Source organism: Amphiura filiformis, chromosome 1, assembly GCF_039555335.1.
Source record: "Amphiura filiformis chromosome 1, Afil_fr2py, whole genome shotgun sequence".
NCBI lineage: Eukaryota > Metazoa > Echinodermata > Ophiuroidea > Amphilepidida > Amphiuridae > Amphiura > Amphiura filiformis.
In genome coordinates this window covers 7,108,352-7,338,545 of record NC_092628.1, presented here as the reverse complement: position 1 = coordinate 7,338,545, position 230,194 = coordinate 7,108,352, and the positions used below count along the sequence as shown (strand labels likewise).

The following is a 230,194-nucleotide window of genomic DNA, read 5'->3' as shown; positions in this document are numbered from 1 at the left end:
TCCTGTGTAAGGCAGGAAACTAATTAGCTCATTACTCAGAATAGCAATTTTAAAAAAAAAATACAATAAGGTATCATTTACCAAATTATCCATATCTTGAAAAGTATTGATGCTGTGTATATAATTTTGGTATCATTTTAAACCTTATTGTCTAGTGCTTACATTTTTATTCAAATCATGAAGTGTCAAAAATGTGACTTCTTCCTGGTTTTGTCAGAACGAGCCACATATGTACCTAAAAGAAAACATGGACCTGATGATTGTGAAATTTACTGCAACATCCGATTTCTGAGATGCAGATGTGAATTTAACTAGGTTAATGTATTGTTATTATTGTTGTTTGGGGGGTCCCTCGGGGCCAAAAACACGTCCATATGTTCTGTATGATATTGATGCAGGAAAAGCACCCTGGGAAGTTTTAGACATTGTTTTGTATTTTATCTTTAAAAGTAATGATGATAGGTACATAAAAGTAAAGAAAATGATGCAAGGAATCCAACTAGCACAGCAGATTTCTGCAAAAATAAGCAGTTTTTGAGAAAAGCGCCAAATTTGATTTTCCATGCCAACTTTGCGATATGTGCGATTCCTTGCAACATTTTCTTTCTGAAAAGATACTTGTATGTACTTATCATCATTACGCTTAAAGATACAATACAAATCAATGTCTAAAATTTCCCACTTTGAGTGATCCTACATGCCACCTTAAATTGTGACACGTTCTGCTCTGGGGGCCAAAGGAGACATTTTTGACAATGGAGTTACTATAATTATTACCTTATACAAACATTAGACTATGTTCTGAAGTTTTGTGTTATGCATATTCTTATGTATTTCAGGGGGTTTTTTGCTCCATAATTTTGCCTTGATCTCAGTTTCAAATTTGTCACCTCTGGCCCATGGCACAATTTGGCTATTGTATTTTATATAAAACTAGCGGGACACCCGCGCTACGCGCGGGTCCCCGCTAGATGAGTAAATGGGAGCGTTCACTAAAACAGGAGGAATTACTGAACAGGTAGAATCATTGAAAAGGTAAATTTTATTTATCTGAACCTGACCATCTTTAAGCCTACGTTTCCATTTTAACTTCTTTCTTTAGGCCTATGGGCCAATTTTGTTCCATTTAAAAAAAAATTCTGCTGCTAAGCTTCCGATTTTCCGTTACCATGTTTTTTTATTTATTCAACCCCGTTCCCGTTATTTTCTAAATCTGTCCTTTCTTGCATTTCCATTTTAGCTTCTATTTTATTTGCTGCATAGCTTGTGATTTCCCGTTTTCATGTTATTTATTTAATTCTGTCCTCAGTTTAATAGCTTTTTTATTTAAACTTCCTGATTTTATTATAGCTTTTTTTTCTTTACATTTCCTGAAGAGTTTCTTTCTTTCCTTCTTTAGCCTATTTTATTCTCGGTTTCATTTTGTGACTTAGTATAATAACCCACATACTGCATACAGCCTGTTTGTCCTCATTTTGTTTTCTTTTTTATTTATAGTAAGCTATAGTAGGCCTACCTCTTCATGTTGTTTGTACTTTTTAACACAAATATGTTTCCCGTATTTATTACGCTTACGGTCGTTCACCCGTAATATCATTCATTACGTGACTCTGCGTCGCTTACGCTGCGTGCATGGCGTAGTGCTGCGTTACCAGCTGGTATCGCTATAGCTTACGCGAGCGCTTAGCTTAGTAACTGACTCCTCTTTTTGTTTACCTTGGATAGCAACGGACCACATTTTCACTGATTTTGAGGCCAATTCTTGACCGCTTTCAACCAAATAAAGTTTAAACACGCCCCAGATATTCCTCGATCTCCCGTATGAATTTGGCGACATTTGGATCGAAACTGACGGAGCCTTTATAGCGATACATACATAGATACATAGATAGATAGATACAACATTCCCCTATTTATAGTAAGATATAGGTTGAAACATGCAAAATTTATAACATGCCTGCAGTTTTGATCCATGGAAATATCAGAAAATGTACCATTATGATTAAGGGAATTGAAACTTGGCACATGCACTACACTTCGGCCCAAAAACAAGTTATTACAAGACTTTCTGTAGTATGTTCTGATGGTCTGTGCGCACTGCCATATACCATGAGAGACACATGAACACATGAATGTGGTTCCTGAAAAGTGGAGATGCAATGACATGGTGCACTTACTAACTGCCTTGTAAGAAATACAACTCCGTTTACCACCCGCTGAGCTACAAGTAAGGAACCACAAGACCTACACAAATTATTCAATACTTTGGCTCATTTACTTTTTAGAAACCTGTTATGATATTTTGTATTTATAATATTTGTAAAAAAAGGGCTACAAACTCTGGAACACAGAACAGGTGTGATGCCACTAAAAATATTACATTTTTTGTTTTTTTAATAATGCAGGCGTCGACAACAAGACAAACCAGATGGTCTGACTCCTCAAGAAGAGAATGGTACTCATATGCAGTTGGGTTATGTCAACCCCGGTATGCAACCAGGTTTGTTCTCAAGTTTTGTTGAATTGATTTGCTGTTTAAAGCCTAGTGTATTCTATATACTCATCACCTCTGTTCCTTGACCATTGAGGTAGAGGACATTTAATTTGTGAGGGTGAACACTGATTAGGGGATGACAGAATTGAATACTAGAAAACTCTACCAACATGCAAGTATGAGACAAATAAAAAGGTGTTTTTGTTGCTAGAAAGCTTCTGCTGGTTGATAACTGAGGTTTTATAGCCCCCCCCCCCCCATGCTGCCACTGTCTCCATCTACCATATTTACTCTATGAAACTCTCCAAGGGCATTGCATTTTCGAAAAGTGGGGTCTTTACTAGAAATGAATTTTCAATCAAATATCTTCTAATACAACTTCAGGAACTAGCAAATAAGAACATGCCAGTGCCTACACAGGGACCACATATTATAAATATACTACAAAATACTACAAAATTAGGATTTATTTAGTTAAATATATGAGCATTCTACTGTAATGTGGCGATGAATTGGATGGAAATGTAAGTTAGAATAGGATTCATCCATAAAGTTCACAGTCATGACATGCCAGTTTTAAGCTTATACAATGCTTACATGCTATGGCATGAAAATTTGGGAGGGGGGATGGGAACAAGATTGAGGTGTTTAATAGAAGGGGGCGTTTAATAGAGTAAATATGGTATAGACATAAATTAACTTTTTACCAAAAATCCCACAACAAAAAAAAAAGCATGGCACATGACGTTTTTCCAAACATGCAAGTGTCTCTCTCATTCAATAATTCACTAATCAGTGTTCATTCTTTAAAGTATTAAATGTCCACTTGGTAACAGAGGTGTGATTTCTATACATTCATACTATTCATTTCATAAATGCGGTGAAGGGTTGCACTTAAGCTTAGTTGTCTATTGGTGTGTTACTGTAGCAATCAAGATCCTCAGGAATAGAATTGAAAGCTTGGAAACCATATTAGGGTTCATCATTTGTTGTATGTGTTTATACCTTGGGAAATGGTGGCAGTGCTACATCAATGCTTCATTAATATTCTCAATTATTATCTGCATTGGAGAGGGAAGAAAATATTAGGATAAGAAACTTTAATCATTTATTCATCAAATGGTGCCCCTGAATTGTGCTGCAATCATAAATATCATTTGTGACATGATCAAGGGGAATGAGTCACATGTCGGCAATTTTCAATTTTTTACATCATTTTCTGGCAGTTTATGAATGCTACATTTTGATGCAAACCCCGCCAAAATCGGACATCTGGTGACCGAGTTATGAGCAAATTATCAATGGCTGAAAACAATATAAAACAAAAGAATTTGAACTGTTTGCCAATTCTCAAAAACAATATTAGCAACATCCGACTCATTCCTCTTGAACCTGTCACATATAATGTTACAATCATAAATCAAAAAGACTTGGCAAACTTTGATGGGTTTTGAAATATTGTGCATTACTTTGAAGTTTTTTAGTCCAAGTTATGTAAACCAGAGGATAGAGGCTGAAGTAAAAGTCCAAGTTCTTTTCCCTACAATTATGTTATCACCAATGCTTGGGAACTGGTCACTTCTTTATGTTGTTGCTGTCTGTAAACAGTTCACATAGCACCACTGCATGATTACTGTACACACTCAATATATGTCTCTTTGTTAATGTAATTCGGGAAATGATTGATGGTGGCAGAGTGGTTAGGGTACTTGCGTCTGGTGCATGAGGTGCTAGGTTCAATTCTCTGTGGTGGCAACTTGCTGGGTTATAGGCTTGGGGGTAAAGTTGGTAGCATTCTATATTCAGACATCTAATATCTCCTAATGATCATTTAGAAGTAGGTAAATGACAGCACTTCATCCTTCAGAGGTGATGTTGAGTCACTGGTCCAGCATACAGAGACTTGTACTTGTAATCACAGTCAGTTTCAAAAAGTGCAGGGTGATTACCCGTGGCAGCCGGTGTACCTGGGTGATGGGCCCTGGCTGATTGTCCATGAATGGGGTCCCTTATGATTATCATTGCTACTTGGGTACCCTTCTGCAGAAACAGTACATTTAAAAAAGCTATTGATTTAGTTTAGAAAATCTGGAAGGTGCAGACCATCCCTGTTGGAATCCATACACTCCCTATGCACAGCATGATTTAAACCTTCCACACAACAGGAATAGATTTCAAATGTAGTCACCCAGTCAGGTAACCTCATTTGAAATTCACACTCCCTGTGTAGAAGATTAAAAATAAAGTTTTCCATAGAGGGTGTATGGGTATCAACTGGAATAGCCCATTGCATATGCTACCATTAACTCACCAATATTCAATGACACATGGCTTCATGTTGCTTGTATTTACATAGTATGGTATTACATGTGGCTTTAACAGCACTATGTCACTAGCATCACTCATGCTTGAGGCATTCTATTTTGCTTGTAGAATATGATTTGATAGGACAGCATGGGCAATTCTTTGACTTATCTCTGAATCAAACAAAAAAATGTTTTCATTCTGTGATCATGATCATAAATATTTGCATATTAACAGATTGAATCGGCTAAAATACTTTCAGCGCAAAGCCATCAAATTTGCATCGCTTTGTATTATTCTGTCAACAGGGTTATGTTATCAATTATTTACAGTGCAAAAGGGCATTTTTGTGATTGCTGCTTGTGCTCAGCATATCATATAAAGCACCTCATATGTTAGACAGGGACGGTCTGTAGTCATCTGTTATTCGGCATTATGTAAAACTCATGATGATATTATATTCATTGTTACCATACTCGCAGTCAATATCGTCCATGCTGTCCTATGATTAGAGTAGATTTATTTTGTTAACATTTGTTAACACCAGACTGTGTATAATTATTATATGTTGTAGATTTGTGACTTACTATTTGATCTTAATAAACATAAGTTTGCATTGCCCTTAACCCTAACCCAACTAGGACTCACTAAAGCTCACTATTAAAACCGCTCTGCGTGCATGGATTCCACGGGACTTGATGACGCAATCAGACCAAGTCATATATACCCAGGGAATCGTTGGCCGGGCCAACGTCACCTCTGTAGCTACATGCTGGGGATCTTCTGCATGGCATGCGAGGGGTCCGAGGGTCGAATCCCGGGTGTGCCAAGTGACTTTCTTCTTCATCTTCTCTCCTTTTTCGTTCCTTCTTTCCCTTCCGATAGCACAAAAACCACGGGTAGGGTTAGGGTTAAAGCCCCAAAGTCAGGGACGGTTGGTTTACTTTATTTTTATATTTTGCCACTTGCAATATCAAAAAATGCAAGGTCACCAAAATATATGATGTTTGCTAGGCTGCCCTTTTTTGAATGTATCATCCAAGTTTTGCATTATGAATTACAAAAAGGCAAAAAAAATTGAGTTTTATACCGAATATTTGAAAATTCAAATGTGGAATGAGCCACATGTCAACTCTGGTTGAAATTAACTTTTACCTGTTTCTAAAAAGTATATTTGGAGCTTTCAGAAACTGAAAACTCCATGTTGATATGACTTTTCTTTGCAAAGTTACATCAATTTATCAATCGCTAAAAACAAAAGAATTTTAACACGTTTTTTGCCAATATCTCAAAATCAATATTAGGGACATCCGACTCATTTCCATTGATTATGTCACAAATATGGAAAAAAAATGCAACCCTATTTTTTATGGATCGGTAGGAGAAGGGCAATACAAACTTTTTAGGCCTTAGATAACACGTAAGTTTTTTTTTTTAAACTTCCATGGTTGGGGTACGCGCTGGTGAATTGCGATCGCGTAAAAGTGACAAGGTCACCTACTACGCGCCGAACAGACAACCAATGGGTCAAACGACTTGTTGTCAAGTGCGTTGATCAGCCAATCAGCGTGATTGCTTATTTTTTCTGTGTGTACGCTCGTAGACGCTTGGCGCACAGCTCGGACCACGGAAGTTTAAAGAAATTAACTTTAGTGGCACTAGTTGGCGGTGTTGATTTATTGGTGGGATATGCTCAACAAGTCATTAGTTGTTACTTTATAGTAACACTAACCTTTGATGTTAAGGGTCACTGTTTTGCAACCTCTTATGTTTAGGGTCAAATCCATGTTCTTCTAATATGTTATGTATTCTCACTGCTTTGTATTATTTATGGGTGCAATTTACATTATTTTAACATTATGTTAACACCATTAAGGGGTATAATCTTATAATGGGCAAAATTCACATCAGACATGACAAGCATAGTCTCTCTACCACAATAATGGTGGCATGCATTGTGTATTTGACTTTAAACACTTACAATAATTATTGTCTTATTCAGATGTTTTTGATATACAAGTAGGTCCATGCCCAATTGGGCAATTGGAAAATGAATATCTTCGTAGGATTGCCAATGGCAACGCCATGTTCCAAGCAGAATTCAAGGTAAGATGCTTGCTTCAAACAGATGAAATTGTTTCATATTTTGTTTGTTTTGTTTGCTACGTTCTTCACAAGAGGATTAAAATTAGTCAGGCATGTAGAAGCTTTATTTTGATTGGTTACTAAGTTGATTACATCATATAATTAACCAATGAGGGGCACTGTTATGGTCCTCTTAGATTTTAAGATAAGGTGAACAGAGTTCAGAGTATATTGGATTTGTGACCGTTAAGGCAATGCTATTCCAGCTGTAATCCATACACCCTCTATGGAAGATATGACCTTAATTATCCAAACAGCAAATGTAAATTTCAAATGTGGCTACCTGAATGGGTGACGCCACTTGAAATTTACACTCCCAATGTCTTTACACATGTATGGATTTCAGGGTAAGAGTTTGCTTTGCGCATTTAGTCTCTTTCCGATTAGTAACATTTCCTTTTGTGTGTTTTAGTCACTTCCAGAGAGTACAGGTAACATAACTAAAGAGGCTAGTCTGAATGAGATCAACAAGGACAAGAATAGATACATCAATATCATTGCATGTAAGTTGACAAATTATACCGGTATTACCGTAACCACTCGGGTATAAACCCACCTTCGGCTATAAGCCCACTCCCTATTTTTCAAACAATTCGGGGAACAAGGGTGCACTCGGGTATAAGCCCAGTGGTCATTTTGGCTAAGTTTTTAAATCATATCAATGCTTTTTTTTCACATTTAAGTAACAAATATTTAAAAAATATCAGTTAAATATTAACATTCCATACTTAAAATTTTTTTTAAATTGACAAAGATGAAGAAAGTACTGATACATTGGGCATATACAAATGGGGAAGATTTATCTTATTGTAAAATTCAACTACTAGCCCCTCCCCGGTTATAAGCCCACCCCATTTTTGAAGTGAAATTGCCCATCTAGGGGGTGGGCTTATACCCGAGTGGTTACGGTAATATTTGAACTAAAGATTTATAAGCTACGCAACTGGACTTACTTTTATGAGATGGTTTGAGAGAGTGGTCAAAGAAGCAATTTATATGGTATGGGGGAAACTTTCTCTCAATGGGGAGGTGGCCTTCGTCTTAACTTGGCAGGAACCTACAGTTCATGGATCAAGGTGATACCTCTTAGGTTGAGTTCAAATGTGACCTGTGATGCAACAGCCGTTTCACAAGAACATTTACCATCAGAAGATGATTAGGGCTGATGATGATCCAGGATTGAATATGAAAATGTCCCACTCATAAAAATAAGTCAAGTTATCTAGATTATAGTTCGGATATTAATATCATTTACTCCCTTTGAAGAATGATAATCATCACAAACACATATTATACCAAATACAACCTAGTGTTAGTATAGACAAATATCAGATTCTGTTGATCCTTGGAGGCAGGCCCATGGTATTCTCTTTGGCTGGCTAGATAACAATGTTAGAAATAATATTATACAGTTTAAAATACAATTTATAAGATACTGATTGTACCTTATTAACTTTAATGGCATTTCCCATGTGAAATCCATATATTGGGCTATTACAGTTAAAATCCATACACCCTCTATGGAAGACATGACCTTAATCTCCCCATACAGTAGTATAGATTTCGAATGTTGTTTCTTCCATTCAAGTAACTCCATTTGAGATCTACACTCCCTGTGTGGGAGGTTAAGGTCATGTCTTCCGTCCGTAAGGGGTGTATGTATTTTAACTGTAATAGCGCAATATAGCCTGTGGTGTGTATTTGAAACCTTGTTACCCAACATCCTCATGAAAATAGTATGAGTGTACATACCAACTTTTGATACAAGTTCAGCAAACTGAATAAAGTTGAATTTAGTGGTAAATTTATAACAAGGTTACTAGCGGTTCGTTTGTATTGACCTTTTTGGTAAATCCCATAAGCCTTTGCGGGAGGAGCTGTGATGTCGTCATGCCGATGCTCAGATTGTTACTGCACACTTCACAACTTTGAAGTGCGCAGAAACTATGTTTGCTAAACAATGTGCACATGGACATGACATCAAATGATGACATCTCAGGTCTACCCCCAAAGGCTGATAGGATTTAGCGATTATTGTCAATTCAAAGTAACCAGCATGCATTGCACGTTTGCTAGTGTTTGTTTGTTTGCACTTTGTTAACTCCAGATGACCAGACCCGTGTTAGATTGCAAGAAATTGACGATGAACCAGGATCGGATTATATCAATGCATGCTATGTTGATGTAAGTGAACTAATTCAATTCAATCCAGATTCAAATAATGTTGATGTAAGTGAACTAAACCATATTGAATCTAATACTTCAATTCAATCCAGATTCAAATTAGGTTGATGTAAGTGAACTAAACCATATTGATCTAACACTTCAATTCAATCCAGATTCAAATAATGTTGATGTAAGTGAACTAAACCATATTGAATCTAATACTTCAATTCAATCCAGATTCAAATTAGGTTGATGTAAGTGAACTAAACCATATTGAATCTAACACTTCAATTCAATCCAGATTCAAATAATGTTGATGTAAGTGAACTAAACTGTATTGAATCCAAATTATTTTTAGTGTGATCTAATCTGCTCTAATCCCAAACTTGTGTTACACTGATATACTGACATACCTTGGCTTGTAATGTTCAGACCAACTAAAGTTATCCAAATTATAGTCTTGAACCAGGCTTTTATTTGTTGCATGCCACATGGATTCAAATAATATAGGACACATAACCCATAACATTGTGGATGCCTGATATATCATTGCTAGTTGTAAGAACTAACATGGAAATGGTGAATGTTAAATTAGCTAGAATTAAAATAGAGAAAATAATAGGCCATAATGAAATTCCTTGTCGAAATCTGAATCCTAGATTTTATGTCCAACATAAAAATTATTACGTTTCAGCAATAAAGGCCACAAGATTTGTCTGATTTTGAATAATTGTATTTAAATCAAGCAATTTTGATTTCCGCCAAGTATCATGACTTGATGGAATCTGCTATTCAAGTTGAAATCAATATACCCCTTTGGAGGACATGACCTTAATTTCCCACACAGGGGGGGGGGGTGTAGATTTCAAATGGAGTCAGATCAGATTTAGATCTATGTCTTCCATAGGGGCTATGGATTTCAACTGGAATATCCTGATACCCCTGTTTGTAACTCTGTGTTAATTTCTTATTGTATTGCAGGGATACAAACACCCGGCCAAGTTCATTGCTTCACAGGGTAAGTTGTTACCTTTTTGTCTGTTTCTTTGTTTATGAGACAAAAAAATAGTTTGTCTCAAAGCTGCCGCATGAATTCATTTTGCGGTGGGCTTTGTCTCAGTGAAACTGGGCAATATATTTTGGACATAATTGTATTTTGCGCTCTATAAAAGTAATCTTTCATTCATTCATTCAATTTTTTTTCTGATTTTTTTTCACAAAAATATCAGTAAAAATATGTTTTTAAAGCATTTGTTGGCAGAATTGTATGATTAACACATATGTTAGTGAAAATATTTCATTATGTGTGTAAGAATGTAAGTTTTGAAAGTTCCCAGCATTTCAATCTTATTTTGACTGAGTTTGAGTCGGAAGGAAGAAAAAATTGGATTTTAAAATTTTGCAAGCTGTGAGACATACCTTTCTTTTTTTGAGATGCTGTATTGACTTTGTCATTGATTCTTTACTGTTTTAATATACCTGTATTCTTTATTTTGACAATAAAAGAAATTCTGAGCATTGTTGAATAATTAGGAACTCCTTGACATTAATATTGTGTACATTGTATGATATTGTTGCTTAAAGCTTATCTTTGAGATCCTTTTCATTTCTTTAATCAGGTCCACGAGAAGACACTGTGAATGACTTCTGGCGTATGGTGTGGGAACAAAACAGTACTACTATTGTCATGTTGACTAAATGCTTTGAACATGGAAAGGTATGTTGGAATTACAGGCATAGGTCATGTACAAGTCCTGATAAAGTGATAATGCCATATTGTCCTGAATAAAGTTGTTAATAGATATGGGATTATGAAGTTGTATTAATGTAGTGCCTCTGGTTTTCTGCTCATGTAGTCTTTTGTAGAGTGTTAAGCCATGCCCAGTTAGCATAACATATTTCCTCGAGTAGTCACCCCCCCCCCCTTCAATGCCCCCACCACTTTTTAGGTTAACATACCCTGATGTAAGATAACACTCATTAGAGCATCAAAAGCACAGACCTTTAATATGGACTTTAGGGAATTATTCCATTTGCATCCTAACAAGCTATTCCCGTTAAAATCCACAGTGTTTTTCAAATGTAATTGGCCAGAGTTAATCATTTTGAAATCCACACTCCCCTTGTATTATGGTTTTACAAATATCTTCCACAACTGGAGTGAGTATTTCAAATGGAAGTTACCCAATTGTCTATACTATTCAAAACTCATACTCCCTCTGTGGAAGACTTTAGCTAAATCTTCCACAAGGGTAGTGTGGATTTTAAATGGAACAGCCCAATGTGATAAATAACACATTATATTATATGCCATTAAATCTTGTAGGAAAAGTGTGCACAGTACTGGCCAGATGCAGGCACTGGAACATATGGACCCCTAACAGTAACCTGTGAAGACAATGTCACATGCTGTGATTATGTCATACGCAAATTCTCTGTTGCAGAGGTAAGAAAATGGCATCTATTTCGATTCAGTAGCGTCTAGGGGATTGTACACAAAGTAGAAGGTGAAATATTTGGAGTGAGTATTTGCAACCCATTGGATTCACGTACCATACCAGAGATGGTGAAAATATCAATGGCATTTATTTGAACTGTTTACCCAAAACTTGCTAGTCATATGCAAGGGCTATGAAGACTTTCTCAAGACCAAACAATGTGCAAGAAACAAGTACAAAGCATGTTTATACAAAGTGTCAAGTTCACTGCCATTCAAACATTGTCACCTACAAAATTTTTGTCTCATTTAACTTTTCCAGATATTACCCACAATGCACTCTTGTTCTGAATTATCAAACTCCCTTATAAACCTCTTGGGCTTTGAATTGTAGAGATTTGGACCAGCTAATGTGCTATTCAAGTTGAAATTCATAACCCCTATGAAAGACATGACCTTAATCTCCCATGCAGGGGTGGGGGTGCACATTTCAAATGGGTTACCTGAATGGGTGACTCCATTTAAAATCTACACCCCCTGTATGGGAGAGTAAGGTTATGTCTTCCATAGGGAGTATGGATTTCAACTGGAATAGCCCAAGAGGTACAGGCTCACAACTATCTCAAGTTTCTTGTTTATTTTAGGTACATGATATACACGGTCATAATCGTAGATACGTCAGACAATTCCATTTCTTAGGATGGCCTGATTTTGGCATACCACAATACCCGAATGCCATGCTGGCGTTTCTCAAACGTGTACGACAAATGACGTACACAAGGACCGGTGAGAGTAACGTCTTGGTACACTGCAGGTGAGATAACAGATATTTGCATGATTCACTAATATTCAAATCTGTTATTTATCATTTCTTAGGTCGAAGATGAGGAAGGCATTCACGCAAGATCGGTAACACAATTTCATTATTTAGGATGGCCGGATTTTGGCGCACCGGAGTACCCATACAGTGTACTTTCATTTCTTAAGCGCGTACGCCAGATGACGTACGCAAAGTCAGATAAGGGAAATATTGTTATTCACTGCAGGTTAGTCACAGTAAAAGAGAAGGTGTTGGATACTAACGCTGCACTAACTTGGATACTAACCAGGGTTTAAACCCATGCACTAACTAGGGTTTGAACCCATGCACTAACTAGGGTTTGAACCCATGCACAAGCTAACCTGGGTTTCAACTCATGCACTGACTAACCCAGGTTTGAACCATGCACAAATATGGAGAGCTGGAGAGGAGACTCATACGTAGAATTGTTTATTACTTTCATTTCATTTGACATATTTGGGTAACTTCCATTCCATGGGTAGTCACTGTTTACCATTCATACACTTCTATATATATAGAGCAGTCAATCAGAAAAGTGGTTACATTCGTGCGACCTTGGTGTACTATGTGCAGTGTTTATTAACATGTTATCATGTAGGATTGATTCATTTTCCTTGTGGATGTATTTATATTTGCTCATATTTTCTGATGTTGTTTGTGAAATTTTAGTATAAAAAGAGCAAAAATTGCAGGATTTGTTCTTGTATATGAAATATTTATTAAAAAACTTGTTGCTTGAAAAATTTGACAAAATAATGCACTAAAGCTGATTGCTGATGCTTGTACAATGCACCCCCTGTGGGGTTTATACATTAGACTCATCAACATCTCAGTAGGCATGCATTATTTTGTCCAATTTCTCAATCATGCATACCCCGATGTAGCCCCATGAAAATTAAACTGGTAGCTATATGGTATATCTCTGCAAGAGCATATACTGCTCTATATGGCCACTGTGATGCACATTCTTGCTTCTAATGTCCAAACTGCTGGAGCGATTGAACTCAAAACTTGGAATATGAATGTTTTTGTTTTGGTGATGGCTCTCCATGCATAGCACAATGTGATCAAATCAGACTGCCCACCTTTCACTCACATTATGTTAACCCTAAACAAATATAGCACTATCCGTCAAAATGAGTCGACTGATATAATTGTATCTTTGTCTTTCCTAATTAGAATTGTATTGTTTAAATGTGCCACATGTACTAACATACACCATATTCATTCATTAGATCAGGTATAAATTCACTGCACTAACTCTTAATTTTCTTACCATAGATCAAGCATAATGAATTGTTAATTGCCAAGCAAAATCACATTTAATTTAATTCCATAAAAATTTTCCTGAGGTTTGATAAACTTCATGTTTTTGGAAACAATTACATGGAAAACCAATTAAGGTATATTTTGCTAGATGAAATCACATAATGTTGTGTGTCAGGATATGTTTATATTGAATTCTATTACCTCCACGACCCATTATTCAAAATCGCGCACTGTGATTTGTTGAAACGCGTCACGTGAGAGCCCATTATTCTGCAATAATGGGTCAAGCGCCGGAATACATTCTACGCACAGCATTACGCTTGGTTGCGCGTGCAATATTTCCGCGATATGCGCTGTCACTTACGCGTACGCGCTCCACCTTGAAGTAAACAACGTAAAATATTTGTGCCAAAAAATGACATTTTCTCTTTAAATTGCACTATTTTCTGGTAATAGAATAGAAATAAAGGGTGCAGCATTATCCTTTACGCATAAATAATGTGTCCTCGGTAGTAAAACGTTTAAATAATGGGTTCGGCTCGCCTCACCCATTATTTACGCTTTTACTGCCTCGACACATTATTTGGGTGTAAAGGATAATGCATTACCCTTTATTTCATAATTCTATTACCCCCACGACCCATTATTCAAAATCGCGCACTGTGATTTGTTGAAACGCGTCACGTGACAGACCATTAATTAGCGATAAAGTGTCAAGGGCAACGAACTTTATGTTCTTATATCATCACAGCGCACAGCAAAGCGCACAGCACACCTGCTTATGTAGGGGAGAATGGAATGCCAGGGGTGTGTTATTGTATGTGCATACCTGCTTATAGGGGAGAATGGAATGTTAGGTTGTGTTATTGGAATGTGCATACGCTTTGGCTATGTGTAGGCGCTACACCTTGAGGTAAACAACTTGAAATATTTCAGTGGGCAAAAAATGTGATATTTTCTCTTTAAATCGCACTAATTTGTGGTAATAGAATAGAAATAAAGGGTGCAGCATTATCCTTTACATGCAAATAATGTGTGCTCGGCAGTAAAATCGTTTAATAATGGGTTCGGCTGCGCCTCACCCATTATTTACGCTTTTACTGCCTCGACACATTATTTTCGTGTAAAGGATCATGCATTACCCTTTATTTCTTAAATGATTACCACATAGTGACAAACCCAGGTAACTAGAAACCATCCATTTATATTATAGTAACTATAGAGGGTGACATCAGTTTTTTGTGAGTAAAGCACTTCATGGGTTATATAGGATGGTTTATAGTAATTTGATTTTTGTCAATCGATGGAAATATGATGATATCTACTGTCAACATGGAAAATGTCATGGGATCAAGCAAAATCAGTCTAAAGTCGGATCAAATCAAATTACACATTTTTATTATTTGTTAGCTTGATTTCACTGAAAATCCTGTGTTTCTGTCTATTGTTAAAAAGTTGTTCGCAGTTTAGTTATCATAAAAACAAAGGAATTACATAAGAAATACTGACACACTTTCTCCCATGTCTGCAAACTAGAATTTCCGACTTCGGACTCATTTTACTTGATCACACATCTAATGTTCAATTGTGACCTGATCAGTCAAAATGGTGACAATGTTGTGAAAAGTCAATTTATAGATTCTTGCAAGATGATAAGAAGAACTTTTTCTTAGCTTTGATGTAATTAATTTCAAAATGTGACGTTATTTAAAAGCCAAGTTATAGTTGAAAACTTGAAACGATGAAGATATTAATTGGTATGGTATGACCATTAAATCGGCTCATCATCTCAAAAACAACTTTGGTGTCATGGTCCTCATTTTCATTGATTGAGTCAAGCAGAAGTGTGTTGTCATTTTTGTTGTTTTTTGTTTTGTTTTTTTTGTTATTTTTATGACTAGTTCTCGTTCAACATACTATTGTATTTTGTTTTCTGTAGTTTGTTTTCTTTTAGTTTTGTATTCTTGTCTCATAGTTTAACACGATTCTTTATTAATTTTAATGTCTTTTCTTTTGTGTTACACTCATCATACTAATTCACGCAATTTTGTTTCTTGCAGAAGTGTCAAACACTAATTCACATGCTGGTATTGGGCACACTAATACATTACATCATAATTGAATAAACCTGCACAATACACAGATTAATAAAGACACACATAACTCACAAGTTTGAAAAGCCTTTCCCTACACCCTCATTACTGAGGGGCCAATCGGTCTATAGAATGCATGACCTCAAATCAGAGGAGAGCGTGGCCTAGCGGTTAAGGCGTAGGACTGTGAATCCAAGGGTCAAGGGTTCGAATCCCAGGTCCGGCTCTTTGTGTCCTTGAGCAAGGCACTTCACTCTACTTGCTTAGTGCTTCGGAGGGCACTTTAAGCTGTCGGTCCGATGTACATGCATATTTTCTCACATTAATGTAGTGTGCACGTAAAAAGAACGTCACAGGCTATTCGAAAAGAGCAGGGATCATCCCGGTACTGTTGACTGTACTTCAAAATACACTCAATCTACTCTAGGTTCCAGAGTAAAAATAAGTACAGCTTGTCTGTACGCAGTGCGATAATACTCATACATATGAGGTAGGCACTTACAAGGAAGAAGAAGAAGAAAAATGGCCGCACTCTCACTGACATACTAAATCATTATAATGTCGTTATTGTAAAGGCAAAACAATGATTTGGTAAGCATATGCAATAAAATAGTGCTCATGAATATGTAAGAAAGATAGCTACCATATTATTCTCTAATAAATGCTCCTCCTCTAATACCCCACTGCCATTTTTTCTACCAAACCATAAAAGCTTTCAAAATACAATACAGTACCTGTATTTCTAAAGATTCAATTGCCTATTTCACCATATCCATATGTGCAGCCATTGTTATGAACAATGTTTACAGTATTTGTAGAAATTCCTTATTGTTTGTGGAGCACCACAGCACTCCCAGAGGGTACTAGTGATAATAATAATACCTATAATTAGCACCCCCTTCAAAACTTTTGCACCCTAGGGGGCAATTATTAGAGAAATACATGGTATATAAAAATCACATGGACTCATAATTGTGATCTGTATCTTTATTAATCTGTGATAGTATGAATTCATTAGAGTGATTTTGGCCAAATCAGTGCGGTGACATAACTTTAAATAGCAACACTTATTAAATGCACATTCAAAACCTCTCTGTCCTCAAATCACTGACTGCACTTGGCCAATTGCATCATAGACCCTGTTACTACCAGGGAAATCACTTCATTCGTTAAAGATTCAATGAAGATGCATGCCCCTTCTTCGTTTGATCTGCATTAATTTTGGTCTTCGTTAATTAATGAAGATCGAATAAAGCTTTATTCTTAAGCAATCAATTTTGTAGTATACACTCATGCTTCAATTGATTAAGATGTGTATTTACAGTTGGCATCACAAACGCTGATGACATGCTTATGCATTAGTGAATGGAATCATATCTTCATTCAATCGTTGTTAAGTGTAATGCAAACTCACGCTTAATGAACCAATTAACTAATTTTCATCGAATGAAGGCATTTTCTGGTGTGAACAATGGGTAGTTTTAACCCTGTATAAAACAGGAATTTACTGGAACTCTTATTACCTTTGATTAACTTTATTTTTATTAAATTTTTGAACGAGCAATAGTTTAATGTTACTGAAGCCAACTATATCAAGCATAAAATGATCAAATATCTTAGGCTTTTCTGATTATTTGTCTTGTAAGGATGGAAAGCAATGTAAAGCTGTTAAATATAAATTGGGATTTTTTAAAGTAAAACGTTTCTGGCCATTAGACTTATATGTACCGTATTCATTCCATTAACCACCTAGGTTGCTTAACAAAGTCATTTTGGGTTGGTGCTTATTTTTTATATTGTTTATATAATTGCATAATTGGTCCAGAATATGGATTTTATTTGTAGATGGTTCTGTGTTTGATATACTTGCAGTTGCATGGATCATACACATAATGACATAAGATCATGTGTAGTAAAGTCGCTGGGTGGGCGCTTATAGGGGCATGGGTGGTTAATGGAACGAATATGGTATACTTAGGCATTTAAACAAGTGAGAAGTTCTACTAACATGAAGCATTGCCAGACTTCAAGTAGTAGGATTTTTCACTTGACTGTCATTTTCTCTCCTGTAACTTAGTGCTGGTGTTGGGCGTACTGGTACCTACATCTTGATCGATACTATGATAGAGATGATTGCTAATGAGAAGAAGGTGGATATCTATAACTTCATCTACAAGATTAGGAGTCAGAGGAACCTGCTGGTACAGTCAATAGTAAGTAGATGTTCTTAAATTTTCATGTGTAGGATTAGTGTTAGACAGTTTGGAGTAAGTAATAATGTTCACCTGTATGAGCGTTTTCCCAATTTCATTAGGGATATAGGCAGAAGAGCTGGGGTCTGTATCTTGAAGTTCTGGAGCTTTATAAATATTGCAAAATGCATTTTCTGTTGTCTGCTCAAAGATGGTTTGTGATTGATAATAGATTGTATATAATACAGGAACCCATTGTAAAGCTATGAGTAGTCTCAACTTGACAGTCTTATGCCCACAAATGGTTTGCTTGTCCTCCCCTCTGTAGAATATAGCCACAACATATACAAGTTCAAGTGCAGTAAAAAAAAATTTCCATCAAGTCATATACAAAATTAAGTAATATGCAAACAATAGAAGGTCTAATACAGGCCTAATTAGGTGAATAAAAACGTAGGTTTGATTCATATGTTCAAACCGTATGAAACTGTTGAAAAGAACATTCATATCAGGTTGTCAAAATTCTGAAAGGAAAAGCAAAATAAAAACCTTTTTTGCAGATGTTTGAGATTAGGGTTGGTGAGGACAGGCAATTTTGTTTTGCCTTATGATAAAAAAAAAAAAAAAAAAAGCTTTGGGAAATGCTCCCTGGCCAAACACAACACAGGTCATACATTGTATAGATCCAAATGAAATGGTATGACAATATGAGCTGATAGGCAAAGGCTTGTATGTAATGATACATAGTGGGGGAAGACAATGAAACAGAATCAACTGGAAATGGTATTGTATTGCAAACATATTTATCTTCACTTTTGACTCATCTATCATCACTTTTTCCCTGGGCCTCAAGGAAGAACAGATGAGTGTTCCAGGTTAAAGAAGAAATAAAACAGACATCTTCCCTACCCCTCTAATAATGTCCTTATCCAGATGACTTGTTTGTTTGAAATCATTAACCATCTCTCTTAACATCCTCATCTTTACAGGTGCAGTACATCTTCATTCATCGTGCCTTAGTAGAGGAGTACAAGTTTGGTCACACAGAAGTTGACCTCATGAACTTGACCAAGTACTACTTGACATTGACCAAACCAGACCCAGAGACACAGAAGTCAGGTGTAGATAAGGAATATAGGGTAAGTTTTCAAATGCACATTGACCTTTGACCACATAAATATTGACCTCATGGCACTAAAGTTGACCTCATGAATTTAACCAAGTACAACCTGACCTTGACCAAACAGACATGGAAATCATGAGTAGGTAAAGAGTACAGGGTAAGTCACCAGATGTAAATTGAACTTTGACCTCATAAAGATTGTTGTAACCATAGAGACTGCAATAAAGTTGAAACAGTGAATTCTACATCATTTTACTTGAGAGCTAACCAAGGTATCCAAAATGTGCATAGTTCTTTTGTCAATATCAAGTTTACAAAAATTGTTTGCTGGTAAACAAAGTGATTGTTTGTTTTGCAGATGGTTGCCAGTCAACACGTAGAGGACACCAAACAAGAGTGGGGAAACAAAGAAGCCAACAAGGAGAAGAACAGACTCAGGCAGGTTGTACCATGTAAGTAAGATGGCTCCATTGATTAGTATAAAATATATGGTAGGGTAGGGGTGAAAGCAAACCAGCCAAAGCTAAGAACTCAGGCAGGTTGTACCATGTAAGTAAGATGGCTCCATTGATTAGTATAAAATATATGGTAGGGCAGGAGTGAAAGCAAACCAGCCAAAGCTAAGAACTCAGGCAGGTTGTACCATGTAAGTAAGATGGCTCCATTGATTAGTATAAAATATATGGTAGGGCAGGAGTGAAAGCAAACCAGCCAAGGCTAAGAGTAGAATATTATTGATGCAGGCGGTTGCACAAAAATACAAAAATGCACATTTCCAAAAATTGACCAAAGCAATAAAAATGGGACTTTTGTGCCAGTTAGGTCAAACTATCATTGTGCTAGTACGTTCTATTTAACAAAATAAGATTTTTTATTCAAAAAAACTTTATTTTTATGGAACTGGGAGTAATTCCTCTTCCTGTAATATTTCCAGTGCAATTGATTCCAACAAATGATACAACTCTCTTTAATGACACAATGAAAAATAAAAGGTAAGCTAACAAGATGTTTGTCTTTGTAGATGACCGCAACCGAGTGAAATTGGAACGTATGATTGGAGAAGAACATTCAGACTACATCAATGCATCATTCATTCATGTAAGTGTATGGTAACATCTTAGTAATCAGTTGGCAATCCATGGATGTTAGGTGTGATAGTATACAAATATTAACTGTCTATGAGTGTGATGGTCAAAATTTAATCACGAGGTGAAAGTGGATTGTTCCATCCGGTTTGTGGAATGGAACAACACATCTTTCACCAAGTTATTATATTTCAACCATTACACAAATTGAAGATATTTAATATTGGTTTTATATCACTCATACATAAATTTTATACTTAAAATTCTATTTAAGATAGGAAATTCATTTTTCATCAACATAACATCATTTGAGATCCACTTTATTACCAAATCGGCTAGTCTGAGAGTCAGCGTACAACCTGGTGCATGTGTACTAGGGTGCAGCACTATGATAGTAAAACTATCACACAGAGAGGCTGATGGAAAACATGATAAAGTGCAATCAACTGTCTAGAATTTATGTATGATTCATATAATATAAATGTAACAACTTGTGAAGCTGCACGGAAGTATGGATCTACAGACAAACCCATTGACCACTCTTACCCAAAATAACAGTAACATTCTGTGCTCCTATTCTTGCTCTTATACTGTTAAAAATGTCACAAAAATCTCCTGAATCATGTTGTATTTTATAAAAGCAACCATATGCACCCCTTTCAAGTCATCACAACAAATTATGTCAATAAATTATTTCACCATCTGTAATTTTATTTTCTCAGGGTTATGAAAACAGGCGAGCATACGTCGCCACTCAAGGTCCTCTACCCAAGACTGCAAGTGATTTCTGGCGTATGGTATGGGAGGAGCAGTCATCTACTATTGTTATGCTTACAAAACTCTCAGAGAGGGGACAGGTAAAGAATCTAGAATTCACCATTTACCCATAATGCATGTTGATTTTAATGTTTAAATATGTCGCACATAAACATGGTTCACAAGAAATGTCATTAATTTGTACCATTGCGGACGTACCTACAGCGCATTTAGCCAGAGTCAATATGGGGTCAGTAGAAATATTTTCTTAATATATTGGACTAACACCCCAGCTGTCTGGTACTTGACAATATGACAGTAATGGAAAGAAAAGCGCAAATGTTTGTCATTTTTCGGCACACAGATTTGGACAAATTGACAAGGTAAATGTCAATCTCTTACAGGAGATATACCACATGCTTGATTGTGCAGTGAGTATATGTGACTTATTTAGAGGTTGAAATCAAGATGCATCATGGGCAAGTAGAGAATAGCCTTGATCACCTGTTCACTGGTCCCTTGAATCATTCCATGTTTATTGCATTAGGTTGTCTCATCTCCTTTCACCATATATATTCTTTCTATCGCTTCAATTTCCACATCCTTCAACCTCTAATCTGTTTTCATCTTTTCTCCCTCTTCCATCCTTCCCATTTACTCCCCTTCCCTCTTCCCTCTTGCCTCTCCTCCCCTCTTACCTCTCCTCGCCTCTCCCCTCTCCTCTCTACTCTCTCTCTCCTCTCTCTCTCTCTATCCTCTCTCCTCTCCCCTCTCTCCTATCCACTCTCCTCTCTTCTCTCCTCTCCTCTCTTATCCTATGTCCTCTCCTCTCCTCTCCTCTCCCCTCTCTCCTATCCTCTCTTCTCTCCTCTCCTCTCTCTTCTCCTCTCCTCTCCTCTCACCTCCATGCTCCATCTTCCTACCCCTCCCATTCTCTCCACGCACCCCCTCTTCTCCCATCCTCCCTCTCCTCTCCTCTCCCCTTCCACTCCCATCTCCATATCTCACCTTTCCTCCCTCTCCTCTCCTCCCTCCCTTCCACTCCCATCTCCATATCCCCCCTTTCCTCCCTCTCCTCTCACCATCTGTCTTCTGTATCCTCTCTGCTGTTTTCTCTTGTTTCTACCATTTGTATTTCTCTCGATATCTTGCCCTTATAAATTACCCTTTGCTGATAATGCTGTTTATTTCTTTACTCTCTCGCCTTTGTAATTATTAAAAATTAACTTTTAAGAATTATTCAAACTTTCAATAAATATTTTCATAATATTCTATTCATTGTTGTGCTTTCAAAGGAATCAGATTCAAACAATTCGCAATCACATGAGGTAATTATGATGGTTTTTGAAGTGCATGATTTCAGCGGCATTCTTCTGTTTGTTCAACATTTCACTTCTTCGACACTTAATTAATAACAAAGAAAGTAGGTCAATAAGTTATTGTTAAGTATGTATTCTTGCTACTGGCGCATCCAACAACAAACTTTCTGGTTCAACTTAACCCAGTACTACCTGCCATGCAGAGGGAATGGAATTATATTTGCGTGCTGGTAAATACCCCACCTACCTCATCAGGGGGTCATTGCAGAAGTGTCCACAATGTGCACTCCATATATAGCGATCCCTAGCAGATTATTTTATCTACACAATTCTACAACCCAGTACAACTGCACTTTGGTGTATGTTGTACATACACAAGAAGAAGGGTTAGGGCAGTAGAATTAGGGTTTGGTGTTAGGGTTATGTGTGTAACGAGTAGAGTGTTGAACAAACAGAGGACGTCCTTTTTCAGCTTGTAGTCTTGCAGTTTGCACATGTTGGTCCATCGGATGAATTCTGATGCAAAGCTTGATATATCCAGTGACTGCCTTTTTTACCTTGTTGTTATTTATATGTGTTACTGGTAATATTTGTTTGTTTAAACAGTCGCTCCATGTGGTTGTACTTATCTCTTTTTTAAGTGGACAGGAGCTTGTAATTTTGTATTCATTCTAATTATTGACCTTCGCTAATAAGCCATCACAAAGACCCTGTTTACACAGCCAATAGTCGACTTAAGTAAAATTTGAGCTTGACTTAATTTGTTTGTAAACGTGATCAACACATTTTTAGAACTCAACTTCTAATGCGGACGGACCCGGTGGAGTTTTTTTTAAATTCCAAGTATTTTGAATTCAAATTGTGAATTTACAGTGTAAACAAACACCCAATTTAAAGTAGAGTTCATTGAAGCAGTATGATTTATACTATCATTAAGGGTGTAAAAGTGGAATTCACTTTCGTTTTGAAATTAACTACCATTCTCGGCTTGGTGTAAATACTTATAATATATAATAATCCTTTGTCGCAATTTGATGTCGCAATTGAAATTGGCTCTCTCAAATACATAATAAATATCAATATGAATGTGAAAATGCCACAGGCAGCCTGTTTATATCATGTTTTGCATCTGAAGGCCTCATCTAAACTCTGTTTCACCTTACATTGGTACTGATATAGGTGTGTACTATCAAGCTCAATATTCTATGGCAAAAACTTTTTGTAATTAGAAAAGAAGCACCATTTTTGTGGTCTTTGCTTTTCACAAAATTGCACCTTTTCTTAAATACCTATTGGAAAGAGAAATATTTGCGATATTGTATTTCTCTGATTGCACTATCAAATCTTGCAAGCTACTCTAATTCCACAGAGCATATGCACACATGTGTAAGGGGGGGGGGTTTAATTGGCACGCTTAAGCATAACCACTTAATAGCACTGACGTCACTACCAAATGAAAGTTGAAACAAAGATTAAGATATGATTGTACCTGACTGTGTTACTGGACTTGATATAGTGTGTCTAGATCAAAACTGAACTAAATCACTGGAATCACATGTACTAGAAACAAAAGTGCATGTTACATATCGTCGTTTGGCAGAAAAACCGATGTACTTGTGGCCCTTGAGCATGTTTAAAACAAAACTGCCAAGAGGTTACATATGTCGTTTTGGCTTAAACATGTTCAGGGGCCACTGACACATAGGCGGTTTTCCTGCCCAGCAACGATAGTATTTTTACATAATGCAGAATAATATTTGACTATAAACCGTCCATATCTAATATGTCTGTGCCTACGTGATTCGCCAAGCGTAGCAACCAAGGCAAAAATGGTTTTCATTAAAAACAAAGTAACACCTCCTTGTACAGACAGAATAATACGAGGGATGTAGATGCGGACGGTTTATAAGCAGATGTCTATAAGTAGGTAAACCTGTTCAGTGATTTCTTCAAATGTCTTACATTTCTTTTAAACCTTTGGTGTTCCAATATTAGTATGATATGTTAAATACCTGAAACATTATGGATGATAAACTCACTCAAGATTGGTTTTACCAGATAATATCCAAACACCCCCTTTGGAAGACAAAACCTTAATCTACCATTTCATATGGAGGCAGCAATTCATGACTCCATTTGAAATTCACACTCCCTGTGTGGAAGATGATTAAAGGTCAACATTTCTTCCATGGGGGTGTATGGATTTTAACTGGCCTGGCCCAGTGACTCCCGAGTGTGCATGAACTGATACTGTATAATGAGGCTCCTTGTCATGTTTTAAACCAAATTCATTGAATCATTTCTACCATGTATTAAAGACTCTTTTGTTTTTAGGGAACAACCCAATAGTTTGATGATTACCTATAAACGAAACTGCTTTCATTAGGAGGTTGATCCCTACATCCCTTCCTGCAACATAAGTGTGAAATATTGATAATTCAAATTTGAGAAGATCAATGTTGACCACTATTTTAACTAGCGTAATCAGACTTATTGACCCACTCCCCCCTCCCTCAACGAAAAGACTTTCTTTTGTTTATAGGATGTCATTCTGGTTTGTTCCCTTGTGCATAGCAGCATCAATTTGCCCATGCAATTCATTTGCACATGATATGATTTTTCCACAATTAGGTCCAACTTATTTATCTGATTTTTAATACATTTTGTTTTCCGTTGGGCATTAGTTGCAAGTGATATCACCATGCCAGATAAATCTAGAATTCAGGAAGTTCTTTTCAGGGAAATGTTGCCATTTGGAGAAAAACATGTTGAAATCAGCTGTTCCAGTTGAAATCCATAAACCCCTATCTCCCACACAGAAATTCACACTCCATGTGTGGGAGATTAAGGGTATGTCTTCTATAGATGTGTATGGATATCAACTGGAATAGTGCAATGAAGTACTGTATAGTGAGAATTTATATTTTCAATGTTAATTCCAGGACCGCAAATTTAAAAGCTCATGAAAATATTTTTGAACCATAGTGTTTGACATGTAGATATTTGAAACCTAGATTAGCGACTGCGAAACTGTGCAGAACACATACAATCGCACAAAAACAGCTGAAATATCCTGCTATATTCAAGGCTAATTAAGATTTGTGGCCATTTAGCCCTGTGGATGACTTTTCCCTGCATTTTCACATAGCTACTTTCATGGGTAACAAGTGCAAATATCCATCTTCTAAAAATGATACGAGCAAAAAAAATGTTTTATTTTAAAATGTTTTTCAATTTTTTGCAAACATGTCAAAGTTGGGATGGGATGATTGAGAAGGTGGGGTGGGCATGGCCCATTTCAGTTGTAAACTACTGTTTGTCCATGCGATTTGATGGATCAAGCCCAACAAATGTTACTCACCTTCCCTGTACTAAATTTCATATGCCTTATCATCCAAAAACATAACTAACTCAACTACTGGTATTAAACACTAAGTGCAACTGGTAAAATCATAGTCCTTTCATGTGCAAATACATTGCATTGCATGTTGTATGCTATTATGTAAATCTTGTAGATTAAATATGCTCAATATTAGGGATGTATTTGTATTCTGTCAGTTTGGCTTGTTTTACGTTCTGTTTTATTTTTGCATTATTTTTTACTTAATCCAATTCCAATCAACTTCACCAGTCTCCCATGATTGATTGGACTCAATTTTCATGATTCTAACAACACTCAATGTCTGTTTTCTTTTACTAGGAGGTTTGCCATAGATACTGGCCAGACCAAGGTGACTCATCAACTCAAAGCTATCTAGCTATCCAACATGTGAATGAATCTGATCAGGGAGAGTATATCGTAAGGGACTTCCAACTCACAAACACAAAGGTGAGTCTCAAAGCTATCTAGCTGTCCAACATGTGTAAGAGTCTGATCAGTGAGAGTATCATGGACGAAAGAGATAACAGAAAAACTCCAAACAGTCAAAGTTTCAGCATCACCCGATAATGAGGGCCAATTGTTCCATGAAATGTGACAGGTGAAACTGCTACGCACGTACCGCATATTTTTACAGTCTGTCGCATAAAAGCGAAGACACGCAAAGCTCTATCACATATACATGAAGGCATGCAATGCTGGTGTGATACGGCACAATCGAATGATCTGCCCTCATGAATATGCAAGAGTTCACAGCATGCAATGCACAGGGACTTGGACTGTTGATAAGTAGTCTGTAGTAGTCTGTGGAAAGTATATTGTAAAGAACTTCCAACTCACAAATACAAAGGTGAGTTTGAGAACTTTTGAGAAATGTTTCAATTTTGTTTGTTTAATTCATTTCAGGGAGGTGGTCTGCGCAACATCCGTCAGTACCATTTCCAGGACTGGCCAGAAGTAGGCATGCCCGAGTCAGGAGTCAGTCTCATAAAGCTTATAGGGGAAGCACACAAGCACCAGAAAAATATCAACCAATTCCCCATCATTGTACATGGAAGGTAAGGGAACCACTGTCTGTGACCAGGAAATGAGGTTTAAAAATGTGTCCCAGATTTATCATGATGATAATAATGATGCAGGTACTCAAATATTGAGTGTAATCATTGGTATCAACTCTAAGGCCTAAAAAAAGTTCTTTGGTTGTTGTCAACTGACCGACCTTAATCTTGAGAATCTGGAAAAAGTTTTTACTGTACAAATGAATACCAGGGTCATGGGTTCGAGTCCCTGCAGGACCGGAAGTGGCTCGAGAAGGCGCAGGATACTTCTGTGAGCGGTTTGTGACAAAATGGTGGCAGCGGTGGACCCTGGTGTTTCTTAACACCTGGTGTTTCTTAACACCAGGTGGATCCATCCATTGGAAAGGGTTAGGTGTTCATATAGTGGCTGGCAGTGAGTCCAGGAAGTAAGGCGCGGGGACGCGCCTTACGAGGAGGGGGGAGCATTGTCACGGAGGTATAAGTGCATTAGTGTTATAGACCTGATGGGGAAGTCCTCTTTTGGTCTATTCAATAGCGCGCTCGCCTTTTAATCCCAGGGTCGTGGGTTCGAGTCCTGGCAACACCAGAAGGTTAAAGACCACCAATAGGCCTGGGCGATACATTGAAATACGACGAGGAACTATTTGTTTTCATGGCATTCGAAAAGACTGCATTAAAATCGCTGAAATTAATCAAGTTATATAGCCAAAAAAAACTTTTTAGAGTTTGATGCTTCAAAATGGTACATTTTCTCTCATTATATGACATTTTTGATGTAATAGTACCAAAATTCATACGCACGGCTTCGGTTTTTAGGAAATAGTCGCCCTATCATGGTGTAACTTTCAGCTTCGAGGGCGCACTGTCATTTTAAGGTGTTTACGGTTCAGTGCGTTAAAACAAGAAAAGTCTCAGGTCAACCTATGTTGAATTTTTGATCATTTGGCATCTAAATCATATAGTTTCACCTGATATTGGTGACGTTGAACTGTGAGAGTTCTGAATATGAGAAAATTCCACCCGAAATTAGGCATTTTCCCATTGAAACACGTGTAATACATAATTAGTGGTATTTAACCAGAAGTGGCTTGAGAAGGCACAGGATACTTCCGTGAGCGGTTTGTGACAATATATTCCCCAAAGAAGATAGGACTTCCCACAATGCATTTCAATTTTCTGCACTGATTTGCTATCTAAGGCCAAAAAAAAATAATTGTTTGTTTGTCCTCCACAGCTTTGAAAAAGGACGTGCGGGCGGGCGGATTTCTTTTTTTTTAATTTTTTTAATTTTTTTTTTGGATTTGGCGTATTCCTGGACCTAGATAGAGCTAAATGCTACAATCATTCATGGTGACTTAAAAAACCCAACATTTTGTTTCTTTAAAATGCAGTTAAAGTTATTTGTGTTCATGTCATAGTCTTTTAATGATTTCAAATCCAATGTATTTTGAAGTCACTAAAAATAATAGACTTTGACATGAACATAAGTTATAACTTTGCATATTGAAGACACAAAATGTTTTTGGGGGGCTTTTTTTTACTTTCAACCATGAAAGATCTTAGTATTTAGCTCTAGCTAGGTCCAGAGATACTCCAAATCTGAAAAAAAAAATTGAATTTCATTTTTTTTTATTAAAAAAAAATAGGAAAAAAAAATATTGGTCAGGCCTTAATCTGAGGAGCGGGCGGTGGGGGACAAACAAAAAACTTTTTTTTTGGCCTAATCTAGTGCAACATGGGTCGATAGTGATAGTGACAAAAAGTACCTCGATGAACAGAGCACATCCAGATCTTGCAAGATATGTTTATTTTGTGACAATCGACCCATTTTTTTCTAGTCTATTCTCAACATGAAAAGAAAGAGAACCTGGACAAAGCAATAGGAGTGTCATTTGATGTAATGAGGTGGTCTAACATGTTGCAAAGGATTCTGGGAAAGTAACAAATCTCCTCTGTTTATTTGCAGCTCTGGTGCCGGCCGAACAGGTGTATTCTGTGCTCTCAGCATCTTGCTTGCACGCATCCAGGCAGAGGGCGTAGTTGATGTTTTCCAGACAGTACGCACACTACGACAACAGCGACCCCACATGGTACAAGATCCAGTAAGTAATCTTCTTTTATGTGTCACATGATTTTTAAAGGTGAACCTCATTGAAAATAAAGTTATATATCAATGGAAAGCTTATGATGTCAGGAAGCAGAAAAGAATATTTTTTATTTGCCTAACGTACCAGGCTAGACAAAATCTCCATGGAAAGATTGGATATTGGCACCCCCCCTAAATTACAAAACGAAATCGTTCAAATTGGGCGCTTTCGTTGATGACGCCAGCTCGGGACACACAGTTACTTCCGGTTTGATTGTAAACACAATGTCCATGCATTACTGTGGCATGCCTCGGGCCAATGTACTAATTAAGTCATTGTCAACTTACTTTACATGAAAAATTTCTTCAATAAAATAAGAATAACATGAAGGAAACATCATGATCAAATCAAGAATGAAGTTCCTGAATAAAGTGTGTGATAAAAATGGAAAAAGTGCTGGCCGGGGTGATTTGGGATAGGCCAAGCCATCCACGATATCATAGGGAATATTACAGTAAAGCACGAAGAGCGAAGATTCGCCGAAGAACCGGAATGAAAACAGATTGCAAAAAAATAACTGCTAGTGCTACCAGTTCAGATCGTCACACCAAGTTGAGATAAACTTATCACAATGAGAAAATGAAGGAATAGAATAAGGTACATGTACAGGATTTTTTAATTATTTCTTAGCTTTACAACCGGTCATGTATGATAGGCGAACTCGTAGATACATCCCGGGAGATACATACGGGCCATGAACTCAGTGGCCGTCGCCGAGTGTTCGGTATCCGCGACTGTACTGTACTTGCAGACAAAATGACCGACTTGATATTCACATTCTGATATTTCCAACTTATTGCTACTTCATCAGCAAAATTTATTCCTGTAAATGTTCCAAATATCAAGGAACGATTGATCAAATCAACTAATATACAGAGAAGTGCTCCCGGAAGACGGCGCTGTTTGGGCATATCCGCCTCGCAGACATCAGCTCCTGCAATTTCTTCAGTATTTCACTACTACCATCATCCATACAACAATTACATGGATGTTTTTCTTTTTCAGTAGGGCTACACCGATTGTGCTATCATCAAGAACTGTGACAGAAATGACAATATTATAATTTAGATTTCAGAATTCCATCAAATAACGGTCTACCAAGCCTAAATTGTATTTATAAAGTATTTGTTTCTTTCAATTGTCAATTCATGGAAAGAATATTTTCCGCAATGAATGATATCCGACCGGGAATGATCACGGCGCTAGATATGAAAAAAAAAAAAACCTTTTTATGAGCTGGATTTAATGAAATCTTTTTTTGATTACTGCAAGACAATATTTTTTAGAAATCAGATATTTTAAAATGAATCAAGAACAGGGAATGTCACTTGATAAGCAAGTATTTAATTTGATGTTTATATTATTATGCCATGACCGGTCACCGGTCGCAGCAAGCATTTGCGCATGGAATTGATCACAGCGCCAAATTCGAACTCAATAACCCAATTATACCCAGCCAGTTTCGACTGATTTTGTCCAAAATTTACGGAAAATTTATGTGTTGACAATAATTCTATTATTTGCAACTTGAATATTCCTCTAATTTCAAGCTTAATTGCGAAAATGCATACAAAAGCAGACTTGATCACACCTGCTGCAACACACACCGCACCGCAATTGCTATACCGGAGGACGAACTTGGCGACTCGCTGTGTTTGCGCGCATATCCACCTTGGTCGGGTAAATGCTATTTCTTCAGCAGTAATTTACGCATCGTGTTCGGTATAAATCCATGAAACATTCTGTTTCACTTTTTCAGTACCGTACACTGATTGTACTATCATTAAAGAATCGTGACACAAGTGACAATATTTTAATTTTATTCAGATTTCAGAATTCCATCTACTAAGCCTCAATTGTACTTATTTTATAATAAAGTATGTTTCTTTCAATCGTATGATTGCGTGGAAAGAATGTATTTACCGCAATGCGCTAAATACATGTATGAAAACCTTTATGGGCTGGATTTGATGAAATCGGCGGTTTTTTTATTAATTTTTTGATTACTGCAAGACGATATTTTTAAATATCAGATATTTTCAAATGAATCAAGAATAGAAATGTCACAAACAAGTATGTAATTTGTTTTTCGATCATGTTTATTCAGTCCATGACATGAGCGGTAGCGGAATGGAATTGATCCCAGCGCGAAATTCAAACTCAATTACCCAATTATACCCAGCGAGTTATGACTGATTTTGTCTAAAATTTACGGAAAATTTATGTGCTGACAATAATTCTATTATTTCTAATATATATAGAAGGAACCAGCAACTTGAAGATTCCTCTAATTTCAAGCTTTATTGTGAAAATCAGACTTGCCGGGCAGCTTGCAAAGTACAGGAAGCAAGTCTTGTTTACATGTTTCCGAGTAGGATCACGTGACTCAAGAACCCTGAGCTCACGTCCACGAGCATTCTCAAGGTCATAGACGATTGATTTGGGTACTTTTTGGGCGCCTTAAAAAGACCAAAAATTCATTCATTTTTGAATTTTTCAGCTTTATTGGCCATCAAAAAAATCGGAAAAAATAATTTTTAGTATCCTGACATCATAAGCTTTCCATTGATATATAACTTTATTTTCAATGAGGTTCACCTTTAACTACCAAATCCGTAACAAATACCATCATCCTTTCTCCATCTTCTTTCCTTGTTTTCTTCTGCTCTCTCATCTAGTTTTCTTCCAGGTCAGTCATCCTCATCTCTGCTCTCGTCCTCCTTTCTCATCCCATGCAGGGAGTGTGAATTTCAAATGGAATTACCTGAATGGTTGACTCCATTTGAAATTCCCACCCCCCTGTGTGGGAGATTAAGGTCTTGTCTTCCATACGGGGTGTATGGATTTCAACTGGAATAGCCCATTACAATGGCAATTTTAATCCCCATGTGTCTTTTTGTTAAACTGTATGCATGTAAAATTACACATTTTTTGGGCAAAAATGGATTGATTTCGACTGAAAAAATGCGAGGGAAGAAGTCAATTTTTTTACAGACCGACCCTACTTGAAATGCCAGTCCATCATGCTGGGGTTTTGGACGCCTTACCTCAGATTCACAATTGCACAGTGGTGTACTGGCCAAATTTCCTATTGGAGACAAAATTCCAAAGTTGTCCCGCTGGCATGTTCCCAAAGTGACTTAACCAAGACAAATGTGTGTGTAGGATTGAAACTTTTATTTAGAGTTCCCTTTGGCACTGTGTCCCAAAGTTTGGTATACATATTCCGTAAAAACTCGATAGTTAGCATATGTGCTTATTATCAAGCATGCAAACATGAAGAGTCCCATCCGCAAAAGTGTAAAGGGTTTTGAGCAAATCATCGATACACATAGTCATATATGAACAAGTAAACCTGCAAATGTGTGTCTCAACCCCATTAGCTCAGTTGGTAAAGCGCCGGACTATGGTCAAATTTCATGTTTTCAAAAGCGCTCGATAGTAAGCACATATGCTAACTATCGAGTTTTTATGGTATATAATACACAGCAGTTCATTTATAGAAGTCTGTTGTACGGGTAATAGGTCAACCAATCAAATACTTATGGGCACACACATCGCGCTCAGCATAACATTGTTTCGTTTTTTACAGTTTTTCTCAAATAAAAAAAAAATGGATATATATTTTGCGTACTAATTAATTTGTCTATTTTTCTGTTTGTTTGACAGACTCAATACCAGTTCTGCTACAAAGCAGTTCTCAACCACCTGGACTCCTATGGCACATATGCAAATTACAAGTAGAGCAGTAAACCACCTACACCGCAGTCGCTAATTTTCACTGTGAATATTGTTCATGGCTAATGCCACAAGGGTTTGTGAAATTATTAGTATACAAAATTAATTTAATGAACCCAGACAGCTGGCATGTGGCTGTATGTTAATGAATAGTACTTAACATAATTTGTGAAATTAACCGTATGTACAAAATATTTGCCATTATTTGTTAAATGTGAATTTTCATGTCTTGTACTCAAAATAAAAAAAAAAGTTAGAATTGTTTTACAACAATGCAAATGAAGGGATTGAAATTGCTGATTTTTAAACAAAATGTCAAAACAAATTGAAAAATATTTTAAGTAGTTCTTAATGTAATCAATAAATTGGAATGTCTTGACATTATTTATATTTTCATGTCTTATTATAAACATTTGCAATTATTCAAATCAGCCTTCATTTGCATAATATTTTTACATACCATTAATTTCACAAAGCAAAATGTACTTCCAAGTAGTTGTGTGAAAATTATACTTCTGCAAAAATTAAGTCATGCAATGTGTCTATTATAGTACCATTATGTGTCTTAGAAGACTATGCAAAGTGAATCATCTCCACCTTTATTCAAATTTTATTCACCTAATTATAATATTGAACTGTGACTCTGTAGATGAGATATTGATATATCGTAAATTCTCAATGGCGCTGGTGTCTGTCGTTTGAGAATGAACAGATAATAGCTGTAGAACAAGGTCTCAATACACTCTTAACCCCATGAGTCCTACCTGCTGATTGGTTAATGAAGACTATTATGAATTATTGAGCCAATCAGCAACATTGTAAGAATGGTGGTAGGGTTGAAGAAGATTGAGCTTTAATAGAAGCTGTATTTTAATTGGTCACTTATATATGCGTAATCAACCAATCAAAAACGCTGTAACAATATGCGTGGCTATTTTTTACACAGATATGCAGGACATGCTTGTAATGGTGTGTATATATATATAGAACTGAATTTTGAAATTAAATTTTAGTAGTAAATTTTCATGACATGTAAATATTTCATATTGATTTATATTTTGTAATAATTATGAATACATAATTAGGAATTATTATAATATTGAAACAGCTTTTAAACAAGATGTGTACTATATTTTTTAAAGCTGTGATCGTAACAAATGCTTGGTTTATTGCAGTACTGATGGCTTAATGGAATCAAAATATTTCAGATTATGATATTTGCTTAATCTGCTGTTTGCAATTTTAGCTTTTAATGATAATAACAAAAGAGATTTATGAAACGCCTTATAAACAAATCTTAAAGTACTGCAGAGTCTATAGAGCTGACCAAAAGGAGCAAACACAACATTAAAAAATAATGGAGAGCAAAAAACACAGAGAATTAAAATGTGTGCAAAATGCTGGCAACCATGTCACACAAAGCAATGAAAAACACAACATCTTTTACTTCATTCATGACCCTTTTATAGGCACATCCTGACTTTACTAGAATTAAAAGGACACAATTTTGCCTGAAAATACAAAGCTCATGGAAAAATACATAGCTCATGTCACATACTTATGTGCTATAGAAATAATGTCACATATTGAAACAAATGCTAGGCCTACATGTGTTTGTGGAGTCACCTTTTTTTGATGTCTTTAATTTTTTATTTGATCAATATGCTGTTATTTCCATTTAATTTCACATGAACACCCCCACACGAATGTGTTCATTCAAATAAAATATTAACTGTAATTACGAGCTAGCTAGGATTAAGACAGTCAAGTTGGGGTTTAGGAGCCTAACACTAAAACCTAACCATAACCCTAAATTTAATCCATATTGCATGGGGTTGTGGCAGTTATTTTAAAAGTCATGCTAAAAATGACTAAATATGTGATTCAAAATCAAGTCAACATTCCTTCAGGACACGAAAATAGGATTGCAATTATTAATAGCCACAGATGATACAGTACTGTTTGTTAGCTAGCTAAAGTGTGTGTACTTATTATAGTACTGATAGTGTAATTACAAGTGTACTAATGAGTATTTCAGATGTGGATGCATTGGATTTTACCAGTTGAAATCCATATAACCCTATGGAAGACACAACTTTAATCTCTCACACATTGGGAGTAGATTTTGAATGGAGTCATCCATTTAGGTAACCCCATTTGAAATTTACACACCTGTGTGGGAGATTAAGATCATATCTTCCTTAGGGTGTATGGATTTAAACTGGAATACCCCATTTTGAGAATGCATACCAAGCTGGCTGTATTTAGCCCATGCAAGTCAGAAGTCCACTCTAAAGCAGGACATACTATTATTATTATTATTATTTATTCTTTCTTTATTGAGGGTTATACTGCTTCAGTGACAAGCACTGCTTTTCAAGCAGGCCCTCAACGCTTGTGATGTTATCCGCATTCACATCCACATCTGACCTATAAAACGTGTCTCTAGTCAGGAGTAAGATTTAGATCCACAACATGATGAAGTCAGTCTTCCTGGCAGTACCTGCTATGACTAAGGCTTCCATGGGTAGAGTCTTTGAATGAGAAAAAGAGTTGTAAAAAGCTCCTCAAGTTCATAAAGAGAGGTTTAGAAGAGATTTGGACCAGTGACAAAGTAAGGACCAGGCGATTCACTGAGAGGAGCTAAAACACACATTGTATATGGAGCTTCGGCAGAGCTGTAGATGATAGTACAATCACACTAGTCCTACTTAAAAGACAGTTCCTACAAAAAGTGTTGTTTCAATAATCATGGTATCTGGTTGATACTGGGTAAATTGGAGAGCGCAGAAGAGTCCTGTATATGCAATGAAATTTATTCAAAATTTTGGTAATTCCGAAAGTCTTCAAAGTTAACTCAGAATATGTCATTGTCATTGCGTCACATCGTCACTGCGCATGTTTGAGTACTCAATGATGATGTCGACATCAATGATGATGTAACCTGGCTAAATTTGCAAAGACTTTCGGAAATGATTGAAATTGTTGTATTTAGATTAGATACTAATCTGTAAGCTTATCTCCTGAATCTAAAGTGCCCTTTATGTGTACTCCATGTGCCTATGTGTACCTACCTGCCATTTGTTATATAAAGCCTTGTTCATGATTTTTGTTATGTAACTTGCACTGTGAACCATAATGGGCTATTGAAATCCATACACCCCTATGGAAGACATGAGCTTTATCTCCCATTTCAAATTGAGTTACCTGAATATGTAACTCCATTAGAAATCTACACTCCCTTTGTGGGAGATTAATGTCATGTCTTCCATAGGGGGTGTATGGATTTCAACTGGAATAGTCCAATGATCTCATTGTCAGTAGCATAGTTCATTGACCTGAATTAACAATGCTCAGAATTTGACCTCAAGTTGTGGAGTATGAGTACCCAGCATATTCAGAGGTCATTTTACACACATACAAGCATTGGGGGTTAAAGAACTGTGTCGTGATAGATGAGAATATTTGAGATTCTGGGTTCAACTCCATGTGGAAGACAAGATGCGCAACAGTGCGCACTCCTGGGATGTGGATCAATGTGAACCCATCTAGTATGTTCAGACAGCATGGAAACATGAGCACCTACATGCACATGACATGTCGCCATGAGCGCCCCACTGTAACACACTTAACGCGCTCACTACATGATCATTTCCCAGATGCGGATCTGAATGCAATACAGACAGTTGCTGTTATTAACGCGGATCACAGGAGTGCCATCAATTCACATTGATCGGATCCAGCTCCCATGTGAACCCACCAATCATCATGATAATGTGTATTTTACCCATTTCTTACATTTCCTTAAAAGCTGCAAGCCTAGCAATTGATAATTATTCCAGAATATCATAAAATGATGTAACTTTTGATGTATTTGAATAATATGAAATGCATGATTAGTTTTAAATATTGTTAGCTACATAATGCTACTAATGGCAACTTTTGGCTGCATTTCAAAATCAAATCTCGGCAGTATGTGATTGAAAGTGCACTAATATCATATTTTATACTTGAACAATGTTATGCAGATCTACTTGCTCTCATGACAAATTCCCAATGTCAATTGTCATCTTATTCCAATGTAGATGGGACTCAATTTCTGTTACTCCAAATTAAAGGAGCATTTCATATTTTGTATATTAAAGGTGCATTTCATATTTTGTATATTTTGTCAGTTATCACACTACATGAAATTATTAAAAAAAACATTTCTCGGGAATTAGTACGAGCAAATGCAGGACATTTTAATCACAAACTTGGCATAGTTTGAGCAATGATGAAAATTTATATCAAATAATAAACAGTACAATTTGAAAATATTTGGTTATATAGGTATAAAACTCAAATATGTGACATTGTTGAGTACTGGTAATATTTAATGCCTTTTTATTGTAAAATGCTTGCAAATATATTGAAGCATATAGTACTTGCGTGAAATTATAATATTGAAGAAACCTTGAGTCATATTGCAAAGTAGTTTTGTGTTTAGTTTTGTTTATATCCAGCTGACAATTTAGTTGTATAAAAAGCTTGAATATCAACTTTTTTTTGTATATATAAGCTCATGATATTAATATTTTATATGAATAATGAAAGCTTTACAATTTGTACCACTAAAATAAATTTTACCCGATAATGTGAGCAGAAATTATGTACTATTTACAACTACTGTATCTTTCAATTAATTTTTATACTATGATAACAATATTTGCATAAATAAGACTATTTTTATATGCACTGTATGTATCCATGTGAAAGGAACGGGCTAGTCCAGTTGAAATCCATACTCCCCCTATGGAAGACCTTAATCTCCCACAGAGGGAATGTGAATTTCAATTGGTGTTACCTGTATGGGTGACTCCATTTGAAATCTATACTCCCTGTGTGTGGAAGATTAAGGTCAAGCCTTCCATAGGGGGGTGGATTTCAACTGGAACAGCCCAGTATTGTTGTGTGTGTTGTAACAGGTAATAGTGAAGTTGAAAAATAATATTTTGTGTTTATTTATGATCTGTACATTCAAGGGACAAAAAGCGAGCAAGTTTACGGTACTTAAGCATATAAATTCTGTGCAGTCAGAAATTCCCCGGAAACTCCGCACTATAAACACCAGCCATATCCGGAATGTACTATATGTCGACATCCTTTTAAACAGATGGATAGTGGCACACTATAAATAGTCTGGGTTAAATTGTGTGCAGCATAACGGGAAGTATGTACATAATAATATTCTGCTTTGTAGTTATGACCTTGATATGGCTGAGGTCAATCGGCATTTTTAGGTAAAGTAAATTTGATTCACTGTCGTAAACAATATGCTCAAAATTCCCAGACAATAACAAGTATCTTGCATTTGATGTGAATTTTTCAAGAATTTCATGATTTCTTGTGCACATATTTTTCTGGAATGGTCCATATTGTTATGAGTTTGACATAGTGACAAATATTGATTTGCCTCTGTTAAATTCATGCTATGAATGAATTCTATTGAATTATAGAATAGGATGTCACACAAGAGAGTCAGAGAGCAGTATATCAATTATTTAATGGTGATCAGCGTGATGATAAGTGAGTGAAAGAGGGCGCCATACAGGGTTAATTATGGGTGCAGTGCCACATGTCTGATCCCTGTTCTAATAATTCAAGAGAATTCAATTTTAACAAAGACAAATCGACATTCAACACTCTGTCAAACTTCCAATATGATTATATGTAACCGGCAACCACCTACACTGAAAACAAGCTGATCCGTTAAAACTTTGTGAAAATAATTTGAATGGATTCTCAAGCCATATTTTGTCAACGTGCTGCAAAGTAAGAAGGAAAATTGTACCACTTACTGATTAGGAATTTCAATACCTCAAAAGTGAAAGTCGCACATACCATTACTTGTCGGTGGTTACATGTAATACCAGTCCTTGTACAGAGCAAGTACAGCCACAATAATGGAAAGGTGTTAATATTTGAATGTATGCAGTCGTTATTTTGTATAATGTATCGGTTGTTTTATATAAATGAAATAAATTATTGGTTTGTATGCATAATTATTTGAAACTGGTGTCAAGTGTATATGCAAAACTGCTTTTGAATGGGGCAGCCTCATATGAAAGGCAACCTGTCAATGACATCTATGTACTGTTGTAGGGAACTATTAACCTGCTGATGGATGGGTACCATTATGTGATACTAAGTCCCACATGAAGCAGAATATGTGTGTAAATGTATATGTACATAATAGAACTTTGCCTTTGGAACTGGGATGTGTGGATGAGTGTTATTGCCCAACGTTAATTATATGCATCATCTGAACTAGTCCAGTTGGAATCCATACACCCTTTATTGAAGATATAACCTTCAACATCCACACAAGGGGCGTGAATTTCAAATGGGTGTTACCTGAAAGGGAGACTCCATTTGAAATCTGCACCCCCTGTGTGATAGATTAAAGTCATGTCTCCCATAAGGTGGTGTATGGATTTCAACTGGAATAGTCCCTTGAGAGTGGAAGTAGGGAAGGTCATTGCACTTTTAACATATTATATGATTGAACTCTACCTTACTGTATGAGGTAAATTAATTTGCGCTTGGAGTTATGTATATTTATTTAAACCACTAAATTTTATGGTGATCTCAAATCAGGAATCATAATTCAAACTTGATCAAACAGGTGATTAATTAATGCCTTTATAATATAATCAGCAACATTTCAATGTGGTATCATTGTTTACCTTGATCACCTCATGATCAGGTAGGGTTCACCTCATGAATACTACCTGCTGATTGGCTACAAAATATGATATAAGATTTATTGAGCCAATCAGCAATATGGTAAGATTGAGCTTAAATATTTATATATAGAAGCTGTATTTTAGTTGGTCACATAATTAACCAATCAGAAACAATGTAAGCAAGGCATTAATTCTCAGGGGATAAACCTGGTTTAAGCCATATTAGCCCTCATGTAAGCCATATTAACCCTGGTTGACACCATGTTAACCCAGGTTTAAGCCATGTTAAATACAGAATCCAAGATTGAATTTATGTAAATGTCTGTGAATGTATGAAATCTTGATTTTCAAAATGGATGCTAAATATAGAAGTCTTTCATTATTTTTCTGCTGCTGTAAGGTTTTTTTATGATTTAAAGGAAATGAAAATGTGAATCATCTTGTCGTATTGTAGGCTTTGTTTATTGTACTCTGTATGTGTTGTTAGTGTTTATTATACTGTTTGGAACAAATTAAATTTGGAGGTTGGGGGTTCAAATCAAATCTCATTAAGGTTTTAAACTTTTTTTGGTACTATTGTAATTAAGATGAGCATTGTATAAAATCATCTTATTGGACCAGGGGTGGATATCACTAACATGTACAACACATCATAATTATAGTCTGCAAACCATTGTAAATCTAGACCCTGGTTTAAGCCATGTTAACCCTGGTTTAAGCCATGTTAACCCTGGTTTAAGTCATGTTAACACTGGTTTAAGTCATGTTAACCCTGGTTTAAGACATATTAACTCTGGTTCCAGCTATGTTAACACTACCATGTAAATCCTATGGATGAGTTGCAATGGATTTGGGAAGTATGATAGGTTTAGGACATATGGTATATCGCAACTTTTTGTGAACTTCTTCTATTATAATGTTTTGTCTTGGTGACTTTGTGACGTCAGCGCATATAGGCAGCTGTTTCATGGCTAATCTAAACCGTTTACATGTATACCAGCACTTTGAGCGAACACTTGTGTTGAGGCAGCTATTTCACTTGCGTATCTGTGCAGCTTTTGTAAGTGTGCATGTGTACACCAGCGCTTTGAGCGAATACTTGGGATTCGAAGCTGAGCACAATGCAATGTGACGTCACTGATTTGCCAAAGTGAAATATATTATGATTTTGTTATTGGTGTATAGATAAAATATAGGGATATGGAAATGAGGCCTGTGGTTCAAATCCAGTTCAGGCTGAATATAAATCAAAGCATTGGCTTCCAGTTCAAAATGTACTGTTATATTGTCAACTAAAAGGAGAGTTATAAGCTAATGGATATTGTTCAACATTCTTAAGTCATATTAGTATATAGGTTAAAATCTGTTGATATGTGGGAATAAATATCAACAGTATTATGTGAGATCAAATTTAAAAGGTAATTGCTAACTTTTTTCTATCTAAAATATGAATGTAAGACATAAGGAATTCTAGTACTTATTGATCAAGTCTTTCACAACAATTTGGTGCGTTTGAAATTGCAATCGCAATCATGTGGAATTTATTTAATATTTGTTGCTCAAATTATGGAGTAACATTTTTTTGGTAATTTTGTACATTTTGTTGCCATTTTTAATTGTAAATCCCACAAGTTTTTATTCCCAATGCTACACAATTCCACCATACCCAATCCCATTATATGCAATCCCGAGTCCTGCATAGGTTCACTCTGATCCCCAATTCTGAATAAAATTATCCCAAGATCATTGTTTTTCCCCTATATCCAACCTTAAACTTCATGTTGAAATCCATACACCCTCTATGGTAGACATGACCTTAATCTTTCACATAGGGTTTTAAATGGGGTTACCTGAATGGGTGACTCCATTTGACATCTACCCCGTGAGTGGGAGATTAAGGTGATATCTTCCATTGGGGATGTATGGATTTCAACTGGAATATCTGTTTGTTCCATTTTGTGAAATTCCCCATATTTATTTCAGGGTTTATTGATGATGTAACACAATATATCAATAAATGCATTGTATGCAGTAATTTGTTTATGTTAGAGTAATTTTTAATCATTATTAAGATATATCTACTCTGATTAGGTTACCATAGCAACAGTTGCCTAGGTAACCAAGCATGTAGACAATCCATGGTGATGGGATTTTTCATCTGTAAATAGAATGTTTTAAAGTGGTGTATTGGGTAACTAAATTGGCCTTCTGGATATAGGACCAAATATATGAAAATGATAAGTTTTTATAATGAATTCCAATTTTAAGCAAAATTTGTGCTATATATGTGAAGTTACAAGTCACAAGGTGATCAGATCTGATGGAAGAAGATGATAGATAAAAATGAGTAGAGATCAAGAGGGTCAGGGGCAAACCCAGGGGAGCTACTCCAAGTTTGGTTTGGGTAGGGATGTGTCTCGGAGAATCTGAAAGTGGACCCAGATTTAATATCAATTTTCCAAGGAAATTTGACCCATATTTATACATGAGATTTTTGGTCAAATTTAACACAATTTTGTGAAATGTTGAAAATTTTTAAAAACGGAGTAGCCTACTTTTGTCAAATTTGAAAAAAAAGACTCATTTTTATATCAAAATTGACTGAAAAGGGGGCCATTTTCATACCAGAGGCACATCCGCTTATGGTCAGGGGGGGGGGGGGGCAAATTATCTTCAAGAAAAATATGTCACTAACCTGTTCATGTGAATGTTTAGTACTATTAAAATTTGTTTAAGTAAAATGTGTATAATGTTTTGTAGAGATGTGCTGCTGTACTTAAATTAGTTAAAATTTATATTTTCTTTGTTAATTAATCAATAAGTATATACTACTGTTTAAGCTATTATTTTTGTGAGGGTTTATTTGTACAAATTTGTGAATAGAGGTCGCAAATTTAACAACACACAAATGTGAACTGTTGTCATACTATAACATTGGTAAGGCATGCATTGGGTTACTAGAGATGGAATCCAAACACTGCCTATGGAAGACTTGAGCTTAATCTCCCACAAATGGGTGGGGGGGTGAAGATTTCAAATGAAGTAACCAATGCAGGTAATCCACCCACCCTGTGTGGGAGATTAAGGTCATATCTTCCATTGGGGGTGTATGGATTTCAATTGGAATAGCCCATTTTGCGAAATTTCCTGTGACGCAAAAATAATCTCTTACACAGTCCAACTTCATTTCACCAAGGTGTGATATCTACACAGTACTCAATGAACACATCAGCCTGGGGTGGAGACAATTGAAATACACAGTATATAATGGCTTTGATACTAAAGTTGTGTCAGTTTGTATCTTTGTGAGTTGTGATTTACTTTACTTACCTTCCACTTTGCCCACCTATAGTCCATCTTGTCTCAAGTTGAGAGTGCCATCAGCCCGTTTACACAGTTGCTTTGTCAGCGTATGGACAAAATTGCCTATTTACGCGTGTGTATATGCCGATTCAAAACTGCCACTGCAAAATCCAACATGGTGTTACTCTCAACTTGAGACGTGACACAAGTAGTAGAAATTTCATTTGAATGAATACAGTTGCCAATTGCCGTGACGATTGTACTCTTACACTGTATGATGAACGCCTGTGTGTGCGTAACATGGAAGTTAATCCAACGATGCCAACTCACTTGTGATTGGTTAGTATTTTCATTATTGTATCCAAGGTCATGTGTTGATAATGTATTTTGAAATATGCAATACACAAACGCGGTCGGATTGTGTACAGCTGTTGGCAGCTGTGTTCATTCAAATGAAATTTTGACTATAGTTTGCACCAGGATGTGCGGGAATGCAACCAACCCAACCAAAATTTGTTTTTAAGTGCTAAGATGCCAGAAAAGGCCATGTTTAAAAGAAATAAATTACAAATTCCCACTTGTTTGAGTGAAAATGTTACGAAAAGACCAACACTGAATTTTAGATATCCTCCATAAATCCTGGCTATTGACCAGGAGAGTGCACACCAGTAAATAGGAACCTCCTATACCCTTGGAGGAAAAAAGTTTTTTCTGCACTGGCTGTCTTTATCTGACCTTCAACTTGTAGAAAGTTTTGAAGAGCTGAGTCGCTCTCAAGTCAAGAAAATGTTGTTTTCCCGGACCCTGTTTGTACAAAGTCAATTGAGCTTATTTACTGGTGTAAATCACTGAAAGTCACTGTGAGTCACTAAAATTTATGCTTATGGTTTCAACGGCACACACCGACATTGCCTGGCTAATAATTACTTTGTCAGCAGAGATACTTAAATAAATACCCGGGATCGATACACGTGAATGTGCTATGCACGGGTTTGATATGAGAAGAAAATCTTTGGATACCGTGTAGAAAATGATGAATATCTCCGTAAATGATTTCAGTATAAAGAAACCAGATGTGGTTCCTTGCACATCAAGATATATTTTGAACAGATATGATAGTCGTTAGTTTGCGCTTTGAGACAGCAGCTTGCGTCTTGAGTCAAAAACTGACAATAATTCCCCAATAATTCTGATTTATATGTGCCGAATTATATAGCGCAGTGTATCGGCCAATCATGAAGGACAAGGTTGTCTAAAAGAATATGACCTATGGCTACCATGCTCGACTTGACACACAGCGAGGTCAGTCACCGAGGTAATCGGGGCTATTGTCAGTAGCCTTAGTCAGATGTCCTTTGGCCTATCATGCCACTCAAAACTATTAAACAGGTCGATACAAATGGCCATGCGTGGCTGTGGATTCAATCTACCATGGCGATTTCTGCCATGAAGATATCGGGCGATGACACTGTGCGGCATGAAACCCTACATTGCTGCCCTCATTCGTCAACTTTCTGGGTTAACAACCGGGAAACTATGTTGTTGTTTTTTTCTTTTTACACTACTCCTGATTCCAGAAAAATACAGCACTTCATTTTTGGAATTCAAAAATTGTTTTAGCTAAATCCTAATCCTTCAGTTAGGCCTACTTCTAACTGGCAATAAAAGTCAAATATTAATATATTGGCCAATTGAGAAAAATGGGCCAAAAACATGCAATTTTGCATGTTTTCTTACAATTGAAGTCCTAAAATTCTAAAAATTGGCACAAGAGTTAGCTCATAATTTTAATATTTTATGTTATTTTTAATACCGGTAATTGGTTATGAAAATTATCAGAAAAGGCATTTTCCAAAAATTAAAATGCATAACTTGAAATTAGTCTTTGTACAAGTATTTGGGCTTGTTTGTCGCAGCATGAACAACGCCCTAAAAACGCATGTTTTTAGCATTTAATTTAAAGATTGACCAAACAATAAAATTTGACTTGCATTTGCCAGTTATACCTAACTAAATGATTAGGATTTAGTGATCTTTTATGTGGCAAAACAGGAGAATATTTTTTTACTCCCAAAAAATTAGTGCTGTATTATTCTGGTTTAAGATATTCTCGGGTGGGGGTTAGGGGCGCCAATTTTGTTTCTTGCCCCAGGTGCTACCAACCCTACATGTAGTTGCGACATCTAGATCTAAAAAATGGAGCAGTTTTACTCCGAAACTGGGCTTTACATATAAGGGCGGGAAGGGAGTACTATGTTTCTGTTTTTGAAGACTACAAAGTACATAAACATTGTGCCTTGACAGTAAAAACAAAAATTTAATATATGTGACGCGATGAAGTAAAATCAGTCGGAACTCGAAAATATTAAATTTTTATTTTTTTAAATTTTTTATAAGATAGTAAAAAGAATTTACAAAGCTACATTTTGCAGAAAACCCAATTGAAATTGAACAACCAGTTCCAAAAATATGCCCGGGAAAATATGAGCAATTAAAGAGTTTCCAAAACAGCAGGAAACAAAAGCAAATATTAACTTGTATCTCAAAATCATTATTCCCGAGTTCCGACTAATTTTGCTTGATCGCAATACATATCGCATAGCTCATTTAAAAAAAAATAGCACTTTTTACCAAATATGTCAGAGACAGACTTTCTTTTCTTTTTTTGGCCTTGTAGCCTTTTCAACATGTTTACACTAAATTGCAGAATATTTAGAGAAAGTGTGCCAAAGGGGAAACATTGTTCTATGAGGCTATTCCTAGTTGAAATCCACACCCCATATGGAAGACATGGCCCCTTAATATCCCACACAGAGGGTGTAGATTTCAAATGGAGTCACCAACATCAGATAATCCCATTTGAAATTCACACTCCCTGTATGGGATATTAAGGTCATGTCTTCTATAGGGGGTGTATGGATTTTAAAAGAAACAGGCCAAATTTGTTTTTAGGATACCACATGCACAGAAGCAGTTTATTCAACACAATCACCTTTGCAGGTGACTGCATATTGAACTACACATCCATAACTCCCACACACTGAGTTAACAAAGCAAATGTACCAGACAGTTGTATCTCAGTAACATTTTATGCCTGACTTCATAATTATGTGATAACAAAATAGGGTACAGAAAGCAGAATGGGTTAAGGAGATGTGGAATAAGTCAATGTTAAAGTGATGTTTTGCCCAAATGAGGCTCATTCAGTGATTTGCTCATCCGGTGATTGTAAAAATCATCAAAATTCAGATTTTGGTACATTTGTCATTGCTATAGATGTGCTATTAAAAACATAGCCTGCTAGTGGTTCAGTCGAAAGCTGTGTATTTAACACAAAATTTAAGGCATTTACATGAATCTGTAATTTAGATACTGACAGTATATAAATTAGCTATACATATTTGAATGGGGCTTATACTGCTGTTTTCTTCGTTTTTTGTCAAATTTTTCATTTCAAAAATACCAAATGACAATTTGAATGACTTATCCGTCACTTTTAAGCAATTTATAAATAATTTTAATTTTTTTACGCTTTCGATGGGATTACTGATGATCGTTTTTTAAATTAAATTTTATTTGTAAAACAATGTAGGCCTAGTCTATCTAGCCTCCGTCCATGTGCTATCTACTGAAGATAGCTGCTATCTACTGAAGATAGCTGCTATCTAGTGAAGATAGCTGCTATCTACTGAAGATAGCTGCTATCTACTGAAGATAGCTGCTATCTACTGAAGATAGCTGCTATCTAGTGAAGATAGCTGTTATCTACTGAAGATAGCTGCTATCTACTGAAGTTAGCTGCTATCTACTGAAGATAGCTGCTATCTACTGAAGTTAGCTGCTATCTACTGAAGATAGCTGATCATTACCAGGTGCATTGTGTTTGATCAAACTTCACTTTTAAGCAATTTATAAACAATTTTAATTTTTTTTATACTTTCGCTGGGATCACTGAATGGTTTCTAAACTGAATAAATTGGCAGGAAAAGGGGATGATAAGGATTCTGATTTTCTTGCATATTATTATTTTATTATTATTATTAAAAGACATTTATTAGGCCCCTTTTCAATAAAGGCCAAAGTGCCTAGCAATATTAAAAACATAACACAATCAATAATTATTGTTAAAAAACATCCTGTTTTCAGTCAAAGAATCAAACTTGATGTCTGAGTTCATCGGGCGGGGCATTAATTGAACACATGAATAATGACATCATTCCCAACCACCTACCTGCAAATTGCAATGGGCTAGTCCAGTTAATATACATAGACCCTATGGGTCTTTTTATCTTTTCAGTTTCCGTAACTCTATTGTTCAGATACGAAAACGCAAGGGATTCAGTAAGTTTACTGTAATCTGAAGGCTATCTGACTTCATTGTTAACTCTGAAGTACCAATCAGCTTATTTCAATAGAGGTAATTGCCTGTGTCAATAAAGCCCATAAAGGCTGGAGATAAAATAGTATTGAACACCGGTGTCCGACCGCTGTTTTAATGGTCTAGCGCCCTCTCGTGTTTGACAGTGATAAATTGATTCACATTATTATGACAAAATGCAAATCCGAATGAAAAGGTCCACTTTTTTCTGTAAAAACGTTGAAAATAAGCCCTTCAATCACAAAAGGTCCGCTTATGAGCCTGTCGCACCCCATTGCACTTGTGCAGGACCACAGTGTCGCCCTTCACTCGTATCAATGTCTATCTCCCTATTTTGCTTCCTCCTGCCCCCCCCCCACCCCCATATGATCAGTCTCCCTACTCCCTCCCGTCCCCCGGTCCCTACTCTCTCCTCTCGAGTTCTTCTCTTTCTAGTCTTTCCGTCTCTCCCTCTCCTCTCTTTCTTCCTCACCCCCTCCCACTCTCGCTTGTTCAGTCTCAACTTAAGTATCTCCCTCCCTCCCTCCCTCCCCCTCGCGAAATTTATCCGTATGATCCATGACTGAAAATAAGCTCTGCAAAAATAAACATTTAAAATAAACCCGAGTCTTGCATATAGGCCCAACCAATTATCAGATTAGCTTGCCATGAATAGAATACATTATCTTTGCTCCAATGCAAATTCTTTTGTATTGCATTTCAGTATAAAACATGATTACCAAATCACCACTTGTACGCGCCTCATTGGGAGATTTTAGACGCTCGTTTCATCGCCAATATGAAAGACTTTTGCTTATAACTTGGCAACATGGTTAGTATATATTTCAATGCAAGACTTTTTTAAGAGCCACTTACGTCTAGGCGTAAGTACATATACACCAAACACAAGTCAATTGAAGCCGTACAATTTACCGCGAATTTAGGACCGTAAAATTTAGACTCTTCTTTTGTCTAGATTGGCACCCAACCGCACATCTCAAGGTTTTATGTAAAAAATCAATATAACTTACCAAAACGAAAACTGAAATTCACGAGCTTCAAATTTTCAGTAACTAACAAAAGGCTAGAATAAAAGATTGGTCATACCTGGGAGACTACCACTTCAGAATAACAATGACTTACAAAAACTATTACGGATACGGAAACAGAAACTGAAAAGATAAAACGACAGTATGGAAGACATCGGACCTAAATCTCCCACATCATCGGCAGGGGGGGGGGGGTAGATTTAAAACAATATTATCCTGGTTTGCACATGAATTCACACTTCCTGTGTGGTAAATTGGGGTTGTGTGGAAATACTGGAATACATTAACACAATCCACCCTTTGTTAATTTAAACAATTAAATGTAGGTCACATGATTTAGCATATTATTCTGCGATTGGTATCAGCATGATGATGATAATGTACTGAAACTTTTTATTACTTGGCATTATTTTCGTGATCCACAGCCTCATCCCCCCACTTTTCCCAAAAAAAAGGTTGAGATATTCAAAACACTCAAAATCTCTGGCTACATAATGTTTATGTACAAAAGATTTCTTGCAGATTAATATCGTCAAAAATTACAATACAGTGGCCTTTGGAGTAGTGTAATACACATAATCATTCATATTTTTTGGGGTTTTTTTTTTTTTTTTTTTTTTTTTTTTTTTGCATGATAAAACTAGAGTTCCTGCTGTCTACTGTTGGTGGCTCAGTTATCACACTTAGTGCACTGAAATGAAATTTCAAACCATCAATGACATTATTATATTGTCTGTTAAGGGGTCGGTCACCCACCTTTGCACAGTATTTTGTGGGGAATGAGAGCACACACCAAATTGCATGCTGAACACGTGGAATGTCCTGATGATGTGAAATAATTTTAGATTTTTGAATTTCGCGATATATGGCGAATTGATTTTTTTTTCATTTTTGATATTTAATGATCTTCGAAGTAAACGTAATAAATCTAATGATATATATAACTGTTGATAATGTACATTTTTCCAAAGACCTAAACTTTTTAGATCTTCTTTTTTTTTTTTTTTGGGGGATACATACAAAAGGTAACAATTTTCATCCCAAATATGCACATACACTTTCAGTACATATCATTAGATTTATAAAGTTTACTTCAAGGACTGTTAAATGTCAAAAATATCGGGTTTTTAAAATAATTTTTCATAAAATTAATATGTCGCATATCATTGTAGTAGGATAATCCTTGTATTTCTCAGATCCCACAAAAAAAAATGTGCAAACGTCGCTATCCGAGCCCTTAATAAACGACTGATTTATTTTCCTTTCATTTGATGGAAATAATTATAGTAGGCCTAAGATTTCAGTTCAGTCGGGCCCAGTCTGCATATGCCGCAAAATAAAACGTCTGCTATCTACTGATGATAGCAATTGATTTTTTAATGCGATGTAGCATCATAATTACAAATGATGCCATCATGAACTCACCACGGATTTTAACAGTGTTTTATATACTCTCGTTTATAGTGATGTCAGAAAAAAGATAAGGAAAACTCAGGAGTAAATCCTGATATCTACATGATTCTATTTCCGCCTGGCCCCTAGTGTCAACAAACTTTCCAGGCAGGCTACATGTGAAAAATTCATGACGATATTCCGGACGATATTAAAAGACTTCGATGCAGTGGTATAATATTAAGCTTGATATCAGAACAGAATTGTTACAAATTTAAATGTTCTTATTTGTCTTTTCTGGTATATGAAGACAGTAGTTATAAAATAATATGGTCGGCGAATAAAAAATGTTTTATAAGCATTATGCTCCCGGTATATGCTATAAAAGCTTTTGTTCACATGACCGCGTTGTATAAATCGTTGTCCATGAAACGCCAAACAGTTTTGCATGGCCATGATGCCAACAAACTCTCACGGTGACGCGACCTTTACGTATAGATGCCAGGAAATGGTTGAGCTATATGTCACCAGACTGAATAAGGATGATCAGTTAGAAATAATAATAGTGTTACTTGAAGTTTGTAACATAATTGCCAAAATTGTAGCTACTTGCTATCTACTGAAGATAGCTATAGGCATATGTGGAAATGACAAGCTTGCTTACAAATAAACCCACATACTATCTTAATGCTTACATCCCGGCTTACATATGATATGGCTCATGTGCTATCTACTGAAGATATAAAACGTTTGACGTAGACTAATTTATTTAGCACTATTTATGGATGTTTGCAATTATCGTATCAAAAGACTAAAAATAACGATGTAACAAAACACAAAATCCATTGAAGATACATAAGTATATAAAGCACTGAAAAGGCGTGGGTCTATTTGTATCTTAAATATAAGCAGTAATACATGAAAAACAGCAATTTACAATAAACATATTGAAAATATGCCATGGCCTGGATGTCAACAAACTTTCTCATCTTAGTCTCATGACATCAGTCATTGAGAACTGTGTTGTCAAGATCGCCTTGTTTAAAAAAAACATGCATCAAGTGTTACATTATTCTGCTGAAGATAATATTAATATTGCAGTACTTGAAAATGCTGCTATCTACTGAAGATAAGCTTGCTTGAAAAATTACGGCTATCAATTATAACCTACTGAATAATAGTGTGAAAGGGGGAAAGTGGTCAGCTTAATGCTGCTATCTACTACTAGACTGTCCCACAGTCTTGGTTCGGTTCGGTCTTTGGAACTACATCAATAATATGGCTATAAAATATGTCAACGTCCTTTACCCCCCCACACACACACACACAATCCGCTTCAAAATACTCATCGCCAAAACAAAAACATTCCTCTTTCTCCACAAATCGATGCCATGCCATCACTGATAAGGGTCTACTATATATAGTCTTCAGCTTAATAATTCTGCTATCTACTGAAGATCGTATGTTAAAATCACATTGAAGTGTCCGGCTTACTTGAAAAATTCTGCTATCTACTGAAGATAGTATATTAAAAGCACATTAAGCGTTCAGCTTCCTTTAAAAAAAATGCTGCTGTAAAGACGTAACTTGCAATTTACATGTGTGCAAGTTGCAAATACAGTGTTGCTATCTACTGGAGATAGTATCACACAAATGCTGCTATCTTCTGAAGATAGTATAAAAACATAACTGACGTGTTAAGATTACTTTAACGATATTTTAATATAAAACATTGAATTTGGTGAAGTGTCCATGCAATGCAACTTACTTGAAAAATGCAGAAAAAGGAATTATCAACAAACGAAAAATGGTACGATTGCATCAAGCACACAAAAAACAGCAATTTACAATTAACCAAACATATTGAAAATATGCCGTGGCCTCGATGTCAACAAACTTTCCAATTTTATACAAGACAGTCTGTGGCTTCTATTATAATCATGACTCATGACTGTGTGTTGTAGATACTGAAGATAGTATTTTAAATTCTTTTTTATTCTATAAATCTTTAAAAGTCTTTACATTCAGTGATTTGCTCATCCGGATGATCGTAAAAATCATCAAATTTAAGATTTTGATACCTTTGTCATTGTCATAAATGTGTTAACATAGCCTGCTATAGTGGTTCAGTCGAAAGCCATGTATTTATGACAAAAATAAGGAATTTACATGAACCTGTAATTTATATACTGACAGTATTTAAATTAGCTTGAATGGGGCTTCAACTTCGTCAATACTGCTGTTTTCTTTCTTTTTTGCCAAATTTTTCATTTCAAAAATACCAAATGACAATTTGAATGACTTATCCGTCACTTTTAAGCAATTTATAAATAATTTTATTTTTTTACACTTTTGATGGGATCACTGATGATCGGTTTTAAATTCAATTTTTATTTGTAAAACAATGTATAGGCCTAGTCTATCTAGCCTCCGTCCATGTGCTATCTACTGAAGATAGCTGCTATCTACTGAAGATAGCTGCTATCTACTGAAGATAGCAGATCATTACCAGGTGCATTGTGTTTGATCAAACTCAATAACCCTCTACGTTTCAAACTAAATTATGCTATAATTATTTGAGATTGAAATTTATTAAAAACATTAAAGTAGAAATTGCTTTGTATTGATAAACGTAAAATTTGAATATTATCAACAAGAGTCCAAACAAACAATACCACAATTCAAGTAACATATTGAAAATATGCAATGGCCTGGTGTCAACAAACTTTCTCATTACCGTTAGTCTCGTGTACAAGACTGTTTGAGGTTTCTTTATCACAATATAAAAGCTGAAGATGACAAATTCTGTGACTCAGACTACCTTACTATACGATGACGCCATCTGCAGCATGTGACTGAGATGATTTGGATGACAATATTTTCAATGGGATGCGCGAGCAAAATCCTAGCGTAGTTTGCAAGTCATGGTATTTTTTAAATGCAGTCATATGATATCTTTGGTAGCTTTCATGTTGAGCAAATAATTATACATTTGAGAAACAGTTTAAATAGCAAACGTATATATTATATAAGCCCATATTACATGTATTAGTCTGGATGTTTTACAATTTGTTGAGTAATTTCGCGGACTACCGTAAAATGGGATAACTACGGTCAGCGGGGTAACTTTGGTCGGTCAAATATATTTTTTTAAATGGTCATATTTTCGTACAGCAATATTGTTTTTAGTCATATTTGGTGTCAATTTGTTAAGAAATATGTTTGGAAGAAATAATAGTCGCTCATGTGTAATTTCCTTGAAATTTACGAAAAAATTTGTGAGCAAGGATGTGTGTTTGATTAATTTTGCAAGGTGTCAAATGTCACAAAAAACAACAACTTGCCCATATTCAGCGAAGATCAATTTTTTTGATTTTTTTTTCCTTCATGGAATGTAATACTGTGACCAAAGTTGCCCCAAAGGCGGGGTAACTTTGGTCAGGTCATTTTTAACCCATATAGGGCACCCTTACAAAATTATTAAAAAATCTTTTTCAACTTCAAGGTGTAGAAGGAAACCCTAATGTCACAAAAAAGAGTTAATTAGAAATATAAGTGGTTTTGTTTGGAAGCAGTGGTTTAAAAACTCTGAAAAGTGTCCAAAGTTACCCCATTTTACGGTATATAAAAGGGGGGAGAAATTCTCTCTACCTCAAAGGTACAGGCAAAATGATTGGCACCAATCAAGCAAAGCCTGCTACTTCTAATTAATTGCAACCGTTGGGCATCTTGAAATGACCAGAATTTATAGTTTTTAAAACATTAAAAGGGCATTTCGTGATCCACAGCCTCATCCCCGGCCCACTTTTCTTAAAAAATAATCGAGATTTACACATAAATCATCTACATAACTCGCAAAATCGGAATTTTTTGGAATAAGCTTTTTTCACGGATATCTACTGAAAAATTTCATAAAAAAGGATGCTATAGGATCAAGAAATCCTCCTACAAATTAGGTGGATTTTATGTCACATTTTGATGAGGTAGACTTTGCGGGAAACTGATGGGTAGGGCCTATAATACACCCGGCGGTAGCCATATGTCAAATATCAAAGTCAAATTTTAGCATGTCAAGTTTCGATATCATCGGTTTAAAGCCCATTCAGTGCTCATCTGGATTATCGTAATGATCATCAAAATTCAGATTTTGGTATACCTTTTGTCATATACCGTAGATGTGCTAATAATGGCATGCTAGTGGTTCAGCCGAAAGGCACGTACAAAGACAAAATAAGGCATTTACATAAATATTGATATACTGATAGTATAGGCCTATAAATTAGTTAGTCCTACATGTATTTGAATGGGCCTCAACTTTGTCAATACCCTACTGGTTTTTTTGGTCTTTTTCATTTGCAAACTTCACTTGAAGTTAAGCAATTTATAAACAAATTTATTATTTTTTTACACTTGCGCTGGGATAATGGACTTTAAATATGCTGTTTGAATGATTGACTAAGACCAAGCTAGCTTATACACGACCACACTCATGCATGCCACCATGCCATGCAAAAAATATATAGGCCTACGTTAGAAATAATGTGGTCGATTTGCTATCTACTGAAGATAGCAAATGGCATACCTATACTCATGATACTTGTAAATGATGACCGCGGAAAATGTATAACAAGATGCATGGCATTATATCCATTAATTATGTATATCTATAGTTTCATTCATGATCTGCATGATTAGGCCTATACCTAATTAAGAAGATCGCCAACCTCGTGATGTCATTTTGTTTATCGTACATTATAATTCATTTTGCATAACATAGTAATAACCTAGCAACAACAATAAGTTACTTAACAACATTAACAACCAACTTCAGACGACAATGAATGAATGAATCAATTGCTTACTTATTCAATATATCAAATAAATAAATCATGGTCCCTGAATAAATGAACTTGTTAAATACTTTCTTGCATATATAATTGCATACGTCTGTTGTTTCTATTTTGTTTTATTTAAAACGAAAGTTTCGTTTGTTTCTTTGTTTATTTCTTCTTTGTTTTTGACCGAGAAAAAAAGAACAAATTAATAGACTATTAATATAATAGAGGTTTTAACATTTTCAAGCAATAATAACAAACTCCAGTCAAATCATGTTTAGATAATAAACTATAGGCCTGCTGCAACGATATAAATCGTGTTCCAATTATTATACTCAGCACATGATCATCTGTTTTGGAAATCAAATAATTTAATTTCAGCTTGACCTATATTTCTACAGAGCTACGAATATTGCATTCCCGTGATGATATTTAAAATAGGTCACTATATAGATGTTTATAATCCGATATGTCTGACAGATAGCCTATCATAAATATGTAGGCCTTATAGAAGTCTGAGCGCTCATATCACATGCTTCAGGTTCAAATGAAGTTTAATACTGAGCTTAAACATGTGTTCATCGTCCTATAGGCCTACAGCCCAACATCCTCGAGTCCAACTGGCAATTATTTTCTTTTTTTAATATTTCTTTATTTGAAAATGTCACACCCGCTCACGAAATGACAATTTTATAACTTTAAAAAGTTAAAGGACACCTCATGATCGATCCGCTAATGTCTTTTTTTACCATCAGAAGCCTCGGACTATAATAATACATGATGTCCTTTTTTAATTTAAGTGGAGGCAATGGCCGAGATGAGATTCGAACCCACAACCTTGCGATCATGAGTCCAATGCAGTCTACTACTCCCTATTCCAGAAAAATACAGAACTAATTTTTTTGAATAAAAAAAAATATTATCCTGTTTTGCCATGCACATGAAACATAGCTATCTAAATCCTAATCCTTAAACAAATTACACAGCCATTTGCTCTTGCTAGCTTTTGTCAGGGTCATGGTCCTGCTTTTATGAACTGAACACCAATATTATACCGGTACAGGTTTATACACATCATGGGTTATTACAAGAGTCAACAAACATTCAATTAACTATAGATAATGGACTTAGTTTTGTGCAATGTAGTAATTTTTTGAAGTAAATCGCCTGCTGCATAGTTTTCTATACAGATGATATGTTTATTTTGTGATCAGGCCTGGCCATGACCTGCTAGGTCTCATTAACCAATCAGTTATGTGTAGGGGAGAGCGGGGAGTGTTCGCCCTAGGGGCAGGTTCGCCCACCCCTTGTTTCTCAGCACTACGGCTATCGGGGAATTTGGTGATGGCAAAATTAGGTGACATAGGTCATTATAAACTTCTCATATTATCTACTCGACATATAGGGACGTGTTCATCGAACTGCAGCCAAAACAAAAAATTTACACCAAAACGTAACTTTTTCTTGCATTAATAATGTTGTATTATCATTGATACATAAATACAGATGGTTTTAATGGAAATCTGTATTTGGAACATATGGGATTTGTTAAAGATTTAATGCAGTTATAAACTCCTTATTCGATTTGTATTTTGCATACCCTAAAGAAAATACAAAAATGTGCACAAGGGGCACGTTCGCCCTTTTGAGGATGGGGCATGTTCGCCCTATATCTTCCCCGGGCGGACTTACCCCAAACTGGAGGGCGGACCTGCCCCATCAGCGTATTATGCAAAATATTGATAATTATACCATTAAACAAGGTAAAACTACTGAAAAGCATGTTTTTTTAAACTTATGTGGTATCAGTATTACTCATACCACCGTTTATGTCCTAATCCATAATCTCCCCGAAGTTGTAAACATGATACGTTTAAGCTCACTTTGGACCCCTACATTTAACCCTGACCCGACCCCTGCAACAAATTTAGTGACTCCCCAGAAGAGAATGAATGCCCTGTATACACTTTCTAAATGTTTGCATGGAATATGTTACTGTTACACAATGTTTAAACCTTTTTTGTGATTAGGGTAAACTTACCCCACCATATGGGCGAACCTGCCCCAATATGGGGCAAGTTCGTCACTTTGCAAAACTTTTTTGTTTGCTCTATCCTGTTGCTATTGTAACGCCTATAGTTCTGGGATTGTGGTCGTATATAGCTAAGACATAGGGCTTTCACATGGGCTAATCAGGTCATCCCTAACCATAAAATTGACATCGCTAGGCTGGTCAGAAAAAAATAGGGCGAACACTCCCCGCTCTCCCCTATATTGTCAGCATGTAATGGCTATAAGCCAATTGCAAACATGTTTATAAAAAAAGGCAAAAAAAATCCTACATTTAACAGACTCTTTGCCGGCCAAGGGCTAAATAGTAAGTTGTCATGTGGGGCAAGATTAGATATTAAAAGGCATACAAACTAGGGTAGATATTAGGAATTATTTTCTAGTCTCTTTACCACAGGGTTGGTGGGCTATAGCTATTCAAGAAGCAGGATATGTAAGGGATAAACTGTGCATATGAGATGTGGGTGCAATTAGTGGCATCATTTCACTGCCGTGAATTAATTAGTGCTGTATTTTTCTGGAATGGGAAGTACCACTCGGATCGTCTCCGGTTGGAGCATGCAGTGGTGTTCAGTGGTCCACAACAGCCTATTTTATTTTCATTTCCAATTTTCCATTCCCCTAGAAATTGCTAGCGCATTAAATTTTGCTCGATAGATCTTTCAAAATAGAAACTCACCCTTTTTTTTCCTTGCGACGATAAACATGGAATTTTTATCTATTGGCCAATTGAGGTGAACAAACTTTCTATTTCGTTCCAACATTTCCGCGAGAGTTTTTCAGTTTCATAAAATAAGAATATCAATATTTTGATCGTGATCCAAAATATCGTGACCCTTGAATATAAATACAATTATTACAAAACATGTTTTAATATCAGGGAACTTATTTTTCTCGAATATACTGTTTTTTATGTGTATTTTCGTTTATTTTTAGCAAATTTACTCATGACCTATTTGTTGTAACTTACCGCAAACATACCATTTTGTATTTATGGCTTATCGAGGACAGGTCGACAAACTTTTGCCAGCTCGTACAAAAATACATTGAAAACCCGTGTTGTGGCGCGCTTACACAGAAAGTTTGTTGACCTCATACCTGCCCCAGCCGAGCCTCCCCACAACGACCAATCAGTATTCGCTATTTCACAAGCCCCTTTCTTGAGAACTACACCACATTTCGCCAAAATTCATTCTAGAAACGCTTGCTGTTAGAATAAGAAAAATTTTAATGCTAAATTATTGCACATTCTAGGGAAGCGTGGTTACTGTTTTGAAATAACCGAGTGAGAGGGTTTTCAAGAAAATATTTTTCCTGTCAAAACTGAAGCATCCTCTGTATAAAAGAAAATATGAATATTAACTGCACATCATATATAACTATTCGTGATACCCAATTGTGGCATATTTGAGGTCGTTTATGAGGCAGAGAATTTTATTTAAATATTATATACGCCAAAATAATTTTTTAATTGAGCAAGAATAAGGATAGAAAAAACGTAAAAAATTCTATGTATAAATAACATTAGACCCGGCAAAAGATTACTGTTTCGTTTTTATGGTATTCTAATCTTTTATTTCCCGAAGAAACATTTGGGGTCTAAAATGGATTTTTTTGTAATTGATAAAAACATCGAACGTGTATACAAGAAAAATGGTAGGTTCCTCTATAGTATTTAACTGACCATGCTAATGTACTGACACCGTGCGAGCACATGTCAAAATCGATATAATGTATTGTCCGTATAGACGCGCATTTATCATTTATTATTGTCGGATTAACAACAATTGAGCGCTATTATACGCATTAATGTTTTTAGGCAAATAAAATTCCAAAATATGGTACGTTTTCTGCTTTTGCTTGTCACGTGGTAGGCCTATATTGAAGTTGCGATTATATCTTCAAATAAGTTTCAAATGGATTCCATCAACACAAGTGGCCGACTGGTCTAAGGCGCTAGGCTCATAGAGCATATCCAAAGCGGCGTGGTCCGCCGTGAGTTCGAACCCCGCCTCTGCCAAACTTTAATAGAAGTAATATTAAAATTTAACTTTTTTTAAATTTCATATTGGGGAAATGTGACTGGGAGAATTTATGTATGGCGTGGAGTGGTGTGCTTGAGAACCAATCAACTGTCTAGATAGGAATGACGTACCTCATTTACATGTATAATTAGATCCTATGACTGAAATGAGTAGTGTTTCCTCCAGATCTTTGTCAACATACAGCATGCGGGTCGATGTGGCTGTGAAAATAGATTGATCGGCTTCAGTGGGAATGTTGAATATGTATCAATTTCTCCCTGCTAAAAAGTATATTTTACTCCACTTTTAGTAGATAAAGACTGGAACCTCAATCTTTACATCATGAGGTTGTTGCAGAGAAAAATCGGCTCCTGACAGTGACTAGGATTGTGTGTTTTTGAACGTGGGACTGAAGTTGGAGACCACTTCGCCAGCGCAGTGTCGTTGCATGCAGTGGATTTTTCGATATTCGACTACGTGGCCATTCACTGGAAAGTAACTCTTATCAATAATTCAATAATATTAGTCTGCCAGTGCAAAATATCAATGATAGCTTACTTGGAATAATTAAGCAGATATCATTCTTGCACATTTTTATGGACATTTATTTATGAAAAATAGATTTACGTTGTAGTAGGATATGCAAGATATGTTGTCAGCGAAATCTGCATAAATAATGCCACCAGATAATGTGTTTGTTACACCCACCAGCAGTGACATGACCAGCTCAGCTTTGTGACTAGATTTTACTGAGTACTATGAATACATGTACAGCCATCATGAAATATATAGTAGTCAAACTCCTCTCAAGTTTTTCCTCGATGAGGACTGTGGCACTAGCAGCTTTCCTAACAGTAAGCTCGCTCCTCATGATGTCATTACTAAACAGCAATGACTCCACAACTGGGGGTGTTTTTGGTCACAGAAAACCATCACTACAGATCAAAACAAACCATATACTTTTCCACTAGAACCTCTTCTCCCACCAAAGGGAGTAGGCACTTTTCGTGCTATCAAAACTGAACCGTCTTATGAATGTGCAATAGGAACCGATGGACCAATTTTATATTCTCCTTTGTGTCCGCCAGATGAAGAGCTTTCGTTAGTTATTCTTGTGACGTCTGCACCTGGGCATTTTATGCAGAGGAAAGCCATCCGTAATACGTGGGGAAGACGAAGACATGTATCGGAGAAAGTGACGAAAGCTTTCCAAGGACACTCGCCATGGAGGACAATATTTTTGATTGGATCAACAAATAACATGTCAATGCAATCAAGAATTGAAGCAGAAGCCAGAAAAGAAGGAGACATTTTACTCGGAGATTTTATCGATGATTATCAGAACTTAACAGTCAAAGTCCAACAAGGACTCTGCTGGGCTTCCCGCAATTGCAATGCAAAATACACACTAAAAACAGATGATGACTGTTTTGTGAATACAGAACTTTTTACAGAATTTTTAGAAAAATATAACCGATACACATCAGGACTGTACATTGGAAGTTCCATGAAAACATTAGATGTGATTCGTAATAAACTAAACAAGTGGAGTGTTTCTAAGGAAGCATACCCATACAGTCGATACCCTCCATATGCAAGCGGTACAGGATATTTACTTTCAAGAGACGTTTTACAAGAAATGGTGCATAAAGCTCCAGAAGTGCAATATTTTCCAATGGAAGACGCTTACACAGGTGTTATAGCAAACAAAATTGGCATCAGACTAAGAGACACAAATCGATTTGTTTTGAATAACGTAAGCTGGAGTGTGTGTAATTATCTGTATTTGTTGGTCATTCATCAGGTTACTCCGGAGCAGCAATATCTTGGGCTGATGTACTCTGAAGAAGCCTTGGACCCTGAAAAGTGTTCACAGTCGGAAGAGTACAAGAACTGGATTTAATTAATTGTGATTTATATTTATATAAGGGGACACTCAAAGATATTGCATTCCGACCAAATACATGTATTTCACACTACCCCCAGAACAAGTTACAATGCACATGTTGTCTTGCCATTGTTTGACCATATTCAAGTCCCTTTGGAAACCATTTGTCGAACGTTGTAATTTTAATTTATTACTTTTAACAAGTTAGGATGGACATTTGGTCAAGCATTTTAAATTAAAAACATGGTTTTTAATTCCTCATAACTACTTGCCCTGTAGCACATTTCCCCATGCATGTGTACACTGTGTATTTATTTTGTGAGTGTCCCACCCGGTGGGGTCACTCCCTGGCAGGGGGGACGCGTAGGACCGTTACCACAAGTACAAATTACCCCCTTTCGCAGTCGAATTCAAGGACAAATCATGAAATTTTACCCCTTTTTACTCCATAACGAGGACAAAATGGTACTCTGAAACCCCCCTATTTTTTAGATTCCAAGGACACATTTGCAATTTTAACCCTTATTTCAACATTTCAAGGATGAGGCTTTTATGAATGTTTTTTTCAGTAATTAACAAGGCATCACAGAATTCCACGGGATCGAGAGAAAATAATAAGAACCTTTTTTTTTTTAATTTCGTGGACATTTGTGTGATAAAACACCCCTATTTTTCCAATTTCACAGACAATTTTGTCCACGGACAAGCCCTAAAAGTGACCCCTTTTTCCGCGATTTTGGTAACGATCGTGCGGTCAGTATTGCAAGTTGAGTGACCCCACCGGGGTGTCCCATGTATCATGTGATGCCAATTTATTTGTGCTTTCTTGTAGTTAAGTTGTATTATAAAAACCTGTACATGCTGCATGGTGAATTTAGTATGTAAACCAAAGAACTAAGGACTTTCACAGAATTTGTTTTTCCTCAGAAGTCAGTACTCAGATACTGATTAACTGGAGTTTCTGATGTCAGATTTTTTTTTAAACCAAATAATTTGTCTAATCATGGAAGTACATGTACCGGTAGTACATCTAGTACTTCCATGGTCCACTTTATACAAATAATTTTGTATTAATTAATATTTCTGGCCCCATTTTCAAAGAAATAAAGTATGTGTACCGGTAGTCCGGTATTGGTCAAAACTCTGGTACATGTGCATAAAGTGAAAGTCTTTATGAAGTTCGTGTACAGTAAGCAGAGACAGACTATTAAATTATTATAATTTTAGTATACATTGTAAAGTCATCAGAAACTTCAGCCAAGTTGTCAAGATATTTTTAGTGGGCTTTCCTAATCAGCAGCTAAATATTAATGCTGTAGTAGAAACATTGAGAAAGATTAGTCCATGGGTTCAATCCTTAATAATTGAACTAATTTTTCTTGTATTGATTGTATCAAAAAATATGTGCACAAGATGTGCGTGTGGTGTTTTTAAAGAGTCGCATTGTACACATTTACGTCAGTTTTGTGCAATAGCAATGCAAAGATGGGATTTGGTATAGCTTGTTTTAAAAAAACTAGTAAGATACACTCCAACACCATACAATAAGCAAAAGAATTAAGGTAACAGTTATGTTCACCCCTGTATATCCTAAATAAAGACAAATATGTCAAAATTAAAACAAGCAGCCGATGCCTGTACTCTTAAACTCTGATCTCTACTACCTGCATGCTCTGATTTTTAAGACCTCATTTGTTGAAATTGGTTGAGAATTCAAGAAATGGTGATCCAAAACCTAATGAATATATATACAAAATAAAAAGTTGCACGGCACTAGTTCTCTTGTTCGTGAACGCTTTGTGTACAAATCAATAAGGCATGCAATGTCATGGCAAACTGCAACTTTTAAATTGGCATCTTCCTCGTTGTGAAAAATTTCAACAAATGAGGTCTTAAATTCAAGCTAAAAGATGCAGCTATTGGCTGTTGGTTCCAATTATGACATAATTATTTGCATTTGTTTTTTTATACAGGGGTGAACGTATGGTACCTTAATTATTTGGCTTACTTACTGTTTTATTTATATGGCAAATCATTTGATTTTTTTTGCAATTTTTGTTTATAAAACATATTTGATCAATCAATCAATAAATTAAAATTTATTAATTTTTACCGAGTAATATTTTGATTTGAAATCACTCATGTGGACCCTTGAGGTATCTCCATTTATTCTGTTTGATTAACATTCAAACTTGACGGAACTAATTCCAACTAACTAAAGATATTTGAATGCCATATCACATTTTGTATTTTATTTTTATTAACTTTTTTCCCAACAATACGGTATTGGTTTCTAAGGGCCTAGTTTTCTTTACATGAAAATATAATTTCTCTACTTGAGAAATTAGCTAGATTTGAATGTATGCTCCAATTTTATCAATGCTGCTATTTTCCTCTTCTTTTTTTTTTTTTGTTGGCCAAATTCATATTTCCAGGGACTGTCTTTTGGAATTTGCAGGAGAGCAATAAATAGCTCTTCTGGAGCTTTCAAGGATAGCTGTTTAGAGCATTTACAATAGAATGTAAGGAGGGAACTTTGGTTAACTAAGGAGAGCTAAAAATCACTCTCCTACAAATGTATATCAGATTTATTAAGGAGGGTAGTAGAGAGTGATTGCTCTCGCTCTCCTCAAAAGGCAGTCCCTGTATTTCAGAAATACCAATGACAATTTTCATGACTAAAATATCCTTCGCTATTTTAGAAATAATTTATACACAATATGAATGTAATTTTTTTATAACTTTCGCTGTCACTGATAAAATTTCAAGAATTTATCTGAAATGGGAGATCAACAATATTCAACATAATTTGCTAAGTTCAAGTTGTAAACCAATACCCTTGTTTACATGAACAAGTTTACCTGAATAGGAACCCTGGAGGAGTTTAAATTTATATGGGAAAGAATGCATGCTCAGTCATACTATGCATACTGTTCACATGTTCACACAAGGCTTAAGATTTCAGTGATACCCATACAATGTATCATTGGAAACAAGGGCTTAGGCAGCCAGCGGTGTAGGGAGTGTTTTACACGCCAAAATTTGTTAATTACAAACCCAGTTTTTACACACATGGCCTATACTTTGTACACAAATCCTAAATTTACACACCCATTTTTTTGAATTTACACACCCAAACCTTCAAATCCTGCCTAAGACCCTGATTGGAAAACAAGATTTCTGACACAAATTATCATGCTGAGGTTTAAGAAGAAGTGTGATAATCTAAGACCATTTTAGGGTGCTAGTATTTATGGGAAGGAGTGCAGTTCAAGATGATTCAAGTTTCAAGATTAGTTTGAAAGTTTTTAGCCACAGTGAAGGCACCCCAAGTTTGATGATGTCAAAAGGTTGAATGTCATTGTAGGGGCACTGTTTGTTTCTACATTGTGAGTACATGTACATGCTCCGAGTGCATGATAATATAAAATCAGGTGATACATAAAATACTGAAATTTACATTACAAAGTACATTTTGTAAGTTGGAAGAACCAAATGTTCTATGTGTACCACATACATGTACCAGCGTCAGTGTTTACTCAGTCCATACATGTATGTCTCAATTTTGGCCCAGTGAAAATTATTTTTGGCACACACAAATTTGCAATGCTGTGTTACAATTAGTCAATATGGGGAATTACTGAGCCAAAATTGGGCCAATTTGGGAAGGAAATGTTTCATTTGGCGCACCCAATTTCCAGAGAGAGTAAACACTGACCAGCGTCCTATTTCATGTCATTCTATGACCTCTAGAATATTAATTTTTATGCACGTGGGTGATTGTCTGATCCATAATTCCACATTTTCATCCCCAAAATAGATACATGTGACTACACAATGCATCAGTGAATGTCTGAATGACAAAAAGGCTTGGTTTTTTTTTTAAAATTAAAGTTTGGACAGCTGGTAGGCCTATACATAAGTACATAATATTGTAGGCCCTACATATTCTGCATGTAATTTCTTTTGTATATTTTGTGTCGTATTGAAATGAGTGGAGATGGATAGAAAAGAATTTGGGTCAAAATGAATAAAAAATATAACTTAAGTTTTAAACAATCTCGAAATGAGTACATTGCATTGTACAAGAAGAGCTAAAATTCATCAAAATTTGATTACGGTAGGCCTACCTGCAAAAAGCGCTGTTGGCACCGGAAGATTACAGGGTGCTCACCACCAATCATATCATATATACAATGTACATGTAGAGTCCCTTTGCACCAATCCATGATGGAATATTTTAACCCATTTCCACTTATTCATTTCCACCTGTTACAAATTATACTGAAATACCGGGGTACCCAAAGATCTACATTTATAATGTATGAAGATGTTCAGGTAGGCCTGTTCCAATATCTGTGGTGTGTGTGGACAAACTGGACATGTACAATGTATGTAAATTGTTGATGTGCATCCAGGGAAGAAACTTGAGGGACATTTAAAGATCATAGTGATCTCGGAATATAAATTTTGCCAAAAATTAAGTACCAGACCAGTATTGCAGACTCTCCTTGAGATACTGGTACTATTAATTGGTAGTACATGTAGTAGTATCATAGCCTAATCATGTAAAAAGAGCTGAATAGTCTCCTTCAGAGTGATTATTTATTATTTTATTTTTGTTGGTCAATGCTTATCCTGAAACCTATTATAAATAATTTAGGCCAAAAAAAGAATAGGTTTGTCTCATGTCCCCCGCACTGATGGTGAAAACGTTCAAAAATATATAAAAAATTTCACAATTTTTATTTTATTTTCTAAAACTTGACATATTGGCAAAACATAATGGGTCAAAACCGGTGAGTTTTCAAGGGGCAACCCCTCTGAACACCTGATTTATTGACAAAATATAAAATAAAACATGCATACCGTATTAGATTTCAAACTCTGTGGGACATGAGACAAATCTTTTTTTTTTTTTGGCCTTATTCTTCATGAGGGATATCGATCCGAAACATTTTTAGTTATAACCATGATTGATAATTGTACTTCTTTTTTTCAAACCTCAAACCTGATTTTTTGGCATTGTGTAGAATAGAAGTTAACGTTTAAACATACATGTCCCGACTTCCGGGTAAATTGAAATTGGTCAATTTCATTATTGCTTTTATCCACCTGAATTCAGATATGCCATGTAAAATTGTCATGGTATCATGAACGGATGAACCGTAATAATTTGGCTTAAAAATTGTTAAACTTTCTGTTTCATTATTTATTGGTAAGAATTGAAAAAAAGAAACTGACAGAAATGTTTTTTATGTAAACACAATTTCTCACCCAGGTGCTGAAAAGGCATCAGCATCGATATCTAGAAGTAGACAAGTAGTAATTTAGTTAGATTTAATGTCATGTGTACTTTTCTTAATTATGTATTGTTTGTATCATACAATATGTAGACCATACAAGCTATCAATGCAAGATATTGTATCATATTGTAAATACAGAGCTTTTATTGTGAGACATGTAAATATCTTTTATTAAGTAAGAATTATGAGTATTCAAAATGAAGACAAGATTACTTTTTGTAACTTAAATACTTCCTCAACTAAAATGTTGAATTCCTAACATATATAGATGTAGAATTCATTTAATAAAAGATGATTTTAATATGTGCGCACAAGTAAGACCAGACTCAGCCATCATTATTTACCAGTGCTTTAATCTCTTTTCTTTGTTATTGATTTGTTTATTTTGAGTTATTTTGTATTGTCCTGTTATGAACCATCATCCGTCCATCAAATCATATTGGATGTTGTGCACACCTGTTTAAATACCTCCAATAAAATATTATATGGACAAATAGTTTGTACCAAAAACCTATGTTGGTGCCAGGAATTTTATTTTCAGAGTGGCATTTAGGGCAAAGTGAGTTTCAGGGGAGGCAAAATCAACCAATTTTGTGCAAAATTGCCTTAAAAAGTGGACATTTTCGTAATTTTGGGTTTTTCTAAGGTATTTTCCCCCTGTGGTGCTGTTACTGCCAAAAAATCTTTTCCCCCCTGCAATTTGGATTTTGACATTATCAAATTTAGTCCAATCATGCACGATGCCTGATCAGGGTTCGCAGGTTTTTGCCGCAGGTGAAAAAAAAACGCGGTTTTAACCACGGTGTTAACCGCTTGGCAAAAACTGGTTTTTGCCGGCAAAAATGGCAAAAACTAAAACAGTGATTTAAAGTTCAAATTTTTGATCTCAAAATGAATTATTAAATTAAAAAAATATTTTCCGGAGTGTAACAAGGCTAGATTTTGTAATTAAAAATAACATTAAGAAATTAAAGGCATGCATTTTCATTGCTCACTTAGTGCATTTAACTGAAATCTGGCATTTCAAATTCAAAACTTTTTCATTTTAAGGACTTGATGAGACAAAAAATATGTTGAATGATTCATTAACCCTAACACCCAAAAATCTTACGATGAAAAAGTCTGCGCATGCATGAATCCCAGGGTCTGCGATGACGCAATCACCCTAAGTGTTATATGCGGACGGAATTGCTGGCCGGGCAGCAACAACCCGGTCCGTGATCGTGTGCTTGGCATGCGAGGGGTCAAAGGTTCTTCTTCTCCTTGACTTTTTCGGATCTTCTTTGACTTCCGATCCCAAAAAGCAGGGTCCAGTTTTAGGGTTAAAAAAACTTTGTATGTTTACTGTTTATGAGCTTTCTGTGTACTTGTTAACATTTGAGTGACTATACATAAGTTTTTGCCGGTTTAGACCAGGCAAAAACAGGTTTTTGCCAGTTATTGCCACTTTGTCGGCAAAAACCGAACCCTGTGCCTGATATATCCAACAGTGACAAAACTGACAAATAGGAAACGGTAAGTAGTCGCTGTTCGACTTCAAAGTGTCAAATGTTAAAGGAGCATCATTTAGGGCATCCCATTTGATTTCCAGGGGGCATGGGAGTTTTTTGGAAAAAAATACGCCCACCCCACTAGTGAGATGGAAAAAAAAAGAAACAATTTCCCCACTTTACTCCGCATGTTGGTAGGCATTAAAATTGAAAATTAAAAAAATATTTAAAAAATTTTCACTGTAAATAGGGTCTATGGATTTGTGTTGGCAAGTTCTGTAAATCTGCACTACTGTTGGCCTTACATGCACATCAGATGGTGGGGGTGTACTTGGGAGTGCAGAAATCTGAACCACTAAAAAGGAAATGATTACTAAGTTCAGAAGTAAATGTGATTTTACTCTCAAAACAGCTAACACAGGCCTGGGAACACAGGATCAGGATGGGTAGGCCAAGTCCAGTTTACTTTCACCCTGCCTGTTGCTAGAGAAAACACGTTCCTACATACACAATTACACATGCACACACCCCGGTCTCCTTTTCATAGTAGATGGTAGACCCTAAACATGGAAGTATGCCCTAAAAGAGGGCAAATTTGTGAAATCATGTGAATTTTACACAAGTGTTTGGGTTCATTGTAGGAGCTCCAAACTGCATGATTATGCATGGTGCTGAACTGAATTTTAGTGAACTTTTATATAGTCCAACCAGGAAGACTTCCTTTCTCCACCTGTTCATATTATTGAATGATGGGATTGGACTTAAATGGAGCATGGGTGGAGGGGCCCTGCATAGGATGGAAAAGGAAGTACATGTAGTCTACATCCATGGCTGTCCCAAATCTTTTATACATGTATATTAGTGTCAATGCTTTTCAGACCATTACTAATTCTTCCTGTTAAGTCATTTAAATAACAAACTTTGGGCAAACCCTTCAAGGTTATACAAAAGTATTACAAAACCGTAATAGGATTTTATCGTTTTATGTAGAAATGCAAATTGTATAATAAGATTAAGAACTATGCAATATATTATAAGTGCCTAAATTAAACATTTGGATAGGGACCGTGCAATAACTATGTGTACCCCTGGTTGATATATTCTCAAAATGGCCTGCCCAAAATCGCTTACCCTAGCCCCTTTCCGTGCCAAAAATCTTTGCCCTCGCCCCCTTTTGATGTGCCTAAAACATTTCACCCCCCCCTCCCCATGTTATGTTCTAAAAAATCTTCACCATCTCCCCTTTGCACATTTTTTTGGGGAACCCAAATTTGAAATCATAAAATGTCTTGTCATATTTATATTTATATAAATAATGCATCGAGCGCAGTGAGCAGGAAATTGTGCATTCCGGGTTCCTAACGTTTTTCTGAAACATCTTTTTCGGGCGTAAGGCCCTTCACAATTGATTCTTAGTTTCCTGTTTCATGGTTGAAAACAAGGGATGAGGCGACTTTTAATTATTAATTATCTATTATTTTCTTTATTTTAAAACAAGTTGTCGCAACCTACATCAACCCGTTTTGACAAGGAACATGCATTTAATTATTTTAAAATTATGTTTGATTTTATACACAAGTAATGGTACAGTTACATTTGTATGTTCCTTGCTTATTCATCATTATAGTTGATATGAGCCAAGCCAGAAAGCACCGTAACAAATGGAAGTCATTAAAAGTTATTTTAAAAGGGAAAATCCAAAATAAAAATAAAATAATTAGATATTTAGCAATTCTCTACTTTGGACGCGGGCGGGAAACAGGACACTAAGAATTAATTGTAAAGGGCCTAATATCGAAACAGTGCCCAAAACATCTCTGCCAAAAATGGCAACCCTCTTTTGACCTGCCAAAAATGATTGTGTGAGTTGGATCATGCATGGTGCCTCAAAAATTATGTGGGATTTCCATGTAATTGAAGCTTTTTTTTAAAGATGGATGCATGGTGCCCCAAAAGTATGTGGGGTTCCCATTAAGTGAAGCTTTTCCAAGAGATGGGTGCAAGGTGCAGTGCCCCAAAATTACTATATGTGGCAAAAAATGTTTGCAAAAATATTTTACAATAACATTTTGAACACATTTTAAAAACATTGTTGTAGTGTATTTTCAAACAAAACGGTTTAAAATGTTTTCATGACCTTTATATAACCCGACATTTAACGTTATTAAAGTGAAACGTTTTTATCTAAACCAAAACCCAAAATATAACCTGTTTTTTAATAAAACGTCTTGAAAACGTTTTTGTGTTTGCTGGGTATAAAAATAGCTAAAAATTGAGCAGATCAATATGAAACTGTAAAACTCAGACAATAAAAGGTTCTGAAATTTCATGATTGATTTGGCTGCACCAAGTTTCTATTTCCTGTTGTGATTCATTGTCCTTTTCAAATTACAATGAAGGTTTGTTTTCAAATCTCACAACTTCCACAATAAAAGGGCATTTTTGTTGATTTTCATGGTAAAATGGTTTTGAACACTTTTGTTTGGTTGTGACGAATTAAGATCAAAATAGATATGGGTTTTCCCGTGTATAGGTTTATTGGTGATTTAAAATGGTAAATTAATCTGTGAGGTCAAATTTGGGCCAAAATGCTCATTTTTGGCCCAGAATCCCCCCCCCCTAAAAAAACCGGTTTTGGGCTCACTTCTTTTTCGTTAAAAGAAACAAAAAATTTCTTAGGCCGGCCAAAAAAATTTTTTTTATTAATTTTTAAAACTAGATAGGGGCCTAAAAATATCAAGGAACCGATTATTTTGGGGGGGGGGGATTTTGACCACCTTTGAGAAATTTGTAGCAAAAAAAAAAAAAAAATGCTTAATTTTCAAAGAAATCATAAAAAATAATGATAAAAATAAAATAAATTTTCGCCCAAATTTCAAATATTTCTCACACGAAGAAATCATAAAAGAAGCCTGATTTTCACCCAAATTTCAAATATTTCTCACACAAACTTGGGACATACCCGGGGAACATAGTGCTTGTGACCCTTATTAAAAGATCATTTTATTTTTTGGGGTCCCCACTTTTTTAAAATTCCCCTATCACCAAACCCCCGACCAAACCCCTCTCTCTCTGGGGGAAGGGGGAGTTCTTCGAAAAAAAATTACGGGGATGTGCCACACAGACTTTCGGATGCTGACTTTCTCTATACCTACTTTTGGCTGATTTTGCTACCCATCAGTATACCAATTTTCCACCAAAATGCACCCGAATTTGCCCTATTTGGGCGCTTTTAGGGGCACTTCAACTGAAAGCCCACTCATTGATATACCAAAATTGCTGAAAAGGTACGCCAAAACCGTGGCACATCCCCGACGTACATACCTTCAACCAGGGAGAACCCCCTCCGGGTTCACCCTCTGTCTCTACGCACTTATGAGGAGCGTCACCCCCGGTGGGGAAATTCATTTGTTATTTTATCGATTTTCATTTGACACCACTCGGGGGCATTTCAAGATATGGACCGACCTGAGACCACTTCATGGTTCAGCTTTCATGGTTCAGTAAAATACAACAATTTTACTGTGACTAGTATACCTAACTAGTCTCAGTTTAAGGCTACCCATATATTTTAAAACATTTAAAATCTGTGGGCTACCCTTAACTAGTTTTGGCATTGTGGCATTTTTTTCCCAGCATGTTTATATATATTTGCATGCTTTAAATTTTGTGTGGCATTTTTTGAGCACTATTGAGCACTTTTGTATATTTTTTCGCGGTGACGGGAAAATGAACTTTTGACAATTGTTGTCTTTGTGGATACGTGTTTGAATGGACAAGTTATTATTGTGATAGAAGACTGATCAATGCTGATGGTGGCGGGACGTTTTTGTGCACTTCTACGTGTCTTCATGTTAAATGGACATTTGCATTTTGAAACAGACACAGCTGTATACTGTGGTGCGCCTGTATTAAAGGCGGAAAATCCTACCAACCAACCAACCAACCAACCAACCAATGCAATCAGGGCCTGTCTGCACCCTGCCCTGCAGTCAGATGCTGACTGCGACCTCTGTAGGTATTAGCATGAAATCGTAGTGGCTAACAGCGAGGGCGGTATATCACCTGTCGGCTTGGACTCTGGCTTGGACATACAAATATAAATGGGGCCCTGGAAAAAATGTGATTAAGTTAGGCGGGCAGCCTAACTTATTTCTTTCTTGCCATTTCTTTCTTTAAGTTAGGCGGGCAGCCTAACTTATTTCTTTCTTGCCATTTCCTCTTTCTTTCTTCTTTCTCACAATAAGCCCAATCGCCATTGTGACTTCCGGTTTTTGAGAGCACTTTTAGGACACTTTGACCTTTGACATATCGGGGAAATTTCCCTAATTATTATTTATTTATCTATTATTGTAAAAATGTTATCATTAAAAATATTTAAATAATTAATTTATACAACAAATATATTTTTTTGATTTGTTTTTATTCTAGTAAAACTTTTTAAAATTATTTTTGTATGCACAAAAACCAATATTTCTGATAGGTCAAAGGACAAAGTGTCCTAAAAATGCAAAAACTGTCCCACAATGCATTGCAAACTTCTAATGCCGATTTGGCTTATTTGCTACTACTTCCACATCATCCTTGATCGGATTTCGACCAAACTCAGTCACAAGCAGTATTGGGTAGCTGGCTACAAAAGTTATGTGTTGTTTAACGTCAGAGGTCATCCAAGGGGTCACAGGGGTCAAAAAAGGTAATTTTAACCGAAAATGCTCCGATTGAGCTGAAATTTAAATGCCATGATCCTTAGGACATTCTAAACATGTTTAAAATATTTTAAAATTTATTTAAGGTCATTAAGGGGTCATAAAGGGGTCAAAGGTCAGGTTTTTTTCAAAATGCTCCAATTGAGCTGAAATTTAAATGCAATGATCCTGATGACATCATAAACATGTTAAAAATATTTTAAAATTCATTTGCGGTCATTAAGGGGCAATAAAGAGGTCAAAGGTCAAGTTTTCAAAATGCTTCAATTGAGCTGAAATTTAAATGCAATTATCCTTGTGACTTTCTAAACATGTTAAAAATATTTAAAAATTCATTTAAGGCCATTAAGGGGCAACAAAGGGGTCAAAGGTCAAATTTTCAAAATGCTTCAATTGAGCTGAAATTTAAATGCAATGATCCTTATGACATTCTTTACATGTTTTAAATATTTCAAAATTCATTTCAGGTCATTAGGGGTTATACAGAGGTCAAAGGTCAAGTTTTCAAAATGCCAGCTTTCCACGATCAAGGTATACTAAAACGGCAATTTATGAAACAGTTTTATTAAAAGTAATACTATCCAACACCCAGCACAGTATTGCTTGATCAGATCATCACAATCATCCGCCTAACTTACCTCGTGCCCTTGCAAAGGGCACAGTTGCTCTAGTTTCTTTCTTCCTCTTTCTTCTTTCTTCTCACAATTTGCTACTACTGCCACATCGTTGATCGGATTTCGACCAAACTCAGTCACAAGCAGTATTGGGTAGCTGGCTACAAAAGGTATGGGTTGTTTAACGTTAGAGGTCATCCAAGGGGTCACAGGGGTCAAAAAAGGTCATCTTAACCGAAAATACTCCAATTGAGCTGAAATTTACATGCAATGATCCATATGACATTCTAAACATGTTTAAAATATTTTAAAATGCATTTAAGGTCATTAAGGGGGTCATAAAGGGGTCAAAGGTCAAGTTGTTCAAAATGCTTCAATTGAGCTGAAATTTAAATGCAATGATCCTTATGACATCCTAAACATTTTAAAAATATTTTAAAATTCATGTAAGGTCATTAAGGGTCATAAAGGGGTCAAAGGTCAAGTTATTTAAAATGCTCCAATTGAGCTGAAATTTAAATGCAATGATCCTTATGACATTCTAAACATTTTGAAAATATTTAAAAATTCATTTAGGTCATTAAGGGGTCATAAATGGGTCAAAGGTCAAGTTTTTTGAAATGCTCCAATTGAGCTGAAATTTAAATGCAGTGATCCTTTAGCTTTGCTCCAAAGCCAACCTATTTTCCACCCAATAGAAAGAAGATATGAAAAACCATGCCATATCCCTCTGACACCCCCCCGCTTGCCGCCTCCCTTTGCAATATGAGTTAATAACTTGAAAGTGGAGTCAAATATTGTTTGATGTTCAAGGCCCAGGGGTTCAAGGCTCCAACTTTTCCAACCTCCCTCACCAAAGTATATTAAATATGATCACTCCCTAAGGCCAAGTAAAATAATTCTTTCTTCTTTCTCACAATTTGCTTCTTCTGCCACATCCTTGATCGGATTTCGACCAAACTCAGTCACAAGCAGTATTGGGTGGATGGCTACAAAAGTTATGGGTTTTTTTCAACGTCAAAGGTCATCCAGGGGTCACAGAGGTCAAAAAAGGTCATTTAATCAAAAAATGCTCCAATTGAGCTGAAATTTAAATGCAATGATGCTTATGACTTTCTAAACATGTTTAAAATATTTTGATATTCATTTAAGGTCATTAAGGGGCCATAAAGGGGTCAAAGGTCAAGTTTTTCCAAATGCTCCAAGTGAGCTTAAATTTAAATGCAATGATCCTTATGACATTCTAAACATTTAAAAAATATATTTAATTTCAATTAAGGTCATTAAGGGGTCATAAAGGGGTCAAAGGTCAAGTTTTTCAAAATGCTCCAATTGAGCTGAAATTTATATGCAATGATCCTTATGATGTTCTGAATATTTTAAAAATATTTTCAGACGCATTTAAAGTCATTAGGGGGCAATAAAGGGGTCAAAGGTCAAGTTTTCAAAATGCTTCAATTGAGCTGAAATTTAAATGCAATGATCCTTATCTTATCCAGCACAGTATTGCTGCTTCATCAGATCGTCACAATCATCCGCCTAACTTACCTCGTGCCCTTGCAAAGGGCACAGTTGCTCTAGTTCCTCTTTCTTTCTTTCTTTCTTTCTTTCTTCTCACAATTTGCTACTACTTCAACATCCTTGATCGGATTTCGACCAAACTCAGTCACAAGCAGTATTGGGTAGCTGGCTACAAAAGTTATGGGTTGTTTAACGTCAAAGGTCATCCAAGGGGTCACAGGGGTCAAAAAAGGTCATTACAACCGAAAATGCTCCGATTGAGTTGAAATTTAAATGCAATGATCCTTATGACATTCTAAACATGTTTCAAATATTTTAAAATTTATTTAAGGTCATTAAGGGGCCCATAAAGGGGTCAAAGGTCAAGTTTTTCAAAATGCTCCAATTGAGCTGAAATTTAAATGCAATGATCCTTATGACATTCTAAACATTTTAAAAACATTTTATAATTCATTTAGGTCATTAGGGACCATAAAGGGGTCAAAAGGTCAAGTTTTTAAAATGCCAGCTTTCCACGATCAAGGTATATTAAAACGGCAATCAATGAAACAGTCTTATTAAAATTAATACTATCCAGCACCCAGTACAGTATTGCTGCTTGATCAGATCGTCACAATCATCCGCCTAACTTACCTCGTGCCCTTGCAAAGGGCACAGTTGCTCTAGTTTTTTTCTGTTTTCATCAGGCCCCCTCTAACATGGCTTTGTGAACGGTCCCTAATGAAATAAACAGTAAATAAATTGATATATGAATTTATATATGTTTTTACGGGATAAAGATTGATTTATTAGCTATTTTAATATTGGCGTGATTGGGGCTCGAGCAAACTGGCATAGGCCTATATGAAAATATTGAGAGAGAAAAAAATCCTGATTTTTTCTCTCTCAATATTTTCATATAAACCTATGCCAGTTTGCTCGAGCCATCCCCAATCACGCCATTTAAATTATAATTTCTCGGGCTTGCATCGTTTATTTCCGATCCTCGCATATATTAATTTGTGTTTCGCATTGTCTTAACGCCCTGCTAGGGTGAAGCATATAGGCCGCCTCCTTCTTCACTATTTTAATATTGTGTAAATTATTTGCCGTTTCATGCGAAAGAGGTCATAAAATGAATGTTATTTGAATATTGATGTTTGTTGTAAGTCTCTTGCATTAACTTAGCCTCAACTGTTGGGCTCATTTGAAGAATAACATGATGCAGTCATGTCTACAGTAGAATTCATCTCGACCTTTGCAGGACTTAACCCCATTAAAAGCTATTAACCAAGATAACACTCATTGAAACAGCTCAACTGATTAAATCGGATCTTCTCTGGTTGTGCACAAGTGGCTGTTTTCATGTGCGATATCGCAATAAAGCTGGTATTATAGCTTCAGTTGGGTAACCGATTATAAAGGAAACGAAAGGAAACAATGGTATGTGTACCTTTGTTCACGAAATGAGACAATGGTCTGCTTTTTGTAAACCAGCATTCTTGAAAATGAGCAACATAATGATTGTTTCTTCATATTTTTGGTGTTATCTGTCGTTTACATATCCTTCCTAAAACACAAAAGTGCGACCCTCTCCAAACACCTAAATTAGCTAAAATTTTAGGACATGTTACAAAACTATATTGTCTAGAATTTTAGAAGAGTACTTTTAATATTGGCCGGTTATTTTTCACACAGCGACGTTAACTAGGCAATGTACTATTAGGCCCCTACCTATAACATTAACTAAAACACCAAAGTACGAATATTTCCAAACATCTAAATTAGCTAAAATTTAGGACATGTTAAAAAACTATATTTTCTAGAACTTTAGAAGAGTACTTTTAATATTGGCCGGTTATTTTTCACACAGCGACGTTAACTAGTCATATCCCCATACTTTTAACGGGAAAGAGCACTGTGTATTGTGTATAGGAAAACGGACAGTAACTGCAGTATGACGTGATGTTGATGTTTTCCAAAAGATAAGAATTTGAATGTTTTCCCCTTAGTTGCATTGGGCTGACCAAAAAATCACGATTAGGCAAGGGTTTCACTTACTTTTTTTTAATTTATACCCTAAAAATCATCGACTCGTGCAAAATATCAAACGATGTTGAACTAGTAGGCCTACATTATTGCCCCCTTGTTCATTCATTTTCACATACGGTATCAAGTGCGTAGTTCTCAGAGAAAGAAACTTAATTTCTTGGGTTTCCAGTATAATTTTGAAGAATATAACTCAATACCGTATAATAATGAAAAACAAGTATTATGATGACATTTCATGAACAGAACAGATAGGATGATGACAATTCTGACAATCAAATCGGAACTATAGTACTGTTGCACCTACCTTCCTTGTGAATGTGTACCTCCCTACAGTTTTACACTTTCAGTTTACACGTCGGAATCTGACATATAAATGAAGGTATGGTTGAAATCGTGGACAAGATTTCCCTATTATCGTAGGCCTATAAATTGTGTTGAAACATAAATTGGCAGCGAAAATTGCCACTTGTTTGTCCACTACGCAGGGGGGGGGGGCGTGTCTGAGGACGATGTTCCCCCTCAGAAGTATGACTTTTGCAAAATGAAGACCTAATTGAAGCGATTATTTGGTGGACCATTTTAGCACCATTAGTGAGAAAAGTTTCACTGAGCCGAAAATGTGTAAAATGACGCTCCATGAAGCCTTTCGTGGACAAGTACCGTAGTTTCCCCTATTATTGTAGGCCTATAAATTCTGTTAAACATATGGCCTAAACTGGCAAATGTTGAAAGCAGAAGCGAAAATGGGCACCTATGCATCGGGGTGTTTGAGGGGATGTTCCCCCTCAGAACTTGGGAAATTTTGCAAAATAAAGGTCCAATTATCGTCGTCACTACGGTTGTCATTTATCTCATTATCTCGAAATTATGTTGTCACTTATGTCGTCATTTATCTCATCATCTCGAAATTATGTTGTCATTTATGTCGTCATTTATCTCGTCATCTCAAATTATGTCGTCATCTCGAACTTATCTCATCATCTCGAAATTATGTTGTCACTTATGTCATCATTTATGTCGTCATCTCATCAAGTCGTCAACTCGTCATGTCCCTTCAGAGCTTCCGTAGAATACGTAGGCCTAGTGATGCATGCTGGGGGCCGTTCACAAACACTTGTTAGGGGGCCTGATGCAAAAAAAAAAAAAAGGGGGGTGACCCATAATTTTCATGTCAAAAAGGGGGACCTGAAATTTTTGAGGTCTGTAAAGGGGGGGCCCGAAAAATTTTCGTGATGAAATATTTTTGCATCAGGCCCCCCTAACAAGTGTTTGTGAACGGTCCCTTGAACTAGGCCTACATTTTATTTTTTGCTCTCTGATAATAATTATACAGGAGTGTTCATACATACTTGGGGGGGGGGTTGGAAAAGGTGGAACCTCGGACGTCAAAAATATTTTGATCCCCCTATGGTGGATTTTTTCGATCCCCCTTTTATGGTCTAAAAATTTTTGATCCCCCCTTCATGTCCTAAAAAGAAACCAAAAATATTAACAGTGGCATGGATTTTCACATTATTATGTCTTGATCATCCGACTTGATGAAGTGTGTGAAAATCCCGGTGAAAACATTGGATCCAAAACATAATAATGATAAAATTGTATGCTATACCCTAGGCTTTACGCCCAATATTTATTGTTTTAAAATAATTATTAGATTCGACTACGCCTCGTCCAATATTTTAAAACTCAGCTCGACCAATAAATATGGGCTCAATCGATCCAATTTTATCCAATTATTATGTTTTGATGGATCCAAGTTGTGATAATATTGGCCCGGGAATATTGGATCCAAAACATAATAATGATAAAATTGGATGCTTTACGCCCAATATTTATTGGTCTCGCTATGAGTTGTAGAATATTGGACTCGACTACGTATCGTCCAATATTTTAAAACTCATAGCTCGACCAATAAATATGGGCTCAACCGATCCAATTTTATATCATTTTTTAATATTATGTTTTGATGGATCCAAGTTGTGATAATCCAATATTTTAAAACTCATAGCTCGACCAATAAATATGGGCTCAACCGATCCAATTTTATATCAATCCCCGGGGTCACTCCCATTGTGGCCTGTACACCATCCGCGATAATCAACTTTTGAAAAGCACCCTAAACAAGGATTTAACCCTTGGCTAAAACAATACCCTAAACAGGGATTTTATTCCTTGCATCAAATTTCATACCCTAAATTTCATTTCCGCGTAGGCCTATTAGCAATTGCAATTTTGCTACCGTTTTTTCCAATATTTCATGTTTTTGACACCCTAAACGCGTTACGCGCGTATCGTGCATATCCACGAAAAACTACCCTTTTTACGCGTTTTCATTATCGCGGATGGTGTACAGGCCTCAATGGGAGTGACCCCCCGGGTATCAATCATATCTGTATAGAGCAGTTAGGTACCGGTATAACCGCATATTCGATTTTTCCTTTTAAAGGGAATTTTTACACATTGAATTTGCAGTGACCTTGCATGCTTGAATTCCCCGGTTGAATTCAGACTGGACGGGCTGTAAGCTTACGTCACGCGTCATGGTGTATAAACCTGCAGATGACTGTCTATGTATACACGGATAAATCTAGGTGACTGTTTGGTGCGTTAGATATCCACTGCTAATGTCCGGGGTCCACTACTGAAGCAGAGCTGTATTTTGCGAACTTTGATTGGATTCATTGCGATTTGGTAAGCTTAAGCATGTAACACAATGTGTAAGGCCGTGTAAAATTAATATTTTGGTTCTCGTCCCCTCCCTCCTCAATTTCTGGGATTTGTCAGATTTTTTTTTTTTTTTAGGTTTTTCATTTTTTTTAGACTTTTGAATGATTTATGAAATCTTCATACATATTTAAATAAGTTTATTAGAGAACAAGTAACCTGATAGTTACTTGTTCTTTGTAGTAACCTGATGAACCAATGCGAGTCGTAACAACATCTTTTACGCACTGCAACACGGTTTTAGGGACCGCAGGTCATGTGAGACTCAGCTTTTGGAATTTGTCCACGATATAGTTACCAACATGCATGAAGGTAATCAATCGGACGTCTGTGTACTAGATTTCGCAAAAGCCTTTGACAGAGTTGGTCACCGCCGCCTTGTGGAGAAGCTTAAATGGTATGGCGTTGATGGTTGTGTCAACAGTTGGATTGCCAGCTTTCTCAGAGATCGTACACAATCAGTCGTGGTCGAAGGTGTATCATCTAGCAGAGTGCCTGTTATCTCCGGAGTCCCCCAGGGGTCGGTCTTGGGACCGTGTCTATTTTTATACTACATCAATGACATTGCGGAGCAGCTAACATCAACAACTCGCCTCTTCGCTGACGACACAATGATTTATATGGCTGTCAAAAGTGACAAGGATGCCCAACTTCTGCAGGCAGATCTTGACAAGTTAACGGTTTGGGAAGACAAGTGGAAAATGCAGTTCCATCCAGACAAGTGTCAAGTTATCACCATCTCGCGAAGAAGAATCTTATTATGAACAACTTCACCATGCATGGTCATCAATTAGAACATGTCAACTACATCAAATACCTCGGTCTTACTGTATCTCATGATCTCCGCTGGGATAAGCATGTTGATCGTGTGGTGGCTAAGGCAAATAACACCCTGAACTTCCTTCGTCGCAATCTGAATGTCAATAACCCCAAAGTCAAAGCCCAAGCCTTCAAGTCGCTAGTCCGTCCTCTGCTAGAGTATAGTTGCTCTGTCTGGGACCCTCATACTGATCATCTCACCAAAAAACTTGAGATGGTCCAGCGACGTGCAGCAAGATTTACATTAAACAAATATCGTCGCACCGACAGCGTAACTGCAATGCTTAAAACTCTATCATGGCCTACTCTGGCAGAAAGAAGACGGAATGCAAGACTCTCAATGTTCTACAAAATTCATCACGACCATGTTGCTGTTGATCCCAGTCAGTTTGTCACATTCAAAAACCTCACCACACCAACACGCTCTGAAAACACACTCGCTTACCACATACCACACTCCCGTACTGATTATCACCGAACCAGCTTCTTTCCTCGCACTATCCGGGAGTGGAATCTTCTACCAGAAACAGTCATCAAAGCACCTTCACCAGCAGCATTTAAAGAAGCCCTAAACAAGTTAGACTAGTTAGCCCGCCGCACACACTCCGTGTCTGAGCCTTCATCAATGAAGTTGACGCTATTTCGGAAGAAGAAGAAGGCAAGCATCACTGATTTGCACTCCAGAATTGGAAATATTTCCAATGTTTCTATAGAGAATTTGTTGAAAAGTATGAAACGTGTGTGTTAGAGGACCTGCTGCTTGGATGGGATACCACAAGTGGATACAAGAAAGAAATTGGGTGATTCATCATTTACTTTGAATGGGCGGTCTGAGCCGGTCTCACACATATTTTATTTGAGGATAGCTGGATCAACCTCCTCTTTCTTACATCTTCTCTGGTCAAAAATAAGGGAAAACCAATATTTAATTAAATTGATCAATAAATCAATAACTACTTGCTTTGAGTTGCTGAAGTATGTAGTTGTAGCAGGGCCGTGACACTCATATTCAATCCCTGTAAGGCTGTATAAAAAATGAAGTCATTTCGCCGGCAGTTTGAGTGACAGTTGCTATGCCGGTTGCCAGTTGCTATGCATTTGAGTGCGCAGCCTAAAACTAGTTACGATTTGTGAACGGCTATGATGCGAAGTTACTGCTTTATTGTTCAAAAGGACTTATCCTGTATTTGATTGACAGTTGCTAGGGCATTTGAGTGCGCAAAATTTGATTGGTTAATTTAATTAGTCTCTAGAGTAGTTCCAGACTGGCTAGTCTATTTCGAGCTATTTTTCCAAGATGGCGCACATGGCGCCAATTATTAGGCCGAGTAAAAAAAAATACATGTTTCTCGTCCGCGCCCTCCTCCTTTTTTGAAGATTTTGCAAATGTCTTTTTATTTTGTAAACTTTCAGTAAATAACTTGTTGAAAAAAATGTTTCAGAAGTTGAAACTTATTTTATGGCTTTGTAAATGCATAATACATCATTTCAGAAGAGTTTTGTGATCACTAGAGGGGCCTACCTCTCAAAACAATAGAATAAAAGGGCCTCCTTCTTTTCTCAGATATCAATCTGTATGTCGAATACCCAAAATGTGGTGCCAATTTGCCAAATACATGTATTTAGCGTCGTTTTCCAATAAAAAATAGAAAATAAAAAGCCCCTCATCCTCCTAATTTTCAAAAACCCTGGATGAGAAACATATTTTTAATTTTTACTTGGCCTTATGTCCAGCTTATTTAGCCAGTCTCATCATGGGGTCATCGCAGAGAATATTTTCCTAGCATATTGATCTAACTCCTCAGCTATTTGGGTTTTCACAAAAAAATTATCATAGGAATGTTCAGGAAACGACCAATTGTTCGCTATTTTTTGCCATTTAATTTTTTTTTTTTTTTTTTAAACATGCATCACCTCTTCCACAGGTGATACACTCCTACACAGCGCATGCCATCACATGCATTGGGTGTGTGACTGACTTCATTAAATGCAAACGTGTGGTTTATCCTATAGTATATTATTACTTGAGAATCCTTGTTTCTAGTCCTTGCCCCTATAGTATGTCATATCTTACCTGTCACTAATGATGTGCTATAATTTTTGAGAAAAATGTAAAAATAGGCACAAAATTTAACACAAGTGACCTACAGACCATACGGATATGTTCCCCTGGAAAGACTCCCCTTTTTGGATTTCGCAGCTCTGAATGACCCCCTACATTTGACCCTTCATTTTGATAATTTCAGTTCTAAAAAGACCCCGAAATTGCTCATTCCTGGTATTTCTGTTTTTTCAACCAGAAAGCCAAGAAAGACTCTTGATAAATTGACTATAACGTTCGCAGACAGGTCCAAAAGTCCCCATTTTACTTGTTCACAGAGCTCCAAAAGACCCCTTAGTAATAGTACTCCGTCAGCTCCCAAAGCAAAGACCCACCCCTCAAAATTCTAGGGGAACATACCTATCAAAATATTTTTAATTGGCCCCCACTGGCATCAGTATCGCCCAATCCAATGACGTAGAAAATAGATCGCTGAGCTCGAGCTGGTACGTTGCCGTTTCATTGACAATCACACACTGAGCAACCCGTTACGAAATAAAGGGATGACAAAATCGGCATCAAACACCACAAAAATTTTAACTGAATTTACTCTAGTCTAGCATGTATAAATTTAATAAAATTAAATAAATTACATGTTTTAACACCTTCAACTTTGCTGTGTACCATTGTTTTATCAAAAAATTGCTGAATAATAAAAGTCAAGCACGCTCTTAAATCTAGTTCATTCGTCCCGTTGATAAATTAAATACCACAACGGTGAATGAAGCCAATTTGTTCTTTAAAACTTTGTGTGTACACAAAAGATTTGTACTGCTTTTAGTTTTAGAACGGTGTGTTATTTCATAGCGGGCAATTCAGGGTGTGATTTATAATGAACTGGCAAAAAGCAATCTTAAGCAGACGACTCATCTTTTTTGGGAGCAGGGCACTCTATCCATTTCTACCTCGATGGTATCACCAATTCACATACATACTCCATAATCAGTCCCAGAACAAACTATTCATTTACTGACATGATCGTGTTCTGGGTCTGAACTGTTTCCATTAAAATCTTGATTCTTTGTCTTTTGTCTACCTGTTTGTTTGTAAACAGACAAGGATGTCATTCCTCGCCGAATAGGAAAGTAACAGTGTTAGTACGTCACTGGCATCACATGATCATTGTTTCATCATGTTTGTCATGGTCATTCTCTGGATTGGGGTTGTTCCTTCAATTGTACTTACCCATTTCTCATGTCTGTCAAAGGGACACCCTATGATCAGCTCAGTAATGGCCGAGAAATTTTATATGTTTTTTCTGCACTATAATTGAAGTCCTAATTTATGCCCATGTAAATTCACAAAAGCGCACATTGTATCGGACCGTCATGCAATACGCAAAGTGCAGTTCGTGTAGGTGCTGTCATGAGTCCCGCCTATTACGAGCTGATCATTCAGAGTATATAGTGAAATGCTAGGGGTATGAACATTTGGACAGTATTTATTGTGGGACATTAGAGCACATCGGACATATCGAATTGCTGAATACGAAGAATGTCCTTCTGATATCAAATAATTTTTATTTTTTGAAATTTGCAATGTAATACACATTTTATGGCAAATGATTGAAAATTGATATTTTTGATATTTAACAGTACTCGAAGTAAACTTTATAAATCTGATAATTTATACTTAAATTGTATGTAGGTGGGATGAAAATCCGACGATCAATTGAAAATTTTGACCTTCGTATTGAAGATATATGGCTTTTTTACCAAAACAACAAAAAAAAAATTAGGTCTTTTTGGGAAAAATATCCATATCTTCAATATGAAAGGTCAAATTTTCAATTGATCGTCGGCTTTTCCTCCCAGCTACATACACTTTAAGAATATATCATTAGATTTATAAAATTTACTTTGAGGACTGTTAAAAATATCAAAAATATGAAAAATATCAAATTTTAATGATTTATCATAAAATTTGTATTATATCGTGAATTTCAAAAAATTATTTGATATCAGAAAGACATGCTTCGTATTCAGAATGCAATTCGATACGTCTGATGTGCTCTCATGTCCCACAAAAAATACTGTTGAAATGCACAAAACGCTCATTCCAGTTCCCTTAACCCTGGAATTATAGATGGAAACTTTCGGGCCTCACAACTGCTAAATTAAACTGTGGTCTAAAGGAAATTATAAAAGTAGTATGCATGTTTAGAATGGTAATGACTTGATGATTTTTTAATGATGAATTCATCTGTGAGATCAAATTTGGGCCATTTTTGGAGAAAATCTCAAAAAAATGTTTCTTTTTTGTCCCAAATTTTTTCATGCAACGTAACAAAAAAATTGTTTGCCAAAAAGATTTTTCATTATTTTTTAAAACTTACTCAGATAAATATCTAGGATCCATTTTTTTTTATTTCTGAATTTTGACCAACTTTACCAAAAATGATCAAAAAATGCTAAATTTTCAAAAAAATAGTAATTAAAAAAGCCTGATTTTCGCCCAAATTTCAAATATTCCTGGTGAAGTTGATCAAACTTCACAATAATAAAAAACCTGTTCCTAGATATTTTGATCTAGTTTTTAAAAATTTTTGTCTCAAGAATTTTTTTGTTACGTAGAACAAAAAAATTGTGGGCCAAAAATAACCCTGTTTTTTTATAATTTTCTCCAAAACTGAGCACCAGGGCTCATAATTATTGCACAGCCCCTCGGGGCACAGCACTACCATTAGCAGGATCATGGATGTTTGCTAGTGCGTTAAAATCCTGAACAATAATCAAGTTCCAGAACCCATTAATATTGCATTAATTACAATGGGCAAACGGAATAGGGTGTGAGTGGGATATGCAAGCATTTCAGCCGATCATTTCAGCAGTGCATGGCTCAATAAATTACCCCCAGTTTAAAAATCAGCAAAAAATATCACCATTGTGGGTATTGCACCCATCTGTGGAAAAAGAAAAAGTAACCACTACTGCATACACTATGGACCACAGTGGCCTCATCCAAATGGCATAGTTCAGTAACCTCAATTAAACAATCAAAAGTGCTCAATATGACCTCAAGCGGCAGAGTATGAGTTTCTGTACTCAAATTTTTTTTAAAGGTCATTCAATGAATGTACAAATGTATTGGGGTTAAAGAACGCTGCCCTGATAGATGAGCATGTTGTGGATCCTAGTGATAATTTTTCGAAAATTGGTCTACCCCGACAAATTGTGCCTCGATCCACATATTATATATATCTGCATGCAGAATTGATCCATGATTATTACCGTACTGACGCGAGTATAGTCCCACCCCGTTTTGGTTGAACATTTGTCAAAATTGGGGAGTGGGACTATACTCAATTTCAAAAAAAAAAAAAAAAAATTGTGTTTTGAATAAATTTGTACTCATGTCATACTCTATTAATTAATGATTTCAAAATGCATTGAATTTGTATGCATTTTTTTTAATTTCTGAAAATTTGGGGTGGGACTTTACTCGAAGGTGGGACTATACTCGCGTCAGTACGGTATATTATTTTCTTTTATCATCAGGTATAAATTTGACAGGTCATAATTTATAGTGAATGGTCCCAAGGCTGCAAACCAATCAGCAACAACAGAGCAGCAACAAAAGCAGTGTATATGATTAATCCAGTCAGACCTGTGAATTAGCAGCATACATAGTGTAGTATAATGGATCCAAACAGAATATTGACAGGACCGTATACTCTGAAGCCACTTAAACAGCTGAATACTTCAAAATGCTCAAAAGAGTAAGTATAATTATGATGTACTCATGGCTACCTAAAATTACTACTCCTCTTTCAAGGTGTAAAAGTGTAAAAAATTAAAATTGTTTATAAGTGAAGGATAAAAGTTGTTCAAATTGTCATTTGGTATTTTTGGTATGAAAAACGAAGAAAACAGCAGTATGGACGAAGTTGAAGCCCCCATTCAAATGCATTTAGCTAATATACTGTCAGCATATAAATTACAGATTCATGTAAATGCCTTATTTTGTCTTAAATACATGCCTTTCGGTTGAACCACTAGCATGAAAATGACAAAGGTGCCAAAATCTGAATTTTGATCATTTTTACGATCGTCCGGAGGAGCAAATCACTGCACGGGCCTTAAGCAAAAAAATGGTTATATTCATGAAACAAATTTGTTAATGGCGGTAATGAATGACAATAATTTTGGACTATCTGTTTTACAGTCATTGTATGAAAGTGTCAAGGTTTGTATTGGGCCTCAAGTACGGCCAAATCTGATTACCCCTCTAAACTAAAATATGATGACATTGACATGCATGTTATTTGCCCACCTGTTTCCCTTGCAAGACGGACAGATAATAATATTATTACTTGAGACTGATGTCAAATAATAAACATTATGTACAATTTTTTTCCCCCAGAGAAATACTGGACTATTTTGAAAATGCGTACAGCTTGAATGAAAGCCTGTTCACTATACTATCATGTAAGTAGCAATTTCAAATCAAACTGTATACTGCATTTGAACATATACTTGGACAGATACTCGGCGCAAATGACAACGGGGTTGTGCGGCAAACATGGATCACATTTTCGGACATTTGGTTTTTCACCGATCCTCTACAAAGTTGTTATCTTAAAAAAACATGAACTGCCCTCTCTGTTAGTATTTATTTCAGTGGTTTTCCTGAACCATGACAGCTCTCCATATCCTCCTGTCCTGCACGGTAGTTCCCAGGTCAGATGCTTCTAGTCCAGTGTCCTGCTTGAACACATCTACATGTAAGGGACATTCCACCCTCTCTGTGCTGCACTAAATAGGCGTATCATCTTCCAAATTGAGCCCAAGTTTAACTCTCTCCACGCGGGTGTCGACTTCAGATGACAAGTTTCATTTTTGTTAAATTCAAAAATTTCAGAATTGTGAATTTTTATGACCATATTTGGAAGTGGAATGAGTACAAACAAGCCTAGTATTGGTTTAGTGGTTTTTGAGATAGCTCTTGATATTTTGAGAAAATATTTCAAAACTTGGACTTTTTATGTTGAAGCCTACATTGTATGGCTAGCATCAGGACATTAATTCTTATTTGTCTTTTCTTGTGGCAGGTGAGGAAGCATTTTATAAATGCCCAGACCGGTTAAGGTTACCTCTCATCTTTTACTATGGCCATACAGCTGTGGTGTACCTCAACAAAGTCACATTGGCTGGTCTACTACAGGTAATTATATAGCAGGGTCTCTCAACAAGCAAGATATCTTACCTTTCCCATAGCATAGTACATAGAACAGGGAATAAAATACGAAAGAGAGAAAAAATATACTTCAGGTGGTGGGGGTTAACACTTTACACATTTTTGTTCACAATATCTAAACAAAATCTATTTTGGGCATTAAATTTGACTAGTAATGACAAAGATATGAGCTTTTTTCTGACACAAATCTCAGTTTTGAAAAAGAAAAATGAGGGATGAGACTGTTGATCTGGTCATACACCTTTAAAGGCAATTACAACATTTAGGAGCGATCATTATTTATGCCGGGGGGAATGCAAAATTATTTTGTGAGCAAGAGGGGAATCAAATTTTTTTTTTTACTGGGAAATAGGGGAATGTAAAATTTCATAAATAAGGGAAGGAACATGGAATTTTTTAATGGAATCGAGGGGGAACCTGGAATTTTTATTGGAAAAAAAATGTGAAATCGCCCATTCCTTCCCGATGTAAATAGTGACCGGCCCTAAAATAGTTTCTGTGTGTTTTTTTACAGGAAAGAGTGAATTTTGAATTTGAAACCATGTTTGAGACTGGTGTGGATGAGATGAATTGGGATGATACGGTAAGTCAATCAATGCATAAGTTGGCTAGTGGCGGTTTCTACCGACCGGCATATACTTTGATCAGCTCGTAATCGGTGGGCCTTATAACATCACGGATTAATTTCAAAATATTTAATCTTGAGAATTGTCTTGTGACATCTCGCCAGAAGCATCACAAATTATTAATTCATAGGCTACTGTCTTTAACACACAAAATATGGACCAGACAGGTCAACTAATAGCACTCTTGACGTGGGTTTACTTTTCGGCGCAGTGGTAAAAGCCTAACATTTCCCGCCTATTACAAGCTGATCAAACTATAGTGATAACCCTATTTCCTAGACTGATTTTATTTTCTAAATAAATGAAGTTAATGAATTTTTGTGAAACTAATGTAGGTTTATAAATACTAGCTGTCATACATGTACCTCCATTTGCAGTATAATTTATTTTCATAAAGTGTACATGTGTGTGTTTCAGTGTATGTGAAATTGCTCATAGATGGACACCAGAGGTTGATTTAAGAACTTCCCATAATGCATTGCTAACACAAGGAATTCAATTGAAACTTCAGCTAGCAAATCCCATTGAATCTGATTGAGGGGAGCGTGGCTGAGCGGTTATGGCGTTGGACTGTGAATTCAAGGGTCATAGGTTCGAATCCGAGGTCCGCCTGAGCTCGGCTGGCTCTTTGTGTCCTTGAGCTAGGCACTTCACTACTTGCTTAGTGCTTCGGAGGGCACTTGAAGCCGTCGGTCCTGTGTACATGTATATCTGACATTTATGCAGTGTGCACGTTAAAGAACGTCACAGGCTATTCGAAAAGAGCAGGGGATCATCCCGGTACTGTTGACTGTACTTAAAAAATACACTACTCTAGGTTCCAGAGTACAAATAAGTACAGCTTGTCTGTACGCAGTGCGCTAATACTCATACATATGAGGCCAGCACTAATAAGGAAGAAGACATAATGTTGTTGTGATCTGAGACTGACTGTCATAGTGTATATGTGACCAGCTCCAACAAAACCCGGAACAAGTCGCCAGACATGTTTTAAAGTTATAGGCCTTTAAAGATGGCATTCCCATAACAAAAAATTTAATTTTGGAATTCTTAATTTTATGGTATTTGACTGTGGGACTAAGTGGACTTTCAAATCTTTGAAAGTGCTTATTAAAAAGAGGTTTATATGTAATCAATAATTAAAACAGTTGAACTATGATAATCCCTATTCAATCCTGTATAAGGCAGGAAACTAATTGGCCCATTACTCAGAATAGCAATTTGGCAAAAATATCAAGCTATCATTTGCAAAATTATCTTGAAAAGTATTGATGCTATTTGTATAATTTGGGTATCATTTTAAAGCTTACTGTCTATAGTGCTACATTTTTATTCAAATTATGAAACGTCAAAAATGTGACTTATTCTTGGTTTTGTCAGAGCGCGTCACATATGACAACAAAAGAGCTGTATTTATTAAGGATACTATCTATGGACACACTATCTATGGATCAGATTTTTTTCATTGACTGATGTTTGCATGCATAGTGAAATTACAGTTTAAGTGACTGGAAAATTTCAACCACAGAAACATGCAGTGTACAGGTGACATTTGATTGTCTGACTCACTGCATTGAGCTGCATACATAGTGTACCCAGCATGCCCAGTGGGTGCTAGGAAGTGCTTGAATCATCCTCTAGCTAGATATTATGCATCATTGGACAATGGCTGTGTTAGTGATAATACCATCTGCTTCAAAATTACTTTGATCGAAATATATTAATGAAGGAAGTAGCTTAGGCATTGTTGATACATCTCAACCAGTCAGACCAGGTCAGGTTAGTGCTGCTTCTTGCAGCTGAATGCAGCTACATATTTATCAACACTTGTCATTTTCTTCCTTTTTGATCAAGGGTAATTAGTAACATGTTGGCAATTTTCAATTAGAAGTTTTTACATCATTTTCTGGCAGTTTATGAATGCTACATTTTGATGCAAACCCCATCAAAATCGGACACCTGGTTACCGAGTTATGAGCATTTTATCAATGGCTAAAAACAATATAAAACAAAACAATTTGATCACTGTTTTTGCCAATGTCTCAAAAACAATATTAGCAACATCCGACTCATTCCCCTTGATCTTGTCACATATGATAAAAAACCCAATGACAATTTGAATGATCTGCTCTTCACTTTTAAGCCATTCCTATATATATTCTTTACTCCTTTATTCCTGATAATGTTTTGAATGCCCACAGCAATTTATTTTTAGCTCAAGTTCCAATATTTACAAAAGTACAAACATTACCAATTCTAGTTGAAATCCATACCCCCTATGAAAAACATGACCTTAATCTTCCCCACAGGGTGTGTGAATTTCAAATGAGATTACCTGAATGGGAGACTCCATTTGAAGGTGATGTCTTTCATAGGGTGTGTGTGAATAGGAATAGCCTATTTCATATGTGCATACACACACTCATTATAATTCATGCCTAGTTGGCCTTGAATAGAAAGAATAAATGGTGTGGTTGACCTTGGTGTTAAATTAAGTCAAGCAATTCATATCCCGAATAATTACTGTAAAACAACTTAATTTCGCTAGCAGTTTAATTTAGCTAATTTCAATGGGGCCTTTAATCGCTAAATTAAATTGCCGCAAAGTAGTTCATTTATAATGGTTCTACATAGCAAGAGGATGCAAATTCGTGAAATTAATTGCCACAAAAACAAGACTTTTTGCCAATTCGCCAAATTAAGTTGCAGTGAAATTAAAGTGTTTTACAGTATGCCAAGCCTCAATGCACTTTATGATTATTAAAAATAATGTATTACTTACACTGGCAAAATTTCATATTAGGGAATAAAAAAATCCTGTTTTTTGGATGGACCATTCAAGCATGGCATTCAAGTAGGGTCGGTTGGTCCGGCTTTAAAAAAATTAATATAATATTATATTTATGTTTTCTTGATATTTTCTGTGAAAAGTACAGTTTTGAAAATAAAAATAAATTTATTTTGTTTAAATATCTTTTATTTGTTTTGTTTTTGCAGGAAAATTACCGCATGGGTGGAAGTTACAAGTGGCCTTCAGTGAATGAGGTCGCTGAATTCAGGGGTAAAGTACGAAAGTTGATCCGGCAAGTTATACTGGACACGCCATTGGAGCTTCCTGTCACACAAGAAAGCCCCTGGGTATGTTTACTCCATGCGGGTGTCATCTGCAGATTACAAGTTTTAAATTTCCTTTAAAAATTCACAAATTTCAGAATTGTATATTTTCATGACCATATTTATTATCAGCATGAACAATACATTAAAGTGAGTACAAACAAAGCCTAGTATTATATCAGTGGTTCTTAAATTGCTCTAAATTTTTAAAAAATTCTCAAACTTGGACTTTTTGGCTCCAAGCTTGCTTGACGAGCCATCGTGATTGCGCTAAGTGGACGGTGTATTTTGCTTAATTTTTCGGCCACTTCCGATGGTGCTTTTTTATGCTAAGGTAATTTCTGTGTGCGATATGTGCTTTTAAAATTGAGTTCTAACTTTCTAAAAGTTATTTTTCAATCGATTGCACTCCATATTGGGTTGAAATGAGGTGGGAAAAGTAGTTATTTTATGAAAGAAAAGTCCGAAATCGTCATGAGAAACGAGCAATTTCAATCGCTTTGCTTGGTTCCCTGTGTGTGCTAGAGATTATTTTGGTCTGTATAATTTAAGTTGTGAGAAGATAACGGAAATAGACGGATTGCACTATTTTTCTTTGGCAAGTCAAGTGCACCTGCTATCTGAACACGGACCGAAAAGTCATGCAAGCTGTTCGTATTTCGTCACGCTCTTTGTAGATTTAATTGTTAGAATATAGTTAAAAACAGTAAATTAAACCATATTGTCTACATGATTCTGAGGAAAAATTATATTTTCAATGGGATTTACCCCTCTTCGCAAAATTGAAAATTTTTCGTATTTTTCTATAGCAAAAACAGTCTAAATAAATGATGTTCCACTTTGCCCAACAATTTTATACTTCAGAATATCAAAGATTAATATGTTTTCTCCTGAAAAACAACATAGTTTTTAGGCCAGGACTTCTTAAGAAATTCAAGACCACGGTTTATTTGACGACTGTGCCGACCAATCTCGCCATTTTTGACTGTTTATTTTGGTTTCACCACACAGGTCATGACCTTGGGGCGTATTGATTGATCATGTTGATTCTGATTGGACGGTCCCAAGGTCATCACAGTTATGAATGAATAATGCATAAGGGGGGGGCCGACATAGAAAAGTTGAAATAAAATGTACATAATTATTGAATTAAAATGTGACTGAAATTAGTGGTTTCAGAAATCATTGATCATGTTGATTGAAAGTTGCCAAGTTTAATGTTTTGCTCTAGGCTGTGCAATATTAATCATGAGCTAAGTTTTTGAGAGAAATCAAAAGGAATGTCAAGCAATCAATGACAGCCGGGGGTCACTTTAAAAAAATATTCCCCAATCAGAAAAAAGTTACAAAAAAAAAATTATAATAATTTGACCCGATTGCTTCCGGAAATTAGTAACAACTGTCGTATGGGGTGGGTACAGTCAACATTTGGAGTCAATTTTTGGAAGGTCATTTCGGGGTCATCTGAGGTCAAATTAGTAAAACTGTCGTATGGGCATGAAACCTGGTGGGAACAGTTAGAGCCAAATTTTGGGAAGGTCACTTCGGGGTCACCATGGGTCATTTGAGGTCAAATTAGTAAAAACTGTCGTATGGGCATGAAACTTAGTGGGTGCAGTCAACATTTAAAGCCAAATTTTGGGAAGGTCATTTCGGGGTCACCAGGGGTCATTTGAGGTCAAATTAGTAAAAAATGTCGTATGGGCATGAAACTTGGTGGGTACAGTCAACATTTAGAGCCAAATTTGGGGAAGGTCATTTTGGGGTCACCAAGGGTCATCTGAGGTCAAATTAGTAGAAACTGTCAAAAGGGCATGAAACTTAGTGGATACAATCAACATTTGGACTCAAAATTTTTGAAAGCCATTTCAGGGTCACCAGGGGTCACCTGAGGTCAAATTGAAACTTTGTGGATACAGTCAACATTTATAGCCAAATTTTGGGAAGGTCATTTTGGGGTCATCTGAGGTCAAATTAGTAAAAACTGTCGTATGGGCATGAAACATGGTGATACCGTCAACATTTGGATTCAAATTTTTGGAAGGTCATTTTGGGGTCACCAGGGTCATTTGAGGTCAAATTAATAACAACTGTCGGATGGGCATGAAACTTGGTGGGTACAGTCAACATTTGGAGTCAAATTTTTGGAAGGTCATTTTGTGGTCACTAGGGGTCATTTGAGGTCAAATTAGTAAAAACTGTCGGATGAGCATTAAACTTCGTGGGTACAGTCAACATTTGGAGTTAAATTTTGGGAAGGTCATTTCAGGGTCACCTGAGGTTATCCAGGGGTCATTTAAAGTCAAATTAGTAAAAACTGTTATATGGGCATGAAACATGGTAGGTACAGTCAACATTTAGAGCCAAATGTTTGGAAGGTCATTCCAGGGTCACCATGGGTCATCTGAGGTCAATTTAGTAACAGCTGTCATATGGGTGTGAAACTGTGAGTACAGTCAACATGAAAATTTGTCAACATTTGGAGTCAAATTTTTGGAAGGTCATTTCGGGTCACCAGGGGTCATCTGAGGTCAAATTAGTAAAAACATTTGGACGGGCATGAAACTTGGTGGATGCAGTCAACATTTGCAGTCACATTTTGGAAGGTCATTTTGGGGTCACCAGGGGTTATCTGAGGTCAAATGAGTAAAAACTGTTGGATAGGCATGAAACCTGGTGGGTACAGTCACTATTTAGAGCCAAAGTTTTGGAAGGCCATTTCAGGGTCACCTGGGGTCAACTAAGATCAAATTAGTATAAAGTGTCGTATAGGTATTAAACTTGGTGGGTACAGTCACTAATTAATTATAGCCAAAACCTTATTCAGACAACATTATTCTTGACATTGGCTTATGTATTTTGATACATTTTGATCAGTTTCGGTCCATTTTGACCCATTTCTATCCAATTCCACCAGATTCGATTCATGTCGCTAAATAGTAATTCCCTAAATTGATTGATGTATTCTTGTATGCTCTTCAAATGAGATAGCTACCAACCAACCAGATGTACCCATTGAATGTGATCTGTCACATTGCACAATCGACTCCAAGAACAATTACTTTCACCGTCACCAAAAAGCGCAGAGCCACAGCGCCATTGGTGCTCTTGTTATGTTGAGGCCTATGTCCATCACGCAGAGCATTAAATAGCTTTTTATCGCAACAAAATTATACAATAATAAAAGCCAGAAACAAAGAAACTATAGTTTGCGTCTGCTTGTCATTCAAACTCCCTACGTCCTGTGATTGGTTAATATCACTATTAACACCCTATACTAATGATGCGGGAGCTTTGAGACAGACTTTTGAGTTAAAATGAGACCTTAGTGTAAGAAAATAATTACATTGTTATTAGCTGGAACATTGCAATGTTTTAAATATTAGAAGAAAATTAAGATCAGGAAAAAAATAGGTATAAATTCTCAATTTTTTTAAACAAATAAAACAAATGCTCTTCCAATTGAAATCCAGACATCCCATATGGAAGACATAACCTTAATCTTCGACACAGGGAGTGTGAATTTCAAAATGGGGTTACTGAATGGGTGACTCCATGTGAAATCTACACCTCTCTGTGGGAGATTAAGGTCATGTCTTCCATAGGCAGGGTTGTAGCAAGCGGGTGGACAGAGTGGACAAAGTCCAGGGCCCGAGGGTTCAGGGGGCCCAAGCAAAAGCGAAAATGAAATAAGGGCTGATAAAGGAGATGTTAAAAGACCTCCGCACTGCCTGCGAGGTTCTTGCTATGCCCCTGCATAGGTTGGTGTATGGATTTTGACTGGAATAACACATTTTGGAACAGATGACCCTGAATGGTTGGCTCCATTTAAAATTCACACTCCCTGTGTGGAAGATTAAGGTATGTCTTCCATACGGGGTGTATGGATTTTAACTGGCATAGCCCATTGTGACGCTGATTCTTACCAATTCTTTCCTTTATTTTTTGTCTTCTCAGTGGGCAGTGTTTATGGGGCTGGACCATGAGCGTACTCACATAGAAACCTCAGCCGTGTTGATAAGGCAATTACCCATTGATATGGTACGCAATATTGAGGGCTGGAAACTTTCCCCCAGGACACATGGTGAGTACATTTGGTTTTTATATCACTCATGGGTCAATCCATACCAAATCAACGAGGGCGCCCACCTGACCCCTCAGATTTGCTTTATATTTTACTCAAATGTTGTTCCTGTAGAAATATTAAAAAGTTTGAGGTTTGTAGCTCTTACTGATTTTCTATGGCAGCCATTTAAAAAGTTGGAGTAGGGAGTCTAAATTTGGACCCCAAAACTGCCCTTGAAATAAATTTCATCTTTGGGAGCTTGTACCTTCCTTAAAAGAGAGAGAGATAGAGGTCTGAATCTTGTATGCGCACTAATTTCATACCCAATTTGTCAAAAACAGTAACAAAATGCAAATGTTAGTAATTACGTGTTGTTTTACTGGGTCATTAAATATGCGAAAAAGTTTTGAATGTTTTGTAAACTAGCATGTTCAGCACCTCTAAATTCACATTATTGTTCGTTTTCAATATTTATAGAAGATGGAGTTAATAACAAGATAGCTATGGTGACAGTAGATGCCTCAGAAGTCACTCTGGGAAAACCTGTGGACTATCCTACCTATGGATGGGACTGTGAATACCCACAAGTCAATAAGAGGTAGGTCAAAGGTCAACATTCAATCAATGGTCTGACTGTAGAGCAGAGGGAATTTATAGAAGATTGCACTCAAGGTCTGTGATTCGTGTATAGTAGACTGCCCACCTAGGTTTCATTATCATTGAGGTATAGGACTTTTATTTTTTCGGAGAAGAGCAGCTAGGGCAACTACTTGATTATATTTCTACATGTTCATACTACATACTCTGAAAATTTTAGAAAATTAGCACGTGTCAGTTTTTTTAAAATCACATTTTTGTTCCTAAAATGGAAGTTATAGCGCCCTCAACGGGCACTCTCTCCATAGGGTTACATGTAAAGACCAGTTATAGAAAAATGGCCTTAAAATAAAAATGCCTCGTTCATTTTTCCTCATATTTTGCATATGATGTAGATTTAACATCTGGAATGTAATGCAATTGGTGTCGTTGCTGCTCTTCTAAATTCATTTATGTCCTCCCCAGACCAAGGTGTGCCTCACAGCCTGACTTTGCTTCTTTTCTTTTTTCCCTTAATCTCAATCTAAATTCACTAATTTGCGGCATCCAGCTCCCCACCAAGAATCACAAAATCGCGGGTGAAAAGTCAGATTGACGGCTTTGAATTTTTTTTAGTATGTGAGTGAATGGGAGTCAGGGCAAAAATATGCCTGGATACTTAATGAGCTATGATTGACAGTGGGTGTCATGGTGACGGCCATATTAGCCAATGAAAATCCAGATACTGTGAAGTGTAATTACATATTCATTATCTAGCATATTTTTGAATGGCAGTATCATCACATGTGCACCAGTTCTACAGATTTATATTTACTGAAATTTTCCTACTCTTGTCATGAATATAAGAAATACAGAAAGAACAATGTTTTTTGTGCGAACACTATTTTACTTGCACACAAAATTTGGTTTGAACTTCACAACACATAAACGGCAATAATCCAGGCTGATACGATTTCTTTGTAGGAGTTGCTGTAAAATAATGAAGTAAAAATGCTATATCGCCTTATAATGTTGCATTCTTTTATGTTGGCAATTTCTGTAATTTTTTTCCGACATAATTTCTGACTTATTTTATATAATTGTTTACTACAGTGTACCAGCATTTGAAGCCTCAGCATTTCTCATTACCAACAAACAATTCTTTCATTTTGTCAACACTCGTGGATATCATCGCAGAGAATGGTGGACCAAAGAAGGGTGGGAATGGAAGACATTTAGAGAGGCCAAGCACCCAGTATTCTGGGTCTGTACGAAAGGTTGGTAGCATGTCGGTATGCAAGGTTGTTTTGTGGTTTTATAGGAAACAAAAAACACATTTTACAGTTGAAGTAGCTAGCTGTAACCTATTCAAACTATCACAACATTCACATGCAGCTGCAAATCGGGGAAAAAAATCATTAATCACCCTGAAGAATTTCAAACATCGTCATCAGGTTGCTTGAGATTATGTAGGATTTTGGGTGTGACAGTGACATGGAGGCCAAATGAGATTGAGTATGCCTAATTATGTAGGGTTTGGGTGTGAAGGTGACATGGAGGCCGAATAAGTTTGAGTATGCCTAATTATGTGGGGTTTGGGTGTGACAGTGACATGGAGGCCATATGAGGTTGAGTAGGTCTAAATTATGTAGGGTTTTGGTGTGACAGTGACATGGAGGCCAAATAAGTTTGAGTATGCCTAATTATGTAGGGTTTGGGTGTGACCGTAACATGGAGGCCAAATAAGTTTGAGTAGGCCTAATTATGTAGGGTTTGGGTGTGAAGGTGACATGGAGGCCAAATAAGTTTGAGTAGGCCTAATTATGTGGGGTTTGGGTGTGACAGTGACATGGAGGCCATATGAGGTTGAGTAGGTCTAAATTATGTAGGGTTTTGGTGTGACAGTGACATGGAGGCCGAATAAGTTTGAGTATGCCTAATTATGTAGGGTTTGGGTGTGACAGTGACATGGAGGCCAAATAAGTTTGAGTAGGCCTAATTATATAGGGTTTGGGTGTGAAGGTGACATGGAGGCCAATTGAGTTTGAGTAGGCCTAATTATGATATGTCAACATTGCATTTTTTTTCACCTTTCATATTACATGTAGGTTGCAAATCCAATTGTGGAGCAGACCTTGCAGACTACACTCATTGTAAACCTAAAGACAGTACTAATGATGATAATACTAATGGACACAGTACTAATGGGGTTTCACATGGTGATGATGCCTTTGAGAGAAAACATGGCAGAAAGTACAGGTGAGTGGGGGGGGGTACTCGGTATAAATTTGCCATATGCATGTGGGGTTGTGCCGCAAACATGGGGCACATTTTCAGCCATTTGATATATCAATTAGGCCCAAAACAAGCTTTTTCTCAGGACGCTGTGTGCGTAGCCTTTAAAATGAGATTTAGCATGTAGTGCAACGTGTCAGTGCATTTTTTTAATGATAAATTTCAGACACAATGTCAAAATAAATACTCCAAGAACTGTACCACATCGTTTGCTCTGAATACCGATCTGTTGAAACATGCAAGTAAGGGCTCTGCGAACGAAATAGCGGGACAATATAGATCTCTGCCTTTTATTGAACACCGTCACTGGGAATTCCCAAAAAGATTGCTATCCCGTGGGACTGGCCTGTGGTAGTCAACTACCATTAAGGTAGACTGTCCCACAGTCTGGGTTCCATCTGTGGGTAAATAATTAGAGCTAAAACCACCTTCTCCTTCACTCCAAAGATTAAAACAACACACCACTAAGCCCTAATTATAAATGACAACAAAGTTATAGTGCTCCTAGAGCACTGTGTGTTGACGAAAACTCAATTAATCTACAGACCAACTTGTTTATTTTTTTTTTATAATAGCTCTCCTAAACCCAGACTGTTCTGCTTTGATAGTAAACTGACTGAATAATCATCAAGCTATGTAACGTGACTGTGGTGTCAATTATGATAGCCCTCATTGTCAATTCAAATATGGTAGGCACATAACATGCATGACCCAGTTCTATTGTCATTTTGCACGCGCGTTGGTTATGATCAATAGACTATCAATGAAAACCTATTTCAAATATCGCCTTGCTTGCTGAGATCTACATTGATTGGTCAGGCTAAGTAGCAGCCGCTTACACAAACGCCTCGCACAAACGGCAAGACAGTGAGACCACGGATGTGATGTATATAGAAAACTTCGTCTGACCCAGGATCGGTAAAATTGAACTCCCACAAAATGCTGGGAGCTGGAAGGCAACTTGCTTACACATTGGAAGGGTCCATGTATCGGGTTTAATTAATGTTGTATAATCTACATTACCAGTCGTTCTCCATGGAGCCGAGGGAGGGTCTACCATTAAAGTAGCTAACTTATTGATTTACACAATGTTTGTTTAGGTACCGTACTATGTGTGGTGAGATTGCTATGCCATGGGACTGGCCTGTGATAGTCAACTACCATGAAGCTAAAGCATTCTGTAATTGGAAGAAAGATGACTTTAGGTTGCCTACAGAGGCTGAGCAATGGGCCATGAGGGATGATGAGGTGAGCACTTATGTCTGTCGCGTATCTGTCTGTCTGTCAGTATGGCTGGGTGTTTGTTTCTTTGTCTACTTGTATTTCCTGGAAAGCTACCATGAAGTCGAAACTTTGTGTAGCCTGACAATGACTGAACGATGACTATTTTGAATGGATTTCACAAATAGTACTCAAGGAAGTTTAACGAAAAGTATACTTTTTGCCCTTGACAAATATTTTTGCAGGTATTTTTCAATCAAAGCAGTGATCAAAAGTATAAAAATATTTGAAATTTTTGGGAAAAGCCTATACGTGAAAGGTACATGAAAGTAACTGCTTCTTCTGGCAGTGATTGTTTATTGTTCTATGTATACATTGTATAGACCTTTTTCTGATGATGTCTCAGATGTAAACAAACAACATGTGCGTTTCCCACATGCCCACAGTGTGAAAACACCAAATACTGCATATTTTCTCCTTTGTTTTGTCATCTTTCACATAAGCTTCCATAAAATAATTTTTTAAAGGAAACTATATACTGGTTACCTTTGTTTCAGATTGTTTGGATACCATAAAATACAAAAGATACGGAAAAACCGCCATGATATTTGAAAATTAATCTTTGTTTTGTTTCACATTTTTGTTTACTTTTTACACCGTGACAAACTAAACGTGTATTGCGAGCTGACAATTCCGCGCAGGACGCCTAGCGTGGCGCAAAGTTGATCGGGCGTGCCGGCGCGGTATTTGCATTTGGGTGCTGATGACTCGAATGCTGGACCCAATATTGATTGATTGGTGACGTCTGAGAAAAAGGTCTATAGGGTATGCACTTCTTAGCTGCAGATCCCTGATTGTTCCAAAATGGTGTGTCTTAGGCCGTAGATGGTCAGCGAAATCCTGTAAAGTGTGCTGAGGCTTGTGAGTTTATGCCTGTGCATAGCACACTATAAATTTCTGTGCTTTATTATTTATAATTACTTACTGCCTCTCGCAGTCTGTTACGTTTTGCTCTGATAGTGTGCTTTATTGCTTTAATTCCAGGTTCCTAGTGATGAGATGCATAATGTTAATTCTGCCTATGATTCCTCAACGGTAAGTATTCAATGATGTAGTTTAATGCTCTGAGTGTTGGCCATAGGCTTCAATATAAGTTTTGAGATATTTTCTCAAAATATCAAGTGCTATAACTAGACTTGTTTGTGCTCATGTAAGTGCATTTTTCATGCTGATTCCAAATATGGTCGTGAAAATTTACAATTCTGAATGTTTTGAATTAAAAAAAAATTAAAACTTGTTATCTGCAGTCAACACCAGCTTGGAGAGAGTTAAAGAGGGAGGAAAGTTTTCTCATATACTCAAACAAAGACTATTAGCCAGATTTCAAGCAACCTTTAATTTGGACTTCCACCATGTGACCTGCAACCACAAAATGAATGAGAAATATCTAGGACACTTTACAAGCCCAAACCTATAGCAGCCTTCATGTAGCTAGCAGCCAAGGACTTTGATTCCCAACCATAGATAACAGTTTACTATCCTATCAAGACTTAATAGAAATGGTCCTGCTTGGAACAAAGATGTGTTATCTGTCCTGTATCATACCAAGTGTGATTTATTATATATCAATTGTGTTCTCATCAATGTCTTTATAGCCTGTTAACATGTACCCACCCAGCCAGAAAGGATTCTATGATGTCATAGGCAATGCATGGGAGTGGGTTGAAGACAATTTCAATGGCTATCCTGGTTTCAAGTCAAGCTATCTGTATGATGACTATGCTGGGTCTAGTATGGATGGAAGGCATAATATTATAGTGGTGAGTATAGAGAATGTGGTGTGGGGTGTGTCTGTGGGGTGGGAGTGTGAGGGGGGTATCCTGGATTCAAGTCAAGCTATCTGTATGATGACTATGCTGGGTCTAGTATGGATGGAAGGCATAATATTATAGTGGTGAGTATAGAGAATGTGGGGTGGAGGTGGGATGTGTGTGTGGAGGGGGAGGGGTGTCCTTCTTTCAAGTCAAGCTATCTGTATGATGACTATGCTGGGTCTAGTATGGATGGAAGGCATAATATTATAGTGGTGAGTATAGAGAATGTGGGGTGGGGGTGTTTGGTGGGGTGGGGTGTTTGTGTGTGTGTGTGGGGGGAGGGGGGTATCCTGGATTCAAGTCAAGCTATCTGTATGATGACTATGCTGGATCTAGTATGGATGGAAGGCATAATATTATAGTGGTGAGTATAGAAAATGTGGGGTGGGGGTGTGTCTGTGGGGTGGGGTGTGAAGGGGGTATCCTTGTTTCAAGTCAAGCTATTTGTATGATGACAATGCTCTGTCTATCAATGGAAGGCATAATATTATAGTGGTGAGTAGAGAGAATGTGGTGTGGGGTGTGTCTGTGGGGTGGGGGTGTGAGGGGGGTATCCTGGATTCAAGTCAAGCTCTCTGTATGATGACTTATAGTGGTGAGTATAGAAATTTGGGGTGTGTGGGGTGTGTATGTGGGGGGTCTGGTTCCTGGTTTCAAATCAAGCTATCTGTATGATGACTATGCTGGATCTAGTATGGATGGAAGGCATAATATTATAGTAGTGATTATAGAGAATGTGTGTGTGTGTGTGGGGGGGGGTAAGGGGTGCGCAGATGTGTCTGTCAATTTGATGTCATTTATTAAGTTGAAAAGCCTTCCTCCACAACTGTTTTTGACATAGATATGGCTCTTTCACTTTTTCCGTTCCTTCCAGGGTGGATCTTGGATTTCAAAGAGTGGCAGTATGGCTCACTTTTCCAGATACGCTTTCAGGAGGCACTTCTACCAGTTTGCTGGTTTCAGACTTTGTCGCTCTGTGAATTTCAATGAGGATCCACCGGTAGTACTGGTACCACAAATCAATGCTAAACAAGGTAAAAGAAACAAAGGTATTAGATAAGATGTGGGATAAAGAATGGCTAATTCTGTGAAATGTTTCCGAAATATGTACAAAACACACTTAGTTTCAAAATATGATTAATTGCTGAACAGTGTGGTACACATCATATAGGGATGGATTCTTCGTGTAATTACTTTGTTTAAGCTAATCCCAACCCTTATCCTAACCCTAATCCTAACTTTAATCCACCCAAACCCAACCCTAATTTCATGTAAAATTACATTAAGGAGTAAGGACAACACATACAATATGATTCAATCTCACAAGATCACACATACTGACCTTACACCTCTAACCACCATAACTCAACCATAACTTCATCTATTTCATTTATTTTTGTCTCTTCCCAAGACTTCACAATATCACTACGTAACACAGACAAGCATATTCAGCAATCTAAAAACCAACAATTTCTGGAGGAGAGACCAGAGGCTCTGCAGAAGAGATTGCAAGAAGAGTATGGTAGTATGAATGAAGGCAATTTCTATAGCAGACTCCATGATATATGCTTGGATATTGTGCAAGCACACAATAATAGTTTCAACAGAGTGTTGGATGTTGGGTGTGCATGTGGTCGATTGGCATTTGAGTTAGCAAAGGATTTTAAAGAGGTACTGTTTTCATTGTCTCTCATTGTCTATGTCTCTTGGTCTCCCTCTTTTTATCTGTCTCTCTCATCTTTCTGTCTCAGTTGGCTTGCCATCTCTTCATGTCTTTCGCTGTCTCTTGTTTGTTTGTTTGTTTGTTTATTTCTTCTTTATACTGGGTCCATATTCAGGGGAAAATTTAAGTATTCCCCTGTTCTTCCATATGGCCCAGTTATTACATACTAAAAATACAAATAAATAATTACAAAACACTTAGAATAATTTACTATATTAACTTAAATTACATTAATTACCAAAATTAATTGAGTACAACAATAATATTAAGAGATAGGTAAAAAATAATACATAGCACACACTATATTGCATTAATTAGACTACATTTTCAAATACATTGACAAAATTAATATTATTATTATTTCTTATTGCACTATGAGAATTTAAATTTTAAAATGATAAAACATTATGCCAGCATAATAATTTAAATCAGGATTTCAAAATACAACAAACTACATTCAAATAATCAAAGGAAATGGATAAAAACTTAGTGGCTACAAAATGTAGGATAGAACACAATAATCAAACAGCAAAAAATTTAAACAAAAGAAATTTGGCAAAAGTTGATCCTGTAACAATCATTGCAATGCCTATTATTTAAAAATACCCAACAAAAGAGCCTAAATTTTAAACCAATGTTTGGTGGCAAGAGAAATTTATAGACCTACTATTTTGGATAGAATCTTGATTTAAAAACACCAGTACTGGTTGGTAACGGAGAAATGATTGAATTGTGGAGTTGATTCCAAGCAAGAGCCCCCCTATATTGAAATGAGCGCCTGCCATATTCAAGAAAAGGCCTAATGGGTCTAATTTTCCCGTGAGCACTCGAGCGAGTATTGAGAGTGTGTGAATTCCTACAAGTGAAAAATGATTGCACAAAGCATTTGGGACCAGCCCAGAAAGACATTTAAAAACAGCAAGATTGAGATGGTAATTTCTGCGCTTTTCCAAAGTTTCCACCCCATCTTTTTACTGAAGATACTCATTACTTGTGCTTGAATTGGTTTCCTTAGAATAGCCCTGGCTGATCTTGTTTGGAGGCGCTCTATTCTGTCACATAAATACTTGCTGCAGTTGCCCCATACAATATCACAGTAATCAATTCTTGGCAATAAAAGGGAATTGTGTAAAATGGTAAGACTTTCCTGAGACAGATACTTTCTTATTCTGTAGAACAACCCAATATATTTCACCACAGATTTAATAACATTATCAACATGAACATTCCAGGATAGGGTTTGATCAAAATGTAAGCCAAGGTATTTAAAAGAGGGCACTGTTTCAATTTGATCATCTCTAATATATACATTGAGAGGGGCAGCTTTATTTAGTTTAAAATGAGACCCAAAAAGCATGGATTTTGTTTTTGATACATTCAGAGTAAGTCCATTTTCTTCCATCCAAATTGCAACTCTAGTCATGCATGCAGTGAGATTTTGAGCAATTTCAACAGCTGATTTACCGGTACAAAAAACAGCAGTGTCATCTGCATAAAGATTGATTTTACATGGCAAATGAGAAACCACAGCAGGCAGACTATTTATGTACAATGTGAATAGAAGAGGGCCTAGTATGGATCCCTCACGGCACCCCATAATTTACACTAGCAACATCTGAAATGGCAGTGCCAATTTGAGTAATTTGCTTTCTATTTGATAGATATGAGATGAACCAATCAAGCTCCAGACCTCCAACACTAAAACTCTGTAACTTTCTAATAAGAATAGGATGACAAACCGTATCAAACGCCTTCTTGAGGTCCAAAAATACTGCACCAACAAGATGACCAGCATCGATATTTTTCAGAATGTAGTCGGATACCTCAAGAAGGGTTGTCTGAGTCGAGTGTTTGGGTCTGAAGCCTGATTGTTCACTAGAAAACATGTTATGACTAGAGAGATATTCATACAACTGATCATGAACTATCCTTTCAAGCAATTTCATCACCACAGGGATGACGGAGATGGGTCGGTAGTTTCCAACAGAAGAACGTTGACCATCTTTAAACAATGGTGTGACCCTGCTAATTTTCCATTTGGAAGGAACAGTACCAGTTGTAACACTCAAATTAAAAATGTGGGTTAATGGAGCTGAAAGAGGCTCTGCACCAGCTTTCAGCAGGCGCGCACTAATATTGTCAAGCCCAGTTGCTTTATGGGGGTTTAATTTCTTTAGTTGTTTCAAAACCAGACATGTTGTAATATGACAAAAATGAAAACCTGAGTTACAATTACTACCAGAAGTGTTCACAATAGTATCATCAATGCCTTCAAATTTGCTTGCCAATTTTTGGCCAACAGTTGCAAAGAAATTATTAATAGTATTAGCAATATCAGTACCATCGGTAACTGTACCAGACTCAGTTTCCAGAGAAGATATTGTACTCTGTTTTTTACCTGGCAAGAGTGTTTTCAAGTTCTTCCATAGCCCACGTCTCTGTCTGTCTGTCTGTGTGTCTGTATGTCTGTTTCATTGTTCCTGTCCTGTTTGTTTTCAAGTTCCTATATGTCTGTATCTGTCTATCTGTGTTTTATTGTTTCCGTTTTCCAGTATTAAATGCCTCCATCAGCAAAGGGCTATTCCAGTTGAAATCCATACACCCCCTATGGAAGACACAACCTTAATCTCCCACACAGGGAGTGTGAATTTCAAATGGGTTCACTGAATGGGAGACTCCATATAGAATATACATCCCTGTGTGGGAGATAAAGGTCATCATGTCTTCCACATGTGGTGTATGGATTTCAACTGGAATTGCTCAATAGTGATGTTCTTAGTTGAATGATCATTGCATCAAAGAATATTAATAATCTGTAGTACTGTTACTCTAGTGCAGTTCAGTACGACAGTGCGCATTTCATTTGGCGCAGCTTAAGGGCTCGAATAGCGACGTTTTAATATATCAATTTTTAATCATTTGCCATAAAATGGGTATTATAATTTATATTGCGAATTTAAAAAAATCAAAATTATTTGATATCAGAAGGACATACCTGGTATTCAGAATGCAATTCTATATGTCTAATGTGCTCCCAGGTCCCACAAAATATATTGTGCAAACGTTGCTATCCGATTCCATAAATCACCAGTGTTCACAAAGCACCGGCATACAGATGCAAGGGTTTAAAAAGATGCGCATTCAAAGCCAGTTGCCTCAATATTTTTAAGTGTAATGAGGACAATGTTGTGCACCATACATGCAATAGCTGCCTGCTGTCATGTCAAATTTATAGCAAGTTTAATCTTGTCATGTCTGAGAGTAGTAGGCACAGAATATTACAGACCATTTGCAACCAGTGTCCCCATGTTTTGTTTGCTGTGAATTCTTGCATAATTATTCATGAGCGCCGATTGTTCAATTGTGCGTGTCTGACAAGCACACCGCGATAGAGCTTTGCGTGTCTAAAAATATGCGGTATATGCATAGCAGTTTCGCCTGTAGCATTTCATGGAACAATCAGCCCTCATTATCAGGTGATGCTGCAACTTTGCCTGGTTGCGAATGGTGTGCGGTATTAGGACTTAAGATGCTTCGATCCAGGAGCAACTTGAATCACCTCAAGAAGAATCAAAACTCTCATTTGTCAACTTGTTTGAATTCCCCTGCAAATTATGTAATTTCAAATCTTACATGAGGCAGCTATTGCACTCACACAACAAATTATGCAATTTCAAATCTTACACGAGGCAGCTATTGCACTCACACAACAAATTATGCAATTTCAAATCTTACATGAGGCAGCTATTGCACTCACACAACAAATTATGCAATTTCAAATCTTACATGAGGCAGCTATTGCACTCACACAACAAATTATGCAATTTCAAATCTTACATGAGGCAGCTATTGCACTCACACAACAAATTATGCAATTTCAAATCTTTCATGAGGCAGCTATTGCACTCACACAACAAATTATGCAATTTCAAATCTTACATGAGGCAGCTATTGCACTCACACAACAAATTATTTTCACATGGATCAGGTAATGCTGGATATATGATTATAAGAGAAATATCTATTACAGGTTGTGGGCTTAGACTTTTGTGAGCAATACATCTGTGCATCAGAACAGCTCAAGAAAAAAGGACATCTCAGCTACCACTTACTGAACGAGGAAGATTTGGACCAGCCACCTCCTGCAAAGCAAGCTAGGACCAATGGTGAAGAGATGGATGAAGATGCCAAAATACCTAGTGGGGTGGATGTCAACAGGGTTACTTTTAAGCAGGTAAAAAGAAACTTATCCTTTCTTAGACGACAAAAAAAACCCTGTTCTACGAGACCAACCGACCCAGATTTTGCATTTTAGGGATTTTTTGGGATGCATGAAATTAAAAGTAGCCATTTTTTGGCCCCCACATATATGTGGGGCTTTTGTTATATCATCCAAATGGTTGTTTGTTTCTTTCTTTGTATCTTTGTTTGTTTGTTTGGCCGGGCGGAAGCAAATTCATTAATCCACTTTGCAACTCCAACGCAATGGCCGATCAACTTCAAACTTGGTACGGGGATATGGTATGGTGGTCTCATGTGTTGTATAGTTTTGTGTCGCATTATTTGCACATTTATGAATATTAATGAGCTCATTAGCATATTTTGCCTACATTGTCATTAATCCACTCTGCAGCTCAAACGCAATCACAGATCAACTTCAAACTTGGTATTGTGATAGTATATGGTGGCATCATGTGCTGTATACTTTTGTGTCATATTATTTGCATATTTATATATTACATCTAATCAGTGAAGCGTCTTAATCTCAACACTCGTAGTACCAAGAATGAGATTTAGTTCATGGTCTATATTTAAGGGACATTAATTCATGTACATTGATACCGGATAGTAAAAAATAAATCAAGAAATATGTAAAGTTAATATACATGTAATTTAAAAGAAAATAAACGTTGACAGAAAAATACAGTTTTGGGCCTTACAGTAAGCCAAAGAATTAAGGTGCCAGTTGTGTTCACCTATGTATATCCTATTATAAAGACAAATATATCAAAATTAAAAAAAGCCGCCAATACCTGTACTCTTTAGCTCTAATTTAAGACCTTATTTGTTGAAATTGGTTGAGAATTAAAGAAATCTAATGAAGAAACAAAATCAAAAGTTGCACTTTTGTGTTCTAATCAATGAAAGCACGACGCTGGTTTTAACGTGCTAATCAATGGAAGCACAGTGCTAGTTCTCTTGTTTGCGAAGCTTTGTGTACAAATCAATAGGGCTTGCAATGGAGCAAACTGCAACTTTTAAATTGACATCTTCCTTGGGTTTTTGGATCGTCGTGTCTGTATTTCTTGAATAATTTCAACAAATGAGGTCTTAAATTTGAGCTAAAAGATGCAGCTATTGGCTGCTTTTTCCAATTTTGACATATCTGTCTTTGTTTAGGATATATAGGGGGTGAACATAACTGGTACCTTAATTCTTTGGCTTTGGCCTTAATTCCTAAGTGGCCCCCTGGCATAAACAACTGTTTAGTCATGAAAATACATGAACCCTTAAATCTTGATCAGGTCAGCAGACCATCTGTCAGACAATAAATGGGCTATACAGGTTGAAATCCATACACCTCTATGGAAAACATGACCTTAATCTCCCACACAGGGGATGTGAATCTCAAATGGAGTCATCCTTTTAGGTAGCCCATTTGAAATTCACACTCCCTGTGTGAAAAATTAAGGTCATGTCTTCCATAGGGGGTGTATGGATTTCAACTGAATAGCCAAATGCTGTAATAGAATAAATTTGAAAGTACTACTACAATTTTAGAAAATACAAAATATATATTTTTTATTTACATAAATTTCTTTTGATATGTTGTCTTTACTTTTCTTGTAGATGACTTGGCTCCCCAATGAGTTGGCAGACTATGACCTAGTCATCCAGCATGGATTGGAACGGGTGCAAAACAAGAAAGGTTAGTATCTTGTTGTAATGGAGATCAATGGGTTCAAAGGTTATCAACCAGATGTACCAAGTTTTTTCCTGATCAATAAGATTCTTGTTTGATTAAAGTTTCGAACTTTTGATCCAAACACAAACAATTTATTCCTACATAGGAATTTTTAGATGGTGCGCTGTCATTCACCAGCGAGAGTGAGACTCGGGTTGAGACCATTTTAACCTTAGACTTGGTCACTGACTTCAGGTGTATCCTAGGTGTAAGATATTTATGAGTTAGACTAGTGTAAAGACTTAATTGAAACATTGAGCAACTTATGGAATAAAGCTGTATAATGCTTCAGTAGAAGATTTTTGTCCTAGGCTAATTATGTGCTCTGTAACACAAAGAATAAACCAGACTGATGTAGACTACTGGAACCTGTCCCAATCCTGGATTACAGATGACTTAATTATTTACTTTGATGTGTACTGCCTCCTTTCAAACCACTTGTGGTCTCTGTCCAAGATCTTAACAGGTCTAAATTAGAGTCCGAAGTTTTCTGTTTTACGGAAAACGGAAAAAAAACCGGAGGTACAACACGGAAAATGACATTTTTGTATGACGTGCCAAAAATTGTTAAAAGATAAAGGAAATAAATTATGTTAAAAGCAATCTTGAGCTATGTGTGTCAAATTTTATGATAAAAATACTGTTAAATAGTACCGAAATAACCGAAAGTCGGCCGATTATCATAAAAATATTCAAATCAGAGCATATTGATCGCGATATTGAACACTTCATTGTGACATTTCTATCATTCATAATCATTTTTTATTCATTTTAAGCTTTATTCATAAAACATGGATTTACAAATTTTACAACACGGATCACAACACGGAAAATGGATTTTAGAAAACGGTAAACTTCGGACTCTAGTCTAAATCCACACAGTGTCACTGTGAACGCGAGTCTGAGCTAGTGGATATGGTCTCCAATGTTCCAGAAATATTCTGCAGTAGGGAATTAACTTTTTGTGTTTGGATCAAATGTTTTAAAACTTCCATCATTAATTATACCAACACAGATGGGCTATTCCATCTGAAATCCATACACCCTCTGATGACCTTAATATTTCACACAGGGGGTGCAGACTTCAAATAGAGTCACTCATTCAGGTAAGTTGTGGGGTAACTCAATTTGAAATACATACTCCTTGTGTGAAAGATTTCTGCTACAACTATTTTTTTTTTTTTATATATTTATTAAATCTTGTCTATGATGATGTTGATTGATGAATAAATATTAATTGAATTGAGATTATGATCATGTCTTCCATCAGGGGGTGTATGGATTTCAACTAGAATACCCAATGTCATCTATCATGTTTTTGAAAGTAAACATCAGCTGTTTCATTTCATTTCATTTATTTTCAAGCATTTTAATGAATTTTATTATCAAATGTCTCTTCTTTTATTCCTACTTGAGAAGTTCAGAATAAGAATAGGAAAGTTGCTACATCATGTATCAAAATGATTGGTACTCACCAGCTGTGGTGATTATGGGCAAAACTGCCACATCAAAATGCAGAATAGGAGCTACCTTACTTATAGATAGGGCCGTGTGTTTTGAACTCGCCACCCTTAGCGTTACATCACAAATATTATGAATTTTTACACCAATCAAGTTTCAAATTAGAATATCTACACAACTATCAACCCTAAACTAGCAAAAGTATACATTTTTGAAAAGCTGAAGGCATAAGCAATTCAAATATACACATTTCAACTCATTGTACAGGGTGACCTTGAAGTTATACAGGGTGGAATAAAAAATTCCAAATAAAAAATGGGTCACTTAATGCATTGCTTATTACTAACTTGCAGTTATAAACTGAAAGTAAACAACATTGATTTGGTTAGAGGTTAGGGGATCCTACTGACTGGGGAAGAAAAAAAAATCACAGCTGTTTGGTAATCTCAGAATACAGGGTGTCCCAAAATATGTTCAAATTTTTTTACAATTCAACATATTTTGAACTGAAACATTTTAACCCCTAACCCATACAGAAAAAGTAAGTCCATATTTAGATTCCTCATCAAATTTCCTCTCAGAAAATGTATACTTTGACTATGATAGGATAAGTAATTAAATATTTACAGCAACTTTTAGATTTTGAAGACATCCGCATTGCTTACTACAGTGTTTAATATGACAACGGGTAGTTTTGTACGTAAAAGTTTGTATTTTACAGACTAAACCAATCATAAAGAGTTCAAAATTATTAAAAACAATTAGCATAATTAATAACCTTTCACAAGAGCTCTTAACCATGCCTGTAGCCCATATGGATGCAAAGATATGATCAGTTGATTCAACGTGCACACGCAAAATCTATATTTCTCATAGACTTTGTACATACTGCCACCGCCACAACCGCCACCGCCACAACAACCACCTCGGCCATTCTGAACTCAAAAAATTATAACTCCACTATCTTAGCTGATAAACAATTCTCCTTTGGAGGTCTGTTAGGTCACTCATTTAGCTACAAAATGACACCAAACACACTACAATACCTTTTGTTTAAGCAGAGATATAACAATTTGAACGAGTCTCGATTTGGAAAAGCGTAACAAAACCACCATTTTTGGGTGGCGAGTTCAAAACGCGTGGCCATAGATGTTTTGAATGTTCATAAAACTACAAATCCTGTACATTTCAAGAGGATCCAATGTTGCATATATTGAAGCAGTAGACTTTTCAATAAACACTAAAACCTGATAGGTACCAATTATTTTGATACAGCTTGTAAATACAGATCACAAAAGAATTAAGGTACCAGTTAATTTCACCCCTGTATATTCTAAACAAAGACAGATGTGTCATTAGAACCAGCAGCCAATACCTGCATCTTTTAGCTTGGAATTACAACCTTATTAGTTGAAATTAGTCAAGAAATGAAGACACAAAGATCTAAAATCCCAAGGAAGATGCAAATTCAAAAGTTGCAGTTTGCTCCATTGGATGATTTTGTACACAAAGTGTTCTCGAACAAGGGAACTAGCGCCGTGCTTTCCATTGATTAGAACATTAAAGTTGGGCGACTATCACTTTTTTCCTAGTCGATTAGTCGGCAGCAAATAGTCACGACTATGACTATAGTCATGACTATCTGGTCAGAATTGAACCAAAAAATTGGGTGAAAGTTTGGTGCAACTTTACACTAACAAGTCAACAAGATCAATTTAATGATGATTTATGGACTTTATGATTACTTATTTGATAGTGTTACTATTGGTAAGACAATGACTAACATTTTTATCACATTTTCACAGTTTATATGCAAGTATTTTGTTGGTTTTGGTGCGGACATCTGGTGGTTTTAACATGATTTTGTAACATTTAAATATAGTTGCGTTTGACGAATTTTGGTTTTCAATAGTCGGAGTCGCGACTATTACTGGTAGACTAACGATTATTGGCGACTTAGTCGCCCAACTCTAATCAATTCATGAAAATCTTCCAGACGAGAACCAAAACATTAATTTTATGCGGTTTTACGTACTAGGAATAAAACATTAAAATCATTTTTATTTGAAATACATAATACTTATATTTCTATATTCTATTTCTATTTGATCTGTTATTAAGGTTTGGTGTGAAAACTATTACCTCTGGCTTTGCTGGCTGGTTATATGCTGTTGCCATGACAACATCTGGGAGCTTGAACCTTAACACTTGAACCATTTCTTACCCAGGTCACCATTATTTGAGTACTTGAAGTAACAGGCACCTCAGTGAAATTACCAGCTTCAGTGAAAGAGTCTGTCTAAGTTCCATATGTGTTGAATGTATGATAACTATTTGAAATATGTGTACATCCACTCATATGTGACACAATCAATGTCGCTTACATTGATTTTGAGATATTGTTAATGAAAACTCCATCAAGTTTGCGGTTTGAAAGATTTGGTTATTTACGTGTTGCTTAGAACAAAAGAAGTTGAATACTATCATTGCTGCTTTGCCTAACTAATGACTTTAAGATACTGCTTATCAAATGACTTTTAACTACAAAAAGAACTTGTATATACTGTGACTATTTACAGAATTGATTTTCTGGTGCTCATAATGCAAAGGAGGGATTTACGTCAAGCAAGCAACCATTGGCTATATCTCAAAATCAAAATCAATAGTAACTACAAACAATCTCATTACATTTGTCATAAATAACAATACAAAATTTTTGAAATAATCCTGTTGAATTCTGTTGAATGAAATGGAAGATAAATAACCAAATGGAAATGCTCATGAAATGACATTGTTGTTGGATTCTCTCAACCAATATTGTCATATTGATATAAAAAAGGCTCTCTGATTGATTTTTCCACACAAATCTTCTGAGTTTGTTGCAAAATGTGACAATGAAGACATATAGACCTAATTCTTAATTCAAAATACTATACGCTTATATGTACAAGATCCTAATGTGGAATTTAGACATGACGCACAAAACCAAATTTGCTGTATTCATATAAGGGCCATAAAATGGTGACAGGTCACTCACTGCGCAGGACTGCAGAATTTGGCAGCTAATAAGGTGCTGAATTTGACACCATGAGGTAGGTTGTTGGTCAGCTAATTAACATGCATTTTTATATATCTTTCATTTCGCAGTTAACAGACACCTTTGTCATATGACCCGTCACATGACTCATCACATGATTCATTCCATCATCATTTCTAATGCTTTATTCCCACACCAGAAAGATTGAGTAATACAGTGCAGACATATCGTTGTAGTTTTCTTAAACAGTCGAATATCAGATAAATATAAACCATTCTTTTGTATTGTACTGACAGCAGTAGGTGATGTTATCCCATCAGTCTCTCCCAGCACTTACAGCAGTAACACACTTTTGTTACTGCTACAAGTATCACACAACAGTCCATATCTTGGCGGCGCCCTTCAAATGAGGTCAATTTGAGGTCAAATTTTAAAATGTTACTGCATGCAGTAACATCTAGAACCATTAAAAAACATGGCTGCCAAGAGTGTTACCCTACCAAGTAACACTTGTAAAATATTGGCCATAACTTCCTCTTTTCAATTGACCGTCGCACCTACAGAACTGAGAGTCGCAAAGAAATTAACTATGTAAACATGATCTTTAAGTATCAAGGTAACAGATTATCCAGATACAATTACAATCATTTGATTTCTAAATGATGTAATAGACCCCCAAAGAGGAGCATTATCACACCCAATTATGACTGATTTCAACACTTTACAAACCACAAGTCCATCTGACCTTGGTCAGTGTGCTATGTTTATTTGGGAAAATACCTATTCAGACCTATTCTCTTCATCCAGACACACAACAGTCACTTACTGATATGATACATATTGTTATTTAGCTCCAATAGGTGTGAATTGCAGAGACTGTTCAGATGTCACTGCTGCAGGTAACATCATCTGAACATGTCACTTGCACCAGTAACACATCCATGTGTCACTGCTGTGAGTGCCGGGAGAGACTGATTAATGCAATGTAAAACCATTTTTGCCATGGTCGCTTAGCAAAGTGGCATGTCATAAGATATATAGGGATGGTCAGTAAGAATACTAGGGGGGCAATGGGCAAAACAAAAAAATTACAGAAAATTGCCCAATTTTTGCACCCTCCAAAAATAATGTGCCACCACTGGAGACAGTTATAGTAATTGAGTATGCATTAGTGTGTGGAAAGCATGAGGAGCACTATATGTGACCATCCAGCACAACTGAGCCCTGAAGTCGCCAATCATCATTTTTGAGATATTCAACCAAAATATTCTGCTTGAAATTAGCTTTAAAATGATGTATATCATGTCTATAGTACTTAACATTTAAGTAGTGAAAAATCAATAAAACAGTCAATAAATCCTTTGTTTCCTATTGTTTATTGTTAAGTTCAATGGAGCATATCTCAATAGTGGCACTGGCGACATCCGGGCTCAGTTGTGGTGGATGGTCACATATGTGACCATCCACCACAAATGGGCTGTAATGTCCGCACAGCTTGTTTTGAGATTTAGGTCGATCCTTCATGTAATTATTTCGTGTAAGCTAATCCTAATCCTAACCCTAATCCTAACCCTAACCCTAATTTTGTGTAATTACATGAAGGACTAACCAAGATTTGGCCCTTGAAACAACCCCTCAAAAAACTAGAGAAAACCAAGGATTACCAAACTCTTGTACTGAAATTTACTTCTTAGCTAGTAACAGGGACATGTAATACATCAATGTAAAGCTTATTTTGAGGAAAAGTTGCCTGTCAATATATCAAAATGTGAATACACTGACGTTGCAGCCCAATTACGATCCGATCCAATCAGATTAAAGTCTACAATAATAAAATTGATAAAATAACGAGCAAAAAAAAAACCCACATAACAATAAAACGCATATACGAGGGGGTATCCAAAAGTTTTTGAAATTGCCCAGAAGTGAAGGAGCTATATTGATGAAATTTTGTCAGTGTAATTACTGGTCCTTATGTACATTATGGTCCAAAAATGGTCTCGTAAGCATGTTTACTTTCTTTACAGGTGGCGCTAGATGGGCAGTAGGTGCATAACCTGCAAGATGGTGAAAATTGAGGTATGCAGCATGATTAAGTTCCTGCATTTGAAGGGTTAGGCCTACAATGCTCAGAAAATCTATGATGAAATGAAAGCTATCTACGGTGACGATTGCCCATCATATGGCACTGTTCCTTTTTGAAAAACTGGCCACATGTCCCTCACAGATGAGCCAAGAAGTGGACGTCCATCACTTACGGATGATGCGGCCACAGTGAAGAAACTCAAGAAAGTGGAGGATCTTATCATGAAAAGGTTATGCGCCTACTGCCCATCTAGCGCCACCTGTAAAGAAAGTAAACATACGTATGAGACCATTTTTGGACCATAATGTACATAAGGATCAGTGATTACACTGACAAAATTTCATCGATATAGCTCTTTCACTTCTGGGTGATTTCAAAAACTTTTGAATGCCCCTGGTATGCCAGGACTAGGGAATTTCAACATCAGTAGGCTTATGTACTAAGCAAGTTAGTAATAGTAATAACTTAAATTGTCAAAATTTCAGACTGTGGTCTTATGGGATCTGATCATGTCACATCTACAGGGTGTATCAAAATAATTAGTACCCATCGGTAATACATCAAAACATCAAAATATATCAAAATAGCCACCTTATTTGTAGATTTATGTCATATAAATATAAGGTCAGTAAACAATATAAAGTAGTCATTTCAAGAGGATCTAATGTTGAATAATGGCATTTCATTAGACAATAAAGCTGGGTACCAAACATTTTGATACACCCTGTATGCAAACAGATTATATGTATTCCTGCTTTCAAAATATATTTTCAGCATCTCAGCATGCATGCATTGCTATGGCTAGTCATAACCCTGGGGTATTTGCACTGGATGTCAAAGGTCACACTGGACACAGCGCCACTTTTTCCCTAGTTCCCATCACACACTATTCCAGGGGGTACTGTCGTAGTCCACCTGTCGTGAATAACTAGTTACAGGACACACAGTGATATACTGCCGGCTTCCATTTTGGAAAATGTTGAAAAATATGTACACAGATGTTCTACATTGCTCTATGGTAATCCATGCATGGATTTAGTATGCCCATATTAAGACAATATAATTGCAAGGACCGTCTGATGCACATGATCCATGCGGTAGATTTTCTACGACACCCCCAGAATAGTGCATGATGGGAACAAAGGAAAAAGGTCTGTATGTATTGTAGGGTGGCATGTATACATGTAGTTTGATCAGCTCTAATCGGCGGGAATTGTTAGATTTTTACCACAAGGCCGAAAATTAGACCCACGTTAAGAGTGATAGTTGATTTGACTGGTCTATATTTTGTGTGTTATAGAAAGTATACAAAGTATAGGGCTTGAATTATAAATAAATTGTTATGCTTCTAGCAAGATGTCAGGTGACAATTCTCAAAATAAAATATATTGATATTAATACGCGATGTAATAAGGCCGCTGATTGCAGGAGCCATAATTTCAGCCATTTAACTAAAACTGCATTGAACTTCTTAATTAATATTAATACAATGATCTTAACAGAAGCCAATAATCACATTTATATTTCTATATGTCAGCATTCTTCAGTTAACACCAGTAATACAAGGGTCAGTCAGTATGTTTTAAGAGTTGACTCGTGACATCATTATGTGGATTGTTTTCATGGCATTTCTCAATGATTACATAAACACTGTACCTTCAGCCCTCGAATTAAGGATCTGAAGGGGCACGGCAACTTTTTTAGGGCAAGTTGTTAATTGCCTTGGATTTTCACTGAAAAGGCAAGGCAGCACGGCAGTTTGTAATATTTCAAGAGGGCATCATGGCAACTGTTGAAAATTTGAAAAGGGCACCAAGGCAATATCTCAAAAGTGAAGAAAACACACACAAACATAGATAAATGATTTTATAATGAAGGGGCAGGGCTGGGGCACCGACAGCAACAGGCGGCGGATGACATGATCGCGCCGACAACTCGTGAAACCGCCCGGCCGTATGGCATTTTCCATATACTGGTTAGTTTTGTGGGGTTCATTATCGAACCCCAACGGTTTTAGCTTGTATTTATATTATTTACTATCAACATAGGCCTATTTGTTTGTGATATTTCAAGCGTTTTAAAATTTGAAAATAATCCCATTCAATTACACGGTTGACGATGAAAATTTACTGAATTTAGGGACTGCACGTCATACACCACCTGGACAGCAACTTCATTAGAGGGCACGGCAAGTGACTGCCTTGGGTAAAGGACATATTTTGAGGGCATTACGGCAGTGGAGATGGGCACCCACGGCAAAATGCCTTGGGTGCCGTGGGTTAATTCGAGGGCTGTGTACCTTTGTCTTTCAAACAACACATGTAAAAATTATATCACACACATGATAATGTAACAGCATTAGCATAAAATCAATGGTCTAGAGTCACCTACTGAAATTGAGTCGTTTTTGTTAAAGGAAGGTGACCTGATATATTTGGAAAATCAAATTCTTTAAAACTTACATATAACATAAAATGTCATCCCTTTCAAGCACTCATGCAAAAAGAAAATGTAAATGTTTTGTGTAAATGTGACTAATTCCTAATGGAATTACCGACATTTATACAGTGTGATATTGGTACTCTACAGTGTTTTTATTAATGATAATCATCATGATCATGTAATATATTGATTTCAAGTGAAAGGCCTTATTTTTCTCATAAACATATTGAAATTAGAAGTTCCAACTCAGTGTATTTCCCTAGATATTATCAAAAAACTGCCTAATTAGTCTCAACTATGGTATACATAGTTGAGACTAATTTGGCAGTTTTTTGATGATTTCTTCGGAAATACACCGATTTGGAACGCCAAATTTCAATATGTTTATGAGAAAAATATGAGCTTTCATCTGATACCAAAATCAGCATTTTGATGAGGTAAAGTGGGGGATGAGATTTTCAATCAGGTTACCCACCTTTAAGGGAAATAAGAGGCTGAAATGAGGTATTGTTGTATTTTTTATATTTTCTCGGGAATTAAAGTATGGAGAATGCTGCCTTTTGGAACAGTAATAGAACACAAACTACCAGTTCATTAAACCATGTTTGTTGGGCTGTAAAAGTTTTAGTTTATTTAAAATGTGTGGTCAAATATGTCTTATTTTTGACAAAAACAAGGCTTTTTTTCTACAAAAATCTTGATATTGCCAAAAATAGAAAACATGGAAATTTATGTTTTTTTGCCAGTTTTGTTGACTAATCTCCAAACATTAAAACAGGAGTCTCCCTAGATAATATTTGAATCTGTGATTAAAATATAACTGTTATTCTACTATTGTTACATTTATACAAAAAGTAGTGGAACAGAGAGAGAGGCCATCGTTTGAATGAGAAATTTATTTTTGAAACTTTTCTGTTCATTTCAGGTTGAGATCATCCGTAAAAATTCACATGAATATTTAAATTAAAAATTTCATAGCATTTTGTAATATTTTAGGCCCTATTTACATGGAATTTTGCAATTTTCGTGCATTTCCAGCATGTTGTATCGGTCATCCTACCTACGCATGCGCAGATTGTTGTTTGATTTGCACCAGTTATCATTGCACTGAGTACCAGCTCTCACACGTGATTTTAATCTGTTTCATTTTGGATATGATTAATGTCATTTGTAATAACTGCTTTTTCATTTTCGCCATTTTTGCAGAATAATTTTGCTTCCATTCAAGCCCTAAAGTTGTTGAAGTTTCCAAGCGTCCCATTTCCACCCAAGTTTAATGGCAAGTCTCATATTTTACCAAAAGCAAACTGAGGACCTAGTGTTTACTCCTGCCCAAAACTAGCCATATGCACCTTGTACTTTTGCTGTTCTCGGACATTTTAAACACGTGTCTTTGCTGTAATTTAAAAAGACCGCCTTTTTACGTGATTTGGCATTGTCCCTAGTCTATTGATTTTATGCTAATGCTGTTACGTAATCATGTGTGTGATATAATTTTTACATGTGTTGTTTGAAAGACAAAGTCACTGTGCTTATGTAATCATTGAGAAATGCCATGAAAGCAGTTCACATATGAAGTCACAAGTCAACTCTTAAAACATACTGACTGACCCTCGTAGATAAGGCCACCTTAATTAAATCCCAGTCTCAAAGCTTGTGAGAAATTGAAAACCTAATGCTGAATACATTTTTTTTTACATTTTTTTTTATAGAGCCCATGCCATTCCTCTTGTGTGTCAGTTTTATTCATCTCAGTATTTGAGTGCAAACACCACAAGGTCATGCTCTCCTCAGACTCACCTAAACTCCAGCCAGTGTCACGCTTTGTGTTTAGTCTTATGCTTATTGCATGGGCTATTCAAGTTGAAATCCATACATCCCCTATGGAAGACATGACCTAAATCTTCCACACAGGGAGTGTGAATTTCAAATTGAATGTGTGATTCCATTTGAAATCTACACCCCCTGTGTAGGGAATTATGGTCATGTCTTCAGGGGTGTGGATGTATGGCTCAAGAGAAGTAGCCCTATGCATGAGCCTTTTTTTGACACATTATTTTTTGCTGAAAGCAAAATGTAACCCTTGATTAAAACAACTTGTTCAACAACTCTTCCTATACCTTTATACAGGAGCCAACCGTTGTTAATCCGTGATGAACCCACACTTTTACTGTAGCGTATACGCGAACGTGAGTGAGACTACGCGTTACCCGAGAGCGCGTAAAATTCGTCATGCCTGGAACTTTTTTGCGTATATGCCAGCTTACAAGTTGAATTCAGTATTTTTCAGGTAGCGGCTTAACATTGCCGTTTTATTCTGTAGTTTTATTGCTGATATCAAAAGAGAAATCATCGAAGTTTTTGTAAGGCTGGGTGGCAATGATTGACTGACATTCCTCGTAAAATAATCGCGAATTATACAATCTTTAGCTTCTTTTCGTTGTTGAAAGGGATTCAATCATGTTTCACTGTTCTTCCTCACCGAGTCACAACTCGCGTCTGGCGCGTCTGCGTGGTTTACTTAACTCGGGCAGCGCCAAGTAAACCACTCAGGACATCGACGCATCGTTGTTAATCGGTGATGAACAACGGTGAAACATGATTGAATCCCTAATTTATTAACAATTTTGAAAGTACGTTATTTTGGGCCCCATGCATGACAACACAATAACGTATTCTTTGGATTGAAGCAATATTACTGTAAAAGTGGAAATATTTGTGTGATTAATTTTTCACGTTTTGCCAGGTTTGAACTGTTTCCCTTTTTTGTAAATTCGCAATTTTAAGTTTCCTTACATTGACCTAAACACAAAAGGAATATATTAGTGCGTTCAAGTTGTTATTTTTGCAGTAGCAGCTTGGAATGCAAAAAGCGCGAAAATAAATGTAGCCCAAAAATTTCCATTTTTACAGTAACTGAAATGATACCAATATTTTAGCACCTAACCATGCAGTGAGTTTGACAGACTGATAAGTTTCAATTTTGAAATCCATATTTTGCTTAATCTGCAGGATGAGTTTTGGTCGCACAGCACTTCTGAAACTTCAGATATCATTTTACTTAGTTTTGCTTATTGTGTTTTTTGTTCAGCGTGGTTGGTTAGACTGTGGGAAGTGATAACACCAGGGGGTGTGGCTGTAGTGGTGTGTCGGGATGGCTGGACAGAGAAAGATCTCATGCCAATACTGGAAAGCAGGTAAGATTCAAGGTGTGGCTGTGGTGGTGTTTCGGGATGGCTGGACTGAGAAAGATCTCATGCCAATACTGGAAAGCAGGTAAGATTCAAGGTGTGGCTGTGGTGGTGTGTCAGGATGGCTGGACAGAGAAAGATCTCATGCCAATACTGGAAAGCATGTAAGATTCAAGGTGTGGCTGTGTTGGTGTGTCGGGATGGCTGGACAGAGAAAGATCTCATGCCAATACTGGAAAGCAGGTAAGATTCAAGGTGTGGCTGTGGTGGTGTGTTGGGATGGCTGGACACAGAAAGATCTCATGCCAATACTGGAAAGCAGGTAAGATTCAAGGTGTGGCTGTGGTGGTGTGTCAGGATGGCTGGACAGAGAAAGATCTCATGGCAATACTGGAAAGCAGGTAAGATTCAAGGTGTGGCTGTGATGGTGTGTCGGGATGGCTGGACAGAGAAAGATCTCATGCCAATACTGGAAAGCAGGTAAGATTCAAGGTGTGGCTGTGATGGTGTGTCGGGATGGCTGGACAGAGAAAGATCTCATGCCAATACTGGAAAGCAGGTAAGATTCAAGGTGTGGCTGTGTGGTGTGTCGGGATGGCTGGACACAGAAAGATCTCATGCCAATACTGGAAAGCAGGTAAGATTCAAGGTGTGGCTGTGGTGGTGTGTCGGGATGGCTGGACACAGAAAGATCTCATGCCAATACTGGAAAGCAGGTAAGATTCAAGGTGTGGCTGTGGTGGTGTGTCAGGATGGCTGGACAGAGAAAGATCTCATGCCAATACTGGAAAGCATGTAAGATTCAAGGTGTGGTTGTGTGGTGTGTCGGGATGGCTGGACACAGAAAGATCTCATGCCAATACTGGAAAGCAGGTAAGATTCAAGGTGTGGCTGTGGTGGTGTGTCAGGATGGCTGGACACAGAAAGATCTCATGCCAATACTGGAAAGCAGGTAAGATTCAAGGTGTGGCTGTGGTGGTGTGTCGGGATGGCTGGACAGAGAAAGATCTCATGCCAATACTGGAAAGCATGTAAGATTCAAGGTGTGGCTGTGGTGGTGTGTCAGGATGGCTGGACACAAAAAGATCTCATGCCAATACTGGAAAGCAGGTAAGATTTGAAGTTGGGGATGTAGCCAGTCTTTAACAAATAAAAGGTAATACAGTATCCTTTTTACACCCAAATAATGTGTCCAAGGCAGCAAAAATATAAATAATATTACCCGCCTAATGAAAATTTTAAAAATCCCATTGGAAACTTAGCAGAAAAAACAGCTTGTGCCCCCCCCCCCACATTGGGCCCGGTGCCCTTCACATTCAAGTGGGTCCACAGTTTTATACAGTGTTACACTTGTACAATGATGTACAGGTATATATATTTCGAAAGAATTTCAATCATAATTTTTCTTGGAAACTGTATTTTGTTGCTCATATCGCATACTGCAGTATCTAATAATTTGAGCTCTTTCAAGATATTTAGCATAGGGTAAATACGCCTATTCTCGGTCACTTAAGAAACAACCCGCTCTATTTCTTGCGTAAATGATTATAAAAGTTAGCTATATGGGCCGGTGTATTCCACACAACACCGCGTTTAACATACCATGCATGACATCTTCCATTGAACTTGTATTGGAAGTATAAGGTCAAAAGGTCAAAGTTGGCGACAACTCCTATTCTCGGTCACTAAACTCCTATTCTCGGTCACCGTATAGTTTTTCTATACCTATTCTCGGTCACTCTCTTTTGGAAGCCTGGTTGATCGGTATGATGCGGTTTTGATAACTTAAACCCATAATAAAATACGTGTGCAGTATTCTCAGATATATTGACAAGGAGCGATCCTTTCAAAAGCGGTTTATTGGCAAAAATTTTCGATCATCCGATCGGGGTCCGAGGCGGTCCTATTTTGTGGGGCGCTGCGGAATGCGGTGGCACGCCCGACTAGTCCAGGAGCAAGAACACACAAGGCCCTAAATAAGGAGTTCGTTTACCCCAACTACATACAAGGTTTGACACCATAGGTAGTTAGTATGGACCCTCTAGATCACTGCTAAGTAGGTAGTGGTCTCAAATTGTGGTAACACTTTTTTTACAGGTCATTTTATATATGGACATATAATCACATAAAATCACAAAAAATAGGGCAAAATTAAGGGTAGGGGAGATATAAATTCCCATAACTCAACTTTTACTTATAATAATGAATTTAATTTGGTATGACTATGTAGCTAATTGATTGTTCTAACTTTCTAGTATTATTTGAAAGCAAACCTAGGTTTCATTAGATCATGATTGGAAGTGGCCAGTCCATACACTAGTGGAAAATGAGATCTTTCACAACAATACGTAGGGTGGGTGTTTTTATGGCACTGGCTTCAAATTTTACTATTGTGCCAATTTCTATTTTCAAAATTAATTAAGCTCCATTTTTTAATTTTGTTTTTAATATCAAGCATATCTAGGCAAACATTGATGTTCTGGTTCAAATATTTATATAAGTGCATGTTTGCGTGCATGTTGGTTTGTGTTGTGTAGGTTTGGGGTAGGTGGGGTGTGTATGTGGGGGTGGGGTGGGTGTGTAGGGTTGGGGTTGGGGTGTTTTACGTGTCTTAATATGTCACTCAGCTGAACTATATAAGTTCCATTAACAAAATTTGTTTGGTAAGTTACCATTCATGTAATATTTTGAATATTGATATGTGTGGGGTGGGAAAAATCGCTGTTTGTCAGGAAAATAGACTGAAAATGTCAAAAAAGTAGTTAGTTTTCCACATGTAGCAGCGTGTAACAATATTAAGGGGTAGGGGAAATATAAACCATCATAACTCAACTTCAACTCATGATAATGAATTCATTTTGGAATTAATATGTAGCTAATTGATTGTTCAAATGTTTTAGTATTATTTTAAAGCAAAACAAACATTATTTGTCAGGTAGATAGACATAAAATGTGAGAAAAGGTTAATTTTTCATGTATAACCATGTCAAATATGGTATTATTAAGGGTTAGGGAAATAAAACCACCATAACTCAACCTTTACTCATAATAATGAATTCATTTTGGTATCAACATGTAGCTAATTGATTGTTTTAACTTTCCAGTATTATTTTAACAGAAAAACCATCAGGTCTACATAAAGTGTGAAAAATGTTAATTTTCCAATGTGTAACAGTGTAAAATATGACAATATTAAGGGTAGGGACGTACAATCCAACATAACTTCGATGTTTATTCATTATAATTTATTCATTTTGGCATCAAAACATAGCTATTTAGTTCTTGTAATCTTTTAAAGCAAAATGACCATTAGTTGTTAGCTGTATAGACTTAAAAATGTAAAAAATATCAATTTTTCAAGTGTAGAAGCGTAAAATATGACAATGTTAAGGGTAAGGGGACATACAAATCACCAAAACACAGGTCTTACTGATGAAAATGAATTCATTTTGGTAACAATAATGTAGCTAATTGATAGTTCCAACATTCTAGTATTATTTTAAAAGCAATTAAACCATTAGTTGTCAGCTAGATAGACATAAAATATACGAAAATGTTAATATTCCATGTCTAACAGCGTAAAATATGACAATATTAAGGGATAGGGACATTCAAATCACCAAAATTCAAGTTTTGCGGATGAAAATGAATTCATTTTGGTATCAATATGTAGCTATTTGATTGTTCTCATTTTCTAGCATTATTTTAAAAGCATTTAAACCATTAGTTGTCAGGTAGTTGTCACCTGTATAAGATCCTCCATCATCTTTCCTCCTCTCCTAACCCTTACAACCCTCACCCCGGCCTTCACTCCGTAACCTGAACTCTCAAGCCATCGTTCCTCCTTTCCGTCGTCTGACCTTGTGCCAAAAATCCTTTTACCCTTATGCTCCGACACTCTGGAACTACCTCCCTGAGGACATTATCCAATATGTAGCTAATTGGTTGTTCTAACTTTCTAGTAATTATTTTAAAAGCAATTTTAAAAGCAATTTTAAAAACCATTAGTTGTCAGGTAGATAGACATAAAATGTGAAAAAAAGGGTTAATTTCCATGTGTAGCAACATAAAATAATAACAATATTGACATACAAATCACCAAAACTTACGTTTTACTGATGAAAATGAATTCATTTTGGTATCAATACCACTGCAGATCGATCAGTGGCGAACTCACGGGGGATTTAGGGGACAACATACCTTAGGGCGCCAAATTGACCAATTTAGCATCCAAGCGATGAAAGTCAAATTTTTATGCTTAACGGCACCTAAACAGCGCCCTCACTTAATTTCAGCCGACAATTTCGCCTCCTTACCAGTTCCGGCCTTGATATTATTCCGACAGCCTGTCACTAATTCACAATCGATTTGAAACATTTTTTGAATAGATTTTTAATGTTAAGGTCCTACTCTGTTGTTCCCATAAAAACAAGCACGATTCACTTGAATTTAGTACCCACGAGAGGCTGATACATTTTGCTCAGGCGCTAGTTTTAACCGGAACTATACAAGGTTACACTAAATACGGAAGGATTTAGTGTTGTGCCCCCTTGAAGAATAGCGCAATAGCGCTAATAGCACGCTATAAGGTCTAGGTCATTTTAAGAATAGCACAATAGCGCTAATAGCACCCCTCCACGTGTGCAAGAATTCAAAAATAACATTATTGCGATAATAACGCGCGATATGCCCCTATAAGGCCAAAACAATTTCCAGAGCACAATAGCACTAATAGCACGCTATAAGGCCTAACCATTTTAAGAATAGCACCATAGCGCTAATAGCACGCTATAAGGTCTAACCATAAGAATAGCACAACAGCGCTAATAACACCCTCCAAGTAATAGGAGGACTCAAAAATAGCATAACCATGATAACTGCGCTAATAATATATTAACATTTAAAGCTATTTTTAATGTCCCTAATGGTTTTTTTCTAAGTCCTCAAAAATAACACTGTCTATTGCACAAATAGCACACCCATGAAAATAGCGGTGCTATTTGTGCTAACATGTATATAAAGTAATGACAAAATTGCGCTAATAGCACATGTAGGCCCGAGGAGATAGTGTATGTTATCTGCGCAAGTCAGTTATAGCGCCTTTCTCGGACCAGGGCAGGAACCATTTTTGCCGACAGAAATTTGACATTGTTGACCAAATTTTTCCGACCGAAAAAGCTCGAAAATACGACAGTGTAGGGGATGGGTAAGGGGTAGAGGAGGGAGGGGCGATGGTCACAAATAATTTCTCCTCGCTCATTTGTATTCGACAAATGGCTATAGGCCTGCAGAGCAAAATGCAACACTTCTCATGTGCTCATGCATGATCATTTGTAGGACACATGGCAACAACAATGTCAACATAGCTCATACTAGGGAACACTGACCGAGAATAGGAATGCCAACGGAATTCATATGCCTATTCTCGGACACCCCTGTTTCTATGGGAATTTACATAAACACAACACCAATCATTTGCTATGGTGTTATTTACGATGCAGATGGATCAACTTGTTAAAATTACAGCTTTAAAATGCATGTACAATTTCGCATCACTGATTATATTACAATATCACCTCTTAAATGACGTCATTATTTTTTTTTAAATGCCGATATTTCAGGTCACCATACCATCTCAAAATCTATCATTTGAGGTGAACTGTGCTACCGTGATATTAAAAAGTCACCAAAACCTGCAGCACCGATGCACGGCTAAATGATTCGCTCGAAGACACGGCTGAAATTAAAGCAACGATCGTCAGCGGTTGTTCAATACGCTAACTGACCGAGAATAGGCGTGTGACCGAGAATAGGCGTATTGACCCTATAGGCTACACCAAATTGCAAAACTAAATATGACCTTAATTAGTGAGATATTAATTAAAATGGTTGACTTTTGACAATTTTGCATTTCACATACTGTCGTAGTTGCATCATATCTACTGTTATCGCCATACTCTCATATCAGCTGTTTCGCACAGTTTTTGTATCTGCGTCATATTTGCAAAAGCAGGAGCAGATATGGAAACAGACCCATTCCATGTCAACTCCAGGGATGTGCACCGCAGCACCTCTTCAATTTTTTTCTTTTGCTGTGTGGTGGTAGATATTGATGAGAAAGTAAAATTCCGAAAATTTGAGCTTCATACTCCATTTCGCTTTTCCTGTGGCATCAATTTGAAATTTAGAGGGTCAGCGTAAAAATGTGTCGCAACGCCGAAAGACGATGTTTGGAGGTCCATAAATGTATAAAGGGAACCATTTACAACTTTGAAAAGTATGTATTCTGGGGTACTTATTTGTGTAGAATTCAAATCTGGCATCAGAAAACTTGTAACTCCTTTACTTTAAAAGATATAGGGCCCTCAAAATGCAACTTCGTCCATCCAGGACCAACTTTGGGGGGTCAAAACTCCAAAAGTAAAAATAATTTTATTGTCCATTTTTTTGCCAGTCAGAGCCCTTTGGTAGGGCATTACTCTTATCCAATATTGAGCCTATTAGAATACTTTTAGCCGAGATATTACCCATGCAAAACCCCATTTTGTACATTTGGACCCCCCTGAAAACCAATGTCAGACATTTTGCCCCACCATCAACTTCAGGTATGTTGAAGATATGTCCTTGGACAACATTTCTGAGAGATATTGGCTTTGGGACTCGATGGCTTCAACACATCAGTAATTTTATAAACAATCACTTCATAACAAAATTTGAATTCTTTTTTTCTTTAACGTTAATTACTATGATCTATACTTCTATGTACAAAGCAACATACATAATAAAGATGTATTTAAAAATAATTTTAATCATGATTTTGTTGGAAACTGTATTTTGTCAGATAGCAGTCATAGCACAGTATGTGATGCGAGTAACAAAATGGAATTCAAAAATGTTGTACTACAGTTGTCTGTACTATCAGAAGTGGAATTTGTCCTCCGTCGCAATCAGTTGATTGCGAGTTTGAGCCCCAGTGGTGTCATCGTGTTGTGCACTTGGGCTAGGCACCTTACCTTACTTGCCTACTTGGGTATAAGCATGCTTTGGGCATTACATATGACATATTCTAACAACAGCAGATTAAATGTAAAGCACTTTGATACATGTTAAAGGCGCATGTGACAAGATCTGCTCCATGGGAGCCAAAGGAGGTATTTTTGAAAGTTGAGTTACTATAATTATTACCTTACACAAACATTAGGCTTTCATTTTCTGAAAACCCCAATAGTCTAGCATACTTGGTTCTGAAGTTATAAAGTTTTGTTATGTCTATTTTTTTAATGTATTTTATTGTTTTTTATTCGATATTTTTGCCTTTATCTCAATTTCATGTTTGCCGCCTTTGGCCCCCACACACCGTCGACGTCCTATACGATAAATATAAATTTAATACTCCGCTGGTGAGCGACGGGCGAGTGGTAGTGAGCGACAGGCGAGTGGTATTTCACTGAACGCAAAGAAAAGGAGTTCTATCTGATTGGCTAGCAATCGATCGCTTAGGTCGCTCAGTAGTCAACTACAAACTCATGCATTCAATTCGATTGAAATCGATTATTCTATTATTGACGAAGATAAAGAGCGTGATAGTGTGTCAATAATGTACATTGTATTGCACCTGGTTTTACCAGCATTCCTTTATAAAATAATTTTCTCAAAGAGTTAAATATTATCAAAATTTTTACCCAGGATTTCAAATGTTTTACATCAAAATTGCAGTTAAACATATCCACAGCAAAATACCGGTCCTCACTAATTAGTACATTTAATTTCCAGTTAGTACATTTAAACGAAACCTGTGATTTACGTGACAACAAATAAAATTTTCTTACAATAGAAATATCATATGGTAGGTCGCATAACCGCCACAACGTGGAGCTGCTACGCCAGAGCTGACTTTTTGTTCCGTGGAGCCAAATTGACCAATCATGTTAGAGTTTTTCATTACTCGGAGGTAAAACTGACCAATCAAGTACGACTTACTCATTACGTGAAGCGAATTTAGTCATTAAGAATTTGCCAGACGAGCTTCACGTAGATGCAAGATATCCTCGGTCACGATAGTTATGATTCAAAAAGTAATTTATGAAAAGTACGAACCGACTTATTATTAAGATGGACATGCACTCACAAGAAACTCATACAGTATTGTACACAACTATATAGCTAGGCAGAGTGGTGGTAAACCATGCACACAATTATGCGATCTGCAGTGTATCGCCGGGAGCTGATTTGTACATCTTGCGCGTGGCCTGCGGAATTCGACCTTCAGCAAACCAGTTCGGATTTACTTTATATACTAATAGTAGGCCATACATACTGTAGTTACGGTACTGCCCGCTTTTCCTATACACAATACTCAGTGCGCTCACCATTGACGCTGCGTGACCTAGTGTATGTTAGAAGTATTATGACATTGCCTATATGACAAAAATAAAAAAAAAATAACCAGTCAATATTTAAAGTATTCTCTGAAATTCTAGAAAATATAGTTTTGTAACATTTCCTAAATTTTTAGCTAATTTAGGTGTTTGGAAATATTGGTACTTTTGTGTTTTAGGAAGGATATGTAAACGACAGATAACACCAAAAAATATGAACAAATTATTTCTAAACCGTGTTAAGTCTGCAAACCATTATGCTTCTCATTTTCAAGAACGCTGGTTAACAATAAGCAGACTATTGTCTCATTTAAGTAAACAAAAGCCCAGACAGTATTGTTACCTTGCGTTAAGCTTTTATAATCATTCACCCAACTGAAACTATAATACCAGCTCATTGTTCATTGCACAGGTAAAACAGACACAAGTGCAGTGTGTATTTAACCAGAGAAGATCTGATGTAACATAGTTGAGCTGTTTTCATTGAGTGTTATCTTGGTTTAATAGCTTTTAATGGGGTTTAAGTCCTTCAAAGGTCATGGTGAATTCTACTGTAGACATGACTGCATCATGATTATTTTAAAGTCAACAACATTCAACAATATGATCACCGTGATAGTATGACAGTATCAGTACCGTGGGTGTCAGTGATCCTGGCCTGACACAGTAGACAAACAAACAAACACGCCACACACATGGCACATGCATGCAAGGTAACATTGACTATACACTAATCAAACAATGGTATTGATCCTGTACAACTGTTGGTGGTTTATTTACATTCGATTCATTTAAAATCCACATAGTAAACATTAATTTTGGCAAGAGTTTTCTCTCTGGAACGATGATGCATCAACTGGCTCCAGCGTAATGAAAAAGATCTAACATGATTGGTCAATTTAGCTCCGCCAAGCGAAAAAGTAAGCTACTGCGTAGCAGCTCCACGTTAGGCGGTTACGGCCAGCCATATACTGATCATGCGAAATTCGTAAAACATAGAATAGAAACAGTGTGGCCGGCTCTCAAAATCTCAAATTGTATGCATAGCCTGAGTGGCACGGCCTATCTCAAACAAAATCACCATGCGTAGTTGTTGAAAAATGTGAGGATTTATCGTACTACCACGGCAATTTTTAACACAAACATATAGGGATGATGACGGTGTGCCCCATGGACCAGATCGTGTCACATACAAATGCTAACATTTATTTTTCAATTTTGTGGGTGTCAATTTTACTGTACTATCTCACAAATAGAAACAATCCACATTTCACATTGTGATCACATTTCGAGGGATAGGGCCTTGCATGTGACTTATCATCCCGTAAATATGGCGGACTACTCAAATGCATTCAACAAAAGCATGATTGCAATCTACCGTGACAGTTCGTCTCACACACATAACCCTGCACTACGATCAAATAGGTTGATGACAACATTTGATTGAATGGACTGCACTCCGCCATAACTATGGTGAAGGACACCGGCTCAAATCCTTTGTTTGGAGTCAATCGATAATTTCATGCAGGGCCTCTATTAGTGCAAGTTGACCCTGTCTGCAATAGCTGCCCTATAGATATTGGACAATTTCTGCATTCTGTATTGTACATAATCTTGACATCTGGCAGCTATTGCAGACAGGGTTCACAGGTTTTAACCGCTTTTTTTCCACTTGGCAAAAATGGCAAAAGCTAAACTAGTGATCAAAATTTCAGTTATTTTCATCTGAAAACAAATTATTAAGTAACAAAAATAATTTCCTGAGTGTAATAAGGTCAAATTTTGTAATTACAAGTAACATATTAAGAAATTAAAAGCACGGGTGTTCATTGCTGCTGGTACACTTAATTGAAAAATGTCATATCATATTCAAAATGTTTTCATTTGAAGGACTTGACGAGACAAAGATATGTTGAATGATTCATTAAACGTTATGTGTTACTATTTATGAACTTTCTGTGCTACATTTTAATATTTGACTGACTCGATATGAGTTTTTGTGAGTTTATGCCATGTTTGTCGGTTTAAACCTTTTTACCACTTTCGGTAAAAACCAAATTCTAATTGCCAATAGGGCATTCTTGTCCTATACCCTTGTATTACTGTCCTATACATTTTTTATTTGTGTTCTATTTCAGACTAAAGCTGGTAGATTCCAAACAGTTAGAATACAACAATAACAACAATGTGGAATACAAAGCTAACATCACAGTTTGGTGTCATAAATAAACATGGACAGAAGAACAAGCTATGGCGTCATCATTAAACCAATTGACAGAAAAACAGTTTACAATCCCAATTCATGCACCCCCAATGGAAGACATGACCTTAATCTGTTGATTTCATGGAGTCATCCGTTCATTTAATTCCATTTGAATTTCACATCCCTTGTGTGGAAGATTAAGGGCATGTCTTCCATAGTGGGCGATGGATTCGAATTGGAATAGTCCATAAAGTTTCATTTAAGTTTTTAAAATTAAGTTTTACAGGTTGTACTATTTGTAAATAGTCTGTATCATTTTTGCTAACTTCTAGTGTCAGCACCAGGGGATCTTCCTTCCTTCCTTCCTATCTATTGTGGCTGCCTGAACAGGTACATCATCGCCAAAGTACTTAACTGGTGCACACAAAGTACCCACATAGTACCAATGGTGCTACTGCACAGGACCCACCAACAGTGGTGTTGCACTAGTACTACACTGTGGTACTCCCTGGTACTGCACAGTACCAGATTGTTGAATTGTGCAGACAACCCCAATAGGAATCTTGTAGTGATAAGTATCGTCTCCAGCTGATGTCCACATGGTCATATCGAGTCCTTATTGCCAACCAGATCTAGAGACTTCTATACTCAAGTGAGGGCCATTACAGATTTTGGAGCATGGTAGTCGTTCAGTCAAAATAAGATATCTGGAAAATGTTCACCTTTAATGGAAAAGTGCCCAATTTATTTTACATTTTAACACCTTAATATTTGTTGCTCCTGGTGCCATCACTACCAATTTCTGTTGATTATTGATGTGTCTTGCTGATCGTTTGGCAGCTAATGTTAATGTAAATATTAATGTCTTACTATAAAATAGCCTGCGGCTTGAGAGTAGCACCATGTAGGATTTCGCAGTGGCAGATTCGAATAGGTGCGATGCTGCTTCGATGCTTGTAATTAATGAACTATCAACTAATTAATCAGAATTACGGCCAAATAATAGGATCAAACAAGCATCGATGGTCGATTGAAAGATTATTGCCTTACACGGTTGCATCGCCAGTTTACGGACAAATCGCTTTTCTATGGTCGAGTGTATGCACATGATTCGAGGCTGCCACTGCGAAATCTAACATGGCTTTACTCTCAAAATGAAACAAGACAGACTATAGGTGTATTATTCTCATTATCACATGTGATGCAATAATCTCATATTGGTAAAAACAAAAACAAAATTCTTACTCAGCCGAATATTTCATCTCTTTTTCCAGATAAGTGCATTTTTAGTTGTAATTGATGTTTTATTCCTTCTGCAGGTGCAATAATATACATATAGTTGAAAGAGGATCCAGCAATTGTTAACAATGGGCTATCTCAGTTGAAATTCATGCACCCCCTATGGAAGACATTACCTTAATCTTCCACACAGGGAGTGTGAATTTCAAATGGATTCCTTGAATGGGTGACTCCACTTGAAATCTACACTCCCTGTGTGGGAGATTAAGGTCATGACTTCCATAGGGGGTATGGATTTTAACAGGAATAGCCCAATATTCATGTAGTTCAAATAGAAACCAGCAATTCTTAACATCATATATTTGATAGAAAGCAAAATTATATATTCATACTCTACTGAAAATTGGTACTGAGCACTTTCACCGGGTCAACAGGCTTCTTCAGCGGATGTTATTGCCCTGAAGATCTGTTGTTGCTAGTGATGTTGAGACAACTGATCTCAAATAAGATGTGGTGCTCCCTTGATTATGAGTGTCAGGAGGTTGTCATGGTTCAGTTTGGGTCTTTTAGTTCTAATCTGGATTACTTATTATTGCATTCTATTTACATTTACCTCTATGTATGAATATACATTATTTAATGGCTATATTTAAAAAATCCTTTGTCTCAAAGCCATCAAAGTCATTTAGTAAATCGTGCACATAAGGTTATTTTAAAGTCGTAATTTTTTTAATTTCCTTTTTTTCCTCAACAAAAAGCCGAAAAATAAAACCATTTTGAAAGATTTTGACTACTTTCTTTGTCAAACACGTTTTGAAAATAATTCTCTGTATCTCGCCTTGAGCGCCATTAATTTGGTGGAGGTGTGCGCAATATTAATTCTCATTATTATTATTATTATTATTATAAAAGACACCGCAACTCAAGATATAGTCTGTATTTGTGCTTTTAACAGTCATACAGCACATTGTATACTGTAAACGTTTGCCTAATGGCGCACCTTGGCTCCTTTGCCTTGGGGTAAATTTCATGTACAAATAGAGAGCTCCCTCCTCTGAAATCCCAACAAGAATTAAGGGTGGGTGCCCTTATCTGCTGGTGGGAATTTTATGGGAGGGCACTTTAAAGTTGTGCCTAAAATTCCACTTATGTCAAGGGAGCCCCGAGTGTCATTAGGCGAACGTTTACAGAATCAAAATGCATAACGGTCACCTTGACAAGCATTTCAAAATTCTATATTAAAATAAATAAATTAATTAATTAAAAAAAAAAATAACATTCCACATTAGGTTTTCAGAAGCTGAAGAGCTTTGAGATGAAGACATTTTTTAATATTGCCTTATACAATGTAGTTATATCATATATATATATATATATATATATATATTATGTTTTTAGATAAAAGCATCTTTTTTAAAGCATTAATTTTATTGTTTCTCATCTTGAAATTTTTAAGTTTTTTGGTTGAAAATATATTGAAACCAATTATAGTTGTATTTTTTAACATATCTATAAATGTTACCTCACCACTAGTGTGCAGGCAAGTATTTATCATACAGCATATGTAATTAATACTAGCAAGTACTTTATAAGCACCTTGAGTTTTATCATTTATAGTCCATTAGGGTTCCTTGTGACATATTACGTTGTGTATTGACACAAAGAATTGGTGTACTTTCATACGCCATCAAAGGCAGTGTATCTATACATGCATGAAGTAACTGTGACACAAGTACTAATATCACTACCTGCATGGAAGTCAAATGGTTTATACCTATATTTTTTATAATTTGTATTCTGTTTAAAAGCCTGGGAATAATTCTGGGAATAATTCTGCACACTACCCTAATACTAACTCAAATACGCAGGGTGCGTGGGAATACCAGAAGCACGTTTATGACGATTGGGGGAAAGTAATTTTTGGCAGGTCAAAAGGGTTGAAGCAATTTTTTGCACACATTGATGGGGCAACCTTTAAATAAAACACTCTAAAAAGTCTTAGGTAAATAGTATGGAAATCTTTTAAATGTTTTAATTAATTTTCTGCTCTGTATGCTAATTGCATTATGACATGTACAAAGGAGGCCCAAAGATTTTTGGGTAGGCTGAGGGAGGGAGGCAAGCAGCAATTTGTAGCAGTCGGAGAGAGATTGTGCAACAATTTTTGGCATGGAGCTTGGAATTTGTACCCCTCGGATTCATAATTATTGCACAGCTCACTAACTCTAGTACATGTTGCTTTCTAGCATCTACATGTCCATAAACATTTTCCATGTTAGATTAGGCAGTGTTTAATCATTTCAAGGTGACTGATAACAAAGATTTACACTTCTGCAGTGTAACACAGTGTAACAATTTGAGACTTATGTTATGATTTGTTGTGATGATGGAGTAACCCAATATCTGGAGATCCGTATGGTGTACAGTGATGTAACTTGGTAGGGGTTAGCAGGGCCAGATGTTCTCAACCTGATTAGATTTTCAGCACAAAATATGCTTATTAGTTAGCGAATTTGCATATTTCATTTTATATTTCATTTTATTTTTGTAATTAAGTTCGAAGGGCTGGATTACAACTAGCCAGGGGATTTGTAAGTTTACTAGCTGTATTTATAAAATATTAGTGTGCAAACATTTCTTCATTTGGTGACCGGGCCTTCTATGCTTGTGCACCTGCACTTTGGAATTTGCTTCCTTTAAATCTGCGTATTTGTGATTCACTGATAGTTTCAAAAAGACTTTAAAAACTCATCTGTTTAAGATTGGTTATGACAATTGACTTCTATATGTGCTGTTTTTATAATTACGTGTTAATTTTTAATTGTTCAATGTTTGCGCCTCGGAATAGGTTGTCTAAATAGATGGTGTATTATAAATGCATTATTATTATTATTATTAAGAAACTTTTAAGTCCTTAAAAGCACTTTGTACACTGACTAGTTTATATATATATACTTCGTACTTAACACTTGCATTAAAATGCTTTGTATAATTTACTGTATCCTGTATTGTACTGTACAATGGACTGCAAATGCATACTTAGATTAAATATTGAAATTATAAAATGTTAGCCTCAAGAACTATTACAAACAGTCACTATTGTTAACATTCTAGTTTTGTAATGCGGTGTTCCAGTTGAAATTCACACACCCCCTATGGAAGACATGACCTATAGACCACTTGACATGTTGCCCAGCAGTATGCGCGGGAATTATGACAATTTACATGGTTCTTTGCCCTGCAGTGTGCGTACGCAGCGCAGTTTGCTCAGGGCATATGCATTTAAAATCGCTCACCACATTTCATATAGTACAAGAAAGCCATTGAATAGTGTAGCGGTTCGATCAAGCATATTGATAGACCAGTCCCTCGCCTTTGTTGAAAAGTGGTCTATAATCTCCCACAGATTTCAAATGGAGTTGTCCATTCACGTAACCCATTTGAAATTCACACTCCCTGTGTGGGAGATTAAGGTCAGTTTGTCCATATACATTTTTGTTTTTCTCATTTTTGTTTTCCGCGCTCGCAGACATTCTCTATTTCATCCACAGAATTAGAGAAGGAGAACCGGGACTCCCTATACCGCCACGTACAATCGCGCCGTCAGCTATGGGGAGAAAATCGGGGGTATTCGGGTCCTTGCCAACGGTGCGCGGAGACAAACGAAAACAATTCTGCATCTCATCTGAAGCGTGTTGCTACTCGCGTGCAGGTCGCATCAAGTGCGTCTCACAAATGCGCCCATCATCCATGTCTCGCTTGCATGACAACGAATGGCTCGAGCGCATTCCGAGGGAAACCGAATACCCCCAATTTTTGCTCCATGCCTGTATCAAGATGGCGGTCGAGTCCTGGTTCTCTAGTTTATATTCTGTGATTTCATCACTTTGATAAAGTACTTTTGTACGAAACGTCAGTGTGTATTATTTTATATTGAAACATCGTTGAACAACACCTTTTTGTTCAGTTTCTTTTCCCTTTTGTCCATACAGGGGGTGTATGGATTTCAACTGGAATAGTCCAATTGGTAGGCACATCTGTTGTTTTATGGTGTATATAGGTTGTATTCAGGGGACGAGGTACTACAGGCCATATTGGCCTTCCTCTTACCTCCATATCACTTGTTTTGTTGTGATCTTTGTTGATTGCTAGTGGTTGTTATGTATCTGTTTGTTAGCTGTTGTGATGATTAAGAAATAAATACAAATAAAATGTATTTCTTATTTGTTCCTAGTGACTCGGACATTGTGTTGTTATTATTGGTTGCCTTAAAATTGTTGACATCCTATAATAAATCAATTTTGGTGTTTTATATAGCGCCTGTGACTGGACACCACAAATCAGCCGTAAAGTCGACCCCCAGTCAATTTTGTTTTATTTGTGTTTAGAAAATATATATCATAAGCTTTAAAATGGTATATCATTTGACTTCAAACGATATCCAGAAGCGGGATTATGGTTTGTTGAACTCTGTTCCTTCAACAAAATTGTACCTGTTATCGGTTCTATGTGCGTCTCTTTTTCCACATTTCTGGAAATAAATATCAAACGGTCATAATTGGCGGTCATTTCAAATCATCCCCAAGTCAACAAAGTTCAGGAATGTCCTCTCATTGTTAATTGTTGATTATACATACCTAGACAATGCTTTGTTATCCACCACTTGAACAGGATTTAGCCAAAGCAAACAAAGACAGAGTACTATTTGCCGAGTTTACGGCTCATTCGTAGTGTCCACTCACATATTAGTTTTCTCCACCAAATTTGACATGTCTCTGCAATTCTATATTTCCCTGAATAATTCATATTTCAGCAAAATATATGATTTTGCTTCTTACTTTCTGCCATTTTGTTCACAAAAATTAAAAGGACAGCCTTGATAATAAGTATAATGTAAACTTAAGTCTAAATTGGGCTATATATGTTTAATTATATTTTGCTATATTTTCCGCACAATTCACAATTATTTTGGGGCATTTGCAATTTGTTCTGCATAAATTGTCCGGTCCTATCTATCATGCACAACAGATTGGTTCAACAAGTCAATGACTGAAATCTGATCCATTAAATTGTAATCCCTACCTCACAAACTTGTTACCAATTATACTTTAATGGACAACGATGTTGATCAACAAAATAGACAAGAGATTTATGACCTGTATCTGTTATCATCACAGCAGGGTTGATTACAATCTGTTTTGAAATTGGTGACATGTAACATAATATGATATATAATTCATTCTGTCTCCCTCAAAATGGCATTAGCTTAATTAACTGACTAGCACTGGCCTTACAATGTATATGAAATTACTATTTAATTTTTGTGGTTTTCTTCCCATTCTGAGTAAAAAAGGTCAAATCCCATTGAATCCTGTTAACCTTAAGATTTTATCATTTTACCAGTGTTCGAAATATGCCTCAAAAAGTTACAGGCCAGCCGAGCTTGATCTTAAAAAGTTACCGGCCAGCCGGGCCGGCAACTAGATGCCAGTCAGAAAAGTTACCGGCCAGGCCAATGGCCGGCTGACTGGCCCTATTTCGAACGCTGCATTTTACCCAGGTAACAAAACAACTGAGATATGGCAAACTATCCATTGTTTAAAATGTTGTTCCCAGCAGAGCATTTTTGAATTTAATGTATTATCTGATGCCATATCAAAGTACGAAAGATAAATCAATATGTCCCATCAGTAACCTATTCTATGGCTCTAGAATGTCATTCAATGGTTTTTATTGGCCATTATGAAAACCACCTCTAGTGGGAGTTGCCCACATTTCCCAGAGGTTGGACCCCAAAATTCTTATTCAGCATCCTCAAAAATACAACAAAAATTTCTTCCCTTGTTAGTCTCACAAGAACCCATATTCTGACCCTACTACACTGACTGAGTTGCATACTAAAAGACTACTACAACATGCTTCTTTTCAAGCAGTTTTATTGAATTCAAATAATTTACACAACGGCAGCAAATAACACATCACTACCCACAATATACAGAACTATCAGAAGTATAACAATGGGCTGTCCCAGTTGAAATCCATACAACCCCTATGGTAGTCATGACCTTAATCTTCCACACGGGGCGTAGATTTCAAATTAAGTCACCCACAGGTAACCGTATTTAAAATTCATACTCCCAGAATGGAGCTTCAGGTCATGTCTTCATATACAGTGTAGGGGGGGTGTATGGATTTCTACTGGCATAGCCCAATTCATCTGTGACAAACTTGGGTTTTGGAATTCAACTGGCAACAGTAATGGGTTATTCCAGTTGAGATCTATACACACACTATGGAAGACATGACCTTAATCTCCCACACAGGGGGTGTAGATTTCAAATGGAGTCACCCAATCAGGTAACCCTGCAAGAATGGAATAACCCAATTCGTTGATTTCTGCAAACAACCAAATAAATAATGCTTCCCATTTGTGTTCTTGTAGCAATAATTCCTGCAAGTTTGGGGTTAAATGTTAACATCTACACATATGATGAAGACTTTCTGCCGAGTAAAACATATTTATCACTTAAAAGGGTGTGACCCAATTGACAGGCTCATCCCTCATTTTCATCATCAAAACTGAGATTTTGGTATCAGAAAAAAGCTCACATTTTTCTCATTAGCCCAGTAAAATTTAACACTGAGATACGTTTCGTTTCATGGTGTGAACAAAAACATGATGAATTGTGGTTCAGTGGTTACCACAAGTATATACATTGTACTATCCTATGGGGCATTGTTGTACACATTTCTGCTTCTCATATCAAATTTTAACGGTCTCAATGTAAGATAGAAAACAGAACATCGGACCACTCCCCTTTAATATATAATAACACCCTCAATGAAAGGAACAAAGAAATTTACAAATACTGCAATTTCTATTTGGCACTATGCAGAAATAATTAATCATGACAAAACAGGAATCCAAAATAAATTTCATACAATTCTATGCTGCAAACATAAGCAAATCATTCATCAAATTATACATTATATCTACAAAGGTTGAATGAACTGCACTATTACTAATAGTATTAGAAATAAAGCATCTTTTTGGATTTTGAAATTGACATTCTGTTTTCTTGAATTACCAGTTATTTCCAGGTAACATTTCATTTTGAAGATCAAGTATGGATCACATCAAGTCAGAATTAATTCCACTTTATTTGGGGGGGGGGGGGGAGGAGGGGGAGACATGTCATCATTTACAGGCTGTGTTAAAATGATTGGTAATTAATGGTACCCATTTTGAAGTTGATAGAAAAGCCTGCCATCTTCCAAATGCAACATTGGATCCTCTTGTTTACCACAATTTGTAGTTTTATTACTGTTTACAACATTACTATACAAAAACGTGGCTCTTATGTTGCATTTCATGTGGGAGTTCTTGTACATTATCAATACTCTCTGTCTGGTACCAATCATGTTGATACAGCCAGTGATGGAAATGGGCTATTCTAGTTGAAATCCACACTACCCCTGTGGAAGATTTTGGTAATATCTTCCACAGAGGGGGTATGTTTTTCAAATGTAATTGGTCAGTGTTAATCATTTTGAACCCCATACTCCCTTGTATTATGGCTTTATCTTCCAATGAAAGTTACCCAATTGTCTATTGTATTCAAAACTCATACTCCCTCTGTGGAAGACTTTAGCTAAATCTTCCACAGGGGTAGTGTGGATTTTAAATGGAATAGCCCAATGGATTCAAAATGAGGTATAAAATCCAAAATCAGTTTTCCAAATTAACAGTTTATAAGAAAGTAAAGCCCTTTTGTGGAAAATTGTATAAATAATGGAAAGCTTTGTTATACAATGATGCTGAATACCAAAGACTTGAACTAAGTCACTGACTGTACTTTTAATTGAATTTTATACACATGCCTATACAAATAAATGAATGTTGCATCTTCTTAAGAGAACAAACCAAAAGTTTGATGATGTTTACAAAAGAAAGTCTGTTCATTAGGAGGCTGACCCCCCCCTAAACGTAAATGTTTAAAATACCAACCCGTATTAAGGATATTGATCATATTTAATCTACAGAGGAAGACTCTTGTACCCCACACATATAGTGTGTATACTATTAGTGCAGAGTTTTGGAATTGAATCTAATACTGGAACTTACTTTTTTGTAACTATTACTACGTTCCGTCTGGAACCACCAGACTTCATCAGGCAACTGACCCGCTGGACTGGTCATGTGATAGACTGCTAGGTATCTATCCCGGTCCCATGCATGAGATAAGTTAAAGCTGAGTCCCCCTTTCTTGTTCAGTGATGGTTGCTCAATGCGTTCCCAAATCACGTTCTATCACGTGACCAGCCCAGCGGGTCAGTTGTCTGGTGGGTCCAGATGCAATGCAACAATAGTTGCAAAAAGTAAGTTCCAGTATTAGATTCAAATCCAAAACTCTGGATGACTACGAACATTGACTCATAGGGCATATTAATTAGCCTCATTATACTCAAATTAAACACTCTTTTTTCCCCTTCTTATATCATGCTCTTCAGATATTTAAAATATTGATTCCATTTGAAGTCTGTTTGAGGGTGGAGCATTGATATCAAACATCAGAAAATACTTAAATTTTACAAATATTACGATATCAAATCATTAAAAAAGATAACTATGATGACCGCCAACTAGTTTTTACAAACATAACTTTTTGACCCTCTTTTCCCCTAACAGACTAAGGTTTGTAGGGTGTCATCAAACTTTTGGTTTGTTCCCAAATTTCTGACAAGAACAAAACATAACTGGAGCACAAACCAATTCTATGTTTGCATCATTTTAACTTACAGATATATTATTTATATACTTACACTTTGCTAAAAATTTTGTTCAACAGAAGGCAACAACAGTTACAACACAAATAAATCTCAAGTTTGAACTCCCATTTTTAGCATTTCAAGGTTTCCACCTAATCAATACCACTTAGCTATTCCTGTTGAAATCCATACACCCCCTATGGAAGACACAGTCTTCATATACCACACAGGGACTGTGCATAGGGTTTCCTGAATCGACGACTCCATTTGAAATCTACACTCCCTGTGTGGGAGATTAAGGTCATGTCTTCCATAGGGTGTATGGATTTCAACAGGAATAGCCCAAAATTTCCAGATAATCTCAAATAGATGACACCTCATGACATGATCACATGATCAAATTTCAACTTTAAACGATGTTACATTTGGATGCAAACCCCACAAAAATTGAACTTTTGGTGATCAACTAATAGGCAATTTAGCAGTTGCTGAAAAGAATAAGAAACAACAGATTTTAAGCACCTTTTAGACCAGTAATAATTCACAATCAATATGCACTCCCTTGATCATGTTGCTCATAACACATATTGTCACAGAGGTATAAGTGTGTTACTGTTGTAGACCTGACGGGGAAGTCCTCTTTTGCTCTAGCGCGCTCGCCTTTTAATCCCGAGAGTCCCGGCAGGATCAGAAGTGGCTCGAGAAGGCGCAGGATACTTCCGTGAGGGGTTTGTGACAATTACCACAAAGGTAAATATATCAAATGGGAAACCAATTTGCCATGAGAATGCATTAAATGATCATATCTAATAAAAAATTGCTCACATATCATAATAATTCACTTCAGTATGACAAGCAAAACTGATGTAAATTAAATGATTTAAATTATAAAGATTCCTGGGTGCATTACACTAACATTTACAATGCATTATTGGGCTATCCCAGTTGAAATTGCTAAAATAATAAAACAACAAAATACCTCGTTATTATGTTGTTTTTAGTAACGGTATTCTTAAAATTACTTTTAAACACAACACAAAGCAGGATGGATGCACACATTTGTCACCTTGTGTAATTTTCTTTAATTTGTTGAAAATAATATGGCATAAATCAGGTACATGTATTAAATGGTTCAGATCAAAACAGTTGATTGGAATCTACTCTCCAAAAAAACTGAAAAAAAAGTTATATCGTATAAAATTTGTTTGTAGAGATTATTCATACGACACATTTAAATATAAGTGAAGGAAAATTTTTGTCCACGTTTTGTTTTCTAAATTCTCAAAATTTGATTAAAAACTATTTTATGGCCAATTCAATGCTGATGGGCCAAAAAGCTGCGAAACATGTACAAAGCTGTTCTACAGCCGAGTAGTAAACAACAAAATACTTGAGTAATATTAATACTTTATACAATTCCCATGACAGCACATCCCATGTGCAGCTCTTCTTTGGTTCCGTACAACATAAAAACTCTACCCCCACAGTACCCTGCATACAAAATACAATATCTACAGTCTCATTCTAAATTCTATGTACAAAACACAACAAGGGAACATCACAAAAATATCATGAGTGTGAGCATTCAAGGAAGCTGTATACAGGGGGGTGAATGGGCTATTCCATTTAAGATACACACTACCCCTGGGGAAGATTTTGAACTCTTTCACAGGGGAGTATGAATTTCAAATGTAGAAGCTTCAGTAGAAGATTACACCTGAGAACGATTCAACCTGAATCTTCCACAGAGGGAGGATGAGTTTCAAATGGAGCTGCCTAATGTGTGAATTTCGTTTGAAATTCACACTCCCCCTGTGAAAGATTCAGGTTGAATCTTTCTCAGAAGGTGTATGAAATTTTAATGGAGCTGCCAAATGTGTTCATTCCATTTGAAATTCATACTCCCCCTATGACGGATATTTCCAAAATCTTCCACCGAGGGCGTGTGGATTTGAAATGGAATAGCACAAATGAGTTGTTTGTCATCAAATTAACTTCTCATTTTTTACTTTAAACAACATCAGAGATTTGCTACTGCCGAACTACATTTCGCACCCTGCTACGATAATTGCCCAAGTCATTTTTTGCAACTATGAGATTAAAGTACAAAAAATTTATGGTTAAAGCATGCATCAGTTACTTGATCAAATACTGAAACATTTCATTAAGGTTGGTCTGAACCCTGGAATTATGGAAACTTTCGGGCCTCATAACTTCTAAATTGTTGGTCTAAAGTATATAAAAGTATACATATTTAGAATGGCAAAGACTTGATAAGTTCATCTGTGAGGTCAAATTTGGGCCAAAATGGCACTTTTGGCCCAAATGGCACTTTTGGCCCAAAATCCCCAAAATAATGGTTTTTGGCCCACTTCTTTTTCGTGCATCATAACAAAAAAATTCTTGGGCCAAAATTTTTTTCTTTTTAATTTTTAAAAACTAGATCAAAATATCTAGGACCCGTTTTTTCATTTTTTTTAATTTCGACCAATTTCACCAAAAATATTTGAAATTTGGGCCCAAATCGGGCTTTTTTATGATTTTTTTTGAAAAATCAGCATTTTTTGACCATTTTTGGCGCAAATTTCTCAAAGTTGGTCGAAATTCAAAAAAATGAAAAAACGGTCCTAGATAGTTTTATTTAGTTTTTAAAAAAAAAAAAAAAAAATTTTTGGCCCAAGAATTTTTTTGTTACGATGCACGAAAAAGAAGTGGGCCAAAAACCGTTATTTTTGGATTTAAATAAAAAGTGCCATTTTGGCCCAAATTAGACCTCACAGATGAACTTATCTAGTCTTTGCCATTCTTAATATGTATACTTATTATATACTTTGGACCAAAAATTTAGAAGTTATGAGGCCTGAAAGTTTCCATATTTCCAGGGTTCAGACCAACCTTAACACAACGTTTCGTCCAAAACCATCAGACATCATCAGGTGACTGATTTAGGTCGATTGGTCATGTGAGAGATGGTGATCAATTCCTTTCAGTGCCTGCTCCCACGCATGTGAGAGTTGAAAGCATAGTCCTCCCGTCCTGTTCAATGACAGGCTTTTGACTCTCTCCAAGACGGCTTCGCACACACCACATTCAAACCAGCGTTCCTCCTTGTCAAGAATGATGACATGTTCAGAATTAAAGGTATGACCCGTGGCTTTGTTGTGGGTGAAAACGGCCTAGTTCTGGGCCATGTTAACGAAACATAAGTTCCAGTATTTTATTGAATTCCTGTATTTCTTTTTTAATTACTTGATCTACTTCATGAAAAAGGATGAGTTATAGTATCATCAAATGGAACTGTTTGCGTATATTCCAGTTAAAATCCATACACAGAATTACACCCCCTATGGAACACATGACCTTAATCTTCCACACAGGGGGTGTGAATTTCAAATGGGGTTTCCTGAATGTGTGACTCCATTTGAAATCTTCACTCCCTGTGTGAGAGATTAAGGTCATGTCTTCCATATAGAGGGTGTGTGGATTTCAACTGGAACAGCCTACTGGATATATCACATTTACATCTAAGACTTGAAAGTAATCTTCTAATCTATTATGATTGTGCATTTAACCCAGACCAAGACTGGTGCAACTGGAAGTTCTCATAAAAATGCACAGGTGTACAACTGTACGTGTGGGAAACGGCAAGAGTTCTGATTTGATTTCTTCCTGGCAAGTACATCCAATGTTAGTGGGCTGCTGCTGAGTTCATGTTGAATACAGCCAGATAGGCTTGTTTAACTTTGCAGGTCTTCCATACATTCCTTGTTAGGGACCATTCACAAACACTTGTTAGGGGGGCCTGATGCAAACAAATTGTTATTATATTTATTAAACTATGTTTATTGCATTCAATGTTATTATTATATATGCTATGTATGATATTGATTGATAAATAAATTTGAACTTGAACTTGAACTTGTTAGGGGGGCCTGATGCAAAAAAATTTCATTACGAAAATTTTTGGGAGCCCCCCTTTTCACACCACAAAAATTTCAGGCCCCCCCCTTTTCACACCTCAAAAATTTCAGGGCCCCCCTTTTTTTGACATAAAAACTATGGGTCAACCCCATAGAAAATCATATAAACTAAATTTTCCCACAAAAATTTGTGGTTATTTTTTTTCAGGGCCCCCCTTTTTGCATCAGGCCCCTCCCAACAAGTGTTTGTGAACGGTCCCTATAATAACTGACTTATATATTACATAAGATGACAACAGTACAAAACTAAGGTCTATCCTTCATGTAAGCCTACACCATCTTAGCCTACTGTCAAGTGTTTAATGGGATTATACAGCTTCATAAGCTGTATCCCTGTCTTAATACTAGGCTAACTCTGTAGGCTTACATGAAGCATCCCTACCCCTCTCTACATGAATGCATGCAAAGTTGTATGTGCAATACCAAGAGATGTCAACATGTACAAATTTATGTACTGATTAAACAATATGGCATGAGGGGGAGGGAGGGAAGGGGGGAAGGGGAAGAAGGCAAAAGAAAATAAACATATTGCATAGAAAATCTGCATAGAATAAACCCAGTTTTGCCAAAAATGTCAGTGCCAAGGCGCAGCAAATTGGCTCGCCAGGCCGCGGTGAATGGCTCTCAAGTAGCCCAATTTTTAAGAATCCAAAAATAATTGCAACATACCAGACATTTGGGCAGTTTTACCCAAATCTGGAACATAAATCATCCAATTGGGCGGAAAAGCACTTGACTTAAAAACGTCTGGTTCTTAATGGGAATTTGCTGAACGATCAATAAATTTGGAGCTTCAGAGACGTGGCACAATTTGACATTGCCAAATTAGCCCAATTTTAGGCAAGTAGCAGCATGGTTTTTCGACTAGATACAAGTGATCGCCCAACACTTGGATATATGTAATTGGCAGGGACAGGCGATTTGCGCGGAAAAAAATAGCAAATTGCGCGGAATTGCGCGGAACTCTTTTTTCAGTGCAAATCATGTATCCCTGCCCATAGGAAATAAAATAGCCAATTGCGCGGAATTGCGCGGGGAAAAAGTTCCGCGCAAATCGCCTGTCCCTGGTAATTGGTAACTGAATAAAACAATGAAGTGCTAGCATCTCATTGGCTGCCTGATTAATTTAAGCCAAGTATTCATCGGCTCTCTATTATTTGTCCTTATCATGGCACAGGGTTATAATGGTAATAACTTTCTAGTGACAAGCCGTTTTAAAGGGGATTTAAAGGTAGAAATGAAATTTGAAATGGTGTTTGTTAACATTGATCTTGTCCACATAGCCTTAGAGGATTCTGTGTCATATACTGGGGTACCCAAAAAGGTGGCTTTGTTACATTTTGATGTGCAGCTTGGATTTCAAAACACGGTCTCTTGAGTATTCTTTCACTTAAAAGATTCAATCAGGTCTTAAATTGAGGCTAATTTATTCTAGATTACTCATCTTTTTATCCTGTTTTAGAATATTTTTTAATTATTTTCTTATGACGTTTGCCATGAAATGTGCCAAGGGTGGCTGAGGATTAGGGGGAGGAGGATTAGGGGGAGGGATTCACATCGTAAATTTGATTTTAAAACCCCATTAAAAATTTGAATCTAGAAAAAAAAAAAAAAGTCTAAATGGACTCCTAGACATCTAAACCAAGTAAATAAATACAGAAGTTCATTTAAAAGACCAATACTTGCTCAGAATGATTGTAAATGTGGCAAAAAGAGTTGGGGTAACATCCTCCCTACTTTGTGATTGTTTTTGCCCGCACTCTCTCATTTTTTAACCGATTTCCATAAAAAAGGTGTCAAAATGCTCAGGAGGATGAACCACTTCAAATGAGATGGGTAGGTAAAATGTTTGAACCATTTCATTTTTTTACTATGTAACACAAAGGTACCCCAGGTTGTGACACAAGACCAGAGACAGCTTAGAGTTAACCTAACAACATTTTTAGTTCATACCTAATATGCAAGTAATCACATCCCACAGGCATTGAAAATAATAAATAAACAGGGCATTGGGCAACAAACCAAAAGATTGATGAAGCCTTTAAGTAAAACTAGCTGATCTTCTCATAAGCAAACCTAGCTGACCTCTGAGAAGATATCAAACAATTCCCACAATGCAGTTCTCTCATTTCAATTTTCCGTACTGAGTTGCTATCCAGTGCAACATGGGTTGATAGTGATGAAATATACCTCATTGAACAGAGCACATCCAGATCTTGCAAAATACCGTAAAACCCCGTCTACAAGCATATAGTGTGCTTTTGATGAAAGCTACATTAATCCAGTCGCCATTATGGAGTTTGAGCAAATAAATTACGGATCCAAGCATATACAAACAAGTATTATTTTAAGACCGATCAATTGTATTGGTATATTAACGCTTGCTTCAAATTAATTAAGCTTTTATAAAAAATACTATATATGCTTGTAGACGGGGTTTTACGGTATGTCATTTCTTGATTTTGGCCATTCTATTCTCAATTGAAATCAAAACAAAACAAAAATATTGAAAACAATATGGCCAAAGTACTTCAGTTTTCATTCATTAGGGTCATTAATCTTTTGGTTTGTCCCCTTAAATCAACATTTATTGCACACACAACAATTTTGCATTCACATAATGCCCATATTATAATTAGCAGTCACAAGCGAGTAACAGAAAAATCCTTAGTGATCAAACGGCAATGCTTCAGTCCTGACTAGCGATGTCACTAAACTGGTTGCAATTTGATGCTAGGGAATACTAGCGACTTCTGATCCATATATCGGCAATTGCTTTTTTGATCAAGTTACCGTTATATAGATGCAGAAAATGTCATCAAAAGATGCTGCACTTGTTATGACTGCTACAAAGTATGATACAGGCATAATAGATAATAGGCTAGTCCAGTTGAAATCCACACCACTCCTGTGGAAGATTTTAGAAATATCTTCAAAAGAGGGAGTATGCTTTTCAAATGTAATTGGTTAATCATTTTGAAACTCATACTCCCCCTGTATTATGGCTTTACCTATATCTTCCACAACTTGAGTAAGTATTTCAAATGGAAATTACCCAATTATCTATTGTATTCAAAACTTATACTCCCTCTGTGGAAGACTTTAGCTAAATCTTTCACAGGGGTGGTGTGGATCTTAAATGGAACAGCCCAATATAAGCTGTTACACTTCTATTACTCCATCTTCCTTGTCTTGGTCCTTCTCTCCATCATATAGCTCATTGGCTGCCTCAATTCTGAAGAGAAAACAAAGAAAAAGCAAAAGAATTACATTTATTATTGTATGAAGTGTATAGCACAAACAACTCGTTTTTACAACTTAGAGCTGGTCTCTACACTATACATATCTCTCCCTTGATAAAGAAAAGTTTTGTCTTTCTGAAACGTTGGGTTTTTAAATTTGTGTATTTATTTGTTTTTACCCCCATTGGATGTTGTGTCACATTTTTGCTGTTTTTAAACCTGTTTCAGTCGAGGCAGTTAAGCTAGTACCCCACATATTACGCCTCCAGGCACTGTAGAACCAGCAATTAGAAGAACACGGATATCACCAAAAAACAAAAACGCTCCTGGTTGGAGGCAAGAATTTTTATGCGATCCCGTAGTACCAAAATACAACTGTTTAGTAAGTCTACTAGATGACCTGACAACATAGTACAGTCTGTCCACATAGAAGTACAAACCAAATCTGTGGCATCGGGGATGCTTTGCGTCACTGCGTGTTAAAAATGCGACGTGTAAAGAGCATTGTGCGCTCGGCAAGTACAAATCGCGCAGCAGTTGGCGCACCAAAGAAGCATTTACACACACATTGCACTGAAATAATTATTCTCATACCTCCAGTTTCTGAGGTCTATTTACTTTGTACTTCTATGTGGACAGACTGTTGTTTGATGGTTACCACCCTGCAAGTTGTTTACTATTCTATGGATCGACCACTGTGAAGCGTATTTTTGCTTCTAGAATCAAAACTCAAAATCACAATGGAGACATGACATGCATAGGCAGATAACACTGTAAGAACTACTGGACATATACCTGCCTGAGCATGGACTTGGGCTTTTTGTTTGCATTGTTTTTTCCCCATTTCAAATCATTTACAGCATATTTCTTGACAGCCTGACTCTTAAGATAATCAAATCTTGTATAAGTACATACTTTTATGCTACCTTCAGTTCAAATTGTGCTTTAGGCAACAAAAACAAAGCCATGTTATACATTGTACGGGTGGACAGACCTTTCAAGTAGGGTCGGTTGGTCAGACCTTTTTATATATATATTTTCTTTTGCAAATGACCTTAAAAATCAAAATTTGCAATATTTTGAAATACAAAAAAAAACTAAAATTTTTCTAAATTTGCTTCAGATTGCTTCAATTTTTGCAATTTGTCAGGCTCATTAATACAACTATATTTGATCAAAAAAATGCATAAATCAGAATTTTGGTAAATTTGATGGTGTTTATGTTTACACTGATAGTTGCATCATATGACAAGATGGATTACACTGACTGGGAATATTAGATAACCAAATGCTTCAAAATCCTTGATTTATAGCTGTAATATAATCATAACATGTTCTCAATTGCTTCAAAATCATAAACAACAAAAACGTTGAATAACCAAACCTGTCAAAATCCAAATTTATAGCGGTATTTTGTTACCTTACAAACACACACTTACATGAAGACTGCTATGAATGAAGGAGAACCTTTAAGAAAGATTAATTAATTTAAAATTCACAAACGAGGGTAGTTTGAAAACTGAGAACACCCCTGGAAAAGGAGGATGTTTTGACTGGGCTATTCCAGTTAGAATCCATACACCCCCTATGGAAGACATGACTTTAATCTCCCACACAGGTGTAGATTTCAAATGGAGTCACCCATTCAGGTAACTCTGTTTGAAATTCACACTCCTTGTGTGGAAGATAAAGATGGGGGTATATGGATTTCAACTGGAATAGCCCATTTCCGGATGTTATAACTAGCAGCCTGCCTCATGCACACATCGTTTTCACACAATTTGTACCAGTAGGCACTTCATGCATTGTATTTCTTACATACACAAATATGAAATGCACAGCTGATACTTGTTTAATTTGCAGGGCAAAAACCACATAACTACACACAATGTCATATTTTTAGCCTAATTTTCATACACTGAGATGGAACCCCAGACCCTACTTGGCATCTGTGTTGTATGAAGGGATGGGTGGACAAGTCACTTACAGTAGGAGAAAGGAAACCTGACAACTTTACTGACAATGTTTGTTGGAAGAACTATAATGAACATTGAACAATAAAGGATAAAAAACCCAAACAGATTTGTGCGTAGTAAATATAATAATTGATATTACCACATATTGCAATGCATAGTCAATGGTCACAAGGTATATCATTGGTTAGAATTATACCAAGCCTGAACAACAAACTACAATACTTTTTTAGCAGTGATTCACTATGTCCAGACAGAGCAGTGATAGCCTGGTGAGCCCCGCCCCACAAGTCTTGTCACCAATAAGCCAAGGCTAATCACATACAACAGTGATCTCTCTCCAATTACAGGCATTGTAGTACAGTCAATCAAGTAATTGGTTGGATGAACTGAAATATTTAACCTCTACATCTATATAAAATTCAAGCAATCAGGACAAACTGATCATTTTGTGATTTGTACCAGAGCTGACAACACCACCATGGCTAAGCATGGATGTCATTGGAGTATCCCTTGTGGACTCTTAAGCTATATAGGGATAGCAATGGTGTTACACTTGGTTTTATTTGTGTGTGGTGAGATTACGACTGTTAGCGGACAAGACCAAGATGAGATGACATGTGATCAAGACTATAAAGCGGACATGAATAACAGCTTCATATGTCGGGTGAATTGCTCATCTAACTGTACCTGCACCTTGGATAACGCCACCATAGTCAGTAATTGTACTGATGGAAATGTGTCTATAACTCAAGTTCTGTATCCATCAGATGATATGTATAAACTTGACTGGCATGGCAGTACTTTGCATAGCATAAAACCCATGGCATTTGAAAGGTTTGGAAGATCCTTAGAAGTACTGTATCTGAGTGGTATTGCATTACAAGAGATACAACCTGGTGTGTTTGAAGGACTGGCAAGTCTGGAGAGGTTATACCTGTATGACAATGCATTGCAAGAGATACAGCCTGGTGTGTTTGAAGGACTGGCAAGTCTGGAGAGGTTATACCTGTATGACAATGCATTGCAAGAGATACAGCCTGGTGTGTTTGAAGGACTGGCAAGTCTGGAGAGGTTATACCTGTATGACAATGCATTGCAAGAGATACAGCCTGGTGTGTTTGAAGGACTGGCAAGTCTGGAGAGGTTATACCTGTATGACAATGCATTGCAAGAGATTCAGCCTGGTGTGTTTGAAGGACTGACAAGTCTGGAGAGGTTATACCTGTATAACAATGCATTGCAAGAGATACAGCCTGGTGTGTTTGAAGGACTGGCAAGTCTGAAGGGGTTATTCCTGAATAACAATGCATTGCAAGAGATACAGCCTGGTGTGTTTGAAGGACTGGCAAGTCTGAAGTTGTTATTCCTGGATAACAATGCATTGCAAGATATACACCCCGGTGTGTTTGAAGGACTGGCAAGTCTGGAGTTGTTATTCCTGGATAACAATGCATTGCAAGAGATACAGCCCGGTGTGTTTGAAGGACTGGCAAGTCTGGAGTTGTTATTCCTGGATAACAATGCATTGCAAAAGATACAGCCTGGTGTGTTTGAAGGACTGGCAAGTCTGGAGGTGTTACACCTGTCTAACAATGCATTGCAAGAGATACACCCCGGTGTGTTTGAAGGACTGGCAAGACTGGAGATGTTAAACTTGCACAGCAATTTCTTAAGTAAGCTAGTGCTCAACATTTTTGGATCACTGAGGAGCCTACAATTTCTGTGGTTAGACAATAACACGCTACACTCTCTCCATCCTAGCACATTTCAAAACCAAACCAGTCTCAAAGAGCTGAGACTTGATCGCAACCAGCTTCATTATCTTCCAAGAAACATTTTTGACAGTCTCATTCACTTAAAGTTTTTAAACATATCTCATAATTATTTGGATCAAATTCCTATACTTTCAAAGTGTACTTCTTTAAGAGCAGTAAACATCAAAGCTAACCCACTGCTGTGGATATACAGTGACATATTTTCAGGGTTAAATAATGATACAGTCACGTTAGTCACCAAAGCTGCAACATGTTGTTATGCATCATCTGTCCAGTGTGTAAGTAATGAGCCACCTTCTTCATTTCTAACATGTGAGCACATGTTAGTGTTTGACCTCCTTCGAATTGTCATGTGGTTTATGAGTATTATAGGTATCTTTGGAAATATGTTTGCGCTTTACACCAGATTTAGGCACAAGCGGGAAAGTAACAAGGTCCAGTTTCTTCTCATCACAAACCTCTCAATATCTGATCTCACTATGTGCATATACCTTATCATTTTGCTTTCAGCAGATGGGTATTATGCACATTTTTTCCCATCTAATTCCGAAACCTGGCAAAGAAGCATGCTGTGCAGATTTGCTGGGGCCTTATCTGTATTATCTAATGAGGCTTCAGCTTTCTTTGTAACATTTATAAGCATAGATAGGTTTCTTGGCATTAAGTACCCATTCGGTGGTCGCCGCTTGGGTACAACATTATCACGTTCAATAGTAGGCATGCTTTGGTTAGTTGCCGTTAGTTTCAGCATTGCCGCATTTGTATTGTCAGGCACAGATTCTGATGTGTACAGAAATTCAGAGGTTTGTGTTGGACTTCCAATTACAAACCTCAAGGTTTATAATGAAAGTTTAGTTGCCATTAAATATGAAACCAAACAAGGTGTATATGATGAAATAGCTTACTACACAAACAACATCCTTGACTCTACCAAAGTGACCATGTATCTATCCACAGCCATGTTTACTGGTCTCAACTTGGTCTGTTTCTTAGTAGTTGGTTTCTGTTACATAAAAATTTTCATCATTGCTAGAAAAACTAGCAGAGATTGCGGACGTTCTCGACAATCGAATGAAGAAATACGCATGGCAATGAAAATGTCTCTGCTTGTCCTCACAGACCTTTGTTGTTGGGTGCCAATTGGCATTGTATCGATCCTTGTCCAGGCTGGTGCTGTAGAAGTCAGTCCTACAGCTTATGCCTGGATAGTAACATTTGTTCTGCCAATCAATTCTACCATCAACCCATTTCTGTACACCTTTGCAGGGCTTTTATTTAACAAAGAGAAATGCCCATGTTGTAAAAACAGAGGTCTAGAAGAGAACATCCCGATGAGGGAAATTGCTGGGTGAGGACATTAAATAAAAAAGACAAAGAAAAAAATCGCTAATTGCAGACAAAGTTGAGGTAAAAGTGAAAATAACATTGTTGTGAAACTTGTGATAATGACATAAATTGCATCCCACTATAAGCTATGTGTATATTTCTGTCAACAGAGGGCGATGTTACAGATTTTCTTACAATTAATGCTCTGCGTGCTAGCCATAGTTTTGAGATATTTTCTCAAAATATACAAGAACTATCTTAAGTACTGAACCAATACTAGGCTTGTTTAAACTCATTTTAATGTATTTTTATGCTGATGCCAAATATGGTCATGTAAATGTACAATTCTGAAATTTTCAAATGTTTAAAGAAAATTTGAAACTTATCGTCTGCAGTCGACACCTGAATGGAGAGGGTTTGGGCATATTTTGTCTCAGTCACAACTTGCGCTCTTGTGTTAAATAGGGATGGATTGTCAATTTTGTGCATCAAATACTTCTTAACCAGAAATCATTCATCTAATAATTTAGTTCCTAATTTAATTCTAACTTAGTTTGTTATTTAGCTCTAGTTTGAATATGTATTTTACTGTAAATATTTTAATAAATATTACTCTTCAAGCTTCAAACTATATTGTTTTATTATATTATTCGTGTAAAATAGTGTTGTACATATTTTGTGTAAGTAACTTAAATCTTATCATATGCATGCTGGCCTGCTTGGAACGCAGTGTAGTTATAAACTCAATAAATGTTTTACCCAAAAAACCCATCAGTTTTGCACTATCCAGATCATGGCTATAATTAGAGATTGGCTTCCCTTGATATGCTTCCCATTAGTCAAGAAGCATGGAGAATCCTGTGAGCTGGTTGTGATTAAGGTGCAGCTTTAATATCGTCAACTGACCTCAAAGAATAGGAAAAACTTTGGTGGCAAAAATGCACCTTGCTCAGAAGCAGCTCTAGGTGAAGTGAGGTAACGATCCACTCCCTGAAAAACATGTGAGCCAAAGGCGAGCACATCGCCAAATTTGTGGAAGTGCAAGGGGATTTGTCCGGGAAATAGGCTGCATGCAGGGTATCACCCCCCCTCAAAAAAAATTATCGAATTATCATCATCCAATCCCGGAAATGTAAAAAAAAAAACAATTAAAAATTAAAATTAAAAAAAAAAAAGAAAAAAAGTGACATCTCATCACTCTAGTTCATGGGGAGAAATCCTGTCTCCTTCGGTGTGATCTCTGTTTTGCTGTGTTGTTTTTGCAGAGTTTTTAGGTTTAGCCACTTTGAAAGTGACTTTTGTTACTCTTGGCTATCCTGCCAGAGGCTCTGTGTCTTGTTCTCCTGTTTTTGCACACGAGGGAGTCTTGGATTCCTCATCATGGACTGGAGTCTTGCCTTTTAATATCTCCTATATGAAAATAACTCATGTTAATTGCTGGTCAATTGAAAATGTTATATACTTTTAATATTGTGCAATCATTGTATATGTTTTACTGTATGTTTAATGTTTTTTTATCTGGCAAATAAAATGAAATGAAATGAAATGAAATGAAAACAAAGCAATGCTGAGGATAGCTATTAACCTCCCACTTAAAAGCTCTGTAAATGCTGGTTTGAAGCCACATGTGCTGGTAGGACATTCCAAATGCCTGTAGAGTATGGGAGAAATGATCTTACTTTTCATCTTGTTCCTTGACACTATTCCTGATATCTGGATCTGGTTCCTCTGTGTTTTCTAAACTGAGTAAGTCTGGTGGTACATCCTGCATCTGTACACTAGGTGCTGCAGCTATACACTTGAGATTCTCTTGCACTGTTTGCCTAGCCTGGTCTATATACTGTGAAATGGATGACATACAACAAGAGCTATTATAGCACAACTTACGTTACAAAGAACAGTAATTTGCTACACCATACCTGCCAACATTTGAGAAACCGGGACACTTCTACAGGGTTGGGGAGTGGCATCGGATCAAAAATGCGGAAATTTACCTCTCAGTTGTAATCACGATTTAGCCATTCCCAAAAAACGGGACAAACTTGTTTGTTTTTTACTGTCCGGACACACAGATAAGGGGACAAATCAGCATAAAACGGGACAGTTGGCAGGCAGGCTACACAGTTGTTAAGTTCTTACACCAATGACCAATCAATAGAGGTAGTCATTGTGACGTCAACGCCGCCATCTAGTGGGTACTGAGTGCTAAGATCACCGCGTTGACGCTTGACTGAAGAAGTGCGTCAGGCGCTGCGACTTTCGCGTAATCGGGGTGTAATGTCTAACGCATAACATACAGAACGGCAGTACCCACAAGATGGCGGATCCCGCAGAAAAGGCTGACGGCCTCTATATACTGAAGAAATGGGATATGATACATGAAAATAAATACATTTAACCAAAAGGTCAGAAGGTATTGTAAAAATGTTGAGAAAGATTAAGGCTATTTCCTCCATAGGTGGTGTATGGATTTCACCTAAAATAGCCCTTTTTTGTCTTACCTGTTTGGTATTAAGGTTGTCTATCCTTGTAGTTGTATCTGGATGTAATGTGAAGTCTGGTGCAAAGTACTCAAAATAATCTACACAGTAAAGAAACCACACAAAATATATTTCATTAGTTTTTACTTTGGTTGCTACTTGGTAGACGCTGATTTACAATGGCAGGAGCGTGGTTAGGGTAAGGGTAAGGGTAAGGGCAAGCAAGAGGGAGAGAGAGAGAGAGAGAGAGAGAGAGAGAGAGAAAGAGAGAAGGAGAGGGAAAGAGAATTATTACAATTCCCAGCAAACACAAAACGTTTTACACAAAATATTTTATCGTGTGGTTATATTAAAGGGTGCAAAACATTTTTGTAAATGTGATGCACAACATGCAAACATAACATTATTTATGAGTTGACACAATATTTTGCTCAGATGTTTGCCTAAAATTTTTTCAATAACATAATGACAACATTATAAAAATGTTCATGAAAGTTCATCTGTGTTGGTATAAATCATGATTTTGATTTAAACTTTTGATCCAAACACAAAGAATTAATTCCTACCTCGGAATTTTCAGATGGTACTCCATCTTTCATCAGCGAGTGAGTGACTGTATCAGGTCCTGATCATTTTGACCTTTGACCTCATAACAGACTCGTAGACTTATAAAAATGTTGTTGTAGTGTTTTTTCATTCAAAATATTTGAAAAACCTGTTCATGACCTTTATATAGCCTGACATTTAAACATATTAAAACAATTTGATGAAAACCAAAAACGTGTTTATATAAACATGTTTATAACATTTTAAGAACATTTTTTTGTTTGCTGGGTTACACAGACCCCAAAATCAATTTCACAAATGAGGTGCCATTAACTAAATTGTCTTTATCCTAGTGTTTTCAAATATCTACTAATACTTCTCGGCGTATTTATTATATCGGCTGGGTTACTTTAAAGCCATGATTTCTCCGTGATACGGAAAAACAGAAAAATTCACGGAATTCGGGGTTTGCTCACCGAAATTTGAAAATGCCACAAAATAGTGAAAAATTGTGTAAAATTTTTAACTTTTGTGTTGATTTGCAAAAGAAAACAAAGAAAAGTGATAATTTAGCAGTAATCAACCATTAAACAATCCATTCTAGCATTTATACAAGGCTTAAGATGCAAGATTCTGGCCGATACAGCTATCGGAAGTACGCACAAGACAATTGATGATGCTTAATTCTAATGGGGATGTTGAGGGGAGACTACAGTAAAAAGGTACATATAATTATACAAGACAAATAACACTTTTAAAAACATGCTTGTATTCACTTTTCAATGCTTTATAATGTAAAACGGAAAATCACAGAATCGTCCAATTTGTAACACGGAATTTAAATTTTGTAACACAGAAAAATCATGGCTTTAGGTTACTTTTTGTGAGGTTGTTACTTACCAGTGTAGGGTAATTCATTACTGATTTCCTCATCAAGTAAAAGTGATGTTTCATGTGTCCTGAAACAAAAAATATAATACATACAATTGGTATTATTTTTCCTTATACCCTCTTGTGAAATATTTTAACTCTTTTTTTTTGGCAGTTGAATCCTGGTTCTCTGGTTTTAATTATGTAATTACACCTTAAATCATACTTACCAACACCTTGCTACATTCCTGACTGTATAACCACCACCTCCTAGAACTAATGTAGGTACATTGAAACTCTTGACAAATTGTACACACTCTCCATGTCCCTTGATACTAAGATTGAAACATCCTAATCTGTCGCAGCCTAGTGAGTCTGCACCACACTGAAATGGAAACAGGCAAATATAATGTGAACAAAAATCAGAAAGTAAAACTGGCAAGTTGTAATCTGTCTTTCGCAGTTGGCTAAAAAAAACAAGAACACAAACTGAATAAACAAGCAAAACAAATGTAAAAAAAGAATACAAAAGATTTCTTAATAAACAAAAACCTAATGGACTAAGAATAAGCCCAATTGCCATTGCAACTTCCGGTTTTTAAGAGCAGTTTTGGGACACTTTGACCTCTGACATACCGCTAAAATTGCTGTAATTATTAATTTATTATTGTAATAATGTTATCATATAATAAATAATAAAATAATTCATTTATACAACAACCAAATTTCTGAGTTTGTTTTTATTCTAGTAACATGTTTGAAGTTATATTTTGTAGGCACAAAACCCCAATTTTTCTGAATTTTCCTGATAAGTCAAAGGACAAAGTGTCACAAAACTGCAAAAACTGTCCCACAATGCATTGCAAACTTCCAATGCCGATTGGGCTTATTGTGCACACATAGCAAATGATTTGTAGTGTCCTGTTGCTCAGAGTGAAACACCTTAACCTACTACAGATCCTGGCAGAATGGTTTGCACACATTGATGAAATTTAAAACCACCACAATGTATGATCTTTATTGCATAGGGTCTATACAGAGTACACAAGTAAATGTTCATTTAAATTTCCTGGCAGGATCTACCTAGGCTTAGAAAACGCAATCTCCATTTCTTGCTGTGAATCTCGCTTTTTATTTTTTTCCGCTTTTAAAAGAGTTGTTTCTTCCACAAAAAAACTTTTTCTGTGCCGGATGTATGCAGAATTCGACAACCATTACAACTGGATAAGTGTAAGCTTGACCTGATATTCCGGCATGAATGTGCAAAAACGGTCCACTTTCTGGCACATATAAGCAACACCACAAATGATATTCTTTATTTACTACTCAAATCATTCAGTATATTGACCTTTTCTAGAAACACTGCATCTTCTAGAAACACCACCAGTGTTGCTGGATCAAGTCATCACTCATGACTATGAAACCAGACAAGTAGGTTTCGAAATGTCGAGTTTCCATAAAATGTGAGTACTTTGTACATGGATATGTTTTATAGAACTTTAGCTTCAAATTGACCTATTCAGCTGATTCTAATTTTTTTTTGCCAATTTTGGGGCATAAGTCTCACTTTTTCTCCCATTTTGCAGTTGCCATCATGCATTTTTGACCATTTTGAGTGGCTTTCTCACCTGTAATACTATACACGTTGGTCTGTAGAAATCCATAACACTCTGTATGACAGGTTTGAAGAGACCAAAATACATGGTGTCATCTATGCCATCCTTGAGAGGGACATTGACTGAGTAATATCTGCCGCTCTCCATGCCAATTTCATACATGTCACCTTAAAGATTGAAACAATAGCAATGATATTATGAAATAATTATGGTATTATCTTAATTTTTAGGCCAAAAAAAAATCAAATGAAAATTGACAAAAACATTTTTTTACTGTACAAATGAATACCGACCCTAATTTTGGATTTTCAGGTTTTTTTACCTGTCGTATTTGTGAAAAGTCTAATACTTTAAAAAATGAAAATTAAAGTTTTGCTTATTTTGGCACAACCTTTATTGCATAGCGTCTATACAGGCAGCAACTTGTGCTCATTAATCTGTTAAGTTCATCTACATTTTCTGGCACAATCTAAATTAATGCTTTGCTTAATGACAATTCTAAACAATCTAGAACATGAATTTCTGTAATATTAACAACTTTTTCTGAAAGCATAATTTTTGGAAAATGTAATTATTTTTGACTTAATGATACCTCATTCGGCACAATGTGACTCTATTTTGCCAAGTTATACCTGTTTGAATGGAAAAATGAGAGCATTTCAATAGTGACAAATAAGGGATATTTCCCCCTTCAGGGTGATTCCTACCAGCTATTGAAGCAGGTTCATTACAGTGACAGATCAACACTCACTCACCATGCTCATTAATTAGCGCATTTTTCAAGAAAATTCTATGCAAATTTTTGTCACTTTTGAAATGCTCTTTTTTTTCAATCAAATTGTATAATTTTGAGAAATAAAGTTGCATCGTGCTATAAGCAGAACAAAATTCTCCATTTATTGACTACTCTATTTGGTAATTTAAGTTTAGCGTCTTCAAGATATTGCTTTTGTTTTAAGTGAACAGATACCTTTCGTGCGCAGCATATGTGAATGTCATGTTCTTGAAGGTAAACAAGAAATATTAGAAATTATACCAACCTGTTCCTGGGAAGAAGTGGTTGCCATATTTATGGAAGGATACTGTCATGACTCTGTCTGTGAGGTAGAATGCCTCCTGTACACCATCCCCATGGTGAATATCTATGTCAATATATAACACTCTAGGGTGGTATCTGAAATAATTAGAGAATAAAAGATAGGATTTTGTCTTTTGCCTATCCAATATCGTGTCATAATGGATGGGCTGGCCAATATTTTGAGTAGCCGGTATCCACTACGATTAATGTAATTTTTGCGAGAAAAACTGCCTTTTTTCAGAAAAAAATAAAGTTACTTTTGTGAGGACATCCGTGTTGTTTTAAATGAACGAAACCATCACGAACATCTAAGCCGCCGAATCGCGTTTTAGTTCTCGCATGTGTATTACGCGAACGCATTATCGCGCAATCATTGAGGAGCAACAAGCGTGCCACCGTTGTGTGGCGGCGCGCGCCCTGACTAATATCATTATCAACTATTGTGAGATACTATACACCAGAAAACCAATCAAATTACGTGAATTCTTTACAAGACGCACCCATTGAATAAGAATAGTAGACAATATATGACAGGATAATGATATTTATGTGCGACTACTTACCTTAAGAACAGGGTCTTAGCTAGGATTTGACGTACAAGTACCCGTCATTTTCACCAAAATTCCCTGTCCAAAATTTGACTCAAAATATAAACCAGATCTCGGCACCTACTGGGGGTTCAGTCAGTTCAAATAGATATTGCTATAACCTTGCTTTATTAGTTTGGTCTTGTTTTGAGTTCACTGAACTTATTCAAGTTTTTAATTTGGCATGTTGCAGAAGCATTAATCTTGCCTGTCCCAGGAGCAAACTGCCCATCCAAAATGATGGGTGCCTGGCTAAGACACTGCTCTTCAAGAATATTAAAGGTTTTTAAACACTTGAGAAATTCCTGCAATCTTATTGATTTATAGATTATAATCTTTGTTCATCAAGTTTGGTAATTGTGAACATATTTTACACTTTCTCTGTTTTTGCACTAGTGAACCACCAACTTTTTAAAAGCTGGTATTGTTGTCAGCCACATTAAGACATTTATGATCCACTGCTTGAGTCTGACATCACCAATGGAAGCGACATCCTTCTGATAGTCAGCTGGTTGGCTATTCCAGTTGAAATCCATACACCTCTATGGAAGACATGACCTTAATCTTCCACACAGGGGGTGTGCATTTCAAATGGGTTATCTAAATAGGTGACTCCATTTGAAATCTACACCATGTGTGTGGGAGATTAAGGTCATAAATTCCAGAGGGTGTATGGATTTCAACTGGAATAGCACAAAACCAGCTTTGATAAAGTCTGTTCACAAAACAACCAAGTTCCTTATGATGTATCTTATGATATGGAGCATGTGACACAAGCTGGTCCATGGGGGCCAAAGGCAGCAAATTTGAAATTGAGATATACACAAAAATATGGAGCAATAAAAACAATAAAATACATAAGAAAATAGACATCACAATTCACAAAACTTCAGAACTTTAGAACCAAGTATGCTAGACCTTCAGTGTTTTCAGTATATGATATAAATGGTTGTATAAGGTAATAGGGAACTCACTTTTCAAAAATGCATCCTTTGGCCCCCATGGAGCAGATCGTGTCACAAATGAGAAAATGGAACTTACTTGAGTAATTCTAGAATAGAGATGACTATATCATTGACATAACAGAAACCAGATGCTTCAAATTTCTTTGCGTGATGGAGCCCGCCGGCCCAATTGATTGCTATATCACATAACTGGCAAATAAAACAAACAAAAAACAGTTGTAACATGTAAGTTAAAATTCAATTGCTTTGTTTTCCATACTCATCAAACCCGATTCTTGCAAATCATGGGTTAGCATTTTTTTTGATAAAAAAATTTAGGAAAAACAAATCCAGAAAAATGCTTGAGACAGTCTGACATCACTACAGGAAGTGACATCTTTCTGCCGGTCAGCTGGTTGGCTATTCCAGTTGCCCCTTTGCCCACCTGGTCCCCCTCTGAAAAAAATACCAGCTACATTACTGGATGCATATTTACAACACTAGTTTTCAAGACAACTGGCTACTCCAGTTGAAATCCATGACCTTGTTCTCCCATGCAGGGGGTGTAGATTTCAACTGGTGTCATCCGTTCAGGTTTTACCCATTTGAAATTCCCACTCTCTATGTGGGAGATTAAGGTCATGTCTTCCATAGAGGGGGTATGTATGTTACATCTGGAATAGCCTTCACAAGTCCATGATAACATTTTGGTACAACAAACCACTAGGATAGAACTTTTATGACAAAGTTTGATCATTTTCATAAAATGTTGCCTCCAACGAAAGGTACATTTGCGCCTTTGCCCACCCTGGCTCCCCTCGGAAAGAAATCCTGGCTATGCTACTGGATGCATATTCACAACACATAGTTTTCAAGACAATGGGTTACTACAGTTGAAATCCATACACCCGCTAGGGAAGACATGACCTTAATCTTACAACACAGGAAGTGTGAATTTCAAATAGGGTTACCTGAATAAGCGACTCCATTTGAAATCTAACACCCCCTGTATAAAAGATTAAAGTCATGTCTTTCATAGGGGGGTGTATGGATTTTAACTGAATTAGCCCAATGGTTACCTACTTACATTATTATTTAACTTTGTTGCTCCTTCTAATGATGCGCCAGTGTACATTGAGCAGAAGTCAAATAAACCAGGGAAGACAGGACAATCATCACCTACGTTGAAATGACTAAGACTCTTAGTGAAATTCTGTATATTTTGTGGTGTAACTCGCTGTAGAAAATCTATGTAATCCTCTGAATGGAATCTGCACATGTCATGTACACTAGCTCTGTATGGTCTGTATACCTGTAAATAAGAAAAAAAATGTACAAAAACGTAAAGGTCATGGGTGGTAGTATTCTTTTAATGATGTTTTGTACTTTGCATTGAGGCCTATCACTAAAATAATCTGGTTCCCAGTTTTGAGCGGAGAAACTAGATCTAAAAATGCATTGGATTTGTACACAGTAGGCCTATATCTTTTTAAAATAAATTCTGAAGATATTACAAAAGTTTCAAATCTGTCCCTGTTAGATTCAAAATTGTAAGTTTTTGGTGATTTTTTCCCATATTTTATTAAAATCAACCACAAATGATTGCAGCACTTGGCAAAGGTCTCTCCAAATATGTGAAAAAAATTAAAATTGCCAAAAAAAAAAAAAAAAATGGAAATCAAGTAGGGAATTGGAAAGATTTTTCAATTCAATTCATATTTATAAATTAAGATGATTGGCTACACAAAATACGATACCTTTCAAATCCAATTTTTCCACGGGAAAGGTATTTTAAGCATACCCAAGAAGAGTGCAACAGTAATTTTTACAAAGGTCGCGCATGTTAATAATTTGACCTTTAATGGAAAACGCTCATGACGGCCCTCCGACTGCAAGAGGTTATTACTCATTTGACCTTGTGTAACTTGTGCAATTGAAATATAATGTGTATATCACACATTTTGTTTGAGTAGTAATATACCATAAATGTAGCGCTAATGTTGTGGTTTGCTTGAAATCTCATGGTGTAATTATTAATAAAATTTCTTATAGAAAATATCGGTAAACACTGGATCAGGGGAGGTCATGGTTAGGGTCAGGGTTGGGTTTAGAGTTAGGGAGGTCCTTCTCATCGCCCCGATCCAAAGTTACCGAAAATATCAGATTACCTACCTGTAATTTTTTGTAAAGGCCATAACTAAGGACCAAATTGTGTGTTAGGGATAATCTGTGTGGTTTCATAGGATGTCCAGGACCTGAAAAACAAACAAACAAATGGCACGTAATTAATATAATAGTCATGCGTCTTGTTTCCGAGACTATTAAGACAACAAAGGCAGATTTTTAATTTAATAATGAAAGAGTCGCCTCATCACTAGCCAAAAATGCAATGTGATGGTAAACTAACACAATACATTTTTATATTTACACAGAAATTTAAAAGAAAAGGGTTGTCAAGGAAACCTACATAAATATGTTGTCTATACTACACTTGACCCAAATATATGATTTTTTTTGTGATGAGACAATTGCACATGTATGGAATTTTAGAGGGATTGTGATAGCAGTTCCACATAGAAAAGCTGCACTATAATGGGATATATGCTGTTTTGTTTTTTAATTGATGCATTAAATGTTGGCTGAATATTTTTGATGAAAGTCAATCTTTGACAAGATGTAACTTACACCCATCGAATGTTTGTCATCGGCCCATGGATTCGATCCATGTAGATGTAACTTTGCTACGGAAAGAGCTATGACAAAATGGTTTTCAGACTTTCAGTTTTGACTTTCTTTACTCAAGGGCTTTAATTTGATATACAAAATGATGCAGTTTGATGGCAAATTTGAATTCACATTTCAATTTTCATAATAATAAAAAAGGGGTTGTTTTTGGCCAAATTTTGTCCTTGATTTTGCATGAAAAAAAGGGGATAAATTTGATGAAAAATCATTGCAAATGGGGTCTTTGAAAGATTTGGCAACTCTCATGGTTGCCAACTTTTGTGTTGAGTGGGGGGATGACCGATGCATGCCAATTCAACTGCAAAACTGCACAAACGATCGCCAATCAATCATGATTTAGGGGTTCATTCATATATTTTCATGACTAAGCGGTTGTTTATGCCCGAGGGCCGCTTATGCCCGAGGGCATAAACAACCGCTTAGTCATGAAAATATATGAATGAACCCCGCTCTCATACATACCAGAACATTTTGTGATTCTTATTTCATCAAAATATTAACAAAAAATAACAAGAAGCATCATTAAAAACCATGAATTTCGTTCGTTCTCCCTACCACTGCAATCGCACAAACGATCGCCAATCAATCATGATTTAGGGGTTCATTCATATATTTTCATGACTAAACGGTTGTTTATGCCCGAGGGCCGCTTGCCCGAGGGCATAAACAACCGCTTAGTCATGAAAATATATGAATGAACCCTGCTCATACATACCAGAACATTTTGTGATTCTTATTTCATCAAAATATTAACAAAAATAACAAGAAACATCATTAAAACCATGAATTTCGTTCGTTCTCCCTACCACTGCAATCGCACATCCGGGCCACCGGGCATAAACGCTGTTTATGCCCGGCTCTCGACCAATCACGCGCGCCGTTATATAGCGTGTATGTATGAACATGGAATGGATCGCTTTCTTCCGGCAGTGCTTTTCAAAACAAAAGCGATGCATCGCATTTGCTATCACCATGCACCATCGATCTAGTATAAATTCAGCTTTACACCACAATAAAAAAATTATGTATTGTTTTGGAAAAGCGTGTCCTATAATTCTATTGTTTCATTCTCAATCTCATCAATCGATTTCCGCTAATACGCACTCACCCCCACACGTACGTACACACACCGGCTGTGAATAGGGGCAAGCCTACACAAAAAAGTTTTTGTTCTTACTATACAAGTGGAACTTCATCACAACATTTCGATGGGACCCCATTAATAATCTTTGCTAAAATTTAGGACAAATTATTAATTTTTTTATTTTCCACATAGAATTTCCTTGAATTTCACTCACCATAGTGAAAATTCCCCACATCGGAATCATAAAAGTAGGCTATTTTTTTGTTCGACATCTTCGCTTCGGCTTTCTCCAATGAATTCGTGTGTTGCTGTAATTGTTCCGTGAACTTTATACTCCAGTAATGTGAACATCAGTAAGAAAAATATTGATTTTCCCAATATAATTGATTATATAAAATTCAAGTGACAATCCTACATAAAATTTAACAATTCTTAGGACGTTCACTAAACATGACCTGAATTTTAAATGGTTTTAGGAGGAAAAAAATAAGATTACCGTGATGCTTTGCGTAATGTAAACAGTGATGCCAACGCCGCGCCTTAGGCGCACAATTGGGCTACTTGGCGATCACTTGCCGCTACTCAAAAAAGCATGCCGCTACTTGTCTAAAATTGGGCTACTTTTGCCAGTCTCAGGCCGCGGCACTAATTTGATGTATTTTCCTTTCAATTTAGCCGATTTATAAAGGTTTCGAGTCTTTGAAGCTCCAAATTGAAATTACAATGGGTTTTGTGACCATTTATTGATCGGTCAGTAACTTCCCAGTAAGTACCGGAAGTTTCAAAGTCAAGTGCTTTTCCGCCCAATTGGGTGTTTTGCGTTCTAAATTCGGGTAAATCCGCCCAAATATCCGGTATTGGGCGCTTTTTTGGAAGCTTAAAAAATTGGGCTACTTGAGAATCCTTTACCGCGGCCTGGCGAGTCAATGCGCCGCGCCTTGACACTGAAAAGTTTTGGCAACACTGAATGTAAATAAAAACAAGATGTCTGCGCCCACAACAAACATCATCGCTCGTTTGCCTCCTGTGAAATTTGCTTCAAAAGCAGATATTGCTGATGGCAAACAGCTCAAAAAGGAAACAGCTGATGAAGTTAACAGCGTGGAATCAAGCAGTGGTATTGTTGAAGTAAAACCAAAGGATAAAGTCACCTGCGTTCCATTCCTTGTGGAATTTCGTCGGCTCTTGCAAAATCCAAAATTCAAGTCTGTTGACGTCATCCCAGGTGTAAGTGTAGTTCACCACGTAAACTTTATGGCTCAAAATTCGGACCGCTCGCCAATAAGTTTACTGCTTTCTGTGTTTTGAAATTTGTTGACGTTTTAACGATCCCTGATTCCCGGTCGCTTATTTTCGCTGTGTCACGTCACATGCATGACGCTGGTGGGTACCAACCAAACTTCAGAAGAAAAAAAACCTCGATCGCCGATAACGATGTGATATAGGTAACCTAGGCAAACCTTAGTTAACACATTTACTAGTCAGCGAATTCGCCGAGACCGGGGCCCCAACACAATGCATATTTACATAGAAATTTGAATTTTTTTCGAGAATAGGTGGGTGAAAGAAACCTACATAAATATGTTTTCTATACTTCACTTGACCCAAATATGATTTTTTATGGTGATAGTCAAGTCGCACATGGAATTTTAGAGGGATTTTGATAGCAGTTCCATTAAAAAAAGCTGCCATCGCCATGAGACTAAGATCTAGAAACACCCCTAAATGCCGCTTTGGGGAATTTTGCTAGCTGAATCTTTTTGATGAAAGTCAATCTTTGACAAGATGTAACTTTGCTACGGAAAGTGCTATGAAAAAAAAAGGTTTTCAGTTTTGGCTTAGTTTACTCAAGGGCTTTAATTTGATATATAAAATGATGCAATTTGATGGCAAATTTGAATTCACCTAGGATACCTATGTGATATGGGACTTACATAGGATTACACAGAGAGATATTTTGCCAAAATTTGACCATTTCTATTTAGCTTGGCCCTACTTTGTCTGCGCTATATGAAAAAGGACAGTCTTAAGTAAGTAAATGTACAATGATTTTGACGTTTTGATGTTTTGGGAGACTGGGAGGGATCAGAACCAAAAGATGATGGAGCCTATTCTTGACTGTGTAATATTCCTTCACCACATTATCGTGCGGTAAGAGGCTTATACGATGGACAGATAGTATCAGTTTGTGAATGAGGACATCGTATAAGTTCCTTGTACTAGTGTAAGTGATACTATATTTATATAGAAAAGTTATTTAATTCGTGTACATCGTGGAACATTCAACTACGCTTGTTACTCTGCAACTAATCATGCTAAGGCCCTTCGCACTGGATTATTAGTTTCCTGTTTACCGCCCGCGTCCAAAATTGAAAATCTCAAAATAATTAATTATTTTATTTTTATTTCTAATTTTCTCCTTTTAAATAACTTTCAACTACTTCTACTTGCCATTTTCTGACTTTAATAATATCAACAATAATGATGATACAACTCCACCTTCACTTATTTATAAAATCAAATATTGTTGTGAAATAATTAAATGCCCGCTCTAGTCGAAACGAGTGAATAGTTGCTTGTAATAATAGTTCAAACTAAATAAAGAAAATAAAAGATAATTAATAATTAAAAGTCACCTCGTCCCTTTTTCAAAATCTTTAACAGGAAACTAATAATCAAGTGCGAAGTGCCTAATATACGAGTGTCATGAGCCTGCAACGGCAACGCTAGCTAGTAGTTCTTGACTCTACGCAGCCATATAATGATATATTATAATTTGCGAGATTATCTCTGCGTACAACAGCTTACTATTCGGCTTATAAGGCGGAAATTATGCCACAGCGCCCATGCAAAGAGTATGTACCATGATGTACACAAATTAAATAATTTTTCTATAATTATATAGTTATCAAACTGCAATATGGCTCTAGGAAAATAGGATGTAAAGATATAACTTTAGATAATCTTGCAATGGTTAAAATGTTAATGTTGAAATTTGGATGAAATTTATTTCGATGAGTCAACTAGTATCTTTTGAGCAAGATTTACCTCTTTTGGACAGTCTAAAATTTTGCTGAAGTCTGATTTTGGCAACTTTTTTGATGCAATCGTCTGTCGTGATCGACAACTTACTTCCAGGGTTCGCGTTTTAATGCGTCATTGCGTCCTGGACGCAAAATTTTGAAAATGGGTAAATATGGACGCACTGAATTTCTAAATCCAAGGAGGTTAAGGAGTCCAAAAAATCTCAACTGGACGCATCCAAATCGCAGCCGGATTTACTGTGTAGAAATAAAAAATCCTCCCATTTAACAATGTTAACTGTTTATCTACATAAATGTGTCATTAATTTTCAAAATCGCCACAAAAAGTCGTTGTTTTAGGAATATCCAAGGCTGGGCGCCGTCAATTTTCAGTTCATATCGTCACGGTCATTATTTTTCAACTTTCAGAAAGTCCGGCATTCTAGGCCCCAAATTGCATAATATGCACATCATTTTCCAAGCAACTGAACCCCTAAAATGGTGAATTATGGACTAATTTACTTCAATAATTGATATATCACACAGTAATACTGATTTGTGAAGTAGAATTTACAGTAAATTCAGATGTTTTGCCGTATCGCGAACTTTATGAGATCGAGTCCACCATCTTGGTTTTAAGATAAACAAAGATATACTGCCCTCTCCAGGCAGTATAAAATTAATTATTGACCACTGAGCCTCAGCAGGTGGTAGACATGGATAGATAATATAAAATGAAATAAAATAATTAAATTAAATTAGATTAAATTGGATTAGATTAAATTAAATTAAATTAAATTAAATTAAATTAAATTAAATTAAATTAAATTAAATTAAATTGTTAAAAAATTAACTTTTTTGGTATTTTTCAATTTTTTTTTTTTTTAAAGATTTTGGCGTTTTGGACCCTTTGTTTTTAGGTTTGGACGCCCTATTTTCAGACTAAAGGTGGGGTTAAGGGATCCAAATAGCTTCCACTGGACCCCCTGTTTTAACCAGGCACCGCTAACCCTGCTTACTTCTGAACTTCCATTGCGTTACACGGCGTCATGCTTCAGTGAATCCGACTAGATTTTGAATGCAATGGTCTCTAGCCTAGAATGTGAAGCTAATGGTAAGCAAATTCTTGGCTAGACTTCTCGAGCAAAGTAGAAGTTACTTACTTGATTGATTTTACCGTTAAATTATACTGATAAACTTAAAATTATAATTTCCTTGGCCGGGTGTTGGTTTTTCCGGAATTGAGTTCGCAGCTGGTTTCTGTCATTCATAAAAACCGCGAGCCAATTCATGAAATCCTACAGCCAAGAACCAAAAATGAATTTATGGTCTTAGTTTTGAAATATAACACCATTAAGTTACAAAATGAATAAAAACAACCTAAGATGTTCACTAATATATATTTACAGATTCCAAATGGTGAGTTATTCCATGCCGTGGTAGCCTTATATGATGTGTGCCTACCAGACATAACACCAGAGGTCTTATACGACACTGTAGCAGGGAAAGGAGCCAGGACTCTTATACTTGTCAGGGACCCAAAAGGTAATAAGTTACTGCAATTGGTCATTATTGGCATAAGATTCATCCTTGATCAGGATTTGAACCTGGGACCCAAAAAGTAAGAAGTGGTTAGTATGCTCTCGTATAAAAATTGCCCTGGACAAGGAACTTTTACTGCTAATTGTCTCATTGTAACCCGTATGGACTATTCCTAAAACTAATTCCTCCTGTTTAAATTTCTTCATTCCTTGACATTATACAGAAGTACTTCAGAGCTTCCAAAAGAAAACCAAGTCAGGTGAAAACTCTGCTGATGATTTGGACCAAAATTCCAGCGATGAAGGTGATGATCTAGACTCACCCAATGGATGCGGTGATGCTACTACCATTGAGCAGAAGAGTAATGATGATGAGGCGGGCTTGGATTCAGAAGGACTAGATGAGAATACACCACGCAATGAGGGGGTAGGAGTGAAAGTGAAATCAAGTGGTGATGAAACCAAAGGGATATTTGCTGATGTGTTTAGTGATACCGACAGTGAGGCCGGGTCACAAAGGTGAGATGGTTTGGTAAAATGGGCGATTCAGTTCAGGGTTTTAGCTAGGATTTGACAAGTGCCCGTCATTTTCACCATATCTGGAAGGTACTCTCAATGCTTCCTGATTGAAGCCAGACAAGAGGGGTAAACTACCTGTCCAAAATGTGACATTGAAAACATAACCAGACCTCTGCACCATCTGGGTAACAGTCAGTTCAAATATACTGCACCAAAAAGGTATCCTTAAACTTGGAAAAAATCCTAATTTCAAAACTAAACCATATTTTGGTAAACTTTTGATAGATACACTATCTAATCCTGCACATTATGACACCCCATTGAATCCAATGTGACCTCAAGAAGTAAAGTTACAAGCATTTGATGTAAAATAAATAAATTTACCCAAATATGGTTTAGTTTTAAATTTTTGGATTTATCAACCCGTTTTCATGGTTATGTATTGTTTCAGAACATGAAAGTATTGTAAATAAATACTGCACATTCAGTAATCCAAGAATCTCGCTCAACAAAAGAAGTGAGCTGATAAGCAAATGTCGTCATAGCCGTGTTAAGAAAAAGTAATGTTTCATATGGTATGTTTAGGCCTATTCATTATTTTCTCCATAACCTATTTCACCACATGCCGTTGTGCGTCATTCTGGCGCTAGGTGTGTTTTTCGACACCGCGTACATTGCGTGCACGCTTTATTTCGTTGCTAGGTTACGGAGTTTTTGAAAGGCCTTTGATCATCGTGTTTTTCATTTTTAATTTATTCACCTGAAGATCGCTTTGGCGTGAAACACAGTGTTGTGAAATGTATTAATATCTGTGTCTATATTTTTAAAATAGCTCTACCATTTATTGGTATCGAGCACTGTATAGCTGTCTGTGATACTTTTACTTCTTAATAAGCACATTCAGTTCTATACATTTCAAATGATTGATCCTTTAATTTTCTCAATTTTGAAAATGGTAGTTGGAATGGTACCAAAATGTTCAAACATCATTTACTCAGAAAGCAATTTTGCATATTAGATACTGTATCAAACCCATAACGACATATGTGATGTGAGAAAAATGAGTCGGATGTCAGAAATATTGATTTTGAGATGTAGACAATAATGCAACTTGCTTTGTATTTTATTGTTCTGAGCAGCACTAAAATGGCCATATCTATGGAAACGGAAGTCCTAATAATGATGGGTTTCAGCAAAATAAAGCTCTGAGAGTGGCTTATGTAATGAAATTGAGAACTAAATTTTGATTTTGATCAACATAAGGCTGGCATTTTCGAGCGGGCTAGCGGATACCCGCCGAGATTACATTACCCGGTAGGAAATACCCTCCCGGCACCAAATAAAAAAAAAAAAAAAAAAAATTTAAAGATATTTTGTATTTTAATATGAAAATTGATAATTTGTATTCATGTCATAGTCTATTAATGATTTCAAAATGCATTGAATTTGAATGCATTTTAAAATCATTAATAGAGTATGACATGAATACAAAGTATCAATTTTCATATTAAAATTACTAAACATCTTGAATTTTTTATATTTTTTTTTTAGGTTAACCATGAATGATCCTAGCATTTAGGTCTAGGTCCAGGGACACTACAAAACCGAAATTTCGGGTACCCGGTATACCCGCCCGAAATATGCGCCGGGTACCCGGGTACAAAATTACCCGAAAATGCCAGGCCTAGATCGACATCAGACCCATTTAGCTTCATCGCAGTATGTATATTTTTGTATACCATAAAAATAAAATGTACAATTTTCAAAACTACCTACAGTGATGAAGAAGAAGAGCAAGATTTCTCTGGAGGAACAGATGAATTTCTAAAAGCTGTTCAAGAAAGAAGAGAGAAGAGAAAGGCAGCTTTAAAGACTGGAGAAAGTCTACCACTATCAGTATCACTTGGTATTGAAGGTAGACTTGTTGCTTGTGCAACTTGGGAAAAATCATACATGTGAGTATTTTGATGTGTGTTGCTTAGAAATAAGCATCTACCAAAAAGTAATTACCGTCAATGTGAGATAATAACTCAATATGTATATGCATCAAAATTTTAAATTGAAATAGCGAAAGGAAACCCAGTTTTGTTTTGCAAATTTTGATGCCTCATATATGTCTTAATAGCCCAAAATTTGTTGCCATGGTGACTCTTTGAATGAAAAAAATGCCTATTCAAAAGTTGCACCTAAACCTATTGAAAATGTTGCTTTTTCGCTAGAGTGCCTGGTTGTCACTGGTCACCGCGGGTCACCCTTGACCAGTCATGAAGAGAATGTAATGGTACACTGACTTGAGCAGCTTTTTAGTGGATCTTTTGAAAATGCATCTTTTTCATTCAAGGAGTCACCATGGCTACATATTTTGAGCTATCCATGTAAATGAGGTATCAACATTTGTAGAATTAACCTGGGTTTGTTTTTGCTATTTCAGTTTTTACATTTGATGCATAGACTTTTATCTCATGATAAAGGGGGTAATTACTTTTTGGTAGATGTTTGCAATAATTTAGCATGTAAGATTGAAGATAATTACAGTTTTTGGCAGTTGTTTACATTTTGAGAGCATGCAGAGCGTAAACACGGAAGCGGGGTTCTGATTGGCTGATTTAATTGTCTGACAATCATAGCAACAGACCGATAATCTGATTGATCGATTGTGCATCAAAACGTTGGTCGGCGCCCTAAAAAGGGAACATAAAAGCTCTGTAATATGTCGCTCATTAACATTGTGCTCGCGTCAATATGAGCAAGGTACTGTCATTCTTCTCGGAAACCTAGTGTAGATACACCTTACCTATACATGCATGCATACAGCAATATTTATAAAGCACCTTTTAGCTGAGGACACAAGGCACTGAAAAGGAAAAGAGAGGAAAAAGGACATCAATCAGGTTTTGTGGACTTTTTTTGCAAGAAACAAAGCTGTTCTCATTTTCTGACCAAAAAAGGTAAGTTGTTCCATAAATGAGGGGCTGCTATGGAAATGTCCTATCACCTGCTGGAACATGAGACATGTGAACATGAACACATGCAGAGAAATGCTTTCTGGGTATGGAGAAGGGATAGCTGGGGTTGTTGAAGTTGACATGAGTGTATTTTTCACCCCGTACATGTGCATGATTTTTCTCGGGAGGGGGAAATCGCCCAAAAATTTTGTTTTGATATATTACTGGCCTTAATTTAAGAATTGCAAGACATATGGAAATATAGATATGATTATTTGTGTTCTTGTCTCATTTCCTATAAGAAAATTGTATTAATATTAAGTACACTGTAAAATGGCTAAAACTGGAAAAATGTGGCTCCCGAGTCCTGATGTCCCACTCACCTTAACCAGTCAATACTATTACTGAGCAGTCTGTGTTTTTTCTTTAAACCATAGATTTGTTTTCAAATCTTTCAAGCATTCATTTGATGGAATATTTCACATAATGTCTTGTTTTTTATTGCAGTCGTCCAGGAGAGAAGATTACTCAAATTGATTTGCTGGCTGTAAGGAAACGCTTCAGAAAATTAGGAATTGGCAAGCATCTGATTCAGGTTGGTTCATCTTTGATACATTTTTTGCATATATTTATATGATTTTTTTTCAAACATGAATTTTTGGCATAATTATAATGTTTACACATGTCCCAACTTATTTTTAAAGCCATACATTTCCATAAAAATAGATTTGTATTTCTTTTCCACAAACTGTTTTCAGATATGGCCCCTTATTTTGAGAAAATTGAAATTTAATTCCAACCGCTGTGTTGCCAATGCGTATCACTCCGTGGGTTGTGACTGAGGTAGATTCTGTTGATGTGTTGTGACCATCCCATACGTGCAGTGTTAACAACATCGCCTATGCGTTCAACGAATAAGTTTCTATGGTATGAACAAAGCAATGGACACATCGTTTTATTGCAAATATTTTAGTTTGTCACAAATACAGCACCTACATGTAAAGCCTTGATTTTTGCAGGGTAGTTTCTTAAAGTACATTACAATCATGTAAAAATCATAATTTTGACTGAACTTGAAGGCATCCTCCTCAGCAAATGTTATAATATGGCTTTAATTGGAATTTGCCAAATTTGTTGTGTCTATAAGACAATAGAGTAATTCTGACTGAAAATATCAGATTTGAAAATCTATCAATTGCACACAAATTAATACAAATCAGAGTATGCAAAATGGGCAAGTGGACTACGGAGTAGTCTACCCCTTTAAACTGTGTAAAATTAAGAATGGCATCTGATCTAATTATTGGTTGGTTGACTGATTTTATTACTCAACAGAATTTGAAAGACCCATCCTTAGTTGGTGTGTATGACTCCTTGGTGGTGTATGCTGACCATTCTGCAGTAGATTTCTTTGGTAATTTTGGCTTCAGTGATGACATAGTCCTCAACAGCAAATATTCTGAGATTGCAGATAACTGGACCAACTGTCAACTGATGTGTTACCTGCCTCCATTCACAGGTGAGTTGTTATTTCATCTCAAATACACACTCCCTCTGTGGAAGATGTAGCTGAAGTATTCCCCAGAAGGAGTATGGGTTTCAAATAGAATAGACAATTGAATAACTTCTATTTGAAATACTTACTCCCATGGGTAGTGCTAGGCTGCTCTTTGGGGTCCCGGACTCACCAAAATACAGTTCAGACCCCGTATATTTAAATTTTCTGACAGTTCAGGGTTCCCTACAGACCCCCAGTTTTTCAATCTAGCGCTACCGCACACATACTATTTATGCTGCATTTGTGCAACTCTGAATCACCAAACTTGTGGAAGATTTATGTAAAGCCCTATACAGGGGGGGGGGGGGTATGGGTTTCAAAATAATTAACCGCAGCCAATTCTATTTGAAAAACATACTCCATCTGTGCAAGATTTTTCTTAACTCTTCTACAGGAATGGGACAGATTTCAAATAGAATAGCCGATCACACTGACATATAGGGTTGTACTGCTTCACATACTACAGGCTCCTCATAGTCATACAAATCGGTCCTACATTAGGCCAAATTAAATAAAAAGATGAAACATGGCAGGTGAAATTCAATCACCATATTTTAATCACACTCTAATAGTTCATATTACACAGACGCCCATAATACTAGTACTACCTCCTCTTGTTACTGTAATCATTTTCCTATGTCAGTGTTAATAAAAGCATGTAATTGTCACAGTTTTTCTAGCTCTTGTCTTTCAATTGATATCAGTTACACTATACTTTTTTATCCAAAACTTTTGCACAACCTATAAATCTAGCATGTATATGCAACACCCCCTCAAATTATAGACAGCAAACGAATTAAGGTACTGTATTCATTTCAATAAGCGCCCATACCCCAATAAGGGCCCACCCAGGTTATTTTCAATTTGCCCAAGGGTACCATTAGTGTTGATGAAGTGATTTATGGACGTTGATACAGTGAAATAGCTGGAGGATTAGAAGTCCTGTGTAAACGTGCAATACATTTTCTGCATCAGAAAAGCTACTAGAACGTCTCAGGACCCTTTTATAACGTACATAGATTCATCTCTAATGAACTTATTCCAAGCCTTTAATTTTTGTGAGTAGATTGTCATAAAACATGCCAAATATGCATGTTTTTTACTCTTTTTTCAAGAAATTATTAAAATAGTGAACTTTTCTTTTATCTCCAATTAGTACTAAATAAATGATTACCCCAAGACAGAGAAATTGAAAACACTCGGACGCAAAATTTGCATGCATGTTGGCAATCAGACACGACAACCATTTATTGACTTTTGTTTAAGACCCGCACCAGTACCTACAACAAATAAACAAACAAACAAACAAACAAATTCTCAGCCGTATAATTGCCAAATATATAATAGGAGATTCTCTAATCGAGCGAATTACCCAACCCAAGACTCTAGCGAAACAACGACCAAAGGCGCAGAAAATCTCAGCCGTATAATTGCCAAATATATAATAGGAGATTCTCTAATCGAGCGAATTACCCAACCCAAGACTCTAGCGAAACAACGACCAAAGGCGCAGAAAATCTCGTTTTCGCAAAACCAAATGTGATCCAAACTTGCACTCTGGTGGCCGCCACCCGAGGCTAAATTCTGAGCGTTTGACCCCGAACCCGTGGATTATTCATCAAATATCATGGCTGGAAACTCAACAATAAATTATGGTACTGGTGCATACAGATCCCACGCTCCCAAGTGGAATTCCTGAGACTCTTCAACAGGTGGTCTACCTGAAGTTACAAGGGATCAAGTCTTAATGTTAGCATTCTATGACATATACATATATCATAATAAATAAATACAGAAAAGATAATTCAAAACCCAGCATTATTTTTTTTTGCTTACTGTGTGAAGTCTTTGACCTTATAAAAGACTACTTTACTGTTTTTGATGACACCGGACCTGTGCCTGCATGTAACAATACGATTGTCAATTCCTGTACATATATATAGTTTTGACGACTTACTTTCCCTCTTGAACTATCATTCTAAAAAGTTTGATACAGAACAATTATATAAATTTTATTTAGCAACATATTGAACACATGATCTAATTAAACAGTGTACATTGTAAATATGAAGATCTGAGAAAGGGAAATTAATTGCAAGTCACATGTAATTTTAATGATCGGCGTCAACTCTTTATTCCTCCCTTCTTATCTACAGGGAGCATAATTCTTGATTTTTCTTTTAAACTTACAGACAGTTAAATGCTTTAATTAGCTATTATTTAACACACTACCATGTAGTAGATAAAATATATCTGTATTTATACAGGTCATTATCTCATTACTGTCACACATAATTATATTTTACTTCCTTCTCACATGTCCACACAGGGCGCGGTGTGTGGGATGATTTTTGTTGTTGTCGTGTCCAATACAAAACCAACAGTGAATAAAACCACCTAATCACGCCCGAAACCCGCTGGCGGTAAATCCCATTGGTTCCCGGTCGAGCCAAACAATACAAATTTATCTGCATGACAATGATTGACATCTGACCCGGTAAACAATAACATGGATTGGTCCATTTCTCAGCAGGTAAATTGAGTTTAACTTGTTGCACTGTGTTAAACTTTATTACCCCAAGACAGAGAAATTGAAAACACTCGGACGCAAAATTTGCATGCATGTTGGCAATCAGACACGACAACCATTTATTGACTTTTGTTTAAGACCCGCACCAGTACCTACAACAAATAAACAAACAAACAAACAAACAAATTCTCAGCCGTATAATTGCGAAATATATAATAGTACACTCCCCAACCGAGCGCAGAACCCAACCCATCACGCCAGCGAGACAGCGACCAAAGGCGCAGAAAATCTCAGCCATTATAATTGCCAAATATATAATAGGAGATTCTCTAATCGAGCGAATTACCCAACCCAAGACTCTAGCGAAACAACGACCAAAGGCGCAGAAAATCTCGTCTTAGCAAAACCAAATGTGATCCAAACTTGCACTCTGGTGGCCGCCACCGAGGCTAAATTCTGAGCGTTTGACCCCGAACCCGTGGATTATTCATCAAATATCATGGCTGGAAACTCAACAATAAATTATGGTACTGGTGCATACAGATCCCACGCTCCCAAGTGGAATTCCTGAGACTCTTCAACAGGTGGTCTACCTGAAGTTACAAGGATCAAGTCTTAATGTTAGCATTCTATGACATATACATATATCATAATAAATAAATACAGAAAAGATAATTCAAAACCCCACACAAGGGACTTATTTTATAAGGAACTTGGTTAATTCCCCCCCCCCCCCTTTAACTTGTTTGTTCACTTTGCTGCACGGATATCATTACCTAAACCTCCTCTATCGCTCCTGGATGATACACAATGGAATGAGGCACATATTTAAAAGTTGACTAGCGCATTTGAGAGCGTCTGTTTGAAAACCAGAAACTACATGGTGATATATCTGCCTATGTTTGATAATGCTACTGATAACTAAATGGAACCTCAATGAAGGATTTTATTGTTGGCACATTGAAATATAAATCACAGTTTGGCTCTGTGCCACTAATTGCTGATTAGCATAAAACAGCACTATAATTTCTTTGCTGGATATTGACTGTAATCCATATAATTCTCCACAATAACACTACTAAATTATGCTGGCTCTATATGCCGTAAGATACATTGTATCGTCACAATAGGATATTGAAAGAAATCAACGCGATAACTAGCCGACTCTTAACCTCACAAAAAAAAACTAGAAAAAATGAGGGCATAGTACTTGGCCCCAGAGTCTAGCTACCCCATGCCAACCTGGAGTTGATTCCTACTTCCCTTTAACAGACTTAATCAAACAAATACAAGCACGATTTCTAATGTGCAACAGAATATATGTGTTGTTGAGATATAAACCGCACCTGACGTGATGTACTCAACCACTTCTACCCTCGTATAGTCATACTATTACGTAACGCAAAGCACATCAATATAATATCAGAGGGCTCACCACTGTATAAATTGTTTCTTGTACAATTTTACTTACAATGTAATCAATTTTTTAAAAATCCAGATATTAGTGATATTCCAAGTCCCATGAGATTCATTTGTCCAATGGAAATTTCCCATGTTGTCCCCTAAAGTTTTCGTCCAACTCTGCGAAATTGTATAAAATTTTTGTATATGTTGTCCACTACCAATGCGAAGTTGGATGAATTTACGACTCTTAAGTTAATTCTTCTTTCTTCAAATATATGAAGATGTTGATTTGATCTTTTTGATGATCAACATCACAATGGTTAACTTTCTTTCATACTTTTAGTTACCAATTGAAAATTCTGTTCGTCTATCTCGGGCAGAAATCGAGTTATTCTGTTGTGTAGTGAAAATAGGCCTTGTGATCCGAGTAGGGCACCTTGCACTGGCCAGTACACTTACGCACAACCGCACATACAGAACCCAGTGATTGGGTTGTTTAATTCCATTTTGCGTCAGAAATATTGGACCAATGTGGCTAACAGCATTCTGCCTGATGTCTTGCTTTATTTTATTCTATTTCAGCACTCTCGATGTACATGCAACCCTTTGTTCCTGAGTTGCCTTACCAAAGCGCCGGTCATGGCTAAATCCTGCACAACCCATCTTCCAAATTTCCACTACTCGACATCGAAGGAATGCTCAAATTAAAATTTCCCATGCAAAGTTCAACTGTGGTTGATCAAACGATGCTATTATATACACCAAGAGAAGCCCTAAAGTATTAACTTTTTCGTTAGCTGGACTCGAACTTCAGAACTTATTTGGTTCAATAGACTTCTGACAGTACAATTTGTGTAAAAGATGCATGCTCTCCTTGTATTGCTCGTATGCGTAAGTTCAGTTTCGCAGATGACACACAATTTTCAATATGCTTCGCTGTGCATGTCAAAGTCTACTGTCGCCTCACACAAAGTCTAGTAGTCACTAGCAATTATATGGGTGTCCAGGTGTACATGTACATACAGGCCAGGCTTGTTTCTTACCACCAGCATCAAAGTGTCATTGGTATAGCCTGCAATATAAATAAAAGAAAGAAAAAAGAAAGAAATGGGAACCAACCTGCCAGCACATCTATACTAATTACCCTGTGTAACTTGAATAAACCTCCTCGATTTTGTTTGTGATCCAACACAAGTTATCAGGAGACAGATGAATATTTAATTTGTATTAATTTCTTTCCCTGACCATTTTTATGAACCATCGTGTTATGTGGATAAGCATGACAATTTATTTGTGCGATCTACTCTCATACAAATTTAACCCTTTCAAAATATGACATTTACTAATTACTAATTCCAGAAACTGAAGCAATCTTTGCCTTAATTACCCTTAATCCACAATAAAAATGCTTTGACACAATATATCCTTGTCATTGTATCACAAATGCAAGGGATGAGGGAACACATTTTCCCAATTTTCACATAATCCGGTTTTTACTTACTTGACCTCAAGAATTTTTTATCCCCGTTTTTCATGAAATCCTTTCTACATTAATTAGTTCTTTGACCCTGCTTAACGATTTTTCCTAATTAGATATCTTTATATTGGTTTCATGACCATCCAATTTATTTTACTTTACTTTAAATTGACCCCGTTGTGGCCAACAGAGCGATGACCAATGTATTTGCGGCACTCATAACTACTCCTCCTTAAATCACCATCCAAATATTTGACCTGAGATTTACCACAAGATTATTAAACTATCCAAGATCCTTCTTCACCAAGTTTTATGATCTAAAATCTACCGTTGAACTTCTGAACTTCACATTACTAATACCATCAAGTTCTATAAAGACTCAAGAAGAGCTCGTCCACATTCCCGTTGAGCCTGTGATAAAAGCCTAACAAGGGATGCAGTATGCAACTATGATCAACATCCCTCACACAGACCGTAACACACATGATAAACCCTGGTCTTTCATTATTATTATTTATTTATTTATTTATTTATTTATTTTTTTTCAATCCAAATCCAATTTTCAATCCAAATCCAATCCAAAGGAAAGAGCATTGCAATTATTTATTTATTTATTTATTTATTTATTTTTTTTTTCTTCTCCATTTTCAATCCACATCCAATTTTCAATCCAAATCCAAATTCAATCCAAAGAAAAGAGCATTGCAATTATTTATTTATTTATTTATTTTTTAATCCAATTTTAAATCCAATTTCAATCCAAATCCAAAGAAAAGAATATTACAATTCCAGTCCAATCAAATTTCCAATCCAAAATTCAATCCAAATTCAATGCAAAGAAAAGAGCGTTGCAATGTTATTTATTTATTTATTTATTTTTCCAATTTTCAATCCACATCCAATTTTAAATCCAACTTCAATCCAAAGCCAAAGAAAAGAACATTACAATTCCAGTCCAATCAAATTTATTCACATCCAATTTTTAAATCCAACTTCAATCCAAATCCAAAGAAAAGAACATTACAATTCCAGTCCAATCAAATTTCCAATCCAAATCCAAAATCCAAGTATTCAATAACAATTCTCGTCTAGGGACATATCGGGCTATCCTTGTTTTTCGATACATTTTGTCTACAACCCGTGACTAAAATTAGACCTACACTATATGACCACTTTATGGATGAAACTAGGTTACCTTTTAAGTAAGGCATTATGCCACAATCAAACCAAATTCAACCAAACAAACAAAACTAATGCATTACCGACTCTGTCATGTAAATTATATACGTTTTATGCAGAGTAAGCTTAGACATAATCGTCCATTATGAAGGTAAATATCCAAGGGTAAATATACTCATGATACCCTTCCTTTCAATAAGCCACAAAAACCTGGCCTGCTAATGTTATACTAACAATTATCACCTAAAATATGCTTGCATTATTATAAAAAGGTGAAATCACACCTAGAAATTTTACCACAAACGCATGTCACGCAAAATTCGCCAGGGGTGACGGGCTGTCTTTACCCCATTTTGACGAACGAGGAGACGGAAATTGCACAAGGATTTTTCCAGATTTTTATGGCTAAAATAAATTGCCTTTGTGAACTATTTTGCTACAAGTGGCGTTAAATATTATCATCTGTACACCGATATTTTGCTACTTAAAACTATTATCATTATTAGGGATTTCCCAACCCAAACACGTAATCGTTGACCGACATTATCATCGTCTTACCCCGGCGTCTTACATCTTCCCTTTTGTTATTCTATTTTTATTGATTTTGTTATTTACAAGTAGGAAGATAAAATTGACCATCTGTAAATTCTCTACTTATGATTTTCCAGCTTTTAATACGTAAATTAAATAAGCCAAATGATCCCAACATTTTTGAGTTTTAACTATAAAAGGGATCCCTTGAATGAAAACCACATTAATTTCAAGAAAACTGACAATATTTCTTGGCACTGCTTGAACTGAATTCGCACCAAATTAAAATACGACTGTCAACTTTACCCTAAAAACATGCTGAAAAAACCTACTTAAATGAACCGACGCAATCAAAAACGATAGTTTAATTTGCTTAAATTTTGCCATCCCGAATTCCGAGCTGCCAAACTGATTCGACAATTGCTGTAACTTTGGTAATATTTGTCCAAATTAGCCGGTAAAAACTATGGCTCAAATGTATACGATGACACCGGAAAAATTAAGCGCCATTGATTTGCAATGGGAAGTCATTGTTTGCCAATCGGGATATCGATTGATTCGCCCATGTCAAATTCTCAAGGACCCTGACGTCATAATGAGCGTGTCTTTTATTACGCCTTGCCTTATTTGGATAATGGCTACATGTGCATTGTAAAACCCTGCCCTACATAACAATTACACCTCATGAATTATTCATAGAACCACACTTGGTAAACAAACATTAATATTATGCGTAAAGCCACAGGACTATTGCAAAGTTTTGGAGCACTTTTAGTGTGCAAGAAAACACCATTAAATATTATTTAGATGCATTTAAATACAATTTCGACTCCCGCATTATACACAACTTAAATAAATTTATTCTCACCCGGATATTTCTCCGTCTAATCAGAAATTACTCAACCACAAATTTCATGAAGTCTTGAAGATGACTGCTTTGCGTGCATGTTGTGCTGTTCAGTGGGATTCGTCTACCGTAATTTTCCCGGGAATTTTCCACGACGATTGTATAGAATACTGACTTCGGCTAGCTCACCAAACGTGCACAAAATGTTGATATTACTACCTGTATCAATATTTTTTACATCCAAGTTTTAGCACTGCATGCCAGCGCCGAACTCGCCACCAATTATACATAGCGCAGCATTAAATTCGAACCTGAATCCTGATTATATTGTTGTGCAGTAAGCAGAAACAAGGTAGAAAAATCAGCGTGTCCTTGTTATTGATGCAGTAAACGTGCACATTTTAAGCTTCCCAAAGCTTGATTTTTTATCATCAATCAGTCAGTTGTTTATGTCTTATGAAGTTGCTGTTGATTTCTAAGAATCGGTAGCCAAAGATTTTTGTTGTTGTCGTGTCCAATACAAAACCAACAGTGAATAAAACCACCTAATCACGCCCGAAACCCGCGAAAGCGTAAATCCCATTGGTTCCCGGTCGAGCCAAACAATACAAATTTATCTGCATGACAATGATTGACATCTGACCCGGTAAACAATAACATGGATTGGTCCATTTCTCAGCAAGGGTAAATTGAGTTTAACTTGTTGCACTGTGTTAAACTTTATTAGTATCGTTTCATTTGGCAGAACTTCATAATAGGTTTTTAAACTCAAAAAGCGAGTGCTGTATTTTTTCTGAAATAGAGAGTAGCAATATTTATTTGTATCATTTGCTGCTACAGGTCAGACCATACTAAAACAAAGTGATCCTGTACTAGACCTGAAGGTGATGGAATTAGAGATTCAGAAATGGACAGAGAAAAGTAGAGAAGCTTACCAAGCCCAGTATGGATGTATGATGAGAATGAGGCATGAAATCATTGCATTGAAAGCCCTGGTAAGACTTAACTCCTATCTGGATTGGTTACAAATAGGGCTATATCATATATTGAGCCAATCAGAGATAAGGTAAGAATAGTCAGTATAGGCTGAAGGGGATTAAGTGTAAAAGTGCTCAGAGATCTAAAAGCTATTTGGATTGGTTACTTGGATGATTATATCATGTAAGAAATGACTCAGAGACACAGAAGAAATGCAGTAGTGTCAGTGCTGCTTATCAGTGCTCAAAATACTTCCATGATTATGAGGACTATTTTTAACATATTCTACAAAAAGTATAGCCCTTGCCTGTATTGCTTTTTGCTTTTGAAAAAATCCTCATTAATTTGAGCCCTGTTGTAAACATGCTGTGATAAAGTTTAGACCAGTTACAAAAAGATGAAAAGGTTGTATTTGAAGGGGAATTTCAGGCTAGCTCAATTTTTTCAAATGAACAGAATTGTGACACTGCAAGAGCTTGTACTTGTACCGTCATGCACTCACACAACAGTGGAATGAACACATTAGGCAGCTCCATTTGAATTTTATACACCCTCTGAGAAAGATTCAACCTGAATCTTCCACTTAAGGAGGGTGAATTTGAAATGGAGCTGCTAATGTGCTCATTCCATTTGAAATTCATACTCCCTCTGTGGCAGATATTTCCCAAATCTTCCACAGGGGTAGTGTGTATTTTAAATGGAATGGCCCATAATCAGACAGTAAAGATGATATACCCAAAGCAACCTTACTAGAGAAAACCCAGGATGTTAATGCTCTGCGTGCTAGCCAAGCGCTTCAACGGAAAAAGTTCAAGTTTTGAAATATTTTCTCAAAATATCAAGAGCTATCTTAAGAACTACTGAACCAATACTAGGCTTGTTTGTACTCATTTTAATGCATTTTTCATGCTGATTCCAAATATGGTCAAGAAAATTTATAATTCAGAAATTTTGAATTAAAAAAAAAAAATTTGAAACATGTCGTCTGCAGTCGACACCAGCGTGAAGAAAATTAATTGGTTATTTGATATCAAAGCTTGTTTTATTGTATTTTATATTTTCATCAGGTGAGTTCCCAGCAGGATCTAATCGACAGTTTATCATCTGAACTACATGGTATACAGACTGAAAAATTCAACATAGGTAATAAGCATTCCCACTTAAAGGTGGCCCTGCACTCTCAGAAATGCATTAATTAAAAGTGTTGTTACTTCTTAATTATTCATGCAAGATATATAAAAGTTATATTTTTGGAAAGGATTGTAAATAGCAACACAGCTTTGTAAAGCATACATTTTGGAGCAAATCACAAAAAAATAAACAAAGTTGTATTCAAAAAATTAAAAAATGATACCTGGAATTGAAATTGAGTGTCTGAATTTCTGAATTTTTAGAATTTTTAAAGGACTTGTAGTCTGCAGTTGACACCTGTGTGAAGAGGGTCAATCAGTTAAAGGGGCATTTAAGTGATCCACAGCCTCATCCCCCACTTTTCTCAAAAAAGTTGAGATTTTTATATCACTGGAAACCTCTGGCTACATAATGTTTATGCACAAAATATTTCTTGCAGATTAATTCGTTTTGCAAAGATATCGTGAAATTTGAATTTCGTTCTGGTGCACCAGAACGAAATTACAACGCATTGTCTATGGAGCAGTGTAATACACATAATCATGCATAACTCATAAGCATAAAATCGGAATCAATTGAATTTTTGGGAATAAGCTTTTTTTTCGTGGATATGTACTGAAAAATGTCATAAAAAGAGGATGCTAGGATCACAAAATACTCCTTTAATTAATGGTAACCTTTAAAAATAGATTTCATTTATTTTTATCACATGAGCAGTTTTGCTGACAGTAATGCTGGATTATTTATTTTCTTCTGACAGAGAAAGATTTCTTACATCACAAAATCAAAACATTAAAGGATAGTTTCAGTGGCACAGATTCATTGAGATGTTTTCCTGATAATGAGTCCGACTACCAAGGTAAGAGATACTGTAACGTGAAATCTTTGTGTGCATGAAAATAAAATTTTGCGAGTGAATTTGATTCATGAAATTTTCATGCAGGTGAATAAGGAAATGTACAAATTCACAAAAATGTTATCTTGAAGAATGTGGGTTCTCTCCAAAATATGAAATTTTAATGCTGTGAAAATTACATAAATAGCATAATTAGATGAGAGGTAAGCTTATCAATCATAAGGACTAGTATACTGTCCACGATCAGTTTCAAGTGTTTTTTTTTTGGGGGGGTATTTTCACTAATGAGCATGATTGATGAACCTAAAACAATGTAACATGTGAAAATGTATTTTATATATTTTGTATAAGGCCAAGGAGGGGGAACTTTTATTTTTTTTATCAAAAAATAGTAAATATCCACATTTAATTTAGCATATATAAAATTGACTAAAAAGAGGAGGAGGCCTTTTTTATTTTATTCTTCTGGCAGGTATAATAATAATCAGAAAACCTTCTAAAAGTGTTTCTTTTATATTAGAAAAGATATAAAAGCATCTTTTATTCCTAGACATCTTTCAAAGAATGTTATAACTCAATTTCAAAGAATAGCAATAAAATTGAAGCAACCTCAAAACCGGAAGCAGGAGGGGACAAGAAACATGTTTAATTTTTTAGTTGGCCTAATATACAGTATGATACAGTCATGCAATATTGGTCTGTGTTTGATTTATTACCTGATACTAGTACATGCTATGAATTTATATTTTCCCATCAGATCTTGGTGATGAAGATATTGACACAGACAGCTTAATTCAACAGTTAGAAAAAAGTGTATCAATTAGTAAGTACATATAAACCATTTTGTTTGTTTTTTTGTTTGTTTGTGTGGTATTTTGTTGTATGTTTACTATTTATCCAGTTTTTACACAACTCATTTTCAGACAGACCTAGACATGCATCATACATGGATCTAAGTTAATTCACACAGCAAACTTCAAAGTGTGCAGAAATGAAAACAAACAAAAACAACTTTCAAAGTGTTGTGAAGAATTAGTAAAGATAGGCATTATGTTGCACTTCTGATTCCATTTTGTAAATGTCATCGCAGCCTAGCATAGATGTGTAACAACAACAAATCATGTTTATATACAGTGGCTGCACCACAGGGGGGATGGGGGAAATGCCCCACCCAGTCATAACTTTTGCCCCACCCTAGTTGGCCACCCCCAGTAAAAACCCAAAATTATGAAATTTGTCACTTTTTGCAGCCATTTTGTGCAAATTTTGTTGATTTTGCCCCCCATCGAAATTCACTTTTCCCCCAATGCCTCCCTCCCGCCAAAAAGCACTTTTACAAGGAACAATGATTTAAACAAAAAGATTACCAGTGTAGTGTACTGTATGTAACTCCATTGGGATACTGCCTTTTTTACAGTGCCCATGATTGGTTAATTACATCATATAGTCATCTGAGTAACCAATCAAAATAGAGCTTTTAGAACTCTTTTAGCTATTTTAAAGGTAATCCCCCATCAGCCCTACTGACTGAGCTTACCACATCTCTGATTGGCTCAACATATGATATAGCCCTTTTTGTAACCAATCAATCAAAGTATTTCTTAGAGGCTAATGGTTCCTGTTTGTTTCCCACCCAGGTGAGGTGTCTCTTTCTGAGGATGAGTCAGAAGACAAAGAGGTTATCTTCAGGCCTGATGCAGCATCACGAGTCATTGATGAGAAAGTAGCTGAAGATTTCAAGTATGGCATGCTGCTAGATCCATTGGTTGGCGAGACATGTGTGGTTACTAAGACTACTAAGGTAAGAAGATTTCAAGTATGGCATGCTGTTAGATCCATTGGTTGGGGAGACATGTGTGGTTACTAAGACTACTAAGGTAAGAAGATTTCAAGTATGGCATGCTGCTAGATCCATTGGTTGGGGAGACATGTGTGGTTACTAAGACTACTAAGGTAAGAAGATTTCAAGTATGGCATGCTGCTAGATCCATTGGTTGGCGAGACATGTGTGGTTACTAAGACTACTAAGGTAAGAAGATTTCAAGTATGGCATGCTGTTAGATCCATTGGTTGGGGAGACATGTGTGGTTACTAAGACTACTAAGGTAAGAAGATTTCAAGTATGGCATGCTGTTAGATCCATTGGTTGGGGAGACATGTGCGGTTACTAAGACTACTAAGGTAAGAAGATTTCAAGTATGGCATGCTGTTAGATCCATTGGTTGGGGAGACATGCGTGGTTACTAAGACTACTAAGGTAAGAAGATTTCAAGTATGGCATGCTGTTAGATCCATTGGTTGGGGAGACATGTGTGGTTACTAAGACTACTAAGGTAAGAAGATTTCAAGTATGGCATGCTGTTAGATCCATTGGTTGGGGAGACATGTGTGGTTACTAAGACTACTAAGGTAAGAAGATTTCAAGTATGGCATGCTGTTAGATCCATTGGTTGGGGAGACATGTGCAGTTACTAAGACTACTAAGGTAAGAAGATTTCAAGTATGGCATGCTGCTAGATCCATTGGTTGGCGAGACATGTGTGGTTACTAAGACTACTAAGGTAAGAAGATTTCAAGTATGGCATGCTGCTAGATCCATTGGTTGGGGAGACATGTGTGGTTACTAAGACTACTAAGGTAAGAAGATTTCAAGTATGGCATGCTGTTAGATCCATTGGTTGGGGAGACATGTGTGGTTACTAAGACTACTAAGGTAAGAAGATTTCAAGTATGGCATGCTGTTAGATCCATTGGTTGGGGAGACATGTGTGGTTACTAAGACTACTAAGGTAAGAAGATTTCAAGTATGGCATGCTGCTAGATCCATTGGTTGGGGAGACATGTGTGGTTACTAAGACTACTAAGGTAAGAAGATTTCAAGTATGGCATGCTGCTAGATCCATTGGTTGGGGAGACATGTGTGGTTACTAAGACTACTAAGGTAAGAAGATTTCAAGTATGGCATGCTGCTAGATCCATTGGTTGGGGAGACATGTGTGGTTACTAAGACTACTAAGGTAAGAAGATTTCAAGTATGGCATGCTGTTAGATCCATTGGTTGGGGAGACATGTGGCGTTACTAAGACTACTAAGGTAAGAAGATTTCAAGTATGGCATGCTGTTAGATCCATTGGTTGGGGAGACATGTGCGTTACTAAGACTACTAAGGTAAGAAGATTTCAAGTATGGCATGCTGTTAGATCCATTGGTTGGGGAGACATGTGTGGTTACTAAGACTACTAAGGTAAGAAGATTTCAAGTATGGCATGCTGCTAGATCCATTTGTTGGCGAGACATGCGTGGTTACTAATACTACTAAGGTAAGAAGATTTCAAGTATGGCATGCTGTTAGATCCATTGGTTGGGGAGACATGTGTGGTTACTAAGACTACTAAGGTAAGAAGATTTCAAGTATGGCATGCTGTTAGATCCATTGGTTGGGGAGACATGTGCGGTTACTAAGACTACTAAGGTAAGAAGATTTCAAGTATGGCATGCTGTTAGATCCATTGGTTGGGGAGACATGTGTGGTTACTAAGACTACTAAGGTAAGAAGATTTCAAGTATGGCATGCTGCTAGATCCATTGGTTGGGGAGACATGTGTGGTTACTAAGACTACTAAGGTAAGAAGATTTCAAGTATGGCATGCTGTTAGATCCATTGGTTGGGGAGACATGTGCGGTTACTAAGACTACTAAGGTAAGAAGATTTCAAGTATGGCATGCTGTTAGATCCATTGGTTGGGGAGACATGTGTGGTTACTAAGACTACTAAGGTAAGAAGATTTCAAGTATGGCATGCTGTTAGATCCATTGGTTGGGGAGACATGTGGTTACTAAGACTACTAAGGTAAGAAGATTTCAAGTATGGCATGCTGTTAGATCCATTGGTTGGGGAGACATGTGTGGTTACTAAGACTACTAAGGTAAGAAGATTTCAAGTATGGCATGCTGTTAGATCCATTGGTTGGGGAGACATGTGCGGTTACTAAGACTACTAAGGTAAGAAGATTTCAAGTATGGCATGCTGTTAGATCCATTGGTTGGGGAGACATGTGCGGTTACTAAGACTACTAAGGTAAGAAGATTTCAAGTATGGCATGCTGCTAGATCCATTGGTTGGGGAGACATGTGTGGTTACTAAGACTACTAAGGTAAGAAGATTTCAAGTATGGCATGCTGCTAGATCCATTGGTTGGCGAGACATGTGTGGTTACTAAGACTACTAAGGTAAGAAGATTTCAAGTATGGCATGCTGCTAGATCCATTGGTTGGGGAGACATGTGTGGTTACTAAGACTACTAAGGTAAGAAGATTTCAAGTATGGCATGCTGTTAGATCCATTGGTTGGGGAGACATGTGTGGTTACTAAGACTACTAAGGTAAGAAGATTTCAAGTATGGCATGCTGCTAGATCCATTGGTTGGCGAGACATGTGTGGTTACTAAGACTACTAAGGTAAGAAGATTTCAAGTATGGCATGCTGCTAGATCCATTGGTTGGGGAGACATGTGTGGTTACTAAGACTACTAAGGTAAGAAGATTTCAAGTATGGCATGCTGTTAGATCCATTGGTTGGGGAGACATGTGTGGTTACTAAGACTACTAAGGTAAGAAGATTTCAAGTATGGCATGCTGCTAGATCAATTGGTTGGGGAGACATGTGTGGTTACTAAGACTACTAAGGTAAGTGATTGATTGATTGATTGATTGATATGTTGTGTGATTGGCTGATGACTGGTTATTTGATGATTTACTGATTGATTGGTTATTGGTTGACTGATTAATTGATTGATTGATGATTGCTTGACTGATTGATAATTGCTTGACTAATTGATATGTTGATTGATTAATTGATTGATGATTGATTTATTGATCATCAGTGACTGATTGATCAACAGTGATGAATCAATCATCAATTGATATTTAGATTCATTTTCAGTCCTTGCTATATAAAGATAGTGAACATAAATGATGTATCTTTGATATATCTCCCAAATTACTGGCAGTGCAATCATGAATATAAATCATCATAATGTAGTGATATTTCAGGGGGTTAGTGAATGAAGTCCATCTACATAATTATGTGACACGATCTGGTCCATGTGGGCCAAAGGCGGCAAATTTGAAATTGAGATAAAGGCAAAACATTTTCGTGATGGTGTTTCTAGAACAAATTTAAAAAAGAACATGAAAAAAAGTCCTGGTTGCAACTAAGTTTGTGTGAATCAAGCTTAAGTCATAACAATATGTTACATATTTGTTTGTACAGGCAACATTATGTGACAGTGTTCAGGACATGATTTCAACAAGAAAAACCCAACTGGGAGAATCCTCCATGTCAACTAGTCTCTACTTCTGTGGTACATTGGAACGTCCAGAAAGAATACCAAATATCTTACAGAATGGATTCTCTGACCAAGGTATGTATAATAAGCAATTTTAAATATCTACTCTCAGGGTGTTAGCTCTTCACCTGTCCACCTGTCATTTTTGATGGGCAGTTTGCTCCTGGTACAGGCAAAATTAATGCCTGTGATATATGCTAAATTCTAAAAATAATGAATGAGTAAGTTCTGTGAACTCAAAAGAAGACCAGACTAATATATCAAGGCTATAGCAATAGCTATTTGAACTGACTCAACCCCTATAAGATGGCAGAGGTCTGGTTTATGTTTCAGACTCAAATTTTGGACAGGCAGGTTTGGTGAAAATGCCGGGCACTTGTCAAATCCTAGCTATAAGACCCTGCCTGCCCTCTGCAAGCCATCACTTTACTTACTTTGGGACAAGATTTTCTTAATACTAAAAAACAATTTTGTTGCTAGTGCTAGAGTAAATTTTATTGTTATTTGTGTCCCCACCATACAAGTTTATGGAAAGAAATCAGATACACTGAAAGTTAATGTTGTTGTCCTTCTTTCATTTATTAAATCATTTGGCCAGGAGGTGGGTACTTGATTTTGGAGTGGGTAAAGATGTACTGCTGGGATTCTAAAAACATACCCCAAAAAATTACAAAAAAGAGACACAAAATATTATGCCCATTTTCCTAAAAAATAATTGATTTTTGAAGACAGTTTTGAAAAACACCCCATCATTAAATTCCAAAAAGCCTGAAATGCACCCACATCATTGTACCCACCTTTCCACTAAGAATCAACCCCCGGCTCATTTGGTTCTAAATATTATTATTTTATCAGGGTATAGAATATAATGTTAACCACCACATACATATATCTGTATTGCTTTATATTTCAGACATGAGTCATGGTAGCTATGGAGTGGGTTTGTATTTCAGTCAGCGTCCATCTAAAGCTGCACACTACTCTGCAGTAAGTATATAGCAGGCTTGAAGATTGAAAACGCTTTGTTTGCTCAAGTCATTATGTGACAGGAACCAGGGAAAAGTCTGTAATGGTGAAAATATTTAATTTTAAGTTACTAGGTACACGCCTTATTAAGAATGCTATGTTCTGATGTAAACCATGTGGAAATGGAACTTCTCATAACCAAGTTATAGGTAATTTATAAGTTACTGAAATCAATATAAAGTAAAAGAATTTGAGCTTCTTTTTGGCCAATAACTTGAAATCACTCAAACCCTCAAATCAGACTTGTTTCCTTTGATCATGTCATATATGAAAAAACAGGTTATTTAATAAATTGCTACTAAGAAAAAGCAGATGGTATGAGAGAGGGGTCAAAGAAGCAATTTATGTGTATTTATCAAGTAAAAAAAGTTTTAAAACCTGATTGATTGATTAAATGATTACACAATATCACTGGTATGTATTAATTTTAAATTGCATAATTATAGTAAAATATATTGCACATAAAATACATCAAAATATAAACAAGTATCAGAAAAGGAAACATAAAAGTATAGTGAGTGGCTAGAGCCAACAGGTACAAAGTTTGCACCTCGAGAGCAGGTTGCACATCTGAGACTGCCCTACCAGCAAGAAAATGGGGGAGGGGAATTAAATTGTGGCACAAAAAGGAGGGTGAAACATAGTAGATTGACTTTGAATGGATTTAACTGGCATACACTTCATTGTTTGCATCACTATTTGACGCATCACTATCGTTTCAAATATAGAAGTATAGATCTATATGTTTAATACAACGTTAAACACTGTTACTCAAAAGATTGCTCAATTGATTTTCCTTGACAGAGTATTTGTTATGAAAAAATTTACAGGTTAATCTTTCCAGTACCATTGTTTAACATGGTATTAAACTTATAGCTGTGTCTGTAAAACAATTTTGTATTAAACTCATAGTTCTGTATGTGAAATGATTTGTTTAACATGGTATTAAACTTATAGGTGTATGTGATGAGACTTTTTTTTATATTTTTTATTTGATTTGTTCGGGTTGTGACAACCCTGGATAACCCAAGAAAGCCTCTATTGAAGCTTATTTCCATTGGGGTCCATTTGAACGCCGGGACGGGTTGGGAACAGTCAGGGGTTAACACCCTACTCTTTTTGAAACTGGCTGCGAGATACATGTACAGGTATGCCTCTCTGCACACGGGACCGACGGCTTAACGTCCCCTCCGAAGGACGGAGTACTTTCATGATTCATTTACCCAATTCTAAATGAACCATGGGGAGCGGAAGTCTGAATTTAATCTACAGATGTTGCTAATTAATTTCAGACTTTTTTTTCCAAGTCAATATCCCAGCAAATCGCCACCGCCGGGAATCGAACCCGGGACCTCATGCACTAAAGGCAAGTACCCTAACCATTGCGCCACGCTCTCCCTTCAAACCGAGGAAATGTAACCATTGGCATTAGAAATTGCAACCTTCAATTATTTTGTGTTGTATTTCAGCTTGGAAAGATGCTGCTGGTAGAAGTAGTTCTAGGCAAGACGGAATCTGTCCCCAAGGCTGACCGTACTAGAACAGCGCCACCGCAAGGTTATCAGTCTATTATCGTAAGTGTCATCTGATATATTCTGGTTTTTACAATGGAAACTTATTAACACCAACTGGTTAGGGCTAAGGAATTTATTTTTGTTAACAGGAATTTGTATTTAGAGAATAGGGATTTTTGTTTTTACTATCCTCTATCGTGTGATACAAGATAGACATGTCCAATATTTTGAGCAGTTGATGCCGGCCGTGTAGTGTGAAATATTGCACTTGACACAACGATATGTGTGAAATGCAATGTTTACATGCATGATTAATTGTACTTCCAGTGCATTGTGTTTGGGTTTGAGCACCGGCGTATTCCCTGTTTGTTCTCGTTAAATAATTGAGCTAGCAAGGAAGTAACTGTTTATAGAGTACCGAAGTGTGGCGTCATAAAATTTTCTTTTTGCATTTCAGCATTTTCATGACCATATTTCAGTAGAACATGATGAAAAACATCCACAGTCCAAATTTGGTGGGAATCGGATCATGAGGGCCCGAGATATGGCCGCATGAATATCTAATCATTGAAATCAGTGTAAATTGGCCTGGTTCATAACTGTTTGGAACCAGGCCAATTTACACTGATTTCAATGGGGCTAATTAGGTATTCATGCGGCCATATCTTGGGCCCTCATGATCCGATTCCCACCAAATTTGGACTGTGGATGTTTTTCATCATGCTCCACCGATACATGGTATTCAAAACGCTGAAATGCAAAAAAGTTTTCTGTGACGTCATCACTTCGGTACTCTATTGTCTTGGTCACCCATATGAGAATTTGGGCTGCTGATCCTGACTGCGATTGTGTATTGTAATATGTATATGGCATGCACTTCTTAGGCCCGATTGTGGCTAAATGGTTTATATGGTGTCTTGGGCCACAGTGGTCAACAAATTCATGTAAAGTGTGCTGAGGTTTGTGGGTTTATAGCGCACTATAAATCACTGCACTTTTTTCCTTTTTTTCTCCTTCCCATACACTTAGTCCCAAGTTCATGGCGCTACCTCATTTTCTCTGCTTGTATTCCAATTTATAGCTATAATGTTAACATTGTTTATGATTTACCTTCACATTTTGTTATTCTCTGCAGACTCCTGGGCGTCTGTCAAAGAGCAGCAGTAGTGGTGATGTGGACGCGACGTCATCAGAGTCTCAAGAATTTGTCATCTTTGACCCACTGCAGGCCAAACCACTGTTCCTCATTGAATATGTACTGAGACCTTGAGATTATAAATGCTGTCTATAAAAATTGTAAATGAAAATCAGTAACGGGCTATAGTCCAGTTGAAATCCATATACCCCCATGGAAGACTTTACCTTAATCTCCCACACAGGGAGTGAGAATTTCAAATGGGGTTACCTGAATATGGGTGACTCTATTTGAAGTATAGCCCTCTATGTAGGAGATTAAGGTCATGTCTTCCATAGGGGTGGGTGTATATCAAATAGAACAGCCCAATGAGGTGACATTTTCCATGCGCAGTAGAATCGAATGGGGTCCATTTTAGGCTCCACATACAGGAGACAAAAATGAAAAATGCAAAAAATTTAACAAAACTGTTCTCAACTTGTTCGTCAAGTAAAAATAATCAAATAAAGAATGGTATGCATTTCCTAGGATGCTTCATCAGTTAGGAAATATAGCAAGAAATACAACATTCTTATTGAACCCGATTGACCAATATGACCACAGACTATTATGTGGTGTTATCTCACTAACAAAACATTCAATAGAGTGTAAACTATTCCTTATTTGACACAAATGGAGAGCAATTAAGCAATCTGAGCATTTTTCATTTTTTTGGCCCCCTGTTTGAGCGGCATCCACTTCCACTGTGTACGGAAATCATAACCTTATTACTGTTATGTAAGTGTGTGCTGAGCAGAATTATATAATGGGTCAGGTGAAAGCCAGGTGCGTAGCCAGGGGGTGTGCGATGCACCCTCAAAATTGATAAAAAGTCCACTTTTCAGATTCTGAAAAAAATGTACCCAGTCCCAAGAAGGCCCAAATTACTAGACACATTAACAAAGGGATAATTTTCTGAAGTTAAAATGCGCCCAAAAAGTCCATTTTATGGGGTTAAGTACACCTTTTTCATGAAAACAAATTTATTTAGGAAAAACATCCACTCTCTGGGAATTCGGCACCCCAAAATATCTTGGCTATGGGCCTGGGTAAAGCTGACATAATGGGCTACTGCAGATGACATCCATACACCCCCTGTGGAAGACATGACCTTTACAGTCTCCAACACAGAGAGTGTAGATTTCAAATGGAGTCACCCATTCAAGTAACTCCATTTGAAATTCACCCCCCTGTGTTGGAGATTACAATCATGTCTTCCACAGGGGTATGGATTTTAACTGGAATTGCCTAATGTGAATATGTGCACCTTGAAGTGTAGTGCCAAAAATTCCTTGTCGACTATCAGTATCTACTGCACTTTGAAACGTATATCCAGAAAATTGCCTACAAATGTGTTACAATAATTATTGTAATGATAAGCATCATGTTCAACATGTGCAAATATGTAAAACTTGTAAAACATGTAAGAGGCTAGTCTTGTATTGCTTATGTGTGAAATTTATGTGAGGGCCTGCATGTTAAAGACACCATCCTACTTTTGGTTCAAGTTCTTAACCCCCTGAGCACTACCTGCCGATCTAATATTGCCTCTGATTGGTCAATTACATGCTATCTTCACTTTAATCACCAATCAAAATGGAGCTTGGCAAATAATTTGCCCCAATTTTTTTGCGTAGTGAAATTATTCTAACAATGTTGTTGATTGGTCCAATTGATAATGAAAACTTCTTTTTGCCCAATTGGCAGGTAGTTCTCATGGGGTTAAGGGAATTAGTCGAATGTGAAATTTTTCCATGTAAATTCTGTTGTTTGTCTGAAAAGTAACAGGTGTAAGTCAGTTCCTCCATGGTGAAGTGGGCAGGCCCCTTTAAGGTAGATAGTTTGAATCTAAAATGTCGGAGACAACAATAACATGTAATGGCAACTTTCCAAATGGAAGTTTAAACAACATTTTGTATTTCACACATTCCAAAACACAATAACTGAAATCAAAGCTTAAGATTCCACCTTGAATATAGCATTTTATAGAAATATATTTATTATAATTATCTAACTAAATGTATAATTTATAAGTTAATTAAGATTGCCAAAGGTGTGCATTTTATATAAGGAGGATGGTCCAACCAACAGCTGCACCAGGGTTAGCCACCCACCCTTCCACCTGTCATATTGGATGGGCAGTTTGCTCCTGGGACAAGCATCTGGCAGAGGCTTATTTCTAAAAAGAATGCTTGGATAAGTTCTGTAAGCTCAAAACAAGACCAGACTTGTAAATCAAAGCTATAGCAAAAGCTATTTGAACTGAACCCCCAGAAGGTGCCGATGTCTGGTTTATGTTTTCCGGGTCGAATTCTGGACAGGGAGTTTTAGTGAAAATGAAGAGCACTTGTCAAATCCTAGCTAAGACCCTGGCTGCATCCCCACTTTATCTCCATCAAAATTGAGATATTGGTATTGAGATTATGGTTTTTGGTATCAATGGAAGTGGGTTTACCTACTTGGTATTTACACAGTAGTATTCAGTGGGCTTTCAAATACACCTTTTGGCTCACATATCAAAATGTATTAAAATACCGGTATGAAACTACATATAATAGGAGGGTTTTGATATTATGAAATATCGATATGAAGCTACATATATATGAAGCTACATACACTCCTCTAAGTAATTAAAGGATCAAACAATTTCATTCAATATTTTTCAAAAACAAAATTACCTTTCAAGATGTTTTAAGTGCCAGATGAAACAGTCATGACGAGACTTTTTACAGTGTTTACTAGAGCACGAACAAGGCCACATAATATAAAAAGATATTTCAATTAGGTACAAGAATGGTCAAGATAATCTGGATGAAATTTTTTGATCCTTTAATTACTTTGAGGAGTGTAATATAATATAATGGGTATGGGGTGATGGTGATGTAACCAAGATGGATATAGCATGTGATGAAATTGGACCATCCTTCTTTAAGGGTGTATATGTGGACCAAATACATATATATGTATAGCCTATCAGTTAGTAAGGACTAAGGCAGGCATTTTCTGGGTAATTTTGTACCGGCACATTTTTGGGTGTTTTTTTTTTGTTGGTTTTTCAGCATTGAAAATGTTTAATATGTTTTATTTGGTATAATCAACATTATTTGTTAACTAAGTATTCTTGTATTTTGTTATAGTGTTATATATTTGTCATATCTTGTATTATTTATTAATTGTATTGTATCTTTCAAAATAACTGTATAGTTTTGTTTACCAATATTATACAAATATTGAATGTTTATGAGTACAATTGTAACAATATATTCATAAGGTGAAATATGGACTGTTCCATTCAATGAGGCTTTGGCAAGTTGGATGGAACATGAATAAAAATATGAAAATATTCTTACCATTGAATGAATAAACATTCAATAATGTACATTTATATAAATTCCTTTGCTTCCACTTAATTTTATGAATTTTAGGAAAACAAAATAAATTAAAAAAATATATCTAAACTATGTGTATTTTAGAAGCAACACCCATGCTTATTATAATTGGTGAGTCGAGGTGGTCACGGCAAGCGTTATACACTCACGTTTGTCAATGTTGCCATGGTCATTGCACAGAAAATGTACTATGGTGTTTTTGCTAAAAATTGCAAAAATAATCAATAGCAATTGGCCAATCAAATGCCAAGAATCTGTGTATGAGTTATATAATTGTATTTATAGCATTCAGATATGAATATCAGACAGGCCTCCAAAAATGCAGGTTGTTGATTAGAGGTTAATAACTTTGCATCAGTTATTTGGAGGGCATTGTGAAAAATCTAAACATTTTGCCTTTGGAACCGAGGAATATCCCGAGGAGCGTAGCCCTGAGGGATATTCCGAGGTCCAAAGCAAAATGTTTAGATTTTTCACAATGCCCTATTATATTACCGATGCAAAGTTATTAACCTCATTCATAACCGTCTTTAATCTCTTCACCTTACAAAATAACACAAAATTTTGCTCAAAAGTTTATAAAAATAGATGATTTTTACATCTTTCCCTTTCCAAAAATCGATCAGGCTAAAACAGGACGACCAATAACAAAAGTGCATATCACAATATGTGCAAATATGGTAGCGCATAATCCAAAAACGGCAGCCAGCGCTTGAAGTTTGTTTGACGCACAACAACACATAAACGCCGGTCAATTGTAAAAGCGACATTGGAACAACTACGCATTTTGCGGTCAATTGTGAGATATTAATGACCTCGATTTGCGTTCAAGCGTTTTCACAAATAACTAAATGTAATTGGATTGCACGCATCGCGCAGCGTTTATTAATGAGGTTATGAATAATAATTAGGCCTATATATTTGTGGGAACATATTAATAAATGAGCTATTTCATTTAAAATGCACACTATCCCTGTGGAGAATGTTAGAAATGGTTTCCACAGCATGGATTTCAATTGGAATGAACACAGCACCATTTGAATTTCATATTTTCATGGAGGGCGAGTTTCAAATAGGGTTGGTTAATGTGCTTATTCAATTTTAAATTCATGCTCCCCCTGCAGGGGGAGTGTGGACTTCACCTGGAATAGCCCAGGAGATGTCAGGGTTGCCAACCCTCTCAGCTGATTTTGTGGGTGCAACATTGAAAAGTTGCACAAATCAATAAAAAAATTGGCCCAAATTTAAACTTGCCAAAAATCAATTACAGATTAAAGGCCCATTCAGTGATTTGCTCATCCGGACGATCGTAAAAATCATCAAAATTCAGATTTTGGTACCTTTGTCATTGGCATAGATGTGCTAACATAGCCTGCTAGTGGTTCGGTCGAAAGCCGTGTATTTTAGACAAAATAAAGCATTTACATGAATCTGGACTTTTGATACTGACAGTACAAAAAGTCCGACTCGAGATCGGAAGAAGCTCACTCTCCACCGTACCAACACGCGTTGCGTATTGTTTCTACTACTTATTACATCAGTAGCTACTATTTTAAACAAAATACACAATTTTAACTGTTTTTCATATTTGAATTGACCGTTAGTTTGCCTCGGTGACCTTTAATTGCTTATTTTGTTTTCTACTACAAAAATTAAGCGTCTGTTTTAAATCAATTTAGACTCTACTTCCCCCGTGTTAGAAACACTGGACTAGGAAGTTTTTCCAGTCGATTGGTGGCGCACTGTGCGAATATCCCGATTTTCTCGAGTCGATCTGAGTTGAAGTAGAAAACCTTTCTAAAACTTCTGTTTTTGACTAATTTGTCGATGTATTCAGGGAAAAGTGGTTTAATGAAATTCTGTAGACTTATTCTTTATTTCTAAGCAACTCTGACAAATTTCCATTTTTTTTTTAATGTTCCTGTGAAATCACTGAAAGGGCCTTTAATATTGCAGGTTCATTTTCCATATCCAAAAAATGGTTTTGTTGCAAAATTTCATGTTTTCTGCACAAATTCTGAAGTTGCCTAAAAGTAGCTAAAAGTGGCAAAATGGCGGTGGCCATTTTGAAGTTGTGAGGTGGTTGCTCAAAGTCATTCAATAGGGCTACTAAATCATAAGTTTGGCAACCTCATATTCTTCCTGGCCAATTTGCAGGGACAATTGAGCACGATATGGCCTTGTGGACTTACACTTGTCAAATATTTGTACTGTGATAGTAATTTATGACAATTTAAATAATTTAGAAAGTATAAACAGCACTACAGCATTTAATTAAAAACTTCAATTTTTATAGTATTTTGTAAAATAAATGTATATATAGCAGCTGCATTAATAATGCATGTGGCTAGCCACACTTTAGCGCTTCCCTTTGTTCCACTCATTAGAAAGCAACATTGAGATTCTTTCTCTATGTTATGCTCCAGGAGCTGTACAGAATAAATGCCATGAATAGAGGCCATCAGCCTTTCGCCATCTTGTGGGTACAAATGATCTGTGTGTTCATGCGTCGGACACTACGCGCAGGGCGCAGCTTGCCACGCAGCTGTTATCGTGCATTAACGCGGTGATTTTACTGTTCACGCAAGGAGATCGAACGACCGTCACAGCGTGTACCCACAAGATGGCGGCATATGACGTCACGCTGACGGCCTCTATACACCACTTTGTATGGCATTTATTCAGTAATGCTCCTAGAGCTCTGATAGCATGAAGGAATCTCAATCTTGCTTTTTAGAAATGTTGTTAAGTATGTCAACTTTGCTAGACAGTTTTTCAAAATATTTATATTATGTGACCAGATCTGGTCCAATCAGGCTGAAGATGGCAATAATGAAACTGAGATATAAGCAAAAAGTGAGGAGAAAAGAAACAATAAAAAACCATAAGAAAATGGACGCATAAAAGGTTCATAACTTTCCAACCAAGTTGAATTTTGGAAATAAATCTAATACTGAAACTTACTTTTTGTAACTTTGCTAAGTTGCATCTGGAACCACCAGACTTAATCAGGCAACTGACCAGCTGGACTGGTCATGTGATAGACAGCTAGGTAGTGTCTTGATGGCTTGGTCCCATGCATATCACATGACCAGTCCAGCGGGTCAGTTGCCCGATGAAGACTGGTGGTTCCAGACGCAACATAGTTGCAAAAAGTAAGTTACAGTATTAGATTTATTTCCAAAACTCTGTTTAAACTACTGGATGACTAAGAACATTCACTCATTTCCAACCAAGTATTCAAGAGACCTGGGGATTCAACATCAGTAATTGTAGGTACTGAGCAAGTTAGTTATGGTAGTAAGTCAATTTTCAAAATTTCCGACTTTAGCCTGAGTGGATCAGATAGGGTTACATATTGAACTGAATGTGTGTGTGTAATTTTCATAATATAGCTATATGTGATGAATCAAGAAAAAGAGAATGAAGTCATGAAAATAGGTTAAGAATTAGTCAAAACTAGCATGCAACATATGTTTGTTTTCTCTGACACTACTGCCTTGGTATTTGTTTAATAAAAGTGTAGACTAGACATGCAAATGTAAACACCCATTGCTCTATTCCTGTTGAAATCCATACACCCTGTATGGAAGACATGACCTTTATCTCCTACACAGGGAGTGTAGATATCAAATGGAGTCACCCATTTAGGTAACCCCATTTGGAATTTACCCACCCTGTGTGGATGATTAAGTCCATGTCTTCTGGAATACCCCAATGCACAAATTTTAATTACACACCACACATGCGTGTACCAAAGTCAAAGTTGAACTGACATTGGACTCATTTTGCTTGATCCAAACACATTGTAGTACGGATAGTGTTCGGATAGATAGCAGGGTCTTGGCTAGGATTTGACAAGTACCTATCATTGTTACCAAAACTGCCTGGGCAAAATTTGACCCTGAAAACATAAAGCAGACCTCTGCCTCTTATGGGGCATCAGTTGATTCAAATAGCTATTGCTGTAGCCTTGATATGTCATGAGTTCACAGTGAAATACTGTTTGTAGGAAGCACATAACACTGCTTGTTTATAGTACTTCTTATCAGTCGGTCTACAATCCACATTTCAAACGAGAAGTGACAGAATCATTTCAGATTTTTAAAGTGGGCTAATTATGAGCAATGAATATTTGCATTTAGAAGGTACTAAAGGGTTCACAAATTCTATGTTCCCTGTAAGACTTTTTAAAATAAATCAAAAAGTGTTTTACAAAATTTAAAAAAAAAAAAAAAAGTTGTTGGTAGTCAATTTTTGTCTAATTTACAATCACACATTGTTTCATTCGGTCACAAAAGATGCACTGAGTTTTGAAAGTTGCACTATGCAGAATGTGATCTACATGTACAGTATAGGTTAGACCTACTGCATTATTTGAGTTGAATAGACCAAGGTGCAATCTTTTCTTACATAATGAGCCATTGTAACTGGACATAATGGTGTGTGACATTGGGCTATTCCAGTTGAAATCCACACTACCCCTGTGCAAGATTGTGGAAATATCATCCACAGAGGGAGTATGGATTTTGAATGGAATTAACACATCAGGCAGCTCCATTTGGATTTCATACACCCTCTAAGAAAGATTCAACCTGAATTGTCCACAGAGGGAGGGCGAGTTTCAAATGGAGATGCCTAATGTGTTCATTCCATTTGAAATTTATACTCCCTCTGTGGAAGATATTTCCAAAATCTTCCCAAAATCTTCCACAGGGGTAGTGTGGATTTTCAATGGGATAACCCACTGTGTCAAACACAATGTGCTAATACTAGAACTTTGATAATTTGTTAATTTCATTAAAAAATATATTTTATTTAAAAAATCTTATGGGGAACTTCACTGTGAACCCTTTATCAAGTCTTAAACTGGCATGATAGATATGATCTCAGCAGCTAAAAGGTTTAGTGTGCCTTTAATCTCAGCTTTGTACATTCCATTTCCATAAAGTAAAAGCTTTATCAATAAAATGATTAATGCATAGGTGTATTCAACATGTTTGTATCTGTGTCTTCTGTAACAGTGTAACAAAAAATACTCAATAATGAGCATTCTTAAAGGGGCATTTCGTGATCCACAGCCTCATCCCCCCACTTTTCTCAAAAAAAGTTGAGATTTTTATATCACTGGAGACCTCTGGCTACATAATGTTTATGTACAAAATATTTCTTGCAGATTAATTCGTTTTGCAAAGATATCGTGAAATTTGAATTTCGTTCTGGTGCACCAGAACGAAATTACAACGCATTGTCTATGGAGCAGTGTAATACACATAATCATGCATAACTCGCAAACGCAAAAATCGGAATCAACTGAAATTTTGGTAATAGGCTTTTTTCGTGGATATGTACTGAAAAATGTCATAAAAAAGAGGATGCTAGGATCACGAAATACTCCTTTAACTGAAACTTATTTGTGATGCAATGCCATTCAACCAGAAGCATATTAGGGCCAGATTGGTCAACCCTTACAGTGCCCTCATTAACGTGTAGTGTTTTCTGATCAAAGAACATACATAGGCTTATAGGAATTGGTATAGTAAGTATTTGATTTGTGGTGCATTGCTTCAAGTCCACCAGGTATATATGTGGCCGTACACTACGAATGAGCTGTAAAGTTGGCAAATTGTATTATGAGTTACAGTCTAATATGTGCGTGAAGGTCGTATTCATAGGTACCTCAATTTGGCACAACATGTATCTCATTTGATAGTGTCAGTCAAACACTGTTTAAACCAATCAATAATCCTATTGCTGAAGAGGACAATAAGCTTATACCTATTTCTATAGAATCCTTAAATAGCTAAATCCTGTTCCAAGTGGTGGGTTACAAAGCATTGTATTTTGTCTACGTATGTATAACCAACAATTAACAATGAGAGGACATTCCCGAACCACATTGACTTGGGGATGATTTGAAATGAGCCGAGTTTTAAAGGAGCAGAGTTCAACAAACCATAACCCCGCTTCTGGATATTGTTTGAAGTCAAATGATATACCATTTTAAACCTTATGATATATATTTTCTAAATACGAAATAAAACAAAATTGACCGGGAGCAGACTTTACGGCTGATTCGTAGTGTCCGGTCACATATATGCTGGCCGATTCTTTGATGGTTTATCGTATCTTTTCTTTTCAGAGGAGGGACATTCATATATGTGATGCGATCAAGCTAAATGAGTCTGATGTCGATTAAAATCAAAAATTGCATGAGCCATTTTCAGAGCTTCATTTTGCTGAAAACCCCACCATAATTAGACTGCCAGTTCTAGAGATATGGCCATTTTAGTGTTGCTGAGAACAATAAAATACAAAGGAAGTTGAATTGAAATACTATTATTGGCTATATCTCAAAATCAATATTCCTGACATCCGACTCATTTTGCTTCATCGCATCACATATAGCCAGGCTTGCTTCATAATCATGATAGATATAATTTGAAGTAGTCCTTGGCTAACCTAGCTGTCCTATACCAAGGGTCCTTACCATCGTCATACTCATAACCTGAGACATTGCCCCCATGGCTGCGCATTCAGCATGTTGAGGGCCGGACCACTACATGTACATCCAAGTTTTTGCAACCCAGACAGGAGCCTTGTCATGTGCTCAGGTTGGAAGCTCTCACTCAGTCAAAAATTTATGGTCAACCTAGCAAACACCAATTTATGATAACTTTGGTGGTCTATTGATACTCGATAATATGATAAGTGTTTTATGGTCAACCTGGCACCCTTTTCTGCCAGGTCGACCGGTATGCCATCTTGATCCAAACACCCTGTAACTGAAGCAAATTGCATTAATGAAAGCTCTCATGTCGTACACAGGATAACAAATAAAACCACAAAGATTCTGTTTCTTTATCTGCTTTATAAATATAATTTATTTGAAATTGCACTTTGAATGTATATAACATGGTATTATTCATAGATAAACAAAACCATGAATCCTTCATGTAATTCCACGGGGATTGGAGGGTATTCATTTGACAAGGGATGTGCCACTGAGAATTTGCAAGTAGGTGGACCCATTACATTACCCATACATCCATATACCAATTTTCTGTAAAAATTGGATCTATTGCTAAACCAAAGTTTTTACACAACTTTTTTCAAAATTTTGCCAAATATTAAATATATTTGGCTACAGGTAGGCTAAAATTTGGCTACTTTTTGGTAAAAATTGGCAAACTTTTGAAAAAATGACCCATTCATATACCCAAATTGACCTAGAAAAAGGGGTAATTGATACTGCAAAAGGCCTAAAATGTGACCCTTGTTTGTGGCACATCCCGTATGGTCATTTGTACTGAGTACCCACTCCTCCCTGTCAAGACTATAATAGTGTATAATCCTTACATGAAGGCAGTATACAATGGTATAGGCCGATTTCAAGAAAGGTCATTAGTTCAAATCTGCCTCTAGAAGACATGCATACATAAAGCACAAAAGAAATTCCCAGTTGAAGTGATATTGATTTGACTCATTTGCTTTGTACTTGTTCCACACATGTTTTCTGGAGGCAGATTTGAACTAATGACCTTTTGTGAAATCGCCCTATATGTGCCATTCCAGTTAATCCATAAACCCCTTATGGAAGACATGACCTTAATTTCCAATACCGGGTGTGTATATTTCAAATGAGGGTTACCTAAATGGGTGAGTCCATTTGAAATTCATACTCCCTGTGTAAAAGATTAATGTCATTTCTTCCATAGGGAGTGTATAGATTTCAACTGGAATAGCCCAATAGGTTTATTCTGTGTAAGAATTACATGAGGGAAAACAAAATAAGAATTTTTATACTATACATAACAGAAATAACTGAAACCTTCCAAAGACCAAACTGCATGCATTTTATCATACCTTGTCATGCAACTTAATCTATTTTTGTTTTAGAAACTCAAAAATACCACAAGTACTGTTAGAAATTAAATTTTAGAGTGCACTAATGCCAATCCACAATGGCACACTTCACAGATAACAATGGCCCTAGGCCAAGACACCACAATAACCACGGACCAAGTTCAATACAGTTGCATTACCCAAATTAGCCAAGCCAACATCTCACACAAGTAAGCCAACACTTTTCACACAGGGTCATTCTTCTGTAACATTTGCTATGTAACATTTGCCAAACTCCTAGCTCAGCCAATAAATATGGGCTCAATCGATCCAATTTTATATCAAATGTAATCAAGTTCAAATTTGACTAAAGTCAACTTCCGGCTCTTGTAAACAGGGTCATAGACATTTACAGGGCATTTTTCAGGATATTACCGATGGAAGAGAAGTTAATCAAATTAATATGCAAAGGGAGTTGGTAACAAATATAGGAAATAGGGATGTGCAAGGCTTGAGATGATAATAAAGTTTTTTGGCTTATATTTGAGTGCAGCACTTACACTAGATGCACATTGCATAATGTGTGACTGGCACACACTAAATGTGAATTTGTGCGAGTATGAATTGGTACTTTATTGATCCACACAGTAACAAAAACTGAATAATCTTTGCCAATTATAACCCGAACAAACTTTAATATCATCAACTACCAAAGCTACTGCATATCCATTGTTTGAATTCCCTGGCATAGTATAGCAAGCAACATTTGGGGGAATTGTCATACAAAATGAATAGAACATATACACTATCTGATCACTGGCCGAGATCAAGGCAAAAATATGTAGTGATATTACAATAAAATACATAAGAAAATAGACATCACAGATACCAGAGCTTTAAAACCAAGTATGCTAGACCTTTGGTGTTTTCAGTACATGATAGCCTAATGGTAGTAATTATAGTAACTCAATTTTCAAATATGTGACATGATCAAGGGGAATGAGTCACATATCGACCCTGGTCGAAAATGAGTTTTACATATGTTTCTAAAGAGGACATTTAGAGCCCTCAGAAACTGAAAACCCCATGTTGATAGGACTTTTCTTTGCGAAGTTACGTAAATTTATCAATCGCTGAAAACAATATAAAACCAAGAATTTTGACACCTTCTTTGCCAATATCTCAAAATCAATATTAGCAACATCCGACTCATTTCCCTTGATCGTGTCACATATGCCTCCTTTGGCCCCCATATAAACACCTCAAAAGAAATAAGTCCCCCTCTGAACATGTCGTCATAACATCGTAAGGTTTCATTTTGTACCAACAAAACTAACTTTGAAATAATTATATGACTGTTTACTAAGTGCTGTGTGAAAATGAGAGATTTCCATGACTTCAGGGCTGAATGAGCCTAAATTGAAGACAAAAAGTGCCCTTTCCAAAAGTCACAAAGTAGGCCTATGCTTGTTAACTGCAAGGCGTATTGGGACAGGAATGGAACTGACCATCTTACAACTCACTGTGCTGAACTCTGCACCAAGGGATTTGCATGGCTGAATGATCAAGAATCGATACACATTACAGTAAATGTTCACTTGGTGAGGATTTTAAACTGCACTCAAACACATGGGGTTTTCCATTAGTAACAAGCCATGAATCAACTTTTGTGACAAGCATAGGCCTACTTTGTGACTTTTGGATTGGGCACTTTTTGACTTCAATTTAGGCTCATTCAGCCCTGAAGTCATGGAAATCTCTCATTTTCACACAGCACTTAGTAAACAGTCATATAATTATTTCAAAGTTAGTTTTGTTGGTACAAAATGAAACCTTACGATGTTATGACGACATGTTCAGAGGGGGACTTATTTCTTTTGAGGTGTTTAGAACATATTGTGATATGTAGCAGTAAACAAACCTCGAAATCATAAGGTGTGTTCATTATTTAGTATTTACTTGGAATTCATTGTAGCTCATTATAAAATGATAAGCAAAATTTGGGATTTATGCCAAAGAATTAATGCTGAAGCATATCTACTTTGAATCATGAGCAGCACTGTCAAAAGCATGAATTAATCCATATATTGACCAACTACTCTATCAATATAAATGATAATTGTAGGTCAATCAATAATTATAATTATAGGACAATTGATTGGGTCGCTGCTAAACAGTGTTGCTGCTAAACAGTGTTGTCAAACTCGCAATTTGGTAGCACAATTAGGCGACTTTTGAAGGTTTTCTCTGCGACTTGCTAACATTTTCCTATCCCATAGAAACCAATGGTAAGAAAAAATTGTGTGGTTTTTCAACATTGGCTCCGAGACTTACGATAGCTTCCTATCCCATAGAAACCAATGGTTAAGAGAAAAATTGGGTGACTTTTCAATTATTTGACCCACGATTCGGGCTGAAATTTTCTGGCAACCCTTCTGCTAAATGGTATATTACAAGGGAGGGCATAATATTATGTACATGTATTAAAGAGAACAATATGCCCCAGCATTCCCAGTTAAAGAGTTGGTTATGCCTTACAAAGAACAGCCCAACTCCATCAGAACTGTTTTTGAGATATTAAGAAAAAACTTGATATTTGGAAAAGGTTTAATAGACAGAATGTTTTCATCTTCATGGGACCTTTACATACATTCGAAATTATATATGATGTTTCCATGGCAATGGTACAGGTCTTAATATGAGCTGGAATTGGGCCCTTCTTCCACTAATATACTGCAAGTGCCGTTCCGTAAGCAGATATGTTATAAACAACTACAGACATTTGGAAATTATCCATTAATTGCACAAGTAGAAGCATGTAATATGTTAGCAAGAAAGTTTATTGTAGTGAAAACTAGATGGACCGCGGTTCTCGGATGTCGCGGCTTTCGACGCACAGCGTCGACCGAGATGCCTCCACCAAAGGGAGCGAGGTGGCACTCACAAGTTGATACAAAGCTTCAAGCCTAAAAGAGGAGACTGAATTTGACCTTAGATGACACTTGGATGACCCAAAACAACCTTCCAGTGACTCCTGGGTGACCCTGGATGACCTTCAAAAATTTTGATGAAAAGACCTTCCAAAAATTTGGCTCTAAATGTTGACTGTACCCACCAAATTTCATGCCCATATGAGTTTTTATCAATTTGACCTCAGATGACCTCTGGGTGACCCCGGATGACCCCAAATGACCTTCCAAATATTTGGCTCTAAATGTTGACTGTACCCACCAAGTTTCATGCACGTATGACAGTTTTTACTAATTTGACCTCAGATGACCCATGGGTGACCCCAGATGACCCCAAAATGACCTCCCAAAATCTGGCTCTAAATGTTGACTGTACCCGCCAAGTTTCATGCACGTATGACAGTTTTTACTAATTTGACCTCAGATGACCCCTGGGTGACCCCAGATGACCCCAAAATAACCTTCCAAAAATTTGGCTCTAAATGTTGACTGTACCCACCAAATTTCATGCCCATATGAGTTTTTATCAATTTGACCTCAGATAACCTCTGGGTGACCCCGGATGACCCCAAATGACCTTCCAAATATTTGGCTCTAAATGTTGACTGTACCCACCAAGTTTCATGCACGTATGACAGTTTTTACTAATTTGACCTCAGATGACCCCTGGGTGACCCCAGATAACCCCAAAATGACCTTCCAAAAATTTGGCTCTAAATGTTGACTGTACCCACCAAATTTCATGCCCATACGAAAAATTTTACTAATTTGACCTCAGATGACCCCTGGGTGACCCTGAATGACCCCAAAATGACCTTCCAAAAATTAGGCTCTAAATGTTGACTGTACCTACCAAGTTTCATGGCCATATGACAGTTTTTGCTAATTTGACCTCAAATGACCCCTGCATGACCTCAGGTGACCTGGACCCACTAACCAATACACACTTGTTTTGCCTGGGGTCAAGATGCACCCACCCACCAAGTTTGAGGAACGTGCGACCCCTAGTCTCCGAGAAAAGAGGTAAATGGACCCCCTGACCTCAAATGACCTTTGACCTCAGTATATATGACCTTGAACCTCACCCAAAAAAAAAGTAGCCATAGTTTTTGACCATGACCCACGTATCCTGAAAATCTGAAGTCAATCTGCCCATCCATTCCCGAGACAATAGCATCTGCACGGAAGCACGGAAGGACGGACATTGCAAAAACAGTATGCCTCGCGGTGGAGGCATAAAAACAGATTTCATGGATGAACAAAATTCCTCTTTAACCCAATATTTGTGAAAGAAGGGCCCAACTCCATGGAGTTGGGCCTTTATTCCATGAAAACCATGATTAAGTGTATGTGGAAGACTATTTAGAAAGTGGATTTTACCTCATCTTTCACACACAAGGAAGAACAGTTTGCTGGCAATAAAATGCTGGCTCTAACTCATTTTTGTAAAAAATAAATTTGAACTGGGCCCTTCTTCCACTTAGGTATTCAATTGCTAGATTGGTATAACAGGCCAAACAAATCAGGTCTGTAGGTCACGGTTTTCTCCAGTATTGTGAGGGGATAATAAAGGTTGAATAATGATAATATTTTCTTAAGTTTAAAAAACAAGGTTTCTTTCATATTGAATTAAGCGACACTTGCGACACCATAATCAACTATAGTCACTGCTGCAAATTGTTTAATTTTGACTGCTTTTTTTGAATAATTTTTGAAGCACTCATTTGAAGAATTTGGTTGATTTGCAAAAACCCCACTTGTTTGTAATGAGTGGGGGGGGGGGGGTTCAAATTGGTTTGGGCAGGGATGTGCTGCTGAGAATTTAAAAGTGGACCCATCCATATACCAATTTCCCAAGAAATGTTCACCCATCTCTATACCAAAAGTCACAATTTTGGGCCAAATTTAATACAAATTGGAAGATTTGTCAAATTTTAGAACATTTTTTGATAAATATAGACAGTTTTGGCTACAATGAAGTAAAATTGAGATAGTTTCTAAAATATGTTTTGAAGAAAATGAGCCATCCATATACAAAAATTGGCCTGGAAAAAGAAGCCATGTTTGCGGCACATCCCTATGTGGTAATTTGCACTGAGTTCCCCTCTGGGTTTGTACTTCGCAATATATATACTTATTAATTTACAGACACACCCCACATGTACATACACACACTCTTCACCACAGCTGCAACAGCTTCACCTATATTGTGTTGTCATGCGTTCCTATTGGGGGAACCAACCATGATAGGGGCACCGGGCCTAATGGGGGGGGGGCACAAGCTGCCCGAATGACGCTACACCACTGAAGTGTTTAGTTTCATCCAGTATCCCTTTTGAAAACATGACCTTAATCTTCCACACAAGGAATATGAATTTCAAATGGGGCTACCTGGATGGGTAACTCCATCTGAACCCCGGATCTGAACTCTACACCCCCTGTGTGATAGATTAAGGTCATGTCTTCCACAGTTAGGAATAAATACCAGACTCATCTCAAGTCTAGTGGAGGTCATTTCAAATTATCCCCAAGTCACATGGTTTAGGAATACGAAGAACATTCCTAAACCATCTGACTTGGAGATAATGATTTGAAGTGACCTCCATTTGAGATAAGTTTGGTAAATATTTCTAGCTATTAGTATTATGTAAAAAGATACACATGTAGCAGCCAACAAGTGCATCATTTTGATATGGATATACACATATTATATATTGAGGCCAGGCATGGTGAGCACACTGAGCACAGTCACACAGATATCAATCAAGTAATCTTCAATCAATCAATCAATCAATCAATCACTCAATCAATCAAATGACTACTACAGCCGCTTCGCACCTTCCAACTGGCATAGGACCAAGCTCCATCCATGAATCCGTCTCAGGATCATACACTTCAACTACGTCTAGAGTGGGTGGAGCCGTGTTATTCCTACTTGAAGAGTGCCTCCCATGACATAGAGATGGCCATGTAGCGTAGTAACAGCAGTGCGGGCTCTTGGAGTTGGCATGGATTCAACACGTTTCCATTTATTCTGAAATTAAGAGTGAAAGAACCACTCAATGAGAACTTATTTTGTCAAAAGGAGACACTTTTGGGCAGGATCGTAAATGGAGAAATAGCCAAAAATCTGCCCGGGTGATTTTTTTTTCACAATTTGGGTTTGTTAAGAATTTGTGATGTTATTAATGTTTAAAATATTGTCTGATAGTTTCAGACCGAATATAACTGGTATCTTGTATTCTTTGAGACATTTTTCAAGGTAATTCCTATTCTCAACATAGTCAATAATATTTTAGGCCGATATCTCAATTCCCAATTTTATAATACCACAACTATATCTTCGCTTAGGAATGTCTGATTTCATTGGAGAAAATGGCGGCGTGGAGCAAAATATTTCTATATTTAAGATATGTAAAAACCTCAAAAATGATAACCTGCCCATAAGTGTCTCCTTTTGACATGACACGTCACATATGACAAGTGGTTCTGAAAGAAGGATATAGGGCCCATTAAAACCAATTGCTTGATTGATGTAACAGACAAAAAAGAGGGTCTATAGGTTGCTGTTTTTGGTGGTTGTTTTCGCACTAATGTGAGGGGAAAATTAGAGTTCAGGACTTCATATACTTCTGTAAGTAAACAGGGTTCAGTTCACACTGAATTAAAACCAGGAGGAAAACCTTTTCAACACTTGTGATGCATATTTTTCCGTTGCCTTAATCATGCACAAGGTTCAAAATAAGCAGGCACCCACGGAGCCTTTTACCCATTGGTCATAACATTTTGGCTCCTGTTCCACACCAAAATCATATGAACCAGGCTCTACATTTTTTTTCTTCAAATAGAGCCTTGTAGTTAAAGCAGGTTTTGTATTTAATGTGTACTTTGAAATTTAAATGACTCATGGCTCCTGGTTCACTAGATAATCACAGGACCAGGAGCTGCTTTTTCCAAATGTGTGGTTCCTGGTCCAGATCTGCTTATTTTGAGGCTTGGTCATGCAACCCTAGAAACCCCTAAAAAAATCTTATTTTGGGTGCTTTTTATTTATTTTCATGCATCCATTTCAGAAAATCTGGGTGCTTTTTTTCAAACCCTAACTGTTTTAGTTCCCAAAAAAATAGGGTCGGTAGAGTCTGGGATTAATAGATTAGTTTTACAATAATACATGTTTCTACAGCCATTTGTATCAGTAATATATTGCTCAAACTCCAAATAATATTTTCATGGAGGGTGTCTGCCTTCATCTCTTTCCTCAATATTTTTATGGGCATATATTTAAAAAAAATTGGGTTTTTTTGTAACAAAAAGGCGATGATAAAACTCAAATTCCTATTTGATTTCAAGCTTTCAACAAGTTTTGAAGTTTTCAACAAACAGAAAAAATATTTTATAGCAGTAACTTTATTTTTCTACTATTCCAACATTTACAACAGAAATTGAATACTTTCTGCGCAAAATGCTTGTCCCAAAGCCTGTACTGATACATAAAAAACCAATTAAAAAAATGAAAAAAAAACCTGCATTCCTCATAAGGTTTTCAATTTTTCACAAGCTTTGAGACACAGGATTTAATTAAGGTGACCTTACCTCTGTGATTGAATATCTCTCCACAGACTGTAGCACATCCAGACGCTCACTGTATCCACCAACAACATAAATACAATCACCAATCACCCCCATCCCACAGTGGACTCTCCTGGTTCTCATATTGGGAAGACTATTCCATTCCTTTGTGAAGGGGTTGAAGCATTCTGCTGATTTCAATTCAGGTCCTTGATCTGACTGGCCTCCTGCTATGTAGATCAAACCTGCATGGGACACGGCATAAACATATACAAATTAATATAACATACTTTCAATAAAAAACAAAGAATTAATCTATTTCCCCTTTTTTAAACAAAACTGTGATTATTTACTTGCCTGGGAGTTCTGATATTGAATGATATTTTCAAAAGCCATCAGTGGCGTACCGTGGCCGCTCCTACCCCGGGGGCTACAGAAAATGTAAATTTTGCCACCCCCTTCAGCCACAGCCCAAAAAAAGGTTGACCCAATTTTTTTCCAGTCAGGATGTCGCTCAAGAATCTAAAAATGGGGGGGTCAAAATTTTCTCAACAATTTTAAAAAAATATTACAGAATTAGGTGTTACACCCCTCTAATTATCCCCACAGCATCAAGCGGTGGCCCTGCTGGTGACAAAACCCGAAAAAGGTATAGTCACATTAGTTTCCCATAATTTTACACCTTTTTCATTTGTAATTCTTCTTGCTGCCCTTTCATGCCGCCCCTTCATCTTCCGCCACCCCTTCTTTTTTGCCGCCCCTCTTTTTTACCCTGGGGGGCTCATGCCCCCCAAAGCTCCCAAAAAATATGCACATGATCATGTATGTCCCCATCGGTCCACTAATGCTAAATGTAAATTGATACACCCCTTACAGGAGATATGACCTTAATCTCCCACACAGGGGGGGGAGATAATTTCAAATGGGGTTACCTGAATGAGTGACTTCATTGGGGGGGGGGTAATTTCAAATGGGGTTACCTGAATGAGTGACTTCATTTGAAATCTACACCCCTGTGTGGGATATTAAGGTAATGTCTTTCATAGGGTTGTATAAATTTCATCTGGAAGAGACCACTATCATCTTAACCCTAACCCGCCTGAATACTACAAAATACTACTTGATATATGCGCTGTTCGTGCATGCATCCCACGTGGTGTGATGACGCAATCGCCCTAAGTGATATATAGGCATGGTTTCGCTGGCCAGCGGCCCAAGACCCGTGGCAAAGTGTCGCCGACCGAGTGCTTGGCATGCGAGGGGTCTCGGGTTCAATCCCACCCAGAGCAAACAACTTATTTCCTTCTTTTCTCTCTTATTCTTTCCTTCTTTCCCTTCCCGTCGCCGAAAAGCCCTTAGGGGTTAGGGTTATGATCAGGTTATTCAGCTGTTAGTGTTAATTGTTTCACTTGCAATGTTGGAATTACATCTGTAGTGTATAAACTTTACTGTAAAATGTCAGAATAAACTAAAAGAAAGCAAACTTCAAACTTACCATCCACCTCAACGATTCCAAAGTTACTGCGGCAAGCACTCATACCTCCCGACTCACACCACTCTCCCAAAGCAGGGTCAAAGCACTCAATAGACCTTGCCATCTCTATCCCCAGCCATCCTCCTAACACATATATCACACCATCTACTACACAGGTACCATGACCGCTACGTGGTCGAAGCAGAGATGGTGCATCTATCCATTTGTTTTCGACAGGGTCCAACATCTCTACACTGTCATACATAAGGGATTCGCACTCCCCACCTATTGTGTATAATGTCCCATTCACTGCGGCTACACCATGCCCATTTCTTGGTATAGAAATTGAAGACAGCCGAGTCCAAGTTTGGTTGAAAGAATCACATTTATCAACACTTTCAAGGTAGACTGTGTCATTCCATCGCTGCCCACGCAGCCGGCTGTAGCCTCCGACAACAACTAGATTTTTGATTGCACATCTTCTTGGCTTGTAATGCAAGCTTTGACTGACAGACTTTGGTTGAGGCTTGAAAGCTGCAGTGTTTCTAGCTTGTCTCTCTGGATTATAATCTGCTAAGAGTTTACCTAAAGCTACCCGTAGACTAAGATCCTTGCAATTATGAACATAGCTAAATAGTTGTTTGGAGTTGATGATTGGAAACCGGATTGATTCTAAAACCTTCACAAGAAGTTTGCGACGATTTGAAGGGTCGTGAAGAATCCAGTCTAGAGTTGCAACAAAAACATCAAATTCTGTTTCCACTTTTAGCATTTCACTTTGTGTGATTTCTAACAATTCATCCTGGTTAAGTTCTAGAAACTCTTCCTCTTTTGCTACTTGGTTAAAATGAGTGTGAGTGAAAGACATACTAAGAGCAACAAGTTGATGGCAATTGTAGGCTTTAGCAAATCTAGTAAACCCTAGACAGTTAGATGGGTGGAGCTGTGATTCCAGGAAGGTACAGCAAGCAGTGACCACTTCATCCAGTTGTAACATGTCTGCTGCAGAGAGTAAGGATTGGGCATTGCTGGCATTGATGTCAACACAACCTGCAGGTAAAAAGACAGGGAAAATATAATTTTGCCAACTAATTAGGTTCAAGTGAAGGTATTCTGATAGAAATTATTGAGTAGCCAAGGACATTATCCGGGAACACTATCCGACAAACAAACACATTCCAGTTGTCAACACTGCAACACCTCCTCTTGATTGGTTCAGAAGCAGGGTCAGAATTGTGTTTCACAGTACGAGAATCAATTTTGATTCTTGCAGAATAAATTTGTGGAATCATTTGATTCTTGCAAATCAACTTCTGTGTAAACTACAAAAGTTTGCAAGAATAAACAAAAGTTTGCAAGAATAAACTTTGATTCACGCATATCTGTTTACGAGAATCTTTGTGAGAATGATTCTCAATTTCTCGCTGAAATTCTGACCCTGCAGAAGAGCTTTTAAAACCTGTTCAACTGCTCTTCAGAGTGCTTCAGGAGCTTTTAAAAGACCTTCCACCTTATTTTCAAAAAGAACAATTTGCCTACAATCATTTGACAATTTCTTTCAGTACTGGTATTTTACAAGTAGATTTCAAGACTTAGTATACTTGGTACTCAGAAGTCTCATGTATTCTACTTTTCTGTTCCACAGTTCACTGTTTATTCATATGTTTTGAAGTTCACTCCACACACATTCTAACGGTGTGTGCTCCAAATATGGCTTCCCTTACCTGTGACCTTGTGTTTCACCTGTTGGAAACACTGTGAGGAATGGATGATTTATTTTAAACACTCAGGACCAAACATCAAATCCTATGAGGTGTTTACTTGTTTGAACATGGCTAATAATAATAACATAACCATGCTTTTAACACGCAATACACAATTCAATCTCAAAGCACTATAAAAATACTGTACAAAAATTGCAACAGAGCAAACAATATGATGATGATCTTCACTAACCTGTATATACAAAATCTAACAGACTCTTAAATATTTCAGGTTCAACTCCATGGATATCCACAGCACTCTTAGAAGCTTCACTCAATCCACCAGTAAACATCCCACAAAAATAGGAGCTACATGCTGCCAGCACCAGACGATGTGCACTGAAAGTCTCTTTCCCCACACAGACATCAACATCATTGAATGTTTTGTCTTGAAGAAGGCTGTTCAGACCAGATAGTAGTTTGGCACCATGAATCTTGGAAGAGTAATGAAGTACTTCTGTGGAAGACATCCTGTACGATGCTTACTTGGGTTTCTTGGGCCAAAATCTATTGAAGATCAGAAGCAGACTAGATCCATAGCAAACTGTGCTTGCAGGAGCTTACAATACACATAGCCTGTTGGGAAAAAGTAGGGCAAATTTCAAGATAATGATTAGAGAATAAAAGTGTTGTTTTGAGACCCAGCCTTATCTCTTACACCTGATATAACACAGGAGATGCATAACCATTAACCACTAGCAGGATATAAGCACATCTATGACAAGAACAAAGGTGCAAAAATCTAAATTTTGTTGATTTAGATTTTTATCATCCTCAAGATGAGCAAATCACTGAATATATATTTTCACTAAATATGGTGCTTGTGTTTGGAGACAATTTATTGAAAAAAAAATTGAGTGCAAATTTCTTACTCCACTTTTGACTTGATCCATCACCACGAGTACCCGCTCGTAAATTACATAGGGTACCTTAACCCGGGCACATACCCCTATTCATAGTGTACAAAAATGGTATAGGAATAGGTCCCTCTTAGTCATTATACTAGTCATGACTGTAAGAATAGTAAGCAATTCTTGGTTTAAGAAGGAATACTCTGCACGTTTGTAGCTCTGCATTGTATGCAATATGCATGTATAGTAGTGCAGTCCAGAAGATTGCAAGCTTAATACATGGACCCAAATGGTATGTTCAAGCTTGGCCAAGAATTACTGAATTGACATAAATGCCTACAGATTTTGCTGTAAAACTTTCATGAGCGCGTACTACCACTGCGATGTTGAAAAGTCGGAGCTAACAACTGATGAACAACACGTATAGCATCAATTCAAAGTTCATTCATAAATTTCTCTATCGGCAACACTGACTCAGCACCCAATCAGTGCAAATAAACTTGAACTTGAACTTGAGAGACAAGTGCGTTTCAATGCAGTAATAATACATTATGTAGGTATATGAGAGGCAAATCTTAGTTAACACAGTTGCTAGTCAGCCAAATTCGTCTAGCCCGGGCCCAAACACAATACATATTTACATAGAAATTTAAAAGAACAGATTGGACAGCCTGGTCAAGGAAACCTACATAAATATGTTGTCTATACTTCACTTGACCCAATATATGATTTTTTTATGGTGAAGAGACACTCGCACATGGAATTTTAGAGATTTTTTTATAGCAGTGTCACATAGAGAAGCTGCTATCATCATGAGACTAAGATCTAGAAACACCACCGAAATGCTGTTTTGTTAGCTGAATCTTTTTGATGAAAGTCAATCTTTGACAAGATGTAACTTTGCTACGGAAAGTGCTATGACAAAAAGGTTTTCAGTTTTTGCTTTCTTTACTCAAGGGCTTTAATTTGATATATATATGTGACCCATCACATCAAAACAGACCACCTTGCGGCAGAAATGAAAATGGAGATTTAAACACTAGGATAAACTGCTGCTTTTTAGCTTGAAAATGACACCTTACTTACTTGTTAAAATGTTTTATGAGGCAAAACAAGCTCAGAATTCTTTTTATTTTCTTTATATTTTTTCACCTTCTTTCATTGTTATCTGCCAATGAAGCTAGCCGCGAAGTGGTCTGTTTCTATGTGATGGGTCACATATTTATGATGCAAATTTGAATTCACCTGTGACTGTCATACCCAGGCCCGTACGCAGGGTGCGACGCACCCCCCCCCCCAAATTTGGAAAAGTATACAAAAAGTCCCAACATTTCTGAATTTGCGACCGTAGCGAGCCAAAAAATTAGGTTTTTTACCCTTTTTTGGACAAAAAAGGTCCAAATTTGGTCCACTTTTCACAAAATTGCCCCCCCCTCGGAAAAAAAGTCCACTTTTTCAAAATCAGAACCCCCCCCAAATGAAATCCTGCGTACGGACCTGGTCATACCTGCGATGTACGCTTCAACTTCAAGTACACTCTCGTCAAAAGATAACAGGAAAAGATTTACAGCATCATAATATTAATGCCATGTCTAGATTAATGCAGTGTCAGATGCGCATTTGTGTACGTACATGACAATTTACATGACGATAGTTGCCGTGATGTTTTATTCCCTGCCGACTCAACCATTGCATAGTACTGCCAGTGCCATAGCAGAGATAGATAGATAAGATAGAGCTTTTTAAGCTTACCTGCAAAAAAAATAGCCTTGGAATACACTACGTAACTACAACCTAGAACTATATAAATTATAAAATCAGATTTGCATATCGCATATAAATATACTCACCTAACTGTTATAGTATTTTATATTGCACACTCAGTGCAATACAGTAAAAATAGCAATTTTCTATGACATTTCATTTGCGAATGTCATTCACCCAGTTCTAAGAGCCCGTCGCCTATCAAGCACGTCGTACAGGAATTAGCTACTGATTGGTTCATTTGGCTTAACGAGAATTCCATATTTGGATGTATATCGTAAAACTTTTATTCGTTTGTTGTTGAGTTACATTAATTGCTTCTCCAATGCGTAACCAGTGCCTACGCCCTTTCCATGGTAATTTTCCATCTGTAGAACAGGATTTTTTTTTCAAGTTTCTTTTTTTTCCCCGCTTTCTTAAAGGAGGATTTCGTGAACCTAGCATCCTCTTTTTATGACATTATTTTGTCAGTTAATTTCAGTTGATTCCGATTTTGTGTTTGCGAGTTATGCATGATTATGTGTAGGCCTACACTACTCCATAGGCCACTGTTGTAATTTCGTTCTGGTATACCAGAACGAAATTCAAATTTGATGATATTTTTGCTAAACGAATTAATCTGCAAGAAATTTGTGGTACATAAACATTATGTAGCCAGAGGTTTCCAGTGGTATAAAACCTCAACTTTTTTTGACAAAAGTGTGGGGATGAGGCTGTGGATCACGAAATGCCCTTTTAAGAGGGAGATGAAGATGAAAGGAATTTCTTTAGACCGCTGCACTTAATTCCCTGCTATCAGAGAGTGGAAAAGTGGAAAAAAGATGAGGAAAGGGAGAAAATTTTGAAAAGCAATAATGATTGTTTTTCAAAACACGAACCTATGGAAATAAGCACTGCGTGACATTTCCGCCCAGATGTGCAGAAATTTGGAAAGTTCTGCACTAATTACTTGGTACTTGGTAGGCCGGCTTAGGCCTGCTTACCACTTATTACTCCCCTCCCCGGGTTACTCCCTTCCTTTAAAAAGGAAGAATAAAGATAATGTTGACTATTGCGGCGATTTTGAACCCAAAATTTTGGCAATATTTGAATATTCCGAGTGAGTGGGGTACCCCTTCGAATTTCCACCGAATGTTCAAAAGAGTCACATTTTGTGTAAAATTTGCGCGAGCGAAGCAAGCCGGAAAACTTTTCAAGAGTGGTCCTTCGATCCCCTTTCAAAAAACCTGGACCCAATCAAGTGGTTTGATTTTGCTTCAGGTTCAACAAAATCCTTTGAGGGCAAACAAGTGTTTCATTGACTTTTTATAGTTTCTGTTGTGATATACGGTACTCGTACCCGGAGCCAGTACCCTGGTCCCTGGATCAGTACACTGATGGCCAGAGTGGAGTCAAAGAGGAGTTAACTAGCACCGACTCTCAAAAGGAGTCGACTGACTGTCGAGAAAATCAGTTGACTCTACCCATGGAGGTCAATTAACTATACCTGTGGAGTCGACGACGGGCTAGTTATTTGACACGACTCTCAAAAGGAGTCGGACCTGACTTTCACTACAGAGTCAATTGACTCTACCCGTGGAGTCAATTGACTCTACATTCAGAGTCATCGACGCGGTACACGTGCATTGCTGTGGTAGCGGCCATTTTGTATTATGCTGCTGCTGTGACCCTGTACATGTAATGGAGCCGGGTGACTCTATAATACAAACGGAGTCTGGGTTACTCTAGAAGCAGAGTCCAGCCACTGCGTGACTCTATGTCTAAAATGACTCCATGTTGAAAGTAAAATGATTCCTAGAGTCATCAAGAGCGAATCTTTAGCGGAGTCAACAAATCACTCTTCGAGGGAGTCAGATGACTCCCAATATGGAGTCATTTTAGACATAGAGTCGCAGAGTGGCTGGACTCGGCTTTTAGACTTTTAAAGTCACACTGACTCAAGTTTGGCTTTCAGTGACACTCGAAAAACAAGAGTTTCTACACTATTTGAGCAATACTTTTTTTAAACAGAACACCTTTATTAAATTGACACATTATTCCGTTAACACCCCAATAGGAAATGAATTTGGAGAAAACCTTCTGTTAATAAAATACTATGCTGAGCCACCAGCCTGGGTGGCTCACGCTCCAGTAATTTCAGATGATTGAGCTCAGTAATACATCAAAGAATGTCTTCCAATTCATGACAACAAATAGATAATCAGCTTATCGGATTAAAAGCTTAGAGGGAAGGTCTTGCTGCTCAGCGAGTGTTTGTAATTATCGGAAGGTTTTCTCCAAATTCATTCTCTAATGCCAATAACACGTCATACTTTTAACACCAATTTTAACATATTAACTGTTAATTTTTTAACACTATTCTGTTCCGTTAAAATTTATGTGTGATTTATTAGCTAAAATCAATTTTTTGGCCTATTTTTTTTATCTCGATGCATTTACATTATGATCGTTACGTGTGGAATGTTGATACTTATTTTGGTATCATTGGATTGAGAAGACTCATAGCCACCTATAGCAGATTCAACCCATCATGGGACGTTTTTCCAATAAATCCAGGCTGCCGGTCAATATACCTCGTCGATCGTCCGGTATAGCCTGAATTTGTTTGAAAAACGTTAACCGATGGGTTGAATCTGCTATATGGTGCGCAGTAATTTTTGTGGAATCTGGGAGCACATCAGATACACCAAATTGCATTCTGAATACGAGGAATGTCGACGTCCTTGGCCTTCTGATAGCAAATAATTTACTTGAAATAAGCGATATCATACAACTTTTAAAGTAAATTATTAAAAATTAACATTTTTGACATTTTAACAGTCTTCGAAATAAACTTTATAAATCTTATATCTTATTGTATAGGCTATGATGTGCTCTCAGGTCCCACAAAAAATACTGTGTAAAGATGGGTGACCGGGCCCTTAAATTATAATTAAATGTAATATTTTCAAAGGCCAGTGACGAATTATGGCTTCCTTGGCAGAGTTTAGATGAGAACAAAAATCACTAATAAATACTATAATCATGACAATAGGCCTATAACATTAATCGCGTACTTCAATGATATCATCACACTCAGATTATACTTGCATTCACTCCAAAAACTGTGTTTGGCATTCAAACATATTATTGGTATCACTCATCCCGTTTAGGAGCATGTTCGAACATGGCCCTCAGAGAGAGCAGCACTAAGCGCTGAGGCTATAAACAAAATGTAAATAAATGAAATGTTCAATTGATCTATCAACGCTAAACAATATTGGTATTTAAACATGTTTAGGCCCTAAAATTTGATAAAACAAGAATGTGTTTTGAAAAACACAGTTTTTCATCAGTGTCATCTGACCCATTTAGTTCAAAAAATTATAACATAAAACTGCATGTATGTCAATCTGTGACGCGCCTATAATTTGTTTCCCCAAACAGCAAGTGTTTCTGCTGACTGCCGTCAAATTTTAATGTTCCTCACTTAAGGGGGTACTACACCCCTGTGGTAAATTTGTGACTATTTTTGCATTTTTCTCAAAAACTAATAACACACTGGTAACAAAAGTTATATATATTATTGGGGCAAGGAATCCAATTACTACACTGAAATTTCAGCGACTCAAGACCCCGGGGGGGCACTTCAATTTGAAATGGATATAGGTGTAGGGCTGGCGCTTTCGCACTAAGGGGCATTCGGTGAGAGCAACATGTAAAAAATATGGGGTCATTGGGTGAGAGCATGATTTTTGGCATTCGGTGAGAGCAAAATGTAAAAAATATGGGGTCATTGGGTGAGAACATGACCTTTTTTTTAAATGGAATCTTTGGGTGAGAACCAAACAGCGCCACAAAAACCTCGAAAATTGAATTTCTAGTTCTAAATGGCTTCAAATTTCTTTATTTTTCAAAATAAATAACAAAATCAGTGATAAATGAAAGTGCTGTTCAAATTGAACTTGTAAGGGTCTTTGGGTGACAGATCAATTGGAAAAATAGGGGGTCTTCGGGTGACAGAGCGCGGAGCGAGCATGTGTTCGTAAAAAAATATGGGGTCTTTGGGTGACAGCGATGCTGAAAAGGGGGTCTTAACAGCCCTACATACGCGTCACCTCCAAAGTTGGAGTGCCCCCGGGCTCAAGACAAGCGCTTCAGTATATATGATAGAAAATGAGGTACATCCTTGCGGTACCTTATTTCTTATCATAAAAAACGAACCGCTTGTCTTAGGTCACTGAAATTCCAGTGTAGTAATTGGATTCCTTGCCCCAATAATATACATAACTTTTGTTACCAGTGTGTCATTAGTTCTTGAGAAAAATGCAAAAATAGACACAAATTTATCGAGGGGTGTAGTACCCCCTTAAGGGAAGGGGTATGAACGTTTGGACAGTATTTATTGTGGGACATTAGAGCACATCAGACATATCGAATATCAAAACGTTCATTCCAGATCCCTTAAGGGATCTAGAATGAGCGTTTATGGCGTTTCAACAGTATTTTTGTGGGACATGAGAGCACCTCAGACGTATCGAATTGCATTCTGAATACGAAGCATGTCTTTCTGATATCAAATAATTTTCATTTTTTGAAATTCACGATATAATACAAATTTTATGACAAATTATTAAAATTTTATATTTGTCAAATTTTTGATATATAACAGTCCTCGAAATAAATTTGATAAATCTAATGATATATTCTTAAAGTGTATGTAGCTGGGAGGAAAAAGCCGACGATCAATTGAAAATTGTGACCTTTTATATTGAAGATATGGATTTTTTTCCCAATAAGACCTATTTTGTTTTGTGTTTTGGGGAAAAAATCCATATCTTCAATACGAAAGGTCAACATTTTCAATTGATCGTCGGCTTTTCATCCCACCTACATACACTTTAAGTAAAGTTTACTTCAAGTACTGTTAAATATCAAAAATGTCAATTTTTAATCATTTGCCATAAAATGTGTATTAGGCCTACATTGCGAATTTCAAAAAATCAAAATTATTTGATATCAGAAGGACATTTTTCGTATTCAGAATGCAATTCGATATGTCTGATGTGCTCTAATGTCCCACAATAAATACTGTCCAAACGTTCATACCCCACCCCTTAACACATGCCAATTTGCGGGAACCTCATGTTACCGTTCAACCCGGGCGTTTAACTCTTTTATTTGTTCAATCAATCCGTTCCATTTATGTCCTAGCGCCAATTTCATTACAAAATGTTCAACGACGCTCTTTAGCTCAAAAGCTATAGGCCTACCATGCCTACTGCTGATAAGCATCCTGAAAAATCATCATTACAGGCACCAGATATGTTCATGAATTATAAGAATATGAAGAAAGATGCCAATCTAAGTAGCAGGCGTGAGAAAATGTTGCTAGGCGCGCGTGAGGATTGGCAACCCTGAGAAGTTCAAAAACCAACAGTAGGCCTCCATATTCATTCTAAATAAATTCCATAAACTGTCGCAATACAAAACAACCATTCATTTTGGAATTTATATGTCACAAACGAATCCAAATCTGGATCCCAAATCGCTCTGCTAACAATGCGCACATCTTGCCTATTACGTTCTCCAATATTCACGACAGTGATCAGCCTGTAACGCTCTAACTCAATATCCTTCACCTCGGCTTGAATATCACCTGATAACTGCTGCGTTAAGGACGCGCACGTAAGCGAGTCATATTTACGGTATTTCAAACTCGCTTCCACGATACTTTCCATTATACTTTTAATCGTTGGATGATACAGAGCAAACTTCTCTCGAGGTTCAATTTTATACGTTGGTTCCAGTCGTATGATTACTCGACTAGACGTAAGAGTTTTACGTCTTGGTTTGTCCATATACGTAACGTAACTATACCCACGTTTGTCCGCAAGTCTTTGTGACGTCCGTAATTTCAAGTTACGTGCGAAACGTTTTGTCACCAGCAACTGTTTAAACCCAATCAACTTTGAAGCTTGCGATTGTCTGTTTTCTGGTATGGCGAACTTCAGTGGACGTCCAGGACTAGGAGGTCCACTCTTTAGACTTGAATTTGAAGGTTTCCGAGACAAAGGTGGAGGAAGGTTGCCTCTTCCTGTCAAAGATGGTCTTCGTGAATTCACTCCTGTCATAGACATCTTCCGTCCTGTTGTAGATACAGCAGGAAGACTTGTCCCTGCACCAGACATCTTTCTACCAGTTCCTGATGGAGCACCATCAAAGGAGAATTTGTTGGACACTGATGATCTTCTCCTGGGAGTGGTGAGAGACTGTGTGCTAGACATACTGCTGTTCGAAGCTTTTCTGTCTATGAAGGATAGTTTCCTTGGCGGAGAAGACATTGTTCGATTCTAGTTCTGTAGATGTTGATTGTTGCGTGTGATAAACCTGAAGGAATTTGTTGCCGAAAAGATCCGCTTTGAAATGATTTTTTTTCTTAACAATATCACAAAGTTAATTTGTAGAATCCTTCTTGACATGCCGTAATCGTATAGAGGGTATGCAATACAACGTCACTCATGACAGAGTCATCCTCATTTAAATAAAATTCTGTCCTCCATAAGGTGCCACGGGGCAAATCGCATGATAATACATTAAAACAGGTGATAGGTATGAATGGATGTGGAATCGATCTAGAGACCTGTCCCTCTGTCATCTTAAGCTATTTTAGAACTGTCCTCCAACATGGCTGCCATCTCAATTGTTATATCGTTCCGGTTGGTTTATTGCATACACTCTATACATGTATGTTTCTTGAATATTCAACTTGTTATAGAAATGAAAGTCGTGGAAATGATCCATTACTGTGCGAGCTCGAGAACATCATTCAAGACGCTGATCGAGGACATTGAGGCGACCGAGGATGTTTGTGTGAAGTTGAATTGATTCCTTATAAACGCTTTCTTAGCATCAATGAAAACAGTATTTACAATTTATTGTAATGAAGCTCAGTCCACTGAAAGTTTGCTGCACTATAAACAACTGTTAATTACTTTATAATGAGCACAATATTAGCACGCTAATTATAGATCGCATCACTGCCTGGTATCGATGTCTGAAGTCCATAAAATAGACCTACCAAAATAACAAATCAATTAACAAAATATTGTCCAATTTGCGTGATTTGTATTACTCGATGCAACCCGCTGTCCTTCATTAGGTTCGAAGCTGCACATGTCTATTATGTTTATATGTTGTCAGTTCGTTCTCTTAGACATGTTGTAGTAGACAAAATAATAATCAACACACATATTGATGCCGCGAAAGTATGTTGTAGCTTTATTAGAAGCAAACTGTAACACAATGAGATTTTAAATTTGAGTTGAGCACTTCAACTTTATTTAGTAGTATCTTACAATGCGTCTGTCTCACATACTCGAGCGGATGTACTTCATTCGGTGCGATGCAGCAAATAAACTTCTCAGATAAAATCATGTTTCTCGGATTTCTTCTTCATTTCTCTACAAGTAAATTCCATCATAGTTACTTCATTGATATGTAGGAAACACGATCCACGGTCATCAACATGTGATACACGCTCAAAAGCATCTTATTTATAGAAGCCTAAACATTTGAGCCAGGAGGTCCCGATGTGTTATTTGATAGGCCTGTCAATTGGTGTTCACGAAAAAACTTAACTTAAAAGATTCTAACATCTTCTCTGATATTTAAAACGTTAAACTTTTTCCATAGGCCTATAGGCACAACACAAGTCCTGTCAGGCAACTTCTTGGATAATTCGTTATACAAACTCAAAAGTACAGCTCATATGAAGAATATATTCGACTCGTTTGTGTTAAGTTGATATTAGCTTCGTCTTTCATGCAGGCATAACTTCTGGTCAATGAGCCTGAAATTGAAAATCACACGATTACCAGTCCGTAATTAATTCCGTAAAAGGTCTAAAATTTGGAGCAAACACTAACTGTGCTTTCCGAAGTAAAGGTTTGAACTGAGCAAACTGAAAACAACAATACACAAAATAAACAAATTTTACTCTTGAATCTATCAAAATAAATCCAAATATTTTAGTGTGCTTTGTTTAATTAAAGGTCATGCATTAACTCCTTTAACACAAAGCCTGCGAAAAGATGGTGTGAATATAATGAACATGCCTAATAACTCTCTCTTACGGTGTCGAATGCAGACAAGTTGCATTTTTTAATTCAAAAATTTCAGAATTGTAAATTTTGATGACTATAATGGAATCAGCATGACATCGACAAATGCCTCAAAATGAGCACAAACAAGCCTAGTATTGGTTCTTGAGATAGCTCTTAATAATTTGAGAAAATATGTTAAAGCCAATGGCAAGCGCGCTGAACATTAATAAAATCAAACAAACGCAAATGCAACTGAAATTTTGATTTTGATTTTCTTCAAAACCTGGAAAAACACACCACTTTCAAATGTGACCAAACAAACTTGTATTTTTGGAAAGGAGTCTTGGATTTTGAACTTTACTTTTAGTTACGTTTAGAAAAAGTTTGACGGAAACAGCTACCGGGCATAGTCATAAGTACTATTCGATAACTTCAAGTACAGGCCTACCAATTCTAAATTAAAGAAAATGATCGCATAAAATAATGAGCTACAAATATATTATACACTCTTTTAAGAATGCATTCTTTTGCAATGTGATCTTACTCCATTGAATCAATGTTAGTGTTTGCTGTCCGGCGTAAGGTAAACAACTCCAAGACGTCTTTATATTCCACTTCATGGTATTGTTTTCTTCTTGTGAGATGTTGATGCCCCGGGCTACGGTTGTACTTTGTAACCTTAAAGAATCTGATAGCAACGTCTGCACAGCATTTGTGGCCCGAGAGCACATCTGACACACCAATTGCATTCTGAATACGAGGAATGTCCTATTGATATCAAAATTATGAAAATTATGAAAGTCGTGTTGAAGATGTACATTCCCCCCAAAAAGACCTAAAAAATAATTCTTGACTTTTGGAAAATGTTGATCTTCAACATGTTTAATACGAAAGGTCAAGTTTTTCATATGATGGGCGGGTTTTCCTCTCATCTACATACACTTTAAGTACATATCATTAGATTTATAGTTTACTTTGAGGCCTGTTAAATATCAAAATTTAATAACTTGCCATAAAATCTGTATTACATGTATATCGAGAAGTTTAAAAATGATATCAGAAAGATATTCCTCGTGTTCAGAATGCATTTTGATATTTCCACAAAAAGTCCCAACATTTGTAGGTCTTGGGGGGGGGGGGGTGTATATCTTCAATACGAAAGGTCAAAAGTTTCAAAATTTTGATCAGGATATTCCTCGTATTCAGAAAGCAATTTGGTGTATCTGACCATCTGATATACTTTCAGGTCCCACAAATACTGTGCAAACATTGTTTAATATCCGTTCCCTTTTGGTCTTGGGATTGCAATTGAATTGTGTGGGAATTAATGTGCTGCTGGGTTTCTGAAAATTAATATTTTTTGGGTTCTCTTTTTCGTCACATTTAGTATACTAAACATATTTTGAAACTTGGGAATGATTTCTGTTCAAAATGAATCCAATGTTGGGTTTGCAATGGTTGTGAAACTTGTTATTTTAATCATCCTGAATTACAAGTTCAATACACTATTTTAAAGTATGACAAAACACTAAATCTAAATTACCCAAATCATAGAGTAGTCACAAGATGGAGAATTTTGTTCTGCATATTTTTGATACCTCAATCGGCACAATGCAATTTTATTTTCCCAACTTGTATCAATTTGAATAAAAAGAGAGCATTTCAAACGTGACAAAGGTCTACATAAAAAGATGCTAATTATGAGTACAGCGAGTGTGTGTTGGTCTGTCACACTGCAATGAGCCTGTTACAAAAGCCGGAGGGAATTGCCCTGAAGGAAGAAATATCCCAAATGTGTCACTTTGAAATGCTCTCTTTTTCCATTCAAATTGTTTAAACTTAGTCACATTGTGCCTAATGAGGTATCAAAATACGCTGAACAAAATTATCCAGCTATTGATTACTTTATAGCGTCTAAGATATTGCTTTTGTTTAAGGGTATAGATATTTTTTGTGCACAGTATATTGATACAGGATTATTAAGGCTCCATGTGAGTTTTAATCAAATATTATATTATCCAATTCAACTACAGGCATACACAGTACAGCTGTAAACATATTAAAGGTAATAACATACTTAAGCAGTTTTAATCAGTTTCTTTCACTTTATTAACATTTAAAACATGACTTATTTTTTCTAATGGTTAACTTTTACCAGTATCAAAATATAACAATGGTTATATTTTCACCAATGACTTCATTGCCATTTTTTAATAGCAATCTGCAAAAGTTAGCTTGTATGCATCCACCACAACTGGGTTCAGATTGAACTAATGCTGGACTACATCAGTTGAAATCCATACACCCATATGGAAAACATCACCTTAATTTCCCACACAGGGAGTGTAGATTTCAAATCTTCCATAGGGGTGTATTGATTTCAACTGGAATAGCCCATTGTTTGCCTTGCTGCTCCAAGAATTGCTCATGAATGAGCATAACTAGGCAAATTTGATTACAGCTTTTTTCCATAAAATAACCCCAGTTATTCCTTTTTAAGGGGGTACTACACCCCTGCCAATTTTGAGCCTATTTTTGGATTTTTCTCAAAAATTATAAGCGCGTTAGTGACAAGTAAGATATGTATATTATAGGGGCAAGGACTACAACTACTGCACTGGAAATTTTATTTCAGCACAGACAACAGTTGTGGAGTTACAGTCAAAAATGAGGAAAACCAATATTTGATCAATAAATCAATAACT

The 230,194-nt window shown here is 36.7% G+C and overlaps 7 protein-coding genes and 1 pseudogene across 10 annotated transcripts; 5 read left to right on the top strand and 3 right to left on the bottom strand.

Annotated features, from left to right (window-relative positions):
• Window positions 1-2,405: 2,405 nt before the first annotated feature.
• LOC140141584 (receptor-type tyrosine-protein phosphatase alpha-like) lies at window positions 2,406-42,540 on the top strand. 3 transcript variants are annotated; one of them, XM_072164450.1, is made up of 18 exons: window positions 2,406-2,488; window positions 6,801-6,904; window positions 7,356-7,446; window positions 9,051-9,127; window positions 10,091-10,127; window positions 10,729-10,826; window positions 11,436-11,555; window positions 12,423-12,592; window positions 17,827-17,962; window positions 18,931-19,080; window positions 19,423-19,516; window positions 20,086-20,162; window positions 20,872-21,006; window positions 22,201-22,233; window positions 25,925-26,053; window positions 26,510-26,661; window positions 28,610-28,745; window positions 32,460-42,540. In XM_072164450.1, the coding sequence occupies exons 1-18, from the start codon at window positions 2,464-2,466 to the stop codon at window positions 32,532-32,534; spliced, it is 1,839 nt and encodes a 612-aa protein (XP_072020551.1). In that variant the 5' UTR covers window positions 2,406-2,463; the 3' UTR covers window positions 32,535-42,540. The 3 variants fall into 3 exon arrangements, with proteins under 3 accessions (XP_072020551.1, XP_072019902.1, XP_072021236.1); XM_072163801.1 differs by having other exon boundaries at window positions 2,406-2,500; XM_072165135.1 differs by lacking the exon at window positions 22,201-22,233 and having other exon boundaries at window positions 2,406-2,500.
• A 15,927-nt stretch (window positions 42,541-58,467) lies between these two features.
• Window positions 58,468-60,498, top strand: LOC140140691 (beta-1,3-galactosyltransferase 5-like; annotated as a pseudogene).
• A 17,850-nt stretch (window positions 60,499-78,348) lies between these two features.
• LOC140139128 (uncharacterized) lies at window positions 78,349-132,586 on the top strand. 2 transcript variants are annotated; one of them, XM_072161185.1, is made up of 19 exons: window positions 78,349-78,536; window positions 84,987-85,207; window positions 85,852-85,916; window positions 86,540-86,652; window positions 87,200-87,268; window positions 90,309-90,449; window positions 94,383-94,509; window positions 94,969-95,089; window positions 96,181-96,344; window positions 97,176-97,326; window positions 98,463-98,610; window positions 99,628-99,678; window positions 100,239-100,403; window positions 101,332-101,491; window positions 101,869-102,128; window positions 106,211-106,414; window positions 108,031-108,109; window positions 120,263-120,368; window positions 130,879-132,586. In XM_072161185.1, exons 2-19 carry the CDS (start codon window positions 85,128-85,130, stop codon window positions 130,967-130,969), a joined length of 2,295 nt encoding a protein of 764 aa, XP_072017286.1. In that variant the 5' UTR covers window positions 78,349-78,536; window positions 84,987-85,127; the 3' UTR covers window positions 130,970-132,586. The 2 variants fall into 2 exon arrangements, with proteins under 2 accessions (XP_072017286.1, XP_072017965.1); XM_072161864.1 differs by lacking the exons at window positions 120,263-120,368; window positions 130,879-132,586 and adding an exon at window positions 111,728-111,980.
• LOC140155146 (uncharacterized) lies at window positions 79,345-79,974 on the top strand. Its single transcript, XM_072177873.1, has one exon. The coding sequence runs from the start codon at window positions 79,345-79,347 to the stop codon at window positions 79,972-79,974; it is 630 nt and encodes a 209-aa protein (XP_072033974.1).
• Window positions 132,587-146,633: 14,047 nt separating the features above from the next.
• Window positions 146,634-165,522, bottom strand: LOC140138126 (histone deacetylase 3-like). Its single transcript, XM_072160353.1, has 11 exons — window positions 165,415-165,522; window positions 163,544-163,626; window positions 162,459-162,683; window positions 161,469-161,581; window positions 159,803-159,936; window positions 158,775-158,929; window positions 157,377-157,531; window positions 157,177-157,235; window positions 155,752-155,831; window positions 154,930-155,090; window positions 146,634-148,166 (listed from the first exon to the last, which is right to left on the bottom strand). The coding sequence occupies exons 1-11, from the start codon at window positions 165,470-165,472 to the stop codon at window positions 148,094-148,096; spliced, it is 1,296 nt and encodes a 431-aa protein (XP_072016454.1). The 5' UTR covers window positions 165,473-165,522; the 3' UTR covers window positions 146,634-148,093.
• Window positions 165,523-166,184: 662 nt separating this feature from the next.
• On the top strand, window positions 166,185-197,795 carry LOC140155140 (uncharacterized). The gene is made up of 16 exons (XM_072177862.1): window positions 166,185-166,427; window positions 169,633-169,768; window positions 169,989-170,283; window positions 172,062-172,238; window positions 173,736-173,823; window positions 174,564-174,747; window positions 183,595-183,749; window positions 184,800-184,875; window positions 185,624-185,722; window positions 186,477-186,542; window positions 187,357-187,560; window positions 190,338-190,405; window positions 190,992-191,142; window positions 191,981-192,054; window positions 193,563-193,667; window positions 194,743-197,795. Exons 1-16 carry the CDS (start codon window positions 166,185-166,187, stop codon window positions 194,875-194,877), a joined length of 2,256 nt encoding a protein of 751 aa, XP_072033963.1. The 3' UTR covers window positions 194,878-197,795.
• Window positions 197,796-211,273: 13,478 nt separating this feature from the next.
• Window positions 211,274-219,603, bottom strand: LOC140137291 (actin-binding protein IPP-like). The gene is made up of 5 exons (XM_072159282.1): window positions 219,492-219,603; window positions 216,984-217,366; window positions 215,049-216,077; window positions 213,578-213,798; window positions 211,274-212,018 (listed from the first exon to the last, which is right to left on the bottom strand). The coding sequence occupies exons 2-5, from the start codon at window positions 217,258-217,260 to the stop codon at window positions 211,890-211,892; spliced, it is 1,656 nt and encodes a 551-aa protein (XP_072015383.1). The 5' UTR covers window positions 217,261-217,366; window positions 219,492-219,603; the 3' UTR covers window positions 211,274-211,889.
• A 4,725-nt stretch (window positions 219,604-224,328) lies between these two features.
• On the bottom strand, window positions 224,329-225,838 carry LOC140165424 (uncharacterized). The gene has a single exon (XM_072188732.1). The coding sequence runs from the start codon at window positions 225,726-225,728 to the stop codon at window positions 224,838-224,840; it is 891 nt and encodes a 296-aa protein (XP_072044833.1). The 5' UTR covers window positions 225,729-225,838; the 3' UTR covers window positions 224,329-224,837.
• Between the last annotated feature and the right edge of the window lie 4,356 nt (window positions 225,839-230,194).

Coding starts and splice junctions, on each gene's coding strand:
- LOC140141584 (XM_072163801.1), top strand. CDS start 2,464: ATGCAGTTGGGTTATGTCAACCCCGGTATGCAACCAG. Junction 11,556..12,422: donor GCAAATTCTCTGTTGCAGAG/GTAAGAAAATGG, acceptor ATCATTTCTTAG/GTCGAAGATGAGGAAGGCAT. Junction 17,963..18,930: donor ACCTGCTGGTACAGTCAATA/GTAAGTAGATGT, acceptor TCATCTTTACAG/GTGCAGTACATCTTCATTCA.
- LOC140155146 (XM_072177873.1), top strand. CDS start 79,345: ATGCATGGTCATCAATTAGAACATGTCAACTACATCAAATACCTCGGT.
- LOC140139128 (XM_072161185.1), top strand. CDS start 85,128: ATGGATCCAAACAGAATATTGACAGGACCGTATACTCTGAAGCCACTT. Junction 95,090..96,180: donor TACCCACAAGTCAATAAGAG/GTAGGTCAAAGG, acceptor TGTTTACTACAG/TGTACCAGCATTTGAAGCCT. Junction 120,369..130,878: donor ATGCCAATACTGGAAAGCAG/GTAAGATTCAAG, acceptor GTTCTATTTCAG/ACTAAAGCTGGTAGATTCCA.
- LOC140138126 (XM_072160353.1), bottom strand. CDS start 165,472: ATGTCGAACAAAAAAATAGCCTACTTTTATGATTCCGATGTGGGGAAT. Junction 163,627..165,414: donor TGTGGGGAATTTTCACTATG/GTGAGTGAAATT, acceptor TTTGTTTTTCAG/GTCCTGGACATCCTATGAAA. Junction 158,930..159,802: donor CCACTTCTTCCCAGGAACAG/GTTGGTATAATT, acceptor TCAATCTTTAAG/GTGACATGTATGAAATTGGC.
- LOC140155140 (XM_072177862.1), top strand. CDS start 166,185: ATGTCTGCGCCCACAACAAACATCATCGCTCGTTTGCCTCCTGTGAAA. Junction 173,824..174,563: donor TTGGCAAGCATCTGATTCAG/GTTGGTTCATCT, acceptor ATTACTCAACAG/AATTTGAAAGACCCATCCTT. Junction 185,723..186,476: donor TAATGAGTCCGACTACCAAG/GTAAGAGATACT, acceptor TTTTCCCATCAG/ATCTTGGTGATGAAGATATT.
- LOC140137291 (XM_072159282.1), bottom strand. CDS start 217,260: ATGTCTTCCACAGAAGTACTTCATTACTCTTCCAAGATTCATGGTGCC. Junction 213,799..215,048: donor TGGAATCGTTGAGGTGGATG/GTAAGTTTGAAG, acceptor TGTCCCATGCAG/GTTTGATCTACATAGCAGGA. Junction 212,019..213,577: donor AGAGATATTCAATCACAGAG/GTAAGGTCACCT, acceptor TCTTAATTTCAG/AATAAATGGAAACGTGTTGA.
- LOC140165424 (XM_072188732.1), bottom strand. CDS start 225,728: ATGTCTTCTCCGCCAAGGAAACTATCCTTCATAGACAGAAAAGCTTCG.